A 265,748-nucleotide genomic window follows, 5' to 3' on the forward strand; every position below is an offset into this window, starting at 1 on the left:
CAAACCTTTCCCCTTACATAGAAGGTAGCACTATCTTAATCTAAATTAACGTATTAAGGACAATTACCTTATCTCTATTTCCCCTCTTATAACATTTATTAATAAAGATTATAACTTTAACTATTAATTAATAAATATATATTATTATTATTTAATTAATTAATTAATTTACTATGTTTAACAATATACTAAAATGGCTAGGGTGGTAGTGCATAAAGGTGGAAGTAGGAGAAATGCCGACGGGATACCCATCATGGTGAGAATGTCATCAACTAGGAATCGATCACGGTTCCGTACTATTCGCGAGTTTCGGTCTCATTATTTTGTCACCAATCGAAGTACTGACTTGCCTTGCTTGTACGGGCAAGGCGTATTTATAACCCTGAGAGCACTGATCAGAGCATCTTGGATGACTTGGATTTCCGAGCCGGCTGAAACTTGGCCCATACCAATCACAGAGCTATCAACTGCCAGGTGGCTTCCCGGGATGGAATGTTTCCACTTATTATGGTAAGGGCAAGGCTCTACCATCAAAATTCAATTTCTTCCTCCGACCACACGCCATACTGCTTGAACCAGGGATGCTCCACGATTTCTTCAATATTTGGTCGCGCGGAAGGGTCATAGACGAAGATCTGTGACAAAAGATCCCCAAGCAAGTCCGCCTCGTTGTCTGTGATGAGAGGAAACGCACCCCAAAATGGGCTGTCCGCGTCTTCATAAAATATATAGTGATCCCCATCCACGGAAACTGCTGTAGGTTTCCAAAACATGGATCGATACGCAGATGGGTACGGGGTAACTCTCTCGGCCTCTTCCGAAAATATAGAGTGTTCAGGGTTATAGGGATCCGTGTACACCTTGGTGTCAATCTCACCATCGCTTCGCATCGACAGCGATGGGGGCTCGTCCCAGATCTTCTTGATCTCAGCTCTCAGATCAGTCTTGTCCAAGAAATAAGTAAGCGGCTCGCCGGTCTCGTCCTCGGTTGGGTAGCCATCATCATCGAAAAGCGCCCGCGCCAGGCTCTCTGGAAGATCGCCTAGGAACTTTTGGATCTGCTGCAAGGTTGCCGCGGGGGTGGTGGTGTTGTAGTCGAAGAAAATATCCTTGCCCGCCCGCAGCCGGAAAATGGTGCATCCCAGTGACCAAACATCCGAAGCTTTGCTGGGTGGCCGGCCAGCGGTGACTTCCGGGGCCATGTATTTCGCCGGCGTGCCTGTCCGTTCGGGCGGGCTGTCGCATTGAAAACTTTGATCAAAATCGAGAACGCGAATCTGCTTGGCGAGTATGTTCTTGCTGCAAGCAAAGATGTCCAATGCTTCGACAAAATATCGTGGCGCGTGTAGACCCGGGCCTGGGTCATCCGGATCAGCGAGACAAAGGGGCCAAGACTTTGGATTCCCAAACGTCCGATAAATATCTTCAATCCCGTGCAATACAAACTCCTCAGATAGCGCCAGAGAAAGGTTGTTGGCAGTGAAGTCTATCGAATCAATCAGTAACTTGAAACAAATTTGCACGTAGCTGTTACGTATGGGATAGGCGTTGACACTTACCTCCGTGGCAGCGCTCCCGACTGTGAAGAAGTGCCATAGCTTGTGCTGCTTGCATGGAAAGATTTGCAGCAAAACGAGGTGATATTCTGGAATAAATCCCAGTAGACAGAGTCCCAAGGTTTGGTCCGACGAAGGGCAGCACAAAACACAGGTGACGTCCGTTGGGGCCATCAACCCAGAATTCTCGCTCTGGACTCACGAGAAACTCAGAGCTGGCAAGTATGGGATCTGCAATGATAGCAGACGAGCGGTTGTGGTAGTTCCCAGACTCATCCGCAACAATGAACTTCAGCCCCACCCATCGCTGGTCCGGCACATCTTGAGCGAGCCACACTGTCGAGAAGCCGCCAGCTCCAAGCTTGTGGACCACTCGGTAGCGGTGGTTATCATAGTAATCGTCGAGATGGACAGGATGAAATCCCCTGGGCTCGTACCGTTCAAGATCCTCGCCATTGTCAACTGCAAGTGGGTGGAATCTATTGACTTGCAGATCCGAGGCAGAGTCGCCTTCCATGTTGAAGATGAGATAGCAGCGATTTGGTCTGTCGACGCCACAATAGACTGAACGTTTATTCGCAGAGCAAGCCTGTTTCAGTCTTTGGATAGTCCGCCTTGCGGGTGGATGGGGTTGTTCACAACCTTGGAACAGAGGGAAGGGAGGTGAGGTGAAGGTGATTTTGTCGACTGTGCCTCGCTGGATGGGCAGGGTTCAGGTATTTAACATTGCCCAGTTTATAATTATTAAATAAATTAAATAAATTTATAAATTTATTTTATATAAATATTAATATTTAACTTTTATAATAATTCTTTTAATATTATTATATATTATATTTTTAAGTTTTTTAAAAGTTTATAAATTTTTATTTTAATTTATTATTTATTAATTATATTTTTTAAAACTATTTTAAGGTATTTATTTCTAATAAATAATTAAATAAAATATTAATACTTTAACCTTTTATATTTATATTTATATAATTAACTTTTAAAGTTATAATAATATTATTATTTAAATAGTTTATTAAATAATAAGTAATATTATTTTATTATTCTTTATTAATACTTTTATTTATTTAAATACTTTTATATTTAAATTAAATAATATTATTCTAAATAGATATATTTTATTTTATTAATAATCTTTAAAGTATAATAAATTATATTTTTATATTAATTAATTAAAAATTAATAAATTTTATTTTAAGTTATTATTTTTAATAGTTATTTAAATAAATTATTAAATAAATATATTATTTATTAAAATTATTATTTAAATTATTTTAATAATTTAAATAAAGTAAAGTAAAGTTAAGTTTATTTAATTTTATTATTATTTAATTAAATTTTTAATTAAATAAATAAATATTAAAAAGTTATTTTTAATAGTTTTTATACTTTAAAGTTTTTATATTTATTTAAAAATAAAATAGAATCTTTAAATATTAATTTATCTTCTTTATTCTTTTTAAATAAAAATATTTTAAGTTATTAAAATATTTTATAATTTTATTTTTAATTAATTATTATAAGTTTTATAACTATTTATTATATATAATAAAAGTAAAATTTATATTTAAAGTTAAAAGTTTTTATTTTTAACTTTTATAATTAATTATTTACTTATAATAAATTAAAAATAAAAAAGTTATTTTTAAATATTAATTAAATAAAAATAAAAGAATAAATTATTAATAAAGTTTTTAAAAAAGAGATACTTATTTATATAAGTTATATTTAAAGTTATTATTAATAGCTATTAAAATAATAACTATTATAATAATAATTTAAGCTTTTAAAACTTTTAATATAATATTTTACTTAAAATAAAAGAATAATTATATCTCCTTTTAATACTATTTAATATATAATAATTATTAAATTCTTTTATTATAAATATTATAAAATAAAATATTATTTTAATTATATTTAAAATATAAACTAAACTATTTATATATTTTTAATTTTATTATTAAACTAAAAGTAAATAATTAAAGTTTTAAAGGAATAAAATATAATATATCTTTTAAAAATTAATTTAATTAAATTTATTATATAGAACTTTTATAATAACTTTATAATTTATATTTATAATACTATTTATTATTAGAAAATATATTCCTATATTAATATATTAAGTTATATTTAATTAGTTTAAATTAATATTATTAACTTTAATTTAAATTAGTTTATTAAAAGTTAAAGTTATTATAAATTATAAACTACTTAATTTAATATTAATAAGTATTATATATAAATATTAAATTTACTATATAACTTAAATATAAGTTAGTTAAAATAAGGTGAAAATAAAGCTATTATTCTTTTAATTAGAAATATATATAGGTTTTAACTCTATTTAAGTAAATACTTATTTATTAACTTTATAAATAAAACTACTTAAAAGTAATTATTTAACTTATTAAATTAAGAGATAGCTTTTAAGTAAAGTAACTATACTTTATTAGTTAGATTTATAATTTTAATAGCTTATAAATAAAAGAAAAATAATTATTAATAATCAAATTTATAATTATATAAAGGTAGATCTCTACTTTAAAGAAACTTTATTATTATTTAAAATAGTTAATATATTTTTAAAAATTAAAAGATTATAAATTTAATTTAAAATAAATTAAAATTTATAAAAATTTTAAACTTAAACTTAAAGAATATAAAGCTAAGCTAATATCTATTTATCTAATAATTATATCTACTTATTTAATTCCTATTAACTATTTATTTAATATTAATTTTTTTAAGTAACTTCTTTATATTTATAAGTACTTTTTAAGTTAATATTAAAAGACCTTATAGTATAATTTCCTTCTTTAATTTTTAATATTTTTAGTATAAGCCCCTTTTAGTACCCCTTTTAGTACCCCTTTTAGCGCCCCTATACCTTTACCTTTACCTTTACCTTTACCTTTATTTTTATCTTTACCTTTACTATTTAGTTTATATATATTTAGGTACTAACTAAGTATTTAGATATTAATTAAATACTAAAAGGCTGGAAGTTAAAAAGGTAAAAGTAAAGACTATACTTTTTCTAGCCTTTTAGTACCCCTTCTAGCCCTTTAGTACTCTAAACTTTTAGCCTTTTAGTATTTAGTTGGTATTTAAATGCTTAGTTGGTACCTAAATGTGTGTAGCTTAAAAGGTATGTTAGAAGGCGTGCTAAAAGGTGTACTAAAAGGCGTATAAAAGGGGCTTATATTAAAAGTATTGAAAATTTAGAGAATCCTAATTAGATATATAGTTTTATATAGGCCCTATATATAAATTTTTATATTAGGTAAGTAGTTAAAAAAAACTAGGTGAGTAGATATAATTATTAGGTGAGTGGATATTAGCTTTATAAAGCTTTAACTTTTTTAAAAATAAAAAAGTTAAAAAACTTAAAAAAAAGTTTAAATAAAGTTAAAAATTAAATTAAATTATAATATAATAAAATAATTAAATAAAAATTAACTAGAAAATTATTAACTTTCTACTTAAAGAGGTTATATTTAAAATATATTTATAATTTAACTTTTATTATTTAAGTTTTTAATTTAAAAATAAATAAAAATTATTTATTTAAAAATATTATAAAACTTTACTTTATATTTAATTTTTTATTTTAAATTATTATAATAATTAATTAAATATTATTAAATTTATTAATAGTTATTAATATTTAAAGTAAGTTTTATAATTATTATAAATATAATTTATTTATTTTTAATTATATAAACTATATTTTATTATTTATAACTTAATTATTAAATTTATTATTAAATTTAATAACTTTATAAAAGAAAGTTTAATTATAATTAATAATATAATATAATATAATAAATAAAAGTTTTTAATTATTAATTTAATTATTATATTAAAACTCTTTTTAATATAAATATATTATATAAAGTATATATTTATTATATTAAGTAATATTATTTAATTAATAATTATAATTTAAAAGTAAAATTTTAAATAAAAAAGTTAATAATATATAAAATATTTATTAAAGAATTATATAATATTATTTTATAATTATAATTTATATAAATAAAATAATAATGATTAATATATTAATTAATAATATATTTTAAAGTTTTAAAATATATAAATTATAGTTTACTTAAAAATAGTTTATATATTAATAAAAATATAGAAAAATATAATATAATAAATAATAATAATAATATAATATAATTTCTACTTTATTACTAAGTTATAAAAAGTATAAAAGAGAGTATAATACTTTAAAAAAAACTATAAAAAATATTATTTTATAAATAATTAAAAAGTATTTAATAATAACTATTAAAGTCCATGGGTAGTTAGACTCAAGATACTTATAATTTTAGATAAAGCAAGTTAGGTAAGTAGCCACTGCGAAGCGAAAGATTTGAGTTGCAAAATCCGAATTGAAGTTACAAGCATATGGCTTTAAAGCTAGACTCGACTTGCGATAGTTGCAAGTTGATAAACTCTGAACTCCTCCACACGACGGACTGCACGTTTCCGGCGTGCACTTTGCACTATGGCCAGAGCGTTACGACGAATAAGTAACCAAGTCTATATTGCTGATTTTCGGCTTGTTGAGGCAGGCCACTTTTCCAAAGCCCTTGATAAATCCTCCTGTTGGCTGCAAGGGATCATGGAGTTGACCTTAATGAGCGGATACTACTAGTACTTAGGTAGTTACGCTGTCTTGCCTACCTAGGTATCAACAGCAGTTAGGCCGTAGGAGTAAGATTCGGGGTTATAGATTCAAAGTTTGCCTACGAATATCCGCGTAGGCTCATGGACCAAAGGCGACCCCAAAAGGATCGTTGCTCGAGTCCGTGTTTGGAATATACTCCATCAGCGTCGCGATGCGATTCGATTGCTCATACCCGAACATCTCGGTCAAGAATGCAAAAGTCAGATCCAATCCAGCCGTAACCTGGAATAAAGTCAGTTGAAGGTTTAATTCTTAGACATTCTTTTTCACGTGTACTTACACCGGCTGAAGACCAAATATTACCGTCGACAACCCATCGAGCCTGACGGACCCAGTCCACGTTGGGGCCCCATGCAGTCACAGTAGACCATGCCGATTTGTTCGTGGTAGCCCGCCTGCCATCTAGCACGCCAGACTTGGCAGCAAGACCAGCGCCCGTACAGACGGTAATGAGGTACTCGAGACTTGGATACTGGTCGGCGATGAAGTCTGTGATGTTCTTCACGTCCGGCGCCCTGACACCGGCACCGCCCGGCACGAAAAGGACATCCAGCTCCGGAGCATTGGCAAAGGTGTGAGTCGGGAGGATGATCGGCCAGAAACTTGAGTTCTTTGAGTTCATCGCGGCGGAAGCAGGCTCGGATGTGACCGGGTCCAAGGTCTCAGCGATGAGGTAGAGGTTCATCTGGCGCTGGAAGGCTAGTAGTTGTAATGCGTCTAGGGGACCGAAAATGTCTTGGCCGTCGAAAGCGCGAAAGAGCACGACGCCCCAGTTCTTGAGACGCGGTGCGGCCGTTTCTGGACCTCAGTATTAGCCCCTTAACTTTTCAAAGGTTTATTCCAACATACCCTCTCTATGCTTCGGGGCTGAGGTAGAGATGGCCAAGTCGGCCAGAGCCAACAAGCTCGTGACGCCTCTGACAAAAAGGTTTCCAGGACGCATTCTCGGATTTGAAAGGCACTTTGTCCCAAGCTTTTTCATAAAGAGGCCACTGTCTTGAACTGAGATAATGTGACTTTTGTTGTTGACCTACACAAAAGATTACAAGCCTGCTCAAGGTTGATGCTTGTCCCAACCTAGCCTTACACTGCGGCACAGGCACGATGTATAAATACCCAGACCATATTTTCGAGTGGGAAAGATCTTTCTCAATACAAGGCTGCAAATTACAAGGTCTTTCAAAGGAGAATATGAACAAAGTACTGCCAACATCCTACGGAATCCTTCGCGCACTAACACTACCCACGATTGGACGCTTGTGGTCTTGGCCAGAGAATTGCCTCCACCCTAAGTGCTTCGGTCACGCAGATTGAGCAAGTTTCCTGCGAGGATGACATGTTAGCGGAGGAGATAATGGAAATGCCCACATTCATCTCGGAACAGTCCTTTCCGCATTCCTCCTGCTGCGTTGTTCACGCTGCGCATGTGTATTGGATGGTCTTAGTTAGATTAGAGTATTTAAGTACCATCGTATGAAGGAGCCATAGATGTCCTCGGACGTATGCGAAATGGAAGCGAAACTAGTAAAATGCCTGCTTGTAAGGTATGCCGCTATTCCAAGATCCATCCCACATCATGATACTTTCCAGGCTTTGGAACATGTTCAAAAACATGAGAGTTGTTCTCTTTTCTCGGCTGGGTCCGGTCCCAAGAGCGATTGCAGACTGAGAACCAAAGAGCCTAGATACCCCCTACGTTTAAATACTTTTACCAAGATGTTTGGGGAATATAGCACGGGGATTTACAAAGAAGCCAAGTCGAGCACCCAGATTGAAAAGAACCCATTTATACACCCCAGCTGCGAGAAATCATCAACTAAGTGTAGCGACACGAGAAGAGGACCGATCGACACCATCGACATCTTCGACATTCAAACACCCTTGGATGGACAACGGACAACGTGAAAAAGCCTACCTTCGAATCACTCACTGTTACAACACATGCATTACTTTGCTTTCGAGAATTGAAAGAGGGATTACTGTTTCGCTCAGCCGTTAACCTCAGTGCTCCAAATTGTCCTGGCCTGTTCAGATGTGGTTGTTCACCAACACGATGGGGGTTCTTTTGTTTCTCACTTCGCTTCATCACAGAAACCACACGGGCTATCTGAACCTGTTACAATATGTGAGCGTTAATGCTCTGAAACCCAAGTAATGTCCCACAAATTAACTTAGAAGTCGATAAAATTTATAGAAAACAAAGGCTTTGGCCACATTGTATTTTTTATTCAGGTGGTTTGGGTGTTTCGTTTTTAATCCCCATACATGTAAAACGTACGTGGCGCCTTCATACAGTGGTCAACGCTCAAGACCCAGCGTTTGAAGAAATACAGTGCCAATAACAGTGGAAAGAGAATACAGTACATGTCATACTGCAATAAAATCAGGTGGGGCCTAGGTTTAGCCTTGGCTTATTTAGTACGCCAAGCCGGAGCCGGATCTCCTGCTCGCACAGTCGGACCACCAAAGCTGCGAAGGGTCGACCGATGAGTAGATAAGTCGCAGTCGGCGCCTGTCCATAGTCTGGCTCCTTATCACCTCTGCCATACTACACGTCAGTATCTAGATTTGTCCGAAAATACTTGAGTTCTTGTGGAGTGATCCCAGCAATTCTTGCTTCCTTCATTAATTCCCAGGGTTCCCACTGCCACCAAAGCCGTCATAAGACCCATCATGAGCAACGGGACCATAGCCTCTTTGCACCCTTACTACCCCTTGGGAGTGGTCATACCGGGATATGTTGCCCCGAGTATGTCAACACTAGAGATACTCACAAAGTTTTCCCTCACGTGTTTGAGCATTCTCGTTCCTACTGGCGCCTACGTTTGTACTCGAAGACACCCAATCTCCCAACCCGACGCGATTGCGGCACTGTGGTTTGTTCTTTGCGGATTCATCCACTTAGGCCTGGAAGGTCTGCATATTTTTACTCATTGTCCCTCGTTTTCGTCTCGCAATTGACAAGTAAACCCCAGGATACTTCGCGTATCATCACCATGACCTCGCGAATATGACCACTACTCTCGCCCAAGCCTGGAAGGAATACTCCCTGTCCGATTCGCGATACCTGACCTCAGATACATTCGTGGTCTGCATGGAGACAATTACTGCAGTCTTCTGGGGTCCTCTGTCATTCTTCTGCGCGTGGTCTATTATCAATAACCACCCGCTCCGACACTCGCTTCAGACTATCATCAGCTTGGGACAGATATACGGCGACATTCTTTACTTTGGTACGAGCACCATGGAGTTTCTGCGGAAAGGAATTGAATACTCGCGACCGGAAGCGTACTATTTTTATGGATACTACGTGTTTCTCAACATGATTTGGATCATCTACCCGTCATATTTGCTGATTCAGAGTATACGAGAGACCGCCAAAGCCTTTTCTATTGTGAAGGGCCTTGAGGACAGGAAAAGAACTAAGTGATGGTCTTAGGAACGCTACAGTTTCTATTATGGAACATGGGATAGATGGGTACGGCAGCGGAGTTCTCGGTCTCGAGGTGGCTGTGTCTCCCTGGGGAGAGAACGATGCGAGTTGAGGCGAGCCTGTTCGCTCTAAGAAAGAGTGGAAATCAACGTGTACAGCAATTCTGTTCAAAGTGTAAATTTGTACAAATATACTACCTACTCTGATGAAGCACTTGTCAGGTGGTTGGATTGCGAGCAGAGTGGACGAGTGCACGCGGCGTAATAGTAGTCTATTCGTGTGTATTGAGCTACTGGTCGTTGCCTCCCTCCTTTCTTCGTTGGTTCTGTCGTCTCCTTTATATATTCTTTAGCTCTTCTCAAACTGTTGACCGAGGGCTAGACCGAGGGCTAGAGTGGGAGATGCGCATGAGCTGCTAGACCGAAGCTATTCAGGTGCTCTGGTGAGGCTGTGGCATTGATCCCTGACAGCACCCTTCCATGACAAGACACCTCACCAGTAAGGTACGCTGGTCTTGTTCACCTGTGCAGGCTTAAGTCGATGCGGGCCGACTACGTTAGAGCTTGAAATTTGCATAGGATGTCTGGATCAGGTACATGTTTCCAGAGCCACGAGTATTTGCAAGGTCTGCCGACACAATGATACCGTGTCGATGCTACCACGCTATCGCTTGCTCCTTGGTTGATAGTTCGGGCTTAGACAGCGCACTCCATGTCTCAGCTGTTACATCAGCCCGGCATTTTTCCATGATGGCAGATCATCCCCTTGACGTGACTTTTGATTGACACTAACAAGGCATGAAGTTCATATAAGGTGTAATATGTGAGTCAGTGCGTTGTGTTTCGTTTCCCAAGACCTCCGGGTCCGGGATGTAGGTATCTACCGGAGTTGGAAGTCGACAATAGGGAAAATACCGAGCCAGTGCGTTGTCAACTTTTGGGCTACATCGACGCATGGGTCTTCTGCGACGAGATGATTTATCGGGTTCGGATCAGATTCGCGGAACCTCGCGGTTTATCGTGACAGCTTGAGAACCTTGGGATATCATGCAATTACTGGCCCAGCTACCCAATCTCGGGGTCCAACCACAATGCCGGCACAAGCCCAAGCCGTGCGGAGGACCCCGATCCGAACGGGTAAGGCATGAAACAATAAAGAAACATGCGACGAAGACTATCTGCGCTCACAGAATATCCTGATACTCCTACATGATACGCCCACGATAAACTCGTTTGCCCCCTGCATTGCTCACGGTGCATCGTCGACAGTATGTTATCTTTTACTTCCTCCCATCTTCCACTACCAGCCACTCTTTCCATGGCCATTGCGAGCCGGCCTCGTACGAACTGAGCACTCGTCATTCTCTTACGCCGGATGATCTGAGATCAGCAGTTTCCATACACAATGTCAAATACAGGCCTACTTCAAACACGGAGGCTCACCTGGCTCCTAGCCAGCGCCCTTCTGCCCATCTCGGCCTCTGCTCAGGGCCCTGCAGGACCGATCTCTTCCTGCCTCAACCAGAACGACCCAAGCCTGCCCCTCCAGTCCCGCACGATATTCCAGTTCGGGCCCGGCAACGATGCTACCTTCCTGGAGAACATCGCCTCCCGGCCCAACGGGGACATTCTCATGACGATGGCAGTCCCGCAGGGCAACGTCTTCACCGTCCAGAATCCCATGTCCTCGTGCCCAACCATGGTCCCAGTCTTCCAGGTCCCGGGGAACAACGGGACGCACGGCATCGCGGAGGTCGCGACGCAGCCGGACGTTTTCGCCGTGATAGCCGGCAACATCAGCCTCAGCGGCAACCCGGCCAACGGCGTGCTGGGCAGCAACTCGGTGTGGGAGCTGGACCTGCGCGCGAGCGGGTCCGCCGTGCGTGCGGCGCCCAACAAGCAGGGCCTCAGCCCGGACCCGGCCTGCCCCCCCGCCCTGCCGCTCGAGGTCACGGCCCGCAAGATCGCCGACATGCCGATGGCGCCGCGCCTCAACGGCCTGGCCGCCGTGCCCGGGACGTCGGCGATGCTGGTCGGCGACAGCCAGCTCGGGGTCGCGTTCCGGCTGGACACGGCCACGGGCGCCGTGACGACGGCGGTCGACGTGCCCGAGATGAAGCCCGTTCCCGGCGCGGGCAGCGTCGACGACGCCCTCGGGCTCAACGGCATGAAGGTCCACGGCGGGGCGCTGTACTTCACCACGGCCGCGTCGCGCACCGTCTACCGCATCGCCATCCAGGCCGACGGCAGCGGGCCATTGCCGGGGGCCGTCGTCGAGACCATCGCTGCCGTTCCGTCCGCCAGCTGGATGGACGACCTCGACGTCCGGGATGATGGTAGCCTGTGGGTGACCACCAACACGGGCAACACACTGCTGGCGCTGCAGCCGACCGCCGCCGCGAACGGGACAGCAGCAGGTGCGGCGAGGGCGCAGTTCAACGCGCCGGTCGTGGCGCTCGGTGCGGTCGACGCCCCCACAGTGGCAGGTGCGTCCTCTGTGGCGTTTGGACGTGGCAGCGTTAGCAGGACCACGGCTTTTGTGGTGACCGGATCCGGGAATGAGCCGGCAAAGGTGGTGGCTGTCGATACTGCTGCGTGTAGGGCCCGCTAGGCGGATCCGCGGGCCAGTTCAGACGTTTCATCTGTGTATAAATGCCCTTGCTGAATTTCCCTGTTTATGTCTATACCTTCTTGAAACCTTTGGACTTATTAGCAAGTCTTGTCTCTAAGATGGCTCTCTTTACTATCAAATACCCAAACCACCTACGTGGGTGCTCAGACTCGCTGAGACGAGATTCATCACGCTCATATTGTTCAAACCAATGTCATTGTATGTTCAAGTGCTCTATGGGCGCGCCTCTTATCGTCACGCCCTGCTCCCGCGCCTGACTTGGAGGATGGGGTTGGGTCTACTCGCAAACATTACCTAGGTAAGGAATCGTCCTGACAATTACCACATCACCACGTGGGGGCTTTGCTCCCGTGGCACCGGCTCTACGGGCGGGTCCACGAGATCATCCTGTGTAATGACAAGGCTTGTAGCATGTCAGCCGCTGCCGTTGGGCCTGTGAAGATGAGGCAGGGTTTACCCATATGAGAGTATATGAATGATGCGTAGGGCAATATAGATGCACATTCGTGGGACGGCTGGACATTGACGGACAAATTTGATGGGCCAGGAGCGTGAGTTAAGACCAGTAATAACGAGCATTTACAGACTTGCTCTCGGTATCGACCCATGCCCAGAACCATCTCAATCCTTCTTGACATGAGGCCGTCTCTTTTTCCTAGGGTCCTTGCGGCTCATGAATACCCTGTCCCTCGTCCCCTTGCCACCCTCCCAGAAGCCCGTGCCGATCTTGGAAACCAAGTTCCTCCCGCAGAAGTTACAGTTCCCAGGCTTGTAATTCTGCTCGCGCGAGCAGTGGCCGCAGATCATTCGATTCGCCCACTCGTTGGGGTGGTCCTCGGCGTCGTCGTGGCACTTGTCGCAGGAGTGGACCTTCTGGCAGCAGCTGAACCTGAACCAGCGGTAGCTCTTCCTGTAGTGCTTACACACGCCCTTGTTGGGGAGGGGCTCGCCCGCGTGGAGGCCCAGCTTCTCGTCGCGGCGGCGTGGGCCCAACGTCGGCGGCAGGGCGGACGTGCCCGCCGAGTAGACGAGGAACTTGACCTCGGGGATCTTGAAGGTGAAGCGCGAGTGGCACTCCCGGCACACGTTCGTCATCGTGTCGCCGCGGACTGCGACCAGGCCTTGCGTCGTCGGCGTTGAGCACTTAGCACATGTCGGCACGAAGGTCGATGGGAGCATGTCTGCGACGGTGCAGCCGGTGGCGTCGATGAAACCGGCCCTTGAAGAGTAGGCGTGTACGAGCTCCGGGCGAAAGGTAAGTGAGAACGAGGTGCCGCATTTGCGGCAGGACTCGGTGGCCTTTGGGGTGTTTGGTCTCAGCCCGCCAATCTCGCAGACAGTCTTGCAGCGCTGGCACTTTACGCTGAGGGCGAGGACGGAGATTTGGAATAGCTCGATACCGAGGAGCTCTATGGATGGGAATGATATCGACGTGCCTCGTTCGATTGTCTGGGCTGGGATCCCGGAGGCTCCGGGTTGGGTGGTCACAGCCACGCCGCCATCTTCATCCTCGGAGGTTGTGGACTCATATGAGTCCTCACCACTGCCTTTCCCTTCGGCTTGGTAATCCCATTCTGGCGGTCGAGGAATTACCTGAACATTCCCCTTGCTCTCGAGAACGGTCGAAGGCTTGGTAAGCTCCGGAACGGTGGCGTCTGCACTTGTCGATTTCGAGATGTGCGCGGCGGGAATGGCATCCTTCTTCCTTGTCAGAGCCTGCTTGACCAGTGCATGAAGATTCTGCGTCAAGTAGTTCATGTGACTCATGAGTGTCATCTCAGCCTTCTCCTTAGCCTTTTCGGTGAACAGCTCCTCCACGTCCTCGGCATCCTCGGACTCAACATCATTGAGCAGGATGCGAAGCGGCTGCAGCGGGTACAAGACCGGGACGATGAGCTGAAAAGAGTTGACGCCCCGCAGGCCAACAGGCAGCTCATTCCTCCGTTTTGGCTCCAAAGGCAGCGTATAAACGACACCATCGCTCGACCTCTTGTAGTGGGGAAGACGCCCCATCCGGGTCTCGATCTGTCTGGTCTCGAGTGCTCTTCTTGCCTTGGCCTCGGCCTTCTGATCCTTGTTGAAAGTCTCCTCTGGGGTGTATGGAACGTGAGCAACTTTGTTCTCTGTGGGTTCGGAAAGTTGAGCTGGTGCCTTGTCCGGTGATGATTCCTGAGCACCTGCACCCGAGTCTTCAAGATGTCTTGTGTCCTTGAACATGGTGAGCTTGACCGTGTGGACCTGCTTCCTGGACAAGAATTCCTCAAGATTTCTGTCTAGCGCGTTTACCAGAGCCAGGAGTGTGGACCCGGCCCTCTCCTGCACCAGCTCGTCCCACCCCTTCTCGACATTGATGGCGAACCCACGTGGGATGTCCTTGTTCAGAATGGCCAGTGTGGGGGGAGACGAGTCCTTGGGGTAGTTCTTTGGGATCCGAAGCTGACACATTAGGTGGTCAAGCTCGAAGGGGAAGTCTGGATCTGAAGGCAGCAGGTCAAAGAGGAGGGCTGTTGCGGCGCCATTTTCGACGGTTGACTCTTTGGGCGAGTAGCGCTTGTGCAGCTGTTTGATCTGGTACGTCCTCGGGTCCTCAGACTGAGCCTTTGGGACGGGCTTTGGTACGATGCGAGTCGAATCAGCAGCCCTGGTGGCTTGGCGATTCGATGGCCCTTGGTGGTTTGTGGTGGAAATCATGTTGGCGACTTGGTGAGTCGGAACGCGAGGGGGGCGGCACTTGAGCTGTGACGTAAGGAAGGTGCTTTGGTGGCGTGCCCAGGTGAGAAAGGAGGCCAAGCTCTGCCAATGCGACGGGCCTTGACCAATTGTGATTGCGTCGTGTGCACCGTATAACTTGGATCTCTCGATGTACCGAGTTGTGGGTGGTGTGGAGGGCCGGGCCGGCTGGGACACCAGCTTTATTCTCACGATGCCCCTCGGTGCAGACGGTTGTCGTCAGGTGCTGTCAAGTCAAGATGCAGGATGATTCATACCGGTCGAGACAGGGGCGCTTGCATTAGCCCGCCCAGCCTGGGCACGTACCCAGCACTTATCGCCCAGGTGCCCAGGTGCCCAGGTGCCCAGGTGCCCAGGTGCCCAGGTACCCTAACACCGGCAACCGTACAGATTGTCCTCCGTGCTCCGAGTCATGCAGGTAATAAATACGGATATGGCCCATGCCCGCAACATCCGACCAAAGTGACTCGACAGCAACATACACCTGCGCATTTGCAAGCTAGCCACCGCAAATGTAGTCACTGCCCACTTCTACTGTCCACTGGGCCTTGGGACGAGAACAACGTTTTTCGATATGACATAATGAGCCCAATGGTTAGGGAAAAAAGGATCTAAGTATCAAAGGATCATGTTCCACATCCGTCGTTAGATTCAACAAAGCTCAGCCTTTTCTTTGTTGTGTGCCCTACATATATATCCTCGGAAATGTGCTGCCCATCATAGGATTTACGAACAAGCCATGTAACCCACAAACCAGGTTATCTAGTTACTTTTCCAAATCCTCAACCATGACGGCAGAAGAAGACCCCCTCCAGCATTTAAGCAAAGACTCGGAGCCTAGTAGTGTCTGCAGCTGCTCACAATGCCATCAGGCATGCTGCAAAGACAACAGCAGTGTCAAACTCGTATTGGAGCGAGGCACTGATCGCATGTGGACATTGGGCAACAAGTATATCCTAAGAGAGAGAATTAAGCATCGCGCTATGAACGACTTTCAACTTGTTCTTGATACCCATGAATTTGTCCGGCGTAATACAACTATCCCTGTCCCCAAGATCCTGGACTATTGGGAGGAGCCAGGAGATCGATGCATGGTGATCGAGGAGGTCATCGAGGACGCAGAAACTACCCTGAGAGAGCTTTGGCCGACACTGTCTGAGTCTGACCGCAAGGACATCGCTCAGCAAACAGCCGATCTCTTGCAACAACTTCGGAGCCTCACGAGTGACAAGGTTCAAACCATAAAAGGAGGGCCAGTTCTCTGGAACTGTCTCTTCAGAGACCGTAACCCAGAGCTGCCGTCCCTCCTGCATGGCCCATACGAGTCTGACGATGAGATATTCGAAGCCATGACGGTACACTTGAAAAATAAAGGCGTCCCGGAAAAGGCGCTGGCCGTCATGTATAAACACCTGGGACCATCTAAGCCCTATACGTTAACACACACCGCGTTAAAATCGAGTTGCATCAGAGTAAAAGACAAAAAGGTGGTGGGCATCACTGACTGGGAACATGCGGCCTATCTTCCGCGCTGGGCTGAGTTGGTGCTAGGTGCTCGGAAGATCCATGGCGAGCCCGAAGCCGAAACGGCATGGAGAAGGCACCTGGCACGGCATCTATTAGAAGGATACGAGGATGTGGTGCATACAATTCGTATTATTTGGAAACTCGACGATTATCCTGACCTGGACGAGAAGACACGGGTCGCGTTGGATAAAATAGAGGCTTTGGCTGACGATCAAGCTGATCAGGAAACCACAGAACCCGTCAAATGAGGGATGTCTGCGTCACTGAGAAACAACATTTCAATATGTAGGGAAAGTAAATCAAGCAGTTGTTCTACTAGATAGATAGTAACATATATATGTGTTTGTGAGAATTCGAAAATAGCTTGAATCTCCATGAGATCACCGAGTCAGATTCATAACCTTGACTAACTCCTCAGATAACTAGAGTCAGACTTGCCCACCTCGCTCTGTTTCCCACCACGCTATGTCTCTCACCACGCTCTGTTTCCCACATAGCGGCTTTCCTGATTCCTCCAGACTCAATTCGATAAAATCATCCGGAGACCGAATCGGCTCATTGCAGCGTTCGCACTCTACTGCACCACGTATATTGTTCTCCTTGCACATCCTACATAGCCAGCGGTTATTTTCTAGCGACATCCTCAACTGGACTGATCACTGAACCTTGAGAGAAGGAACTGGACCTTGCTTAGCAGTATGCACATGGCTTTGGGTGTCTGGAGACCATCAATTATTCTTACCTTTTAGATGAGAGCTCCACTGCAGTGGGGCTTTTGACTTGGATTGGCAGGAGAAGAAAATAGCTATGAACCTTGATCTTAACGCCCTAAAGTTTCGTCTGTATTCAACAGGTGCCCGGGACCTGAAACTGATAGTTATTATAACAGCAAGATTTGTGCTGTTATATCGTTCGCGTCGGCACTGTATTTTTGGCAAGACTGAATTCTTGGGTGTTTATCACCAATTGGGGAGACTGCAGACACCTTTGGAAGTGTACTTAAGTACCGATTAAGAATGAAACCATGAAACCTTTTCAATGTTGTAAGACTAAGACTTGGGCGAAGACACTTATTTGGTTCCTGGCAATCCTCTAAATCATATCCTTATAGACACTATTCGCAGAAACGCCTTCGGCTGTTTCAAGTGTAGCTGGAGGGCTTGGATGGTAATCCCCGGTTCATCTCAGCCCCAAGGGATGGTACTCGATATAGACAAAGAAAGGAACGCCCAGAAAGACCGCACAATCACTATCACAAATTGTTTTCAAGGTTGAAGCTGAAAGAAATAGTTTCGATCTCTACAAAACCCACAGCCCTGAGTTCCGGCCATGGATAATCTCCTCCAATACGCGTCAGTGGTAACCCATAAGCCAAACGGCCTCAGTACTATATTCACTGCATGTCTTAATTGACAGAGGACTGATGTCTTTTAAAAGGTGGAAGCCCTCCGTCTGGATCTTAGGCCAGAAATTTTCACTAATTAGCGCCCCAAGTAAGCCTTCATGACCACTTCTCGCCATAATTGAGCGAGGGAGCAATCCGAATTTAGATCAGGTGTTCTGTGCTGACCCAGCGCAGGTTTGCCACTTGACTTTGGTTGATCATAATTTAGACCATAGGCCTCCATTTGATTTCTTAGACGTCACATTTCAGGGACGTCAGGTGTATTGCCAGACTACTCCGTGGACCCGTAGCCACGCTGGAAGGCTTAGAGACGAGTACAAAGGATAATCACAAAGGACAATCACAAAGAACCCTTCTTGGTACAAGCAGACTAAAACACGAAGACTTCTTTCAAACAAAGCTAATGAAAAGCAACGTCATGGGACCAGACTTCGTTTGTTTCGGTAAAAGTAAGTATCGGGCTATAGGAAGGTTGAAAAATCTCTAAAAAATAAGTTAACCGATAGGCCCACACACACACCTACTTATATATAAGTAGATTTTAAGTATCTATTTAAATACTACCTAACTTTAACCTTAAATTTCTTAATAATTAGAGAAGCTATTTTAAATTTAATAATAATATAATACTTTTTAACTCTTAAACTTTAATATATAAATTCTATTTATTTTTATCTTTATTATTAAATCTACTTTTATTAATTATTAATAAATCTATTATTATATTTTATTTTATTATTACTCTTTCTTTCAATTATTATAATATTAATAAACCCTCCTTAATATATAGTTAAAAGACTTATAATTATAATTTTTAATTAATCTTTATTTAATTAATTTCTTTTATTATAACTTAATCTAATTTAATTTAAGCTTTCTCTTAAACTATATAAACGCTTTTATTTTTATAAATATTAATAGTAAATTAAAACCTTTAAGCTTAAGTTTAAAATTTTTATAAATCTTAATTTCCTTTAAATTAAGCTTATGATCCCTTAACTTCTTTAAAATTATATTAACTATTTTAAATATTAATAACTTCTCTTTAAAGTAAAGGTCTACCTTTATATAGTTATAAATTTAATTATTAATAATTATTTCTTCTTCTATTTATAAACTATTAAAACTATAAACTTAAAGTAATAATAAAGTATAATTACCTTACTTAATTATCTTTTAATTTAATAGTGTGGTAGGTTAAGTAACTACTTTTAAGTAGTTTTATTTAATAGGTATTTATTTATAAAGTAAAGCTAGAACCTATATATATATCCTTAGTTAAGGGAATAGTAACTTTATTTTTACTTATTTTAATTAACTTATATTTATATATAGCTTAAGTTATATAGTGAATTTAATACTTATATATAATACTTACCGGTATTAAACTAAGTAGCTTATAGTTTATAATAACTTTAACCTTTAATAAACTAATAGTATTAATTTAAACTAATTAAATATAGCTTAATATACTAGTATAAGAAGGTATCTTTTAATAATAAAAGGCGTTATAAATAATTATAAAGTTATTATAAAAGTTTTATATAGTAAACTTAATTAAATTAATTTTTAAAAATATATTATGTTTTATTTCTTTAAGATTCTAATTATTTACTTTTAGTTTAATAATAAAATTAAAAAATAGAATTAATTTATAATATTAATAAATATTTTATTTTAATTTAAAATAATTTTTCTATATTTTTAATTATTAATTTTAAAAGTATTAATAAAAATATTTTATTTAATTTTAATAATAATTATATATATAATTAACTTATTAAAGTTTTATTAAGTTTTTTTAAAAGAAGATTTTAAATAATTTATAAATTATATTAAATTTATATAAATTAACTTTAATTTAATATATTTAATAAAAAGATAAAAGATTATTATTATTATTATAACTAACTTTTATTTAAAAATATATAATTAAATTTTTATAGTATATTATATTTTAACTATATATACTTTTATAAAGGTACTCTTTTAAACTTTTAATAAATATAAAGAAAAGCTCTTTAGAAGTTTTTATATTATATATTTAAGTTAATAAATTAAAGTTTTAATAATACCTTTATTTTAAATATAGAAATAATTTAATATTAAATAGTTATAATATATATAATATATATATTAATAAAGAAAAGTTAAATTTAATAAAAGAAATATTTATATAAAAGGTTATTAATTATATATAATTTATAATTATTAAAGATTAATATTTATTATTATTTTCCTTCTTTTAACTTTGTAAATAAATTAAATATATTTTTAATTATTATAAACTAAACTTATTATTAGTTTAATTTATATTTAAATAAATAAATTATTAAGTTTTAAATTAATTAAGTTATTAATAAAAACTATTATTATTAAATTAACTTTTATAAAAATAATTAATAATAATAAAAGCTTTTATTATTATTAATATACTTTATTTTTATAAACTATATATAAATTTAAAAGTATTTTTAATTATTAAGTTTTATAAAAATAATTTAAATATTTTATTATTATTTTTATTATTTTTTAAAAGTTAATTTTATTAATATAATATTAATAACTTTATAAAATATTTTAAATATTTAAAAGTTTAATTAATTAAAGACTTTATCAAAGTTTTTAAATATAGTATAATTAATATAATAATAATTAATATATATAGTTTTAAATATTTTTAAAAAGAATTTTTAAATAAAAATAGTTTATTTAATATACTTTAATAAATATAAATTTATTAACTAAAGAATTATTTTATAAATAATTTAACTTATAAAGTATTAAAAGAAAGTATAAGTAAATAAATAAATAAAATAGTTTTATATAAAGATTTAATTAATTAAAAATCTTTTATATTAATAATAACCTTTATTAATTTAAATTAATATTTTTATAAATTAATATTTTTATAAAGTAATGATATAATAATTATTAAATAATATAATATTAATTATATATAAATTTTTAATTTAATTTATTAAGATAGTTCTTTATAATATAAAGAACTTTTTTTATAAAATTAAATATTATATTATTATATATAAAAAAAAGAAAATAAATTAAATAATAAAATTTATTTATATATATAACTTTTATAGCCTTTATAAAGTAAATATATATTTAAGTAATATTAATTAAAGTAGTGACGATTTAGATTATATGTGAGTGGGGGTGTGTGTAGGCCTATTGGTTGACTTATATTATAGCTCGTGGAGCTACCTATGTACCACAGTAATTTCGTGTGATAGTCAACTATATTAAGCGGACAGTCCCTCACGGTACGGTTAGTGTGCAGGCATGGGACGGCGCAGGCCACAACCGTCCATGGGTCTGGAGCCGAAAGCTTTACATTGCATAACTCGAGTTGGAGATACCGCCAACCGTAAGATTGGACAAATTAACTAAATTTTAGTATATATACATCCCGACAATTCCCTTACCGAATACCTACTAGCTACTTTATTACTAGAGGGAGAGAGGGAGCTATAATATAAGTAGATCCCTTTTAGTTATAATTGTTAAAGACTAATATTTATATTTTTTATAAATTATTATTTAATATAATAAATTTTATACCTTTATTTATTTAAGTTATTTTTAATAAATATAATTATATTTAAACTTTTTTTTTCTTTTTTTAATTTAAATTAACTTTTATTTTAATAATAAAATTATCTTTATTTATTTAAAAGAAATTTTATAAAATATTTAAGTTTAATTAAATTAAATAATTATATATAAATTTTTAGTAAAAATATTTTTATTTTATTTTATATAAAGTTTAATTAAAATAATAATAAGTTTTTATTAATTTTTTATTAAATATACTTTAACTTACTTATTTAAATTATAAATTAAATTAATACTTTTATATTTTTAAATATATACGGAATAAAAACGAACCTAATAAGTAAGTTAGAACCCCCCCCCTTAATTAGTCACTTCCATATTAAGATTAAGAAAATTACTAGCTTCAGCCACATTATATTTTTTATTCAACTATATATTTATCTATTTATTATCTTCTTAGCTTTTAGACTAACTATTAGCTTATACTTTAAGTATAAAGTTAATAATTACTTAATATATACCCTTAAACTTATTTATATATAATAAAGTTACTAACTTTCCTTATAAGGCTTCCTCTTTTACTATATTTCTTATATATTATATAAAAATAGATAAATCTTTAATAATAAAGTAGTATATTTAAAGAAAGAAGATTTAATTTTTAAATATTTAGACTTTTACTTTCCTTATATAGTATTTATTTAATATATAATAAATAAACTCTACTTAACTTTCTAAAAGGTTTTAGTTTTTTATAAAATTTATATAGAAAGGTTTTTAAATAAGTTTATTATTATAATATTATTATTTTATTAATAACTATATATTTAAAATAAAGATTATAATATATTTAACTTATTTAATAAAGGTAGATTTAAATAATTATATAATAAGTATATTAATAGGAAAGAGTTAGCTTATTAAATTTTATATTATAGAATTCTTTTTTATAAAAGCTATTTTAAAACTATTTTAGTCTTATTATATAACTACTTTACTAACTATTAACCTTTAAACTACTTATATTAATAATTCTAATATAGTACTATTAAAAGTAATACCTTCTAACCTTATTTATATAGTATAAAACTTAATTATATACTTATATATTATATTCTCTTTCTACTATTATTAATATTATATTTCTTTAAATATTAAATCTTAAGTATTTACTATTATATAAAGGCACTATATATATTTTATATATATAGAGATTAAAAATAAAACCACCTAAGAAAATTACTTTATAGTATAGTAATTAATATATATAGGCTTCTATTATTTCCTTTATTATAAGCTATATATAGTGTTAAGGTGAACTATAGGCGGTGTAGCTATTATTAGTTCACATTCCCTTACCGTCTTTCCTAATATTACTTATAATATATTTAGTTCCTAGCTTTAGCTATACTATATTTTTTTATACTATATAACTACTTATTCCTTCCTTAGTTTAAAGCTTATATATAAAGTTTTTAATAATTATATATAAATTTTTATAGTTTTTTTATAAAGAAACTTTAAATTCTTATTTTTATATTTTTATATTATTAAAAATTAATAATTATTAATAATAAAATTATAAACTTAAAGAAGAATAAGTTTATTATAAATTTTTATTTTTAATATTTTATTATTAAAGTTTTAAAATAATATATTATAAATTAATTTTTAATTTAAATTCTTTTAAAGTTAATAGTTATATACTTAAGTAAAAGTTATAATATTAAACTTTATAAATTTATTTAATAATATTTTTATTAATATATATATATATATTAATATATATTTAAAGGGATAATCTTTAATTAAAATTCCTTTAATATAATTTATTTATATTATAATATCTCTTAAAAATTTAATTTTATTATATAACTTTCTTAATAAAATTAATTTATAAACTATTATTATTTATAATTAATATTTCTATTAAAATAATACTTTTTAATTTTATTTATGTCGGTTGGCTTAGCTTACGTGTAAGTGGTTGGGTGAAAGTGGTGTGTATTGGTGTTGGTTCGAAGTCTGCCTGGCTGGGCGGCGAAGCGCCCAGATGGGTTGGCCAGACCTAGCTGACTAAGCTAGGTGGTCCGTGCGTGCGCACGGGCCAACTATCGCTTGCAGTGGCTAATCCACTGCAGCCTACTATTCCCACAATTTATTATATTATAATTATAGTTATTAATATTATATTCTTTCTAAATATTAAGTTTTAAGTACTTATTATTATATAAAGGTACTATATATATTCTTAGATATATATAAAAATAGAAGTAAAACCACATACCTAGTTACTATCCTTCTAGAGCTGCCCTAGCTTCTCTTAAAAGTTTAATGCCACATTTTACATAGCTAAATTCTATTCCTCGTTCTGGCCAGTGGGTGCTGGGAAATCTGCGTATGAATTCGCACGCTGAGAGAAGCCCCGAGTTTGCAGGTTTTGGCCTGCTAAATTACTTTGCGGGTGACTCACGGCAGCCACTCACTCTTGAATTACGAAGGATTTGTGCGGTACGACGTTTTTACCACAGACGACATGATCGCAAAGTACGCATAAGGTAAAAGCTGTTGGCTTGAGACTCCAACCAGGGGAATGAATGCTCAGACCTGTGAGAGAAGGAGAGACAAAACTTCGCTAGCGAAAAAGATGGGTCTTTTGAGGACGGCAGCATACGTGATGATATCTTAGATCAGACAAGTCACCATCAATATCAATGGCATATCTGGTAAATATGGGTGGAGAATCTCAGACTGGAAGAAGGCCTGAACATCTAGATAATTGAAGGATACCTCTGGTGTGCGGTTTGCAAATAGCAACAGTCTATCAAATATGTCACATGCTAATAGCTACATCTATGACTAATATGAGACAAAAAATCCAATCAAGTTGTACGAGTAGAGCGTGCTGAATTGAATCAATGGGGACAAGTCGCCATTTAGAAGTCGTCCTGCGATAAGATGAGAATCACAAGAATTGCTTGGTGAAGACACCAGTGGGATCCCATTGCTTCTTGAGCGTCCTTAACTTGGAGATCCTGTCTTCACCTTTGTAGCGCCACTCGATCGGATCCTCTCTACTGGTGTTGGTGTAAGTGATGTAGTCGGCTTCTTTGTCCGCGGCACGAACAGCCGCCCTGTTAGGACGTTAGCGGCATTTCTTGACTCCAAAGGCACGAAACATGAGCAATAGCTTATTCTGATAAGAGACTTACTGGGCTCTCTTGTCCATACTCTCCATGTACTCATGGTTCTTTGCGTCTTTGTACCAAGTGAGGACGTTCCTGATAGCAAGGCAAGTCAATATTAGTCAACACCACCAGAATAGCCAAGAAACTAGATCATGGCCACTTACATCCAGTACTCTACCCCATGGTTACCAAACGCAGTGTCTACGCGCGGTTGACTGCAAGGAGTGTGCCACTCCACCGTGAAACCCGATGTAGCACCATCCGGGCACGTGGAAACGAGCTCAGAATGGAGCTTGACGAGCTCACGAAACTCTTCGACCCTGAAACCGGTCATGCCGATCTGGCTAAACCTCTTGAAATCGCCCTTCGCGGAGAGATACTCAAAAGCATCGCTATGCTTGTCGAATGTAGAGGGCATCAGCATCTGCATAACCGGTCCCAGGTCTGTCAGCGGCCTAAGGATCTCGGCGGCCTTCTCGGGAGAGGCAAACACTTCCGGGATGGCCAGGATGACCTGGTGCTGGAACTCGGGCGGCGCCAGGGTCACACTAAAGTGCCCAGCCGATGCATGCTCCTTACTCTCCATGATGGGCGCCATTGCCGCACAGACGGCGTCCAGCTTGTCCGGCGTGAAGGCGAACATGCCGACCATGCGCTGCCCCTGCTCGTTCCCCATGGTTGAGTATGGCAAGGTCCTGATGGTGATCTGGGTTACTATGCCGAGGAACTGCCCGGCACCGCGAATTCCCCAGAGAAGCTCGGGATTCTCAGTCTCAGAAACTGAGAGCAGCTCCCCTTTTGCGGTAACGAGCTTGGCGGCGACGATATTCTCGCATGCATAGCCATAGAACGGTGTGTAGCTGCTGACACCGCCCCCAATATAGTATGGGATCAAACCGACTGTGGAACTGCTTCCAACCGCTGAACAGGTGCTTTGTGAGCTTCCAGCATTTTGAGAAGTCATAATGGGAGCGATGCTGAGTTCCGCACATACCTGCGAAGCGCTTATAGGGGTGCAATGCTGTCTGAACTTGCTTTGCCAGTGTGCCCCCCTTGATCGTTGCGAGGCCATTGGCCTCGTCCACTTCGACGCCCTTGAAGCGACTTAGGTCGATGATAAAACCGTCCTTGCCGACAGTCGAAAAGGGGCTGTGACCGCCTGATGCTGGCACGAAGGGGATGGACGCGGATACAAGCTCCTTAATGGCGGTGACGATATCGCTCTCGGACGCCGGCTGGACGATAGCCGTGGGCGTCCGGATGCCATAGTCCGACCATCTGGCCAGCGAGTCCTTGAATTCGGCTGAGCCCTGCTCACTCAGGATCCGTGCCTCGGGTGACAGAGCGCTGGCAAGGGAGGAAATAAAGGTGGGCGTGGCCATGGTGAGCACGTTGGTAGGTAGGTAGTTCGTGTACGACTTTGCTATCTTGGGTCTGGAGAGATTTGGAGAGATTCTTCTATCTCGGTCTTTGGCGGGATAGCCAAGGGAGGCAGATAGATATTCAAGTGCAAGTCCTGTAGCAACATGACTGTGTAGAGTACGTAATGTTAGTACGTGCAGGCGGAGCTATCGCGGATTGTTGGCAACCAACCGCCTGTTCGTTGATTCCGGGCCAGCCGCAGGCTGTCAATATCCGAGTCTCACTGCAGGTTGGCAAATAGCTCGCTGCAGGTTGGCAATGTCTCACTGCAGGACTACAGTGCGAGAGTACATCGGCCCGTATCGGCCAAGACCCCCGAAGGCACCTGATTTATAGGTGGATCTTGGTCTGTTAGAAAGCAGGGGCCGAGTCTTCTCATAGGGCACGATTTCCGTCATGGTTGGGTGCATGAGCAGCTATTCCAAGGCTGGTTGGGCGGAGCAGGGCGCGTTGATCCTGAAATGCAGTGCTCAGGCTGTTGGTGGGGCGTCAGCTGGTGCCTTGTGGGTCGAGTCTTCCTTCGTTATTCTTGCCTGTGGAGCCGTGGGATTCAGAATGCGTGTGACATGTTCGATCCGGCCCAAAGGCGCGGAAGTGATATCATTTCTGGAGCTGACGATGGCTTGGAGCATGATTGTAGGCTGGCGATCATTGTTGCTTCGATGTTACATGGCTTTACAGCGGGAATGCAGGTGTTGGTGTACGTTGGATGAAGCGATTCAACGGAAATAGAAGCTGTTCTAAGCAGATATATTCCTTTCGGAGAGCTCCTGTTTCCCGTAATCAAATTGGCTCAGAAGAAGCTCAGACCTGGAAATACCGTCTCACAGTTTCATTTTGCTTTTTGTGCTTTCCGAGGCTTCTTTTGAAACTGGCCCTACACAGAACTCGTTCGAAGTTGCTGACAAAAACATGCCACCGTCCCGCAACCGGCGCATGGTCCAAGATGGAACGAGCCACGCTTCGGAACTCAAGGCTCAAAGCACACGTGCTTACCAAGTCCCAAAAAGAGGTGTGCTGTCTAGATTACCGGTGTCTTGGGTACCTTATGCAGAGCTCTCACGCATCGAAAAACCGGGCGGCCTGTACGGTGTCTACATGGCCTACCTTCTGGGTCTCGGTTATGGCGGTTCCGTCTTCTCTCCCACCTTGTCTCCCGGTACACTCGCGTACAGCGCCGCGATCCTGCTGGTCTACTGTGTTTTCCACCGCGGCGCCGCGTGCACCGCTAACGATATCATGGACCGCGAGTTCGATCGTGAGGTCGCGAGGTGTCGCAACAGGCCCGTTGCGCGTGGGGCCCTGACTCCTGGCCAGGCCTGGCTGTGGTACTTTGTGCAGGTCCTCGGCACCGCCTCTACCATTGCTTGTCTTCCGAGCCCGATGTTGGCGCTGATTTACGCAAGTAGGTTGCCAATGTGCCGAAGGCAGTCCAGATGTCTCTCCCCAGATATCTAGCGTTCGATCTGGCTAATCACCTGACTCTCCTTTCAGTCCCTATTCAGATCCTTGGCTCTATATACCCCCTTAGCAAGAGACTTACAGAGTGAGTACCCGTTGACTGACCTACCATGGCCGATGAAGATATCTTAGAAGGAGTTCTCCAAAGCCAACCTAAGTCTGCTCTCACATCTGGCTTCACGAAAAACTGACTCGCTCTGGGCACGTAGTTTCCCCCAACTCATTTTGGGCCTGCCCATTGCCGGTGGTATCCTTATGGCCGCGGCCTCGGTCGGTCTCAAGCCGCTCGACACGTCCTCTCTAGCTATCGTTGGAGCTACAGCCTCACTGACAGCATCACACTACATATGGACAGTCATCTTTGACTACGTTAACGCTTGTCAGGACACGTCGGATGACATCCGTGCCGGTGTGCGAAGCATGGCAGTCCGTTATCACGACACTGATGCCTTCATAACAACGTTGGGAACCGCTCAGGTAGCCTGCCTTCTTCTTACCGGTATTCTCGCGGGCTTCTCGCTCGCCTACTTCGTTCTAGCTGTTGGCGGTAATGCAATATGTCTCGTAAGTTATCCCACAAATCATCGAAATGATTCACCACCCCCGTATTCGTGTCGAGAAATCTTGCTAAGACAAAACGTCATTCGATCCTCAGATGGCTATGGTCAAGACCGTCTCGCGCTCACGGTCCGACATATGCGGTTGGTGGTTCGCTTGGGGCGGCCTGCTCGTAAGCGGTACAACCGCCATGGGGCTGCTCGCAGAATATTACTGCAGATTTTGTGATGAGAATTGTGCGTGAAATAGGTGGGTTCAGGGAAGATGACGACCCTCGGGGACGTTGGCTCAGGTGTCTGATTGTTGGTAGTACCCTAGGTTAGCATGGACTTTGTCTTTGCAATGTACTCAAATACTAGTAGGATAGATAGTTGATTAAACTGTTTGTTAATCAGGTGCTTGGCCTGGTCTGCTGTGGTCCTCTACATGTGTACACAAGGACCATGCAAATTCTACATAGAATCAATCCCTCTAGGGAGTCCTTTATCTCTTAGCTACCTAAGAATCTCTCTTAGCAAAGCATTAACCCATGGAAACGAAGGAAGTAACTACCATACCACACTCTAGGGGGTATTTAAATACAATCTTTAAATCATCCCTTCTACTTTAAAACGGTACTTTAAGTAATCCCTAATACTTTATAACTATTTCTTTATTAATACTCTTTAATATTAGTTATAAAGTATATTAATACTTTTTTTAAAAAATTAAACTTTCTTTGAAATTAAAAGGTTTATTAAAACCTTCTTTTTTATTTTAAAACCTCTTTTTAATAGTTTAAAATATACTTTCTTTAAAGAGAGAGAAGTTAATTAAAAGGTTTTAAGAATAAATATAGTAAATAAAAACTTATTTAAAAGTTTATTTTAAAAAGGAAGACTATTAGAAGAATAAAAGAATTCTTATATAAATAATTTTTATATTAAAATAAAAGTATTATATTTAAAAGTTTAAAGATTAAACCTTTTAAAAATAAATTTTAAAAGAACTATTTTATTTAAAAGTATATTAAAAAGAAGTATTATTAATATTTATAATTATTATTAAATTATATTATAATAAAATTAATATAAAAACTTTTATATAATTTTATTTTTATTTTACATATATTTAAAATTTAATGTTTAAAAAGATATTAATAATAATAATAATAATATTATAAATCTTAATAATTTCAATTTTATAATATATAAATAAAATTAAAAATATTATTCTAATAATAATATTAATTAAAATATTATAAAAGAATTACATAATAAAATTAAATTTTTAAAAATAATTATTATATAAATAAATTATATTAAAAGATTTATAATTAAAAATAATTCTTTTAAATATATATATATAAATTATTTATATTTTTTAATTTTAATATTAAGTTAAAAATAAATAATTAAAGTTTTAAAAAATAAGCTATAATATATCTTTTAAAGATTTATTTAATTGAATTTATTATATAAAACTTTTATAATAACTTTATAATTTATATTTATAATATTAGTTATTATTAAAAATATCTTTTATATTAATATATTAAATAATATTTAATTAATTTAAATTAATATTATTAATTTATTAAAAATTAAAATTATTATGAATTATAAATTATTTAATTTTAATATTATTAAATATTATATATAAAGATATTATATAATTTAAATATAAATTAATTAAAATAAATAAAAATAAAGTTATTTTTTTAATTAAAAATTTAACTTTATTTAAATAAATATTTATTTATTAACTTTATAAATAAAATTACTTAAAAGTAGTTATTTAATTAACTTATAAAATTAAAAATAATCTTTAAATAAAATAATTATATTTTATTATTTAAATTTATTTTTTAATAACTTTATTATAAAAAGAAATAATTATTAATAATTAAATTTATAATTATATAAAATAAACCTTTACTTTTTAAAAGTATTAATATTTAAAGTAATTAATATATTTTAAAAATATTATTAAAATAAAAATAAATTATATTCTTTTATAAAAATATAAATATATATATAAATTATTAAAAATTTTATATATTAACGTTAAGTTAAAAATAAATATTTATATTATATAAAAATATATAATATAATTAAAATTAAAAATAGTTTTATATAAATATTATAATAATATTTTATACTTTTTAAATTTTATAATATATAAATATATATTATTCTTTATTATATTATAAATATAATATTTAAATTTTTATCTAGATTTTAATTTTATAAAACTTAATATAATTATATAATAATAATTAAAATTAAATACTTTATTTATAAAAAAAGAAGTAAAAAGCTTATATAAAATATCGACCACAATAATAATACACCAATATAAAATAAAGTAAATATTGCATTCACCTCATTACAGCTTCATTTTCTCTGCGCAATCAACATATCTACCAACCTCCTCAGCTAGTACGCCGTCGACCTTTCGGTGCGAGTTTGAATGTCTCTATGTACCATAATTCCCCTGTCGGGCATGGCACCTGTTGATTCCAGATCTTGAACCGAGGGCTCGGCGTGGCTTTCTGACTGCTGTTGCCAGTTTGTCATTGGCCAGTCTTCATTGTGCTGTTGATAGTATGGACGCGACTGTGAGGACCCATGGCTGGCCTTCACCGGGCGTGAGAGTCCGGCCGATCTAGAACCTCCTCCGACCGTAGTCTTGACACTGGCAAGAGCGGATTTAAGCAGTGGCCTATATGTCGGCAGGCAGCAGCCCACCAGCGCCACGGCATTTTCCGCTAGATGCCAGAGCAGCGTGCCTGCGGTATACCACGTGATATCGTAGAAGTATGTGAACGGCTCCTGTTTAGTACTGTTACAATACTCTGTCAGTACTTAGTTATCGGAAAGGAAGGGCGGCCGAGCCTGAGAACTCATGGGGAGAGCTAGAGTCTCGCCGTCAGACCACTTACAAGGAAATGACCTGTTGGAAGATGACGATGCGTGTGATGCCGATGGCGACAACACTATGTAGTTTAGATCGTTAGTTGATCACCCAGGTTCATTCCTATGGTACTTTGGTGAGGAAGGTCTCTTACATGCTTCCTAGGAAGAAGATACCACCAATGGCTAGCTTTTGCCTCATGGGCATCTGTAGACTATACAAATGTGGCATGGGCAGCGCGAAAATCAAGACATCGAGGATGAGGTCAGAAACGCCAAAGCCGAGGTAGAAGGGTTGGACATTAACACATGAATCGCCGTATTCTATCTCAAACTTGTCCCAGAGGGTTGACACTGGTGTGCACTGAAAAGCACCCGCGAAAGTGAACGCAAGGCCCCAGGCGAGGGTGAGATAGATAAAAACGGTGTTCACAATGTTGAAGGCTCTGACAGAGAATATCCTTCGATAGAAGAAAAGTACGGACAGCTTCACGACGAACAGCCCGATGGTGCCTAGGAGCTGATAAGCATACTTGGTCTTCTCGTAGGCATAGAGCTGTGGCGTGTGTGCGATTTGACCGTTTACAAGGTCCTGGTGGCCCCCAAGACCTCCAAATTTCACGGCTGGATTGACAGCATCAATACGTAAGCAGAAACTACGGTGATTCTATGGGTACCGCCCCCGAGGTCTAGTTAACACTTACCAATGATTTGGTTTACCGATAGCCCAATGCATATCAGCATCGAGGGAATTGTGATCCAATCATCCCAGCTAAGCGGTGTCTTAATTAACGACCTTGAGTAGAATCTTAGGCCCACAGCCGCGATTGACGTAATGATGAACAAGATGGATGTTCCAAGCAGGACGGATGGCGGGTATGGATTGTATGCCGGGTCGGTGTAAGGGGTGTACATGGTGGCAATGACCAAGCTGCTGCACGTAGATTGCACGTGCTGAAGTGGATAATCAGAAGTCTTGGAACAAAAAAAAAATGTCACACCGGACGCAAAGCAATCAGACCAGAATTCTGGGAGGCGGTCTCATTTTCTTGAGAACTCGAACCGAGGTCAGAGCAACTCAAGGCCGGAGTTCGCTCAGCAACAGTCGGGCTCAGTTAAAACCTGCCCGTTCTGGACCGTCGGCCATGCCAAGTGTGACTGCTGTGCCTCCCAAGTGGGGTCATTTCAAAATCAAAATCCATGTGTGTGGCACAGCACTGGATCCCTGCCAGTGGTGCAACATTTTTGAACAAAACAAGAAGGTGATAATAAAGGATTCGATCCATATGCAGTCTGCAGTCATGGTTGTCCACAGTATGTGATACGAGGTGCTATCGACGGAATGCTCCGCAAATCTGCTTACTCCGCCCAAAAGACGCTGGCACTGTGCAAAAGAAACTGACCCTAGCCACTTCGTTGAACAACTGCCTCGTATGTGCTTGATCTTGATCATATTGGCATGTTCCACAGTCATTGTCTAACTTGAAATTATAACAAAACATCTGATAGAATCTAAGGTCGTGGTGTTTAAACAGCTGAAAGAGTTGTAATGCGCTGATTACTGTGCGAAGCAATAGTTGTTTTTTTTTGTTGGCAGGCTTCCAGTAAACCCTGCATATTTTGTACTTGACGGGACCCACCTGATCAGGCTGATCATTCCCACGGTCAATTTATATCCTGAAGGATGACATCCACCAACACATCAGCTTGGAAGTGGTCTGTCTACTGCTCAGTAGTCTGCCCAGGGAGGGAAATGCTGCCGAAGGGCCAAATCTCCGTAGGCTTTGCTTCCGCGCCGGAGTCACCCAGCTGTTTTCAATTACGAGAAGGAGCAAGTCTTCCGTGGATGTGACAGTCTCGCGCATGTACAAGTATCTGTTCTGTCCGAGGTGGAAGGTCGCTTGTACAGAGATCTTGCAGGAACACCGCCAACTTGAACCGACAGCTTCTTCCTCAGACTTGACCTCAGGAAATATCACGTCCCACCATGGCCCCCACGGCCACTCGCTTATTTTTCCTTTTGGGACTTCTAGGCCTCGGCCAGGCCTTCCCACGCCCCGCCTCTTTGTGTGATAGGATTCGCACAGAAGCCGTTCCACGCCTCTCTCCGAAATCCACCGTCCAGTGCAACGTAGAGAACGAGCGTTGGAGCGAGTACGCAATCCCCAAACCCGGGGCAATCATTACCGCTGGAACAGAAGACGACGTCGCCGTGACGGTAGCTTTTTCAAAGCGCAATAACATTAAGTTTCTTGTCCAGAGCGGGGCCAACGGGTGGGCAAATACCTTTAACATCGGCCCCGAGGATGTTGTCATCGACACATCGGGACTGAAAGCAATCAGCTTCAACGCCGAAAGAACTCAGGTTACTTTCCAAGCCGGCGTCCTGATCCAGGACCTTGTCAATGCTGCCTGGGAAAACAACGCACGCGTTTCGACAGGTACCTGTAACTGCGTTAGCGTGCTGGGAGCGGGCCTGGGCGGCGGTATTGGCAGGACACAGGGACTCTACGGCCACGGTGTCGACCAGCTCCTCTCCATCACTTATGTCGACGCAAATGGTCGTAAATCTACCGTTACTGCCAAGAGCGACCCGGACCTTTGGTGGGCATTCGCGGGCGCGGGGCCCAACTTCGGCATCGTGACGTCCGTCGTGTTCAAGAGCTACCCAGTAGCCCAGGCCGACAACATCGGGTGGACAGGAAGCCTCGTCTACTCCGACTCCCAGCTCGAGGACCTTATCGTGGCCATGGACAACCTGGAGCTCGAGCCGGAGATGCAGCTCGACTTCACTTTCACCCAGGGGGCTGTCATCTTGATTCCGTTCTACATTGGTGGTGAGGAGGCTGCCAGGGAAAAGTTCGCTCCGCTGCTTGACATTGGCCCATTGGTCGAGGACACCACCATGCTACCGTACAACTCCTGGAGCAGCGGAGCTGACTCCTTCTGTGTCAAGGGGGGCCGGAAGCCGTCCTACGGCGTCAATGTCCAAGATCTGAGCCCTACGGCGTGGCGTAACGTATGGAACGAGTATGCCTCATTCACTGCCCAGCACGCGGAGGCGAACCTCACGACAATCCTATCCGAGTGCTACTCGACCGATTATGCCACCAGCAACCCCAATACCTCATACCCGTGGCGTGGTACCAAGTGTTATGTCACCATCATCCCATGGTACACGAATCCGGCCCTCGATGGCGAAGCCAATCAGTTCGGACAGAATATCAGGAGCTACTTGAGCTCGTCCTCTGGGCTTGGTCAACTGAGCTCGTAAGTCTGGTTCCTCATGAGGAGACCCCTCCCTCGACCATTAAGTTGTGCCCCTATATTCTAACGCAAGATCTAGCTACATCAACTTTGCTCATGGGGACGAGCCCTTAAGCAGCATCTACGGGGATAGCCTGAGCCGACTGCAGAAGCTCAAGAGGAAATACGACCCTTCAAAGCGTTTCAACCAGTGGTTCCCTCTCTCCTAGCATAGAAAAGACGGGCGGACGACTGCAGCTGCGTTTGATGGCTGTGGGTGGTTGACTACATCAAAGACATAATCTTTTTGGCCATGCGCCGGTGTATCTGAGGATCAATTTCAGTATCAGGACAGCATGAGAGCCGGCAGTAATAAATCATTAGATTCAGAATAACTCCTTAGACCCAGAATAATTTTCAGACTCGCAATATAAAATGTCCGGACAGACGTATACCACATAACATTCAAAAATCTCAACCTCGATGACAAGTCTCGGACCGAAGGAGCTGGCCAATCTAGAATCGCTGTATTTGAAATCATAGCTTCTCAATGGGTCGTCTATTAAATCCTAGATGTGCCTTCAAAAGCTGGTTAACCGGTACTAAGAAAAGGCACTGCGGTCATAGGCACGGCAACCTTGGAATCTCATAAGCGCATGTGTTTTAACCAGATATCTGCAAGGGTTTTACAAAATGCATATGCCCAGTATCTTTCTCTGCCTGTCTGTATTAATAGTGTGATTGGCCGTTGACAAACATAGACCAAGCCTCGTCAACCACCTTCGAGGTGTCGTATCCCCACAACCAACTCTGAAAGAAAGGATCAGCCAAGATGTTTGGAAACCCAGCCGTCGGAGTCTCATTTAAAAGTTGCCTGTCTCGCTCTTCCTTGAGCGGCCCGTCGGGAACCTGCCACACTCGGCCGTTGCGCAAGCTCGCTCGGATGGCGTGGCCTGATCGTTCCTTGCGCAGACGCTCGTAGAGCCCCAGAACCTTTGGCACATCCTGTTTGCTCCTGACCTTGCCGAGCAGACCTGCCAGTACGGCCGCAGACTCTAGACCTATTGCAGCACCCTGCGCACTGTCGCGGTTGCAGAAATCATTCCATTAGCGACGTGTTTTGCGACACGGCAGGGTGGAGTGGGCACCTAAGTACGACAGTTACTCACAGATATGGCAAGGTTCGGTGAGCCGCATCACCAACAAGGCAGCATGTGCCGGTAGCATTCACCCACGGTGTGCCTTCATCGTCTATCTGGGGCTCAAAGAACATCCAACGCAGGATGTCCGTTCCCCTTGCCAGACCTATCAGCTTGCGGAGCCGCACGTCCCAGCCCTCAGCGGCGAGCTGTTCTACGAATGCCTCGAAGTCGACCTTCTGCGGCGCATAGAAGGCGTCCTTTGCGTCCGTGGACCACGGCCGCGTGAAGGCGACATTGAAGATTTCGCCCATGCAGTAGGTCACAGCCTGGGACTCGGGCCCGAGCCAGACGACACAGTCACGCCTCTCTACGAGATGTCGGAGGTCTTCATGTTCCCGGATGAGCCCCACGTCTATGAGGATCCGGATGACGACTTTCCCATGTGGTACCCAGTCTGTCTTGTGGCCGGTCACGACCTCCCGCAGGGACGAGTTAGCGCCGTCGGCGCCGATGAAGAGGTCTGCACAGAGCGTCTGCGGCGGCTCCGTTCCAGGGCCGTCTTCAATTTCTTGTTGGCCAGATGCACCATCACTACCACCCAGCGTCAAACGGCCGTGGTCGAGATCAAGCCCATGAGTCTGGATGTTTTGGCCGAACATAACCTTTACCCCCAGGGCGACTGCCTTGTCGTGGAGCGTATTCCGCAGGTGAGGCCGATGCACAGACAGACATGGGGCACCGTAACTCATTGCAGCTTTCACGACGGATTGGGTGTGCAGTACCCTGCCCTCAGTGTACTCCTTCAAGACGAGGGCTGGCGTGAGGACCGATCTCTGCAGGACATGGTCGTACACGCCGAGATCCTGAAGTACTCGGACAGCATTTGGCTGTAGCTCTATGCCGGCGCCCGTCTTTCAACACAGGTTATTATGTGGTCAGCGACACTGGATAAAAAGAAAGAAAATATTTGGAGTCAAATTTCGATATGTTTCGTAGCCAACTCACTGTTTCTATTGCCTTGTCTTTCTCGACAACCGTGACTTGGAACCCCTTTTGGCGAAGAGAAATGGCACATGCTAACCCCACAATGCCTGCGCCAACGATGCAGACGCGAAAGTCGGTGGGGAGGTCAGCCATAATGGGAGCAAGACGATCCAGGCTGACTTGAGAGAACATAAAATATTTGACACCGTATGAAAGGGCCATGTATGTCCTCGGACGTATACGGAATAGAAGCGAAACCGCATAAAATATTTGATACAAAAGAGTGAGCACTTATTATTGTTACTTTCCCAGGCGAACCTCAACCTTGGAAAGTCGCCAAGATCACTGCAGCCAAACGATGGGAGTGTGGGTTCAATATGTTAGTGCTGAGGACATGTACCTAAGTACACCTACCCTTTTAGGTGGCTGTAACAGCGCAGAGCCAGTGGGGTCCATTCCAAGGTTGGTCATCCTACGGTGCGACACAGTCTGAGCACGAAGTACCAGGTACGGTGCGTGTGCGATGTGTCACATTGATCCTCCGTGCTTACCGAGCAAGATAAACTGCACAAGCTGAACGTCAAGCCTCATCCATTTTACGTCAAATAAAAAGATCTGGTAACAACAGGCACGCAGTATTGACTTCCACATCTCCCTCTTTGACTGCTAACCTCAAGCCTCAAACCAAGTTGCCTCAACAAGGAACCAGTCTTCACCTTGTCCGCCAATCAAAAGAGTATCCCGCCCGCCATGTCATCCAAGCTCGAAAGTCAAGCTTCGTCTGAAGGGTCTATGCTTGGCTTCATGCGTCGTCAATTTGAAAAACCCAAGCCTGTGCCCGATGGGGTCGACCTCAACGGACAAGTAGCGATTATTACAGGCAGCAATTCAGGACTTGGCTTCGAGGCTTCGAGGCAGTTCCTCAGGCTTGGGATCTCGCATCTCATCATGGGCGTTCGCTCACAGGCCAAGGGAGACACAGCCGCGGAGAAGCTGCGAGGAGAGTTTCCAGAGGCCACGGTCTCCGTCTGGACGCTCGACATGGAATCATACGATTCGATCCGGTCCTTCGCCGACCGGTGCCAGACGCTCCCACGCATCGACATCGTCGTTCTCAACGCCGGCGTGCAGAAACCGTCCTTCGCCACTGTCGCAGGGACCAACCACGAGGCCATGCTGCAGGTCAACTACCTCTCCACGGCGCTGCTGGCAATCCTGCTCCTCCCTGTGCTCAAGTCGAAGAAGGCCTCCGCTGGCGCCATCAGGCCACCAACGCTCAGCCTCGTCGGCTCCGACCTTGCTTACATGTACCCTGTAGATATGGACAACAAATCCCCGATTCTGCAGCAGTTTGACAACCCCAAGGCGTTCGACCAGCTGCCGACGTATTCCAAGACAAAGTTGCTGGTCCTGCTCTTTGTGTCCAAGCTTGCCGACTATGTTGACCCCGAGGAAGTGCTCGTCAACGTAACGAACCCCAGCATGACTAAAGGCACACAGATGTTCCAAAACAACCCGGTGTACTTCCAGAAGATCATGGGCGTGCTCAACAGCATGATGGGGAGGCCCGTCGAGGTTGCCGCGTCAAATTATGTTCATTCAACTGTCGTCCTGGGCAAAGAGAGCCATGGGTCATTCACGGCCAACTGGACCATTAAGCCGTAAGTGCCACTATTGCTACAAAACGTTGGGTCCCTGAGGTGAGAGGTCGAGCGTGCTAACCCAAACCTTGCCATGCGTGCAGATACCCGAAGACATGGTACACAGGCAAGGGGCGCGAGTACCTGCAAAGGTTGTGGGAAGAGACTTTGGGCGAACTGGACTTCTGTGGGGCAAGGAAGCTCATAGAGGGGTTGAGCACGTCTTGATGACTACGTGCTATTTATTGCTGGCTGGGTCACGTTTTCAAACATGGTGCGGTTAGCTGTGGTGATTTGAGGTCTATTAGTGGTGTACCTTAGCTTTCAACTCGGGGCCAAGGACATGGTAATTAGCAGCGGAAATTTCACTAATATATCTATGCAAACATCCACGAATCGGAGGGATATATTCATTCAGGTATCCTGAAAAGCATAACCCGCACATCAGCTACCTCGGCCTCACCCTAAGATATAAACAGACATCTCTCGTAGTATAGTAGCTAGTATGTACACTGCTGTGTTTTTTTCTTAATGATAGCTTATATATGATGTTTAGATGAAGTATATGCGGGCTAGATGCTGCTATTTTTTACTTACCTGGCGAATTCTGCAACATACACGGTTTCCCGTTCTACCAGAGCTGTGTATTCTACTGGATTAAATTTTGAACTGATTGAGGGATGCTAGGATGTACCCTACGCATTCTTTGCACCTAAGAAAGCGGCAACGTGACAGGTTTTAGGTTGTCAGCATATTTTGTAGATGAGTCACCGGACATATGTTCATAGACACATGTCACATCTGAAGACACCGAGTATCCAGAGAACGCAGGCTTGCTACTAAGTAAGTTTGACGAAGTCGATGTATCCACCACCACGCACTACAGGCTGCCAAGCAGAAAGCTAGTGCAAGGCGGACTATAAACCCGTGCGGGAGCGCGGCCATCGCACCTGGTGAGCTGCTGGTAGATAGCCGGCTATGTCACCGATACTAACAAGTTGGATGATGAAACTGGCCTATTTCTTCTTACAACGCGTATATAACGTAACGGAGTTGAGACGGTCCTTGTAACAAGAGGCGCGACTGCTAGCCACCCGCTCTCTCATCCGGCCAAAAGACCATAATAACCAATCTACTAATTAGTTATTCCTAGCAGTATATCAATCCCGTACCGTCACCGTCCTCACGACCGCTGGCAAAAGGGGCTTAAATTGTTTGTGATGAATTGATCGTGATGAATTGTTCGATTTAAAGCTGTAGTTGCCTAAGGAATAGTACCAAGAGAGGAAGCAGTAGGTGAACCTTGGAAGCTGCAATCCCACGTCGCGAGAGGTGTGGAGGCTACTTGGGTTGCTTAGCTACCTAGGTAAGCAGAGAATGCACGGATCTAGTGGTTTGTCCCACGGGCGAACAGGAGTCCCCGGATTACTCGTGGTCCGAGGACCATGCTTAGAAGGCACCCAGACTAACTATAGAGACAGTGAAAACTTAAAGTAAAAAAAGCATTAAAAGTTGTATATAATATAAATGAGAAGTAAGGAACTCATGATCTACTAGCCACCTAGGCCTTACTAAGATGGGAGAAACTTTTTCTTTGTAAGCAGCTTTATATACCCCTTGTCCAAATTGTTCCTCAACGAACAGCCCACCAGCTACCTCGGCCCCACGCCGAGACAAAGAAAATTCTTTCGTAGTATAGTGGTTAGTATGCAAGCTTGTCATCGCCATCCTGGAAGCAGCAACGCTTGAGACCCGGGTTCAATTCCCGGCGAGAGAGAATTTGCATTACAATCTTTTTTGGGAGTTTTTGCCCGTCTTGACTTTTTAAGATTTGATCAGTGCGGGCGTGCGGGCGGGCGTGCGTGCAGGCGAGAACAAACGCACTGATCTTTTTTGTGGCGACAGGACCTCTATCATTATGTAATATACAAACCCTCTAAAATCCACGAACAGGGCAGCCATGTGCCGTACCCCTCAATGGGAAAGTGCCCCCCCCTACGGGATCTCAGCGCTGAGATAGCCTCCTATAGAAGGCTCCCTTCCGCGACAGATAGTTTCCGAGGAGGTTGCCCTATTGTAGCATATTAAACTTTAGTGGTCTTTTCTGTTGAATGACATCTTTATTTAAATTTTTGAAAAAACATCCGCCATTACTACTTAGGTACCTAGGTGCATAGATGCCGCAGCCGGACGCCCGACTTCCCCCAGAGTGTAAAGCTCCAGATGTCTGCTTGATATTCATCCTAGACTTGGGTCTGAGAGCCATCATGAGTTTCACGCCGTCCGTCCATCACTGATGAATAGACTCCCGTCGTTGCCCTGTGCTCTATACTAGAACAGCAATCCCTAGCGGGGATTAAGCTTTCGGCTGCACGGAGTTTTGAGTGACGACACGCCTTGGCAAAATAACCTCCATGACGTCCCACCGGATTTTCAGTGCAGACATCTGGAGGCAGTACCTAGGTACTTAAGTGGTCATGCTGCTTTTCAATGTTTGGTTGGAGCACTGGAACACCCCGTCAACAGCCAGTCCAGAAAGCCAGCTGCTGCTCAAATTTTCTCTCAGGTTAAGGCCCACGGTCGGAACACTTTATTACACGGCGAGTGGAGAATTTTGCAATGGGCACAATCACTCTTGATTGAATTTTATGTACAAGAATCTGAATATCAACATCGCACCATATATACACTACACTCATCCCCTTTCACACTCTCACCACCGCGTCCCCATCATCATTAATACTTCCGAGCATTGTTCCCATGATTACCTCAAAGCAACAACTTAGTTGGCGTAGGGGTCAGGCAGGTTGGCAGCAGCGAAGCAAGAAGACTTCCTGGCAGAGCAGTCGGCCATGCTGGCAGTAGGGCCAGTGCGGCAGGCGTTGCTCTTCTCCTGGCAGCAGTCAGCAGCCAGGCTGGCACAGTAGGCCTGGTTGGCATCAGGGCCCTCCTGGCAGGTCTTGCGGACGGCAGCACACTGGGCGCCGTCGGTGTCGAGACGCTTGCCCAGGCCGTAGGGGTCGGGCAGGTTGGCAGCAGCGAAGCAAGAAGACTTCCTGGCAGAGCAGTCGGCCTGGTTGGCAGTGGGGCCAGTGCGGCAGGCGTTGCTCTTCTCCTGGCAGCAGTCGGCAGCCAGGCTGGCACAGTAGGCCTGGTTGGCATCAGGGCCCTCCTGGCAGGTGAGGCGGACGGCGGCACACTGGGCGCCGTCGGTGTCGAGACGCTTGCCCAGGCCGTAAGGGTCGGGGAGGTTGGCGTTGGCGTAGCAGGTGGACTTCTGGGAGGAGCACTCGGCCATGTTGGCAGTGGGGCCGGCGCGGCAGGCGTAGTCCTTGACGTCGCAACACTCGGCGGCCTGGCTGGCGCAGTAGGCCTGGTTGGCGTCGGGGCCCTGCTGGCAGGTCTTGCGAACGGCAGAGCAGTCGGTGACGGTCTCGAGGATGGGGGAAGCAAAGCCCTGGGCAATGAGAGCCGAGACGGCGATGATGGTGGCCTTGGAGAAGTACATCTTGAATTTGTTGTTGAGGGATTGGGTGTTGAGGTAGTGGTGAGTGTGTTGATAGTTGATCAAGAGTGATTGGTGTGGTGAGTGATGCAGTAAGATATCCAGACCTCGAAAGACGAAGAACGTCTACGATATATATAATCATTGATGTGCTGCGAGGCGAGTCCTTCGTTCTTGGCCCCTGAGATCGTGAGCTCGGAAGTCGGTCTACTCGGCCACACACATCACCAGGTGTGGGTATCATGTTTGTGGGGAACGCCGTCAACTTGTTGTGGTTCCCAGTTCGTATTTCGAGGGGCAGGTACCACCGGGGTGGCGATCGGCACCAGTTCGTCCAAGCCCCCATGCCCACCTCTCCTTTTAGATCAACTAAGCTTAAGTCTGCCTTAACTGTGATGTCAAGCCTAATACTAAGTATATCCATCCTCGCAGCGGGGTATTTGAAATTGCCAAAAACTCATGCGAAACATGTGACACCACAGGACTGTGGGCGGCTTCAACCCTGGCGGTGTTGCTGCTGTTTTGTTGAGAAATTTCTCTACACAACTTGAAGTCGACAGTATGCAAACACTGGAACAGGATGTTGATGTCTGCACGCACCGCTACGGTCCTGGCTGTGCCTGCTAGGGCTATCCGGCCCTCTGCACGAGACTGCGCGAGATCTCGGCATTACCCCGTGGCGGGTGTGGGTATCAGTTGTCTTTACAGCGGAGCTCATTGGCACCGATCACCGCGCTACCTAGGTACAGACAAAGCGGCAATCCCGGTCACCTCATCCCCACAAGGCGAAGTGCGTTGGCCGATCAGTCCTTCAGGCGATCCCGACTGCCAGTCAAGAGTAGGCCCAGGTAACGGGGTGTCCAGAGCTCCTCTGGAGCTTTTCCGTTGTCCCCAGCTTGGGCCACAGACCTGGCGGCTGGCTGGTCCGCGAATGGGCGATCTCGTATTTGGCTGCAGAATGTGGGAGAAGGCGGCCTGCTCAATGTTAGTGCTGATGATCTTAGTCACGCAGCCAGGTCGGAGTTCGGACGGGAACGTTAGAAGAAACCCGGGGTCCCAAGGGGACAAGGGTTCTTCACTATTGATTGAGCTACTGTGCTACGTCACGACGTAACGTCCAACCAGGACTGAGCCGTTGAGGCTAGTTTAGTCTAGTAGTATGGTCAATCGGCAGTTTTGCGAGCCTTTGTGTCGATAGGGTCCGAGTACGGAGTGCCTGCCTACCCAAGCTAGACTGAGTGCCCAAGGTATCCAGTGTCCACGGCCTCAGGGCGTCGGGTTGTTGACTCCGTCTCCCTTCGGATACAGGAAGCCTGTGGGTTATAAAAATAGAACCATCGCAGAACCCACGGTCTCCATTGTCCCCCCTAAAGAGGACCCTGACCTGCGATCTTCGACGACTTGGGACCAGGTGATCCACCTGCGCTCATTGAGCCCTCGGCACTCTGCTCCGCGTTGCAACAGATTGACATGCCGCATGCCTGACTCGTTCCCAGCCGCTCATCATCTACAGAACAACGACCTTACCCTGACATTACCCATCGAAAATCCTCAAGCCTGCCCAATGGGTCGATACGATATGTCTGGCTTCATATCCTCGAGCACCTGAATCAGAAAAAAACTGCCTCCAAGATAACGTTGCATGTAGTCGAAGCGTCTGCTGACCCAACAACGAAGATGAACTGTCTATCACTATGAATGCGGTGTCAAGTGCTAAAAACGAGGTCCACAAGTTCTGCAAATAGACTACACGGGAAGTGGGGGGTTTCTGTTTAGAGAAAGGCCCATGTTCAGTCTACTGTCCCTAGAGTCTACTTTCGCTTATCCATCCTTTATGATTGACACGACATGAAGACACATTGGGTCGGTATCAAAACCTGTACGCGAGAGCGCGTGCTGGAGAATATCGCATGTCTTTTGCCATATTACAATGCCATGAGTGAGCCACGTGAATGAATGAATAATTGTAGGGCCTGGTGCCCGATTGCAACGCTCAAGTGATCATGTGGCCCGTTTCCTCAGTACCAAAGAATTCTTAACGATGAACCTTGGTATAATGCTGGATATTTCATCATGGCTGATGTAAACGGCAGTATATGTCCCAAAGCTCCTTAGTCCCAACGCCGGGTAAGGAAGGTAGCAATCATGGGAGCTACCCAAAGCCGACCCTGACAAGCCTGACAGCTGACAGAGGCCAAGAACACGACTCGGGGTCTTATTAATGTGGCCCGACAAATACGCGCCCACGATATCTGGCTTTGACAAGATATTTATTACGAGGAGCGAACAATGACGTCGTCGCCGTGTGATTCGTGTCCTTCAACTCGAACTGCATGAGGTCACAGCCTACCTAGGCCATATATCTACGAATCCTTCCTTTCCAGAAGCGTTGAACTAGTGGTAGAGCGTGCGAATTAAGGAAAGGCTAGAGAGTTTTGACATTCCTCTCCCTAATAATTCTGGTTCGCCCCCCCCCCCCCCGACCCCTCGTTGCACAACAGCACAGCGATGATTCCGCTGGCCGCTTCAGGAGTACAATGATAGCAAGAGCGGATGAACATGGATGATTTAGAACAGAGTTTGACTTGAACTTCGCAATAATGTGTCCCATGTCTCAAGGCCGTGAAGCGGCGGGACGAGCACGTCCAGCCCTCCAGACTAGCTTCCCAAGGGTTGGTCTCGGATGCCAACGAGCAAATGGAAGACTAACGAACGGTGAATATCGTGTGCATCTTTTAACTTCGACAGATCGGTGGTATCGATCACGAGTGTCAGGGGAAAAATAAAAGAGAAACCGTGAGAGTGCATTCGAGGGGCTATGGTGTATGCTTGGTGGCCCCCCAAGAAGTCCCTAAGCCTTGAGCAGGGGTAAAGCCATCTCCTACAGCCTTACATGAGACTGGTCATTACGGCCGGAATAAGCATTCTGGGTCTCAAGGAGAGTAATTTCCAACTCCAAAGATCCATCCTGCTGTTTGGATTTGGTACCCCCGACCACGTGTTGCGTGGTTTCGGCACGTTGGTAGGGGAAGGGCGGAACTCATGCTGGATCCCCACAGCTTCTTGACACGCATCCAAATGGATTGTTGTTGGAGGAATGATCATCAGTATGGGGCAAGCTGAGTGGTGGAGTCGGACCAAAGTCTGCTGGGCCTAGTCAGGCACCTCTCCTTTTCTTCGCCGACAGAAATTGTGGTCCCATAGGTGGACGCCGAGAGAGAACCACACGTCTGCCGCAGAAGGTCGGGTCCGAAAACAGTCCACACTGGCAGCTACAGATTTTGCGTGCATCAATGATGTGCTCAGGTGCAGCCATGAAGATCAAAATATTATCGTCAAGCAAGCCTGTTGCAGGATGTATAAAGAGAAACTCAGGCTCTATCCCACTGTAGCAGTACCATCTACCTAGGTAGTCAACAGACCACACACATATGCCTTCTGCTTGCACGAATTTGGCTTCTCCTACATATTGAGTTTTGTTCCTCCTCCCATGGTCCACTGATTTATAGTACCTTGTTTCAGTCGTGTTGTTTCCATCGACAGCCATCCGTTCCACCGATTCGAGGTACTCGAATTTTGTGGTCTCGTGGCTTCTGTCACTTGCACGCGTCGCTCAACTCGCAGGTATGTGCAAGATTGCAGCATTGAAACACATGCATCTCAGGCTTCAGATTTCAAGCTCGCACTGTCTACCTCAAATGCACTCTCCTTTCCTGGAATAGTGCGCGCTGTTGTTGTTTACCAACATCGGATTATTAGCCCGCCGCCCTTGGGTCACGACAGACTCGCCAGCAACCTTGGCGACCTCGGGATGGGCGAAGCACATCAAGCGCTGGTTCTTCTTTGTCAAGGCGAACTCAACCATAAGCTTCCGTTGATGTTTCCATTGATTCCATCAGAATAACAAAATGAGGCTTGCTTCTATCTTGAGAGAGTGAGTACTCACATAAGAATTGATAAATACCTAGACAAGCATTGGGTGCGGCTTTGAAGTTGGCTCAAAGCTGTGATAAAGCTCTTGAGCATGCCTGAAAAGGTGACTGAATATCCAATGGGTAGCGGTGATACCTACGATGAAGGCACTGTGGACAAAGAATGCCTGCGTGGCAAAATGCTTAAACAGGCGCCGACCTCCATGGAGATGAAGAAGAGCGACCGGAAGGAAGAAAGACTCCGAGATTATGGTTTGAAAGTAGAACTTTTCACTTGACTTTCAATGCGATACCCAGGTATTCAGGCTCGGAAACTGACCTTTCCTCTCCATACGCTCAACTCGCCCGACACTGGGTTGGACTTGGCATGCGCGGCAACCTTGTCTGAAATGAGGTGCGAAGTGGTGTCCTTCCCCGCGTTATGCCCGGAGATTCCTACACTAAAAGTATTGGAGGGGTGCAGCACTGGGGCCTTGGTCATTTCTTGGTGACACCCTGTCAGCATGCGACCTGGGTATGTATTCAGATCCTCCGACAAGGATGAAATCAAGTCGACCGCTCAACATCACAGAGCCGTGCTTGTACTATTGCTGTGCGTGCTATAGTTGGTAAAGCATAAAAAGGCACCAATGGTCCGCGCCTTGCCATTGGGAAATGAAATCTGAGTTCCCAGCCTGGGCCGGTTCACTAGAGACGCCTCTCCGAATAGAAATTCCACCACTCAATGATCTTCCTTCTCCCTTGGCATGCTCATCACGTGTAGACACTGCTGCTCGCCGGTGTGCGCCAAGGAGCAATACATCGACATGTTGGCAGCGAGCAAATGAATCCACGGCTAAATGTCCAGGATGTGGTCGCCAAGCAGCAGAGACTACACATTCTTACCAACGTGAGGGGAAATCATCCATCGTGGCGGCGGTCCAGAGCTGACGGGATGAACTCATGACTTACCGACTTTCTGGCCGCGATGCATATAACTTGAACGAGGCTGCCCTGATTTGTTGAGCATAACACACCTCAGCACCCATCTTTCTCCAAGTGAAGCACCGCTTCGATCAGCCCCTCGCCCCCCTTCGGATCGGACAAGATGAAGATATCTCTCTTTCTTATCACGCTCCTTCCTCTTCTCGCCTCTGCCTCTCCCGTGGCTCAAGACGAGCACCAGCAGAGGGGCGTTGGTTACGGCGGCAAGGGAGGTAAGCTGGATTTTGATCTCGTCGGCTTCGCAAAGGACAACCCCATCGGATCCACCACCGGCGGTCAGGGCGGCACAACCACAGTCGTAGATACTTTTGAAGCTCTCCAGAGCGCTGTTGCTGGTAGCGCGAAGAAAATTGTCTATCTCAATGGCACGCTCACGAATCCTCCGGCACGTCTGAAGGTTGGCTCGAACACCTCTCTCCTCGGTTCGGGTCGTGGTGGTGAACTCATTGGCAACGGTATCGACGTTAGCGGCTCCGGTAAGCATCACTTTTCACCTTTCACGGATCCCCGTCTTTCATGTTTTGGAAAGTCCTAGAATACAACACTTGAGGACCCATAGCAGGACTAACTTCACCACTAGACAATGTCATTATCCGAAATCTTGGTATTCGCAAGGTCTTAAACGCAGATGCGCTTCAGATCGTCAACTCAACCCGCGTTTGGGTTGACCACAACGAGTTCGAGTCGAGTGGTCTAGACAATGGCCCTGACTATAATGATGGGCAGCTCGATATTGTCCGTGGCTCCAATTGGGTCACAGTGTCCTGGAATTACTTTCACGATCACTGGAAGGCAAGAAAACCCAATTCCTCCAACTGGAATGTCACTGACCCGTTTGCAGTCATCTTTGGTTGGAAATAGTGATGTGCTCCGGGACGTCGACACCTTCAAGCTACGCATCACCTACCACCACAACCGCTGGGAGCGTGAGGGTACTCGTGGCCCCGCCGGTCGCTTTGGTCGACAACACGTTTATAACAACTACTATAACGACTTTTACTTCCAGGCCATCCATTCCCGCTCCGATAACCACGTCCTCGTTGAGGGCAACGTCTTCCGCGGGAACACAAGCGAGGCTCTCAGCACTTACGGTCTTGTCATTCCCGAGGACAGCCCCAACACCTGCGTCTGCGGGGACGAAGAGCTGGACGGATTTGCCAACTTGGGTGCCAAAAATGACTTTGGAGACGCTGGTGTGAATATCACTAGGGTTGGAAATTTCACAAAGGCACCGTACAAGTATAACTTGACGCCTCTGAACAAAGTCATCGATGATGTTACCCGCGGTTCCGGCCTGGGCAAAATCTAGGATGAGATAGTCGCAGTTGTCGAGGTTTTGGACCACAGTATTATCATAACAGGAGTGACACCAAGATAACATTCTCAGTCACCATATTTGTGATAAAGGCTATATGAAGTCTGTGGATAATACCCTGTTTATTTTTTAATGGCGTGAATGATAATGACGGTACAGCGGCAGCGTAAGGCTCGGCATGTGAAATAACATGTGTCGTCTGTACGTAAAATCAATGCGTCATGGTCTCGAACTAGAAGTGACGTTTCCATAAAGTCTGTTCCTAATCTTCACACCAGCATCTTAGTATACGTAATACTATGTCAAAAGTAACTACCAGCCAAAGTGAGGACCATCCGTTCCAATGGAATGCAACAGTCAGTGTATCTCAAGCTGTTATTGCCTCAAGGACACAGACAGTTGTTGACGGCCTTGCAAACTATTCCTTGAAATTGTAAAGGAAGCCAGAACTCATGGTCAGATTCATGTCTCCATCCTTGAGCACCACTCGTCCGGCCGTTAGGTCGACTTCAGTGCTGTAGCCAAGCTACTTGACACAATCTTCCGATCATTACGATAATGGGCAGCGTATCAACAACAGCGGCCGGAAGGCTTGGCATCCGATTGAAAATGGAGCTTGCCCGTCACCGAAGGATAGCGTGGTGACACTGCATTAGCTGTATGCAAGATCGCTCAACTTGTTTTTCATTTCATAGCCGAGCTTGACAGTGCTACGTTGGCCAGTCTCCCCTCATGTGCCAGCCGTTCAGTTCAATGAGCTCTAGCAGAGTTGAGAATGCGTGTACATGATCTTCTCGTTGCATTGTCCGTATGGCCAGCGGCCATGTCTGGGCATCCTACCGAGGCCCAAAATGCACCAAGCATCAGCCTGATACCGTCTTTGTTTCCCCTTGAGCAATATGCAGACTCTGTAGCGCTCTTCCCTATGCCGCCCTGCGGCACCTTTGGGCTTGAAGAGGCGAGCATCGACCAGATGCAAGCTGCTATGGCCAACGGCAGCCTCACATCCCAACAGCTGGTGGCCTGCTACATGATTCGCACATATCAAACAAACTCCTACATAAAATCACTCCTGCAGTTTAATCCAGACGCACTTGCTATCGCCGCCCAGATGGACGACGAGCGGGCAGCCGGACGAGTCCGGGGCCCGCTGCACGGAATCCCTTTCACGGTCAAGGATAACATCGCAACAAAGGACAACCTCGAGACCACAGCGGGAAGCTGGGCTTTACTCGGTAGTACCGTGCCCCGAGATGCCTTTGTGGTCAAGAGACTACGCGATGCGGGCGCCGTGCTGCTCGGGAAGGCCACGCTGAGTGAATGGGCGGACATGAGGAGCAATAGGTACTCGGAGGGTTACTCAGCGCGAGGTGGGCAATCCAGGAGCGCCTACAACCTTACTTTGAACCCAGGCGGAAGTAGTTCCGGCAGCGCGGCCGGGGTCGCTGCAAACGCAGTCGCATTTTCTCTTGGGACGGAGACGGATGGAAGCGTCATCAATCCGGCAGAGAGGAACGCCATTGTTGGAATCAAACCCACTGTCGGTGTTACTTCGAGGAGCGGCGTGGTCCCTGAGTGTGAGCACCAGGACACGGTGGGAACATTTGGCCGTACCGTTCGAGACGCTACTTATGCATTGGACGCGATATACGGCGTCGACCAACGGGACAACTACACTTTTCCCCAACATGGAAATACGCCAGAAAATGGTTATGCACAGTTCATTTCCGATAAGAGCAGTCTCGAAGGCGCAATTTTTGGCCTACCTTGGAAAAGCTTCTGGGTATATGCTGACGTCGAGCAGCAAGAGATTCTTGTCTCCATCTTGAGGTTGATAGAGTCGTCCGGAGCCACCATTGTGAACGAGACGGAGATCCTGGACTTCGAGACACTTGTGAGCAAAGATGGTTGGGACTGGGACTGGGGAACAACCAGAGGTCGTTCCAACGAAAGCGAATACACAGTGGTGGCGGTCGACTTCTACAACAACATAAAGTCATACCTTTCTGAGCTGGGAAACACCAATATGAAAAGCTTGGAAGACATTGTCAAGTTCAACTACGAAAACGATGGTAGCGAAGGCGGCTATGCCTACCCTGACGAAGGAGGCATTCCCGCGTTCGCGTCAGGCCAGGACGGATTCCTGGCGTCCCTAGCTACCGGCGGTATCAGGAATGAAACTTACTGGCAAGCCCTTTCCTTTTGCCAAGGGAAGACCCGGGATGGAATTGACTGGGCATTAAAGGGCGGCGATCAAGAACTCCCTGAAGGAAAGGCAAAACTCAATGGGCTCCTCGTACCGCCAGACGTGGGGCAAACGTATCAGATCGCGGCGCAAGCAGGGTACCCAATGATAACGATTCCAGCAGGTGTACACTCGAGTGACGGAATGCCATTTGGGCTCGCGATCATGCAAACTGCGTGGGCGGAGGTGGAGCTAGTAAGGTGGGCGAGTGCTATCGAAGACTTGCAGCTCACATCGGACGAATGGCTCTTCAAGAGAACACTTCCTGAATGGAGATCATATCGTCGCAGAAACATACCAGTCCTGTGAGATTGATAGATTCAATCACACCAACAATCTTGCACTTGACTCAAAGTATCGTTCGGCTCTGCTTCTGAACAATACCTAGAGGTGCTTGCTCAGGCAGCATGGGGTGGTCATGACTGCACATGTGCTTCTGGACTATCTTATAGAAATAGTGAACCTTGAAAGACTGGCTCTCTGTGAGCCTCGATCAGTCTGACAAAGGGGTCAACCTCGCTCAGGTCATCTATGTGCCAAGCCGTGAAATTAGACCCCGAATGTGCCAGCTCGGCGACGGCTGCGGCCAACAACGGTAGGATGAATAAATAGATGCATCTCCGCATCAACACCACAGTCCTAGCCCGTGCAACCGGTGATGTGTGCCAAGACAGCGTCCGTCATCGCTCTCCCCCGCTTCAGCTCACTGTGCGCCAAGCCATTATACCCCGCGATTGCAGTTCATCGTGGTGCAACCGTTCCTGAATGAGGCAGCTGCGGGTGATCACGACACCGGACTATAGACGGCTATCGTCGAATCACAAAAGACTCAGGCCGAGAACGATAGCTGCCCTGCTTTTCGGCACCGTTTCTGCTGACGGAGTAGATCCTGACTCAGAATTCTAGGCTGCGGTTTGCAAATAAAAGATGCGGTGGACCAGCAACTGTAGTGGATGTGAGCATCGGCCCTCCTGTTCTGAATGACCGTATTCTGAGTTTGCTTGAACCCAATTGAGCTCTCAATGTTTCGTCTGTTAAATTTGTTCGCCCTTCTGGGCGGTCTGGCGTGTGCCTGCCAAAGAGACTGGGATGCGCTACACCGCCGCATACACCAGCACCAGGCCCATAACAAGCATGCCAAACGGGCAGAAGTAGAGTTCCCGCCTACTCTGACAGAGACTGAATCAGTTCTCGTAAATTCATTTGACCACAAGAGTCTGAGCGACTGGTCCTACTACTACACTCATGGCGACCACCTGGGCTCCCACAATAAGTCGATGGCGGAGTGGACAGCACAGAAGTGGAAAGATGCTGGTTTCGACTCCTGGCTGGCCGAGTACCCCATCTGGTACACCTACCCCGAACATTCGAGCTTGGCGCTTATCAGGGCAGATGGGACAACCCACAAGGCGAACTTGGTCGAAGATGTGTTGGCCGAGGACGATACAAGTAGCTATCCCAACTTGATCCCGGCCTACCATGCTATGAGTGGGAGTGGTAATGTCACCGCGGAATATGTTTACGTTGGGTGAGTTGTATGCAGATGGTGAACTTTGTGGCCGATTCTAATGCGCGTAGACGCGGTACTCGTGCTGACTTCCAGGTCTTGATTGACGCTGGGATCGACTTGAAAGACAAAATTGCAATGGCGAATTATGGCGGCATATACCGAGGCACCAAGGTAAAGAATGCCCAAGACAACGGGATGGCAGGCTGCATCATCTACACGGATCCACTTGACGATGGAGAGGTTACCGAGGAAAATGGTTATGAGGCGTATCCAAGTCCGTCATCCCCCTTCCGCGAAGCATGAGCTTTTGTCTGACAGGCCCACCAGATGGCCCGGCTAGGAACCCCTCTTCGATTCAGAGAGGCAGCGTCCGCTTCTCGTCCCTCTATTCTGGTGACCCGTCGACTGTCGGTTGGGCTTCCGCTCCTGACTCTCCTCGTGGGAATACCTCGCTCTACAACCCATCTATACCATCCATACCAATTAGCATGAAAGATGCGCTTCCGCTCCTTGCGAGCCTTCAAGGGCACGGTGTCACCGCCAAAGAAGCCAACCGAAGCGGTTGGATAGGCGGTTTCGGTAATATCACTTATGACTCTGGACCTGCTCCCGGCGCGCTCGTCAATATAGACCATCTGATGCACGAGTCGATTGAGCCTGTCTGGGACGCCATCGGTGTTATCAACGGAACAAGCCCGAACGAGGTCGTGGTTGTTGGGAACCACAGAGACGCGTGGGTGATCGGCGGCGCAGCAGACCCAAATTCAGGCAGCGCTGTGCTCATCGAGCTAGCCAATGCATTTGGAAAGCTGCTTGAGAAGGGATGGAAACCGCGAAGGACTATGTATGTGGCGATGCCCGGCTGCTATCTATGTGCACACACAATTTCGATGCTAACATAAAGCAGCATTCTTGGTTCATGGGACGCCGAAGAGTTCGGCCTCCAGGGCTCAACCGAATGGGTTGAGTCTCATCTTCCCTGGCTGCAGACCACTGCAGTGGCCTATCTCAACCTTGACGTTGCAGTCTCGGGCCCGAGACCTGCCTTCTCTGGCTCTGGTGAGATTCAGACCTTTGTAGTTGAACAGATGAAGAAGATCATCTTCCCTCAAGACTGGGGAAACTTCCCCACGCTGTACGATATGTGGTACAATGTAACAGAGGGCGAGATCTCTCCGCTTGGTAGTGGCTCTGATTATGCCAGCTTCTACCAAAACGGAATTGGCTGTGTAAGTATTTCATCGCCCTGATTCTCTACCTGAACTCGACTTTTCATGACTCCAAGGACGGCCCTAACACGAGTGCAGATCGATATCGGCAGCGACGGCGGGAAGACGGACCCCGTCTACCACTATCACTCCAACTACGACTCCTATGCTTGGATGTCTAAATTCGGCGACCCAGGTTTCAAGCTGCACACAGCAATCGGCCAATGGATGACCCTGATACTCTACCACATAGCTGACGACCCCCTGATCCCGTGGGACCTCCCCAACGCCGCCAGCGTCCTCTCGGCATACCTCGACGAGCTGACCGAGACCGTCGCGGAATCCGACCTGCCCGGGCTCGACATCTCGCCCATCGCGGACGCCGTCGCGCAGTTCACGGAGCAGGCGGAGAACATCGACAAGGTGGCGCAGACGGCGGTGTCCTTTGATGACGGCGTGATACTCGAGGTGGTCAACTCCAAGTTCAGGGATTTCTCACGCGGGTTCGCGAGCGCGGGAGGGTTGCCCGGGCGTGAGACGTTCAAGAATGTAATTTCTGCGCCGGGAATCGATAATGGGTATGGTGCGGACGTGTTTCCTGCTGTTACAGATAACATCAACGCGGTCAATGAAGAGGCTGCTGTCGAGTGGATTGGCAAGACGGCCAGAGCGGTGTTGAGGGCCGCGGAGATCTTGAGGGTTGGCAGTTAGATGGGTGATTAAACAGGATATCTTAATGAGATCATCAGAGTACACTTGTCAATTTAAATTACTCACTCTAAACCTCTTACTATTAAGCATAGAGTAGTATGTTAATTAGTTACTAATAAAGTACCTTTAAATGTTATAACTAATAATAAGTCTTTTTTATATAAATTAAATAATTATTATAACTAATATAAAGTTTAATATTAAAAGTTATTTAATATATTATAAAGTAATAAACCACACCTTAAAGTAGAAATAAATATTAATTAATATAGTATGTCTATAAAAGAAGAATATATAGGTAGTTAGGAAGGCTAATAGTTATTTACCTAAGGGGTAGGCCTTCCTTACCCCCTTACACCCTTAGTATAAAAGGTGTTAAAAACCTATAATAGTTAATAGGTACTTATAGTATATAGTAAAAGAATGAATTCTTAGAGCTTTAATATTAGTAGAATAGGTAGGGAAGTACTCTTTTTAAGTATAGTAGAGTTTTATATATTAAAACTAGGTTAAAAATTAGCTTAAAGTTAGCTTAATTTAATTTTAATATATATTAAATGTTTATTTAATATATAAAAGTTACTATCTTTAATAGTACAATAGTTAGAATTTTCCTAATTAAATTAAAGGCTATTAATTTAACTTTAAGGGTTATTATAATTTTTTTTATTTAATTATGTTTTTATTTTTAATTTTAGTTATAGGTAGTTTTATAAAGGGAGCTATAGGTAGTTTTATAAAATATATTAATTTAATTAGTTAATAAGGATTGGTTGGAATTATTAATTAAGGTGATTTAATAAACGTTATTTATAGTAAGAGGGTAAATTAATTTAAAGGGGTTAATTAGTAAGGAGAGGGTTAGTAGGTAATATTAGTTAGTAAAGAAGTAAGGCTTTTAATAAAAGAGAGTACTAATCTTAAAATAAAATATATATATTATAGGTAATTAATATAGGGATTATTATTAAAAAGTAATTATTATTATTATATTATAGTTATTATTTAATAAGTACTTATAGTATATAGTAAAAGAATGAATTTTTAAAGCTTTAATATTAGTGGAATAAGTGGGGAAGTGCTTTTTTTAAGTATAGTGGAGCCTTTTATACTAAAACTAGGCTGAAAATTAGCTTAAAGTTAGCCTAGTTTAATTTTAATATATATTAATAGTTAAAACCTTATAATATTTATACCTACCTATTTTTATTTTTAAAATTTTAATAGAATTTCTTTTTATATAAAAATAATATTTTTAAAATTATAATTTAATTATAAAAAAATAAAGAATTAAACTTTTAAAAAGGATTTATAATATTAAAAATATTATAAAGAAATAAATTATAATAACTTTAATTTTAAAAGTATTTTTATAAATATTATTTATATAAAAATAATAATTTTAAAAATATTTTAATACTTTTACTTTTTAATAATATAATTTATTTAAATAAATATATTAATTTTAAAAAACCTTTAATTAAAAAAATTAAAATTTTAAACTTTAACCTTAAAATTTTAAAAATATTTTATTATTAATCTTTATAAAATAAAAATTTTAAAGATATTTAATTTTTCTTTATATAAAATCTAATAAAGGAAATATACTTAATTAAAAAGTAGGGTTTTATAAAGAAAAGTAATAAAAATAAATAGGTGTAGGTATTACAAGGTTTTAACCGTTATAGGTTTTTAGCACCCACTCCACCAAGAGTGAGTAAGTGGAAGCCGAGGCCCACAGGTAATCCGCTAGTTCTATGTATGCACCGCTATTAAAACGGTACTCCTTAACCTTATCTATACATTCCTTAGCCTCATCTATTCGTTCCTTAGCCTCATCTATACATCATAAGGCTAAGGCCACATATATGTATTATAATCTTACTACTTTTATTAATACTACATGTTATTTAAATGCTGGGCCTTGAGTGTTTGCTATAATATGAAAGCGCTATGTGTCCTGAGACCTATGTAGAATAGAAGCGAAACTAGTGGCAGTTAACGCCTATAACCTCTCCTGTCCAAATAATAATGGCTGGAAGGAAAGGCCAACGCCTTGTCAATATTTGTGCCGCACCAGTAGTTGAACATAATTCTCAGGCGGGTCACGTGGTCCTGGGGGCGCCGAGCTACTCCTCCAGGTTCGGGACCGGCATCAGCGTCGAGACCAGGTCCGTCGTGGGAACCTGGACGTCGCGGTCGACACCGGCCGCGGTCTGCTGGTGCGCCGTGGTCCCGTCGGCAGCGGTCGTCGGTGACGGGTGGGTCAAGACCGGGACACGGTGGAGGACCGATTCGCTCGGTAGCGCCCGCGAGGGGGCCGAGATCGCCGGCACCGTGCCGCCCCCCACCGGCCTGGAATTGCCTGGTCTCCCCGATCGGCCCATCGTGCGGCGGTCGCGCTGCTGCGGTACAGTGGAGCTGCTAAAAAAAAACACGCCAATCTCGAAAATACCTATATAAAACCCACTAAATTAATAATTTTAAATTAGTTATACTCATTTAATTAAAATTATAACTATTATATAACATTCTTTATTAAATTCTTTATAATTTAAATTATATTATATATTTATTTTAAAATTATAATTATATAATTAAAAATATTTATAATTTTTCTAATAATTAATATCTTTATATTTATTTTTATAAAAAGAATATAATAATAATAAAGCTTTTAAATTTTACTTAGAAATATAGAATTTTAAATTATATTTAATTTATTTAAGAAAGAAAGAAAGAGAGGGAGGAAATTCTTAATAGTTCTAAGTTTTAATACTAGAAGAGCTTAAGGCCTTAGAGGCTATAGGTAGCCTATACACCTAGTCGCCCACCTCGGCCCCTAGCCCGATATAACTATAATACTTATAATAATATAATAGAGTGGCAATATATATTTTACAAACATTTTTTAAGATTAGTGTTTTTTTTATAGACCTACTGTATAACCCCGCTAATAGGGTTGAATAGTGTGAGCGCCGCCGTGAGTACTAAATATATTAGTGTAAGAAAAACGTGGCCCCTTAGACCTATAAATTCGGAGGCGACCGTCCTGCTTTCAAGCCTGTGGATTTGAGCAATACAACGTAGAGCGGGATGGGATCTCCTCAGTGAATTTATCTCTTGCCTTTTACTATATAATGTAGAGCAAGCAAGGGGCTGTGGTGTGTACACCTAGCAGTGAGCAAGGTTAACATGAATAAGGTGAAGGGTAAAAAGAATAAAATATATTGCAAGGTTAGCTCCATCTGGTTTAATTCTACTATATAAGAAGAAATATATCTTAGCTAATAAAATACATTTAACAGGGAACGGATTACTTCATCCCGACTTCGGAACAATAAGCATCAAGCCATGTGTGTTGGCAGGGGCGGTGTGAAATGCACCAGGTGCGTGCAGTCAGGGGGCATATCTAAAATGTTGATGAAGAGACCGCTGGAGCCACACTGGCTAAGGACGGCAGCCGAGCAAAACGAATCGAAGTCCTCCCAGTACCCCACCCCCACGCCGACCCCCACTCCATCAGCCGCATCCCCTGACTAGCCGTTTCTCCCCGAACAAGCCGCCACAGAAGTCGGAACGTCGTCGATATCTTCCTACCATACCCGTCCTTGCCGCCTTGCATGTTGGCCGCACCAGGTCACAGTGCCAATGCTCCAGGGCTGCCAGGCTGCCAGGCTACGGAACACTCCAATCGCGGGAGCCCCGAATGGGCTAAGCGGCTGCCACTGCCGTCTTGGCATATGCACGATGCCGCTGCGGTACTCGCCTTGGGGAGCATCAATTGATGTCGCCGGCAAGAATGTCTGTGCCAAGCAGCAGTCGGTGGTGTTTCAGACCCAGCCCGTCCTAGTGCGCTTCGTCGAGCACGTGAATGTGAAACAACTTGAACGTCTCTCGTTCTTCACAACTTCTTCATCATTCTTATTGTCGCCGCCCAACACCACCGATCTCAGCCACGACCCCAACAACTCGATGGCAAGCTGGCCTGATCATCGAACCCCGTCGCCGTCATGATGCTGTGCCAGAACAGACAAGAGGATGTCGTGAGTGTGCCCTTCGGCTCTCGTGCCGCACACGAGACATGCGGTGTCGACTAACAGACACGTAGTCATTTCTTCAGGGAGCTTCGCCTGGCCTCCCATCGCAGTGCTTCTTCGACACAGTGCTAGCGCCACTACCGACCTGGGTCCTCATCGTCGCCCTGGCGGCATTGGGGCTAATTCGCACCAGAGTGCCGCCTACCGAGGTCCTACACTCCAATGTTCGCAGACGCTGGGTGCGCAGCGGCACCGTAGGCCTCTACTACTTCTGCATCTTCGCTATCGCCCTAATGGAGTCTATCGAGATTGGCCGCCTGGCTAAGGCAGACATGGGCGTGGGCCTCCTGCCCTTCGTCTACGTCGCGTGCGCATTGTGTGTGGTCATGTGCGCCATGGACTTCCGGATCGCTGCTGCGCTTGGGTGGAACCGTGGCTGGTGGCAGGAAGGCGTGGCCTTGTTCGGTGCCATTAGCGGCATCGTCTCGACGATGAAAACCATAGCGGTCGAGGCGCTGGACGCGGGCCCGCGTTTAAACACGGCGTACCCAGTCAGCGACCAGTACACGGACCTTCTTGTACTGGCAGTGCTCTATTTCGTCCTCTTACTGGTCGTGGTGGTCATGAAGTACCTAGTCAGGCCTACACCCGCTGCCCCCGGGCCTGCGACTACGGTGAAGGCCTAAGGCATCTGGCAGACAGGGGTGCCTTAGCCGTCACCACCCACGCCTATTAAATATTCGCGAAGGCTAGTATAATGATTAATATGACTGGCCTGTGGGAGCTGGAACTACTAGCTGCGCGCCCGCCGGCATACTAGGCATACTTAAGTAGCGAACCGTCGACCATTTTTTCACATATATTGGAAATGCAGGCCCGCCCAATTTTCTTCCGCTTTTTCTTTTTTTTGCCCTGCGACCCGTCTCAGTCCTAAACGCGTTATATCTCAATAGCACTACTTGAAAAGGACCTTCTCAATACACCTGCGCAAACGTTCGCGAATCAAAGGCTTCCATCAACGGCTCAGTATCTACTACTTGCTTCACCTGCAACAAGCAAGTCCTCTATCATGGCACCAGAGCAGCGGCCATCCCGTTCCCCCAGCGAGGAATCAGCTCAAAGCGTGATGTAAGCTTCCCCGGGAATTCAAACACGGAAAATATCCAATCAACTCACAATGTACCTAATAGTGTCGTCGCGACAAACTCGAAGAAGCCCAGGACTGGGCGCCAGCTTGTGTACTGCCCAGGCTGTCAAGATCGAAAAAGCAAGCCCTCGACAACTGGCCGTAAAAACAAAAACGGGAATGCTATTCACAAATGCCCTGAATGCAAAAGGCTGAGAGAGGAGGCATCCCAACAAGCAGAGGGACCCTCTGACAACAAAAAGGCTAGAAAGCCTAGAAAGCCTGCTCAGCCCCAGCGCGAAGACGTCTTGACAGCAGGGGACGGGCCGCCCCAACCTCGCGAGCCGAACAATGGGGCAGCTGCCAGTCCTATTCCTGGCAAACAGATGTTGGTTGGTCGCCCCTGCAAGAGGCCATATCAGGGGCAGGGTGACGACTCGGAGGGCGAGACGGAGGCGGACGGCTCTAACAATCACCTCCCTCCCCATCGCCAAAACCCCAATCGGGACCGGTTTGGGGCCACACACGGCCCTATGGGAACAAACCACCAGGTCCAGGGGGCCCTTCGCCAGCAGGATCCCGCGCCGGGACCTATGCCTGCCTTCGCCATCCCGGGTGCCTATTTCGAGCAAGGCCGCCCGGTGTTCCTCAACGGCCCCGACCTCTCTGCTCGAGCAGATGGGTCCGTGTATGCCCTGCCTGGGGCTTCACGCCCCACCCCATCTGGGACTGTGGACCCGGCGAAGCTCGACAAGAGGCGTTTCCCATTGGCAGATGAGGCCGGGGAGGAGCCCGCGGACCCGCCAGGCTTGCACCCGGATCCCGAGCTGATAGACCCAGTCCTCCTCAATTTTGGTCTCTGGGACAGTGACCCACCGTGGAGTTGAATGTGGTCGGCTTTTTGATTTCGGGCGGAGGGGGAAGGACCACCCCTGCCATCGTGTTTGTGCAGCTGGCCCTGCTTCTGATTTATTTTCTTCTATTCTTTATTTTGATGGGTGGTGTTACCGTCTGGGCACCTGTTCATTGATACGCGCATCGGTTCAATTTCTGTTTTTCGAACATGGCTACTCCTTAGCGTCCAGTCAGCCCAGTGCGACTCCCCGATGGGAAAGACGAGCTGACCTTGCGACGAGCTGACCTTGCGTACGATACCCGGAGATACCCGAACACTCGGAGAACGGGTGTTCACTTTGGCTTCTTGCTATGTTTATATTCGACTTTTTCTTCAGGAAACCGCAGTCTGCTTCGACCGTCCCAAGTCCCGACACCGGCAATCCCCTGTTCGACCAGAAGATCATGGCCCAGCGAGTATTGGTATAGGCGTGCGTGGAAAACAACAACAAAAAGAAAAGGAACCCCAAATGCCACGGGCTTGTCCAACGGCGAGACTCGCGAAGAGACTTGCACTGGGCGTTTGGGGTTGCGCAAAAAAAAAAAAAAAAAAAGTCTTTCTCAGACACACAAGTTTTTGTTTTGGTCCTGTCAAAGGCCAACAACACGATGTATACTGCTAGGATCATAGTTTCAAATAATATTCTTGACCTTGCGGCCTCTCAAAAGGAGATCTCGCTATTGTTAAATGCTGTGCAGTGCTCCCTCGCACACCCGGGGTACGTAGTGGGCTCGATGCCTGTTGCCCGTGATCGTAATCACCCGTAAACGACAACAATCTGTTCTTCTCCCAATCTGTCGCCGATGTGGGCGCCGTAGAAATCCGCTCCCCCCTCCCCCCTCCCCCCCCCCCATCTTATGGCAGCACCCGCTTGGTCACATCTCACATGTCCCCGACGTTTGTCTTGCTGGCGTGCTCTGAGGCGCCGGCTGTCCTCACCTTGCCGCGGGGCAGGCCGGACGCGCGGGGGAAGAACTGCCGCCGGGCTGTGGCGCGGTCGCCTCCCTTCTTGCGGTCTTGGTTGAGGGGGTGGTCTGTTGATGTTGGGGCTGTGATGGATTCCATCCTGTTTCGTATGTGTGTGTATGTCTGCGTGAATCGTTGCTCGTACGACGATGGCTGGATGTGGATGTAGGCGTGATGTGCCAGACGATTTGTTGGTGCAAGTAATTTAAGCCAAGCTTTCTGTTTGGGGAGTTATATAACAGTAGAGACTAAGGCGATGATGGTAGTCACAGGATGGAGCAGTGTTACGAGGAAGAGTGACTGAAGACTTCCGGTGGGTGTCATCTCACCTTGGGTCAGCAAGGTGGACGACGGACCACTTATAACAATGGCCAGCTCTGACATGTCTCGGTGATAGAAGGAAACAAGGCAGACCGGTGTGAGAAGGCCCGGCAGCCCTACACACCGGAGAGGACGATGCACGAAGGCATTGCATGGAGCGGCAGACGCAAGGTGTTGAGCCTCAGTCGTGCAGCGGTGTCACTAACACGTCCTCGCCCTGTAGGGCTCAATCCTGCGCGGGGGTGGTTGCAGGCAATACTATGCGGGTGCGAAGATCATCGAATCACGACGCCCACGCGAACACGTTACACAGTACACGGAAAGGGGGCCAGCCCCAACTGCCCCACCGCGTACTCACATTCGTCTTACCTCGCTAGCGACGCAGGAATCCTGGCGCTGATGTAAGCTGCAACCCCTCGAGCGGCACGCAGAGGAAGATCGGAAACGAGGGACAGCGTACATGTCTTAGGCAGACCGCTGGTTTGTGTTCCGCATTCTTCAGGCAGCAGAGGGCGGGCTGCCTTGTTCTCCGGGCCACATCCATATCCAGCGATGAGGGAGCGGAAGAGGGCCCTGCGCGTGGTACAAGGTGGTTGGTGCCGCGGCAGTTCGGCGATATACGCTGCTGGAATATCTGGGCGGGCAGAGCCGGCCTGATCGAAGACGGCTGACTAAGGGCGAAATCAGGCAGACAAAGCCTGAGACATGAGTAGCCGAGCCGTGTGGAAGGGCCATGGAGCACAGCCATGGAAGGCTGCCTGCCTGCCTGCCTGCCCGCCCTGCCCTACAATGCCCTGCCCGCAGCCTGTCTGCATAAGCACGTCCCAGTCCGCACAGCATGTAGCCAAGATGCCAGACGACGCAGGCATGGCTGACTGGCACGAGGTCAAATGCCTGGGAGGGGCACAGCAACATGCGGGCTGCCGGGTGTCGAGGTCGTTCGGTTCGAGGCTGGCTGCTCGACTGGACTTGACTGGACTGGACTCGGCGGGGGTGGGTCGGTAGGTCGGCCAAAGGAGCGGAGCGTATGTGCTTACTATAACGGCCGGTGAGCAAGCCTGCGTGCCTGCGTGGGGGTCTGGTGGATGTGGCGCGGCGGGTGGGTCTAATCTACTGTGTATAGTATGCTGCCGTCAAGCTGCGAGCGGCGTCGGGCCGTCTGTGCGTCGCCATGCTGCCATGCCGGCACCAGTCCCGTGCAGGACAAGCACAGCACGCCAGCGTTGGCTACCCAGCATGGTGGGAGTGGTGTCGTTGTCACCGGGGCGGCAGGTAACGCGCCGTGGAGGCTGGCGATCGTGCTGGGATCGAGGCAGTATGCAGTTTGGCAGATGGCCCATCCATCATCTCGTCCCGGCTTGGGCCGTGCTGCTCGGTGAGGGGCCGTCAAGGTGCTATAAGGTTGGGGCAGGAGGTCATCTGCGTCGAATTGTCTGCACTCTACGCGCGGGCACCCGCGCCGATAGCCTGATGTTGATGTGGTGGTGGTGGTGGTGGTGGTGGTTGTTTGTGACTGGGGTTTGATGCTACCTGCGGGAGTCTGTGCTGTACGTCTGTACGGAGTAGTTTCGTGTGTGCGGCATGGACCGTTTCCCCCTTCCGTTTCCTTGTCCCGTCCGACCAACACTTCACCCGTCGCCGTCGCCGTCGCCATCGCCTTGTTTTTCCACCTCGTACCCCATACTCTCGTATATGTTGCCTGAAGCTGAAGGGGTGGTTGACAGTGATGAGTTGTCCCGGCATCGTCTTGGACAGATGACCACAATGCCCCGACTTGTTCATGCAGGGCAGGGGCCAGGTGTCAGTCATCCGTGGCCCAGGGGACGAATCGACGCCGTCCAGGGGCTGCTAGGGGCCTGCTAGGCAGCTAGGGACGGGGCACACGGCCTGGTGGAGGGCGAGGAACGGAGCGGCGGGAACGGTGGGGCGGCTCTAGCAGCCTGGTGGGTGGGCCGCCACGCGAGCACACTGGACGGACCGTGCTGGGAGCTCTCCCGAGTCCCCCAGGAAGCCTGGGGGATCCCTGGGGCGGGCCTGCGCAGTGCCTCCTGATTGCGGCCACTTGAGCTCCTGCTCAACTCTGTCCAACGGTCAAGCGCCCTCCGCCACACGACATGTGATGTCCAAACCCACGGGAGCTACCCTAGCCAGAGTCTTAACCACGCCCTTATTATCGCAATCTGCCTTCCTTTTTCGATCCCTCGATGACATTTCTGCCCAATCAGAAAAATCACTCGATTTTATCTCTTTTGTCTGTCCAGGTTCTCCAGGTTCCCCAGGCCCTCCAGGCCCTCCAGGCCCTCCCGGGTCTCCTGGCCTGTCTCGAAATAATCCCGCGCGGCGTGGCTGAAGGTGTGGACGTCCAGCCCTCTTTATCGCGACACCAACCTCCTTATCCTTTAGCCTGAACGCCACGCGGCTGGTGTCGACTGATGTCGGTGACGTATTTGGGACCGACTTTCCCCTTTTGCTTTTCCTCCGAGCTGAGAGGAGCTGCCAATTGGGCACTGGCTGGTGGCTGCTGGAAGAACGAAGCGAGAGCCGACATCGCCATCTGTTGGCTGATATCAATCCGAACGCGGTGACTCACTCACAAAATAACCTCGCAAGCTGCTCACCGGGCAGCCCCGGGAGGCGGAGATGCGCAAACTATCCATCCGGCTTCGCTGCTGCTGCTGCCCCCACGAAGCCATCCAGCAGTCAGGTCAATGCCCTCAGGAATTTGAATTTTCCCCTGGGTCTCGTGGGACGCATCACGGTTGGTATCCTGCGTTGCAGATCCCACGCATCTTGCCCCTGCGTCCATGAGGATGACCGGACTCGTGGGAGAGCTTCAAAACTTAGATGGTCAGGAGTTGGTTGCCACCCAGTCGACAAGCATCCGCAGGGTTCAGAGACAGGCCTCCTCACCAAGGAATTTATCTTTGCCTGGAGAAATCCAAAATTCATTTTATCGAATTTACCTGACGAGATTTCTCCCCAATCTCGCCGGGGTCCCTCGGTGGTGTGGCGTGGTGTGGTCATCCTCCGGGGTGGTGACTACAAGTTGCTGCACCCCTCAGTTCCAACACCAGGCCTCAGGTCCACACGTGGGTTCCCTTCCTCATCGACTCAATTCCTCGAGATCGGTCAAAGCCCCACCCTCGGCGCTACACATCGTTCCTCGGGTGTCTCACTTGCTGGCAGTTCGACAGCCTTTAGCCTCCCCCGTCACGGTCCACTGTCTCAGACAACATGACTTCATCCACCACAGGGCCAGGGCAACACAAGACCCCGTTGCCAGTCCTGGGCCACGTCGCGAGAGCCTCATTCGGTCTGCCCCAGGAACTGTCTGAGATGACTTGCTTCATGTACCTCGACTTCGACCAAGTACCCCCTCCACGGCCACCTTTGGCCAGCCCCTAACATGCAGATGGATGGTGACGCCCGCGACCCAAGATCAAGATTGTGTGTTGTCTCGACACCAAACCCGGACGCCTTGCTGCCAGATCAAGATCAGCCCCCGCGTTGACCTGTTATATGGCTTGATCCCCTCGATTCCTGGGCTCCGTGAGACATCACGCACCACGGTCGGGCATTCACCGTGTAACATCTGTAAGCTGGTCGCCGTTGTCTGGCATGTCTCGGCCAATACCTTCGGTCAGGAGACGACACTCACGCCGCCCATCACCTTCCCTCACCGTCCCTCCGAGGCTACCCAAGCGCCGTTGGCTGCCGTCGACCGTGACTTGGACCGGATGCTCCATGACATAAACGACGCGCCTCGCGACTACTGACGTGTCGCCTCCGTGTCAGAGTTTGTGTTTCTATCACCTGGATTAAGAACAGGTCAGCGTGGGAGCCAGCAGTTGCAATCATCGTTTACGTGGCCAGTCCCCTCTTGTCACACTGCATCGCCGTGAGGCCACGTGAGTTCGGCTCTTCTCGGCCATAAGATACGGCATCGAGTGTGCGAGGCTTACGCCTCCGTCCTTCGCCTCAACTGCAACGAAGACCGGATTCATAAAGTCAAATTTCGACTCATAACGCCACCCCAGGCCGATGTGGGAGCCCTCAAGCTGACGTTGCGTGGCCCATCCCACCCCACGACCAACTCGCACCATCTACCTGCAAGTGGCGCCAGCTGGCAAGTGCTACATCTCGTGACTGTATCTCGATACCTGGATAATGGCTCTCTACTAACTCAATCGCAATCTCCCGCATCGAAACGGCATCGAAACGGCATCTGCCCTCATTCTCTATACCCCTTCTACTTTTCTTATTACCGTCTGGGATCATGGTGCAATCAGTAGCCGCACTGCATTGTTCGAACCTGACTGTTAGAGATGAATTTCCTTCCCCAGTGCCTGGAAAGTCGCAAAGGATGCAGTCAGTGATGTCGTCTTTGTAGTCAGAAATCCAGAATCCGATCACTAGACTGATGACGGCTAAGGGCTATGACGTCTCACGGGCTTGTTTCAAGTCTCCGGAACCATCTATGTATATTGAAGGAGAAATTCCATGGGATCTGGGCCACATGGAACCGCAATACCCCGTTACGCGTAGATCATCGATGCTTGCCTTTCTCCTTCTTCGTATGCAGTGCTTTGTTCATGGCTACTGGAGTGAAACAGGCTGCAGTACTCTCCTTGGATGGTGTGAAGTCATGCCCTCGGGTATGAATCACGAAATACCGGGAGCCTACATAGATGGCTGCATTCACGGGGCGCCTAAAGCTCTTCGCGCCAGACACGTAGCACTTGAGGTGCGAGCACGCAACTGGACACTGATCCAGCTTTCACACCCACGCCGTGGGTTTAGAAGGCTCGGATGCGAGAAAGAACACGGGCTGTCGGACACGGCACCAAGAAATATGGCAATTAACAGTGTAGAATTCTAGGGCGGCCAGAAATGTCCCCGGGGGCTAATTGAAGTGGCTCTTCCTCGGCGTCACGGGCAGCCGAGGCCATGGCCGGGCCTGGGTCGAACGGCCGTCCAAGCTATACCGCGTCGTCCGCTCAAGGTCTTCCAGGGGCACTCTGTGCCACTGGTTCCTGTACACGTACTCGTTATCCGGCTTCTCGTGGTGCGACGGGTTCGACATCGACAAGGACAGCGGGCGGAAACTGGCGGCGCTCTTTTCCTTGGCGCGGCCTTTGGTCTCATCTGCTGGGCTGTTAGTATCATGACCCACTGCGGAGGGCAGGTAAGCCGCAGAGGTAATGTGGGTTCCAAGCGACACCCCATGGCTAGCAGGCCACTCACAAAGATAGACAGTGATGAGCTCAAGCGCCACGGGCGCCCATGTGACCAGCGAGAGGACCTGCCCAAACGTCCACTCCGCGTCCTGGTCCGACTCGCCCGCCTTCTGCTTGACCGCCTCCCTGTACGCGGTGAAGAGGAACAGGAAGGTCCACATGAACAGCCCGCAGACGGCGCCGTCGATCAGCCGCAGGTAGGGCTGCGACGCCTCCCACCGGCGGCGCCAGGGCCCCGCGCCCGAGTAGTCGACCCGCCCGTCCTTGAGCTTCTCGAGGGCGTCGCGGCGGAACGTGGCGGTGGCGTGGTACAGCCAGCGGAGGCAGTTGAGCGCGAGGAACACGTGGCCCGCCGTCGTCATGGAGGCGAGGATGGCGCGCATCTTGTGCGAGTCGCACTTTGCCAGCCAGATGTCCTCGGACACCATCGTGTCCTGGTTCCACAGGAACTGGAAGTAGGCGCCGTAGACGTAGCGGTAGAGGACCTCGACCGTCAGGGCGAAGATGATGACGAGGAACCAGAGGAACAGGCGGATGCGCTTCCTGCGCAGCCCCGGGGACAGCGACTGCAGCGCCAGCGCCGGGAAGATGGAGAAGGAGGACATGAAGTTTGCGTTGAGGAGGCCGTAGAAGGCGTGCGGCTCGTGCGGGTGGACTATCGGTGCTGCCCAGCGCGTGATGGAGGCGATGTTTACTGATATGGCGAAGAGGAGGACGGCGCTGGGGACTAGGTGTCAGACATGGTGCTTTAACCTACTTTGTAATACAGAGGGGACTCACTCTTGGAAGGTATTCAGGGACTTCCGGAAGCAGTTGATGAGGATCGTGTATCCCTCTCTCCGTCCTGCGGGCACAGCTACTCCGGAGTAGTCCCTGAGGCTATCCTTGAATAGAACGACAAAGTATAAAGTTGCAAAGATGGCTAGCATGTAATAAGACAACATGGCCTAGTGAGGCAGGGGTCAGCACCAACAACAGGGGTCGATGGAGAAATTATAAAAGCTAGTAGCACTCACTCCGACGCCTGTGAGATCTGGATCACCTTCCCACTGGAGCTTTGGGCAGACCTGAGCACTGCACTTTGACAATGGGAAGTTGATCATATCCATGAGAAGTGCATTGTTATCACGAAAGTAATTCTTCTCATGGTACCAAACCAAAAGGTTCGCATCTGTTGGTTTCGTCCAATTCCTCGGTATCATGGACCCCAGATAGCCAATCACGATATCAAAAGACACACCATCCCACAGCGAGCCCTCGTCCTCATAAAGTTGGCCATATGCAGCAAGCCAGGCGGCTGCTGCAGAGCAGTTGGTGAAGTTTAGCCATGCTGCGGGTGGAGGGCTCCAAGTGGCGTTGACGACGTCACCAACAGTGACGACCATTTTTCGAACGTCTTTGAAAAGAATGGAATTTGCCAGTCAAAAGAGCGCGGCTCTAAACTTGAAGAGAAGAGGATCACGAAAGAGAGATTGGGAGGAGATCACCCGCAACCTTACTACAGATCGCAGGCCTGGATGGATGGGTGCTAAGCTTAAGAATTGTTGATCATGTTGAATATTTCTCGTGTATTCCACATTTGGCGGTCTCTTCTCTAATGTACGCTCCTTAGCCGAAATATGATATCCAACCTTATTCCGGGCGCGACGTCGTCGTCACAGCCAGCCTCCATCCCTATCCCTTTCTCTCTTCACCCCATACTTCATCTCGCTTGGCCTGTCTCCGGCATTGACTGCGGCTGTCCAGGTGGGTTTGAAACACAGATCGACCTGTGTCGATCTCTCTCAGGGGCGCGAGTCATGACTTGCCCGAAGGCCCACGTGTGAACATGCAACGGGCATACCGTGATGAGGACAGCACAGTGGGCAGCCCTGATCCATCCTGGCCCAAATCAAAACAAACAAGGAAAAATGTCCCATCTAGTCTAGAGTGTAGTGTAGGTATATAAATATGCACAGTCACAGTCGCGCAGATCCTTCTTCTTTTCACAGCGACGCCCTCCCTTTGTCCTGTGGCTTCGCCCGCAGTATGCACTGCTGCGTCATGCAGGCCACCAAGTTCCGCTTCTCGTCCCACAGCCGGCTCTCCGAGTACGACCGGCCGAACCCCGCGGCGATCGTCTTCCTCTCGCGGAGGTGCCAGCTGCTCAGATCGACGTCGGGCGTGAAGAGCCGCAGGGCAAACTCCAGCGTCGAGCAGGCCCCCGCGTCGTCGAACCACATCTTCTCGTGCCACAGCGGGAGGAAGGACAGGCCGCCGTCCATCAGGAACGCGAGGGCGGCGTTCTTCTCCCCCGCCGACGCCAGCGGCTCCTTCGTCTTGGACCAGTCCCCCGAGCTCCTCTCCGTCACCGGCAGGTGGTCCTGGTCCGTCGGCAGCGTCCGCACCAGGCCCAGGACGTTCTGCCCGTTCAGGCCCTCCGCGCAGGTCCTCGTGTCGAAGTACTGCTCCATCATCGTGAACATGATGACGTGCTTCTCGACCAGCTCCCGGCCGCACAGGCCCTGGGCCACGGCCCTGTCCGCCAGCTCCATGGCCGTGGGGCTCTCCGCGGGCCCGGCGAACGGGATCGACGGCGGCGCCGAGTACGCCAGCACCGCGGGCTCGACCACGTGGAATTCGGCCGTCAGCTCCATGCACGGGCGCAGCTGGCCGCCGGGCTGCCGCTGGCTGACCACGACCCGCCGCGTCGCAAAGGTCTTGGTGTCGCGCGTCGCGTGGACGGTGCAGGCCAGCCTCTCGGTCGTCGACGCCGGGCCGAGGAAGTGGCCCACGAGCGAGTACAGCGCGAACGAGCCCGGGACCGTCTCGCTCGCCGCGCGCGCTGCTATCCCCGCCGTGCACCCGCCGTAGCCGATGGGCATCGCGTTGCCCAGGCGCTGCGGCGGCTCCTTGGAGATGAACTGGTTCGGCCCCGTCTGCTCGATTGCGAGCAGGTCTGCTAATCTCCGCGCCATGATTGAGGGACTAACGAGTGCAGTTAAACGCAAGTGATTGAGTGAACGAGTGTGAAATGTCGATCAAAGACTATCAATTGATCCTTCCCCCCTCCGGTGCCAGGATTCCTGGTAGTGTGTGCGTGGAAATATATCAAGTTTGACAAGCTGTCGCTGATAAGGTGGGCTTTCCCTCGTCATCAGATACCATAGGGATAGACCAGACCCTCACTCCGGCCCCTGTCGGCTCCGAAAAGCCCCCTGCAAATAGTTGCCGGAATCAGTAAGCACCACTTCAGCATGCAGTTGCTCAATTTGACAATATGTCTGATGAAAACCCTAGCTGTTATACAAAATTACAGCATCTCCTCATGCCGACACTGTGGCCCAGGTATTACATGACTGTGCAGTGGCACTCCCAACTCCAGGGCTTTAAGAACTTGAATGAGATCAGGAATTCGCACCCCGCAAAAACGGAGGGCACACTTAAGGACAACAACCTCCTTTAGGACAACCTCCTTTAGGACAACCTCCTTTAGGACAACCTCCCGTAGGACAACCTCGACTAGGACAACCTCCACTAAGATAACCTCCTCTAGGATAACCTCCTTATAATAACCTCTTATAGGATAACCTTATATACAATAACTACTGAGGTAATTTAGTACTAAGAATAGAGGTTTATAAGACAAAGAACAAAAGCTATAAAGTAATATATCCCTCGTAAACTGACATTAGCCTCTGAGGCGGCAGACCCATATTGTTGCAGAAGCTCTAGAGTTCGGAGACAACGTTGCGGAGCCTCGTGACTTCTCATGAATGAGGCATTGGAATCACGGAAAGACTGGGCAAGCATGATCCATGGGTTCACAAACCATTGCTCATTCAGTAATGTCTGCTGGAAAGGCATGACAGTATTTGATTGCAGGCGGCAGGTCGAACGCTCCAACTCCAGATGCCAGGAGTCTCAAGGGCTGAGGCTGAGCAAGTCCGAGTCTGTCGGCAGGACGGTCTGGTTGATTGATTTTGCATGTCCGGCCTGGGGACGCGAATGGTTCTGTTTTCGAGTAGCAACCACTACCTAAGTAGGTACTTACCTGGAATTAAGCTGCAAAGCAAACCCTTCGGTCCTCCGGTGCTCTCTATATTGTCTGTGCGGAGCCCGGCGTCTGATGGGATACACTAGAAGCCCTAGAGTGCAGGCGGACAACCACAAAATTAGATGGACAGCTTCTTCGAATATTCCTCCCAGTCCTTTGTCAACTAGTATGCCCGTAACGTACCTTACACAAGGCACTTACCAGGGCGCCGCTTCACGGGTATTGCTTTGCTAGAGGTCCTACCACAGAGGTCCTGCGAGAGTTCCTGCGGCGGGCTGGCCGAAGAGCATACCTAGGTAAGCTACGCACCCCCGGATTCTAAGCCCGTCAGACACTTAATTGCCTAGGCACTAACTGACCTGGTCAGGCGATGACATGATTTGTAACCTTTTTGGCACGTGTCGGGGCTAGTGAGGTTGGGCCCTCTGGGATTTCCATGCAGGTCCCCTTCTCAATACCCTACTGGTACCATTGTGAAGTATACCTAATTACCTACCTAGGTACTTAAGTAGGTATCGTGGTCCTCGGTGGAGATTGAAATTGAGAAGACTGCTAAGACCAACCCCACTGCCCTTTGCCGTCCCACGGCTGCCCGCTGGCTGCAGATAGCTTCCTTCCTTCCTTTTCTTCCTTGGGCAGACCTGCTCGTAAAATCAACCTAATCTGATATGCCTTGAGCCTTCGAACCAAACCCTGCATCAGAGAGACCTCCTCAATATTACCCTTGGTTCTTTGCAGAACCCCATCAGGCCTGAAATAGGTAACAATAATTAACAAAGACGAACATTGGGCATTCAGGCCTTTATGCACTCCCAGTCCCCTCGTTCACAAGGGATAGCTCACCTCGAGCAGCACTTTTGGAACCCAGCACCATCATGGCACATGGACAAGTGGCGGGCCTCGGGGAGCCCGAACTACAAGCAATCCACAAATTATGCCTACCTGAGCGGGACGAGGACTTCAACACAAACACACTTCGTCCAGAGAGACCAGAGTACGCCACACTCGTGAGGGCGGAACTGAATCAGGGTTGGATACGCTCTCTGCGCACAATACAAGGAGCCGTCTTCAAAAAGCTTGACATCCCACAACCATACGACGGCTGGCTGTTCCCCAACGGCTGCTTATTCCTGATCTCTACCGCTGCTATACTGTTCGACCAAGAATGCAGCAGTGCTGTGGTCTCAGACCCGAGGACGCTCCCCCCACTAGGTCCCCACGAAATTCTACCCGGGCATGCTTCCAAAGCCGACTATCAGCTGATGACCTTGTTCGACCACATGTTTCTAGTTGACTACGGCTTTGGGGAACACCCTTACAAGGAAGCCGCAATCTTTTTTAAGGACTACACCACCCTGCCAGATTTTCTGTCCTTCGGCCGGCTAGTTGCTGAATTTGCTTACGATTGCCGGAACGACGCCATTACAAAACCATATCTGCTCAAAGCAAGCAAGCAAATATCCCGGTCTTTGTACTGGCGGTCGGATCGTAATGCCGCGGAAATTGCGATCATGGCCTATTGGCTTTATACACGTCGCCGAGAGATCAGTTCCTCAGAGTACGAGGTCGGATTGACGGGGTATACTGGCGTAATCCAGGAGATGGTTTCCGAGATACCAGAGAAGGGAGCAGGTCGACTCAGGCGCAAGCTATCTGTCGACGTGAACGAACTTATCCCTCACTTCGCATCAAGACATCTAAGAGAGCTGCTAATTGGAGCTGCTCGTGACTTGGCTGCGCAACACGGCTTATCTCTCACCACCTCTTTAGAGAATGAAGGCGGAGTCATTGCAACTCCATGCTCTTGCGGCACGTATGTCGCTCGAGATGGGAGTTCACCTCATTTGGGCAGTCACGAAAGCCGGCCAGGATCCTTGTCTCCCCGTGAGGTGACACCACCACCAAGCTATGAAGAAGCCATGAACGGACAAATTCATTGAATTTTGGATGCTGTGTTTCAGTCTGCACGAGGGCGTTACTCTCAAAGGGAGTTCCAGTCGAACAACAACCACTACCCGTCGTTTGCTGCTGTTGCGGACAGGCACGGAAGAGCATTTGCATTAAGAGGACGGCTTCAAACTTTTCGCAGGATGTAAAAACAGCCACTGGGGTCTGGGGTGGAAAATATTCGAAATTGCTACCATTCATGCCGGCAGGGTCTAAGTACCTAGGGTGGTCAGTAGACGCCGGTGCACTGGGTCATCTGGTATCGATTCGTCTCGAAGCTCGATTTAGTCGATAATCACCAGGCATCTCCCAAAGATTAGCTCGCTTTCCCGGGTAGAGAATAGTTTGAAAGCACAGAATCTGAGACTTGTCCGCGGTATCAGTGGTGCTGGTCGAACTCCCTCTATCTCAATCAGTGGCCCTGAAAGCTTTTTAGTTCTTACCGCTGCAGTCAGGATGCGACTGTTCCTTGTGCGCATTTCTCAAATCTTGGATTTTGCTCTTTGAATTCTGTGCGACCTCCTCCCTAGGTATGGTATTTTAGATACGTCATTCCTCAACCATGCAAGCCTGAAGGAGCCATTGCCACCCTTTCCACACATCTTCCTGTGTTGTACATGCATCTTACACTAGAGTAACATAATTTCGCGCCGGAGTGGTGGTGTGAAGAATTGAAGTTGGGTCTCATTTATCTTTGGGCGGTATGGAATTTCACTTCCTTCAATGTTGAGGCCACAGGTGCAGCACTTCTGGTCAACTGGTCTAATGTTTGTTTTCCGACGGTATGAGGTTTCTGGTTATCTTGTGGAAGTAAGGTTTCAGAACATAGATTCCACATGTGGCTTTTGGAATAAATATCTAACGGTGGACGTTTTGTAATTATCCATATTGCTGTCGTCAAGTGACCCTTGAATCCAGTCCCCACCTGGGCATGCGTCTCTCGAATCCACAAGTGCTCTGCAAAAGATCTTCTGAGCCACTATTGCCCGTGTCAATGTACTCCTTCGTACTTCTGAATGTGGTGTGCTTGCCTTTATCTGACCATAGAGATCTTACCATCATTCAAGGTAGATAGCACGTGAGAACTATATTAATATATCTTGGACTGTAGCCTGTATGGATATGTAACTGGCCTCAGTGGCATTCCCACTGATTCGGGATATAAAGTCATCGCGGACACCCTGAATGATAGTATCAAGTTACTTGGTCTTCACGCTCCTGGTTCCTCAAATTGATTTGTCTTTAGCAGCCAGCGTCCCGATGTGCTGAGAAGCAGGGCGAGGAGGCAGAGGACTAGGAGCTAGTGGGCCGTGATAGCCGGTGGATATCGTCATATGTACAAAAGCCACCATGATTTCGTTGCAGATTTGTTGCAAGGGGCTACCGGATCAACTTCAAGTGATGAATTATGCCGGTGGTTTTGCTGGGAAGGGCGTTTGAGAGAATTAGCGAGAGAAGGGGGTCATTCAGGAGGCGGCTACAACGGCGCTTGATGCCAAGCGCATGGCACCAAGCCCATAACCCATTGTGAAAGAAGCGGTTAGCCTCCCAGCAGTAGAAATGTGAAGAGCTATGTCCTCCTCGCAGCCCCTCTGCCCCTCTGTATAGCTTCTGAAACCACGCACAGTCAAAAAATTCTCGACAACCTTTAGCTTCTAGAATGTATGACGTTGCCGTAGTCCCGGTTGATCCCTTGCGTGAGATCGTCATACAAGACAAGCGGGCTGACTAGAGTGGGGCCTGCCAAGGCCAAGCTCTGCGGACTCAGCCTGGTAGTGTGGCAACACAAGCACACATTTTCGGAAGAAGAAGTGCTAGATGCCATGGCTGGTTAAGGATGGGAAGTGTTGGCATTACGCGAGAAAATTTGAGTCTTGTTTTCTGTGAAAACCTCTTAAATAGTGCGAGTAACCTGCCCCAGAAACAAGCTCAGTTTCCGCCACAATGACTACGTTTTACCCAGCTCTCCACAACGCACCGTCGGCCGAGCCCGTTGTAACTCAAAATATCACCTCTTCGGTCATAATTCCGAGTGCAAAGTAATACTTCGACCCATAATGACCAAGGTCAAGCAGTATCCGTCCCCAGATACGCCCCGGGTGCGAATAATCGTGTTGGAGACGGACGAGGCTCACCCCGACACTCACGAGGAGAAAGGTAGTTTCGGGGAGATTCTGCATAGTCATTTTCAACATGCAGGGGTCGAACATACGCCCGCACTAGCTGTGGACACGGACATAAAATTCGTGGTGGAAGACAAAGGGGGCACCGTTCCCCAGCTCGAAGAGTTCGATGATTACCAAGGAGTCTTGATCACGGGGAGCATGTACAATGCTCACTCCAACACTCCATGGATCTTGAAGCTCATTCATGTGATACAAGGTACAACGGCACAATATTCTCTCCGTTCGTACGAAGTAAAGCCACAGGCTGACCCAGCACATAGAACTATGGCAGCATCGGCCAGATCTTCACCTCAGTGGCGTCTGTTTTGGCCATCAGCTGCTATGTAGAATGTTAGGCGCCGAGGTCGCTCCGGCCGAAACGCAAAACTGGGAGCTGGGCCACTCGAGGATCGACCTCTCGTCCGTGGGAAAACAGCTGTTCCGCACAGAGGACAGCAGCATCTACCTGCACCAGATGCACCAGGACCATGTGGTGGAGCCTCCTAGTCCCGAGCGGTCGAATGGATTGCTTAGATCAGGCACGAGGGTGGACGTCTGGGGCCACAGTAGCCACACAAAGGTGCAAGGCGTCTACATTCAGGGGAGACTGTTCACGACGCAGGCGCACCTTGCCTTCGACGAGGACATGGTTAAACGTCAGATACAGATGAGGATTGACAGCGGGGGTATCGAGGATTTGGATCATGCTGACAGAGCTGCGGCGACAGCACATTGGCAGCACGATGGCGATGTAGTTGCTGCAGCTATATTGAGGTTCTTTCATGGTGATGATGATAGCATCGAGTAACATGGTCACTTTTATGATACCATCTTATTTACTTCGACTGCACGAATCAAAATTACAACGTGGTCCTGAAAGAATGTTGACTTTCATTCAAGAAGTAGGCTGACTGAAATTGAGGGCCTTGCGCAGGTTCGAAAATGCATTTTCTGTGATGGGATTGATCCAGGATATGGAGGAGAGAACACCTGATTCTGGCTGCTAACATCCTCGTCAAGGGCACTCTTCACATTATTGTCACATCAAGAGTTCAATGTTCGGAGGCGCCATATGATTGCACGAGATAGGAGATGTCGAAGTTAAACCTTTGAGGATGTAGTTCGGGTGCATAAAATATTTCACCTGAAATCCCTCCAAACTGATCACAGTTAGAAGCAAGTGTAATAAGTACCTTGGCTCATCGGCCCTGTGTGAATGAACCGCATACGACTACAGATGTGTTATACGGAATACGGAACAAGAACAAAACCAGTCAAGAATAATCAAAATGGGAACAAAAACGAGGCGGCGAAGTGCTCGCATCTTTTTATCTGGCTCTCTAGCTGTACTAACTTGAAGTACCTAACTCAGGCTATCCACACGGAACATCCAGCGCCAAAGGAATGTCGATGCAGATAGACAACGCTAAGGCGGCACGATATGCAGGGTCTCAGGCTGAGGGTCTTCCCGCGCCAACGGATCTATCGTTGAGGTATGTGTGATAAGTGTAATCATCGATAGGTGACAACTCTATGTGGCTCTCTGTCGTTGAATCGATTGTTGTGTGGGCTAGCCGAGATCGGTATTCAGAACGACCACCCTTACGCACAAACGATATTAGCCCAGAAAGTGTCCCTGTCGGAACTTGAGGCAATCCCTCTCGGCTCGGTTTGTCGGAATTATGAGTAAATTTGAGCTAGTAGGCTTTGTTAACGTGGCCCAGGTGGCCCTGTTGCTTGGATGCATTGACCAAATGCTACATTCGGCCTGTTTTAGCATTTTTCACTCCGCGATTCCCTTTCCCCGAGCTGTTGTGGCATTCAACAATAGCGATTATAGCGTGCGGCGCAGTAAGGGGCTTGGTGAAAATGGTGGTTGGTAGCATTGTGTCATACGAAAGACCTTGGACCGGCACAGTCAATCAGTCTTGAAATGCCGACATTATTACCGCGGCGTCGCTTCAATACAGGAACAGGGAACTTTCGGTGCAAGCTCGGGGTCCTGGAGCCTTGGAACTGCTTGGCTTGAAACGCCGTCCTGAAAGGTGGCACTAAATATCAGTTTCCTCTATGTGGCTTGCTGTGACCCTGAGGAAAATGTCACGGTGTTGCGATCCTGTGTCGGCACATGGAAATTGGTGACGAAAGCGGGTTCTTCATACCGTAGTCTGCGATCAGCTTCACATGTGCGGACAGGGCAATTGGGCAGATGGTTACGTTTACCAAGCAAAGTAATATTCATTCCTAGCAGGATTGCGGCCCTGGGTCGGCATTTATCGGTTTGTTTACAGTACTCATTTCCTGTGCACCCTCTTGTGCCCGGGCAGTGCTCGTCTGTCTCCTGACTTCCGCTTCTGTCTTCGTGCTCAGCCATTCCATCCTCAATGTGAAGGGCAATGCTGCACCGACGAGTGCGGTGGCGAATATCATGACCCGTATAACAGCTGTGTTCCATATATCCCTCAAGATCATGAGTTCCTTGACACTGAGGTGTAAAGACGAAAGATCTGATGCACCCACGTCTTTAACTAGTTGCAAAGATAGGTCAGGTAAACGCTGTGGGACCAAGTTGCCTAAAGTTGTGAGAACAATGGTCTGGCCCAAAGACACCGCAAGCGCCCCGCCCATCTGGTTGAGGAATAGAACGGCAGCATTACCAATTGGAATGTCTTCATCTGCTAGGACGACAGAGATGGCGGAGTAAGGTATTTGTGATGCCAGCCCCGAGCCAAGACCGATAACCACGAGTGCTGCAGCCCAATACACTGTACTTGAGTCGGCGCTTAATTGTGTAAGCATAGCTAGACCACCAAGACAGATCAATTCGCCTACAACCATATAAGGCATATACTGTCCGAATTTCTTGATAAGGGCGCCACTAGCAATGATAGCCACAAACTGTGGGATGACACGGGCGATGAAGTTCACTCCAGCAGTGGCTGGAGTCACCCCTTTGACGGCTTGAAACCAGAAGGACAGGAAGAAGGGAACCTATACTAGGTCAGTCCGGTGACGAGTACAAAGATTACAAGGTAGGGGTTTGACCCACGGCGTATGCTTGAGCTCCTAGGCAAAAGAGTGCCACGGATCCTGTCCATATTGAGCGCTGTTTGAAAACCCTTGGAATAATCAAGGCGCGCTCCTGGCGTTTCCACTGCCAGAAGAGGAATGTGGCCCCAATAGCAACTGCACCAACAAGGCATCCAATTACATCAGGTGAACTCCACGGCTTTGCGTCACCACCCCATTGCAGCGCAAGGAGCAAGCAGCAACCAGCACTCATGATGAGTATAGAGCCCAATGGATCCATGTTGTCAAGCTTAGTCTTGAAGGACAGTGACCGGGAGCCTGAGGTAGATGAGCTGCCTGGCACCCTTAGGAATATTGCGAGGCCAACCAGTACAACACCGCCAACAGGAAGATTACTGTATTGGAGATTTCAGCAACCATTAGCTTAACCGGCAAACAAACAAGAAGACAAGTATCAGGTGGATCGTGGCTTACATCCAAAAGCACCACCTCCAATACACATCCTGGGTTAAGGTGCCACCTAGGACGGGATTAATTACAATAGCGATTAAGAAAACACTTAAAACAATGCTGGTGTATAATGGATGGTTCTCTAAAGCCACTGTCTGATTGATAATGCTTAGGGCTCCTTGAAGAGTACTAGTAGCTCTGAATCTAAAGACTGCCCTTCCTACTATAAACATATGGGAGTTGACAGCAATAGCACAGAGTACTGAGCCAACTTCGGCGAGATAATGGGTGACTTTGTTAGTACCCTGGTGGTGAGACTTGACAGATGGTAGGGCGGGTACCCACCTTCGAACGCGAGAAATGCCAATCGATAGACGACGGCGGAGTCCTATTGCTTATAGATTGGTCTAAAGAGCGGTTGGAAGACGGTAATAGTAAGGATATATATGATGCTGTACTATGCCACTACCTCTAAATCCTTAAAGTTGGAGGGTATTCGAGGTAGTGGCATTAAGTGTAATGAGTAACTGGCTGAAAGAAAGATATGTGATGACCGTGTAAAGCCGCCATGAAGAGAGGCATCCTGGCATTTGCGCATTCACAGCTCTAGTTGCCGACATGAAGCCGAAGGCGAATTGAGTCTCGCATGCGATTTTCAACCCAAATCCAGAGCGGAAAAAAGAATGAAGAACAAAATGTGCAGGACGAGGCCACAAAGCAGCGGACGGAATTGTGAGGCCGGAGCAGTGAAGCATTGCGAAATGGTGAGGGGGGTTACATGGTGCGAACTATTAGCACCAACAGCTTATAGGTCAATTCGTGCCTGGGTTGTGTCAACCGATTAACCCCCGTCGTGTTGGGTGACATAGTGCTCTGGAACCTACCTCCGTACTTAAGTACCTAAGTAGATATCCTTGCTGCTGGTCTATATTATTAGATATGCTTTCTGTTGGTCTGAGGTTCCCTTCCGGACTGATGCGACGGGCCACGTGCATGGGTACCCTAGAATAGCTATCACTCAGCTCACTTGGGTATGATATGTACACCCTCAGCTCAGGCGGTTGGTTGTCCACGACTCTCTCCACTCTGCAGCCCGCTTCCTTAGTCCTTCGGTTCCTTCCAGCCCCCGTGCGATTTCTTCCAGATATCTTTTCAGATGCACGTTAAAAAATACTCTATTCAAGGATAGGACAAGAATACACACCGAGAACAGGATGGATTCAGTCATTACAATAATCCTGTCCGTTGTCTTATCGACCTATGTGTTCCTATGGAGTATCTTGCGAATGACCCAGTCCAAAGCAGAACCGCCCGCGATTCAAAATTTCTTGCCCTTCCTCAGTCCGGGGATCTACATGTGGTGGATGGGACCCAAGTACTGGACTGGCCCACAGCAGTAAGGACCCTGAAAGAAGCCCATCGCATCTTTCATATGGCCCCGTCGAAGGCATGCGTAGCTACATAAAAGCGGATGTTGATCGTGAATAGTGACCTCCCAATCTATACTTTACGGTTCCCTGGGATTCGCCTGTACATCATCCAGTCCACCACGCTGATCTCAGCCGTCCAGAAGCAGGCGCGCACTATCTCCTTCGCGCCAGTGATGGTGAATATGGCGGCGAAGATCATGGGTAGCAGCAAGAGGGACCTGGAAATCATCGGCCGAGACCCAGTCGCCGACGATGGCCACATTCCAGGGATGCAAAGGGTCATCCACGGCGCTCTGCGCCCAGGGGTGAAACTTGATGCCTTGAACAGGAGGACTGCCAAGTTCGTCACAGCATCCATTGATGCGCTTGCTTCCAATGTCAAGGGGAAGGGGCCCACCACGATCAACATGTACCAGTGGATCAGCCACCAGGTCATGATGGCCGTGACGGAGGGCATCTATGGGCCGCTGAACCCATTCCGTGACGACTCGGCTGTGCCAGCCTTCCGGTGAGAACTGACCAGACTATTGTCGCATATCTGTGGCATTGTGCTGACTACTTTCTGCAGGGGATTCGAGGCGGGTGTCCTCCCGCTCATCACAAGCCCGTTCCCCTCCATCAACGCAAGGAGCCACATCAGAGCTCGTGAGACGTTATTCAAATCGTACGTGGCGTACTATGAAACACGGGGCTATGAAGACCCTCAAACGTCTGCTTTCATCCGCGATAATCAGCAGTACTACGCCTCTGAGGGGTTCACCCTCGAAGCGATGGCACGAAGTGAGATGATGTCCTCCGTTGCGCTCCTCAGTAACACCATGCCGGCGACTTTCTGGCTGGTGTATCACATCGTCTCTGACCCTGCCGTCCTGGCGGACTGCCGAGAAGAACTCGTCCGGGCGCTGAACCTGGGCGGAGAGCCGGACGGCGAGGCCGCCACTCCTGCTGCCGTACGGAGTATCGACATTGACTGCATCAGACGCCAGTGTCCGATCCTCCTCTCCACGTTCAAAGAGGTCTTCCGCTACCATGTCAGTATAAAACCTTCCCTCGAGTTGCTCCTCCTTTCCCGTGCCTTGGTATTACTTTATTGTACTGACTAGTACCAGGGCATCGGTATCTCATCCCGCGTGATACTCGACGACCACCTGCTGGACGACCAGTTCCTCCTCAAGAAGGGCAACATCCTGCTGATCCCGGGCGTGGTGCAGCACCAGGACCGGTCCGTGTGGGGCGACAACGTGAACGAGTTCTACCACAAACGGTTCGTCGAAGGAGCAACAGGGGGGAGGAAAGGGAGCCGCCGGCTGAACCCCGTGGCCTTCCGCGGGTTCGGCGGGGGCTCGACGTTGTGCCCCGGCCGACACTTCGCCGCCACGGAGATCATGGCGTTCGCCGCGCTGTTCATCCTTCGGTTCGAGTGCAGGCCGGCATCTGGGGCGGCCGGCTGGTTGGCTCCGAGCGTGGAGAAGACCAACCTCGCTACTTCTATCCACCAGCCAGACCACGATGTGGAAATCGAGGTGAGGCTGCGGGATAAATATAGAGGGAGGTGGGAGGTCAAGCTGTCCGAGTCAGATGTGCCCATGGAAGTTACCGCCGAGGATATGGCTGCTGTTGAAGTTGGAGTCTGATGTTACCCAAGCATCATGTGCGCTGCTTGATTGCTGGGCATTGCCGTCCTACAGAGTCAATAAATCTGCAGAGCAATTGTCTACCTGGGTGACTGGCCATTCGCTGTGTCTGTCGTGTTCCTTGGCGCAGACCAAGGAAAGATTTGGTCACTAAAGAGGCCGGTCGCTTCAGATAATATAAATGACCTTGGCAGGATTCGTCAACATGGTAGCGTTACGCCGTCACGGAACCTCTCCCCGTAACTTGCATATGGGAGAGCCCCCTATGGAAACACGTTATATAGAGGAAGCTCGAAGAGAAGGGTTCTGACGTATTGGCGGTGGTGTAGCGATAGTGTGTGTGATTGGGCGTTTTCCGAGTTGCCAGATGGGACAGCTGGAGAGAAGGTGAGACGAGCCGAGGAAGGTCGGGATGGCCGGGCTCCGGATCATGTAGTAGGGTTGACGTGTGTTGACGGGTGGTCATACGGAGACAAAAGCATCACGTTGCCCCGGGATAATAATTGGGACGCCTCGGCCGGGCACACCGTCGACGTGTTCGCCGTTGCATCAAGACTGGGTGCCATGACAAGGAGCGAGGTTGCCAGTGGCCGACATGTAGTGTACCGTGATACGCATATGTTGCATGTCCATGAGGAGACAGTTCGGACGAGACGACTCAGACGAGGCAATCAGGACCGGATCTGTGCCGTGACGGTGGGGCCGTCAGGCGGCTCGGGCAATCAGGGTCCTCGTGTGGCTTTTCAGCCGAGGTCACGACGGCTGTTGGCCGGTGGGTGGACTTGTGACAGGTAATGCAGTGCCAGACACAGTACTGCGTACCTGGCAGCCAGGCAGCCCGGCCGGTAAGCTGGTAAGCTACTGTAGATTCCAACAAGGGCGGACAGATTAGACGCCGATCTTGACCCCAAACCTTGTCTGGCATATGCCTGTCAATGTTGACACCCTCACACCCTCACACCCTGCTGTTCTCGGCCGAGGAGGCTGAGCTGGTGCCAACCAATCGTGCACACGTCTTGAATTTCTTGTTTCTTGTCTGCCAGCCTGCTCAATGCTGAACGTCGTGTTCGTCGTCTGCATTGTCTCGGTATGCCTGCCATTTTACTTTTGGATTGAGTTGCCCCCATCTTCAGTCTGTCGCTGCATTGAGTGGCCGATCATGGTGATAATGGCATGACATGTGCTGCTAATCCGGCTGGGAGACCCCACTATCACAAGCCAAAGCAACGGTGGAATGAGACATGGAGAAAACCTCAGCCATAGCCCACTAGAGATGGGCCTGTGCCCAATGCCGTGCCGAGAGATTGGCGTGGAGCTTGGCTGATGCTGAAATAGCTCAGCCTCCACTCAACCCGACCAGGCAAGACGTCACCAAGCAAACAAGCAAAGCAAGCCCTCAAGCAGCTACCGCAGGAGCTAGGCAGGTCCACGGACGACTCGGGTTCAAGCATGTGCAGCCTAACACCTAGCCACGTCTGCCCCTCGCTCATTCAACAGGCCCTCGTCGTCATCCTTCGCTCGTGTCAGATCCCAAATAATCACCGTCACCACCACCAGCAGTATTACCAGCAGCATCACCTGCGCATCCATCAGTCGTCGTCGCAACACTCGGCGGGTGCCTGTTTGGGACAGCTCGCCCACTTGATGCAACAGGGACCCACCACGCCTCGGAGCTCCAGCCGACAGCGACATCAGCAGCTTCATCCTCGACCTCGACCTCAACCTCGGGCGCCAGCACGGGCCCGGTCTTCCTTCCTCTCGCCCTTGCTATTAATACTCGCCCTCCTCCTCCCACTCCTCGCCATCGCCGCCTACCAGCTACTCACCACCACCACCACCACCACAACCACCCGACCCACCACCCCCTGCTTGCCCAACATGCCCTGCAAGCAGAACCTCAACGTCCCAGAGAGCTGGCGCTCCGGCCTGGGGCCCCTCCACATGATCCAGAAGCCCCCCTTCACCGTCGACGCCCCCGGCGCCCCCGAGATCGACGGCGAGACCAAGCCGCGCCGCAACCTCAAGGCCAAGGATGCCCTCGATGACCGCCCGTCCCCCGAGGTAGACACCGTCTTCGCCCTCGTCAAGCAGAGCGCCGAGGAGCACGCCGGCGACAGGTGCATCGGCACCCGCAAGCTCATCAAGATCCACGAGGAGACTAAGAAGGTCCCCAAGGTCGTCGACGGCGAGACCCAGATGGTCGACAAGAAGTGGCAGTACTTCGAGCTGTCAAACTACACATTCATCACCTACGGCGAGTACGAGACACACCTGCTCAACCTGGCCTCGGGCCTGCGCCATCTGGGCCTGGGGAGGGGCGACAAGGTGCACATGTTTGCCTCCACCAGCGCCAACTGGCTGGCCTTGTCGCACGCCTGCTCTTCCCAGACCTTCGCCATCGTCACCGCCTACGATACCCTCGGCGCAGAGGGCGTCGAGCACACCCTGGTCCAGAGCAAGCCCAAGGTCATGTTCACCGACCCCCACCTGCTCAAGACGGCCTCCCGGGCGCTGAGCAAGGCCGACACCATCAAGATCGTCGTGTACAACGACCAGTCTATCGCACTGCCCACCCCACAGGCTGAGATCGACGCCTTCAAGTCCTCCCACCCGAACCTTACCGTCCTGAGCGTCTCGGAGCTAGCTTCCCTCGGCCAAGAAAACCCTTACGACCCCGTGCCGCCGACCCCCCAAGACATGTACTGCGTCATGTACACATCCGGATCGACCGGCCCGCCCAAGGGCGTCTCGATGACACATGAGGGCTTCGTGGCCGCCGTGGCCGGCCTGGTGGGCGTCATTGGCGACAGCGTTAGCCCAGAGGAGGTCGTCCTGGCCTACCTGCCCCTGGCCCATATCTTCGAGATGGTCGTCGAGAATCTTGTCCTCTACTTCGGCGCGACGATGGGCTATGGAAGCGCCCGGACCTTGTCAGATCAGAACGTCCGCAACTGCATGGGCGACATGCGATCGCTCTCCCCGACGATCCTGGTCGGTGTCCCCCAGGTCTGGGAGACGATCAAGAAGGGCGTCATGGGCCGCGTGAACAGCGGGTCGCTCCTGGTGCGCAGCCTGTTCTGGGGCGCCTTCAACACCAAGTCCTTCCTCGTCAGCCACAACCTGCCGCTGCAGACGATATTCGACGGGCCCATCTTCGGGCAGGTGCGCAAGCTCACGGGCGGCCGGCTGCGGTTCATCATCAACGGCGCCAGCGGCATCTCCAAGGAGACGGCGCACTTCATGTCCATGATCGTGGCGCCCATGCTGGCGGGCTACGGCCTGACCGAGACGGGCGGCAACGGGGCCGTGACCTCGCCCCAGCAGTTCCGGCTGACGGGCTCGTGCGGGCCCCTCTCCACCGCCATAGAGTGCAAGCTGGTGAGCATCCCGGAGCTCAACTACTCGACGTCGACGACGCCCCCGCAGGGCGAGATCTGGGTGCGCGGCAAGCCCGTGCTCAAGGAGTACTACATGAACCCGGAGGAGACGGCCAAGGCCGTCACGGCCGACGGGTGGTTCAAGACGGGCGACATCGGCGAGTTCGACGACGTCGGCCACCTCAAGATCATCGACCGCGTCAAGAACCTCGTCAAGCTCCAGGGCGGCGAGTACATCGCCCTCGAGAAGCTCGAGGCCACCTACCGCGGCTCGCGCGCCGTCCAGAACCTCATGATCCACGGCGACTCGGACCACCCCCGGCCCATCGCCGTCATCTTTGTCAGCGAGCCCGTCATCAAGGAGATCGCCGCCGGGCTCGGCGTGTCGGGCGGCGCGCACCAGCTCGTCCGCGACCACAAGGTCCGGGGCGCCGTGTTCAAGGACCTCATCGCGCAGGGCAAGAACGCGGGCCTCACTGGGCTCGAGACGATCAGTGGCGTGGTCCTGACGGACGAGGAGTGGACGCCTGAGAGTGTGAGTTCTGATACCCAATCTGCCCCCTACTCCTTTGTTTCTCTTGTCGCTTTGCTGTGGCGACCTGGGTCGAATGAGTGATGAGTGTGGTATACTAATGTCCGCTACAGGGCCTCGTCACGGGAACACAAAAGCTCCAACGGAGGGCCATCCGGGAGAGGTACGCAAAGGAGATCGAGGAGGCCTTCAAGGGGTCATAGGCAATGTCTTCTGCCTCGGCTTCTACGGTCACGAGGCCGATGAGGTCGGTCGCCCTGACTGTTTGGCTTGTTTGTGGCGTTGCTTCGTTCTGTTGTTGGCGTGGCGTTTAGGTTGTGTTGTGTTGTGCTGTGCTTTCCTGTCTATAACTTCTCTCGTATTACCACCCCCCAACATCTTTTCCCCATGGAACCCCTATTAAGCTTGGATACTTTTATTGTGTACAATACCCCCTTTTCTGTATTATCACACCCCTGGTGCCGGTAGAGGCACCCTGATAGGCTTAAAATGGGAATGGTTTTGGACAATACGGACATTGGGGCTTGTATCATTATGTTTCTTGTACAATGATGAAGTCCCTTTGGTAACTGGCCTCGGACCACGGAGGGGAACGAGGGTGTGTGTGCCTTGTGTCTTGATACTGTGTGGAATTGACCTGCGGGAGCACAGCCCGCTTCTTCCTGCAGTCGGCTGGCTCACCACTGAGAAATCACTGCCCATGGGCCGGGACTTCCACAAGGACCCCGGCGAGGCGCCGGCAGCGTCGCACCACGAACCCGTAGGCTGGGGACTCCACACGAGGCACAAAGTGCATGCGGCCAAGCACGAGCACGGCAGATCAAAAAGGTTGACAACACGCTAGATTAAAAGGAAGATGGAAGGCATCGAGAAAAAGTCAGGTAGGTATCCAGGATGAAGGGGGTATGCTACTCCAACAACAAAAAAACGGGCTTGTGTCTGTCTGTCTTCTATACAAAACTCCCTATACTATAATGCCCTTCCCTCCCCCCTCCCCCCTCCCCTTCCCCTTCCCCTTCCCGTCCCGCTGGTCCATGGCCGAGCTCGCGGCTAATGTTTTTCACACCAGCTCCGCGTCCTTGCGCTGGTAGAACACCATGAACGCCTGCATGCCCGACCCCCAGTGCCGGTCCTGCTTGTAGAGGAACTGGCTGCCCTTGTCGGAGCGCGAGCTGCCGACGGTGAGGTCGAGGATGCGCGCGTCGTCGGCGACGTGCCACTTGCTGTTGCCGTCCGGGCCGTGCGGCTCGTCGCGGATGATGCCGACGTAGTGCCCGCTGTTGAGCTCGCCGCCGTGCTGCACGACGGCGTAGGCCTCGTACTTGAAGGGCCGGTTGAAGTGGTGGTCGTCGGTCGGGATGGTCGAGGCCGGGGAGCGCAGGCCCCCCGTCGAGCTGCCGTTGCCCAGGAGGGACGAGGACCCCTGGATCGTGTACGGCGTCAGGTCCAGCTCGCGGATCGGGAAGTCGACGGGCGTGGTGATCTTGGAGAAGCGGGTGCCGTCGCCGAGCTTCTCGAACCGCGTGAAGCACACGCACAGGAGGTCCGGGAGGCGCGCGAGCCTGGACCCCTTCCGGCAGAAGCCCTTGGCCGCGCAGTTGTCGCACGTGTAATCCTCGAGGCGCTCGTCTGTGTAGTCCTTCCGCAGCAGGTCCTCCATCAGGACGGGGCTTGACTGTTGGGGCAGGCTGAGAAACTGCATGTCCTTGTTTGAGTACTTGGTCACCACATGACCACATTGGTCGCAAGACACAATGACGACCTCGGTTATGCGCCAATACTTGTCTATGATCGAGTCGCTGACTCGGCTGTGGAGATCCCAGTACTGAATGGCCAGGTCCGTCAGAGATTTAGTCTTTGAAGGCTGAGGTTGAGGCACTTCCTGCGGGCGATTACGGAATCGGTTCGTCTCGTCGTCTATTTCCGTGAACACGTAGAGCAAGAATTCCATAGCATCTTGTTGCCTGTTGGTGCCCAGAACAAGACTTTCGGGGACTCGCTGGCCCTGAGAATTCTTGGAGGACTTTTGTCGCAGGTATTCCATCAGGGTTCTCGCATGCATCTGGGGGAACTTCCCATTCCCCATCCAGTGGAATAAGTTCGACAGCATCTTGGTCAGTAGCTGCGGGGGTTGGAGGGTCTCGTCGCTCTTCATGGGGGCCTTGTAGAGCTGAGCCCATTCTCCGCTGATGAGCTCCCCACCAAAGCCACCCGAGGCAAACCAGGCCTGTAGGGTGCTGTTGGCGTAACACCATGCTCCTGTTGGATTCTCTAATCCCAGGGCTCGTCCCCTGTTTGCCGCGTCTGACCTTTTCTTGAGCTTGCTGGACGTCCCATGATCGTCCTCTGTGTCTTGTAGCCCGCCATAGGGTTTACGCGGTACGGTGGGTGCCGGGCGAGTCGGCTCAACCGGGATCAAGTCTGCAAAATGGTCTGACTGCGGACTTGGACGGGGTCCCGGAGAGCGTATGGGTCCAGGTGAGAGCCGGCCATTCAAGTTGTCGCCCACAGTCGGCGATCCCACAGGAGGCAACGTCATGGATTCTTGTATGGGCGGGAAGCGGTTGATGAAGTCGCTGAGGGTTCTCACGGGCTGGAACTCGTCTCCGCCAGCATTGTCTGCCTCTATTTTCTCTTCCCAGCGTCGTGCCTCCTCGATGTTCTGAATCGGCTTCGAGGGCGCCCTGAGCCTGCGCACGTCATACGCAGACGGCCGTTTGTTATGCGCCGACTTGGACATTCTCTGAAGAGCACTGGGACCCATGGCATCCTGCCATGCTTCTAACCCCCCCTTCAGTAGCTTGGGGTGTTTTGAGGCCGGGTCTCCATCGGGATAATCGAAGTCCGTCAACAACCTAAAGAGTGTAGCCGGTGCGTTGGTGCTCCCCGAGCTGAGGTGCTCCGAATTATGGTCGTAAAAGACAACCATGTCGAATGTATGGCGTCTCTCGAAATGCCACTTCTCCATGTGCGGCCCGAGTTCCATGGCGTCCTCGACATCAGCCGCCTCGATCCGGTCTCTCTGCAAGATATCCGGTTCAATGCAGATGGTAGCCGAAGAGAGGATGTGGCCATCCTCAAACTCGGGCCGGGAACGTACATCGATCACCAATATTCGGAAAACTGTAGAACCGATCCGTTGATACTTGACGAATTCCTCAACAGTGATGATGTCTCCTTCGGGGAGTGGAGTCCGTCGTTTCTCGTTGGATGGTGCAGATGTCGGCCCTGTGGAAGTGATGGGTCCAAAATAGTCATTGGTCTGGGTCGGGGGGTAATTCGCAGCCGAAGAAAGTGACGAGTTCTGCCTGCTGAAGCCACGAGGGGTGCTTGACGGCAGTGACGCAGCTTCATTGGAGAGGTTACTCCGGACGGGGCTATATATGGCATCCGGAAGCTTTGGCATCACCGGATCCACGCCATCGACTGATAACGGGGGCTTTTTTGGCATCTCCCTAGGACCTGCGGGCTTCTCTGTGGGAATGGGAACAGGCGGCGGTTGTGTATTTATGCGTGGGTCTTGAACATGACCTCGTAATGCGTTAAACCTCTGGGTCAGGTCGTCGGTCTTGCCACCTGTGCCTGGCTTCTGTATGGTCTTCCCAGAGAGACCAGGCGGCTTGGGCTGTACAGGTGGCCTCATCTTGGCGGGCGACGGATTCTTCTTTGTCGGCGAAGTAGTAACGGCTGGAGCCTTTGACGGGTACTTTGGTGTCTGTGGCCTGCCGTTGTGGGCACTTGTCTGCGTGGCCCTTTGGACCCCCGTTTTCGCATTGTCGGCCTTGATAGTCTGCTTTATGGTCTCGTAATTATCTGTATAGGCATGCAAGTCCTTTGTGAGTCTGGAGTAGCGGTCCCCGAGGTGCTTCCGGTCTATCTGGAGTGATGTGTAGTCTCTGTGGCCGGGTATGATGTTGACGGCGATGATGTAAGCCTTCAGGTACTCCCTGAGGGCTATGTCTATCCGGCCGATGTCTGCCTGGAACTTTGCGTACTTGACGCCATTCTCTGCGATTCCGAGGAGGTGGCCGAGTGGCTGCGAGGAGTTACCATCGGGGGTAACCTGTAGGATATCGTCGATGTGTGGGTAAGGGCCACCCGGCTCCTTGCGGCCTCCGACATGGCCACTGATGCGGTGAGAAGCAACAGTAGGCCCTGAGTCCGAGGTCATGCTGCACGAAACATCGGTGGCATAGGTTCGAAGCTGGGAGGATTGGAGGAGGTTGAAGCGAAGGCTGCCCGAGACAGGAAGGCGGACCAGTCGGAGGGGCAACGACAAGGAGGAGTGACGGTGTCCGCCGGGTTGGCCGCCGACGCAAGAGTGGAGCGGATGAGCAAGCTGGCTGACTAGTCGGGTATTCAGAAGCGGATATCGAGCAGGCTGTCCTGTCAATGTGGAGACAGGAGGACAGGTCCCGGGGGAAGCGAGAAACAGGACGAGGTAGGAGGAGGGCGGAGGAACAATGGCGTTCGAGTACGAGGAACTATGACGCTCGAATGCTGCTTCTGGGATGCCAAAGAACAATACCGAGTCGAAGCGGAAGCGAAAGCGGGGGTCGAGGCAGGATGTGTTGATGAAGCCGGCTGGAATGCGTGGCGTCCTTTGTCGTGGTCGCGGGAGGGTGCAGGAGGAGGTGTGGTGGTCTTGTCACGGTGTCGAGCATGACCGACGGGGAGGCGTATGACCTCACTGGGCAAAAATGCCAGCGCGAGTTTGGCATGGACAATCTGGCATATGGGGAGTGGTGCCCGAGTCGAGTCGCTCAAGTCGGCGGTTCAGCAGCCACGAGGCGAGGTACCTCTAGCGCAGGAGGTACGGAGTACATCCCTCAGCGCGGGGTGTCAGTCTGGTCCGTAAGTCCACTTATTAGGTCTGCACTCTATTCATATAACTCTTCTATATTCATATATTGCTCGCGAAATATTCCATTTGCAGTCTCACAGTGACAGTCTCAAGACATCAATCGCATTATCAACCACTGGACCCTTCAGTCCATACATGTATGGTTCTGCTAGGCTTACATGATCGGGCCCGTTGCAGTGATGTTTGCAGAAGTAGCCCGTCTCCAGACAGTACATACCCACGTAGCGTAGGGGAAGCTCCAGGGACCATCCCACGGCGCCCCGGGACCCAGAGCATCAGGGCGTCTGCACAGCGGGTGATGAACACCTGGAGCCGACAACAACCTAGTTGGAAGTTAGTAAGCTGCCCATCGCTCCTTGAGTACGGATACTTGCAGCAGTACCCATTTGCACATGTGTTGCTCGGTGCCCAGGCACCTGAATTACTCACCCCTGTCACCGACGTAAGCTCCTCCACCTCAGCGCCGCGCCTCCCATCCAAGCAGGCAGGCAGGCAATCGGCTGCAACCAAGTCGATACCAACGGAGCTTCCACGGCCAAACTTCCACGGCCTGACTTCCACGGCCAAACGGGCGCAGCGCTGCGACACGACTTCAGGTCATCGACCACCACCCATCCGCCTTCATCCCCTCCATCCTGCCAGGCACAGATCCTCATACTGGCCTGCGCATCGAATCATACATCAGCCATCCGACCCTCCTGCGACTCCGATCCGACGTCCATCCCTTGCTCCCTTCCCACCGCGGGCTACAACGAGCCCAGCCATTCCGCATCGAAACCACAGAGGCAGACCTCCACACCGCAGGCCATCATGATGGGATGGTGGTCCTCCTCGGCCTCGTCCGCCCTGGACGAACAGGTCAACAAGGCCACCAGCAGCAGCCTGTATGCACATCGTCCTGGGGCGCCCCCTCGCATGCGCGGCTCTCCAACGCAGCGGCTGGCAGCTACTAACGAGATGCCATGTTCCACAGGGAAGACATAGCTCTGAACCTCGAGATATCCGACGTCATCCGGTCCAAGACTGTCCCACCAAAGGACGCCATGCGCTCTCTCAAGAAGCGCATCGGCGACAAGAATCCGAACACACAGTTGAGCGCCCTGAACGTATGTCCACCAAGCAGATCCATCTTCTCTTCTCCTGTGCACTCGTGGGACGCTTTTGCAATGCTGACTTTCCCCGCAGCTCACAGACACTTGCGTCAAGAATGGCGGCCAACATTTCCTCGCCGAGATCGCCTCCAAAGAATTTATGGACAATCTCGTCTCCCTGCTCAAAGCCATCGGCCCGGCTTCTGTCAACCACGATGTTCGCACCAAGATTCTCGAGCTGATCCAACACTGGGCCGCTGCGACCGAGGGCCGGTACGAGCTGAGCTATATTGGCGAGGTGTACAGGACGTTGCAAAGAGAGGGCTTCCAGTTCCCACCGCGGCAGTCTGTGTCTAGCAGCATGATCGACAGCAGTGCGGTGCGTTCAACAGCTCCTCGCCTTAACATTTTCGCTTGCTAATTAGGTATCAACCAGCCACCCGAATGGGTCGACTCAGATGTGTGCATGCGATGTCGAACGGCCTTCACCTTCACCAACCGAAAGCATCACTGCCGGAACTGCGGAAACGTATTCGACCAGCAGTGCTCGACCAAGACGCTGCCCTTGCCTCACCTCGGAATACTGCAACCGGTCCGGGTCGATGACGGGTGTTATGCGAAACTGACCGACAGGTCCGGTGGCAGGGGAGGTGGGTTTGGTCAGGAGCACTCACCGTCAAAGGCCTCCTTCAAGCGCCACTCGGTCTCTATGCAGCCCCGGAATGCAAGGGTGGACGACGGCTTCGATGAAGACCTGAAAAAGGCACTGGCGATGAGCTTGGAGGAGGTCCAGAGCCACCAGAAAGGCAGAGACTATGTTGCCCCGGCCAACAACACCCACCACTCCCATGCCAAGGTGAACGGCGATGCTGCGGGCAAAGCAGCCGAAGAGGAGGACGCTGACCTGAAGGCGGCCATTGCAGCGTCGCTGGCGGATATGGAAGAACAAAAGAAGCAACACGCCGCTGCTTTGAAGGAGCAAACGTCCAGCTCCAACAATGCACCGTCCAGCACATTTGCGCTGCCCAAGAACGACTACGAGCTATCCCCGGTGGAAGCCGAGAACATTAACCTTTTCTCGACCTTGGTCGACCGACTGCAGACGCAGCCTCCAGGGACGATCCTGCGAGAGCCGCAGATACAGGAACTCTACGACAGTATTGGAACGCTCCGTCCGAAGCTGGCGCGGACTTATGGCGAGACGATGAGCAAGCATGGTGGGTCCACCAATCCCCTTGCCTTTGTGTGTGATATTGCTGCTGACATGGAGCCAGACACGCTGCTTGACCTGCACGCCAAGCTCCAGACGGCAGTGCGCTACTACGACAGGATGCTGGAGGACCGGCTGTCGAAAGCATTCAACCACCAGAATCATCTGGGCGGGTACAACCTGCCACAGCATCGTCAATCATCCGGCCCTTATCCGAACCTCCAGGCTAATGTTCCTACCAACCACGCGGGTCCTGCAGAAAACTTCTACACTGGCGAGCCTCAGCAGGACTATAACAGATCAGCCCCCCAGCCGTCATATCCGTATCCTACCCAACCTACCCCCCAACCACAGTACGCCAACTATGATCAACGTGCTTCGATTTCGGGTCCTCCTCAGCACCAATACCCCCAGCAGCAGCAGCAGCAGCAGCCCCCGAGGCAGGACAGCTGGAGGGCGTCTGCGCCGCCAAACCAGTATCCACCACAGCCGAACTATCCCCCCAGCGAAACTGCTACCCCTCAAATGAGCCACCTTTCTCTGCCGCAGCAGCAGCCCAACGCCCCCGAGTCGGTCGGCACGACCCCGACAAGTGACCCGAATGCCTCCTTTTACTTCCAACAGCCAGGCCAGAACCCGGCCGCGTCGCCCAGTGCTCCGCCTGAAGCTGCGCCATCGCCATACCCGAACCTGCAGCAACCGTTGCAACAATACCCCCCACAGGGTCAGAATGGGCCCGAGACGCCAGCGCCAACCGCCCACGCGCAGCCTGCTCAGCAGCAGGCACCACCCCCTCAGCAGCACCAGCAGCCACAGGCGCCATACTGGCAGCACCCGGCTGCCCAACACGTCCAGATGCCAGCACAGCCCTCGGCGCCCTGGCAGCAGGCTCCCCCACAGCAGCAGCAGCAGCCACAGTATGGCGGATACCAACAGGAGGCGTTCCCATCGGCTCCACAGCACGCGATTGCGCCGCCGAAGCCTGTAGTAGAGGAGGCTCTGATCGAGCTATGAGGGTCTATTGCATCGGTCATTGTGGTATCTGAGATGCAGCATTATCAGATGGTTGCATCTGGTGTCTAGTATAAAGAGTCGTTTCGCAGACGGGAGCTCCATCGCAGCGGTGCTTTTCCAGCTGTCGCGCACGGAGGTAATCTGGGTCAAGGGACCGCTTCACGGCATATGGGACCGAAGCCCACGAGAACGAGATAGCAAATGAGATTGGACTACGTCGTGAGACGAATTCCGCATTCTGGTATCTACTGTTCATTGTACTCTACTTCTCTACAACTTGTACTAATTGTAGTGGAGCCTAATCCATTATGGGATTCTTGAGGCCTAGTTATGATGAGATGGATGCCTCCATCTATTACTTGATTGAGTATTTACCAGTACAAAACATCAACACATGAATTTTATACACCTGGCACAGCAAATGAACCAAATATCAAGTTGGCACCGACGCGGCTCAGAGACAAAGCCGGCCCATCAGTATTCAAAGCTCTCATATACCACCTCCTCACCGTCGAGCCAGCCCAGGAGCTCCTTGATCAGCCCAGGCCCCGCGCAGCAATAATACTTCCTGGGGCGCTGATCCCCTCCACGCCGGAGCAGCACGCCATCCCGCGTCAGCCTGCCCGCCGTGACCACAGCCCCGAGACCCTCAAGCCGCGAGATGTCCCCGCCGGCCACGGGGGCGTCCCCGCCGCTGACAAACACCCGGCTCCGCGCCGCAAGGCCCTCGCACCGCGTAAAAGAGTCGACCGCGAGGGGCAGGTCGGCCGCGCGCAGGCCCCACAGCAGGGAGAAGCCCGTCTGCCCTCCTCCTCCTCCTGCGGCGGCAAGCAGCCCCGGGGCCTGCGCCAGGATGGGCGTGATGCCCACGCCGCCCGCGACGAACACAACCTCCTTCTCCCCCCCGGCGGCCGCCGCGCGGAACGCCTCGGACCCGCCAAAGCCCAGCACCGGCAGCTCCAGCGGGGCGCGCAGGTTCTGCCGCCACAGCAGCCCCGTGGCGGGGCCGTGCCTCCGCGCCGTGATCTGCAGCTCCGTGCCGTCTGTGATCACGGGCGGCGTGCCACCGTCCCCGCCGTCGCCCTCGCCGGGCTGCGCTCCTGCTGGGGGCGGGGCGTTGGAGACGGTAAAGGTGCGGACAAAGTCGTCGTTCAGGCTGGCCGGGTCGTCGTCGCGCATGTGCGACCAGCCGATATCCAGCTCGGGCGCGAAGTCGAGGGTGACGTGCTGCCCCGCCTCCCACCGGGCGAGCTTCTTGGCCCCCGGCGCCGTCCCGAGGCGGAAGGTGAAGCGCGCCACCGTCGGCGTGATGATCTCCCTGCCGACGAGCGTGGCCGTCGCGGATGGCCTGGTGTTGTCATCGGCCGGCGGTGGGCCCCCCTCGTCGTCCATCTCGGCCGCGAGGCGACGCACCGGCGGGTTGTACGGGCTATAGTCGGTCGCGCCGCCGCCGCCGCCGCCGCCGCGGAAGGGGAGGCCCCCGGCCACGTACCTCGCCGCCGTGACGCGGATCCTGACGGCGAGCTTGGTGTGCGGCAGGACCCTGCTGCTGTCGGCGCCGACGAGGATCTGCGTCTCGCCCGTGAGGTACAGCACGTCGCCCGAGTCGAAGTCCGGGACGCACACGCCCACGAGCGGCCGGGAGTGCATGTTCCCCAGGGACTGGTACAGCCGGTTGCCCGAGTACTCCGGGTACACGAGGTCGACACCATCGGCATCGCTGTTCCGCATGACGCGCACGAACCCCGGGGGCCCGCCGCGGTGGTTCGTGTCCATGGTCCGCCCGTCGGCCGCCGCCGTCGACAGGAAGAACAGGTCCGCCCGGCCGAGCAGCGCGACCGCCTCGGCCGGGAGCGGCAGGGCGCCCGACAACAGCCGGGGCTCCGGCACCGCGGCGCGGACGGCCCGCCTGTTGAGGTACTTGGGGCAGTTCCCCAGGCCCTCCTCGACGAGGACGACCACCTCGGCGCGCGCGGGTCCGTCCCCGTCCCCGCCCTCGCCGCCCCTCGCCACGCCGCCCTCGACCAGCCTCCCGCCGAGCTTCACCCTGTCGCGCGTCTCGAGGTCGATGCTCAGCCCGGAGACGACCCTGCCGCCGCCGGACGCGAAGTCGGCCGGGCCCATCTCGTACCTCCTGTCGGTCCTGGTCCTGGTCTCTCCCCCACCGCCGCCGAACAGCGCCGAGACGACGGGGTCGTGGTCGGCATCGACGAGGCTGGCCGCCGTGAGCAGGTCGTGGCCGATGGGCCGCGCGAACCCGGGCTCCCCGCCCCAGACGGTGGTCCATGGCCGGCCCTCGTCGTCCAGGGCGCCGAGGGCCACGAGCGGGGAGGCCTGGACCCGGTAGCCGTAGCTCGCGGGGAGGCCTGCTGCCGTCGGGTTCTCGCGGGTCGGGACGCGGACGAGCTTGTGTACTGCGAGCTCGCCGGCGTGCCAGGTCGGCCGTGAGTGGTGGAGGGCCATGTGGGTGCTCTGTTGTACAGTATGATACAATATCCAGGAAGTTAGAAGCTGGGATTATTGGACTCTCCACAGGGACCGCTGCTTTTCTGCGTAGTTTAGAAGGGCACAAAGGGCACCTTATGGGTGCCTGAGTCTCCAGAAAGCGCTATACATTTATTTGTCAATTCATTCCACTTCCACCCACGCCACCAAATCCCGACTTGATTCGAAGCCCGAAGATGTCTACCTGGAAGATGTTGGTTCGAGGTTATGGTAGTAGAGCAAGGCGTCTCACCCGTGACAAATCAGAAGGGCGTGAAGTGGCAAGGCGCGGCCTTTGTTTCTCGGCCCGGTTGGGCAATTCTCCGCACGCCATCAAGCCCGTCGGTTTTATGACGGTTAGGGGTAGTTGGTTTATTAGTGGCCGAGGGGTCCTATTGGCAACACATATAGCCAGCCACCTCAAGTTATGCTACTGCAAATGGAAGCGTGATGCATATGTAGCTCGGGTGGTCGATGTTTTAAGAGGAAGCAAGAAGCTGCAATGTATGGCATGGTCGGTTGATGTCGAAGCCACAGGCGTCGGCCACTCAAGCCAGGCCTGCTCCGGTGCGGCCGATGCCGGCACTCCGATCGGACCCACCGTGGCCGGTCCGGGCCCCGCGGGGCTGGAATCGGGCCCATTCGACTGATGGCATTCGGTGCTGCCGCCACGGGTCCCGGGTTGAACCGTGCTTGTCCAGATCGAGTAAGCCGGCTGCCCGGCTGGCTTTGGCAGCCTTGGATGGTGACGTGGGTTTCTATCAGCCCGCCGAGGGTCGCTCCTTCTCCCCAGCGGACGACAATTACGACACAGGTTGACTGTCGACCTCGGGCTGGCCCTCGTTCCCGCCAGCCAAGGGCGGGATCATGACAACATGAGGATAGACCTCTCTGGCAGCATGACTCATCCTGCTAGGACGACTGACTTTGACGACTTGCACTCTCAACCCCTCTACACAGTATCTATCTGCTCTCATGATAAAAACTAGACTCCCGGACTCACCAACATCAAGAGACTGACCACGCCAAACCGCATATACTGTGTATACCAGACCGCAGAGTCACCAACGACTTACCTTACTCACCCCGAGCAGACAACAAAACCCCCCAGCCCCAAAGATGACAATCACCCTCCACCTCGTCCGCCACGCGCAGGGCTTCCACAACCTCAACGTCACAAACCAGCAGATCCCAGACCCCTACCTGACGCCCACGGGCAGGGAGCAGTGCCAGGCCCTGCGCGCGAGCTTCCCGCACCACGACCGCCTCACGCACCTGGTCGCCTCGCCCCTGCGCCGCACCCTCCAGACCTGCGAGCAGTCCTTCCGCCCGGCCGTCGACGCGGGGCTCAGGGTCGTCGCGCAGCCCCTCGTGCAGGAGGTCTCCCCGCTGCCCTGCGACACCGGGTCCGAGCCCGAGGTGCTGGCCGCCGAGTTCGGCGCGTGGGCCGACGTGTCGGGCGTCCCCAAGGGGTGGAACGACAAGACCAGCGAGGGGTCGCCCTGGGCGCCGCGCGTCGAGGCGCTCGAGGAGAGGGCCAGGAGGGCGAGGGTGTGGCTGAGGGAGCTGGGCAGGGGGTGGAAGGCCGAGGGGCGTGGCGACGCTGCTGAGATTGTTGTTACGACCCACGGGGGGTTCTTGCACTTCCTGACGCAGGACTGGGAGGGGCTGGATGTTTCCAAAGGTACGTGTGAGCGGTGGTGGTGGTGACGGTGGTGGTTGGGGGCCCCTGTTGGTCTGCCGGGCCTTGACTGACGTGACCACTCTAGGTACGGGATGGGAGAACACCGAGTACAGGAGCTACGAGTTTGACGAGCCAGAGGGCGACGACAGCGAGGCCAGGATCCACGAGACCAAGCCCAGCTGGCGGAGGAGGCGTGGTAGCGCCATCGGGCTCACCGCCACCGAGCAGCAGCAGCAACGCGCAGTCGTTATCGACGCCTATAATAAAGCGTTTGGGCTATGAGAATGACAACGGGACAGCGGCCGAGCAGCCGAGCAGCCGAGACGGCGGTCCTCATCCCGTCCAACAGATGGGCACGGAGTCGCCCACCTGCATAGACGCTTCACCGATCGCGCTTCGTCAACCCATACAGCGTGCGCCGTGTAGGCGCTAGAGTTGAATTTGTTTCTGGCATGCGTAGAAAAATAGACAGAACTGCGGTAGAAACACATAGACGCAGTGTCAAGTTGATCATTAAACAACTAGACTTGAACGAGGCGGTCCGGCGCGCTGAGGACGCAGGAGCCGCCTGGTGCTCTTCGCGGGTTGCATCATGTGTGTCACGGCCGGCGCTTGTTTGCCCAGCCGGAGGAAAGTTCTCAGGCCCAGCGGCTCCGTGCTCTGTGCTCTGTTTCTACCGCTGCCATTATGCCTTGGCCGTTGCCTGGGATTGATCAGGTTCCGTCTGCGGTAAATTGGGCTCTGGCAATCCAATCGCTTGCTCGGAACCGCCAGCGCCGAGGTGTAAGTCAAGAAGGCAGACTCGGCTGTCCTGTCCAGGTGCCGCGTCCGAATTATTAGTAGGCTTTGACGGATGCAACAGAATGCCCCTCATGCGCATCAACACGCGACGGTGCGTTTTTAGACGCAGGAAGACGTAAATTGGGGCAGCCGGCATGCATGGCACGGTCCAGTCCTGTCGGCAAATGACAAGCTTCTGGGTGGCGACCGACTCATGAGATATCGGCAACCCACCTCGACAGCTGCGTCGAGCTTCATCCATTCCTACAACTCTGATTGCTTAATTTGCATCCAGAGGAGGTTGACTCGGAGCCGCATCTCCTCGGCGACTAGATAGGGCGAGTTGGCGTTGCGGCCTGTCAGTCAAGGTTGATGGGTCCCACAGCGTGAGCACGTCTGGCACGCTTTCAGCGACTGGCGTCACAGAATTCCACCCCATCCGTTCGCAGCTCGGAAGAATACCTAGCCTGCTCCACAGCGGAGGCGCCAGGGTCTCTAATCTTTTTTTGCACTTCTCACAGCGATGGAGCCGCGCGACAAGCCTTGACCTTGACACATGACCAGCATGACGGAATTGCCGTGTCCCGAGAACTTCTGTGGCAACTGTGAAGGTCGCGCAGAGACGCAAGACAAGCTGGCGAGGGGCGGGCAGGAGCTCCTGCATACAAAGTGCTCCGTATGGAGCCTTGTCTTGCTCTGCAGCCAGGCTAACTCGGTACGTTCCGGCCAGCGGCCGAGGCAGGCCAATGACATGGCGACTGGAGCAGCGCGGGTGAAACGAACCACCTAACACGTGGACGGGGCGGGTGGATAGAGAGAGGGCCTCTCTGGCTGCGGCCTGCACTCAGCAGAGGGCAGACTGCTGCGTTGCTGCGTTGTAGTTGGCTGAGTGGCCGGGTGGATGGCTGGGCAGTGCAGCTGGCAGACAAACATTTTTCGTGAGCTTATTGGGTGCGGCCAGGTGGCCAAACAGGATGACGAGGTAGACGCCCTTGCTGCTGATCGGTGGATGTTTTGTTTCAATGGCCCAACGGCTCGACGAGAGTTGTCGTCGTTGCCAATGTCAGCGCTTGATTGAGGATGCGGAGTAACACCGAGCAGTAGGCAGCTGGCAGCCCATGCGAGCCCATGGTTGTCTCATGCAGATGATGGCCAGCAGCCATGGGAAACGCTGTGAGGCAACTTGAGAGGCAGAGAGGGCTGTCGATCGGAAATAAGGGGGCCGCCAGGGAGAAGGCAAACGACGACTGACACCAGCGAGGGAAGCCAATCGAGCGTCCCACGGTTCGAGGGGGACAAGGGATGGTACCGATGGGTTTGACACTAAGAGCGCTTGAAGGCTAGCGCATCCTCCAACAGAGGGTTCCTGCGTCGGGCAGGGGCCTTCTGACAGGCATTGGCCACCATCGGGATGGTGCCACCCGCGGGCCCAGTCCTCAGCCCAGAGGTATGCGGGAGTATTGCTGATAGGGCGCCCGCAACCCTTGACGCCAGTCTGATAGCATACCCGCCTGCTGGTATTGTTCACAGTAACAGACTCACCCTAAGGAAGGGTCCTACTGTATGACAGGCTACATGACACCTGGGATGGGGGCACCCCTGCATTACACGCTCTCTGAACTCTCCCTCAAACACACTCCCGTCGACGGCGTCTTCATGCCGCGGCGGTGCCCCCATACAACCTTCTTGCTGTCGACATCCTCCCCCTTCTTCGTCCTCCCCCCCACTCTTGTACTCCGTTCAGCCCACCACCATCACTTGGGATGAAAGAGGCGGCCTCCACCAGCGGCCAGTCGACCGTTCATTAGACCCTCTGGTCACCCACACTCCTTCAGCCATTCATTTGCCATTCAGCAATCCAGCACAATATCAGCTATCGTGTGTCGTCGCTCATTTCTTGCGCGGGTAACATTTTCGATCATCGCAATACGCATTGTCCACCCAACGGCCCATATCCACTCACAACCTGCTCCGATTCTGATACCCAGCCTTGTCCACTACCGGGCAAAGCGAAGACGATCAAACCTGTGGCAGTCTCTCACCACCCGATAAACCCAAAAATCCAACACACCGGGACGCGTATCGAACCGCCATACCGATAGACTCGACCTTTCTCTTTCTTCTTGCCGAAAATCACCCTGACCCACCGTCGGGCTGATTCCTTGGTGTCTTTGAACCTCGTCCCATGCTCTCACTCTCGATCGTCCCCATTCCTTACGCTTTCTCCAACACGGCTGCTGAGCAGTGACGACTCCGGCACCCGACTCCCTGGGGATTGCCGAACGTGATTACGTCGATCAGCCCCAGAATAGTAGCCTTGGCAGTGTCAGTATGAGAGGGCCTCCATAGCATCAATCGCTTCCACCTGTCGTGTCGCATAATCGTCTGGTCTCACCGCATCGGACTGCCTCCTGTCCCTCCCTTCCCAAGGCTCTCAAGGGACCGATCAGATTCCACTGCTGCAACCCCTACCCGCGGCCGAATATCTCCCGAGAGCGTCCAACAAACACGAGGACGCCTAGTACCACACACTCTCTTTCACCATTCCACAGTTGACAACTTCGCAGGCGAGGGTACGACTTTGGTCCATGACGGCGACAACGAGATTTCTTTGAGTTCCGGTCCGATCGATTCCACCAGGGGACGTAGCGGCGCTGGGAGCTGGGACCACTCTACGACTCTCCGATTCCTTCAATTCTTTTCCGACGGGATCGACGGTTTTGTTTGTCTTGGGCAGGATCCATTGGGCTTTTGTGACCGGTGTCACGGACGACGGACAAGATGGGTTGCATGAGCCATCGAAGACCGCATGTTGAGGTGCGGCCTGAGCAGAAGTGGGACTACATTGTGAGTTACTTGCTCGGTGCCTTGCGCATGGAATGGGGAGAAACGACGAGCCGTTGTGACTGACAACCCCTCTTGCTGTAGCAATTGAACGACTTCAAGTCGGGAAATGCCTTTACGTACATCGCGTATGGCTACCTGTACTTCTCGCTCATCTTATCCACAGCTGTGTACGCAGTCGATACTTTCACTGCCGTCAACCTGCTCGCCTTCAACAAGTGGTCCTCCGAAATCCAGCCACCCGTCTCATTCGACGTGACCAAGTGGATCTTCTCCATCTGCATCATTCTGTCATTCGTCAACGTCGGTTACGAGCACATCCGGGCCCAGCGCATCATGAGGCGCGGTGCCGTTGCTGAGTCGTACTTGGACAACTTGGCTGTCCGTCTGGAAAGCATCAGGATGGGAAAAGGCAAGGGATGGCGGAGATTCCTGGTCTTTGCGGAGCTCACCAAGAGTAAGAAGGGGGCCGAGTACATTGCCCTCTTCACCTACTTCAGTTTCCAATGTTGGTACCCGGCTCTCCTTTATTCTCATCTCCACGTGAGTTTACTAACCCATTGCCAGCTTGGATTCGAGTCATCTTCTGCTCTGGCCCGCGGCAAGCCGTCAATGCCCTGACCCTCTACTCGGTATACACAGCCAAGCTTGCCATAGAGGGGGACAACTTTGAACACAGCTTGGAGAGCTTTTTCGACAAGATCAAGACACTAGCCGAACAGGACTACCAGCAGGCCTTGATTCTCTCCGGCATGCTCTTCACCCTGGTGATCTGGGTCTTTGCAATGTTGTCGCTCATCATCGCCGCCTTGTTCTTCGTCTTCTTCCTCTGGGGTTGGATTCCAAGAGACGATGGTGGTCTATCTGGATACTGTGAGCGGAAAATTAACAAGCGGTTGATGAAGATCGTCTCGAAGAAGGTCAATGCGGCCATCGAGGACCAGGAGCGGGCCCGCAAGAAGGCCGAGCTGAAGGCCGCCAAGAAGGCCGGTGAGCTGCCACCCGAGGAGCGCAAGGCCACCCTGCCAAACCTCATGGGGAGCGGCGGCGATGATAAGCTTCCGGGTATGCCAATGCTTAGCAGGAACGACACCATGGCCACGCTTCCGGTCTACACCTCCCGGCCGGGCACACCAAGCGGCGGTCAGCCTGCCCTGCCTGCCTTCGAGCTCAACCAGATGCGACCCATGCCCAGCAGAACGGGCACGACAACGACTGTGTCAAGCCGAGCGCCCCTCCTCGCTGCGGGCGCCGAAATGGGCCGTTCTTCCCCGGCCTTGCGGTCTCCCGTTGGTGGCCCCCCACCTCTGACCAGGGTGCAGACAAACCAGTCAAATTTTGGTGGTTCTTACACTCAGACACCATCATCATACTCGCCGCAGAGCGAATATCCTCCCATGCCACAGCCCATCCGGTCACCCACAGCATCATCAGTAGGATCCTACGGCATGCCGCCCCGATCGAACATGACGCCAGCCCCGCGTGGAACATTCGACGACTACAATTCTGGGCGAGCTAGCCCAGCTCCCGTAAGGCGAATGCCCTCGAACGCATCTTTCGACAACTACAACGGCCAGTCAAGTCCGGCACCCTCAGCACTCCCGCCAAGGATGATGGGCCCTGGGTACGGGCAGGGTGGCTATCCTAGCCCAGGATCCCCTGGGGCTTACCCCACGCGGAGTGCAACCGGCCCCGTGCCGAACCGGGGGCCACCAATGCAGCCGCAGAGGAACATGACAGCCCCAGCGCAGCCGGGCATCCGGAGACAGGGGACCGGCGAGCTCCGCTCCTTTACACCCGCCCAGTCAGACGCGGCAAGCGGGTACTTCAACCCTTCGGCCCCCGCAGACGCCCGCGATTACCAGCGGCCGCCCTCGGACGAGTACCAGTACCGACCCGGCACTGCCCACAGCCAGCGGTCCATGACCAGCCAGCCAAACAGGCAACAGCCGTATGGCAACGGGCCGCCACAGCACAACAGGCAGCCCACGAGCGGCAGTGGCTTCAGCAACTGGGGCGCGGATCTTGAGAGCCAGAGGGGAACGCCTGGGCCGCGATATTAGAGGATGCCCCCCCCGCCGCATAAATCTACCACCTGCTGCTCACCACATGAATCCCCCTTCTTTTCCATGCCTCTTTTGACTTACCTTGGCTCCATACTACCCGACCTCTTTTGATACCTTGATACCTTTCTTGCCTTTCGCTTCATTCTATACGAGACATTAGAAATGTTCAATCAAATACCACTTATATATACCAACCACCACAACTCGACATGTCGGGAAGGTGGGAGCCGGGTCTGCACGGAAAGAAAGAAAGCCCGTCCTCTGGATGGCATGTGTGTACGAGTACCAATGTCTTTTTCTATATGTTGCATTTATGGGATTGATATCTGGGCGGCCTGGGATCAAGGCCTACTATAGCGAAACTTTTACATCAGCACTTTGCCTGATGTAAATTCAAGACAGGATGAATATAAAGATAATTACCAATAACTACCTACTATAGCACTCTCTATAAGGTTTTAAGTGGTTTCCCTTCTATTTCGTATACGTCCGACATACATGGCGCCTTTGTACGGTGGTAAGGGCTTAAGACCCAGCGCTTAAAAACATTTAGTGTTAATACAGTAGTTAAAATGCGATAAGTGGTTGTAGCCTCAGCCTTGCGACGCACAGAAAACAAAGTTTCAAGAAGAAGCATTTATGAGATTACCACTCTATTATCAGGGTACAATTGGCCAAGTCAAACTTAGTAGGTGTTGTATTCTACCTGGATACGGAGGAAAAGTGGTAATCCCAATCGCAGCCTTGTCTACACCAGGAGCCCCTGACCCGGCGTCACAGTCCACCGGTCGGCTGTGAACCTCAGCCTGCCCTCCAGCCTCATCTGGTCTGGATTCATATAGATGCGCACGCCAATCGATCTCTTGCCCATGTTGAATACCCGGAAGATCATGTATACGGACTCGTTGTTTGTCAACTCACTCATCTGCGCCGAAGTCAGTGGACGACTCGGCAACCTTGGCAATATAGTCACGCTGCACTTCGAATTGTCATGGGCAGACTCACCTTCCGGTACTGCGCGTCACTCATAAAGAACGGCGCCTCGCACGGCCCCATCGTCGCCTTGACCTCGACGTAACACCGCGGCGCCCGCGGGCGGCCCTCCCACTCGGCGCCGAGGTACCCGCCCTCGACCAGCAGGCGCACCAGCACCGCCGCAGGCCCCGGCCCCGGCCCCTCAGCCTCGTCACCCCCGCCGTCGTCCCCGTCCTCAACCACAATGTCGGCGCGCTCCTCCCGCGGCCACCCCGCCATGCCCGCGTACTCGGCGTGGCCCGCAGCCGCCAGCGCGCGGATCGGCGTCTGCCACACCTCGCGCGACAGGCCCCGGCCCGCGCCGCCCTCGCGTACCGCGCGGCGCAGCAGCTCGAACGCGAACAGCTCGCCCGCCGCGCCGATCAGCTTCTTCTCCTGGTCCGTCACCGCCCACGCGCCGCCCGACGGCGAAAACATGTGGCCCTCGTCGTCCTCTGTGCCGGCCGCGGGGGACAGCATGGTGTCGGGCACGGCGCTCGCCGTGTTGGCGCTGGGCAGGGTCGCGGTGGCGCGCGCGGCCTGCACCACGTGCGCTAGTAGGCGGCGGTACGGGCCCGATGTGGCGCCGGTTGCTGCCCCGGGCGGAGGGGAGACGGACCGTTCGTGCCTGTGGGCTGTGCGGGTTGGGGACGGTGTGGGTGTGGTGATGGTGGGGGAGGAGGAGCGCCTGTGGCCTGTTGATGATGACGGCGGCCTGCTCCACGTCGAGCCGGGTGTTGAGATGCCTGTGAGGACGTCGGCGTCGGCATCGTCAAGGCCTGGGGAGGGCGATGATGGCTGGGTCAGGTCGCCCGTGCCTCGCGGGGTGGAGACGTCGTGCTCTACGTTGGCGGCGTGTTCGAGCTCCGCGCCGAGGCTGGGGGCGGTCAGTTCGATTATGCCGTTGTTCTCGAGGATGCGGTTGATGGCGGCGGCAGACTTGGTGGCCAGAATGCCTGTGACGACGGCCACAATGTGGTCGTCGACGCGACTATCTGGCACATTGGTCACGGGGTCGGTGTTCATCCAGGTGACCAACTGCTTGGGCAAGGAGTCGCCGAAACAGACTTCGAGCGAGTCTCTGTCGTGTGGCACGTAGATAGTCAGTGTACCGGCGGTATCATCGATGTATACCTCGCTCTGCTGCTGCTTGACTGAAACGGACGTCCCATCTTGGCTGATAGTCAGCTCCGACGAGATGGTGTCGGTCTCTAACGTCTTGGAACTGCGGAGCAACTCGTAGAAGGCAGGGATGTCGTCGCGCGCTCGAGGGCTCCGGATATGAACTGCTACCCTTTACATATATTAGCCCTCGAAGATGCGACGGATGGCGAGCTCGAGGTGAGTTAGCCGCAACATACCGTGTCAATGCCCGGGCCTTCCGGCCCATGTCCAGGCTCAGGTCGGCCAGGGGGAAGGCCGAGACCGGGTCAACAACAGATACCTCCCTCACCACCTTGGAGAGGTATCGCCGCCCAAGTTGCGCCCACTTCAGGAAACGCTTCAGGTTGTGTACCTCGGTGAGATCGAAGGCCAACACCTTTATCTTGCCCTGGAACAGCTCCATCAGCGGCTGGCGGTCTACGATGGCAAAGTCGTTCTTGCTCGAGCATAGTTTGATGTTGCCGTTGCGGTACTGGACTGGCAGAATCGGATGCTTGAGGAGGTTCTCGGCCGTGCCCTCCGGATTCTTGTCCTCGGACTCGGATAGCAGCGCGTTCATCTGCCAGAGCAGGTCCTTGACCTGCTTGACTGTAGTCCGCTCGGGGTCGACGCGCAGCAGCTCATCGTAGACCATGTTGACGGTGAGGCGGGGCACCTTGAGAACATTGACAAAGAAGTCCTCCAAGCTATCATCGTAGTAATTGTTGAGGCTCGTCCAGCCCTGGATCTCCGTGGCGCTCGACCACAGGCACTCCGAGGGTGCCGACCAGTGGTACTGGCTTTTCTCGTTCTGGATGAAGATCAGAGAGTAGGTTTCAAACTCTTCTCTGTTGACCCGTCAGATGCTGTTCGAGTCTCTGAGGGCTCAAAAAAGGACTCGGATCTTGGGCTAGACGTACCTCATCTTCTTGGCGTTGATGCTCGTGGTAATCCAGCCGCGACGAGCTCGGTTTAGACACTCATAATGAGGGTTTATAAGATCGAATTCGGAGCAGCCTTCGGATTGCAAATACTTTATCTCGCGGATGGTATCCTCCCATGAGTATTTCGTCATGGCCAGCGAGTCTTGGAAGAACTGAGTGAGGAGAGTCAGGTCCACCCCGGGAAATGCAGCCTTGTATCGAGCGATAATGGGGTACTTGTGCCGCAACGTGAGAGGTGCGTCCAGAAGGCATATCGAGCACTCAACCCAGGCAGCCTCGTCATCTCCAGATGCAGGGATGTAGACCAGGCTATGCATATTAAACTGTTTCCTGTTGTTGCCTGAGTGGTTAGAAAGGGCTGGTTTGACATATAATATACGGCACGATCGTGACTCCTTACCGATTCTCTTCCCATGATGATCGATCTGTTGCCTCTCTAATGCGAGTGTGGATCCGGCCGTATATGTCTATCATTCGCTCAGGGCGCTCGATATCATTCCGCGAGTTCTTTGCTGCTTGGGTGTAGTAGACGATGTCGATGTAAAACTGCGCGTCTTCCTGCGAGCCAACAGCCAGGTCCCGTTTCAAAAAGTTCCATACCCCGAGGTTATCATCGTCCAGGGTCTCTCCAACGAGCCAGAGAAAGGGGAAATCTTCTCCTTCCATGAGAGACAAAGCCTTCTGCTGAAGACCGGGAATTGGCAGGTATGTTTGGCCGAGCGCATATGTAGACGTCCCCCCTACGTTGCAGGCGACTTCGATGCTCTTCAACTCTTCGAGTACAGCGGAATTATTGAGCACCGAGTCCTTCTCTGACTCCCATGCGTACCGCAGGAAACCGAGGAAAGATTCGGGAATCTCCTCTGCCACATGCTTGCAAAGCACCGAGAGCGACCCTCCGTTCGCGCTGACAAGCCTGGGGGATTTCCTGACCCCGATGGCTACTTCGAGCCACTCGCGCCAGGAGAGACTGCCTGGCTTGGAAGGCTCGTCTTTTAGGTAATCCTTGTGAATAAAGTGGGTGATCTTTACAATAGGGTCCAATTGCTCTTGGGGCTGCTGAGAAAGCTGCCATGGACTGAATGCGTCGTCGCTGGGGAATAGGAATTCCACTTGTCTTGGTGAATTGAGTCCGAGCCACGAATTGTGAACCATGACGACATCGTAGTGTTTGAAGGTGCCACGCTGGTGACTGCATGTCTGGTAAAGAAATTCGAGCATGGCTTTTCCGATTGAGAGGGGAAGGTATTGCCTCTGGCCGAACTTCTGTAGCGTCTTGGTCCGGGCGTCGTTGACGTCGACGTAGTGTGCCCCGAGGTTTTTGAACAGCTTCAACCTTTCCGAGTTTTTACATTCCGAGGCGGCCAGTATGTTAAGGCCAAGGTTAGTAGGTACCTCAATTCCGCTGTCGAGAGTCGGAAGGTAGACATCGCTGGTGGTAGCAGAGACCCAGATCCCGCTGCTAAGGGGGAGAAGGCCGAAAGCCTTCGTTTGTGCTATCGTACTTGCCCAATTCCTGTCCCAGGATAGGTTAATAGCTTTGGCAGCCCGGGTATGCCAATCTGCGGTTGTCACTGGGTTCTTCATTCGCGAGTTGGGTAGGCTTAAGTCGTATCCGACTCTTTCCAGAATTTCATTCTGATATAGGAACTGTAAGCCATAGTCCGCAAGGATAACCTGGTCGGCTGTCTCATAGCCCGTAGAGATGTACATCTCCGATGTCCCGGGCAAGTCTTCGAAAAGAGGGTTGCCGTTGCTATCCTGCGACCAGGCGGAAACACGACGCAGGTCCCCGATGCGCTTCGGAAAGCCTCGACGACGAGGCTCGAGAATCTCTGCCTCGGCCAATTTGGCGGTAATCTTGTTGACTAGTCCCCCCCAAAAGTCGTCCCAAGGGTACTCCTTCATGCCTGCGAGATATCTCATCCATTGATATCTAAGCGTCTTATGGCCATACATCTCATGGATGGCCTTGATGAAGGCTTCAGCAACTCCATCCAGGAGACCTAAGTTCCTCGACGCAGAGGTGACCACATCCTCTCGGTTTGCCATTGTGACGAAGTCAGTTTGGATCAAGAACTACAATCTATTAGCCATCACGTAGGCAGGCGAACAAAGGATGCGACATCTGGAAGGAAGCACCAACCTTGAAGCCAAGGCGACGAATGGGGAGGAACGCAAAGACTTGCTGTGCCTCGACAATGGGAATGTCGTTGGATGTAAGGGGGAACGCGAGAATAACCTCGGCCTTTCCGTAACTCTTGGTTGCTTCTTCGGTCGCCGTGTAGGTTCTGTGAGTGCTCTTGGCCAGGCTCGTGGCTTGGTGCTTGGTGACATGACAGTATGTGTTGGTTGTTTCTGTGTCCCCACCAGCCTCGGACTTCCGCTTCGTAAGAACAGCTCTATGTGTCGTCTCGTTGATGCTGATGGACAGAGCCGTGGATGACACTGCATCATTGTCTTCGTCGTAGATGGTCACCTCAATGCGACGGAGCTTCTTCAAGAAGAGCAGCATCGTGTTGTCGAGCTCATTTAGTTCCTTGAGAATGTCGTGATATCGGGTGGCAGCCTCAGAGTCGCCGTGGAGGTACAAAGTAATGCGTGTCCACCCTTCACCTGGTGATTCATCTGCCGAGTCCTCCCATTCAGGTGAAATCATGCCCATCCCGACATCGCCGGGGTTGTGTGTGAAGGTGAAGGAGTAGTCGCCTGACTGAATGAGGACTCTCCGGGCGACTTTGAACACGGACTTGAAACCAATACCTTTCTCACCAATGTAGCCATGGCCGCCGACTTTGGAGCTGTTACCGATACTGCAGATTGCTCTCAGGTTGGCTTCGTTAAAGCCGTCCTCGTTGCACTCGATCACAACTTTGTGCTTGTATAGGTGGAAGGCGACGCTAGGCTGTTGCCTGGCTGCTTGAGCTTTGTCGTAATGGTTGTCATCTGCGTTCTGCAAGAGCTCAAAGATGAAACGGACATCTTTGGAGTAAAGTTCTCTGGCGAGCACCATGATGGAACTTCCGATCATCTTGTCTTTGGCAAGGAGAGCTTTCTGAACTGCCCTTCGGGTTTCTGCGTCCATCTTGGCGTACACACGCTCGCCGAGATAGCCATGTTCGTCTGCGATACTCTTGACGAGCTCTCGTGCGGTGTGCCGAGCCGATGATTCGGTCATGTTACCGTGAGCAGGCGAACAGAGCCGCCTTGGACCTTCAAAGAAGATTGAGAGCCCACTGGGATGAGATAGTATGAGAAGGTATAACGGATGGTAGGTCAGGATATGAGGTCGACCTCAGAGATACGAGGTAGGAGCATCCACAGTGATGGATACCATGATCACAGATAAGCGCCGGCTGGGGATCTGGCGTGATTTGACTATGGGGTCGTCCAGGTTGGCAGTGAGAGGGGCTTGGGCAGGGGTTAACGGGGTCGTGGATCCGCTCCCCTACGATGCTGCGCCGTATATCAGGTCAGCCCTCCTTGCACCCTATTTCCGTTAACCGCCGTGGATTGTGAGGCACAGCAGTCTCACCCCCACGCCCTACAGGCCGACTATAGGATTAATATCTAGGTAGCTGAGGATTAAGGCCTGTAACTACCTATTATAGTGAAATTATTATAACAGTGTCTCACCTGATGTGAATTTAGGAGGGATGAATATAAAGATAATTATCCATGACTAGACATGCTGCTCTCCCAGTTGTGTGTGCTGTATGAGTGGTTGAAGTCGACTTTGGATTGGGTTGGGAAGTGGAATATCTCATCCACATCCCATGTTCTATCTTGATATCTAAAACAGAAGTCCAAAAGGTTCCAATTCCGACGGCAGCTTCCTAGCCGTCCAGGCTCCGCGGGAGATGACGATGCCCTATCAGAAGGTACTCAGGGGGTCTTGTTCCCCAATATAACCTGGTAAAAAAAAATGTAGGAAATAACCACCAAGACCCAGATCGCGACGCCACCTAGAATATCCCCCCTTCCCTTATGTGGCTTTCCCATTTCATATGCAAATTCCGTAAACACGTCGTGGTCGTGGTCGTCGTTACATGGGATGTGTTTTGCCTTCTCTTCTCTCCGCCGTACATGGGTATTAGATGGCCGAATTATATCACTAGTTTTCCTCAAATGGGGTATCCAGAAACTTGTGTGTGCATGCTCGGAGCTTTGCCCCTGGCCTGTCTAGGCCTCCCGGGGGTTTCTCGAGATCATGTCTTAGGGGGGCCTTGCACATATATGCCCCCTCTTCTTCTCATAGTGTTCTCCCTTGCGCCCCGTGGTCTCTGTGCCCAGCTCACAGCAGCAGCACCAGAAGCTGCACAGAGGCAGCAGCAGGGTGGGCGAGACACAACTTGAAGGTGTGTGTATGGGAAGCCAATGCGGCCACCCTTTCGCCCTCCTTTTTCTTCTCGCCCACCCACTCCTTGCCAAGCCGTGGGGGGCGGGAAAGACAGCCGCCCCCCGGATCAGTCGTTTAATATCTCGCTGCTGCTGCTCGTCGACCCCGAGGAGACGGACATTGAGCGGCGGGCGATGGAGACGAGCCTGTAGATGCCGAAGGAGATGAGGGCGAGGACGAAGAAAAGGACGATGATGATGATGGCGATCGTGTCGTTTTCTTTGACCATCTTGGCGGTTTTTTGTGTGTGAAACTTTTTATCTTTTTTTGCGTGGAGGTTGGGTCGACGGCGGCACTGGAATGCGGGACTCGGGAGCTAGGCCCACGGTCTCTTGGAGCGGTTCGTTGTGTTTGTTCGAAGCGATGTGCTTGCACAGCAGGATAGATAGGTAGGTGGAGTCGATGACGGTCGTGTAAGTGTTGCTCTCTCTCTCTCTCTCTCTCGATAACACAGCCACAGTACCGAGGATAGACAGGCAGAATGGGGACCGAAATGGATATGGAAAGAGGAGAGAAGAAAAGTCGCAAACAGTAACAGGACGGGAGAATTGGTTTTGTGGTGCGGGCCCAAGACCAGTGGCCGCGAAGCTGCAGTAGGCCAGGAGCTTGGGGCTGCTAGCTGATGCCCGGCGCTGATGCTTGGTGCTGTTGCCCCGCCACCAGAATATGGCCATGTCAATAATAAATCGGCGGGCTGGGAGTGGGGTCCCGTCCTTTCCCCAACCACCGCTAAGCCGGATCTGTTCGCCTCTGCTGCAGGAACGACCAGCCAGCCCATGCTGTTGTTTTAGACCAGGGCATGATGATTCCTTGGAATCCTGACTTTGTTGCTGCTGACGTCGTTGGATTTGTTGGTGTTGGTGTTGGCTCATTTCGATGTGCGGGTTTGCTGTGGTGTCTACTTAGAGTTACCCTTGGGACAGTACTATGAAGTAGGTACGGAGTACATCTGTACCTGGACGTGCTAGCGACGCTAGATCAGGCCGGAGCTTTGATCCATGCTTTCCCCAGGCCCATGTGGTCGATCGGCAGGGAGCTAGCATGATGGGCCCAGGCCATAATGTAGGGCTGGCAGCTCCACCTCGGACCACTGACATCAAAACTCAGTAAGCCTCTTCCGCGACCACCACCCACTTCATTGATCGAGGGCAGTATCAGGTGATTGACAGTATTGATATTTATGAAAAACTTGCATGCACACAGGTTTCAGGGTTTTCGGGCTCGGTTTCGGTGTATACAGACTGCTTGAAATCAATCTGCACAAAACCAACAGCAACCAACATTCCGAATGTCTCGTCTACAATCGGAGTCAGTATTCAGCCTGAAGGCATCCCCATAAAGTCGGTGCACAACGCCATCTATTAGTAAAAAGACAAGACCCTGATCAGTTCTCCCGACATAAAGAGTACGAATGCTCCGTACTGATTAGCTACTAAGCCGTATTTGGTTCCCTATGACCCGGCATTTGTTACCACTTTACCCCCCGGATCCATTCGTTGCTAGTTGACACGTCGATTTCCACGCTGACAAACGAGTTTGGTCAGTTCATCCAAGGGATCTACTAACTCACGACACAGCAACTCACCTTACCAAAATGCATTTACATACGAACTCTACAGTATTTTCACAGCGAGATGTAATTATACAGAAATATAATTAAATCTATATGAACACATCCCTGAAATCTTTCTATCTGAAGTCCATTTCTATATTCTACTGCGACGTCGTGATCCAGGTATAACTTTTCCCTGGAGATGATTCAAGTCAATGACCCGAGGTTGCAAATAATCGAAAACCTTAGAACGGTTCCTTAAAGTCCCTTGCGATTATAGCATGCGGCCGAATTAGATCCAGTCTGCCCCCCACCCCCCACCTGGTCCAAGTTTTCCGTCGGCAAGGAGCCGAGAGCACCCCTGCTCAAAACTGCTCATGATGCTCTTGAACACGACGGTGTGCCATGGAATCTTGGATCCCCTCTTTAGGAGAGGCCTAGACAAACGAGGAGCAGCCCGGCATCTGACCTTCGTGTGGTCATCTTATCGCGGGCTTCCCCCCTGTCAATCAAATATTCAACCTGTTCTGTACAGAAACTGGCCTAGCCCGGGCCATCAGCGGCGTCTTGATCCACAGCGCAAACGACTTCTGGGCGGCCCAGTCCCGGCTCTCGCTGCAGAGCTCAAAGTCGAACTTGAAGATGAGGGTGGCCAGGATCAGCCTCATCTCGTGCATGGCCATGCTCTGCCCGAGGCAGTTGCGAGGCCCGAATCCGAACGGCTGGTGGGAGTCTAGGGCGTCTCCGGCGTACAACGGGTCGGCCTTGAGCCAACGCTCGGGTGCGAACGTGGCGGCGTTTTTGAAGTTGGCCTCGGACTGGTATGTTGACCAGTGGTGGACCGATACGCGGGTCTCAGGCGGAACCCACTTGCCGAGGATGTTCTGCCCGCCCTTTGGTACCACTCGTGGACTGCCGATTGGGACAGGTGGGTAAACGCGAAGTGCTTCTTTGAGGCCTGTAAATAATTGTCAGTAATGGATCCTGAGCGAAGTGTTGTAACACACCAGAGTGTTTGAGTGAACTTACAGGCGTTCATGTATTTCAGCTCCGCAAGATTCTCAAAGGTCAGATCGTCGAGTTTGGTAAAGCTTCCTCGGATCTCCTCGACGAGGACCTTCATCTTTTCGGGGTGCCTGAGGAGGTTGTATACACAACCACTCAACAAGGTGGCTATAGGAAGTTCATCCGTTAGAATGCCATTGTTCAACTTTTGGAATCCGGTTTTATTCACTCACCCGTGGTTTCTGAGCCAGCCAGCATGAACAGCTCGGCGTTGGAGTGCATCTCCTCGAGAGTCAACTCCTTCCCCTCCTTGGCTGACAACACAAGGTTCCAGACATCAGGCTGAGTGGAACCATCCTGTAGACGCCGGTTGACACGCTCCTCCGAATGTTTGCAGTGAGTCACTCGCTGCTCGGTGACCGACTTCGGCTCGAACCGGGTAAATATGGCATTCAGGATCGGGTAGTAGTTGATGATTGACGCAATGGGAAGCATCTTGAGGGACTCAAAGATCGACTTGACCCATGGGCTGTACTCATTCTTGGCCAACAGTCCAAGAGGCTGGCCGAAGCAGAGCTCCGCCATGACGTCGAACGTCGCGAAGTTCAGCAGTTGGGTCATCTCCACGGGCTTGTTGCCATCCTCGCCGACCTCCGAGATCTTGTACGCCAATAGATCGGCATATTTTCGGAATAGGGGCTCCTGCTGCTTCAGCGCACGCTCGGAGAATGCCGGCGAGAACAAGCGGCGGACTCGCGAGTGGTTCTCGGTAGTGGCGGTGAGCATGCTAGGAACACCTGCCTCGCTCCGTTAATTTGACGAACATTGAAAGGCTCTGAGATCTCGTCGACTAACCATTAACAGGCTGGACAGAGAACTCTTGTGCCTTCTCCGTCACCTTCGGCCCATGAATATCTTGCCAGGCCTGGCCGGTGGCGTAGCTCAGATCGGTCGGACCAAAGCGAATGACTGGTCCATATTGGTCATGAAGTTTCTTCATCCATTTAATATCGTCGCCCGAGAGTGACACCAGCCAGTACGGTATGCGAGTAATGGCACAGATCTTTGGACCGGGTACATCCGCCAAAGGGTGAAACGTGACGGAATAAATAGCACTGGCGAGGAGGTAGGCGCAAAATAAGGCCACCGCGGCAAGGATGGTGTTCAACATCTTGCTCGGACACTGCTGAAGTAACACCGCTAGGACCGTGACCGAGTGTCTCTCGAATAGAGAGGTGCACTGTCGTCCACTTGGGCAAAATAAAGGGTGTATTTGAGAAAGCGACCAGAAGGGGCGGTTGACGATATACCCGGAGAAAGGGGATTGAAAACTACCGACCGCTGAGTGGTCAATCGGAAAGTCGGCCGTTACGGGTTATTACCACCGTTCATCCTATACCGTCCATCCGACGCGAACAGGCTGTAGAGCGTTGGAAAAGGTGGTCCAAACCAAGGCGCTACTCAACCCGGTTGCTACGTTGTTGGCGGAGATTTCTCTTTAAAAAAAACTCTATCTCCACCGGTAATTCCTTCAAGGCCCACCATGCTTCGATACGCTCTACACTAGCTGCCCCAGTCTTGTACAAGTATCTGGCTGTATAAATTTATGCTCTGAGGACTAAGGAAGCGTCGGCTCCATGGGGTTGAAACTAGACCCTTGCGCTGCTGTATACTCAGTACCTACCTAAATAGGCATATATCTAGACGATCTCGGCAGATCTGCTATTGTATACTAGTACTAAGCACCTGGGCACAGGTATTCGTACCTAGGTAGTCTACATCTGCACAGAGTCGACGCAGCGTCACGATGATCATCCCTGGGTACCAGGCGAGGACATTCAGAACCTTTCAAAACTGATCAAAATACCTTCTCAGGCGCAAAAAGTGTGGGCTAAACACTTTCCCGGATTGCCGGAGTACCTGTGGCGCAGACCGTGTTGTCCGCGACGGGCAACAGAGCGAGTCATTTACAACTGTGTCAAGGATCCAGAGCCATCGCTTAGAGCCGATGTTGGCCCAAAATGGCCAGATCTATCGGGGAAGACTACCGGATCAACCAATCCAATGCCTGCACTCGCGTGGCCGTTTTACCAGGATGGCGCTGACTCGAAGGGTACGGGCATATTCAAGGGGAAACGAGAAAGCATCCCCACTACTAGTAGGTTACGGAGTGCCATCAACAATTTACCACACGAGCCTTGGGCAATGGGGCAATGGGGGTGCTCGGCGTGCCAGCGTGCCAGCGTGCCTGTCACAGGAGACTAGCGGGGACAAGGGCTCCCGGGGAGCAATGTAGGATCGAGGCCTAGTAGGGGGGAACCAAGGTTTTGCGGCTGAAATTGATTGCCACGCCCACGGATTTCAAGGGCACAAAGAGAGCCAATAATAACTTGATTCCTGTCTTTGGGCTTGAAGTTCCCCCGAGTTTTTCATTGATGACACCGGCGCCGTATTCTGTGCCGACCCTAACGTTGACATTCTCGGAGTCGTCTATCTTTCGCCCCAGAAGTTCCACGAGCATGTCAGACATCTCCTGGGCTGAACTCCAGCAAGCACATCATCAGCATGGCAGCTTCCATGTCTGGTGAGCAGATACAGGCTCTAGCCAACCAACTTGAACCGATCAACCCCACTGGCCTAGGTAGAGCAGTTCAGGTTGTTGCCATTTTCTTAGGTGTTGTTTGTACCATCGTCGTGTCCCTCCGGATCTACGTTCGAGCTGGTTTGTCCGGAGCGTCAACAAGAATATGGGGTGTGGAAGACTATCTGGCTCTGTTCGGAACTGTAAGTTTCTTGCGAGACTTTGAGCTTCCCCCGTGGAATATGCACATGTCGCTCAATCTTGATTGAGTGACGATGATAGCTGATGATGTGTGCAACAGCTTCCATTCCTGCCATCCGTCGTCTTCGCCGTGTATGCTGCTCGCTATGGCGTCGGTTCACACGATAACGCCATTCCGTCTCCGCTCTACCTTATTCGAGCAACCGAGTACGTGATCTTCTGGGAGATTCTGTACTTTATATCTTCCACTATCATCAAGTGTGCGATTGGCTTTACCTGCATTCGCCTGGACCGGCGAAGAGAGATAGTGATCCCAATATCTATCAACATGGCCATCATGGTCATCATCGCAATACTCGCCTTAGTATTTGTGTTCGCCAACTGCAGACCTCTCGCAGCGACTTGGAACCCAGCACTGTAAGTTGACGTGAAAACCTTTATACGCTGAGGCGACGCTTCTTACCAACTCCATCTTAGAGGAACGTGTCAAACGTTTATCAGCCTGCAAACAGTCAGCTACATTGTTTCCGCTATCCAGATGGTCACCGATTGGGTGTGCGCAGGCGTCCCATTCGTCATAGTTGCCGGGCTACAGATGTCGCGCCGCAAGAAAGTATCCGTCATCTGCATTCTGGGACTTGGAGTTTTTGCAAGCGTGGCAACATGCGTTCGCATGCCATACCTCAAGTACTATGACACCACGAAGTACCCGACCGACATAGCATGTGAGTGTGGCAGCCACAGTCCAGATTATGCCGGCAGCGCTGACCAGCCCGGCACAACACAGATCATCTTGGTGTCATCAACATCACCTCGAACATTGAGTGTGGTCTAGGCATCATTGGATGTTCCCTTCCACCTCTGCGTAAGCTGTTCAAATTTTATTACGGTTCTTCACACGATGGGGATTACAAGTACCCAAGAGAGGTCAGTAATATTTATTTTCTCCATTTCAAACCTGTCTCGGTCTCGAGGGACCCAAAAAGCTCGACTACATGTATCGAGAGATACAACTGGAAATACAACGATCGCATTCTCATCAAGACTTTACTGACCCCTCACGGCAGAGTGAGAACGCTCTCGGGGGTTCTGGCCGAGGCATCAAGTTGAGCTCGATTAGCAATGGCAATCCAGGCTACCACGCGTCGGCTAGGCGTGCCAACTCCGGTGCTCTTGAGCTGGAGTTGGAAGATGACGACTCGAGTCGCATGGGCATCATGCGGAAGACCGAAGTTCATGTTAGCTCAGCCTCCTTTCGCCATGCCTGACCCTTCCCGCCACGCCTACTAGTGGCGAGCAGTACTCGTACAAAGAAAACACTGGTTTTCGATTTAATTTCAAGACAACCTGGTGCGCCGTGGTTGAACATTCCTTTACATTTGCGGCTACCTAGAGGTTCTACGCCGCCTCATCAACAATCTCCAGGTTACCAACCTTGAAGGTCTGGCCCTTGCGATCCCCGTAATCACCGCTATTATGATAATCCTTCACCCTCGTCCGTACGTACTCGAGCCCCTTGACAGGCGCAGCCTCCTCTGGCTTGTCACCAACCAGCCCCAGTCTCTTGAGCAGCGGCGACGGTGCCGGCTTGATATCGACGTCATTACCCGGGCGAACGAAATAAAAGAGGCCCAACCTCTTCCCGCCCACCTGGTCAGGCGGCGGCCGCGTGACCCTATGCGTCGTGGACCGCAGGTACGACGCCGACCAGAAATCAAGCGTGTCGCCGACGTTGCACACAATGCCACCGTCCACAGGCGGCACATACCGCCACCCCCCCTCCTTGGTCCGGATCTGCAAGCCCGCGACGTCCTGGCTCCACAGCAGCGTCAGCGACCCAAAGTCCGTGTGCGCGCGCGCCCACGTGTTGTCGACCTTGGCGTCGTCCTCCGCCGGGCGCGGGTGGTAGCACATGTACCGGAGGTGGTCGTCAGAGGGGTCGTCATAGCGGTGCGCGTCCGCGAAGAAGCCCTCCGGCAGCTCGAGGATGATGGCGAACAGGCGCAGGATGCGGTCCGCGACGCCGAGGGCCTTGCGGCTGAACGCCTCCACCTCGGGGGTGAAGGGGTCGAAGAAGGGGTGTCGTGGCTCCGACGCGTTGGACGGCGTGAACTTGGCGTGGTTGTACGACTCGACGTTGTCGCGGACCTCGGTGCCGCGGACGGTGCGCTCGTGCAGCTCGCGGTACCCGAAGTAGTTGCCGCTGGCAAAGTCGCACTTGTACCGCGGCTGGGCCTTCTCCGCGTGCGGGAGGGCGAAGAAGGCCTGCCCGATGTCGTACTGGCGCTGGATCTCATCCTCTGTGAGGCCGGTGCCTGTCACGCTGAAGAAGCCTGTGTTGTGGACCTGGAAGCCTGTCAACGGGTTTGTTTGACGCGGTCAAGGTCAAGAGGCTGAATAGTCTTGTCAATAACCTACAGCATCTCGCAGCTCCTCGGCGAGCTTCTCCTTGCCGCCTGGTTCGTCGAAGGTTGAGAGGTCCAGGACTTTTATATCCGCCCATGGGAGATCATGCGATGTCTTAGCTGGCCGCTCCCACCTGGGCAGGGGCAAAGTTTCGGGACGACTTAATGCGGAGGGCATTCTGATGAGACAATGTGTTGTATGAATGTAAAATGGTAGTGGTGTTGGCGAGGGCCGAGGTTCTGATGACGTCTCAATGTCTTATACAGAGCTTCCGACAATAAATCATAATAAAGCTAGTGTAGAAGCATGTATATTTCTCCAATCTTGATTGTAATGCCGATTATCGCTGAGGGGCTCAGTGTCGCATTTGGTTGGGATGTACATCTTAGGAGCACGTCATCTAAGCTAAGATGGTGAGGAGAACATATTGGGATTGCTATTACCAGTAGAACCTCCTGCAGGCTGATGTTAATCAGTTGCATCCTGCCTCCTCTACCATACATGTGATATGTGACACGCATCCAATGACTCCTTGTACAAAGCATCAGCCGGCCAACAGACCGGAAGTCTAAGTCCTGAAGTCTTCGACTTAAACCTCAAGCAGTTTATAAGCACCAATCGCGGTCTACAATCCTGATTTTAAAATCAGTTATTTTAGCTATACTATACTAGTCGCCGTAAAAGTCCTTAGAACATTGAAGGATATAGTAGGCGAGTCTTATAATAACGCGTTATATATCCCCTAAGATTTTACATCTGCTTGACTGGGTACAATGCTTATGGTTACGCGAAGGTGAACTCCCAGGAGCCAATCAGTAGCGCTGAATCAGAAGTCTTTGATCTCGTAGACTTCGTAGCCAGGTTCTTCGTACGGATGAGCCCTATAGGCGCAGATATTAGTTCGCTGAAATCCACCAGCAACATGATACAAGGTGAAGGAGACGAGGGTACCCACTTCTTCAGAGCCTCCACGGACTTTCTGGCACATTCTTCGCCGATGCAGAGCGTCTCGACCCTGGCTTCCTCAACCTTCTCCAGGGCGCCGACCTCACCGATGTGCGGATTTGCCGTGTCTCCTGGGCGGAACTGGCCGGTCCCGATCGTGGACCAGGCACATTCGGTGTAGTTCCCGGGGCCTGGGTAGCGTCCGGCGCCGGCGGCAAAGACGGCCTTCTTCACGGCATCCATATCCGAGACGGGAACGAAAAAGACAAGCTTGTATTTCGTCGAGGCCATTTTGAGGCTGATTGCTGCAAATTGCGATTACAGTCCTTGATGCTGATCTTCAGAGACCGATTCTCTGATGGCGTAGGCTGTGATAGGTATGTGCCTGCGTGGGCAGTGACTGTGGCGTGTTTGATGGGAAGATTGTGTTGAAGCGGCCGCTTCTGTCCCGATCAACCCCGAGAATTGGCGGGGTGCCCCGCCAACGGTGAGCACTTAAGCAGCTGCTTTTGCAGGACGGTTGGAGCCCAAGCCAACTGCACAGCAACTACACTTTCGACACGTATCCACCGTAGACTCTGCGTATCATGAAATTGAATAATTTGGTCACATCCCTTTGGAATCGGGAACCGAGGTTTCTGATACCACCTAGCATAATTCATGGTTTTGGTACCTAGGTAAGGTTGTCAACCAGACCAACAACATTCGTGCAGTTGGCTCTACGAGGCGCTCCATTTGCTCGCTACATTTCTGAACAAGTAGCTCTAGAGTCTCAGGCTTCTGACGGACTCGCCTTTGGTAAGCCAGTGCGGGACTTCGAATACCCCGACTCCAGTATCTACATCACCGACAAAGGAGCTGTTGGCTGCTGCATATCTGAGACGCAGCCAATTGTCATTGCTGCCTTGGGGAGCAGCTATCCTCATGTTCTCCGCCCATCTGGAACTACACATCGCATCGGGGGTTACTCGTACATGCACGGTGTGATGGGCGCTGAGCATGCGGGCGACATCAAGAAGTTCACATATTCAGTGTTGAATGATGAGGTGCTGGCGTATAGTGGTTTTGTTTCTAGTCCCCATACAAATAGAACTTATGCGGCGCCTCCATATAGTGGTAAATGCTTAAGACCCAATTTCTTTTTTTTTAAAAAAAAAATGCAGTACCAATAACAGTAGAGAGAGAATACAGTACGTCTGTGGCACGTGGCCTCGGCCTCGTGCCGCTCCTCTAAACTAATGACGTCGCTCTGCAGTCCCGTAACTAGAACCAACCTTTGGAACACAAACTTCGTCTTCTCAATCGCTACTTTCCGCAGTCGAAAATACCGCCCATTAGAAGTTCGAATACATACCTAGGTAACTTTCCACTGAATATGGACACTTTACCTCAAGAAATCATTGACAAGATTGCTGCACACGTTCATGGTGACCGTACCAGCCTCCCACCTCGGTCGAGATGGTGTCTCCGCCCGACTGCTCCCAGCCAGGCAGCACTTGCGTGTATCTCTCGCAGGTGGCAGTATGCGCTCGAGCGACAAGTATTCGATAACCTGCGAATCAAAAGCAATGAGCTGGAAGAGTTCGATGCCAGTAAGATTCCCTTCTTTGGGAGGATTCATTCAGCACCTTTTGGAGTCACCGTCCCGACCACAGCCTTGCTTTGAGGGTGCATGTGGATGACATGCCCGCACTTCTCCGGACCACCAGGCATGATTTCATCAGCTCGTAGCCGACGATAGAGGATTGTCACTAACCCGGTCCTCCAAAGTTGTACAAGGAGATCGGCGTAACCATCTCCATAACTTGGGTTTTACCATCATCCTGCCGCCGTGGTCGAAGGACACCACCGATCTTTTCGAGCAGAAATCTGACCAGGAAACTAACGATGAGGCATTCTCAACGGCATTTCACCATCTGTTTCGCATCCTGAGCACCTGGGGTCATTCAGTGGCGCGCAAAGACGCCCTGTGCCTATACCTCCAGGATATCATTTGCCCAAGCGATCCAGGTCCTGAGAGATGGGGGCCCGAGGCAGTTGAGCGTCACAGATACTCCTACATACGTCTTCAACGAGCAGCCGACCTGCCGCCGGCGCCGATAATCAGTGGATTCGATATTCGCAGGAACCCACTCTTGTCGAAGCGACGCATCGCACCACGGACGGCGGTCGAACTCTTGGCCAGGATGCCGAGGGTGAGCTGGGCAATGCTGCCACTGCCTGACACAGAGGACAGGTATCCCGCCCTCCGGCGTAGGAACCGGGACGACCTCGCATCGGTCCTACGGACTGAATCGCTACCGAACTCTATAGGGGAAAGCCTTGGAATTCATGTAGAAAGTCGTGACGGCGCAAATCAGACATGGCGTCCGGCGAATCTGCTGGCCCATGATGATCAACCGGATCCTGTCAGCGCTGCAATATGGGAGGCGAGCTCAAAGCTGAAGGGCCTAAGGACTCTGAGAATCGAGGGCAGCTTCGACCATTCTTTGCTCTGGCCCGGGCCTTTGACAACGAGAGCGCCTTCTATCCCCCGTACCATCCCTGTGCCCTTCTGGCAGAACATCACGGTCATGACTATCGCTTTCGACCCCAGGACACCATCGGGCGAGTGGTACTTCCGCGCACCCGATGGGGTCGATATACACGACTACCCATTCTTCGACCCGAGCCAGCTCGAAGGCGAGCCAGGCACTCTGGTCGACAGAGATGTGCTCGAGAGAGAGATGCCCCCTGGATACAACACATCAGGCCCACGTGAATCTGTGGCTCTGAGTGGGTTCGACTGGGATTCTGATCTCTTCAACTCGGGCTGGGCACCTGTCTGGGTGTTCCGCCTCGTGCCCGAGGACCGCCTCCTCTTCCCTCTGATCGAAGCCTGGGCTCGTGCCGTCAGTCAGATGCCAAAGGTGAGGAGGGCGGTACTCAGGACAAGGCTGCGGCTCCCGCTGGCAGAGACGTGCCTGGATTTTCAGCAGTATGGCTGGTCTATAAGATACACGTCCCCGTGCCAGTGCGCCAAATGTACGGTTGGCCTTGTTCGCGAGGGGCAGCGAGAGGCTAATTGCATCGGACGAACGGCACGGGGCTTGACATTTCGCACTCTCACCTGGCGCCCGGGTGGCATCCTTCTGGAGCTTCTCAGAGGGGTTGGGAGCAGATATCATGCTGCTGCCATGGAGGAATGTTATGTTGACGCCGGTAGTATCGTTCGAGATTTTGATTTATAATAGTTCTACTGGACACAAATTAAATATCTTAAAATGCCAGATGAAAAGTTTGAACACTGGGTCTTTGAGCATTTACCACTGTATGAAGGCGCCATGCATGTCCTCGGACGTATACGGAATAGAAGCGAAACCACACAGGAGAGGGAGGTAATCATTTCGGACCTATGTACCGTCCCGGGCGCCGTCTATGGAATCCAAGACGTTTGACTCCGAGCAAATCAAGGCGATTTTTAAGAACCTGACACTTGTCCCGTTCATTATAATCTGGATTACTCACTGGATTTGGGGGGGGGGGGGGTTCGGCATTGCCTTTGTGCTGCCTAGATTGGTACCTAGGTATACGAGCTAGGCATCTCAGACACATCAACTTCACAGCTTATGACCCTGGCAAGAATGACAGGACACCTATCACACTCAGAGAGTCAACTTCCTCTTGTGATTCTGAACGTAACCAGCGTAGGCTGCCGTGTTCATGTCCTCGTCAGCCTGGAATACCTCACACACACGAAGCGGTGGAGCTCTTGGGCAGCCGGGATAGGGCTCGAGCTCGGGTGGGTTCTCCTCTACGCCCGACTCTTGTTGACGGTCAACAACACAACAGCAAATTGCATCTTCGCTGCGACAGCCACGGCCCGCCATACCGAGCTTCTTGCCGACTGTCTGTCTGTCTGGCCAGGTAAGCTTTGTGACACGGATTTTTGCGGGGGCCCAGACCTCGCTGCATGAACTGGCTGAGGCCGTGCCCTCGCGAACAGAAGGCATCAGAGCGACGGGTGGGACGGGCGACGAGCGAGCGCAGGGCTGGCAAGTGGGATTGCCAGTTGTGAGAAGTCGTGAAGGACAGACAGGATCATGGCGTCGGAAACTCTAACTGACTCAACTGGTGCCTTGCAGGGTGTGACGCGGCTGGTGGGCATCGTGGTGCGTGGTGCTTACCGCCCTCCCGCGTTAGAACTAGACTAAGCAACAGGGTTGTTGATGGTCGTGTCCTTCGATCTGCTATGGCTTGTTACATGTGTCCGTGCCGAGGGTTGCATTGTGGAGCGCAGGTGGCATTACTTGTGCGTCTTGACGGTTTTCTGGCCGAGTAGTCAGGTAGTACAGCACCGGGATGAATGCCTGAGACAGCCCGCGCCGTCGACGTCGTCGTTGGAGGAGGCTGAGTATTCTTGTGCCACGGTACACACGGTATGTACTCGGCACGCGGACAGTTCTGTCCTCCCAGTTCCTTGGTGGCGGTAGACTGCAGCTGCAGGCAGCTGCAGCTCCAACCAACCCACCGCCACCCACGCAGCCCATGGTGAAGGCAAGGGCACACGCAGCAGTAATACTGGGTCCCAAGGTCCCCCAGGGCCTTCAGGACCCTTGGTGTCACAGCTTTTGCGAGGTCAGGGATGACAGCTCGGAGACGGTGGCCGAGCTCTTAGCAAAGCACATGTCGTAATGCAATGCAATGCAGTCGTAGTCGTGCATTAAGCTTTTCTGGCCAGAGTTCAGGACTTGAGAGTTCAGCAGGCGTCGTCTGAGCACCCCAGGCTTGGTCTCCCTGAACTGTAGCGACGTCAGATCCAGTCGGCTGGGTCTGAGGTTGCCCTTCCTCTGTTGCTGACGGGCCGGTAGGAATGGATGGGTTGTAAAGAAGATTGTGCTCGATTGGGTATCCCGTGCATGGTGGGGTCTCCTTGCACTCTGTCTCAGTGACCTGCATATGCCAGACAGATGCGAGGCGACAAAACGTGGACACGGCCAGGCTGGACAGGTAAAGTCGGGTAAAAAAAGAACGAACTGCAGGTGCGGCCGCCGCCCCCCGCAATAGAGGTGGGTGGTCCAGACCCAAACCTCGGAGTCGCGCCGGCCCAGGCTGCCCAGGTCAGGGCAGGGCAGGTCAGGCCAGGCCAGGCCCAGTGGTCGAGCCCCAGACGGCCCTGCCCGCCCAGCAGACTTGCAGACTTGCAACCGAAACGGTCTTGTGAAGTGGAATGGCGTGCCGTCGATTGTTCCCGCCTGTTTCTTCGTTTTGCACCGACCATCGGCGCGAGACTGGCACCCGAGACTGGCACCCCACCTTTCTGGACCTTTTGAGCCTTTCTTTGGTCGCGCAACTTCCGTCATTGACCATTTGTCACAAGATCAAGATCACACGGCTGGTGTCCAACTTTGCTTGACACATTCATTCTGTCTATCAAGCCACTTTGTCTGCTGCAATAATCCAGCCATATCCACACCTAGGCACACACAATTCGTCACCACCAGAGGGTACGTACTACTCAGGCTGCTGACTCTTTTTGCTGGGGCGCACGGCTTGATCGGAGCCTCGGGCCAACCTGAAAGTGGACATTTTCCATTCCAGGCAACATCAACTAGATCTGATCGGATCTGACTTGATCTGCCTCCTTTTCTTGTCTCTTATACATACAGACAGACACAACACCTCGGTTGTTGCTTTCGACTCCTGCCTGCCTCGACTTTGCGGCTTTCGGCATCACATTGCAACCTGCAACCTGCAACCAGCCCCCCACCCCTCCCCGCGCCGACTACCTACATACATAACCTTCCTTGTCTTCCCTGCAACAATCGCAATCACGATTTACAAGCGGCCGCACCACATCCCACATCCCACATCCACATCCACATCCCCGAGACTCGCCCTGCCCTTGCAGCCGGCCCTTGGGACCCCTCCTCCCATCCCAAACGACCCGCTCAGCCGCTGCGACCGGCCGAGCGTCATTACTCATCACCAAGCCGGATTCCAACTTCCACCATTCCCACGACCGTCTTCCGCCGAACCTTCACAAACCCCTCACGACACAACATGCCCGCCGGAACCTCCCAACAACAACAACAACAACAACAACAAACCCAGCTGGCCGACCCTCCCATTGACAGCATGGATCACGATCAAGACCACGACGCCCAAGAGGCTACCACCACCCTGCCAAACATCATCCCAGACTCCCAATTGTCGCCAGACACCTACCGATTCCCCTCAGAGCGACTATTGCGCAGGCAAAGACATGAGGGCAAAACACCTCTGGTTCTGGTAGCTTGCGGCTCCTTCAGGTACCCTCGCACCTCTCCCCTCCTGCTCGCATTGTCGTCCTCCGATGACGCAAAACCACCCCGACCATACTGACAAATGCTACTTCCCCACAGCCCCATCACCTATCTCCACCTGCGCATGTTCGAGATGGCCTCCGACTACGCTCGCTTCAACACAAAGTACGAGATCATTGGCGGCTTCCTGTCACCAGTGTCCGACGCCTACAAGAAGCCCGGCCTGGCCCCCGCCAGGCACCGTATCCAGATGTGCTCTTATGCCGCCGAGAAGACCTCCGAGTGGCTGACCTGCGACCCTTGGGAGGCCATCCAGCCCAACTACTTCCCCACTGCCCAGGTCCTCGACCACTTCGACCACGAGATCAACCAGGTCATTGGCGGCTGCGAGGATGTTCATGGCAACAAGCAGCCAGTGCGCATCGCCCTGCTCGCCGGCGCTGATCTTATACAGACAATGAGTACGCCCGGTGTCTGGTCTCCGCCCGATCTGGACCACATCCTGAGGAAGTTCGGCGCCTTTATCATCGAGAGGACCGGCACCGACATCGATGAGGCCCTGGCCGGCCTCAAGGACTACCAGGACAACATTCATGTTATTCCACAAGTCATTACTGTATGCCCCCCCTCCCCCGGCTCCTCGCTTATTTTAATGCGCCATTGCTGACCTGCTGTTTCCACAGAATGACGTGTCGAGCACCAAGGTCCGGCTGATGCGGAAAAGGGATCTGTCTCTCCGATATGTCGTGCCGGACTCGGTCATCGAGTACATCGCCCACCACGGTCTATATCGGGAGTAATTCTCGTGCAGCGATTCACATGTAAAGTTTTTTCTCAGCGACTTGTATGGATACTACTTCGATCATGAGCCATAGAGCTCCTCAGCGGCATGATCATGAAGCAATCGGGGGCCCTTGGCCCTGAACTTCACACTTACTGCCACGGCACATATCGGATCATCGGCATCCCTCGGCCTTTCATGAGTTTCATGGGCCGCTCGATACCGTGTAAATTACCGGCTCTCGGTAGTGCGACATGCATATCCCTGCCCTGGGCCGACCTTTGTCCTCGCTCTTCCATGCGGACACCGGCATGCTAGATGTCCGAAGCTGCGGACACAGCCTTTGAGTATCAATGTCCTGCATCAGACAATCCACCACGGAAGTTGTCTCGGGGCAACCATCCGAAGACGAGAGATTCTTGCTTTTTCCTGGATACCAATTCTGCGGCTACGAATGGGATGGCACTCTGCCCTTTTGTTTTTTTAGGGCTGCGGGACCTCAAGCCTACCTGTGACAAGGAGGTTGATGGGTTATGGCGTTCATGGGAGGCTCATTTCAGTTACCAAAGACGAGATGTCTTGGACCTCTGAATAGTGTCTAAAGATACTTGAATACAATCGTGCTGAACTGCAAAGACGTTCTGTCTTTTCAGTCCAACATGCAACAAGCCCTGCTCTGATTCATTATATTTCCTTGTGTATGCAGTCTTGCAGTGCTCGAAACACTTTGACATGTCGAACCCAGACTTATACTTGAGCTGCCATGTTATAGAGACGTTGCCTCGGGCGAAATTCCCAGAGATAGCATACCAAGGGTCTTAAATGGCCTGGGTGATTCCGTCTCTAATTCCCATGATACAAGACGTGTGTTGCGCCTTCATGCAGTGGTAAACCCACAAGATTCAAAGGGCCTAAATCTGAAATTTCTGTCCTGTCAATGCCGTAATCTTTGGGGTGGCGAGGAAGGGAAATATAGAAATCCAGGGTGCTCGTAGCGGTTGAACTTGAGAACATTTATTAGCAGATGCGTTTCGAAAGGCAACAGCTCTAGCACTTTTGCCAAGAAAATACTACCTCCAGAGACCTTCTAACATCCTGATATGGACTCAACGGTCAGCCGAAGAAAGTTGATGTGATCTCTCCCTGAACAATTGAATCATATGGCTGACAATGTGCTTCAAGCCACCTGCCCATCAGCATGGATTGCCCAGGCCAGTGTTGGCCTCTGAATCTGACAGTTCACTGAGTTCAGACACAAAATGATTCCAAAGGTTTTGACAAGGCAGACTGGAGAGGAGTAGAACTTGGCAGCAGGAGCAAATCAAGCTCTGTGAACAGGTCCAAGACACGGCCCAGTCTGCCCAAGGGCGGCAGCAGGAGCACTGAGCGCATGCACGGCAAAAGCAATTACTTAGACTACTGCCCCAGCCACTCTGGCCAGATCTGTAGAAATCGAGAATGGGGGTCAACTTGTCTTTGAACTATGGGTTCAAAAATATATATACAAACTCAACTAGTCCCTCTGCTATCCGCGAACTCGGAACTTACCGAGACCAAAAAAAAACCAAACCTGAGCAATGGCGTGTCTCCTCCCCCTGTGGCTCGCACAAAGCAGGGAAACATACCACTGCCATCCCGCCCTGACCACCCTCCACCCCGTCGGCCTGCGCCTGGCGGGCTCCTTCCTCCACGCGGCGCTCCTGGACTGGGCGGGCAACCTGACAAAACCAGCCGCCGCCGCCGGGGCGCGGAGACGACGGCGGGTGCCAAGGCACGCGCGCAGGCTCTTCATCTGGGGCTTCATAGCCACCAACGCCGCCGTGACGGCGGCGTGGGCGGCGTTGCGGGCTTGATGGTCGGGTCGGGGGTGTGCTGCGGGCTGGCGTGTGTCCTCTGGGAGGCTTGGGGTGCGAGGCGGCCTGGGGTGTATCTCGGGGCTAGTGGTGTTGTCTGTGGGCTTCGTGAGTTTTGTTTCCTTTTTTGTTTTCTCTATCCTTTTTTATTTTCTCTATCCTTTTTTTTCTTTTTTTGATTTTTGTTTTTGCCTTGTCCCTCTCTTTCGCCTCTTCATACCTACCTCTGGAACGACTTCTTCATATTGCGATGTGGGAAATCATCTCAGTATCCGTTGTTTCTTCATTGATAGTTAGTTACATGGCCCTTTCCATTATGACCAGATCTATTAACTTCAATACAACAATCACAGAGGCCGCGGCGATTCTTCTCGAACCAGTGATGCGCTTCCGCGTCCCGAACTTGGGCGACGTTTCCTACCCCCTCTTCCTCACATTACTGACAGGCTGTACGGGGGACCTCAAAGGCTTACTATTCCAGCGCCTTGAGCTGGCTTCTGGTTGTCCTTGGCTGGCCGGAGGGGCTTCACAGAAGAGGATTGGGTACGTGAGTCATCTAGCAGGCACAGTCTTTGGGGTGGCATATTGGTACTTGTGGCTGAGGCCTCGCTTTGGAACGTGGTGACTGAGGACATAGCAGCAGACTTACTTACTACATGGGGCTCGGTGTTTTCATACGGCAGCTATTGCCGCTAATTGATTCTTCAATGATCGCAACTATCAAAAGACAAAGGGAAGTCTGCTCCTGTTTGGAGGAATAGGTGTGAGCCAGCCACCGTCGCTGGACGACTCTCCGCGGCGCACCACTCTCTTTTAACAAGGCTCTCCTCTCAGTCCCCACACACATGTGCAAATCCCAGAAAGAGAGATCAACAACGGCTGATCCAACAGATCAACACGCCACATCTGTCTCTCTCTCTCTCTCCTCGGTCAAGAATCCAGCGTCAACCCTTCTTCCTACCCCGTCCGTCCCAAAAAACCAATGCACCCCTGAGATGGAAATAAATTATTCCCACACGCAGCCTCACAATGTCCACACTTCCGTATTTCATCTTATCTCCCGTAGTTGATACATTCAATACCCTTATGAGATATCTCCCACTGTTCTGTCCTGGACAAGAGTTAGCACATCCACCCCATGCCACCAGCCATCAAATCAAGCCTGTCAACACTCACAACAGAGAGACATCAGGTTCGGTCCCACATCACCCCCACCCGATCTCAGCGCCTCGACTGCCTCGTCCTGCCAGACCGCAGGGTAGGTCCGGCAGATCTCGGTCCGGACACAGACCCAGGCCCAGGCCTAGACCCGGCGGCCGCAGAAGACCTGCCGCCAGCGCCCCCTGTCTTGGCGACACGGCCGCCTGAGGAAGAAGCCTTGCTGGTGGTGGCCGCGGGCGGCGCGGCGCTGCTGCCGGTGCCGGTGCCCGTGCCCGTGCTGCCGACCGGGAAAGACCAGGTCGGCTGCCGGGTGGGCTGCCGGGTGGGCTGCCGGGTGGGGGCGGACGCCGTGGCGCTGCTGCCGCTGCCTGTGCCGGTGCCAATGCCGGTGCTGGCGGAGGGGAAAGCCCAGGTCGGCGGCCGGGTGGGGCCGGACGCCGCGGCGGGGGCGGTGGGCCCGGTAGGTCGTCTGATCAAATCGGCGAAGATACCGGGGAGGCCCGAGGCAGCGTTGGTCGCGGTGGTCGCGGCGGGGCGGGCGTGTGCGGTGGGCCTGGAGGCGGAGGCGGAGGCGGATTGGTTCCTGAAAGCCCCTTCCAACAGGGCCTGATCCTCCACGCTCAACTGGGCCTGATCCCCCCCGTCGTGGATAACGGTGGAGGCGGCGCTGGGGGACCCGAGACTGGGGGGGCTGAATATTCTGGCTGGGGAGGCGTCACCACTGGGAGCCGGCGCCATCAGGTCGTCGTCGGTGTCGGTGGGGCCACGGAGGCGGCCGCCGAAAGGTCCGAACTGGGGGGGCGGCCATGGCACACTGAGCCTTGGGCCGGCGGAGGTCGAGGCTGGGGGGGCGGTGGTCGTGGCGGTCGGCGGCTGAGACGTGGCATCGGGGTTATTGTCGTCCCAGTGCTCGTCCTCGTGGCGGAGCCATTCCCCGTGGTCAAAGGTTGGGGGGTCGAAGGGAATGAAGGGGGCTGTCTGCTGCTGCTCCTGCTGCTGCTGCTCCTGTTCCTGTTGTTCCTGTGGTTGCTGTTGCTGTTGCTGCTGCTGCTCTTGTTGTTGTTGTTGCTGCTGCTGCTCTTGTTGTTGCTGCTGCTGCTGCTGCTCTTGTTGTTGCTGTTGTTGCTGCTGGTGCTGGTTATTATTGTTTTCGGGCGTTGGGTCATTCCGGGCGTCATCATCGTCGTCCCAGGTATCGTTGATGTGGCGGAGCCATTCCCCGTGGTCAAAGCTCTGGGGGTCGGAGGGGTTGAGGGAGGGGGGGCCTGTCTGCTGCTGCTGTCCTTGCTGCGTGTTCGACTTACTGGGCGAGTCACCGTCAGATGGCCCCGGGGCGGGTGCCTTTACGGGAGTCTTTACGGGAGTCTGTAGGGTGTTGACCTTGCCCGTGGTTCTCTGTGTCTCGGGCGTATTGGTCGTGCTGGTGGTGGGAGGCTGGGGCGTGCTGGTAGTGGAAGGCTGGGGCGTGATGGTAGTGGGAGGCTGGGGCGTGCTGGTCGTGGGTGGATTGGATGATGTCCTCGTGCTGGCGCGGCCACCGGTGCCGGTATTGCTTGAACCGGCTTCTGTTGGTAGCGTGTAGACCACCCTCCCTCTGACGTCTACTAGCCCTCCGTCCTCTCTGGCGATGCTATCTCTTGCCTCTTCTAGTGACATGTTGAGTCTCCTCAACGACATGATGCGTTCAGTTTGGTCCTGAAATTTTCCCGAATTCCTCGTCCCCTTGGGAGGAGCGGAGGTGGGAGTAGATGTGGTGGGATGAGGTGTGGTGGTGGCGGCGGCGGCGGCAGCAGCATCCCTAGCCCTTTGCGCGTTGGCAAGATCCTGTTCTCTTTGGAGGTGTTCTTGTTCCCGCGCTCTTTCTTCTTGTTGGTCTTGATGTTCGTCTGAATGCCTCGTCCCCGTGGAAGAAGAGGAGGGAGTAGAGGGAGGACGAAAGGTGACGGTAGAAGGAGTGGTGGCGGCGCCGGCGGTAGCAGCAGCATCCCTGGCCCTTTGCGCGTTGGCAAGGTCCTGTTCTCTTTGGATGCGTTCTTGTGCCCGCGCTCTTTCTGCGGCCCGCACCGCCACAATCTCTGCATGCCGCATCCGCCTGAGCGTGTCTTGACTCTGTTCCTGCAACCTCCTCAAGGCCTCGGGGCTTGTGGGATTATAATCCTGGGGTGGGCCCGTCGGCGCACTGCTGGCCTGCTTTGTGCCGTCTTCTTGTCGTCTGAGTTCCTCCTGCCTCTGGCGTTCCACGATCTCGCGGGCCTGTCTCTCCTGTTCCGCCATTCTTTCTCGCGTCTGCTGCACGTCCGCCGGTTCCGCGCTCTGGTTCGCAGCCTCACGGTTCTTGCGGTCCTGCTCGGCCTGCTGGGCTTGTAGGGCTTGCTGGGCTTCACGATCCCTGCGGGCCTGCTCGGCCTGCTGTAGGGCATGGAGGGCCTGCTGGGACTGTTGGGCCTGCTGGGCTTGCTGGGCCTGCTGGGCCTGCTGGGCCTGCTGGGCCTGCTGGGCCTGCTGGGCCTGCTGGGCTCGTTGGGCCGCCTCACGAACCCTGCGGATCTCAGCGGCTTGCCGGGCCCGCTGGACCCTTTGTAGTTCTCTCAGCCTGCCCGCGTTCCTGTCCCTCTCCTGTTGTCTGCGCACGTTCCTCTCCGGTTGTCTGGGCACGTCCGCTCGCTTCGTCCGATCGTCTTCTTCGACCTGGCTCCGTCTTCGAACAGGTGCAGGTGTTGGTGTTGACTGCTCTGCCGCGGTTTGCGACCGCCGTCTCATTCGTTCAATTGCTGCCGCCGCTTTTCCCTGCTGCTGCCCCGGCTGGTCCGGATTGTCTGCTTGGCCCCAGAACGCAGCCTGTGCCTGACGTGCCTGCTCTGCCAGCCTCTGCTCGGCCGCGTCCTTCTCCCTTTGTCGGTTTTGCTTGGCCACCTCCTGCTCTTGCTCCATGGTCAACTGGCCCGGTTGAGTGGGAGGGCGGGGCGGCGGCTGCGTGGGCTGCCTCTGCGGCTCCTCCTGCCCGTCCTGCCCACCCACATCCCCAGGCGACCTCGGCGGCGTTGGCTGCCCATTCAGCCCGACGGTCCTGAAGTCGGATGTAGAGGGCGCCCATGGCCGTGCGCGCCCGTCCGTGCCTCCCTGCGAGGGAAGTTCCTGTACCTGGAAGCCCTCGTCACCGCCGTCGTCACCGCCGTCGTCGTCCGAGTCCGGAGCGGACGGCGGCGGCGGCCCAAAGGGGCCCTGGGGCAGGCCGGGCTTCCGGCGGACCTGGTCGCGGCGCGGCGGCGGCCTCCTGCGGCGGAAGGGCCCCGTGCAGAACCTCTTCTCGCCGCCGCGGAGGTGCCTCTTGTACACGATCTCGCGGGCAAAGTCCAGGTCGAGGTACTGGGCGGTGTCGTGGCTGACGTCGGCGTCGTCGATGTTTTGGCCGTCGATGAACTCGATGAAGCGCCGCAGCCGCATGCGCCTCTCGCGCCACCGCCGCCCGTCCAGGTCCGGCAGGTAGCCCATGGCCACCGCGTCCGCCGGGTACTCGCCCGCGTCGTCCGGGTCCGCCCGCAGCGGGTTGTACGCCTTGCGGAGCCTCCTGGTGCGCGCCTCATCCCGGCGGCGCTGTATCTCGGCGGCCCTTTCTCTGGCCTCGCGCTGCGCGTCTGTCTCCTGGTTCTGGGGCGGCTCATCGCGCCCTGGCGGACTCTGCACTGATGCCTGGCTGTGAGGCGTTCCTTGCGGGATTTGAGGCGTTCCTCGCGGGATTTGAGGCGTTCCTTGCGGGATTTGAGGCGTTCCTTGCGGGACTTGAGGCGTTCCTTGAGGTGGTGCTGGAGGGGGTGCTTGAGGCTGTCCTTGTGGGGCCTGAGGTGGTGCTCCTACCGGCGGCGCCTGGACAATCGTGCCAACACGGGCATCAACAGAATTCCTCACCTTCTGCCAGTCACCGTCATTTTCCCCAATATTCACGGGGAAAAAAGCAGTTACGTCCGGGATTGTCCAACGGTTCAAGTATTCCATCACTGCACTACCTGGCATACTGACTATTGTTTCACATTCAAGTTTAGCCAATGCACTTCATGGGGGTTTGTCTTGGGGCGCTTGGAAATGGCCGACGGGACTTCTTACGATCGTGGAATGGGAGCAACGCGAGGCGGTAGACCTCGCCATGGATAATCGCCCATTTGTCAAATGTACCCAACTGGTCATTGTGCTGCTGGACCTGGTCCACGGTCAGTTGTCGTGACATCTTGGAAAAGCGGCCTTGTTATCCGCTCAGCCCTCGTGGCCTCCAGATGTCGTCCAGAAGGCTGATACTTGCTGGTGAGGCGCTGTTGCAAAGTCCCGAGACCCAAGGGAGCACACGCCGGTTGACAGATGAAGGCGAAGCCAGAATTCTGAAGACCCCGAAGTCTTTCAGCAGGAGAAGATTCTCAATCTAAAAGCAAGGCAGCATACTTGGTCTCCGTGCCGTTCCTGGCCCTGTTTTGAATGCCCCATCTATGCCGCCGTTTCCGGCCAGCCAGAGGTTGGTTGCGCCCTTTGTTGTGGTTGAGGAGATATGGGGAGGCCCGCGATGCGTGCGTCAGATTGCGGTACCGAATTAATCTCTCCGCAGCTCTTTCCTCTGCCTCCTCTGCCTTGTTGTTCCATTGTCGGAGTGTTCTCGGTTACCGGATTTGGGTGCAGCAGCCGCGGGAAGAGAGCGCCACAAATTCCGCCTCCGGCTTTATTTCAGTTCTCTTTGCGACGGGAGCGTGTTTCCTTGTTTTCGTGGATCTGGATGCCCAAAACCTATTTGATGGCGCCCTGGAACTGCGCTGCATCTGCATCCTCTGTCAGCACATTGCAAAGGGACGAGTCGGATTACATGAAAAGATGAAGAGAAGATTTCTGTGCCGTTTCCTCCCGTGTCTGAAGTTGTTCTTGCCGATGAGCAGAGTGTGTATGTAGTAAGGGCCAGGGGTCAAGGTGGCAGGTGGTCCCTGCAGGGGTCCCTACAGGTCCCCTTATCGATAAGGCGGCCACACCATCACCTCTCGCCCCGAAGCCCGACCCGAGGGCAACTTTCCTTTCTTCTCGTTTTCCTTAGGCAACCCTACTCGTTAAATCCACACTATTTGGTGCAAACTTCGAGCCCTCGTGCCGTAAAGCCCAATTGACATCTCAAGTGTGCTGACGCTACTTGTCCCGGGCTGACCATCCCTGTCCTTGGTCCTGATGTTGAAGATGTCACCGGCGTGGTCCCAACCCGCGATGGGCAGACGGGGAGACTGGCTACACCTTCGCCATGTATACAGATTAAGGACGAAACCAGTCATCTCCAGTCGCAATGGCTAGACGCCAGTGACAGTCGAGGTGGTAAAGCCCTACTGGCAAGTCTACAGGTGGTGCGTGCCGTCAGAGGGCTGGCTGCGCCTCAGGCAAAATGAGGTAGGCACCTGGGCAATGAGGTGTTCTCCCATAGTACCCAAATGCTCAAGAATCCTCGATCCACTATTTGAGAAAATGAAACTAAACCGGCACACAAATTCTTTTCTGTGCCCATGTAAAGTCTCTTGACCCGGCCCGTTCGTTACCTGTCACAGTTGGCTCATGTGGCGGATGCCATAGCATCATGAAAATTGCTCTGGCGCAGCGCATTCCGCCCCCAATGCCAGACAGGGATTAAAGCAAGTGAGGGGCTCATGTGTGGCGTGGCGCAAGAGCGATCTTCGCATGCAGTGGATGGTTGCCTGCCTGCCCTAGAATAAAAGGGGACGAGCCTGATTTCGAAATAACGCATTCCATTTTCTTTCCCCCTTCTCGGCGTGCGGAAGCAATCATATGGTAGCCCAAGACTGAAGATTCAACTCCCGGCGTGATGCAGTCCTCTACTGCGTATGAGCGAATAGGGGATGGGCCGAGCAGAGGGGAAGAATACAGCGATGTACCAGCACTGTCCCCCCCTGAGCTCACGCCCGAAATCCCCGGGGAACCACAGAGCGGCCTCGAAATGTCAGGGAGGATAAGATCCATGTCACTCGACTCCCTACAGCTTACACCTTCAAATGCGCCTGGGTCAGATAATTCGATACGTAGCCATGAATCTTCAGGAGAAGTTGGCCACCTTGCCTTCACAGACAATGGCAATAAGCCAACATTGGCTTCGGACAGCCAAAAGTCCACAGCTGGAGAGGCTGATACTAAACGTCTTCCCTCTCGAACCTCGAACCACTATCCAGAGAGATTTTCCTTGGTGTCTTGCTTGGTTTTTCGATATTGTACTAACAATTATACCGCTCCTCTTCATTGGTATGACCACCGTACCCAGTTGACATATCTGCCCCTCTTATCCTGCCTTGATTCTAGCTAACCTTGGTGTTCATACAAGGTATTGCAGCTATTGCACTGCAGTTAGACCATCAGCCTCGCTCCGACTTGGGAGAAAGAATCCTTGCGGCTACTCGCCTAGGGCCAACACTTTTCCCTATCGCCTTTGCCGCTATTGCTGGGCGCTTTTTTCAGAACATGTCCCGGTGGCACCTCGAACGGCCCAACGGAATAAAGCTGGGGACCCTGGAGCAAATCTCTGGCAGTCAGAGTTTCCCAGGAGCAGTACAAAGGGCATTTACTGTCCGTAGTAAACACTGGATATCTACCATGATCATAGTAACTTGGGCCTTGTCCCCTATTGGCGGCCAAAGCTCACTACGGCTTCTCAGTCACGGTCATGATTCATTTGAGACAGAGCTTAATGTTTTCTTCGCGAACCCGGAATACCAGTCGTCAAGCTTCACTTCAGCGTCTGAATCGGCCGATAACTCCAACGCGATGTCTACTATTTACTCAGGCCTGCTTCTCTCCGCACCTTCCCAGCGTGCGGACCTCACCGATCTCTGGAGCCGACCTAAAATACCACAGCTACCAAAGCTGGCCCAAGCCATGGTCGGCAATTCTACCATGAAGTGGTACGATGTATCTCAGGCAGATCTCCAGCATGCTGAAGATTATGCATCTCTTCTTGGACTTGACATCAGGGGAAAAACACCAGATGTTCCTGGGCGGCAACTGCGCTTCGGTGTCAACACTTCATATGTCGACTAAGAATGCGAAAGGGTGGCTGGTCATCAATACGGGGACTTGGCACAAGGTCCCTCTGACCGGAGTTCGTTCAATTCCTCTTTCCAGAACTACACGGAGCGTGGCGAACCAATGTCCTGGTTCGTAAACACGGAACAATCGGGACATCGACTCAACTATGACAGCCGGGACGTGACCCAGCACCCACGCGGGCAGATGCCGGCCAATTTGACTCACTTCGAATGTATACTTCGGCGCATACCGGTTGAGGTAGAGTCTCATTGTGGCCCATTTCCTGCAACTGGCTGCGGTGCGAGGCGATTGCGGCAACGAGAAGAGAGATCCGACGTATCCCTCTATCCTGGCGGGGAGAACGAACACATGGACCCTGAGCTCTTCCAGATCCTGCCTTGGAGCATGACCCCACCAACAGTCGCGAATATGTTAGCCTTTTGGCCAACCGCGGCTGGTATACCCGATATAATAGAAGGCGCTTCGGCTACAGACAACTTCCTCGCAGGCGACGACGCCCTCTTTGTAAGCCACAGAATTCGTGACTGGGGTCGCGATGCCTCCAACATGATTCAGTTCTCCCGGCGGATGACAACACTGTTGAACACCATCTTCCTGGTTTCCTTGAATCTGCTCAACGTAACCACTGCCATCTCCTCTTCCGTTACGCAGACGGATTCGTCTTCTAAGGATGGGACTGAGCCTTTCTACAACACTACGCAAGCCACTGCCTCGGACACCCGTGTTATCTACCGAGCTGACCGTCGTTGGTGTGCTACTCTGCTGCTTGTCAGCTCCTTCCTTCAGATTCTAGCTATAGCAGGGCTCTGCCTTCGTGCTTGGATCACTGGTCCAGATTTGCTTGGGTTTGCAAGTTCATTAACACGAGACAACCCCTACTTTCCGGATTCAGTGAGTTCTTGTGGATCAGCCCTAGGTGGCGCTGATAGGTCGCGTATGTGCAAGGACTTGCGAGTGCAGATAGCTGATGTGTTGCCGATGGAGGAGAATGGGTATATCGTCTTCAAGCTTGTGTCACCTCCGGAGAAAAGAATCGCATGGAACAAGAAAGCATTTGGAGGGAAGAGGCTCTTCATATAGACTAGAAGAAGTACCGATCAATATTGTTTGGAGATATTTGTACCGTCTGCTGATATAGTTGCTGTACTGGTGGAGATAATGTAGATGATCTACACTACAATACTACTAGATAATTGCCCTAATGGCTGGGATCGCTTGAGGAGTAAGGCTTCACCTACTGATTGATGTTTAATTATCTGGTTTCGCTTCAATTCCATATACGTCCGAGGACATACATGGCGCATTCATATGGTGGTAAGCGCTTAAGACCCAGCGCTTGAAAAAGACACAGTGTCGATAACTATAGTTATAATACTATAGGTGCTTGTTTTATATTAAATAAGTTTGATTAAGTTGAAACTCCATTAAAAAGGCTTGTTTAGAATTAGTACTCTTTTACTATATGTATCTCGGATGTAGACGGAATGGAAGCGAAACCACTTACTATACGTATAGTTACGATCTACCCTCACAGCTATTCTAGACTTAGGAGCAGGTTTATTCAAAGGACGAATATTCAGGCTGGGCCATTTCGATCGGTGGCTTTGTGGTTATTTGATGCCGCTATATGCATTATAATATATATCCTCACAACTTGGCACCGACAGGAATCCCGAGAGCTTTGTAGATCTCCCCAACGTAGGCCCTGATCGATGTGTTCCCCGCGATCTCCTGCTCCATCTTGTTCATCGCATACGCGATCGTCATGTTCCGGTCCACGTCGTTGATGACCAGCGAGCCGCCCCAGCCCCCCCAGAAGCAGACCCGGCCCTCGGGGACCCACGAGTCGACGAGGGCGTCCCCGTTGCCCCTGATGCCCATGCCGACCCCGTAGCGGCAGGGCATCCCGAAGGACAGGTCCGTCCCGTACGTCTGCTCCGTGAAGATGAGGTCGACCGTGTCCTTGGACAGCACCCTCTTGCCCTCGTCCGACACCGTGAGCGCCTTGGACCAGATGCGCGCGAGCGCCTGCGCGTTGGTGTGCCCGTTGGCGGCGCCGATCTCGGCCCGCCGCCAGAGCGGCGTGTGCGCGAACGTGGCATCGAACGCCGGGTTCATCATCTTGGCCGCCAGGGAGTCCGGGTCGAGGCCCTCCATCGCCGTCAGCGGGAGCCCCGGCGGCGGGATCAGCTCCGCGACGCGCGGCCAGTCCTCCTCCCTGGCCCCGATCTGGAAGTCGGCGCCCAGGGGGCCCGCGATCCGCTGCGCCACGAACTCGGTCAGGCTCAGCCCCGTCACGCGGCGCACCACCTCGCCCAGCAGGAACCCGTACGTCATGGCGTGGTACCCGGACGCCGTGCCGGGCTCCCACCGGGGCGCCTGGCCCGCGAGCCGCGCCGTGGCGAAGGCGACGTCGCACAGCTGCGCCTGCGTCGTGGGCTCGTCGAAGACCGCGAGCCCTGACGAGTGCGCCAGCAGGTGCCGGACCTCGACGTCCTGCTTGCCGTTGGCGGCGAACTCGGGCCAGTACTTGGCGACCTTGTCGTTTGCGGACAGCTGGCCGTCGTTGATGAGCATCAGCACGGCGAGCGCGGAGATGGTCTTCGTGGTCGAGAAGACGTTGACGATGGTGTCTTCCTTCCACGGCTGGGTCTTTTCGGCGGATGTGAAGCCCCCCCACAGGTTTACAACATCCTTGCCGTCGATGGTGACTGTGAGTGAGGCCCCCACCTCCTGCCCGGACTCGAGGGACTCCTTGAACTTCGCAAAGACACCCTCAAATTTGGGGTCGTAGGTGCCGTTAGTCTGCGCCATGTCTGCTTTATTCCAAGGTGTTTAGCTCGTTCCTGGTGGCGGTGATGGTGTATAGGTCGTCGACTCCCCCGCAGACTTGAAACCCAGGCCGAGGTTGCGAGGTTTAAATACTACACCGTCAGTCAAGGCCCCATACCTGGTCATCTGCTAGTGCTTGGCTGTGGGCCTCATGTTGCGACTTTGGCAAGCGGGGCTAGTCCGAGACATCCGTTGCAAAAGTTCCCTGTTGAATTGATGATGCACCAACTTTGATCCTCTTTCAGCTTCATGCCCAGGTGTCTAGCGCTTACTCTGTCGTCTGAATTAAGGCAATGCCTGGCGGAGTTCGGAATCATGCTACACCGACGATGTTCTCATAAGACTTGGCCAAGTATACCTAGGTCAGTCCGTTGATCTGTGCTAGTCAGCTTGCTGGACGCATTGTGTTGTGTCCAGTTGAATGTATGCGGTAGATTAGACTGGATCGATGCTGTCCTGTTTTGCTACTACTAGGGACGGTCTGCTCAGAAGACCTCCGGCAAACCTCGATTCCATTCGCCCTTCATTCGGCGTCCGAGGGGAGAAATTGCTCCAAACACGCCTTTAACACTCATCAATGATTCATCAGACAATATCAACTGCAATGGCGTATGAGAGGGCCGGGTGTCTCACGAACACGCCTCTTTCTCGGCCCTTTTCGAGATGAACACACTAGATATTTCAAGGCGTCCGTCACCGGCAAACAGGAAAAGTCCGGGCACCGTTCTTGCAACGGAAGGATCATATCAGAATAGCACTGCTGGTTTCACTCCCTCTTCCGGATTCCTAGAACGACAAGAAAGCAACCTTAGGAAATGATCAATACTGGCAGTCCCCAAGGTCGATATGCATGTGAGCGGCGCTGTCCGCCTCGACATCTCCAATCCCACTCGTGGATGGATCGGAAAACTTGCCATAAAATCACGATAAGCCAGCCTCACAGTGCTCCGGTTCCAACGCAAGGCGGATGCTTTTGCCCCTGGAATTTACACGCGCATTCGTTTGTGCTTCTTTGTCGCATCGACCCGAAAACAGACACACGCACGCAAAAAAAAAAAAAAAGAGATTCCACGTCAAACTCCGCAGACCAAGTAACAAGTGAGTATGTCTTCTGCGCCCGCATTTGTCCCTTCCTGTCCCGTCGTGCATGCATGGGGGGATGTCGTCGATCATTGGGTCATGCTGCCAATGGCCACGGGGGAGCCTCCATCGCGGGAGATCCGGATGTGGCGCTCGTAGAAGCGGAGCATCTACCGAAACCAAATGTCAGCGCTGCCAAGCCCCCAATCCCAGAGCCTCGAACCCTGCTGCTTGGTCGCTGTGGACCTTACCTTCTGTGGGCACCTCCTATAGACAACCTCCTTGGGGTGCTGCGTCTTCTTGCCGTTCTTCCACGTCAGGTAGACGATGAAGGTGCCGTTCTCCTCGTCCTGGCACATGTCCACGGTCTCGACCTCCTCGTCCCAGCTGCCGCTCGGCGGCTTCCACTCGGCCGCCTGCCGGGCGGTCGCGGGCGGCGTCGAGTCCGCCGGGTGACTGCTGGTGTTCCCGTTCTTGCGGGGCCGTTTCTCTGCTGGCGTGGCCGAGTTGGACTGCCGGCCTCGCTTCCTGCCCTTCAGCGCGCTGGCGGTCTGCTCGAAGATCTGCTCCCGGCCGCCGACGCTCTTAAAGTACTCGTGTAGGATCTCGGCGGCGTTCTCTCTGGAGTTTGGGAATGGGTGCTGTCAGCTAGCTTTCTTATATAATTGGGCTCGGCCGGGGCGTTACACACTGGAGGTTCTCTTCTGTTTCCCATGTCCGGTCGGACTTCTTCGCGTAGCCTTCCCACTTCACCTCGAAGCGTGGCTCACCCTGTACGATATGTAAGTGGGGAAGATACCGAGGAAGGTCATCGGAGGGACACGCACGTCGTCGGCAATGTAGTGGGAAAAGATCTTTTCGACCACGTACCTGCACACTGGTCAGTGGCACGCGTCGATCAATCTGAAGAGGTCCGGGCTGTCTCACTCATCCTCGTCCAGGTCTTCTTCCTCATCCTCGTCTTCTCCGTCATCCTCGTCGGCGCCTCCGTTTGTCATCTTGGTGTCTGGGCCATCGTCGTCCTCCGAGACCTCCTCCTCCTCCTCCTCCTTCTTGATCGGTTTGCGCCCGCGGCCAACCTTCTTCGGGGGCAGGATATCGCTTGTCACGGCAAAATCGCCGCTGTCGGAGTTTTCGTCATCACTGATAGCTGTAGAAGCATGTTGTTTAGCCAGTGTGGGGTGACGAACGCCTGCCAATGGCAGCCTCGTCGCGCGGGTGACGCGCTTCCAAAGTGTATGAGCTAAATGGGTTGTCGGTTTGCGCCGCGCTTACCTGGAGGCATGGTCGCAGATTGATGACGCTGATGGGCGCTTGGGAGGGTAGGGAGGAAAGTCCCAGCTGGTGATGGCCTCGGCCAAGATCGGTGTGCTGCCGGCAAGAATTGCGACCGGAGAGGCGGTGCGGAGTGAGGTCAAGCCGTGACGCGGAGCTGGGCGTGAGAGCTGGGAAGCTGCCGCCCGCCGACGCGCCAAGCTCACACAGCACTGCAAGTTGGCGGAGGCTGGGGACGGGGAAGCGCCTGATTAGCTAAGCACTCAAGACGATAAGAGATAAGAAGGTTACAGGGTTCCTGCCATTTTGTTACTGGCGATGGCTGCCACAGTACGTACTCATCACTGTTGCATTTGAGATAGAGGGCCTGCATATTGGATGAGAAACCTGCAGCAAAATCTTGATTAAGATTTTGTATTATTCCTATCTTTTTTTTTGGCTGTTTCTCGCGAGAACCCATGTACTGTGGGAATCGGTCTAATGCGATTTGTTTACAGTAGCTCGCATACAACAACACGCGCCCGCGTCGGGCTACAACTTCAAGCGTGCCGTGAAAGAGATCACCGCCTGCAATTATTGTGTAGAACATTCCTATCACGCAATAGTCTTCTGATTACCGCGTGATGGACCCTGCGGTACGAATTATTAGCTGGCGATCACGGCAGGGCCGTCACACCTGGCTCGAGTGTTCAAAAGCGAGGCAAGTCCACAAAGTTCTAGGCTGTGAGCCTTCGAGTTTGTCCTCACGTCCATGACCGTCCGGCCCCCTCGCTCGTCCCAACATCCGGAGCCGAAGGAGTCTGTGGAGCATGGCGGGCTCGCTAGGATGGAGCTGGGCACAGGCTAGCACCAGACCAAGTGGATGTGGGCGTTCGGGAGGGCGACGGAGCTCGTCCTCGGCTGGTCGGGGTCCCTTCGGTCGCGGTGACGGGACGCCGCCCGCCACCAAAATTGCTTCATCTTCGTCTCTGGCTGCAAATTGATGCTCTTTCACATGCTAATAAAAGCCGCAGTGCACGCCGTGCGAGTGTCAAGATGAAGCCGTACACAATCCAATCTCGTTGCCTCACCGTTCCTCCTGCCCCGTGCTTCCTGGGGGACCCACCCGTTGCAAATGAGCAGGTTTCCGACCTTGAGGGTCTCATTTCACCATCTCCTCCCGGGGATGCGTCTCTCTTCTTGCTGGGAGTTGGGCCCAATTGGCTGTATCCATCTTTTCAGTAGCCATGCGTCTCTGCAGTGGCAAACCGGCCACTGATCCACGGGCCGGCAGGGGTTGAATCTCTCTCGAAGATCGTCCCGCAGCGGACGGCCGACGCCATTTGGGCATTCGGCCGAAATTTGGACTGCTAGAGGGCACTGACTAGATACCACAGATTTCATCGCTACCGCTGTTGTGGGAAGACGAGTGAGCCGCGGCTATGCACGGCGGTGCGGAACAGTCTAGGCTGTTTCCCAAACAAAGAGAGGCGCAGGTAACAAGCGGCCTCTTCCACGTTGAGTGTGACAGTCAAACTTTCCACTGCCACCTCCATCATGAGGTTAACGAAGACCGAAAGGTGAGATGTGATCACATGTGGCTTGTGGCATCCCATCCCGAGTCAGCAGGTATTGTGCTCGACATGAGGTGAGGATCTGCGACCAAAAAAACCCTGTCACGCCCTGTCCCTTCCATCGTTCAGGGGAGGATGTGCAGCTGCAGTCCCCATCCACCAAGTTTTAACACGGGGGCCCGAGTGCAAGTGACAGCTGTCAGTGAGTCCCGTACCGGACAGGGGGGCCCGCCAGTGGAATCCACCGGGGCCGCGCCTTTCAAGCTTACTTCGGATGTGTTCATCAAGGGCGATCATTGGGGGTCACAGTCTTGCGAGACAGACCATCTTTGGAAAGCCGCTTACCCTTCTAGAATGCCAGGAAATGGGCTTCTTCGCCTAGTCGGGGATGATCTACCAGTTGCCACGAGGCAGACCAGCTATTTCCAGCGATCCGAGCAGAACGTCATCTCTGGTTTTCTGCCCGAGACTCACATCTGGGTTCAGCATCTTCGCGACCAAAGAGTGGCAACCTCGCGATGGAAGGGTGGAGTTTCCTTGGTACCTTGCTGCGATGGAAGGCAGTACTCAGCGATCGACATGTATTCGTCCACAGAGGGCAAGCGGCAAGCGGCAAGCATACATACACGGTACTGACACCGGGCGTGTCTGCTTCCCTGATCCTGGCAGGACGGAGTAGGCTCCCTCAGGCCTCAGTGCTCCATGTCGAGCATCCAAGGCGCTGGGAGCTCAAGGGAGCTCAACCCCCGTAGGAGCTCCGGCAGGCACTGGCTGACTTGGCCCTCCGCAGGCGTGGCAGGAATCTTTCCCCGGTTGTGGTGGATATCTGAGGCAGGAAGTAATCCAGGACAGAAGGGTGGCAGGGTGGGCGACGAGAAGTCAGGAACCTTGGAAGCCAACCGGGTTGAGGGGCGCCACATTGTGGGTTGCGGGAGGATCCGCTCTGCCAGTGTGTGCTGAGTCGCCAACCAGAAGCATGTTGTAGCTGCGGTCCTTTCTGGCAATGTACTGTGATACATGCCGCGGAGAACGTCGCCTCCTTCGGCCGGGCAAATGAATTCATGCAACTTGATGGCTGTACTGTGTAGCCGCCATTAACTTTCACCCTGGTCTTTTATAACCAGTATTGCTGTCACTGCTGGTCCTCTCGAGGATGCTGGACTCCAGGGAGCCCTACATCCCTGCCCCTGGGCGGGACTGCTGTACAGAGTGCAGGGTCGAAGACAGATGGGCCCCCATCGTGAATAGACCCCACCCCCCGGCGACCAGAGCTATGAGCCATGAGCGTACTGTGTAGAGGGTCTGTCGCTGGCTCTGTGACCAATGGAGGGTTCAGACGGTGAGAGAGCACTGCGTCCTGGGCCCCGCGGGCTGCGACGACATGAGATTCGATGCCGAAGAAACTGGGAAGAGACTGCGCATCGTGAAATGTGGCCTGGGCCTGCCTGGAGTCGATGTCATTCATGCCTGGGTAGTCGACGCTCCGACGCTCGAGATGCCACACTGCGGCGGAGGGAAAAGATGAGCTGTCAGCTGCGGTCCATATGGCCTGCATGTGAGCAACCAAGGCAAGTTCTGGTTAGGGCGTGGATCGTGCTACCTATCATGTTGCCCACATGGGATGGTGCTATCCCCATCACGGGCATCCGATAGGAAAGGGAGCGAGCGAGGGCCACACAGCTCGAGACGACCGGCTGAGTGCGACAATTTTGGGTGTTGAATTCGCGAGATGACGGATTTGATTCGCTTTGCCGTGTGCTGTTAAACCTCGAGATTTCTCTGGTTGCGAGCAGTATCTTATGCACTGCACTGCACAGCATGGCATATCATGGGCTCGCGTGCCATGGGCATGTATTGAGTTTTGTTAGGAATTGTGTTGCATTCCTCCTTCAAGATCGTCTACCCCTGCCCCTGTCTTTTGGTGGGTCTGCCCCCCAACCCCTGCTCTGACCGTTGGATGGCCCCAGGCCCCCCACCCGCTGAGGCGTTTCGAACCACTCAACGGTCCAAGTTTCCTCCCAGAGCCAGGCTGCTAGGCTGCCAGGCCATCTTACCTAGCTAGCGCGAAGCTGCAGTGGCCAAGCTCCCTCGCCAGCGCTAGGGACCTTGGGCTTGGGCTGCAAGATGCACACCCGAACCCGAAGTGGACGTTCCGACGCTGGTACGGTACGGTACTTATTACTGTGTTGGTAGGGTTGGGCAAGAACGGTAGGTGGTGGTCGTCACCCAGTTTTTGAGGGTCACCGTCGCGCAGGCATCATGACATACACAGCTGGGTGATACCGTTTCTCACACTGGCACACTGGCACACTGGCCAGGAGCAGCTGCCGGCCACTGCTACCTGCCCAGGCCCCAATCTGGACCTCACGAGAAACTCTCATTCGGGTGGTTTGTTCTGGATTTCTGGATTTAATTAGGACGCTAATGATACACAGTAATCAAACAAGGATGTGCTCTCACAATTTGCTGCTTCTTTTTTCGGGCGGCTCGTTCGCCGGTCGGTCGGTCACAATGCCACTCAATGCATCTCGTCTCCCCCCCACTGCCAACCTCACCTCTTGTCGACCGAGCAGTTTGGCTGCCGCTGCCGCTGCCCCCTCCAGCCGTCAGTCACATCACCGCCGCACACTGCGTGCTGCCGTTAATGCAAGTCCACGGCGGCAGGACGGACAGTGTCTCGTGTGCATGCACAATCAATTGTCCGCTCGCCGTTGCCGTGCTGCGTCTATTTCCACGACCATGTGTGGAAACCTAGACACTCGACCACTGGTCTCGCCCTGACACCTGTCCGCGCACACATACACACACCCACACCCCCCCTCCTCTGGCCCTCTGCCTCCCTCATGTGGAAGAGGCCCTCGGAGCTACTGTGTACAACAGACGCCACCAAGCTCTTCCCTGCACATCATCTCTATCCACTCGAGCACCCTGTGCAGCTCCATACAACCAGCCACTCGGTCCTGCTGCCCTGCTGCCCTGGGCGGCACCAGCCAGGTTGGGTGTGCCGTCGTTGCTGCTTGACATCTTCTCCACGTTCTGGCACGGACTGTCAATTGGGCTCCGCCCCGGCTCCACGGTCTTGCTCTTGAAGCTCATCGGGACTTGGCCCCCTGCCTGGCCCCCCCAGCCCCAATGAAGAGTAGGGGTTCCGAGAAGCGAGACGAGCAACATTTCCCAGGGTCGACGCCAATCGATATCGCCTCCCTCTCTGCCTTGGCCGGCAGGCTTTTATCAAGTCACCAGTTATCCCGACCTGCCTCTCTTGCCCGGCTGCGTCTTTAGACCGTCACCTCGACATCGACCCATAACAAGCTTCCCCTGGACCACCGAGCTTCTCCGCGGCCTTGCGCTTAAATCGCCCGGTTTCGTTGCCTAATACGCCCAGCAACGTCGTGTTTGCCGCCTTCCTCTCCTTCTCCCCCGCCCAAGGCCGTCCTCTTATTGTTTACCTTGTACCCGGGGGCTGTGGTCTATCAACTCGCGGGACTTGTATCGCACCGAACTCACCACCATCCAGAGACCTGTCATATCGTCTCGGTTTGGATCTAACGGGCGGAAATCCACGACCCACCGTTCTGAAGTCCTAAATTCTCCGACTCGGGCCAGCCAGGGTGCCTCAACAAGGATGGCTGAAGCGAACTTGAGTGCCGAAACAACCACCAAGGCTCCGAAGGACAAGAATTGCCCTTACTGCGGGCAGGCTTTCACTTCGTCTTCTCTTGGACGACACCTTGACCTGTACATCAAGGAGAGGAACCCAAAGGCACCCGATGGCATCCACAACGTCGAGGAGATCCGGAAGATCCGGGGAGGCATCACTCGGCGACATCACAAGGGCAGCAGGAGAGCTAGCTCAGACCCCGCCGCCAGCCATGCCGGATCCAGACGCAGTCCGGAGGCTTCTGATGCTGAGTCGCCAGCGGCAAAATCACCAGGTATGCCTAAGGAAAAACGGTCCGCAGCGGACTTGACCAAGGGTTTAGCACCCTTTATTGCCTCATGGGAGACAACCGGGGTCATTAACAACATCCCTCAAGCAGAAGTTGGAGGCGGGAGCGCGGATGCCGTCCGGAAAGCAAATACACAAAGGGCACACAGCAGGCAGATGATCAAATCGTCCTTCGAGGTCAAGCAAAAAGTCCAGGACGCCCTCGACCGAGCCAGGGCTGCAGAACTGGCACTGCGGGAAATCCTCAGCTCGTGGAGAGCGGCAAAGTACGCCGACTTGACGTTCCTCCCCGATAACGGGTGGGACATGGTACTGACTTGGATTCTAGGCAGCAGGTGAATGTGCATTCGATGCCGTTCGACTTCGATCCGCTCTCGCTAGACTTCCCAGCCCTGTGTCTTCAATGCTTGGAGCCGCCACCAACATTGTTCTCGTCTACGCAGCATCCAACCCCAACGTCGTGGTCCATAACTCCTCCTGGGGAGAAGCAGGATCAAGCACTGCTGGCCTATTTTCGAGAAGAATTTCGAAAGTGGAAGATCACTTGTGCTTCTGCAACGACGGCAATCATGGAAGAACTGACTTACCCACCTTCACAAGCAGCAACATTCCAAGAGAACACCCGTGACTCAGTACAAAAAGCAGAACGAGCTGCTGAAAACCTCGAGAGGCAAGTCACGGAGCATCTTACCTCGGCCTTTTCCGTGTGGCAGCAGCTTTCCCCACAGCGCCGGCAAGAACTATGGATATTGGAGCTGGCACGAAGCGTAGGGAGGAAACAGAAGGAGGTGGACAGGTTGAAGGAGACACAACACTCGCTCGAGCAGGAGAACACCAACCTCAAGTCTCAGATCGATCATCTGAATCGACTACAGCAACCACGCGAGTTCAAAGTCGCCAACCCAATGACTTGGGGCATGAGCCAAAAGATGATACAGCTTGCGGCGGAAGCGGGCGTCAGTGGCCGTCGGGTGGTTGGACTAAACCTAGAGGATCGCCATTCAGACCTAAACACCGTGGTCTCGAGCGCTATCGACAGATGGAAACACGTGATCGTATCCTCAAGGGCAACGAGTGGCCTGGCTGCTCAGAGACCTCTTGATCCGTCGTCTGCGCAAATACCTACCACCACGACGCAGCCCCCCACGCCGGCTGGCCAACAGGCACACGTGCAACAATCGTCGCCCAGCGTCTCTACCTTTTCTCAAGTGCCCTTTCCACGAAATACGCCACGAAGTCCAGCTGTGCCAACAATCATAGCCACCAGCGAGACCAAGACATCGATCGCCGGAACCCCCTCGGAACAATCTGCCGATGATTCAGACCGAGAATCGGAGCAGGACGCAGATGAAGGGGAGGATGCTGATGCCGACGCTGACGCCGACGCTGATGCCGAAGCTGACGTTGAGATGAGCGGTGGAGAGGGATACCTCTCAGCGGCACATACGCCAGTTCCCCAGACCATTGCGCAGATGCCTCAAACTCCGATGCCACACAGTCCCATGCCTCATAGCCCAATGCCGCATAGCCCGATGCCCCACGGCCAAATCACCCATGACCAACAACCCTACGCCACTCAGCAGATGGCGGCAGAGGCACGGCAGAACCCATATCCGCAGAACCCAGCCGGGGCTGGCAATTACGCAACGCAAGCTGGAATACTCCCTAGCCAACAGCTACAGCTGGGACAGCAGGCTTTTGGTCATCAGTACCGGCCTAGCCACGGCCACGGCGGGGGAATGAATATGTCGTGGGACAATCAATGACGGCGCGATGACCAACCTGCGACTGACCCATTAGTAGTCGACTTACTTGGACTGGGGATAGTCTCAGGTTGGCCAAAGCAAGCTGCCGAATGGTTTGCCGGGTTCGCTGATCACGGGCTCCGAGTTGAATCGTGATTCACGTAGTTCATACCGACGCGAAGCAACTTGCGCTCGGAGCACTATCTATTATCGAACACTATCATTTGATCAAGCGTCTGCATGAAACTATGCCAGAGGGGCACCCCTCCGTCTCCACCACCTAGACTCTCGTACCTGCTGGTACGAGCTTGGTAGACTAGGGTCTAGAAGGAGTCGCCACTTTGCAAGGCACATCGAGATGCGCTCGGCATCTGTTCTGCGCAATCATCTAGAGCCTCTGAAGGTGGGCTAAACATATAACCTAGAATATTAAGTTGTGTGGCCTTTTACTACGGGAACATAAATAAATCTAGTAATAATAATAATAGTAATTCTTGAATCCATATCCAACCAAGCCCACTATCACATAGACAGACAGACCACTTGCTCTAGCGTCCCTGTTATCGAGGCCCTTGCGCCCCGGCCGTCTGCCTTAGACCCAAGATGTCGGGTCCGCAAAATGAGGGGCCCGTCGGCGGCCCCGGCGGCCCCGTTGAGACCCTTTGCCCCGCGGGGTGCTCGGCGTAGGAGCTGCGGTGAATAATATGCGAGAACCCCTGTTAATAAAAAAAAAAGGGCGTCGAAGGGGTCCTGCACGACATCCTGGGCCGGACCGACTACTGCACTTGGGCACACTAACAGCGAACCCACTCCTCCTCCTCTTCCTCCTCCCTTCTTTGCCTACCTAGGTACATGCGGATCTAGCTGAAACACCAACATATTTTTCTAACCAAGGTTCAACGGTCGCTAGCTCCGAGCGGGGCCGCGGTATCTGCCGCTCGTCGGCGCCGTTTTCTAGAGCACGTCCGGCCCGGGCCCACTTCCGTCTCACCTGTCTGCCCAGGTGCTGGACTGGAGTTTGCCGTGGCAAGAACCGTCGAACCTTTGAGAATTTTGGTTGGTTGGCACCCCTTCTAGACGCCGTCCTGATTCGTGCGTTGTCGCCGCCATGGCCGGTCTCGTGTGAGAATCACGGTTCTTAGGAATTTGGTCGCCAGCCTCGGGAACAAGTAAGATTGTGTGAATGTCACACGAGCCGCCCACGTCAATACGGCCGTACATACATACATGTGTGCCTAAACTCCCAGGCCGGGCCGTACCGAATAGCTTTCAAAACCCGGTCCCGACAAATACCGTTTCTCCGCCGGACGCTAATTTCCGCCGGCTCTAGGACGGAATCCCGGTCCCAATTGATCGGCGGCTCCACCTGGGTACCAAGGCTGCTGCTAAAGAATGAATAGTGGCTGACACGTTGGCAGGATGTTTCAGGTGAGGGAAAAAATAGGAAGGAAAAAAAAAATGTTTTTGCGTCTTTATCCACTTGCCCAGCGACGAGGACGGCTCGGGGGTCTCATGCATGTCTGCTTGGGCGCGAGTTTGGTTGGCATCCACGCGGCAACCCCGAGACCTCGGCCGGGTGATGACACGCATGCGTGGCCGGTCCATGCCGGCCTGCTGGTACCATGGTTCGGGCCCTGCTGTCGGGGCACATGCCGGGTCCAGGGGAGGGCGGCGTGCCGAGGCTGGGTTCGGGCATGCCGTGGGTTGTCACTACCGTGAGGAAGTCCAGATGTGGTTGCATCCCGACGTACTAGTAGTAGGCATTTCCATCCACGTGCGGTTCTGAGACCTTGATCCCAGCTGTTCTACATGGGACTACTATTTGTATATTTTTGAGTCTTTCTATTACGCCGGAACATCTGTACTACCTAGTAAGTGCCCCAGAAGGACAATGCAATGTATCTTTCAGGATCAACACAGTAAGTCTCCCCATGCCCAGCTGCTCTACTAGTACACACAGAAATTGGCCTCTCTGGGAGTCTGGCCATCTGTCGTCCATGGCAGCTCGGAAAAACAGGGAGTTGTCGATGGCGGGGGGGGGGGGGGCGGCGCGAATGCCCTTCCCCCGGGCCTTGCCGCCCAAGAGCTAGCCCGTTTCTACGATGAGGCTTCCGCGACTGGGATTGGATGCATGTCGACGATGCTGGATTCAGGGAGTTGGGCAGAGCTCAGGCACAGGCTGATAAGAAGGTGGACGCAAGGGACTACAACAAGTTCGGAACCACCATGTGCATGTCCAACTTGATCTTCTCGCTGAGATCGCGACCAATACGGAGCTTGAGAAGGAGTAGAAGCGGCAGGGAAGACCTGCTGGCATCAGCAACTGCCGCTGCCTCAAGCAACCTGCCACAGACTAGTACAATTTCCCTGTGAAATATTCTGCTCAGTGCCGACATGGCTAGTAGCGCCCCGGTTTTCGCTATTCTAGTGTTACGAGAGGGCCAGGCAAGAATTTCAAAGTTGTCAGCCTTGTTGGTCCTGACTCCTGTGAGTATGTCGTTCAAATCTTGGAGAAAGGTGTGGTTTTCGCGTAGTTTAACCGAAAGGTTCCCAGGGTATACTATAAGCCGTTAGACTTCGGAGTTGCAATTGGAGGGCTGTTTCGGGTTCTGAAGAGCTGGTTACATCGCCCCAACTGTACCTAAGTGTATAGTTCCATTAAGTTACTTGGACACTACCAAGCCGGAAAGCTTCCTCGCAATAATTGCTACCTAGGTGAGGGCCTGTCAATATGTCACAACTGATGCCATGTCGCTACCACGTCGGTAGGCACGGGCTATTTTATGTCACTGACAGGCCCTAGCCCTTCACCCGGCAGCTCAATCAAGGTAAAGGTCAACGCCCCTGGGTCTCGGTTCTTCTCACCGACTGCTGGCACACGGAAGGGGCAATCAAAGGCCTGACCCCCGGATAAGCTTCAAACTAGTCATCTCGCACAGGCGGCCGCCGTCGTGCCACGCGGTTGTCTCCGAATACCTAGTCAAGCTTCGCGGATGAGAATTTACCCTGTGACTCGGCATATGAATAGCAGTCTGCAAGTCTTACTCGCTGCCCACATGCATCTGGCCCAACGCGCGCATCTGCATCCGAAAGCTTCGACAGACTTCTAGGTTGTTGTTGACTCATTGGTCCGGCGGTCAGGCGGCTCATAGAGGCAAAGTCAACACCAATCAATCTATTCCAGCTTGATTAGACGGAGTTGAGACGGAATTGCGCAGAGCCCAGCAAACTAGACGCGTAATGTCAGACAGAATGATCTCGAATTGGAGTGGTTCGTTGTGGCCGTCTCAATAGCTTCAAGTTGCTTTGGATTATACACAGATTTTGCAGCGCTCAGGGCTCGAAAATCAACCCTCTGAATAAATCGATAGAAGACATTCAAGTTACGGAGCAATCAGTTTGGCGGGCGGTCTTACTCACAGGGTGTTCGCATTGCTTCTAAGTATGTGATTGATGGTAGAATCGCAGATCTTTGGACTCTCAAATATCTTAACAGATGTCTTAACAGATGGTTCCACTGTACTAAACCTGGTTCCAGGATGATGCTGTCGACAGTTCCACAGATCCAACCACACTGTGGGGGATAATAGTGCTAGGGGGCAGTCAAGTGGTTGTGTACTTAGGTAGTAGTTGGGTGGTTTATTAAGCTACTTAGGTATAGAGGGCCTCTGCTCGTATTTCCTGGCCTTTCCCCTCGCTCAGATGTGCTGGCCACCCCGTATATTCGCCTTCAAACAATTTTTCGCCCACCTTCTTTCCGTCTTCCCGACCTGCGAGTCTCATAGACTTACCGCATGGAGAAAAGTATACTGTTAAACCAACACCAGCTGCGTCGGTATACACGAATGACACGAATTCGTGCAGATTAGGCGGCGCATCCAGATCGGCTTGGGGACTTGTCAAGGTGTTAGTTCATACAGCGTGCGCGTCTCTCTCGCAGAGGGTGATTGATGGAGAGACTACTGACAATGCTTCCAGCAAAAGGTCGAAATAGGAATCTGCCTCCTTCTGCCAACCTAACCTCTTGAAGATTTCGACAATACACTCAGCAATCTCGCGATCTGTCTTCGCGAACTGCCACTGACTCAAATACATCTTGACATCGGGAACGGCCTGGCCGGAAACCATTTCGAAGCTTGGGGTCAGGACGCCGCGGGTCGAGCTCATATCATTACAGGGCTTATGATAGTCGTCCGGCAGACGTTCTCCCCTGTGGCAACGGAGAAGATCCCAGATGCTGCTAAGAATGTCGAGCCCTCTCATGCGCTCTTCGTTGACAACCTGGCCTCCGAGTGTGTAAACATTCTTCGCGACCTCCCATGAATTTGCTTCGGGCACAATGCCGTAGGGCTGCGCACGAACTTTAGTACGGGCTGAGTAGGAATAGCCTCAGTTCCAAGGTTGGAAAGCTTGGGGAGGCAGCAGGACTAACCTTGATCCGGGTATTCGGTAGAGATGGATCGGCGGCGTCCATGCCAATGATAATGAGGTCAAGTTTCTCTGGGTTCAGCTCTGTGACGTAGCGCTCGACAAGATTCATTGAGCTCTTGAAGTCGCACCCGCACCTGTCCAAGCGGCGAATGCTGCTTATGACAATGTCGTTTCCACTTCGCCCTGTCGCAAGTTTCTTCCCCTGGGGGTTGACGTACAGCTTCAGCTTGCGTTTAGCTCCATCCAGATCCCACGCGATGGCAATGTTGGGTATACGAGAATGCAGTTCGGGAGGGACCGCTGCCTTGACCTTGGAAATCTCCTCAGGGTCCTTCAAGAACAGATCTTCACCCAGCGCGTCAAACACGGTCTGGTCCGCCGCGTGGGACGTACTTATCATGGGTTGCAATTCATCAACAAAGGAGGAGCTGTTGAAAACATCATGTGGGCGGGTCATGCCGCTGCGCACCACAGGCTTCCGTTTGGCAGACCAGTTCACGCTTATGTGACATGGACCAGAGTCGTGTGTGAAGAGGTTCAGGTCTGGGTTTTCCGTTGTGGCTCGCGGTCCAAAGATTGACGTGACTTTGGTTGCGTACCAACGCTTGTGACTTTCCTGTTCCTCGGCCGTATACCTGCCGGTGTATGCCAGAAGTCTCGAGAGCGCTGGTTCGACAAGTTGCCACCAGTATTGCTGATCGGAGGTGAGCTCATTGTTGATACTAGACATGGTGGTCTTTGTTGATGAAGCCTCGGTGTTGTGAGGGGATCAATGGATTCGAAACATTGATTCGTCACTTTTGACTCAAGGTGTAGGTATTTGTAGTCTACTATCCACCGTTCATGGTATCTACCGGCTTCAGCTGATACGTTCAAGGCAACCACGTTGAAAAGTCCCGAGGTAAATTACATGGGGTATGAAGGCTCAGCCCTACCCCAGCGAAAGAAAGGCACGAGTCAATTGCCGCATTGCCATCTCGTCAGCCGCACAGAACACGAGGTACATGGCTTTCCGGAAGGTTCGACAAACCGTAAATTCTAAGGGCTTCAAAGCGTTAACTACTAAGTACTTACTCAGTTATATTTTAATATAGGTAAATAAAAGACTAATCGTATAATATATTGCATTTAACTAATTTATCTATTTAATTTTATATTTTTATATATTATAATTACTTCCTTTAAGTAAAAAAATAAGTTAAAATTAAAAATTATTTTAAAACTTAATAGTTATTAATTTATTATAAATATTTAAGTATATATATATATATATATATAAATATTAGTTTTATATAAAGTAATAATTAATAACTTCTTATAGTTTTTTAAATAGAAGTTAATAGTTCTAAATAAATTCTCTTTTAAAGTTATACTTAGTTAAAGCTAGGTGGTTAGAATAGGGATGAGGTGTGACGGCATGGCCGTATGTACTGCACTTCTGAAAATCTGTACCTTTTGCGGAACACGGCGTGGCCAAGTGTAGCGGTCACTCATCGCGACACGTGGTGCAGACATCCGAGTCGTGCAAGACTTTTTGAGGCCCACTGTAGTCCCCCGCGCACACACACTCACAGTTAGTATGGGGGTGTGGTGCGGATGTCTGAGACGCATAAGAACTTTGAGTCGTACGAGATATTTTGAGTCGTACAAGATATTTTGAGGTCCACTGTAGCTACTCACGCACACAAACTCACAGTTGTTGTTATGGGATGATGGTGCGGATATCTGAGTCGTATAGGACTTTTTGAGGCCCACTATAGACTGTCGGTAGAGTAAGTTGTAGGCGGGAAAATGCTCGAAAGCCCGGAAACTGTTCAAGCAACTACGTATTGATCACCATTGTTGTATGTATAGAGGTATGCATTTACGCGCATGCAATGAGTCCATAACCAAAGAGCGAAGGTACAACAGTCAGCTACAAAATGTACGATGGAAGCAAAACCCAAAACCAATAAGGCATGCGCTTGAAAACCTTACTCTAGGCTAAGTTGCCAATCCCATTGCAAGATGAGCTCGTTCGCATCATTGGCGCCAGCCACGGTTTTTTTATTTGGGGATTTCTCTGACCCCTGGTTCGAGCCCATCAATGAGATTTATCAGGAGTCCACCTCAAATCGGTGGATGCAGGCATTCCTCCACGATGTGGCATCAGTCGTCCGGGTGGAGGTTGGGGCCTTTGATGGAGCCTTACGGGACAGCCTCGGGCTAGGCAACTTTGTGAGCCTCCGGGACGTAGCTGAGTTATATCGTCACGAGAGCGATAAGGTTGGCTTTGTGCACGCTATCATGGCGTATGTCGTGAGAGCAGTTGCACTACTACGGTATTTGCTACCCCAATGCCATCATAGTCTGACTGATGGAATACACGGCCCAACTTGAGTTGTCCTCGAGTGCCCGGTTTGGTCGGAAGAAATTGCTGATGTCCTTTGTGGGAAGATATGCCAAGCAGAACCCGGACGCCCTGAGGAGTCGCACAATCGAGTCGCTGGGCATCTCGGGGGGCCTCTTCAACGCGTCAGTGCTGGCGGTGGCGCGGGATTTCGACCATCTCTACGAGGCTTGTGTCGTGATGGCCGCATTGATCTGCCGCCACTGCGCATTTGCGCTGAGAAGGTCCAGGGCGGTGGAAGAAAGCAGCCGCGCCTGGGGCTGGGCGATCACGGGAATCTCGGCAGACGAGCTTGACAGAAGTTTAATTGAGTTCCAGAAAACCATGGTTAGTTTTACACTAGAACGATCCCCAATCCCACCATGTTCCTTTTTCTTTTGGAACAGAAGACTGCACGGGAAAGTTAGTCTGAACCTTGTGTCCCACAGAATATTCCTGCGCACAAGACAGTACGAATTGGCATCCGCGGTCATGGTTGGAGCACCGTGGTTGGCCCTCCTTCCGTGATGGAGCTGTGCCTGAAGCAGTGTCCTGGACTGAGTAGTGCCGGGCGGATGGAGCTTCCCATCTTCACCCTGCAGCATAATTCGAGCTGCAGGTTGTCGTCCGCCGATTTCGACCACATCTTGGGGACGTCCGGCCTCCTTGGTGCGCCCCTGATCCCAGGGTTTAGGCTGTGGGGGCTGGAGGATGCCCAGCACGGCGACATGTCGTCCAGCCACGACACCTGGGGGAGCCTTCTGAGGGTCGTCGTCGATCATGCCTTCTCCCGTCCGGTAGACATAGTGGAGGAGGCGACCAGGCTGTGTTCCAAGCTAGGCGCGTGCCGTCAGGTCGAAGTTGGCGTGATGGGCTCCACTTGCCACCTGCCCTACGTCCTCGGTGCACTCAAAGCGAAGGTTGCGGGGGCACAGGTCACACTGATCCAAGACAAGCCTGGCTCTTGTGCAGGCAACGGTGAGGCAGACTTACCACCCAGCCGAATTGCCATCGTAGGGATGGGCGGACGGGGCCCCAACAGTACCTCATCTGATGGCCTCGGCCAGTTCTGGGAAGTTTTGAAGAATGCCGAGGATACTGCGCGCAAGATCCCAGAGGGTCGGTTCAATGCCGAAGAATTATTTGCGGCAACAGGACATGGGGGACAGACGTCCCCGTGCAAGTCATCAACTGAGTATGGCTGTTTCCTCAAGGACCCGGGCCACTTTGATGCCCCCTTCTTCAGGCTCTCGCCACGAGAGGCGACGCTGCTGGACCCATGCAGTCGACTATTCCAGATGGCAGCATATGAGGCTGTCGAGATGGCAGGGTTCGCGGACGGCCGTACGAGAAAGATGGACCCGGCCAGGATCGCGGTTATTTACGGGCAGAGCAACGAAGACGGCTACATGACGACGCACCGCGAGAAAGGCTGCGATGCGTACACCTTGCAGACTGTCCAGCGTGCCTTTGCCCCGGGCCGTGTGGCATTTCACTTTGGGTGGGAGGGTCCGACCTGGTCAGTCGACTCGGCATGTTCTACCTCGACCTCGATACTGCATTTGGCAACACAGACCCTCCTCGCTGGCGAGGTCGACATGGTTGTTGCAGGGGCCTCCAATGTGATGTCCAGCCCGCATGGCTGGTGTGCTCTGTCGAAGTCCGGCGTTCTGTCCAACTCGGGCAACTGCAAAACGTTCCGAAGTGACGCCGATGGGTACTGCCGCGGTGAATTTGTCGGAGCAGTGGTGCTGAAGCGCCTTGAGGATGCCGTCGCCCATCACGACAACGTGCTGGGCGTCATTGCCGGCACAGCAATGAGCCAGTCAGGTAATGCACCATCAATCACAACGCCAGACAGCCACGCCCAGCAGCAGCTATTCCGGAAGGTCGTGCGGGATGCGGGTCTCACGCCCAGCGATGTCTCGTATGTCGAGATGCACGGCACCGCAACCCCGATTGGCGACGCATGCGAGATGAATGCTGTTACCCAAGCCCTAGGCCGGGGACGAAAAGGTGGGCTCCTGCCTGTGGGGGCCGTCAAAGCCAATATCGGGCACAGTGAAGCAGTAAGTTGAGTGTGTGGTTGCACAGTTAAAAAGGTCATTCTTCTAACTTCTGACACAGGCATCAGGAATTGCCTCCCTCATCAAGGGTATCTTCATGTTCCAACACCAGCTGATGCCTCCCCAAGTCGGCCTACCTCACCCTTTGAACTCCAACTTCCCGGCACTTGACAAGTTCAACGTCAACATTCCTTTCACACCGGGCCACTTCAGCTCGTGTCCTGCCAAGCCCAACCGAATTCTGATTAACAACGTTGATGCAGCGGTATGTGTCTTCGAATTTGTGCTGCTTACTAGATGTGTCTTGTGCGAGAGTGCCCAGGTGTGCTGACGTCGCTCATCGACAGGGCGGCAATGCGTGCGTGCTACTTGAAGATCCGGCTGGCATACCCGCCCTGTTACAAGACCACAAGACAAGAAACCAGATTCCTGACCCTCGGCCCGCTCACGTTGTTGTGACAAGCGCCAGATCACATGTATCACACCGCGTCAATCAAGAGAGGCTTCTCCAATGGCTTCACGCGAATCCCGGAGCGAGGCTCCAAGACATCGCCTACACCACGGCCAGGAGGATACAGCACCCCCTTCGGTTCGCATTTACCGTAAAATCGACACAAGAGCTGATCAGCTCCCTGGAGTCGGCCCTGGCATGCAATGACGCCGATGCTGGCGTTCCCACACCTCGGCCTCTCACCAAAGCCGTGCCCCAGCGACCACCCATCGTCTTCATCTTCACCGGCCAAGGCTCCGAGTACGCCGGCATGGGTGGCGAGCTATATCGCATCAGCCCCAAGTTCCGTGAGACGGTTGATTTGTGCGCAAGACTTTGCGCAGACCACGGGTTCCCGCCCTTCACGGACATCATCACCGCGGCGCCGGGGGTTGACCTGGCGCACAAGAGCGCGGCTCAGACTCAGCTCGCTGTGCTGACCCTGGAGCTCGCGCTGGCCGCCTTCTGGAGGGACGCCGGCGTCGAGCCATCCATGGTTATAGGCCACTCACTCGGCGAATATGCGGCCATGCACGTGGCTGGTGTGCTCTCACTGGCCGACGCGCTGTACCTTGTTGGCCACCGCGCTCTTCTCATGGAGAAGATGTGTGATGCAGGAGCCTTTGAGATGCTTGCTGTCTTGGGCTCCAAAGAAAGTACACAGGCACTCATCCGAAGCCATCAAACACACCAGGAAGCACCTTGCACCATCGCCTGTCTCAACAGCCCGAGGGCCACCGTCATCAGTGGGACGACCAAAAGCGTAGCCCAGCTCCAGGAGGCTTTGGATGCGCAGGGAACTCGCTCTCGCAGACTTGCGGTCGCATACGGCTTCCATTCACCCCATGTAGAGCCCGTTCTCAGCGACTTTGCCTCCGTCGCCACTGGTGTGGCTTACTCCCCGCCAAGAGTTCCGCTGGCATCGACTTTGCTTGGTAAAGTGATTGACGTGCCTGAAATCGTCAACCATGACTATCTTGTGCGACAGACTCGACAGGCTGTCGACTTCGTCGGCGCTGTCGAAGCGGCCAGGAATGCGTTGGAAGATCCCATGTGGCTCGAGATTGGCCCCAAGCCGACGTGCGGGTCCTTCGTGCGGGCGATTCTGGCGTCCTCACCCTGCAAAGTCCTGTCGACACTGGATGACAGGGTCACAGACTGGGCCTCCGCTTCCAACTGTATGGCCGAAATGTACCGGAGCGGCGTCGATGTCGACTGGCTCCGCATCCATGCCCCGTACGAGAAAGGACTGAACCTGTTGGCGCTGCCTTTGTACGGTTGGGAAGTCAAGGATTACTGGATCAGGTGGAACGAAACGCTACCGGTCACGAATAGTCCTCCTTCGGCCGCCTCGGGGGAGCTTGTGCACTACACGTGCGCCCAGCATCTTGTCACACCAAGGTCCGGCCTCGCCAAGCCTCAGGTGGCATTCCGTTCCTCATTGGCAGATCCGGAGCTGAGAGCGCTGGTCAACGGCCACTGCTTACGAGGCGTGGCCTTGTGTCCTGGATCTGTATACTGTGATGCCGCACTTGCTTCTTCAGTGTACCTTCTCCAGGGCAGCGGCAGACAAGTGAACAATGAGTGCCTAGTTCTGCGCAATGTCGTCCTCATACGCCCGCTGAATGACAGTCTCGTTGGCCTGGATGGAGTCATTCACACAGAGGCTACCATAGAGGCTGGTGACTTGATTTCAGTTTCATTCAAGGCTAGCCCTTCCTCTCCAGGGTCCACGGCTGCGTACGACGTGGCTACATGTGAGGTGACGGTTCAAGATACCGCATTTGTCCAAGCCGGCTGGGATCGAACTTCATATTACATCAGATCCAGGATGGATCTTGTAATCGAGAATGCGAAGGACGGACGTGGCCACCGGTTGCAGCACGGGATCTTCTACGCCTTGTTCTCGCACGCGTTTGAATATCGGGCTGAGGGATACAAGTCCATCAGGGAGGCATACATATCCCCGGATTTCCAGGATGCCGCTGCGGAGGTGATTCTCTCGGAAGGGCCTGCGCGTGCCCGATTCATCACATCCCCTTACTGGGGCGAGGGTCTCGTGCAGCTGGCCGGCTTCCTGGTCAATTGCCATCCTAGCCGACCCACATCGGGGACGAAGACTTTCGTGATGACTAGCATTGGGAGCATTGAGCGGACAGCCGTTCTCGAACCAGGAAAGCCATATTTGTCATATGCCCGCGTTTGTCAGAGACAAGGGGACACAGCGACCTGCGAAGTGACCGTGTTTGATGACACTGGCAGGATTGTGATGCAATGCCTCGATCTGCACTTCCGCGAGCTGCATAACTCCTTGTTCATGCCAGCATCCAACCGCCGCAATGTCATTGCCGATAAAAGCAGCGTTCTCGAGCAGCGGCTTCCGTCATCAACGTGTTCACCATGCGCAGATGAGCCTGCCATGCGGAAGGAGAAGAATGGGACGGCATCGAGGGAAGGACCTGTCCGAGAGAAAATGAACAAGTCTGATAAGAAAATCGAGGAGACGGGCGAAGGTGGAGCACTGCGGATTCTTCTTGAGATCATCGCGGAGGCGACGGGCTCTGACATTTCCGCACTCACAGGCCGCGACAGTCTAGCAGAACTCGGCGTGGACTCCATCATGGCCATCGAGATTGCTGCGCGATTGGAAGAGACATATGGTTCCAGCCTTCCTCCGGCCTCGGTGCTGCAGTGTCCTACCATTGGCCATTTGCACAGCATGCTGAACAGCAAGGACGCACAACCTGAATGCAACAACCCCCTCAGCAGAAGTGACGACGTCTTCTCTATCAGCAGTTCAGACTCGGGGTGTTCTGACAGTTCGGACGAGATGGATGTTCCTTTGGCGACGCCACCCGATCCGTCTGCGCCGATTTCCTCACCTAACTCCCCTCAATCGGCTCAGGCTACACCCACAAATGACAGTGGAATCACCTTGCTGAACGAGGTGGAAGAGCCTGAACCGAAGACTAGAATCACTCTGCTACAAAAGAATCCCAAGGCTGAAAAGCGTCGACTTTACCTCATAGCGGACGGCTTCGGCTCTGTATCATGCTACATCCATCTGGTCATACACAGTCTCCCGGCCGAGGTCTACGGCATAGACTCACCCTACCTCCGCTGCCCATCCAGATTAACGCCCGAAGTCAGCGTCGTAGACATCGCCAGGATCATGGTCGATGCTATAGTGCAATTCCAGCCTGAAGGCCCGCTCCTCCTTGGTGGCTTCTCGGGCGGCGGCACACTGGCCTACGAGATGTGTCGCCAGCTGGCCGACGCCGGGCGGGAAATCAAGGGCCTCGTCATCATCGACATGCGTTGCCCACTTCCCCCGCCAGACCCAGTAGTCGAAGTATCGTCCGGTCGCAACCTGCCCACCGAGATTGTTTACGAGCTCACCCATCACGCCTTCGCCCTCCGCGCGCAGGGCTGGAACCCCAACTCCGACACCATGCGCCACCTGGATAGATTTCTCGTCGCCGTGTCCAACTACCACCCCCCACCGTTGCGGTCGGAACTCAACTTCCCCACCGCTGTTATCTGGTGCAAGAAAGGCATGCTCAGCCGCCTTCGGCGCGATGAACAGCTCGCAAAGAGGATTGTCGAGTGCGAGCTGCCCCTGAACGCGTACCCCGGCTTCATGGAGGACCCAAAGCTTGGGCATTTGCTCTGGAGCATTCTGGACAAGACGGAAGAGGACCTTGGCCCCAATGGCTGGGAAAGGTTCGTCAATGCGGGAAGTAAGCGTGGCGTTTTGTGTCAATCGCTAGACGCCGATCACATGGAGATCGTGCAGCCAGGACAAGCACGCGAGACAGTGGGGGCTTTGAGAAAGGCCCTGGACTTTTTCCGACAAGATTTGCAGAATTGAGGATTTCTTTCAGAGGAGGTGGGGTGGAATACAGCCCAGACTTGGTCTCTCACGGCGCGCAAGCTGAAATGAGCCTTTGAGCGGGTATGGATTGGAAATTTCATTGTGTTTATAGACATGTATGTCCTCGGACGTATATGGAATAGAAGAGAAACCAGTTATAGACATCAATTACGCAGTAGACTTTGAGCGAATACAGTCAGCTGATTGCTGTACCCTGACCAAATAAATGAACCTGGGAATGCAAAATAATCATTTTGAGGCATACTAGAGCTTCTCATGACATTCGTCTAGAGCCCTTGAGCCTTCACAATATCTTAACCACCACACCGAGACACTTTAAACTCCAAGGTTGCCTGGGCATCCCATACGCGTGTAAACATTTTAGTAGAAGGAACTTTTCAGCGCATCAGCTACTCAGCACTTCCCTTGGGCCGGGCGAAAGTTTCAAGGGCCGTAAGTGAAAAGGGCGAGAACCAGCCAATCATTAGGATATCGATATTAATTTCAAGGAGTACTTGGCAATTCTGCGCTACGTATTCATCTCTTCCTCAGTCTCCCTCGATTCCCCCGATGTTTGACACCCGGCGCCATCTGATCGATCAAAAATATCGTCATCAGTATGTATTCCTGAACTTCCCCAACAGCCCGGAGTGGTGGCAATAAGGTAACGTCAACTTGGTGCCCACTCTCCTGCCGCGGTCCGAGGAAAAGTATTATTTTCTGAACTAGAATGCATTTACCGCATGGTAAGCTCCAAGTGCAGCCAAGGCGTCCATCTCATGCTGCTATAGAAGGATAACACTACTGAATAAGCATGCTTCACAAAATGAATACCGGACAACAGTGGTCCGAGTACTTCAGTAGATGATTACCGAACGACACAGTGATCCGCGGTGAAGGTAAACTTTGAGTTAAGCTTTTCTGGAGGTTGCGTAGTCAAGATCTTGGAAATCCTGACTCAGAAGTCTAATGTTGAGAGTCATTGTTGATAACACTTGTACAAAAGCAAATCTGAAGCACATGTGTCGTGATGCCGGAACTTGCACATGTGGGCGGTCTAGAATTCGGCCTGATTTCGACCGCCCTTCTCACACCGACTTATACTTTTCAACCACTCTCTAATAAATTTAAATTAAATTAAGCAACGCTAGCTATTTAAGATAATAGTATAAAGTATGTAAAAGTAACATTTAAAAGAATTATAACTTAAATAATTAATTTAAGTTTTATATAAGAAATATATATATATAAAACTTATCTCTCTTAAATATAAAATTAAAAGATCTATAATTATAAAATTCTAATTAATTTTTATTTAATTATTTTATTATACTAAAATTTAATTTAGTTTCTAGCTTTATTTAAGCTTTTTTTAAACTTTTTAAATATTTTTCTCTTTAAGGGAGTTAAATTTAAAAGGGAGCCTTTAAGCTTAAGTTTAAGATTCTTATAGATTTTAATTTTCTTTAAATTAAATTTATAATCTTTTAACTTTTTTAAAAATATATTAATTATTTTAAATATTAATAACTTTTTTTTAAAATAAAGGTTTACCTTTATATAATTATAAACTTAATTATTAATAGTTATTTTTTCTTTTATAAAACTATTAGAATTATAAACTTAAATAATAGAGTATAGTTACCTTATTTAGAAATTATTTCTTAGTTTAATAGATTATATAATAGGTTAAGTGACTGCTTTTAAATAGCTTTATTTATAGAGTTAATAGATAGATATTTACTTATAAAGTAAAGTTAGAACCTTTAAAGGAATAGTAGCTTTATTTTTATCTATTTTAACTAACTTATATTTATATTTAAGTTATATAGCGATCTTATATATAGTGTTTAATAGTGTTAAAACTAGGTAGCTTACGGTTTATAATAGCTTTAACCTTTAATAAGCTAATAGTGCCGGCTTAAACTAATTAAATATAGTTTAATATATTAATATAAAAAGGTATTTTTTAATAATAAATAGTATAGTAAATAATTATAAAGTTATTATAAAAAGTTTTATATAATAAATTTAATTAAGTTAATTTTTAAAAGATATATTATATTTTATCCCTTTAAAACTCTAATTATTTACTTTTAATTTAATAGTAAAATTAAAAAAATATAAATAATCTATATATAAAACTTATAAAATATTATTAATTATTAATACTTAAATTACTACTAGTATTATATATTATAATACTAAGGTTTTAATAAATAATATTACTTATAATTAATAAAAAGATGAAGTAGGGTTTAGTTTTATTTAAAACTATTCAATTATATTTAATTAATTATGAAGCTCTTGAGGGGAAAGATTGCTGAAATCTAGGCCGCCCACGTTCTGGAAGTAATGCGTGAATGATGCTCAGCAAGTTCAGATGGACGTGCCCATCTTCGGACCCTGGGGAACCCAAGGACCCAACATCACCGGAACTCTTCAATTTCTTCAGTTACCACAGACACAAATTCTCTCCGAGCGATGATGACAACAACCAACCACTTGGAGATGATGGACTACACGCTTGGCTTTATCGTGCCATCTGTGCAATGCACAATCATGGTATTGTTGGCTGTGCTGATCTTTTTTGTGACTTGGCACCTCGTCAGTATCAGGAAAATACCGCCTTTTATAAACCCACCAAGGATATACGATTTCACGCATTCGTTGAGCAAGATTCAATCGGTTTCTACAAGCAAGGAGCTAATGGACAAAGCGGAGGTGGAATTCGGAGGGGGACCGTACCGCATGATGACTATGGGAGGGCCTGTAATGGTGTTACCTGCTAAGTTTGCAGACGAGATTCGAAATGATGACCGACTAAGCTTCAATAAGTCTGCAGAACAGGTGAGCCGGGGGGGGGGCGCGTGACATCCCAGGGCTTCTTGTGCCTAACGAGCAAATATCTAGGACTACCACGCTCACTTACCCGCCTTTGAGCCGTTTCGAGGCGATATAACCGACCTTCTTGCGAACGTCGCAAAGAAGTACTTGACCAAACTCATAGGTTTGTCATGTACCTTATCAGAACTGTCGTTGCTGGTCTTGTGCTAAGTAATATCGATCTCATTGCCAGGGAAAACAACAAGGCCTCTTTCTGAAGAGGCTGCCCGCACCTTAGAGACAAAATTGGGCGAATCACCGGGTAATCTACACAGCCATGCCCTTCCTTGATATTTGAACTGCTCCTAATTCACAATTGAAGAATGGCAACAGGTCAGCCTCGAGAACACGACACTTCAGCTGGCTTCTCGCATGACGGCACGAGTCACCGCCGGTGAGGATCTTTGCCGCAACGAAACCTGGCTCCGGAATACCATGGAATACACAATCAATGCGGCCAAGGCGGCCAAGATTCTGCAACTCCTTCCGGCTCCGGTGCGTCACATCGCCCACTTGTTCCTGCCCCAGTGTCGGGAGATGCGCGCACAGCTCGTAACAGCCCGCGCCCTGGTGCAGTCCGTCCTCAAGAAACGCAAGCATGAGCACCTTGAGGCGGCTTCCAAGGGATCACCTGCCCCCTGCTACGACGACGCCATCGATTGGGGAGCATTGGAATACCAGAACAGTAAAGGCGACCTTCGTGGGTCGGGGTACCAGCCGGCTCTCTTCCAGCTTCAGACATCTGTCGTTGGTCTTCATAGCACAACCGACCTCCTTACTCAGACACTGATCAATATCCTTCTCCGCCCGGAGCTGATCGCGCCCCTGCGGGAGGAAATTGTAAACGCTATCAGCGACCAGGGCTGGTCCAAGCCTTCCCTTCACAAACTCCATCTCATGGACAGTATCATGAAAGAGACGCAGCGATTGAAGCCACTTGAGCTCAGTGAGTCGATCAGAACCCCTTACCAGTCTACTCTCCCGTCATTTGTAAAATCAGGACTGCGACCTCAACCAGTATTCGCCGTTCATCTGAGACGAAAACGTACTAATCTCAGGTGACAGTCACCATGCACCGGATGGCCACGTCTGACGTGAAGCTATCGGACGGGAGTCTGATACCCAAGTACACATGCTCGGTGCTAGCTAATACAACGCGACTGGACCCCATGGTATACGAAAATCCCCAGGAATTCGACGCATACCGCTTCTTGCGGATGCGAGCCAACGCCGATCTGAAGTACCAAGCGCCGATGGTCAGCACGGGCATCAATTCCCTTGGGTTTGGCCATGGATTACACGTGTGTCCGGGGCGATTCTTTGCCACAGACGTCGTCAAGATGGCGCTGTGCCACCTGTTGCTCAAGTACGACATCGAGCTGGCCCCGGACTGCCGACCTGAACCATATAAATCCATTGGCTTTCACTTGGATCATGACCGCAGCGTGCAGATATTGATCCGCAGACGGAAGGAAGAGATTGATATGAATGTATTGTGAGGTACTTGACCAATGTAGTCCTGTGTGTTGGATCAATCAAATCACCTTGGAAGTCAACCTTATAGATCAAGTCACTGAGATTGGTTACGTGTTCGGGGAAGCGACCTGCGCTCCACCGCCCTACTATTTCGTCGCTGCAGAATGTTGTCGGAAGTCGTGCTTAAAGTTGTGCATTGTCTCTAGAAGTAGCCGCCTCCTCTATTTCTACTATACAATTTTAGTGTACACTGGTCTTATATACTTCTGAAATAACCAAATTTGGTTACTATTATGGTCTTTTGATCGGGCGATTAGCAGTCCCTGACTGACCGTTGCAAAATTCAGATGGAGGACTTGACTGCCCAGGTGCTGCACAGGACCGCTTTAGCCAAGGGGCTATAATTCCAAGATGCTCAAGCTTGACATCTAGCAGTCTCAAATACGTGCTGTCACAATATTAATCTTAATTTAGACCAACATTTCATTTGCTTCTAAAGGTGTGAATATATATTTTAAAAAAACAACTAGCAGGTTGCCCAACAGCTGCTCGCTGGGCCAGCTACATACCTAGGTATGTACATAGTAACTACGAACCCCAAAGACCAAGCAGCGGCGAAGTCGTGTCTCACCACCCAAAAGATCCTTCTGTAAGATCACAGCTTCTTCAAAACCTCCCTGAAAGGATGTTCGTTGTCAATGATGCCTGTAGTCGCATACTATCTACGTTTGAAGAGAATCTTCACGTCTGGATGAACCATCTGCGTCCAGGCTACCACTACCGTCTCGGGGGAGCCATTGTCAACCACTTTCCAATCATACTTCATCAGAATGTGGCACAAAATGATCTTGATGAGGTCGGATGCATAGAATCTGCCTGGGCAAGAATGCTTGCCGACCCCAAAGCCGGCATGTTCGACCGTGGCACAAGCCAGTTGGGCCATGTCCTCCTTATCACCAGCCTGTCTCATCTTGTAATAACGGAAGCCATCCCACTCATCAGGCTTGTCGTATACGACCGGATCACGATTTCCGTCCCCTAGAATGGCAAGTCTGGTCCCGACTGGAAGGATTGTGCCATCGCTGAGAGTCATCTCTTGTAGCACACCCCCGAGCATTGCAGCTAGTAGTTTCCGGGTTAGCAAAAGACATTTCTCGCCTGTTAATATGGATTTCGGAGGGGGGGGGCTGGGTTTACTGAAAAATATAGGCCTCAGACGCATGCTCTCCTTGATGACGCTATCCAGTAGCCTCAGATTTTGAATATTTGTCCTGTTCCAGCCCGTCCAGCCGGCCTCACTGACCTGCTTCCCAATCTCATGACGCAGCGACTCAATGACATCCACATGTCGTGATAGATCCAACAGGGTCGTCATTACGAAGTTCGCAGAAGTGTGGTCAGCCACAAATGTGAGAGCTAGTTGTGCTGCAGCAGGATCGTAGAGCTTAGAGTTCCCACCAGCTGTTTGCTCAAACCATCCGAGCGCATCATTGCTCGGCAATTGTTCTTCGACGCTCACATCCTTTGCCTTAGCCTGTCGTTTCCGTTCTTCCACGATGCCAGCGATTAACCGACGAGCCCTCTTAAGCTGCTCACGACATCGGTACACGGCGGGAATGAACCATTGCACCAGCGGCCGCAGGAACGGAGGACACAGGTCTAGAATAAAACCCCCAAATGAGCAATCTGGGGTATAATTCTGAGCCAGATCCAACCATTCAGTGTTGCGAGGCCCGTTGTGACCCAGGAAGGTTCTACTGGAAACACGGTGTACGATTCGGCAGATGGTATCCGACAGGCAAAATTCTTTCCACGTTTCTGCGATCGTTAGCACGTCTAAAAAACTTGCGAACCGGAGCGTGAAAACTTGCCGTGGGTGTTAGCCAGCATATCATCGAGAGCGAGTGCTGTTTCCTCGGACACAGCATTCTTGATCTCATCTAACATGGTCGACAAATTCAGCCACCTGCTTAGGAATGGGATGAGAAAGTGGCAAGAGAGGAATTCACCTGAAACATGCGTTAGGTGATATTGCACCCCCTGACTGACAATATTTGGTAGCCTGGCAAGCTCTAGGAATCCAGCGAAACCCTCGTTGAGGGCTGCATGCGTTCTCTTAATCATGTGTTATCAGCGACAAGTTGATACTTCATGAGGGTGGTTGATGATGCACCCCATTGTTGACAAGGCAACATACGCTATTAAAGAAAAGTTCGAATGCAAAACCTGCGTGACTTCTGAGGTAATGAGCATGCTCCGCTGGTAGAACGAGTATCTCCCCCCAAGGATCCCTCATCCGAAATGGTTGTCCGTTGAATAACTTTTTCGCAGCTGCCACTAGATCTGGGCCATTCAAAATGAACTGCATCCTCGCTTGGAAACCAAGGATGTCATACCATTTCCGCGGATCGAAAAGCGGATATTTCGACAGAGGTGAAGGGGGGCGGAGAACTAAAACTACGCATGCTAAAGTTGCGCCAACGATGACTATCCATATTGGCTGCGGCCAGCTGACATACTGCAGAATCGGACTCATTGTTGCTTCTGTTGTTCGGCGATTTAGTCTCTGTTATATCAGGGGATGAAAAAAGTGAGAAATACAGGGAATTGGAAGGTTGCTGTTGTTTCTTTGGGAGGGGGTTCCGTACATTTTGAATACTTAGTAAGGATCATTAACAAGTCCACACAAACTCACTTCCACGTGTACTTACCGTAAGTAAGACTCCCGGCACATGCAGCCAGCGTCTGCTCACGCAGCTGTTCAATCGGCCTACCTAGCTGTTCCGTCGACTCAGCCAGCTGTTTTCGGTGGCCTCCCCTAGTACAACATATTAGCTACGTATGGCTAACGTTTTTGAGTATCTCCAGGCCCAATCTTTTTTTGAAAAACCACGATGCTTAGAGTTTATAGCCTATATCTGGAGTATCAGTTGTAGCCTGGGAAATAATTTAGCTTTGAAGTCATCTTGAATCATACAGAGTTTCTGAGAAAAGTAAATGCTGGGTAAGCTACCGAAAACAGTGGGGTGAGCTCCGAATAATCGACGCTGGTCCGACTGCCGACAGAAAACATGAAAATGCGTGTCAGGTTTGGGCTTGTACGAGTAAGTCAGTGGTTTTGTTTCTAATCCCCATCCATTGATACATATACAACACGAGTAAGTGAAAGGCTACATTCTACTTCCTTTCTCAGAGAATTAGTTTATCCTATTGCATATTGATCATTTGCTGGATGCAGGATCGCATAAAAACATACGATTGAGTGATACTGTGATAATTGGGGATGGATCTTGCAGGAAAAAAGGCTCTTCCTAATGGAATGGAACTGTTGACACGAGTACCAGCAGAAAACCTACCTAAAGAAGATTTTACTTCGCAAAATGACGACCGTTCCCGTTTCTCCATTACATATAGAAACCACGATTTCCATCTTCTTTAGAAATCTAGATAGGCCAGAAGTCCGCATTCACGATCGAAAAAAAATCTGGGACTTTCGCCTGTGTAATTGGGCTTTCCTGCAACATCTTCCTCGCAGACAGCAGCCAGCATGCCTTTGGCGGATGTCCAGGAGGCCCGCGACGCGGTGGCCATCATCGGCATGGCATGTCGTTTTCCTGGGGAAGCAACCTGCCCATCCAAATTCTGGGATCTCCTCAAGAATGGACAAGGTAAGAAAATCAACAGTGTGCAGATGAAATGGGGGGGGGGGGGGGTCCAAACATGATGCAAGACAAAATAGAATTCTAAACACTAACTCGTTATGAATAACACAAGATGCTTTCTCCGCTGATACAGACCGATATAACATACCGGGTTTCTACCATGCCAATAGTGGCGGCCGTCAAAACGTAATACCGCACCAGGGCGGGCATTTTCTCAAAGAGGACCCGTTCGCCTTTGACGCTGCCTTTTTTAACATAACACCCGCAGAAGCTGCAGCTTCGGACCCCAGGCAGCGTCTCGCACTTGAGGTGGCGTATGAGGCATTCGAGAACTCCGGCCTAAACCTGCAGAAGGTGGCTGGTACAAAAACGGCCTGTTTCATGGGCTCAGCAGCAAACATGGGAGACTACAAGGACGGCATCGCCCGCGACTTTGGGAACCAGCCCCAGCACCTAATCATGGGCATCTCGGAGGAGTTAATGAGCAATCGTCTCTCTCACTTTTTTGATCTCCACGGTCCCAGCGTAACCGTTGAGACGGCATGCTCGTCTAGCCTAGTGGCTGTACACCTCGCGTGTCAGAGCTTGCGGTCAGGAGAGACCACCGTATGTACAACACCCCGCCCCCATTTTCCCCTCCAAATCATCTACGTATTATATGCGTAAAGTCTCAACTGGGTTACCATTTGAATTTTGCATATGAAGCTCAGTCCCGCACGGTACAGTCTCTAACTAATCTCCGCGTGTTTTAGATGGCGCTTGCTGGAGGCGTCAGTCTCACCCTTTCACCTGACACGTCAATGCAACTACACAATTTGTCCGTTCTCAGCCCGGAGGGCCGATCAAGGTCCTTCGACGAAAAAGGCGGTGGCTACGGCCGTGGAGAAGGTTGCGGCGTGGTTGTCCTAAAGCTGTTGTCTGCGGCACTACGTGATGGTGATCCGATACGCTCCGTGATACGTGCCACCGGAGTGAATTCGGATGGCTGGACAAAGGGAATGGCGATGCCATCTGGCGCGTCCCAAGCTCAACTTATCAAAGACGTGTACCAATCCGAGGGGTTGGAGTACGGCTCAACCCAATACATCGAAGCCCATGTGAGACAGACTACATGCTCCAGTGCTAGATAGTTTTGAGGCGCATAGGCTAATAATATTTGTATCTAGGGAACCGGTACTAAGGCTGGAGATCCCACGGAAGCCAAGGCGATCTATAGTACTATTGGCCAAGGCGCAACCAAGACGCATAAGCTGATAATGGGCAGCGTTAAACCCAATGTGAGTGTCCCCCAACTAGATATAAGGAGACGGCATTGATGTTCCGATATGTCCAGTAAGAAGCTGACTGGGCCTTTCTCTGACACTAGATTGGTCATCTCGAACCAGCCGCGGGCATAGCCGGGTTGATCAAAGGCGTACTGGCCCTAGAACATGGTCTTATCCCTCCAAATATTCATCTATCCGAGCTCAACCAAAAGATTCCACTAGACGAGTGGAACATGGCGGTGCCAACCAGCTTGACACCATGGCCTGTTTGCAAGACCAGGCGTATGAGCATCAGTAGCTTCGGCTTGGGTGGCACAAATGCGCATCTCGTTGTTGAAGCACGTCAACCAGACCAACCTGGCCAGACGAACGGCCATATCAGGCCGGCCCATCAGATTTTGGCCAGCGATACTGTCGGCCAAAGTGTCACCAGCAGGAAGAGACTTTTCGTCTTCAGCGCTCAGGACCGAGCTGGCTTTGTGAGGATCGGACAATCACTCGTCGAGCATCTTGACAGCCTGGGCCCTTGCGCATCGACTCCCGAGTATCTCGCGGATCTTGCCCACACCCTTGCACTTGCAAGATCAGGCCTCGCATGGAAAGGCAGCTGCTTGGCAGAGAGCGCGGCCGAGCTAGTTGAACAATTATCCACTGGCCTAGATGAACATGTCACACGAGATCCCAGAAAACACCCACGCATTGCCTTTGTCTTCACTGGGCAGGGTGCCCAGTGGGCTGGCATGGGCGTGGAGATGCTAGGACGACCCGTGTTTATGGCAGCCATAGCCAAGTCCGCCTCCATCTTGCGGGAGCTTGGTTGTGACTGGGATCCCGTTACGGAGCTGCGGAGAGCGGAAGACGAAAGTCGGCTGCGCCAGGCGGAGATTAGCCAGCCCATATGCACCGTACTCCAGATCGCCCTGGTCGAAGAGCTAAGGTCATGGGGCGTGAAGCCTGAAAAAGTTGTCGGTCACTCTAGTGGTGAAATCGCGGCCGCATACTGCCTCGGGGCTTTAACTCATCGTGACGCGATCATGGCTGCATACTTCCGGGGCAAAGCCTCGGCTAGGCTGCAAACGTTGATGCCAGGTCAGGATGGTGCTATGATGGCCGTTGCTTGTTCAAGAGAGCAGGCGCAGCAGCTGATATCCGAGCATGATACTGGTGGTGGCCAAGTCACCGTCGCCTGCGTCAATTCGCCAAATAGTGTTACTCTCTCGGGTTGCGCGGCAGCGCTTGCCAATTTCTCCGAGATACTGCGAGAGCGCAAGATACTTGCTCGGCGACTCAAAGTCGACGTCCCGTACCATTCGCCTCTCATGAACGCTATTTCGGAGGAGTATTCCACTTCAATATCGAGCATAGTACCCAGAAATGTGGTCGACGAGTCGATCAGTATGATTTCCAGTCTGACAGGTTCCGAGGTTGCCGCCGGGATGTTGGGTCCTTATTACTGGCTTGGCAACTTGCTCTCGCCAGTGCTATTTTCCGATGCCGTCAGGGAGTTGACCAGACCGTCGGACTCTGCCAAGGCCGAGAACACGGTAGACATGTTTATCGAAGTTGGCCCCCACAGTACCTTGGCCGGGCCAGTTGAACAGATTCTGGATCATTATCATCTAGGAAACGTGCCGTACAAGTCGGTCCTTCTACGTGGCCGCAACTCCTCAGAAACTAGTCTACAGCTTGGCCAAGAACTCTTCCATCAGGGTACACAGCTTATCATGGAACAAGTCAATGGTGACTTGGACTGTAGGCTGTTGACGGACCTGCCTCCATATCCCTGGAAGCATGACAGGAAGTACGATGCTACATCGCGTTTACAGAAAGAGTACCTCCGTCGCCAGTTCCCAACCAGAAGTCTGATTGGGGCGAAGATGCCGATGATGGGTGAGAATCAGCATACATGGCGTGGGTTTATCAGCCTCAAAGATGAGCCCTGGTTGCGCGATCACAAGGTCGGCGAAACGGTTTTGTTGCCCGCCGCTGGCATGCTCAGCATGGCAATTGAGGCAGGCCGGCAGCTTGCAGATACAGCCAAGACACTTCATTCCTACCGACTGCGTGAAGTTTCCTTCTTCGCCGCCCTCTCACTTCTGGAAAATGCGCCTACTGAGGTCATCATGACTATGCGGCCACATCTCGTCAGCACTACTACGAGACAGGCTGCCTCACCTTGGTGGGAGTTCTCGCTATCCTCGAGCTCTGGCGCGGACCGAGTGAGGGATCATTGCCGTGGGCTATTGGCAATGGACTATAAGGAGAACCGGACTGAGCAAATCAACCACGAGGATGCGAGCATTTCAAACCAAAAGATTGCGGATTATTCCCATGTGCTCCGCGAGTGCCAGGCACACACCTACGGTAAAGAGGACTTTTATGCACACCTGGACAGACTCGGTTTTCGATATGGCGAGAATTTCCGCACCGTCGAAAATATATGCCCAGGCCCCGGAAGGTCAGCCTTCGGTGTTCGCATTTTGGACATTGGCGAAACGTTCAGCAAGGGCCAGACCGATATGAGGCCTTTCTTGGTTCATGGGGCCACACTCGACGCCTTCTTCCAGAGTTGGACTAGCAGCACTTTCTACAACGGCCAAATTCGCTCCGAGAAGCCGTATGCGCCAATATTTGTGGGTGAAATGGAGGTCACGGCTGACTTCCCAGCTCCAGAGGGTCAGCTCATGCCGGGTTTCTGCCTCTCGGAATATCGTGGTCCCAACGAATTGTCGGCCAGCACGTTCCTGTTTGACCCTTCGCTATCCAAGCTTCATCTCTCGGTCAATGACTTCCGGATATCCGAACTTGACGCTTCTGTATCCGCAGTGGACGATCAGAGCTCTCCAAGCGCGACCCCCTTTCATGTGCGCTGGGACTACGCCCTCGATGTCCTACAACCGGGCCAAGCGGCGAGGATTTTGTCTGATGCGGCTGTTACATCACAGGACTGTCTGCTCGAGCTTGTTCGCATGACACTCCATGAGAACCCCGCTGCTACAGTCCTTGAGGTGGTTCCGGACTACGCCTCGCTTCCTCAGGCAATCATCCATACGGTGCGGTCAAATCCTGGATTACCAAACGGTGAGGCTTTGCCCGTCCGAGTCTTTTACGCCATAGCAGACATCCGCGATCAGAAAGGCTTTCAAGAAGGCGACGAAAAGAGCTACCACGGCCAACCAGTAGCACTTGGCCTGCCGGGTTGTGCCCTGCCAGAGAATGTTCCGCCTGCCTCCTTGTTGGTCATTCCGCCATCAGCCAGCGACCTTGCGGATGCAGGGAATGTCTTGGCACGTTCAATCGACCTGGCCGGCACCGAAGCGACAATTTTACTTGCAGCTAATCTGCCCGACGCAGCATCCGTTCTCGAAGACAAGGGGTTTAGAAGGTGTCTTGTCTTCCCAGGACGTAAAGGATCCGTCGAGCAGTATCGCCGGGGCCCTGTTAAGCAGTCCCACGAAACACTTGGGCCAGAAGTCATTATTATCGAGCCGCCTACGCCGACGAAGAGCTCTGAAGTTTTCTCCAAAACGTTGTGTAACATATTGGCTGAACACGGCCAATCTGTCACGCGTCAGAGCTGGACAGACGCTGTCACCGGAAACAGCATTGCTGGAAAATCTGTTCTATCACTGCTGGAGCTTGAGGAACCCTTCTTACAAAGCCAGTCTCCTTCAGACTTCGCAAGGGTCAAGGATTTGGTACTACAAACCGAGCGGCTTCTATGGGTCACTTGCAGCAACCAGCCGTCCTTCCACTTGGTAGACGGGCTGGCGCGATGTATTCGCAACGAAATTACCGGCACCAATTTTCGTATTCTGCATCTTAGTGAGGCCACTGGCAAGGAAAATGGGCCGGCTCTGGCTGCATACATCGCCACAAGGGACACAGAGGACAAAGAGTTTCGTGAAGTTCAGGGCGTGCTCCAGGCTGCCCGGGTATTTCCGGACCTCGAAGGTCACAAGCGTGTAGCGGGACTACTACAAGCTTCCGAACGCATGGTCTCTCTTCATGAGCAGCATGTCCCGCTCAAGCTCAGCATTGGGAGGCCTGGTCTTCTGGACACGCTATGCTTCATCACTGACGAAGATATGACCGGTCCGCTAGCAGAAAACGAAGTCGAGGTTCAAGTCAAAGCTGCAGGTCTCAAGTAAGTTCTGGGGTAGCGATTATCTTCCAAGGCAACATACTGACATGACTGATTAGCTTCAAAGACGTCATGGCTGCCATGGGAATGATCCCATTGTTGGTTTTGGGTTCAGAAGCCAGCGGAATCGTCCTCAGGACTGGCGATAAAGTGAATCGTTTCGTGAAAGGTGACCGTGTAGCCGTCTTGTGTCCAGAGGGAGCACACAAAACGGTTCTACGAGTTGACGAACGTATGGCAATTAAAGTTCCAGACACTTTCAGCTTCGAGGAGGCGGCTTCGATACTTGTGGTGTTCATCACTGCATACCACGCACTCATGAACGTTGCTAAGCTCGAGAAGGGTCAGTCTATTTTGATCCATGCTGCCGCGGGCGGTGTCGGCCAGGCAGCTATACAATTAGCCCTCTACTTGGGCCTGGACATCTACGTTACTGCAGGTTCAGAAGAAAAGCGCAAGTTCTTGGCAGAGCGGTACAACATTCCTTCGTCACACATATTCAGCTCACGTGATACAAGCTTCAGCAAGGGGATCGCGCGAGTCACGGAGGGAAAAGGTGTTGACTGCGTCTTGAACTCGCTTTCGGGCGAGCTTCTTTTTGCCTCCTGGAACTGCGTGGCGCCCTTCGGCACATTCATTGAGCTTGGCCTCCGTGATATTACCGATAACACACGCCTGAGCATGTCACAGTTCCGGAAAAACTGCTGCTTCACCTTTTTCGACATCAAAGACATCCCCAAGAATACCCTGGCTACGATTCTCGACCGCGTTGTTGGGCTGATTCGCCAAGGCCATATCTCCACTGTGAATCCCCTGACGACATACTCTTTCGGCCAGGTCAAAGAGGCTTACCGTACTATGCAGCAGGGGAAGCACTACGGCAAGCTCATACTATCGTTATCAGGCGACGTTCAAGTTCCGCTTCGCCTCACAGTTGAGCAATCACTAAAACTCAACCCTGAGGCGACCTATCTTTTGATAGGTGGCCTAGGAGGGTTGGGCCGTAGCCTGGCGCAGCTTTTCGTCACATCTGGTGCTCGGAATATCGCCTTTATCTCGCGTTCTGCCGACACTTCTCCTCAGGCCAAGGAACTCATCGCTAAATTGGCGGGCCAAGGCGTCAACATCAGAGTCTTCCGTGGTGACATAGCTGATCGGGATTCACTTCTTGCAGCTCTAGAGCAATGCTCACAGGAGCTTCCACGCATCCGAGGTGTCGTGCATTTAGCTGCAGTGCTCTGTGATGGCATATTTGAGAAGCTTTCCCATGAGGAGTGGACCAGCCCACTACGCCCCAAAGTTCAGGGATCGTGGAATTTGCATGAGTATTTCGATCATTCACGACCACTCGACTTCTTTATTTTATGCGCATCGGTCTCGGGTATCTGGGGTCATGCTAGCCAGTCCGCATACGCGGCCGGCAACACATACCAAGATGCCCTAGCCCATTACCGTCGTTCAGGGGGACTCAAGGCCACTGCCGTCGATCTAGGTATCATCCAAGACGTTGGTATGGCGGCTGAGCGGAATTTCGGCACGCAGTTCGAGTTGTGGAAGAAAGTCATCGGTATTCCAGCACCCGTATTTCTGGCTTTCATGAAGAGCCTGATCAATAGCCAGCTTGAGGAAGCGCCAGGCGATGATACAGTCCCAGCACAGGTCTGTTTGGGCGTCGGCTCGGCCGACGCATGGGCAGCGCACGCCGTCGACCCTCCCCTGTACCTCAACGACTCTCGATTCAGGGCCGTGAACACCACACAAGCCGCATCCACGGCCTCGGCTGGCACACAGCAGATGCGCAATGGCGACACCTCATCGCTGGCGCATCGGCTAAGCCAGGCGACTACTAGAAAGCAGGCAGCAGACATCATTACGGAAGCCCTCGTCCACAAGGCGGCCGGGATCCTTCAAATCCCCACATCTGAGGTCGACCCATTCAAAGCGTTGCACGAATACGGCGTCGACTCGTTAGTAGCCATCGAAGTGCGCAACTGGATCAACTCCTCCATGAAGGCAAATTTGGCTCTGCTCGAGATCATGGGTGGCGAACCCATCAACGAATTTGCCACGAAAATTGCGCAGAAAAGCGTGCTATGCAACAGGGCACTAGGAAAAGAAGACGCAAGCTCCGGGGAGCTGTCGGAGGGAGGGGGCAATTAAGACGAGGGGCACGTCGAACCGAAGGCAGAATGTCTCAAAGACGGCATCTTCCTCGGCGACGCGAATATCTCTCAGGAGCGAAAGCTCAAGCCTTCCGGTAACTGCAGACGGCACCGATAACAGTATTCTTGATCCACACACGCGCAGGGCCAATTGGCCCGATATTGCGACCATCAACCTTGTGGCTAGCGTCTATGATGGGCCGGCCCCATGTAGTTGCTGTCGCCAGGTTTGTACCTGTTGTGTCAGTCAAACCCGGCACAGAAGGCGACATATTTAGACTCCAGACAAGATACAGACCTTTTGCGAGACATCAGATTCGAAGTCCAGGAAAGCATCGGTGAGCTTCCTTGCCGTTATTAGTCAGTGATACACTCTGGGACATTCACTCTCTCTGAGAGAAGTTAGGAGTTTTGATAGACGGGCAAGCCAAACAAGGTGTTCTTCTAATTCAATTGCACCGTCGAAACCATTGCGCCGGTATTTAGAAATGTAGATCTCTTTAGGAGTTTTAGAAATGAAGGCGAACTAAAAGTCCCTACCTAGTTACGTGCCGGAGCTTGGAACTTGAAGTTCTTGAGATGCAAGTAAGATAAGAGGAGGCTGAAGCAGGCGAGGAATCAGGCTCGCAACGCTTTAGGAACTAGTAAGGTCAAAGACAGAGCATCCCAGATCGCAACCACAGAGAGAAGCTGACCAGGCTACAGAATGGAAGACTGCCGCTTCCCAGACTGCAAAATTCAAGAGAGTAGGGAATCGAAGCTCGAAAGTTTCGATGAAGAGCAGCAGGATTTGGATGGTTAAAAATTGTGGACTGTCGAAAGTGCTGGCTAGACGGCCTCAGCGGCAAGTCAGAATTGAAGTGTGCATTCGTAATTTTGATATAAGCAGCCTCGATTGCCGTATCTATGTGATTATGATTATCTATGTATATGCAGAGGTATTTTAAGCAAGCCCAAGTCAATATTATCGACTTCTCCATCTTTCCATTTCGTCACTGCAGTGGGCTATTCTGCCGATGAAGCCCATTTAGGCTGGACAAAGAGAGCATCCGCCATCACAAAGATCTGCTGGCTCCCCACATCCTCGATTGTTGCCGTAATCCACGCTTTTCGTCCCTCGACTCTGGTTGTTTCAGCTCGCAGCAGAACAGTTGTCCCCACTGAAATCGGGCCCTTGTAATTCACGTTCAAATTTGCCGTAACTGCGACCTTTCCCTGCACGCCAGGCCGTGAGAGACACGCTCTATACATGCATTCATCCAACAAGGTTGCAGAGACACCGCCGTGGACGATGCCATCGTGTCCAGCCAGCTTGAAGCCAAGGTGGTAAAACGCGAGGAGCGAGCCGGCCTCAACATCAACGAAGACGTATGGTGTGGGGTGAATCATGTCTTCTCCGGCAAGTGTTGTACGCGTGAAGTTATATTGGCCTTGTTCTGGTGCAAAAGCTGAGCGCGTGCGAATAACAGATTGTCGTTTTCGGAATTCCAATGTCGCTGAGTGGTTGTCAACCATTGATTTGAAGTCCGCTGGGGTGATCACGGGCCGGCTCGGCGTGAGGCGTGTGTTGGCATTTGCTGAGACAGCTGAGGCGATACCCCTCTGGATCATGCATCGTGGGGCATATATTGCGTCTGTAGTCGACTGTATCCGTCGAGGAAGTAGCGATCGAAATGGAGCTGTTGACATTGCAACAGGTTTGAAAAGTGAGGTCCTCTTTTCAGAGATATACTATGATGGATACTAGGACTCGAATGATTCTGCGGAAACTAAATTTGAAAGAACGGGACGGTAATAACCAGCACGTAGCTGAGAGGAGGCTGAGGCGCGGCTCGAGAATTTTATGAGGCAAAAAAAAGATTTAATATCGGACCCAGAAGGGCTTGCTTACTTAAGCGGTGAGTGGGACTCAAATTCAGGAGATATGGGATGGCTTTCCCAAGCTGATCTCCAGATCTACAGGCTCTCAGCAAGTCAGGGCTTTTAACACACTTACCTGTTCACACATATATATATTACAACATCATTACGTTCTCAAATCAACAATGTTACGGAGTTTCGTGCGTGATACATTTTCCTTGCCTCATATACTCAGGAAACTAGATACATCACTGTAGTTCATGTGTTATCATACTAGTCTTGGCCGGCATGTTCAATTCGGCAGTGATGATAAGGAAGCCTTGCGTGATTTTGCAGCCACTGTCGTGGAAGAAAACACCTACCATTGTCACCTAGCCCTAGAGACCCTCTTCCAGCTTGCTCAATCTTGTGAGGTAAGGAAAACAAACAGTAAATATGCCTGGCAAGATACAAATACTCAATGGAAAAAAGTGCTGTCCCAACGCACACGGCTGCCCCAGTAGACCGATTCCTGAAGTCGACACAGATAGCTGCGAAGCGGATAACGTAGTGAAACTCCACGAATTTTGTGTCCAAATTTGCAGAGTCTGACACAAACACACACCAGAGGTCATGCTCTCGCCACTTTATATAGGGTTCTCACGATTCGAAACCTCCTGGTTGGTAGCCTTGCATCTGGTGGTCTTTCGTAGCCGCGCGGGCTGACTGATCCCAGCTCCATATTGCAGGCATTGATGATTAGGTTGACCATTCCCGGTCGAGTAAGCCGAGGTAGTGAGAGCACTGGAGCTAAACCTATTCAGATATAGTCTCCAATAATTGTTGACCTCCTCTACACGTCTCTACGGCTAAGCAGTATCCACTCGCCTGCCAGCTGCCAGCTGCCAGGTGGGGTTTTCCCCATAGTGAGTGTACGGGGTATCCCCTGGCTGCTGCGGAATTGCGAGGAACTGAAGGCCCCGAAAGACAGGCTTTTCGGGGCACACCCCGAACATTCAGACCTTCTCTTGGCGATTGGTCACGTCAGCAGTGGAGCTTAGAGGACCACTCTATAAAGGCATATATAGTTCATCCACGCGACTTATGCGGGGAAAGACAGAAAGAGCCTCATATCCTGTATGAAGGTCCAGAAGTTCGGGCGGCCCGAGTAGCGCTTTGGTTTACTGGAAACGGTATTGCACCGAAGCGCTCAAAGCCGGTCAAAAAATACATATTCCAGGTTGCTATCCCAACATCAATTAATACCTACGTACACAATGGCATCAGCAAAACAATCTACCAACAAGGAGCAATCTGGTCCGGAAAGTCCGGCAGCGAGTATTCACAGCACCAGCACCACAACCGACGGGCTTCCGTCCCGCCCGACCACATTTGTTCGCCCTCTGGTGAAATCGCTTAGAGCGCGCCCACGACGAGCAACTCGAGCTTGCCTCGCTTGCAGGTCGCGCAAGGTGAGGTGCGACGTCACACAGAATTACCCCTGTAAGCGCAAGAACTCCTTCGCCCTCCCCCCTCCCTTTCTGTCATCTGACTGACACGAATCAAGGTGGAAACTGCCGCTGGAATGACCATGACTGCATTATACACAGTCGGCGTCACGCCAAAGTGTTTGTAGCGAACGCTCTCTTCCAACAAGATTTATGCACGTGCTGACTCCCTTTCCAAGGCAGCTGCAGACCGAGGCCAAGCGTCCTCGCACACCAACTGGTGCTGGGACACCATCGAGTTCAAACCGCAGCGACAAGTCGGCCCCATCTTTTGAGCTACCGCGAGGCTTCGGACACGATTTAGCACCGGAAGTAAATCAAGAGCTGGGCCAACAGGACAATGGGAATCAGAAAAAAGAGGGTCAGAGCTGGACAGGCTCTCGGGGCATGCAGGATCTCCAAAGTCCACGCCAACCATCTCAACTTTTGACAGAGTCCTTGGTCGAGCCAGATCAGATTTCTCGGTTCTCAGAAGACGAAAATGCAAGACTCGATACTCCACGAATCCCGGATTTCAATGGCGCATTCCCTGGAGTTGGATCCTACGCTCCGCGTCCGCATGTTCTCCTGGGCTCACGGTCTTGGAGTCTGCGACTCATACCTCGTTTTGTCAGGCCCCTTCCGGCTACTATGCCCCTAGAAGATGTGGAATTTCTCCAACAAAAGGGGGCATTGACCATTCCGGACACGACACTACGGGAGGCCTTGATCCAGGCTTACTTGGAGCACGTACATCCGCTTCTTCCAGTGATCAATATCGAAGACTTCGTTGAGTCTTTGATTGAAGAGAACGACTTCAATCTCAAAATCAGTCTTTTGTTCCTACAGGCGGTATTGTTTGCAGGATCCGCCTATGTCGACTGGAGTCTGCTTGCAGAGGCCGGATTCAAATCACGGAAGGAAGCGCGGGAAACCCTATATCAACGAGTCCGAGTATGTCTATGTGTTCGAAAGAAGACCCAAGTTACCTTTGGCTGATTTTGGAGGCAGCTTTTGTACCAGTTCGACTGCGAGAACGACGGGCTGGTGAATATCCAGTCACTTCTTCTCATGACAATGTGGCATGATGAGACAGAGGAACGAACGAACATACGGCAGTGGATGGATCTAGCGATATCTCACGCGTTCGCCCAATCCCTGAACATTGATCCGAGGTTGAGCGGATCCGCTATGTCTCTGACTGTTAGAAGGCTGCGGCGTAGGATATGGTGGTCCTGCTTTATCAGAGACAGACTGATTTCTTTCGCCATGAGGACGCCACCGCGGATCAAAGACGAGGATTACAATGTCTCGATGCTTGAGTCTGCCGACTTCCAATCCGAGCATGTGCATGTCAGTGCATCGGCGAAGATATCTGCCATCTGTTCCTACTTCGGCGATAAATATCGGCGTACAACCCTCGGAAGGCTGTGCATCGCCCAGGCAAGGCTTTGCCGATCCCTGAGATATACGGCCTCGTCTGTCTTGACCCGAGAGATTGGAGTGCCAAACAACAGCTTTCCTCCCAAATGCAATGCCTCCGACGATTTGATCGCTGACTGCCACCGAGACCTTTTGGAATGGTACGACACCCTCTGCCACGGGGATTTGTATCAACCAATCATGTCAGATGACATTCATCCTGACGGAAGTGCAAACCTCGAGTTGAATCGTGCGGTTCTGCACATGATCTACCATGCCGGTGTGCTCCGCCTACACCGTTTACGAATCAATGACACTGGTACCTCGCCAGGCGACAAAGAACTATCGAAGACGTTCGTACAACACTCAGCCAAACGCATCTCTGAGATCACAAGGAACATCCAGGAACTGGGTCTTGATCGTTTTCTGCCGCTTGCCGCTATCACCACTACAAACTTAGCCATATCTGTGCACTTCATGGAGATGCGCGGCATTTTTCGAGCAAATGTGTTTGATTCCCAAAAGAACTATCAACGATGTCTCGAGGTGATCAAGTCTATGAAGGAGATTTACAGTACCTCGGACAGTTCGAGTTTACCCTCGGATAGCTCCAGATTCACCCCACACGAGGATGATTTCGGAGAATCTATCGACTCCTGTGACAGGGAGGGTTGGAACGAGGCCGGCGACTGGCGGGAGCTCTTCCATATGGAATCAACAGCTGGTCATTGCACTGTTCCAGAATGGAGGGATGAGGGAATCCCGGTCCAGTCGTCGTCACCAAACATTTCACAGGTGGAAGGACTTCTTCGGGATCTTGACGATACCTTTGTCTTGCCGGCGTGATCACTACATGTGCCCTCTAAACTGGTAGCAAAACTCGGAGTATGCACTTCGGAAACGCACATCATGTTGGCTCTCTTTTAACTCCTTGTAGAATTCGACGGCACGAAACGAGCGTTGTGTGAATTGACCAATATCAGACCATATTCCTAGTTGAGTATAGTAATGTTATTCTAAGATCGGAGTGAGACACTAACCGCACCCTTTGTAAGGATCGTGAATTTGGCAGAGTATTTGAAACAACGGTGATATTTGGTCTGCATCTTTAGTACTAAACTGTTTCTGTGATGAATATGTGTAGGGCTAGAAAGCCTGTTATTTCGTAACAGGTACAGTGGGAAGCCGTTCAAATATGATTCCTCAGCTTCGTCTCGGATCAAACTTTTATTCCTGATGTAACAGAACCTCTGGGTCGCGAAATCATGACAGGGAACCAACCTGGATAATCACATGACTGCGCTGCATTGGTTCGAGTCGTCCGTCGTCGATCTTGTTACCCATGCCTACTTCACAGGCAGTTGCAAATAATCTCTCTCACCCCGTTGTATTTCATTGCGACGTTCTTGAAGCCAACTACATCATCTGTGACAACCGATGCGGCGCCGGCAGTACCCAGGAATGTCAACGTTTTCCTATATTTGCTCCGCAAAGACGTTGGTCAGTTCCTTTCTAATATAACCGACACCCTCAGCTGGGGGTGAAAAGAACATTGCTCCTGGTCAACGGTCTAGAGCTCGAGGCTCATCTTTATCGAATCAACTAGTTGCTACGCCTATCGTATTTTTACCACTGTTGTCGACACTGTATGTTTTTTAGACGCTGGGTCTTGAGCGTTGACTACTGCATGAAGGCGCCATGTATAACTTCGAACGTATACGGGGGAAAAACGAAACCAGGTAACTAATAGCTCTCCACACGGTTCCTGAGAGATGATATGATAAGCTCGTCGACCGCAGCCGAAAAAGCGCCGAGTGTGGGCTCTGTTTCGCCCAGTGATAGAAGAGCCGTCGGTAAATTTTTGGGGCCGATGAAGTGGCGCCGCCTCACTGGGTAATGGTACCGTCGTACTAGGCCGGCTCCGACAGTTAGGTTTATACGCCGACTCGGTGTATCTGCCGAGGTTGAGGTCTAATTCGGCGATCGGCACCTTTCATGTCCTATATATTCGTCCACGTATCGAAGCATGCATCTTATGAACTCGTTTGAGTGGCAACAACGACAGTAGAGGAAGTCACAGAGTCAGCCGTTTCGTGGGATCGCGAAATCCCTGTCGTGTGGGCTGTTGTGCATCCCCACACTTCGACAGTCCGTCACCCGGGGTCCACCTTTTGGCGGCCAATGTTGGTCTGGCGTGTTCTGGACGTATCCATCAAGAGTAGTGGGCAATGGCCAGACACTGCAACCTCTACGGACGAGGATCAGCTGTTACGAGGACCGATCCATCATCATATTCTTTGTCGAAGCTGGAGTAAATCAGCTTTGCAGATCAGGGCGTGGCGAGCTCTTGAAGTGATGTTCCAAGGTTGGCTTTGATCTAGAACCTTGGTCCCAGTTTTTCCCCATGGGAGAAAAATGGAGAAATTGCGGACGCCCGAGTGTCAAGGATATTTGACCGAGGTACTCAGGCACCCCTGCTTCCCCCGATGTTTCTGTTCGCGAGTCTTCAACTGTACCTGACCATTCCTTTCGCAACCTGCGTCCAGGAAAAGGCATCAGCTACCTGAACGCAGTAACTTCCCACACATGAATAGAGTTTCGTTAGGTGATGGATCAGAGCCCTGGGCATGGCTTTTGGACGATGAGAAAGTGCCGTCTTCCTGGTGCCGATTCTCTGGGGATGGAAGATTCCGATCGAGCGCGCGGCGCTAGTTAGCCGGAAGAGGGAAAAGAGCCGCGAGACAAGCGTCTGCCCGCGTTTTTGCCAAGTCATGCTGCGGTGACCCCGGCCAGGAGTGGGAAGCTTCATCCAAAAGGGGTCATGCACCTGACGACAAAGTCGGACTCGCTTCCAACAATATTTTTTTCGAGTGACGGGTATCCATACAGTGGGACGCTTTAAACGTCGAGTACATCCCTTCATTGGGCCTGTTTAATGTTCCTCCCATCATCGGCTTTGCCATCAGCCATATCAGATCGTACAAGTGAAACGGTTGGCACTCCCGGAAGAGTCCTACCGACAACATGGCGACATTTCACGATGGAGAGAAGGAAGTTCACGAGGCAATGGGCTACGATGGAGAGAAACCAACCGGAAATGTCAAGAGCGTCAACACCCAATCAGTTGCACTTGCGGCTGCTGTTGCGGCTCAGAAACCGAATTTGTTGAGCCCTAACATGATCAAACTCTATCTCATCATGTCCATTGGGTATCTCGTGTCGACCATGAACGGCTTTGGTACGATCGAAACGCCAGAATAACACAGAGCACTCACTGACATCAATGGTAGATTCATCGCTGATGGGAGCTATCAACGCGATGAAACCGTACCAGCGTGATATGGGGCTGAGCGGAGCCGGGTCCAGCTCGGGTATCGTCTTCATCGTCTACAACCTGGGGCAGATCGCGGCATTCCCTTTCTGCGGCCTGCTGGCTGACGGCTGGGGACGTCGAGTCTGCATATTTGTTGGCTGCGTTCTCGTTCTTGTCGGCACCGCCATTCAGGGCTCGGCCCATGGCCTTCAACAATTCATCGGAGGCCGCTTCGTCTTGGGCTTTGGTGCGAGTATTGCCTCGGCTGCCGGCCCTGCATATACTGTCGAGGTAAGTACCTTTTCTCTACATTGCATCTCTTCGAGGGTAGCCGGCGCAATTGGCTCGTGAGAATTCAGCCCTCAAAATTAGGCTACTTGGAGATTCAATTTGCTGACTGATCCTGAAGCTGGCTCACCCTGCGTACCGCGGTGTGATGGCCGGTATGTACAACAATTTCTGGTGGCTGGGCAACATCCTCGCCGGATGGACGACCTACGGGACGAACTACCACCTCACATCATCTTGGGCTTGGCGGATCCCGACAATTGTACAGGCAGGAATGCCAGCCGTGGTCATGTGTGCCATTATGTTCTTCCCGGAGTCTCCTCGCTGGCTCATCGCCCACGACCGTCCCGAGGAGGCGCTCGAAATCCTGGCCAAGTACCACGGCGACGGCGACCCGAACTCGGCGATCCCTCAGCTGCAGTACCACGAAATCGTCGAAGACAATAAGCTCACGCGCGATGAGAATCCGTGGTGGGACTTCCGCGAGTTGGTTCACACGCGGGCTGCACGATATCGGCTGGGTATGGTTATTGCAATGTCTTTCATCGGACAATGTAAGTCTCTCTTCACATGCGGTCGTGAGAAGTTACGAATATTGATGGATCGATTCTCCAGGGTCCGGGAACAATGTCGTTAGTTATTTCATGCCGGAAATGTTCAAGTCGGCGGGAATTACCGATACCAACACGCAGCTGCTGCTAAACGCCATCAACCCCATCTTCTCCATGCTGGGAGCTATTTACGGCGCGAGTCTCTTGGACAAGCTCGGCCGGCGGAAGATGATGCTGTGGGGTCTTGCGGGCAGTCTGTTCTTCTACATTCTCCTGACTGCGTTTTCTGCACATGCAAATGCTCAGCCGAACCTCGGATACGGTGTGATCGTGTCTATTTGTAAGTCATGCCCTTTCAGAGTTTTTCGCCCGAACGGAGCGGCCTCAACAACACTGGGTATGGTCGAAATTGACTAACAATGGTAATAGACTGCTTCGGTATATTCTTCGCCTGGGGCTTTACTCCTCTGCAGACCCTCTACAGCGTTGAGTGTTTGGAGAACCGGACCAGGGCTAAGGGCTCTGGGCTGAACTTCCTGTTCCTCAATATCGCTATGTGAGTATCTCCAGATTTTCGTGATGTCCTTCACTGGAATCCGTGTTCGGTTTGTGGACTGCTTCACTGCACATGTACAGACGCATCGTCTGACAAAAGCCTTGTGTGCTGGTGGCGGAACTCTCCCGTATCGTTTTTTAATCGCTTTCTTGTGGCTTCGGAGGGCTAACCTTCGAATAATGAACAGGGTCGTAAACACTTACGGAATAGCTGTCGGAATTGAGGCGATAGCATGGAAGCTTTACATCATATACTGCGTTTGGATCGCCATCGAGATGGTTATCATTTACTTCTTCTTCGTCGAGACGGCTGGTAAGACACTGGAGGAGTTGGGTGAGATATTCGAGGCTCCAAATCCGAGGAAAGCAAGCACCAGGAAGGTCAAGGTTGGCCTGGACGAAGACGGTAGGGTGGTCGGTGTTGAGTCCTGAGGGTTTTCGGCAGCAGTTCCGATGGCGGCGACGGACTGGAAGTGGAACCTTGGAGGAGGCTAGCCCTTTCTAGGCCCTGAAATCCTAATAGTCAATCCTCCAGCACGTCTTTTGGGCGATGTGGCAACATGCTTCTTTCCACTCTGCATCCCAGCTCCCCTGGAGCCGTGATGCCACAAGGCTTGTGACGGCCCTCGTCCCGTTAGATCCAACTGGATTCGGCACAAGCCTCGAATCGACGGTGAGAGGTACTACTGACATTGTATGTTAATTATCGACAATCCAAGTCCTTGTAATTCTGCGATTCCGTTGGCCTATACCCATCTTGCTCCGGATCAGGCGAGCGGCTGATCCTGCGCGGCCCGAGCCCCACGTTCGCAGATCAATTTATTAACGCGATAGCTTGGACGTGCTCCCTTGCGTACGCTTGGACACCTGGGCAGGGGCTTCGAATAAAGTAAGTGGCATAGTCGCGAACTTTTCGTCTGCTCCAGTTTCCAAGCAAAGGGTGAAATTGAAATACATTGTCATCCACTGAGCAGGTTCAGAGACCTGAAGATCATCTGACATCCACGCGTAGTCAGCTGCCAAGCACGGGAGATCCCTGAACCCCAAGAGCTGGTGGGAGATGAAGCATCCTCTACTCCTACCCCCCACTTTCCCAAAAGCCCTTTACGGAACCACACCTTCCACGTATGGCGGGACGACGGGAAGCACCACGACTCTCGAACCTTTTCACAAGCCTATGTTCCCAAAATGGGAAAAAGGGGCAACGATCATTTGTGGGAAATCCTCTCGACGTCAGCAAGGAACATTCCGCTTCCAGAGTGCGCCTTGTCTCTGCCCAGGCAATGCCTCCATAGTCTCCTTTAGGATGGCCATATGTGGTAACATGATTCTCTGGACCTGCCATTTCGGCATGTCGGGAAGCATCCGCTTCTTGGTTCCGTGAAGCTTGGCTCCCGTGGACAGACATTGAACTGATATTGGCCCTATAAACATACCCGTCCTTCCCGTCCCAAGTGGTTGGCTCTGTACGACGAAGACTACGCAACCTTCTTATTGTCTTGCCACGAATTTACGTGGCATAAACATCTTGAGGATGAGGTATCTTCAAGCCCTGCAGCTGCTTGGTGCATTGGCGGCGCCTGTCCAAGCAGCCTTCTCCTGGAGCTCTGTTAAACTTGGAGGCGGAGGAGGTTTCGTGCCCGGAATCTCTTTCCACCCCAAGACGAAAGGCCTGGCATATGCGAGAACAGACATCGGCGGCCTTTACAGGCTCAATGCTGATGATTCATGGACAGCCCTTACAGACAGCATAACCACAGACTCAACTTGGTAAGACCTGGGCTGGATGCGATACGTGGCTTGGGACCTCACTAATCATCTCCGTGTCATAGGAACCGATGGGGTGTTGATGCACTGGCCCTGGATCCTCAGGATGACACCAAAGTCTATCTTGCATTGGGAATGTACACCAACAGGTATGTTTGTACACCTGCCAGAATAATTCAGTTACTTTGGTTGACACTCTCTTAGCTGGGACCCGAACAATGGTGTCATCGCGCGCAGCTCGGACAAGGGGGCCACATGGAGCCAGACGACCTTACCATTCAAAGTCGGTGGAAACATGGCCGGAAGAGGCATGGGTGAACGCCTTGCAGTTGACCCGGCCAACTCCAAGATCATCTACTTCGGCGCGCGCAGCGGTAACGGCCTCTGGAAGTCCACTGACGGAGGTGTTACCTTCGCCAAGGTCTCATCATTCACAGCCACAGGCACTTACCGTGCTGACCCCAGTGATTCCACCGGATACAACAGCGACATCCAAGGTCTTGCCTTTGTCACGTTCGACACTACATCTGCAGTTACTAATGGCGCAACATCGAGGATCTTCGTCGGCACCGCAAGCAATGGCACTCAGCAAGCCGTGTGGCAGTCTACTGATGCTGGCGCAACGTGGAGCGCAGTCGCTGGCCAGCCCGCAGCCTTCTTCCCTCACAAGGCTAGAATTTCGCCGTCAGAAAAGGTGCTCTACCTTACCTATTCCGATGGAACGGGCCCCTACGATGGAACCAACGGTGGCGTATATCGCTACAGCTTGACTAGCAACACATGGACAAACATCACCCCTGTATCTGGGTCGGATTTGTATTTCGGGTTCGGTGGCCTAGGATTGGACGTGCTTAAGCCGGGAACTCTGGTCGTCGCGGCCTTGAACTCGTGGTGGCCCGAGGCCCAGATATTCCGCTCCACTGACTCTGGTGCGACCTGGTCACGTCTGTGGGAGTGGACAAACTACCCGGCCATGAACCGCTACTACAGCATTTCCGCGCCACTGGCACCATGGATCTATAAGAGCTTCATTTCCAAGCCCGATGCTGAGCAGCTCGGGTGGATGATCGAGGCACTGGAGATCGATCCTTTTGACAGCAACCACTGGCTGTATGGAACTGGCCTGACCATTTATGGTGGCCATGATTTGACGAAGTGGGACACAACACACAACATCACCATCCAGTCTCTGGCGGACGGGATTGAACAAACTTCCGTGCAGAATGTCGTGTCTGCTCCCGGCGGAAGTGAACTGCTTGTGGCTGTGGGCGACGTCAATGGGTTTACTTTCAAGAGTGCTTCGGACCTGAAGACAAGCCCCGCGACCGCCTGGGATCCTTTTTGGCCGACCTCGCCTGACGTTGGTAGGTATTTCCACAAACTCCAATCGCTGTTATACCTCAACTGACTTCCTGCGTTAGACTATGCTGGTAACAAAGTCGCTAACGTGGTCCGCATCGGAAACACGGGGGGGTCACAGCAGGTTGCTATCAGCAGCGACGGCGGTGCAACTTGGAATCTCAACTACGGTAGCAGCACAACAGATTACGGCGGGCTTGTGGCGTACAGCGCCGATGCTGATACTATTGTCTGGTCGACCGCGACCTCGGGTGTGCTGCGGTCCCTGAATCAGGCCTCTTTCTCAGCCGTGACAGGCCTTGCGTCAGGAGCAGTCATTGCGAGCGACAAGCGCAACAACACCGTCTTTTACGGCGGTGCATCGGGTGCATTCTACGTGTCTACCAACACCGGGGCAGCATTCAGCAAGGCTGGAGCTTTGGGAAGCGCGACCTCGGTTGCGGACATCGCCGCTCATCCGACCGTCGCAGGAACGGTGTACGTCTCTACTGACGTTGGCATCTTTAAGTCCACCAACTACGGTGCTACCTTTACTCAGATATCGACTGCTCTCACTGCAACTCAACAGATCGCCCTCGGCCTTGGCTCAGGGACGACCTGGAACCTCTACGCCTTCGGTAACGGCCCGGCAGGGAACAAGTTGTACGCATCGGCCGACGACGGCAAGACGTGGGTCGACATCCAGGGGTCCCAGGGTTTCGGAAACATCATCAGCTGCAAGGTCGCAGGCAGCGCAAACAAGGCCGGGCAGGTCTACGTGGGCACCAACGGACGCGGTGCGTTCTTCGCCTCAGGGACGGTAAGTGGCGGCGGCAGTGGCTCTTCCAGTTCATCCACAGCAGCCACCAGCAGCACTGCGACATCCAGGTCCTCAACGGTCTCCTCTACCACCAGTGTCGGGCCAACAACATCCTCAACAAGTACCACTAGTGCTAAAACAACAAGCAGCTCAACTAAGGTGTCCGTCGCCTCCACGACGACTTCCAGCCCTCCCGTGGCCACGTGTTCCGCCGCTAAATATGCTCAGTGCGGTGGCAATGGATATACAGGGTGCACAGTCTGTGCCAGCGGGTCTACTTGTCAGGTACAGAATGAGTACTACTCGCAGTGTCTGTAGCCTTAAGAGGGAGAATCGCTTTCGTCTGGGGGGGGGGGGATCTAGGCCGAGGGGATGCGAGGCCATCCAGACGATGATATGAGTTTGATGGGCAGGTTTCTTGCATATATCCCATTCATGTATATAACGTTCAGTCGTGAGGAAATCCACAAGCATATATGAGCTCAGAATCTCCCAGGCTGTCAGCAGATATGTCATGAGCAGCAAAAGAGATTAGATCAGTGCATGGCCTGCCTATCTTTGCCCAAGGTAATTGTGTGGCCCGTTGCTCTCCCATCCGTGCACCTGTGGCGTATTACCACACGCCCCAGTGCTTGATATTTAGAGTTCTTGAATACACAGTGTACTTTGGAACTACAGAATGGCATGAGAGCCTCCAGCTGAGATACTCATATTCTCTCTGCTGAAGTTGTCTCCATGTCGATGTGGCTTGGGCGTGCTGTTCAAAGAAATAATATTGGTGGACTACAACCACCCAAGACACAAAAGGCAGGTGGACATCATTTGTGAAGGGATACAAATCTTATTAAATTTTAAAACTAGGTAGAATATGTTAAAGAGCTAGTTAATATAATAGAGGACCGGAGCCCTGAAGCAAAAGAAAATTCAAGCCTCTTTGGTTCTCGTCCGGTCAGTCTTGGAAGCGATCCAGTTCTGTCGCACCTCATTTGGAGTGAACTCATCCCGCACAGCTCTGATACCAAATATGAGTGAGATGGCAGACGCGAGAAGCAGGAGAACACGAGAAATGACAACGTCGACGGCGCGTAAGGCAGTATGTCCCAACGTTTTCTCCGCAAAGACGAACCCGCGTTTCGAAAAGGCATGGAGGATGTTGACGAACACAGGGGTGTTGTCAAGCACGCGGAAGATGGCGAAAAGGCTGAGAGTGACCCATGCATCCAGTAAGAGACGATGTAGCAGCTTCGGCATATAGGGCGGGCACTTCATGTCCTGTGCCTTGAGAATGACCCCGTTCAGGTTCCAAAAGAAAATTGCCTTCTCGCCATCCTCGGGCTCGGTCCGCTCCACAACCACCACATCTTCGTCATCTTCGACATCAGCCCGCCTCCAATCGTGCCAAACGTTCCGGTCGACCCTCACTTCCGTCTCGGCGTCTGATGCTGATATCGTGCGGACCTGACTATCCAGTGTGACTTGTACCCTGCCCTTGACAACGCGCAGGTATTCAACATGGTGCTCGTGCCAGTGCAGGCCACTGCTCCATGTTGAACCGGCAGGTAAGGTGACGGTGACTTGGTGAGGTTCGGAGAGGTCAAAGACCACGGCATCAGGCGCTTCGCGTTTGATGACGGGGCTGTTCTTGAATCCGTTCATGATATTTGATACTGGGATGACTGTGGTTGGAAATAACAACAGACGGTGGTTCAAATCTTTGTTTCACATAGCTGGGGCAGGGGCAGATGGTAACTATACGGAGCTGGGTCACAGCGATCACTGTCACAAGGCGTTTGTTTTGGAGGTTGTCAACTGGACACTTGCTAGGCCCAGCACGTGGTCACACCTTATCCGAATCCAGCATCGCTTGTCACCTCATCGGCTTGGGGGGTGGTGGGACAGGGATCTTGTCTTACCAAATTTGGGCCCAGCTTTTGTCCAGCTGACGCAATACCTAGACCTCGTGCATCGCGTTTTCGCAGGAATTCAAATGTGATTCACAATCCCGTTTGTTTTTGTTGCAATCACGTGAACGCACAATCTTCATTGTCTAGGTGCATAGTTTTGCTGCTAGTAGTTGAAAGTTTTCTGCTCAAAGGAAGGCTTGTCGATGACTCTGCGGTGTCACGAGCAGTAGTATTTAAGGCAGACTTCAATGTTCTGCCGGGAATTCTTCTTCTTACCTTGACCCGGTGTCTCTTCTTATACGGAGACAGAAGTATTGTCTAAGATAATTCTAGCATACCTGTACATTTCCGTTTCTGCTAGTTATAGCAGGGATTCATTCTATGTCAGGATACCTGTAAAACCACCTGGGGAGATAGGGCAGAGGGGAGCACTACCTAGGTAGGTATTCAGGCAAGCTTTTTAGCACGTGTGATGGATAATCACTTGCTGCAAAAACAGCAGTCGCTTTATGCCGGCCACAGACAGCTGTACTTCAATCAAATTTGGTCCCAACACGAGGTAGCTACACCGGGCACCATCAAAATCGAAAGCTTCAAGCGTGATTCACATACTGTTGTCTCACTAAATCACTTAGAGATGTGGTTTTGTTTTTAATCCCTATATATATAAAATATATATAGTATCTTTATATAGTAGTAAACGCTTAAGATTTAATATTTAAAGAAATATAGTGCTAATAATAGTGGAAAGAGAATATAATATATAGGTATATAACTAAGCCTTATATTATATAGATAAAGCTAGAAGGTATTACTCTTAATAACACTATATTAGAAAGTTAGTAAAGTAGTTATATAGTAAGATTAAAATAGGTTTAAAATAGCCTCTATAAAAAGAAGAATTTTATAATATAAGACTTAATAAATTAACTTTTTCTATTAATATACTTATTATATAGTTATTTAAATTTATTTTTATTAAATAAGTTAATATTATCTTTATTTTAAGTATATAGTTAATAGAATAGTAATATTATAATAGTAAATTTATTTAAAAGCTTTTTATATAAATTTTATAAAAGATTAAAACTTTTAAAAAGTTAAATAAAGTTTATTTATTATATATTAAATAAATATTATATAAGGAAAGTAAAAGTTTAAGTATTTAAAATTAAATTTTCCTTTTTTAAGTATATTACTTTATTATTAAAGATTTATTTATTTTTATATAATATATAAGGAATATAATAGAAGAGAGAGCCCTATAGGGGAAGCTAGTAACTTTATTATATATAAATAAGTTTAAGGGTATATATTAAGTAATTATTAACTTTATACTTGAGGTATAAGCTAATAGTTAGTCTAAAAGTTAAGAAGATAATAAATAAATAAATATATAGTTAAACAAAAAATACAATGTGGCCGAAGCCATTACTTGGAGATACATACAAGCTTCACTCTCTAGTTCTATAAGACTACTTCAAAGTTTTCTGACTAGAGAGGGAGGGCTTGTCGATGACTCCAGATGTCTGTCCTGCAAGTATTTAAGACAGGCTTCTGTTCAAAACTACTATGCTGATTTCGAATTCATACTCTCCCTTGGATCACTATAAATACACAGAGTTCAGGCGACATCTAAGATGACCTGCTTTTGCGATTGGCGTTGTGATTTGGTACCTTGAAAAAGGCCGGGCCTTGAGCGTTTACCAATGCATGAAGCCGCCACATACATTTCATGCGTATGGCACGGCTTAGAAATGAAACTACCTTGCTTTCGTTGCTCAGATGACTATAGTAGACGGTTTATCGGCTTCATAAGGCCATAGATCCAGAGAGGGGCAGAAGAGTGTGGTTTCGTTTTTAATCCCCATACATGTAAAATGTACGTGGCGCCTTCATACAGTGGTAAACGCTCAAGACCCAGCGTTTGAGGGGGGGGGGGGCAGAAGAGATTGTCAGGCTTCTAGAAGATCCATTCAGCGGTGCTGGATGAGTATTTCTCATGCTATTTGAATGTGAGATTCCTGCACCCAATTCCTGCCGGCCGAAAGTACCTCTCATTCACTCGTCCCTAAGCTCGAAGCGGGGGTCCTTGAGCTGTAATTCCGTTTGTTTTTTTCGCTAAGCCTTGGCAGCCTAAAATTCCACTGCTGCAGTCTCTTCCATTTTTGTTTCCTTCTTCCCTTCCTCTCTTCTTCTGCTAGATTTTGAGCGTTTACCACTGTATGAAGGCGCCATATACATTTTATATGTACAGGGATTAAAAACGAAACCACTCTCTTCTTCTGCACAGAAACGTCCTGCAAGATCCGACTGCAATCGAGACATGTCAGCATACATGTACGCCAGCAATCATGTCTGATCCCCAAGGACAAATGGGCGGTGGTGCAAGAGATGAGTATGTGTTCCCAGGTGCATCTTTCCATCAGGGACAATCTAACAACTGAGCAGTGGCACACCTGATGCGAAACGCCAGCGACTGGACGAGTAAGCACCACATTTTCAATGCCCTCATGAGATCCGAGCAAGTGATCAGCTGTGTTCTAACCATCATGTAGGCAAGATGTTGCTCCTGACCTTACCAAAATCACCATCAGAATCGAGGGCCACGCAGAGTCCTTCGAGTTTGATCGAGACACAGCGATCAATCACTCCCTCTTCATCGAAGCCAAATTGACTGGGGGCTTCATGAATGCCAACACAGCAGTCATCTTGCTCGAGGAGAGCGATTATGCCATCCCCGCCAATGTCGCTCTCCTACAGCAGCACCTCGAGTGGCGCCAGTACGTCGACATCCATGCTGACACAGATGTCGATCTCCCCGACGATCCCATCCAAGAACTGGAGCATTTCGGCGAGCTCGCCAACTTCTGGCTCCTGGCGGACTACCTCCAGAGCCGTACAATCACCAACGCCATCATGGAGGAGTTGGAAAGCAGGGCAGATGACTTCGAGCTGCTGAACGAGGAGCTCTTCAGGCTGTGGTGGGAGAAGCTCGCGCACCAGCCCGCCTGGGACGCGCTTCGGGGCGTCATGCTCGCGTTGTTCGTGGCATCAGACTCGATCCAGGACGCGGCGAGCCGCCATGCCACAATGCCCAGGCTGCCGGTATCTGCTCAGATGGCAATCGTCGACGAGATCCTCCGCCAGCGTGATGACGCCCGAATCGAGCTCAGAAGCGGCCTCGAGCGCATGGGGGACTACGTCGATGATGAGGGCTCAGAGGAGCTCCACAACATCCGAGCATTGGCCGACAAGAAGGTCGCCGCGAGCGACTATTTCAAGCCATACACCAACCGCCGAGATCGCCTCTAGAAGTAAGATAAACATCTCTCGTGTTTCGTGGCCACGGCTAACAGATCTTCATCAGTGAAACCAAAAAGAAGCAGTGTTGGTATGAGCACTAGATGAGCGGGGTCCGAGACACTCACTGGGAGAAACAAATACCTAGGTACTGTATGACCTAGGTATATGAATGACTGGTGATCACACCTGATTGAAATCATGTAAACAAGTCCACGAGAAGGTGCTGGGATCTTGATGAGGAAATTCACACATGTAAAGAGCAGTCTGTACGGATGACAACTTGTGCATTTATAAATCTAGGTTGCTGAAAGTCTGACATGGAGTCAGAAAAGGCTTTGGCTAATTCGCGTGCTGCCTTCATGTTGCATGTCCCTGCCATCGTGCCGACAAGATATACCGGGCTGCGATATACCGGGATGAATCTGGAGGACATGAATCCTGTTGAAATCCATCGGTAACTAGATGTCAATTTCCGCAAACATAAGTGCTCGACGAGCTCGCGGCCGGAGTTGGCCATCGATGTTGAGGAGGGTTTGAGCAGCCAGGTTGGTGTGAAAATCATGGGATTATGCAGGCGCATCATCCTCTGGCCTTAATTACCGACCCACGGCACTGAAGATCCTCCCAGTGCACTCTCCGAAGCCGACTCTCTGACCGTCCTGGCCACACGAGGCCCTGAGGGTGATGGTGTCGCCGTCCTTTAGGAACTTGCGCGCATCCATGCCTGCGAGGAGTACCTCCTTCTTGCCGCCCTCGCTCATCTCCAACAGACTGCCGAGCTCTGATGGCTTCGTCCCGCTGATGGTCCCTGAGCCGAGCAGGTCTCCACTCCTCATGGGACAGCCCCCGAGGGTGTGGTGGGCAAGCATCTGGGGGAAGGACCACAAGAGGTTCTTGGTGGAGACTCGAGAGATGGTGGAGGTGTCACCCTCAGGGGCTGCGGAAACCGGTCAGTGGTGAGTTTAGTAGAGAACCACAGCAGGGCAGGGAAACTGACTTGTCAGATCGACCTCGCACTGCACGTCAAAGACATTGTCCGGTCTCGCCTCCTTGAGATAGTCCTGTAACTGCGGCCTGCCCTCAAGCTCAATGCCCTTGCTCCTGAAGGGCTCCAGCGCATCCGGCGTGATGACCCAGGGGCTGATGGTCGAGGCAAAGTTCTTGCCGTTGAACGGCCCCAGCGGCACATACTCCCAGTTCTGGATGTCCCTCGCGCTCCAGTCGTTGAGCAGGACGTAGCCGAAGATGTGCTCGTCGGCCCTGTTGACGTCGATGGGCGTGCCCATCTCGTTGCCCGTGGCGATGAAGCAGCCCAGCTCGAGCTCGATGTCGAGCTTCTGGCTCGGCCTGACGGCGGGCTGCTTGGGCTCGGCGGCCGGGTCGACGACGATCTGGCCGACTGGCCGCTTGACAGGGTGCCCCGAGACGACGATGCTGGAGGCTCGCCCGTGGTAACCGACGGGCAGGTGTGTGTAGTTTGGCTGCAGGGCGTTTGCCGGGCCGCGCCACATGGAGCCTACGCCGAAGGCGTGGTGGTACCCTGCGTAGAAGTCGGTGTAATCACCGATCTGCATTGGCAGGTGCATCTTGGCCTTCCTCATGGGGACGAGGACCTCTTGACGCAGTGCTGCATTGTCCCTGAGGAACTCGGGGTGCTTGGTGTCTTCAGAGAGCAGGTCTTGGATGGCGCTGCGCACCTGCCGGTGGACGTCTCTCCCTAGCTCTGCGAATCTGTTGAGTGTGGGCGAGTCGAAGACATTGCCCGAGTCCTTGAGACAAGGGAAGATGCTGGCAGCATCTTCTTGGTCGACAAGCCTCTTCAGGTCCAGGACATGGTTCCCGATGGCGGTCACGGCGTGGGGAGCTTCGCCGTCGGCCGTGGCTGCGATGCCGAAGGGGATGTTGGCCAGAGAGAAGTCGCTGTGAGGGTCGACGTCAGGTACCCACGTAGAGGAGCCCATGGTCATCCGTAGTGAGAGCCACCACGTGAGGCGTGTTCGAAAACCATCGTCCACAATAACCCCCTCAAGAGCCCTGGAGAGTCACCGTTATGACGGCACCTGGGCAGTTGTGGGGCCGAGCTCGGCTACTCCCGGAGGGGCTGGGCAGCCCGAAGCCAGCCCCACACACTCTCTCTTGCTCTGCATTATCGATTCCTTTGGTACAGTTGTAGCTCCTCTTGGTGTACAAACCACCTGCAGCCAGCATGATCCAAATCTCGTTTGAGATGGCGAAGAGCCACAATGTTGGAAGAGAGGCCGCGGCAGGTACCCCAGGAACATACATGGGTCTGGCCATGTCGGACTGCTCTGCCCCGGTTTGAGCTTAACATTTGGAGCCTCGGCCAGCGGATACGAGCTCGGGCACCCGCAGCACTCAACGTCTCCGACCCCTCACCGTTCAGTTGTTGGAAACTACCAAACGACGACAGCTTCAAGGACAAACTAGCCTCCACAGCCACCCCGTAATGCCTCAATACCGCGTTGTGAAGAATAGGAAGCCTCGGAGACAAGGCCAGGCCACCAAGCAAGACGTCGCCGACTTCGACTCCGACTCCGAGCTCGACCAGCACAGCCCGCACGCTGCTGACCGCGGGCTGAGGTTGCTCCCGCGAACCTCAGCCGAACAAGCTGCCCGACGCCTCACACGAAACACACAGATCCAGCCCGCCGGCATCTTCCGACCTCAAGACCACTTCCTAGCTCCTGAGCAGCACTTCCCGCTACAGACCATCAGCGTACGAACGCAGTGGCCTCGATATGTCAACCGCTTCAACTCGAAGGAGATGATGCTTGTCGTCGACGGCAGTTGCGTGAACAATGGTGCTGGTGCACGCAGCAACCAACCAGTCGGGGCAGGGAGTGCGCCAAAAGGTGGTTTGAGCTTCATATACAACGACGGGGGCAACGGCGGTGACAAGACCACCATGCTATACCAGACGACGGGCATGGAGAACATGCGTGGCAACCCACCGGTAGACCTGAGCCTCCCCGACATCACAGGCACGATCGCAATGCCGCTCGAGCAAAAGGGCCCGCGCGGCGACACCCACACCCACACCTCCAACCGCGCCAAGCTGCGCGCCGTCATCGCCGCGCTGGACTTCCGCCCGTGGCACAGCGAGGGCTGGCACACGGTCGTGGTCGTGACGGACCTCGAGTACGTCGCCCTGGGGGCCACGCGGTGGCTGCCGGCCTGGGTGCGCCAGGGGTGGCGGGCCGCGCCGCGCAGGGACGGGAGGGGGCGGCCCAGGCCCGGGAGGAAGCTCGCGAACCGCGACCTGTGGGAGGAGCTGCAGGCCCGCGTCGAGGACCTCCGCGCCAACGGCACCGAGGTGGCCTTCTGGCTGGTCCCGCCCCGCGGCCTGGCCAGGGAGGACAGCAACCTGCTCCGGGAGGCCAAGGGCGCGGCCCGTGAGGCCGCTAGGAGCTCTGGGGCTGAGCTGGGTGACTACACGAGGCTGTGTGGCTTGTTCGTGTGATGAATGGTCAGGCTGGGAGGGTCAATTCCATCACGCCCTCTATCTTGTGGCATGACGTGCTGATTACCTGCTGTAGGGAAGCTTGGAAGCCGGGATTCGCGCCTCGAAGGACTATGGCCCGACTGGCGGTAAACACATGCCCTGGTGGATCTCTCCACTGCCTTCTTTCAATCATGTCGAGTGCAAGAGGAGCCCTACAGCCACGTCTTCCTCTGTTATGTCTTTTGAAGGGCAGACAAGAGTTCCCTAGGTGGAGATTCGGACTGACTATGCTAGAGATCGGAGTCTGCCATGTTCTGCTTGTCCAAGAAGCCAGTGTCGCATTGAATTCCGCGGCTGGGCTTTTCCCACAAGGCCTCGGGAATCATTTGCTAACATTATCAGCTGCTCTAGCCTCTTCTGCGCATTACTCCTGGGGCATCTGGGATCCCAGTCTTCCACAACAGCGTCACCTCTCCTTCCCTTGTAGCAGCACAGGCGCTCTTCGCCAATGAGCAATTATATCTTGATCTTTCACGATCGTCATTCCCCGGCAGTGATCGTCGGACTCCCGCAACAGCCGCAAGTCGAAGTGACACCGCAGAGGCGATGCTTCAAATTGAATCTCTAATAGAACTATAAATACTACACCCTTCCCCACTCTTTTGCTCAGCCGCTGAAGCTAGAGGTCTTGATGAAGCGTTAAAATCAGATCAGCCTCATCGAAACAGGTGGATCAGGCTGATCAACGTTCATGCTGCATAGGATTTTGCATGCAGTCTCGTAATATGCCTGTGCTCTGCTAAATTCAAGTGCGCATAGTTTAGCCGTGATTGTGACATGGCAAGCTAATTATTCGATCCCGCATATCTGCAAACCAGACAGACATCATTGATGAGAATGCACCATTCAAGTTGTTGCTATCAAAAGTGCATGTGATCGGAAGAATACGTTGTGGGATTCTTATCGTTGGCATCTTGATCTTGAGATACGGAACCTTGTTGACGATCATACTGTGATGACGATATCAAAGCAGCTTCGTAGTACTAGGTATACGTGTACATGGGTTCCGAAAGGCAGTATATCCGTGTCCGCAGTACATGCGTTCACTGCGAGTTTCATAATATGCACGCAGCCGAACCATCTGCCGATGCCGCATACCAATCACTCGAAATCATGTCCATCAGACAATTGGACCACGTTGTGCTGCAGTGCCAGTTGCCAGCCCACTTGGGCGAGGGTAAGGGTCTTGTCAACTGGTGTGTTTGAGAATCAGGGATGAACAGGAAGCATTGACCCGGTCTGTCGGTCTGCATTAAGCTTCACCTCAAGTGCTGTCCTCCCTGTCACCACTGGCACTGGCTCGTTGCTCTGCGGCCGAGCCGAGCATATCACCCTCACCTCTACTCCGTCACATGTGTGCACCCAGTCGACATACACGTCAAAGGCCCAGCTGAGGACGATCAACCCCTGGTCTACCAGTTGACCGGATCTCGCTTGAAAGAGATCAGCGGATCCCTGGACTGTGCGCCCAGCAAAATTGGCAAGCACCGCCTTGGAGTGGGGACGACAAGCCCGCCCGACAACAGGCCAGCATCACCTTCAAATTTACCCCTGACCTGACCCGTTGTACGTTTGACCGCCCGACTCCAGCCGGTCATACAAACACCACCACCGGCCGACACCTGACGCATATACTCACCTCACCTCACATCTACACTCACACCCACTCCCACTCAGGTCACTCATTCATCCAACCTCACCCGTCACCGGCACATCACCAGATCCATCCACCATGGCGAACCTCGACGGCATTGACGAGCAGAGCCTCGACTGGCTGCGATGCTTCGACACCATGTTCATCATCGACGACTCGGCCGCCATGGCACCGTACTGGAAGGACGTGCAACACCTCATCGAGAAGGTTGCTCCCATCTGTGCTCAGCACGATCCCGACGGGATCGACCTCTACTTCGTTAACCGCATGTATCCCGCGCCCTGCAGAATCTTGAGAGCCTGAGCTGACAAGAGACATACATAGACAAGCCCGGCGGACTTCTCGGCCAGTTCAAGTCCATCCGGAAGACGGGTTACACCCGCATCGGTGGCTTCGTCGGAGGCATGCTGCTCACGGAGAAGGGCAAGGAGGTCAGCTCCATCTTCACCGAGAAGGTCAAGCCCGCTGGCAAGTGCAACATCGGCGCGCGTCTGTAAGCAGTTTCCCCCAGGCCCCTGGGTGCCGGGCCCCCCGTATGAGAGGAGGACGGAGGTAGCGCCCCGCCCTCTGTCACATGTCCGGGCCGGCCGGCGAGAGCGAGGCCTGACAGCCGCTAACCCGACGCGACGCAGCGGCAAGCTGCTGGAGTGGTACATTGAGAAGTTCAAGGCGGGCGAGGAGAGCGCGGCGCTGAACCTGATCGTGCTGACGGCGGGCGCCTTCGACGACGACATCAAGACGCCCATCGTCAACATCGCGCGCGAGCTGGACGCCGCCAACGCGCCCCCGCACCAGGTCGGCATCCAGCTGTTCCGCCTGGGCGGCCCCAACATGGAGCGCCAGAAGACCTTTGACTACCTTGACGACGAGCTCTACAAGGAGGCCAAGGTCCGCGACATCGTCGACACCGTCACCTACAAGGGCGCCGGCGGCGGCGACCTGTCCGGCGACGAGCTGCTCAAGGTCGTCCTGGGCGCCGTCGTCAAGAAGCTCGACACGAGGAGCTCCGAGCTGCGCCTGCAGGGCGGCGCCCAGGTGCTGAGGGCCGAGAGGGACTAGGGCGTCTGGCATTGATGCGGCGGGAGTCTGCGGGGCACGGTTGTGCTCCCTTGGGTTGAAGCGGTATTTTGGTAAAATCTTGTGCCATACTATCAAGACTCTGAACCCTGTTACTGAGGTCATTTTGCAACTCTCGATGAATGTTAGCCAGGACCGACATGTGAACCAGAGCGACCAGTCAAACTTGACGGTGGCTGGCCTGCTCGCTTGCACTATCCTTCGCCTCCGTGAAAGAATCCGTTAAACAGTCACTTTTTGGCGTGTCCTGGTCGTGAATCAGTCGGCATTGGTAGCAAGGACCAGGTGACCGCTTGCATGCGTATTGTTATGCTAGCCCAATTCAGTGTGTATAGGACGGAAAGCAACACGTGGCAGGATTAAAGACCGGTGTGTTAGATTTGTGAAGTCTCGTGCATCATATGAAGAAAAAGACCATGATGATGGTTTGCATATCCAGTCAGGAAGCTGAGTATAATACGATGTCTCATACAAAGTGTATATGGTCCCTCCTTCCTCAAAGCTTAGTCTCAATATGCTCGAAATGTGAACTTAAGCCGGGCCAGTATTAAGGGGTCAGTCGAACAGCTTCCATATAACTGTCGAAAATACATAGCCAAAGTTACTATGCCTACCCTAGGATAGTCTATATACTCTTTATCTACTTCAAGTTCCTCCAGTAAGTCAGAAAGACAATAAGTGACCCACAAGGATATGAGATAGTACATATTTTAGACGCGTAGTGAATTTTACTCTAGAGCCCTGGAGGGCTCTTGACAGTGACTTTTCACTCTTCCCCAATCCGACACCTTCTCAGAGGCCGCCATATACCTTTTCCATACTTACATATATACGCCGTATAACTCCATCACGACGTTCTAATCAACACCATCATCAAGACGATACCCCTTAGCCTTATCTATACATCACAAGGCTAAAACTATAAGCACCTATCATATTAGAACTATCATTATCAACACCATATTCTTTCCAAGCGCTAGGTCTTCAATAATAACCACCATATAAAGGCGCCATATATATCCTCGGACGTATACGGAATAGAAGCAAAACCAGATATATACTCAGACTACGGGTCTCTATCCCCACTTCGAGCACAGGCATCACAGATTCTGCCGTGTCATAATTGTCCAGTCAAACTTTGACCCCTTGCTTGTCAGCTGGCCGAAGTGGGTTCAACAAGAGCTATATTTATTTACACGTGAGCTTGTTCAGAAGTATATGCCATGCAGCTGAAGTACATGAGTGCGGGCCGCGTTTGATGCCTTCCGTGATGCCTGTACGCGATATTGTGAGTCTGCACACCTGGGCAGCATGGATGTTGAACCTTCCACGGGTGCCCAGGTGACCCTGTAGCCCGCCTATGAGTTTTTGTAAGCTCGTGGACTCCGGGACCCACTGACATTTGGCCGTTATTGGGAGACGGTATACCGCATATACCCACTTGAAAATGATACTATTCCCTGGGCTAGATTGACCAAAACTTTATCATCACACTGTGTCTATACAGTAGTCATCTGGAAGTGTTCCATCCGCAAAAGTCAGATTGCTTCGACTTCATCTTGGTAGTATCTAAGTTCTTCCTGTTTAATTATATCCTGGCTCAATATAACATGCGAGCCTATCTCTCGACTTGAAGCACTTGCAAGGAATGGGCGTGCGCGAAAACATGCGAGAACATTCTTCCCCACTATGATTAAGCTGATGAATGGATGGTTTCAACACTAGCATTTAGCAAATCTCGATGCTTGCAGCTGCCGAGAACAACAGGCGTGGCCGACTGCCGCCTGCGTCGAAGGATCGGAATGTTTAATTCTGCGGCTCCAGGGATGACACAAATTCCGTGCCGCGGCATCGTGCCGCACCCCAGGGCTGGCTCGGATTTGATAGTCGATGCATGCCAGACGATCTTTGACAGGACGTTCCGCAGAAGAACATTGGTAAAAGACGGAAAATACATGGGCTGTCAAGTCTCTGTCCGGCGATTCCACTGCTTCGGTAAGGCCGGTCGAGGCTTCAATTCATCCATCAGTACCTAGGTATGACCCGGTTGGCTTATACCCGCTGCAGTTGACGTGGCGAGCGCGTTCAAGCACCGCGTATTCATGGGTAGACGGTCTGATCACTGCATTGAGGTTCTCAAGGACGGCGCTCTTCAGTGACGCACAGTGCTCGTATGTAAAATAAAGATGAAATTGGCATTGTTGATAGAATGCTTGATCAAAAGGGACCTCATAATTCCCGGTGCAAGGCCAGCCAGCCATCGGAAAGCCTGGAAGGAGAGGGAACCAACGCGGCGAATTAGATAAGGCCGAGGAAACGGGGCAGCTGGGCAGTCTACTGTAGGCACCCGCGAACTTAACCTTATTGTGTGGGAACACAACGGGCTGGGCTGGCTGGGCGGCTCCCTTGACGATGGGGTCTGTCCTTGTGCGATGCAATGCGAGGCCTTTTTGTTGCAGTCACAGGATGACGAGGGGCCGGGAGTCGGTCCCAGTTTTTGGTCAGCGGTGGGGACGGAAATGACCATGGGACGACGGACATCTCATTTCCCCCCAAACCCAATGAGATGTTTTCGGCCATGCCAAGAGTCGATCATCGTAGTAGCGCAAGCGCCGGGGCGGGATCAGACACAAGTGACGGCTGTCATGCCGATTGGGGATTGTTTTCCTGACGCCACAACGCCTTTTGGAGCGGAAGTGTGTAATAGGTTGATGAAGCGAGGGCCGAGCTGGAGCGGGCATTGAAGACAATCACCGTGGAGATCATGACGGCGTAGTCGAGGAAATTAAGAGACACGAGCATCTTGTTATCGTGATATGCTCCGCAACACGTGCAGGCGGGCAATTTCCCGCCCACAACCGCTTTTACCAATTAGCTTTTCACGCCATGTCAACTGACTCGGGGTCCCTCTCTCGTTATCCGCTGTCAACCCCCAGGTGCCACTATGCCGTTCACAGGTTGGCTCTCCCGCTCTTCCGGGAGCCCATTCAGCTCGCTCTCTGTCGTCGACGGGCTGCCAGGCTGCTTCAGTCGACACGACCTCCGTCCCTGGCCACAACAGACGGCCCTGCAAAAGATCGAAACTATTGGTAACAGTTTCGTCACATGTGACGGTACTTGCTAGCATTACCCCAGTGTGGCGGAAGGAGGGATGTTACGTTCCAGGAAATCCGTACACCCTTCTGGCCCCTTTACCCCAGATGTCGGCGCTGGCTCCCCTGGGGTCTTCCTTGGCGTGCAGCTTTAGCCAGAGCTCGATCCTTGGAGAAGCTGCAAGGCAACATTGCAGTTCGCCAAGTCCGTGCAGGCGTCCAGCAACCCCGGTTAACCAGGCCCTTCCAGGCACAGCTTGTTGACGGGGAGAGTCGAATAGGACGCCGCGGAGCTCCTAGGCTGGACAGTATTGTGGGCGTGGCGCACCGAAAGTAGATCTGAATCCGATGGCTGGGCCGAGCCTGGCAACCCGGGGAAGCTTGTTGGCTCGACTCATGGAGCTATATAAGACGCCCGAAGTATTCCTGATCCGGCCACCCGTGCCTGTCCCTTTGTTCTCTTTACCACAATATCAAGGCCCGCCGATTCAAGCTTACACTGGTCACTCGCTTCTTTCACATCTCCGCCCGACACCGAGTTCCGAAAGACAACCAGTCACTACCGCCAATATGAAGGTCACCCTCCTCGCCGCCGGCCTCGTCGCCACCGTCTTCGCCCAGGACCTGTCCAGCATCCCCGAGTGTGCCCGGTCCTGCCTGACGGATGCCATCAGCCAGGACGGCCAGTGCCAGGCCACCGACGCGGCTTGCGTCTGCGGCCGTATCGACCAGCTGACCACCCTTGCCACCGGCTGCGTCCTCAGCGCCTGCGGACAGGACGTTGCTCTCAGTATGCCGAACCCCGTCCTTCAATGCCTCTCTGTGTGTGTTTATTCCGCGCCGGTAACTAACATGACTGCTTCCTTTTCAGACCAGGTCCTGCCCGCCGTCCAGACCTTCTGCACCAACGTTGGCTCTTCCTCCGGCTCTTCCGCCGCGTCCGCCCCAGCCAGCGCGACCGCCGCCTCCACCTCGTCTGAGGCGTCGGCTGCGAGCTCGGCCTCTGCCTCTGCCTCTGCCTCGGGGTCCGCCTCTTCTGCTTCTGCGACCGAGTCCCACTCCTCGGAGTCGGCCTCTCACACGAGCATGGCGACCAGCGCCACTGGCAGCGCGAGCGCCACTGGTGCCTCGGCGACCGCCACCTCCAGCGTTGTCACCGCTGGTGCGGCCCAGTACGGCTCCGTCAGCGGCTTGGCTGCTTTCGTCCTTGGTGCTATTGCCATCTTCTAAAGAAGTGGCTAGGCCCCTGGTATGACCGTCGGAGGAGTATTCTGTTGGATGCCATTAGGATGCCATTAGGATGCCGAATCTGAATCCAGTCCTTGTGTATTTCTACACCTTGAGCGTGAAAAAAGATTGGAAGTGATGAGTAATCTGCATACTAGAGACCTCAGCATACCCTGAAATAATAATAATATCTCAACGCCCAAAGTTTGCCTTGAAGCTTCCCAAGGTTGTGAAAGACCTGTGCTGGGGCTCGCATGACGCTGAAGGTCCCCAGTCACCTGGGCAGTCTGTTGACCGAGGAATCTACTATGGTATCCTATGAATGTGACAAGTGAGGGTATTCTTTTTCTTCCTGCAGACAAGTGTGCATCTATCGTACGATTCTCGTACGAGTTCGCCTGACACAACTCCCCGGTGTTTTGACAACATGATCTCATGATCGATGACCCAGAGGAAAATGTATTTAGGAAGAACTTTGGTGTCTTCGGACATATGTGGAATACAAACGAAACCAGTTTGGTTAGAAGGTCTTCCAGAGAATCATTTCCTAGAACAGACGAACATTGAGTTCTGATCTGGAAACAAGCTGAGCCGTAGTAGGCGGCCTGCACCAATGCCATTGTCTTGTTGCAAGGTGACCAATCATAAGAATCAGCCGGCCGACCATTTCTCAGAAGTGCAGGTGTGCGAGCCCTGCTCCTCAAACGACTGTATTTTCGTGAAGGGAGGGGAAGACTGCCGCGCTCGCCAGCCATGCTAGGAACCGGATGTGTATATTTAGGAAAATAGTGGAACAATCGTAGCTTCCTTGATCCTCTGAGCATGCGCCTGCCAATGGTTGTCAGTCGGCTTGGTTTTCTGGCCGGGATTCTCGCCAACTGCGTTGAAGTGGGAACTCTGATGGGGCCGTCCTGGCAAACGTTCTCCACAAAGAGGATCCTGGGGTTGCAGAACAGCGGTTCAAGTGGACGTGCATGGCCCGTTGGCGACTGCGCCGCTGCTGTGCATCCAAACTGAGACAGACCGGTCGTTCAAAGTGCAACCATAGAGAGAACACTCTGCTCTTGGCCATGTATGACTGCCGATTTTCCGTCGAGCTCCAAAATTGTCGCCTTCTTTCTTCAGGATTTTTCTGATGAAGAAAATTCCTAGTGACGACGACCACACTCGTTTCCACAAACGATCGACAACATGAGCAAAATCAACCCGCTGATCTCGAACGGCACCTGCTACTTCGCAATAGGGAGAAAGACTTCTTCAAACATTATACCGTGCGGCAATTCTGCATTCGGCACTCAACAATGTTGCCAGGAAGGCGACTTCTGCTTAGAATACAATGTTTGCTTTAACGCAAAATGTAAGTGAGAATTCTTTTTCATACATCCTACCAGTACTAATGGGCAGAATGCGCAGATACAACCACCTAGTAAGCTTGTTTACAGTCGCTTAAACCAATCACGTAGATTGGTGTTGTCCAAGATGTTTTTGCACCAGAGAACTGGCATTTTACTTCCTTGAATTTCGGGTTCTCAACCTCTTGCTGTTTTGCTAATTCCAGACAATCACAGTCTAGCCGGCTGCACCGATGAAGAATTCACATCGCCAAACTGTCCAGGAAAAAGTGCATCGCAACAACAGCTTCTCAACCTCGTACAATGCGCAGATTCCGAGACTGACAACTCGGTCGTCTGGAGTACTTGTTCCATGCCAGCAACACGGACCGAGATTGGCCCACCGGCGGCGTGTACCTGCAAAGACGCGGACAACGGGATATTGACGGGCCCCAAGAGGTTCTCCCAGATCGCGTCTCTACCGACAGCTGTTGGGCGTACGATCAGCTTCCAGCCGGGCCACACGCCCACGACGAGAGGAAGCGCCACTGCGACGTCCACGGCGAGTGACGGGCATGTCACGGCGGCGACAGAAACATTTACCGAACCACCATCGGCCCCATCGAGCACAACGGCCGCCGCCGACCCAGGCTTGTCAAAGGGTACCAAGGCAGGGATCGGCGTCGGCGTGGCAGCGGCTTGCTCAATAGTCATCGCGCTCCTCGCGTTCCTGTTCGTGACGTTCCGGCGGGCGCGCTCCAGGAAGCAGCCAGCGGGGAAGGCAGCATACCAGCCTGCGGCACCAGGACCGGACATGACCCAGTCGCCACCGCCGCAGTACGGAAGCACCATGGGCAATCCATACTACGACCCGTCGTCGCCGGCGCGCGACTTTTCGGCCTCGGGGTATCCGGGCTATACCGGCTTCAAGTCCGAGCTCCCCGCAGTGCCGATCGACAACAGCAGGCCTACGCGTATATCCGAGCTCCCAGCCGGGGCCAGCAGCCTGAACTTCTCTAACGGACGTGGTCTCGATAGGAATGCCACGCCGTCTTTGCTGTCCATGCCCGGGTCGCCGGGACACCTCAGCATGGTGTCGGATCTCTCGAGGGCGCCGTCGGTAGCGCCGTCAATGCAGTCCAGCCATGGCGATGGCTACGCAAGGGGTTATGCGACTGGAGGTACCGGAAATATGGCATCTATTGCTGAGCTGCACGGGTGAGAAGCAAGGACGGAGCGGACTGCTTACATCTAAGTTCTGCAACTCAATGCTACAAGACTACCCAGTCTTCTCACCTCCTCTGCCCACAAGCGCTTGCTACAACAAGATGCTGTCATGAGTGGAAAGATCCCATGCCCTGCGTGGGCATTGATTGAGAACTTGAAGAGTACTACGAATCTGATCAACACCGAAGAGTATATCTCAAATCTATGTAGGGTATAGTTTAAAGCGTCTATTCATACATTTGCGACTACAGAGCCACCAAGGTTGCTCAGTAATCACCGAATTGAATATCCATCACCGATCATTTCCAATGGGCGCATTCGAGAGCCACCTAGAGCCTCGAGACGTCGCGGGCGTGGCGACGCTTCTTGCAGGACTTGGCAGCAGACGTAGCGGCACTTTACACAGAAGTTGTTAGCGAAATCGCGTACTGCTACAATGAGTGCTCTCGGGGTACTTACGCAGAAGCTGAGCTTGTCTGGGAGGCCGCAGGCGCGCCAGTTGGGGCCGCAGCAGACGGCGTCTGGGCCGGGGCACCAGAGGCTGGGGCATCGCCGGTTGAGGTGGCCTGAGCAGCCGACGAAGTCGCCGCAGCAGCGCCTGTAGCTCCGGAGAGGCCTTTTGAGAGTCAGTAAACAAACAGGCATCAGTGATTGGAGACTGGGGCCTTACTAGTGACGGCGCTGGCACTGGCAGTGATCGGGATGGCGGACTGGGGCAGGTTCGTCCCCGCGGCAATCTGGGCTGGACCGGGGATGTCATAGCTCGTGAGGGAGTTGTAGATGTTCACCGAGATCCCGGCATCGCTCTCCTTGTAAAGGGCCTCGCCCAGCGTCCCCGAGGGCTGGAGGTCACCCGTGCCAGTGATGGCGAGGTTGAAGCACTGCGGGTAGTTCTGGGCTCCGTCTGCGTTGTTGGCGGAGTGCAGCGCGATGATCTCGTGGCGCAGGACGTAGTTGCCCGACGCGAGGGTCGGCGGGATCTGCAGGACCCACGAGTTGTTGTTGCTGATCAGCTCGTCCGCACCCCATGTGCCGGCAGAGGCCGAGACCAGCCCCACAGCGTCGATCTTGAAGAACTCGAGCGCCGTCTTGTCCGCCGTCGTGCAGTCGTCGCCGGCGCACTTGGCCAGGTAGTCGATGACGGGGCCCTTGTGGGAGGTGGGCCAGGTGTTCCAGTAGACCTCGATGGTATCGCCGGCCTTGGCTGTCGCGTAGCCCTTGGCATTGGTGGCAGACTTGTGGCAGATGATATCCCCTGAGGCGTAGGCGTCCGGGGCCACGAAGCCGTTGTCTGTGTCGGAGGCGGTCCAGCCTACGACGGTCGGAGGGTCCGTCATGTAAGGGAAGGAAGTCGGGTCATAGCCTTCGTACCAGGTGCCGGCCACATTGATACCGGTGACATGACCGTGGGCGGCAACTGAAGTGGCTCCAGCCACGATGGCAGCAAGGACCTTGACAGCAACGGAAGACATTTTGTTGTATCTTGTCTCGTGTGTTCAAACGGTTGTTGCAGGATATCGTTCAGTTCAGACCAGCTTTGGAAATGGATGAAGGATTGGCAAGAATTGTATCTTCAGTCAATGAAGTGAATGAGTGTCAACGAGGAAGTCCTCGACAAAAGAATGAAGGAATGGTAAAGATGTTGGAATGATGATTTTTGAAGTGGTTTGGCAAAGCAGACAACCACAGAGGTGAGAGACTGATTTATATGTATGTTCGTATGTAGTTACACATACAGACACAAAGGCCATGCACCAACCCCCTCGCGCCAAAGGACTGGCGGGTTCTAACGGCAGTGTTGGCTCATCCCCCCAAAAGTACTGGCTTCAATGTTGGGACGGGAATTCGGCACCGAATCTGGCGATGGAGTCGACGACATGCAGGTGGATGGGTCGGATTCGACTCAAGACACCACCAATACACGTACTCAGTAGCGCAGTCATCTTGGCCGGCGCGAATTCGGGCGCCCACTCGGGCAATTGTTTCCTGCGTGCCTGTTTCAGCGTAATGAATGCTTACGAGTCTAACCGGGGCGAGAAGGGCACATGAATAGGGGTTCCTCGGTCATGTTCCTGTCGAGGTACTGACTAGAACCTGCCGGATTACCAATACTCACCCCTCGTTCAGGATTTTGAAAGTGACCCCTTCTCAAACGGACATTGAAAATCGTATTGAGGGCATCAAGCACCGCCAAGACATCAAGATCTACGAAATCTGGGGATATCTCTTGGCGACAGGCTTGGTACGAAGCTTGGCAACGGAACATTGATGGAGATGACGATCTCGGGCGATTCGCCCAGGGGCTAAAGGGGCTATCGGCCGGGACTGGACCGGTGAGTGAACATTTAATTAATGCAGTGGGCCTCGTTTTGCCTTGCACACGCGGAAAAACTGTTTTCTGGGTCCCACGCGACCCGGCCCTAAGGTAAGTAAGCTCTGGCCGTCATTTCGGGCGTTGCCCGGCCTTGAAACACCTAGACCGGGTTGCTACTAGAGAGGGTCAACACAGCTAGGAACAATGCAGTTATCGTTGAGCTCCTGGATGGCAGCGAGCATGAGAGAGGGGCGTTTTGTTTGAGGATACAGGGGTCCAGGAGCGGGACAAGATTACAGGACTGGCGCGGCTCAAAACCTCGGAACCTTGGAAGGGTTGGTCCTTCATGGGCGGATCATATCAATGATCCTGCCCCACCCACATTATGATGTCAGCATCATGGAGAAGAAAAACGGTCTGCGATAGCGCTGCGATAGCAGAGCAGTCTGTAATTTTGTCTTGATGTGTGCGGCGGCTCCCAGCCGCCATTGCCGTCAGCGACTAATTTCTGAGCGATGAGACGTCACTTGGGCTTCACGGCAGCAGCCGAAAAACTGCTACCAACTTTCTCCGAGAGTTTTTCAGTCCTCAGTTTCCTTCTTTCGCGATGCTCACTTCGCGGATTTATTCAAACTTCACTGGCCAGGGCGCGGAACCGACTGGCGTTGGGTTGGCTTCACAAAGCAACTAATAAGTTCAGATCCAGAATCCCTTTGTTTTTTCCTAGATGGCAACAAACAACTCGCAACATCGGAATCGTCGTCCTGTCGATACTAAAGACAGTATCGTGTGAATATGCCTGTACGACTACAAGTCTCACTAGATCAGAGTTGGCACAACGCCTATGAGATATCCTTTGTCCTCGCTTTGATCTTTCCATTTCCAATTATCGATTTACATCTAACACATTAGACTCACAGTGCAGATAGGAACTATGCGACCACAACCAAGTTGACAGTTATCTCGTGGTCAGTTACTTCGTGGTAGGGAACACCGATGCGTATGTGTCTCTCATTCTCCTACCCAACTCTGGGGAAATGTGTAATATACCTCATCCTAATCTCCAATATTTACAATTTCAGCCCCAGAAACTCTTGCCGCTTCTATTCCGCACACGTCCGAGGACATACATAGCGCCTTCATACCCATGGTGGTAAACCCTCAAGACCCCGCGTTTAAAAAACATACGGTGTCTACAACAATGGTTAAAATACGATAAGTGCGTGTAGCCTCAGGCTTAGCCTTGCGACGCGCAGACAAGGCTAAGGGGCACCATCACCTATCGTAATTTAACCATCGTTATCGACATCGTATGTTTTTTTAAACGCTGGGTCTTGAGCGTTTACGTGTCTCATACAATTCGTTATCATCACAACCGGCCCAAATCTTTTTACCTTTCTTTTGCCGTCCCCTCTAATGCAATCGTGTCCATGGGCGTGGTCATACATCTCATACATTGACTCATTTTCACATCAGCAGCCAGTCCATGCAAGACTCGGATCACATTCACCGCAGCATCCCGCTCGGCCTCCTGTTCAGGGAGCCCATGCTCTTCTTCATCCTGAGGCCGAACGAGCTCACGGAACGGCGCAGCCGGACGTTTGTGTCAGGTGCAGGTGCAGGGACGGCGATATGGTCTTTGACTATGCCCGGGCTGGAGCTGGAGCGCTCACTGTCGGCCGAGGCGGTCGATATGTGTGTTGAGGCCCGGGATGTCTTGCGGCGGTGGCCGGCATAATCTGAGCCGCTGAGGACCGACGAGGGCGGCCGCGGGAAGCCTGTGCCCTCGATGCAGCAATCACAGCCTGGCGGGTGGGGTGATGTCTTGTAATACCACATTGGTTGAAAGTCGGCTACCTCGTCATACTCCTCGTCCTCGTCCTGCTCATCGTCGTAGTCGACGCGGGTTGGTAGATTTGCCAGGCGAAGGCTTGAGCGCCACTGTTGTTTCACAGTCAGTATTATGATGTGTTTGGGTGCATGGATCAATTCTGAGGGGGTCTCCTACCATGGGCGTTGAGTTGACGACAGGCTGTTCAAATACAGGTGAGAAGGTTGGATCGCTCGATCTATGTGGCGTTAGCTAATGTGCTCCGATGGACAGACCCGGCTACCGGATGCCCGATGGCAAGACGGCCCGCGATCAATAGACATATGGGGGTGGTATTATTACTTTGGTAGCGACTTTTTCCTCGTTTCTCCGAAGAGGTGGCGCAGCCACACACGAACCATGGTAGGCTAGAGCGCCGGCGATGAAGGGTGGGTATTGATTAGGCCGAGAGGCTTGACTACGGGTGATATCGTCAACGGTGAAGAAACACAGGCGGCGTTTCTGAGACAAGAAGCGGTATGAGACGTCAAGGGTTGATGTCAGGCCGAAGGAGGGTGAAGACGGTGGCACAATGGTGAAGATCAGTACAGCAGTCCAAGAGCCGGGATAGTTGGATCAAAAGCAGACGGCGCAGGTGGCTGACTGGCAGGTCGTCCACCATGCCGACTTATATCACAACACAACTAACTATTGAATCATTCCAGGGCCCGTCCCATGTGGCGTCAACATTGTGGAGACCATCCGAGCGAGGCTTGCGAGAACTGGGTTAAAAAACCAAGATGGCCTTCTCGTTCGGACAGTTCGTTGAGCTTCTGCCGCAGCCTGCGCCAATAATATGCAGAGCACTGACCGCATATGCAGGCCCCAGAAGCGACCCCCCTCGACTTCTGTCACAATACCACATCCCGCATCTTATCACCCGTCTGTGCGCCCAACGGATCTTGCCCATCTTTCGTCCAATGTCCGTCTCTGCCCGGGCCAGATTCTGCCCGTCAGCCTGTCCATACATGAAAGTATGCGGGAGGTATGCGGGAATCTGTCTCACTGCTGAAGCTTGTGCGTATCTTGTGCAGCAGGTGAGGGGAGAGGACGGGTCTTGAAACGAAACAGACGAGAACTGCAGGGGGAGAGCGCGCTACGGGGCTGTGGGCAACCCTCCAGCCCTCCAACTGCGGGCCTGTAGCCAATTGCGGAGCGGCGGGGCTGCGGCCTAGTGCAAGGGACGCTCTTCCCGCGGCCATGTTGCCCTCATCGAGTCGCAAACCGTTGCTGCTAATGCAACCTCGTTGCTGCAAGCACCAACATGAACCCCGTCCGAGCACGACTAAGAACTCCCCTGCTCGTCCAGCCACCAGCCACTTGAAGAACCAAGAACCTGCAGAGGGCTGGCAACTGGGTCGTTGCCAACTCGACAGCTCGAATCCTCAAACTGGGCTATCTTCCGCGCCAGCCAAGCGTCACAGGACCTGGCTCTATCAAGGAACCCGACCATCTCATGTCAGGGGCATGTGGGCTAACAAAGGCGGGGATGAGGACTGTGAGGATCGGCAAGCTGGATGCCCTCATTCTCTTCGGTCGTGATAAGCTAAAGTCTAGTATCTCCCCCCGCTCAGCGAGCATGACCCGTGACATGAATTGTGGATGCTCTCCCCGGTTTGTTCCTGTTCTCTCCCTGTCTCTTCAAAGCCCCTTCCTCTCGCTCTACCTGCAAGCTCAGATGCGACTCGCTGAATATGATCATAGGCTTCGCCAACGGTGGGTGTCAGAGTTCGCCATCACGACACGCCAAGGCAGCCGTGACCGGGCCTGGTCCGACTCGAGCCTGCGAGACCAACCACCGGCAGATGTCCAACGTGAGCCGGGCGAATTCCCCGGGCCCTGTCTTGGAACAAAAGAGTAAGGGTCATAAAACGTCAAAACGTCGACGCCGTAACCGCGCCGGCCCGCGTCGCCCGCAACCCGGGCTCGCGGGCATGTTCAATGCTGTGGTTCCATCCCCCACGGTTGCCGTTACGACGCCGTTCATTTCCGCTCGACCCCCCGTGCTCGGAAAAGTTTTCCATCATGGTTTCGTGCTGTGTGGAGGAGGAAAGGTAATCGATTCTATCATGTCGTTCTGTCGTATTGTGAGGTCGTGTCATGTTCACGTCTCATTCCGTCGTAATTTCGTCCTGTTCCCGTCATGTCCCATGACGTCTCTCATTACTTGTACTCGTTCCCGTTAATCATAACAGCCTCGTGGATGCCCCCGTTCCAACCGCACTTGACCATCCAGAACATGGCAAAAAACGGCGTCGTCATGACCGCCAGCACCCCGCCGAGGACCAGCTTGAAGATCTCTGGTGCCCAACGCGAGGCGTAGACCCAATCGCCGCCAGCGCCGACCTTGGACCCGACGGCGGTCAGGATCCCGACGGACGGGCCGAACAGGATGCAGAAGCTGACGAAGGCCACCATGAGGGCCCGGACGGCCTGCGCGAGCACGTACAGCGCCTTGCGCTTTATGCTCCCCCGCCGCTTGCGCAGCTGCTTCGACTGGTCGAGCAGCATGAACCAGCGGATGCAGCGGCTCAGGCGCTCCGTCGAGCTGGGCTCCGAGATGAAGCCTATCGGCTGGATGTTGCCCTTGCGCAGGTCCCGGTTCACGATGAACATCTCGATCATCCATGTCATCAGGCACTGCACGATGATGGTCACGGCCGTGTCACCAGCCAGCGTGTTGGGGAACTGCCATAGCCTTATTGGGTCATCCGTTGTGGTGTACATGGCTGTTGGTACCGTCAGCTTCCTTCACGAGCAGTCAGGCATTACGGGGATGGTGCAGAGGCTCGGTAGAATAGACTCACCATAGGCGAGGGCAAAGTTGATCCCGCCCGAGATGATCAGGGCGCCGATGCCATGCGAGCCGGCGATATACAAGAACTGGTGCAGAGTCAGGTGTGAGCTCGGCACCCTCTTGTCCGGGAGGCGGACTCCGGGAGGCGTCTGGCGTTCAGATGTGGTATAGTTGCTCAGCGGCAGGCCGGGCGCGTCCTCGGATGTCTCCCGAAAGTTCGGCTTGGAGACATTCGACCACCAGGTCTGCAGGACGTTCTTTGCTCCCCTCGCCATGTTTACTGGCTTTATCACCTGCTCGGTGATCTGGAATCGCTCAGAGGCTGTGGACCCATGGGTGGAGAAAGAAACGGATGAGGAGGCCGAAGACGGGATACCGCTCGAGCACACCGCAACGGAGCGGCACCAGCCAGGACATTATAACAAGGCCTGAGGTGACACAGGCGTGTTGCCTTCTGCTAAAAGAACCAGGCATTTCCCTCAGAGAACTGGCCGTGGCTGGGCGCCGGTCTCTTGTGATGGCAGCCTTACTACGGGGGATCCCAGCCCGGCATATATCCTTGGCATATATGCAGCACGCGCCGACTCTAACAAGTCAACACTGCCACTGACGCTTGCACATGGGGCTGGACGATTGGGCTAGTATGCATGATTGACCATAGAGGGTTAACGGGGCTAGCGAGTCGGCTACATGTGCACACGTTGTTGCGTTCCTCGTCGGCGCGGCCCAGCCCCCAGGGACAGACCTCGGGAGGGAGCCGGCGGTGATGCCTCGTACCCAGCACTTGAGCATCGTGAGACGGCCGTATCGTAAGCACCAGACCTTTTGTTCTGGAGAGCATGATAACTCTATCAGGGTCCAAGGCGACTGTGCACGTTCTCATGCTGCACCTCGTGCAGGAAGACGTCATCCGCCAGCTGATCTGCAGCACGGAATGTCGAAATCGTCCAGTCCTGCCAGTCTCGCCATGCACGGGGCCCAGCGAACCCAGGCACAACCCAGGACAAAAGGTGCGAAATGTGGCCTAGAGTTCCTCCCGATTTGCTCAAACACGGTCAATGCAGACAGCCACCGCCGCAAGCGAACAGGCGAGCGAACAAGGCCGCCGTGGATCAGGCTTGGCTCGCCTAATAAAACTTCGGACGGTGACCCAATCTAACCCCGACCTCGCCGCGTCGCAATGTTCCGCGCCGTCACGGGCGACAAGGTCGCGGACCGGCAACAGAGCTGCATCTGTCTGGGCCCTTTTATTCTCCTTCTTGGGTCCAATTCAATTTTCTCGCCTCCCCCACGACCACGCCGCACCTTTCCGCGTTCTTTAGTTGTAAAGTATCGCGCTCCGGCCTGGATTCGCATGGACCGGGAACCTTGCCAAGCCGCCCCAGACACCGGGCGGCCCTGGTCGTTTCCGTGCCGTGTCATGCGGTGATTCGTGCGCTGGCGCCGCCTTTCCTGGTCCGACCTTGCCCACGATGGACTCTCTTGGTCACTGGGTGTGATGTGTTGAGGACTCGTCCCGAGTCGATGACGGCCCGGCGCCTTCCACCGGGACTATCCTTTCCCTTCAGGTGTTCGAGGACGCCACGGCTTTCAAGCGAGAGAATGCGATTCTGGTACGGTATCAGCTCCGTGAGCACATTTGCATCCGGGATGGCTCTTGTAATCTTAGTGATCTACGATGTGATGCCTCACGGGCAGGGGTCTTTTTCCTAGAGGAGCCTCAAGGGTAAGGGCCACACATTGTAAGGCTGGTTATGCTCGTGTGCAACTTTTTCCGTGTTCGCTCTCGCTCGTATTACATGAGGAAATTTTATGCTTTTGTTGAGAATACGACTGCCAGCACATCAGGCATCGAGAAGTCGATTCTTCAAACTCAGCCATGAGCTCCAAGCTGCACCGTTGTTTCGTCTTGCGAGGAGGGCAAATGAGGCCACTTTTACAAGTCTATTGAGTTTATACGGATTGTGGCTGAGCCGAAGAAAAGCAATAACCTGCAGATGAACAATATCTAAGCTTTTCGACAAAATATTGCCTCAGGCGCTAATACGGGCACAATCACACTATATGTCGACAGGTATACTCCACGTGCAAGCACTACACTCGGAAGATATCCAACCAGTGGCAAACAAGGCACTTGCATTCCTATATAGACTGGTACCCTTAGTTCCAAGGTTATCACCCAGCTTTGATAAGCGGGAAGCTGTTAGTCTGACACACCAAGCATGCATGTTGCTCGGCGGTTAAGAGGGCCTCGAACACTGCGGTACGAACCGAATAATTCTATTAGCAAATATTATTTGTGCCAGGGGCAATTCTTCGTGTCTGGCAAGGTCGGGCTGGACACGATTGTGTATCTGCCAGCACGGGGCCAGCATCACCACCTCGGTAGAGAACGCAGCATGTGTCTGTGACTGAGTATCACTCCGTCACGGAATGAGAACCAAAGAATGACAGTATCGCTTTGAGCTCGGGAACAATTCCCGAGTTCTAAAATGACGGGACAAATTCCAGATCTAGGCTGTACCAGTCCCCGCATTCCCATCGCAGCGAGTCGATTGACAGTTAGGAGAGGTACCTATGTACCCTGTCAATCTGAAGGAAGGTGCCTGTATGTTACGCAACCCCCACTACTACAATGGATTCTTTGAGCAACCGATCAGTTGGCCTTCATCTTGTCTTTCCTAATCCTTCTGGCATAGGTCGTCCTGTGCGAAGTGCTTAATCGAGTATTTATATTCGTAGTGTTCGAACAGTTTGATAATCCATCTGTCAATCAAGATCTGCTGGTCGATACCAAATTTCCCGTATGAAGGGATGCTATCATTTCACACCACTTAATGCCGCTATTTCATAGAGAATACCTAACGTCCCCAGCCCACATTCTAATAGTTCCCTAAATCCAACTACCCTATACCTATATTTATATATATACACATTTATCCCTACTTTATCTATACCCCCCTATAACTTTATAAGGAATTTTTTTTTAATTATTAAACTTTCTTTAAATATTATTCTAATTACTATAAAGAAATATAAAAAAAAATCTATAATATATTTATAATAATTAGGAATAAAATATTTATATAAAAAGTTTTTAAAATTTAATATATTTTATATATTATATTTTATAATTATTTTTAATATATAAAATAAATTTATTATTTATAAATTTTATTAATTTTTTAATATTTAAAAATTAATTAATATTATTTTAATTAATTAAAATAGTTTAAAGTATATTTTAATTTATTAAGAAATATAAACTTTAATAAGCTAAATAATTTCTTTTTTAATATTTTTATTAAAAAATAATTAAAGATTTTTTAATTTATTATTTTATTTTTAAAAATTATAAATATTAATAAATTAAAATAAAATAATTAAAAATAATAATAAAAAGAATATATTTATATAGTTTAATTTAATATAACTATTTATTATAAAAACTATTAAACTAAATAATTATTAAAATATTAATAAAAAATTAATAAAAAATTTAAAATAATATTTATAATTAATTATTTAAAAATAATAAATTATTTTAAAAGAATTTTAATTTATATATATAAACTTTTTTATAAAATATATATCTATTATAAATAAGTTTTTAAACTTTTTTATTTTAAAGGATTAAATATATAATAATAGTAGTTTTTATAATTTTTAAAAATTATATAAACTAATAGTTTATAATAATAAAAAAATTAAATAAAAACTCTATTATAATTAAGTAATTAAAAAAGTTTTTCTTTTAAACTATATTAAAAGATTTATTTAAATAATACCTTTTATAATTAATAAATACTATATATATATATTATAATTAACTTTATATAAAAATATTTTTAAATAATATTTATATTATTTTTATTAATTATTAATTTATATATATTTTAATTTTTAATATATTAATTTTTAATTTATTTAAAACTATTTTTAAAAGTATTTATAATATTAAAGTAATTATAATTTTTATTAATAATTATAAAAAAGGTTTTTATTATTATTATAAAGTATATATTAAAACTTTTATAAAATTAAATATTTAATTTAAATAATAAATAATTAATTTATAATTATTTTTAAATATAAAGTCTTTAATATATATTTTATTACAAATTAATAAATTATTAAAATAAAAAATAAAAAATTATTATTAAATAAAATAATATATATTTTTATATTAAATAGTATTTTTATTAACTTTAAAGAATTATTTTATAACCTTTAAATAATTATAAAAGTTATATAATATAGTAATTAAATATATTTATAATAAATATTTAAATTTTATATAATAATTTCTTTTATAAAATTTTAAAGAATTAAGATTAAAAGATATTAATTTAATAATATTTATAAAAAATTTAAAAATTAAAATATTAATTAAAAGTTAATAGATTAATTTAAAAAAAGGTTTAATTTAATTTTAATAAATTATTTATAAATATTAAAGTAATTTAATAGACTTAAATTAAGGTTAAATAAATATTTAAAGAAAATAATAAAAATAATTAATTAAAAACTTTAATTATTAAGGAGGATAAAATAGTAGTAATAATATAGATAGAGTTAAAGTAAAGGGGTAGTTAAAGGAGGAGGTAGTTGGAATTAGGGGATAGTTAGAATGTGGGCTGGGGACGTTACTTGTAATATGCTAGTTCACACCTCTTATCACAATATTACCTACCTAGGTACCTAGGTACAGTTGAAGCTGAAAGAGATAGATGGTGCATTCTACATTTTGAGCAACCGTGGCTACCTAGGTATCGAAAACTCTGGCAGGCCAGTAGTAACCACATTCTCGGAACCACGGCACAATGCACAATGTTTCTGCCAGACCCCTTGATCGCTACCTCAAGATTTAACGTAAACCTATAACCTCGATACACCTTTTGAGGATCTAGTTTATATCAAGCAGGCAAATTCTTGATGCGTAAACTTGTTCGTCATAATGGAGATACCTTTTGGGTGAAGTCGGCACTTCTAGCCGTGAGACCCACAATGATTTCATATGGCTTGCAGAGCCGCGACAGCATACCAGGGCTCGCGCGGGTCGTTTGATGTCATCTCAGGGTTGAAATTACTTCTCGCATATGACTGTGACGTATCCCCTCACCCCAAGTCTTGCATGCACTGCCTTGATACTTACAAGAAATGGTCATGTTGCCACAGAGTGATACCGAAAAACCAAAGGTGCAGCAACGCAGCGGCCGTCTTGACCAGAAAAAAGTGGATTGGGGTTTTGCGCACAATGACGGAAGCCGGATGACAGCATACTGAGGTATCCATTCAACTTGCTCTCAATGTGACGAGAAAAATGGCAACCATTCGTAGATCTATATAAGAATCCAAAATGCTAGCCTCTCGAGCAAGTAATTGATACTCAGCATAATCAGACTCACAAGCCTACTCCAATCCACAACTCCAGCTACAAACTCATTTGCACATTCCGTCAACAGTCGCCAAACACAAATCCAACATCATGGACTCCCTCAAGAACGCCGCTCAAAACAAGCTCGGCAAGGACGCCCAGCCCGGCAACAGCTTCGAGCGCTCAGCCGACAATGCCGTCAACCAGCGTATGAAACCACTCCCCCCCCCCCCATCAATCCGTCGCCAACAGCCGCGCCGATCGTTTTGTCACTTCCTGCACGCTAACTTGTCCAACAACAGAGGTCAGCAGCTCGACCAGCAAGGCCGGCATCCCCTCGTCAGCCAACAGCACTATCAGCAACTCCATCAACAAGAAGGTCAACGAGAAGATCCCCGGCGGTAACTAAGCCTGCGGGAGGATGAATGATAGCACGACTGTCAACGGATTAATCACTATGTATTATTCAAAGGAGGGACATGTGTACGAGAGCGTTCAAATATTTACAACTAAATAATACTCCATACACCCAGACACAGTGTCCCCGATTACCAGTACATGCGTGAGAAGCCCGATAAGCCCACGCACTGCTCGCCAGACCCCCTGGCAGTTCCAACTACGACCACTTCGCTGCGCTGAGAGCACTGTACTGCGCCGCGGTGATAGGCAGCACAGCGCCGTGCCTCAGGCCGCCGGGGAAGTTCGCAGTGCTAGCATTAGCCCAGCCGCTGTTGCTCCTCGGGTTCGTGGTGTAGACCGGCGCGTAGCCGTTGCCGCCGTAGTAGTCGACGAGTAGGTTCACCCTGCCCGCGGCCTTGTTGTCCCAGTACGAGGCCGGGCCCTCGGTCTGCGTGCGGATGTAGGCGCCGTCGCCGCCGGGGCGGGTCCAGGTGCCGTTCAGCCCCGTCGTCGAGTACTCGACGAAGACGTTCTTGAGCGTCTCGTCCTTGAGGAAGCGGAGGTAGGCGTTGGGCTCGCTGCTGCCGTAGGGCAGGATGTTGAGGTCGATGATGTTGGTTGGGGCCTTGTCGATGTAGGTTCCTGGTGCGCTGAAGGTCTTGAAGTCGCTCGTGTCTGTTGGTTTGAATCAGTATGCATATTACTCGGACGCACGGCTGGACCTGTCTCGCTGTGCGAGCACGGCGAGCGTTACGCATTGAGCGGTGCAAATACACCGAGCCTTGTTGCTCGACATGTGGTACAGAGGGGAATATTGCTTACATGCAAAGCGGATCTTGATATTCGACGGGGTGCCGGTGTGGGCCGTGTCAGACGCCGCATAGAACTTGGAGGCCCAGTGGACCAGGTACTGGCCCTTGTTGGCATCCCAGATCGCCTCGGGGGCCCAGACCATGCCGGCAGTCTGATCCTCGACCTGGACGAGCCGCTCGTTCTTCCAGTTGATCAGATCAGTGCTCTCCCACACGAAGATGCCGCGCGAGCCGGTCCTCTGGGCCGCATCCCAAGTCGTCTGCAACCCAGTCAGTATCATTTCAGTGCTCGTGTCAAGCCGCAGCGCGTGGGGCACAGTAAAACACACCTTTCCGATGTCCAGATCCGTCCCGACGATATACCACTTCTTGCCGGCCTCAGCTCCGCCGCCAGGCACTATTGCCGGGTCGCGGACGCCGCCAGTCCCCTTGGTAGGCACGATCACCGCCTTGCCCCCGTTGAGCGCGCTAAATGAGATCGCGTCGTTCCCATTGCTCAGGTAGAAATACACATCGGGCTCGTCCCCGAGGAAAAAGGCACCCAGGTAACCCGTCAGGTTGGGGTCAGCCCGTCGTTCTGGTAGCCCGAGAGCCCTGAGATCCAGGTGTTGTGGGCTGCGCGCAACCAGTGCCAGGGAGGTAGAGGCAAGCAGCAGTGCTGCGCCGACGGTCTTCAGTATTGAGGGCATTGTCGCGTGTCGTCTGGGGGAAACACACATCGATCTACAGGGACTGATGGGCGGAACGCAGGAATGCAAGCAGGCAACCTCGGGGGTTTAAAATCACGAGCGGGACAAGCAGCACGCCTTTGACCTTCTTGTAAACTCCACCAGATATCGTGACCACTAGAGGCGGGCCGCAGTAATATTAAGGTTACATTTAGGCGATCCTCATGATTCAAGCTATAATGGCTGCGGTGAATGGCAGACGGCTGTGACTCGTGGCGGAAATCGTGTCGGATAAACGAGCATGGTTCCTGCAGAGCAATAACACACCCAATCTGCGCGAGCGTTGGACACGTCTCCGGCGCCAAAACGGCAGGCTTGCACCGAGAAGTGCCTCGTGATCAGCAGAGCTCGGTGGAATGATCCAAGCCGGTAAAGGTCAATCCGCACGGCTTGTAGCGATCCAATGGAGGCCCGCCAGGCCCCGGACTTTTAGTGACAGGCCTTCTCCACAGCCAGGACAGCGGCTCCGTGGTCCCCGCCATCAAAGCTGCATTGAGGCTGGCAATGACAGATGCCAAGCCTTTTCGGCGCTGCGGGGGGGTCGCATCGCACGCGCTCGGGAGATGCCGAGGCGACCAAGGCAATGGCCCGGCTATCCATGTCGGCACGAGCATCATTCTTCGCCCAACTCGCTTTCTTCGCGCACGTGGTTATTCGTCGTGCACAGGAGACCCGCCCACTGACCAGAGTTGGACTCGTGAAGCACCGAGTTGAAGGCAATGCGACGCGTCTCCAGCGCGCAGGCCGAGATGGAAGTCTCCTGCGAGTCAAGGAGGTGGCTGTCATCTTCGTCTAGAGTCTCATCCCGCGTCCTTGTTCTCTCAACAGGTCCAGCAGCCTCTGCGAAGCTCTCGAAGCTCCTTTTTAGCAACTGGCTCCGTGTTTCCTGCGCCGCCGGATCTTGACTGCCCTCCGATTCTTCGAGGGTGAGATCTATGACCTGATGTTCATGAGTGGTGCAGTGATCGCCACTAGACTCATTCCTACTCCCATTATCTTCATGGTGTTCAGAAGCCGTACTTGCTTGGCTGGGTTCTGCACTCTCATCGTGGTGAGATAGTTGCTCATGGGCTCTGTCTTGGGCGGCGGAAAGTATTTTAGCTGCGGGAGATGACATCTCGGCGGCTGGGGATGACCGAATGCGTGATTCCGCAGAAATCTGGGTCTCATGTTCCTCATTGTCCTCAATTCCCAACTCTGAGGCCAACTGAGCCATATGCTTGTCATGGTCGAAGATGTTGTCCGCGCAGTGGTCGCCAAACAGTCCCTCGATGGTGATCCCTGGATCAAGCGTCAGCTCAAAGAAGTTGAAGATCACAACAGTCAATGTTCCTACCTCGTTTAATCCAGCGAATGGTATCAACCGTGCACGGCCAGATATCCTTCGGTTTGAAAGCTGAGACTAAGTGACACAACTCGCCGTATGAGGAGTGGCGAGAATAGGGAAATCTTATCCGATTGCTCAATGTGGTAGAAGACCTGTGCCCTCGGTTCTCCTCCGCTGCGGCAACGAGGGACCGATATACGGTAAGCAGGTCATTGGTTTCAGTTGATCCAGTGCTTTCTGGAATGTTAAGTACAAGAGGATGTCTGGCTGTTATTGCACTCGTCAGGAAAGTATGCAGCAGAAGTTTGGTGTCTTCAGGACTGTCTTGGTCCGCCGCTATCCTGCATGGTTCTGTCAGCATTCTGGATGAATATTCAGCAGCGGGACTTCCTACCTCTCCAACCAATGACCGAGGTCTTCAGAGGTCAAAACCAGTTGGTCGGCATCTTCCAGATCTCCGGCTCCACCACCGATGCCCACCTCGACCATGTCATCATTATTGCGAAGGTGAGCAACGATAGGTGTGATCCAGACTACGTTTCTGGTCGCCGTATTTTGCATGGTCGGGCAGCCAGAGCCCTTTTCGCAGCTGTGTAGTCGGACATTTGGATCTCGAGTTAAGCAGCCAGGGTGGAAGCGATTTCCGCAGGAGAAGCCAGTCAAAGCTGGAGCTTCAGGACTCAAGTGGATAAAATCATTATCGTGTTTGACTCGAAGTGACTCGTAGACCTTCATCTTGTAGTCGTCGACATGTATCTGCATGACAATATCAACACCGACCGAAAGGGAGGAAGTCAGGTGAGGAATGTACCTGAGTACCAAGGGCCTTGGCCAATGCGATCCAAACATCCTCGTAACCATAGGTCCAAGAAGAGAAATAGAAGAGAGTATCATCGGGATACTGGGCTACTTTCTCAAGGAGCTCGCGGAGGCCGTCGGCCTTCGTCTGAAATTGGACATCTTCGGTGAAACTCGTGTCCAGATATATCTTGTCCAAGGTTTTGAGCTGTGCTGAATCTCGTCTGACTGCGTACTCTGCAATGCAAGGATTTCGGATCAAGGCCTCAACATGCCAAGGCTCGCACCTGATATCTCCAGTGTAAAGGACGGCCTTTCCGTCTCCCTCGAAGACTGTCCGGTCAGCTAGAGTCACCAAGCCCGGGGGAAATTGCCACTCACGGAACATGACAGCACCAGGGCAGTGGTTTGCATCGAAAAGTGTTACCCGCACCGTAGTGTTTGGGGTAAGTTCAACATCCGTCGGCGTATTCAGGGGCAGAGCTTTCTGAGGGGCGTCAGGCCACATATCGCGAGAGATGGAGAGAAGGGGAGACATACCAGACGATTCTTCTGATGTTTGTAGGTGATCTCCTCGGTTTCCAGCACTCCTTGAGCAAAATTGATGCGGGACGCCTTCCGCTGCAGTCTCAACAGCATCGCCCTCGTCGCCGCCGAGCAGTACACGAGACGGCCTCTGAACGTGTCAAGGCCAGCGATGTGGTCACTGTGGATGTGGCTTAGGAAGCATGCAAGTGGAGGGTCATCGACAACGTTTCGGAAGTAATCAACTGGAAGAGGGTTAACAACAGCACTTGCACACAAGGGCCGTTAGGTACTCACCCCTCACCCCCTGGAACTCTTTGATGATGCCGTCAAATGTAGACATGATGAATCCAAGATGGGGCAGTGAAGAAAAGGAAGAGGTGATCTGGTTGAATTGGATGTGCGGCTTCAGAGGTTGAAGAAAGGAAGGTGGCTAATAAAGCCGTGCACAAGTTTGAACAGCTGTGACGCAAGGGCAGGCTCAAGTCGCGGTTTCATGGCAAAGGGTAAAGCTGTGCTGCAGTGGGATGGGATATCTCACCTATCCAGCTATGAATAAGTGAGACCATGTGAATTAGAACCGATATGAGAGAGAGAGGACTCGGTCTGTTGACCTTTGTGTTGCAAGCCGTGAACCGTGGAATTCCCCCGGAGCTGAGTGGGTGAGCCCTGGTAACCCTAGACCCCGAGTGACCTGAGTGGGGGGGGAGGGGTGGGGGTTCTCGCTTCGGGCTTTGATGGAAAGGCACCTGGGCAGTTTCTAAAACATCAATCCAGCTTCTCACTAATAAGCACCGATTGGAGCCTGCAGATGCTGCAAAGAAATACAATAGATTAATAATTCATGATGTGGAGTCCAAGCCAAATAGACGTCACAAGCACATAATTCAAGGACACTGGGAATTGGCATGGCCGCTGACCAATGCATCCACATTTCAATCGCTCTCATCACTGATGCACCTGCACCTTTACCAAAATAACTCCCATAAATGCAGGTACGCAATATGGATTTACCTGATGGAAGCCGGCTCCTTATTCCCGCTTACTCCGTATTTCTTAGTAAGTGGCTTCTTAGTAAATCTCCCGTATCATCCTCCACGGGGTTTAGAGCGGACACGGAGGTAAGCGATAGCCGGATGTGGTAAGGTGGAAGGCTTACACGACGGACGTAGGACAACATACGGAGGATTGTATGATGCACTTAGTCGAATGACTTGAAGATGAAGGATTATAAGTATGCTCCTGGGAGCATGTTATTGTCATTCAGTCGATAACTTCCTTCACTCAAATCAACACATTTCCCTGCTCAGTCGCAGTTCAGTCCATCACCTGCAATTAACCAACCTCGTCTCCGAAACTTTCACACCTAATCAGCCCGAGAGAAGAGGCAGCAACAAGTGAATCTTCAAAGACACACGGCCAATAAAAACCACAAAAAAAAAATGTCCCAAAAACAAATCTTCATGACCGGCGCAACCGGCTACCTAGGCCAGGTCCTAACCGAGCTCGCCATCAGCCAGGGCCACACGGTCCGCGGCCTCTCCCGCAGCGAGGCCAAGGACGCAACCCTCACCCGGCTGGGCGCGACCCCCGTCCGCGGCGACCTCGAGACCCCGGACGTGCTGCGCGCCGAGGCCGCCCGCGCGGACGTGGTCCTGCACCTCGCGGACCCCCTGCTGGGCGCGGGAGGCATGGACACCCCCTACGACAAGATCCTAGCCATCGACGCCGCAGCCGTCGACGCCATGGTCGCGGGGCTAGCATCATCATCATCATCATCATCATCCGCGGGCGACGGGGCAGACAGCAGCAAGACGAAGACACTCGTCACCACCTCGGGCACGATGACGGCAGCCGCCGACCCGCACGGCGGCGAGACCGCCGAGGACAGCCCCCTGGACCTCAAGTCCCCGATAGCGCGGTACAAGGCGTGGGACCACGCCCGTGCGGCCGCCGCGGGGCAGGGCGTGCGGGCCCTCTGCGTGCGCCTCCCCCCCTTCGTGTACGGCCGCGGCGGCAGCGGCGTCAGGATGTTCATGGACGGTGCCGCGGCCGCCGGCGCAGCGACATATATCGACGGCGGGGCCACGCGGACGACGTCCGTGCACGTCGACGACGCGGCGCGGCTGTATCTGCTCGCCGCCGAGCGGGGCCGCGCCGGGGAGGTGTACAACGCCTCCGCCGAGACGGGCGTCACGATGCGGGAGCTGCAGGGGGCCGTCGCGGCGGTGCTGGGCGTGCCGGCGGTGGATCTGCCGCGGGAGGATGCGATGGGGAAGATGCCGCCGTTCTTGGTTAACTTCTTGGTTACTGAGAATAGGGCCTCGAGCCAGAAGGCTGTGACGGAGCTGGGGTGGCGGGCGACGCAGCCGGGGATCGTGGAGGATATTCTTAAGGGCTCGTATGTTGAGGTTGCGAAAAGCCTAGGCAAGGGGGAATAAGCGGGGAGGATGTGGTATCTTTCCAGGGAGGGCGCATAGAGAGAGGACTTTGAAAGTTTTTAGACCAAATATGCATTATCGTTTCGCCATTAATTAAGGACCAACGTGACTATCATACATCATCCCCCGTATGTGCAATAAGTGTGTTGTTTGTTCATCATCATCATCGATACCTCGGCCTTTATTCACCTCCTGCCCTAGCGGTGGTAGACACGGTCGCGACCTTCTCGAGATCACGATCCGCCGTCTCCTCACCCACACGCTTGGGCTTCTCGGTGAATTTCTCGAGCTCGTTCATGGACTCTTCCGTCTTGTTGTACCTGCTGTACAAGAACCAGAAGATCCAACCGGCACAGAAGCACGCGACGGCCAGGCCGGTGTACATCCAGAGAAGCTTGGGGTCGACGGCGGTAGGCGAGAGGGCGATGGAGAGGGCGGAGCCGAACGCGTTCGTCAGCAGGAAGAGAGACATGATGAAGGACTTCATGCTCGCGGGGGCTTTGGTAAATGCGTACTCCAAGCCAGTGATGCTGGCAAAGATCTCGCTGAGTCCAATGAGCAGATAGGCGGGGGTCTGGATAGCAACGTGGATGTCATTGGGCGCGTAGGTGCCGTCATCTCGCAGGGCGGCGGGGCAGGCGGCGACCTGCTCGTAACAGGGCCCGGTGTTGTAGATCATCTTCTGGACGCCAGCGGCGTAAGCCATGGCGCCGCTGGCGAGCATGAAGCCGCAGAAGATACGGGTGATGGGCAGCATCTTGAAGCCCATCTTGTTGAGCATCGGGTAGAGGAAGTAGTCGCAGATGGGAATGAAGATGATGATGGTGATGGGGTCCCAGTTCTGCATGAGGTCGTTGGGAATGCCGTGCAGGTTCATCTGGCCGGCCTGCGAGATGAAGTTGTTGAGCATCTGGCTGTAGACGACCCAGTAGACGGGGAAGAAGATGAAGACCTTGCAGGCGACCAGGGCCCTCTTGACCTCCTCGACAAACAGGCCGTCCCAGGTGATTTCGTATTTGCGGCCGGTGCAGAGCTCCTCGTGGTATTCGGGCTTGGCGGCGTCGTAGTTGCCCTTGTGGGTCATGGCGATCCACATGATCTTGAAAGCCTTGGGGATGATACTGCCCTGAGGAGGGCGCAGCTTGTACTTTGACTTGCCGGCCACGAGAACGGCGACGCCGACGAGGAACATCAGGAAGGGAAGCAGGTAGGCGGCCCAGAACCCAACGTTGGCCTCGAGCTCAGTAGTAGCGATAGAGGAGAGAGAGCCAATGTTGATCATCATGTAGAAGATCATGTAGATTCGCTTGATGGTGGCTGCGGGGTCCACGATGACCCTCTCACCGGACTTGAGGGTCTTGACGAAAGGTACCGTGTTGTCGTACTGCTCGGCGATCAATGGCGAGACGTTGGACTTGATACCTCCGGTGCCCAGCCCAATGACGATCATGGCTGCGACGAGACCTCCCAGCGCGGCGCCATTCTCGATGGCAACGGGCAGGGACGTCAAAAAGAGGATGAGGTTTCCGACGATGTATATAAGTGACGAGTAGAAGATGGTCCAGTATTTCCCAAGCCACTGGTCACTGATCACGGCTCCCAGCACTGGAGTCACGTAGCACCAAAACTGGAAGAAATTGGTCAACCCTGAGATGGTTTGTTAGCGCAAACAGGTCCCAAGGTGCTTTCATGTGTGCAACTCGGCAATTCCGAGGACTGCTCACCCGTAGCTCCGGACTGGCCCAGGCCGATGGCGCCGGGGAGGCCGTCGTGGGCGCTGTTTGAGATGTAGTTCTGGAAGGGGCCGGAGAGACCGTAGTATGTGAAGCGCTCGCAGAGCTCGATGACGCAGACCAGGAAGGCAGCCCAGGGCAGCTTGTCGGCGACCCTGCGCAGGGTCTTCTTCTCCTCGTCGGATGGCTCGTCGCCGTCAGCCGTCACAAAGCTTGCAGCGTCGCCGGACGAGAGGCCATTGTCGTGGGTGACTGGCTCGATGCCGCCGGCCATGTCCTTGTGGTCCTTCTTGAGAGGCTCGACCGCGGTAGCATGAAGCTCCGCCGCGCTCGATTCGTGATCCATGGTGGGAGCGCTGTGACGGGCGATGTGTGGGGGCCCCAAACTGAAAGAGTCCCAGGGAGACTCGAGATGACGAAGGGGAACTGGGACGAGTTCAGCGACCGGGCGAGGTGTGAGTCTCCGGCGGCAGCTCTTGACATAAATAGTGTACCAAGGTATGTCCTAACGATGGTTAGCAAATGGGGAAACTCTAGAATCTAGGACTACGAAACATGGATAGGTGGGGCCCCTTTTATCGGCGTCGATGTAATAATACCGGCGCATAAAATTTACCTCACACACGGTAGATGGCCGGCCGTACCACGGGGGGGTTGAATGTCACGGGCAGCCGATGGTCATGCCATTAGTCGAAGCTGGCAGGCTGGCAGTTCTGGGTGGCCTGGTGGCCTGGTGGCCTGGGGGCCTGGGGGGCCTGGGTGGTCGAAGGCGGAAGCAGGCAAGTCCCTGGAGAGGCAGGACCCACGTAGCAGAGCACGGTCATGAGATACGGAGACAGTCTGCAACGTAGCGAGCAGTGCGACTGTGCGACTGCGCGAGACATTGCCCGCAGCTCGTCGATTACCAATCAGGCAGCTGGGCAGGCCAACTCGAAAAGTGATCGTCGCCCTCGACTGATCAAGGGACTCAAGGGGACCGCTCCTTTCCTCTCGCCCGTAATTCTTATTAGCGACGAAAAATGAGCCGAGGCAGTGGAGAGGCACTTGCAGTCTGGGGCCGGAACCTTGCCGAGTGGGAGGGAGTCAAAAGGAAGGGCAAAAACTCATCAACGGGGAAGAGCCATGAACCCTACAACGTTGCGTAGGTACGGAGTGCCTGTGTAGTCTATTACCTCAGGCTGTTCCTGCCGTCCTGGTCGGGTGGTCCATGCAGCATCGCTGATGGCAGCTGCCCCAACAGGCAGGTCACAACGAACCCGTCTCCCCATTTTTCATGCGTAAGTACTTAAGTATTTTACCGCGCACCGAGCACTGCAGCGGCCTCGAAACACCCCGTCAGCCCGTGGCGAGCTCTGTGGGGCCAGGCGGCCTTGACCGAAGCTTGATGGTTTCTGGGCCATTGTAAAGATCGGATCTTGAGCGCCCTCGCCAAGTTTATTTCGCCTCTTTCTCCACGTCTGCAGTGGCAGATAACCTGCAGCGTTTTTGCAGGGTACCTAGGTATCCAAGGAATGTGGCGTCCTTCTAGCGTGCAGTCAGCAGTCAAAACAGACAGGGCAGACTGTCACACCACACCACAATCAGTGGCAGCACACTCCCGCAGTCCCGCTGCCGGTCAGCAGCTACGCTTTCGGACCGCACCGAGCACACCAAGCGATGCCGTCGCCTTGGCTTGAAGAGCCGCATCCCACGACATCTTGGCATGTTGGCCTTCCTCCGTGGTGGCTCCACGCCATGCCAAGGGCACCCGACAGGCCCCTGGGACCACCAGCTCGGGATTCTGGGGTGCACCAAAACCATTCCCACGCCCCACCACTCGCGTGCTCTTTGTGCCGATCTCGGGCCTGATGCATAATTCCGACAGTAAGTGGTGTACTACGTACACATTCCCAAACGACCCCTGCTCACAATTCCAAGATTCGTCCACGAGTTCAATGTTGAAGATCACCCACCACGTTTGGCACCGCCACAAGTGGCATCCTCACCGTGGTGCCTCTCGCACGTCGTTTTCTTTGGGCACCATCCTGACCTCGATTCGAGTTCTCCAACCTCGGGAATCACCTCGTCACCAGACTCATTGAACGACACCACGCCGGTACCCACCCACCACAGTGTTCACCTGTACACACTCGACCAGCAGATCATCGGTGTCATCGACATGCTTGCAGACCTGTTATGGCAAGGCCTAGGATCTAAAGCCGTGAGAAATATGGCATCTGGGATAATAACATTTATCCTTATACCTTGGTAGGAGTTGGGGGCTTTACCTTTCTTGGTTTGAGTATGAAAATGCTTTTTGCATTTACTGGGTTCTGATGTAATGTATCTTTTTGGTGTGAAATAGGTGTGCATCTCTTAATTATAGGTGCGCGAATTCCCCCTCCTGGAGTCTTGTAATGGCATGGCAACCGTACATTTGATGCTAAGGATGTGTTCCCGAGTGCTGTTTCCCCAGGAGTCGGGCCCAAGCTCCCGCGATCATGCTTGCAGTCCCCGTGCGGCCCGAGATCTCAGCCCACCTGGGCATTTGCCACCGACATCTCTTGACATTCAGACTACGGAGCAGCAGTAGTAGCAAAAACAACAGCAACAACAGCAGCAATGAGTTCGAATACCAAGAATCAAGTACAGAGGCTGAAGCCCAACCTCACTGGTGCACAGGAAACACTCCTCGCCATCCTGTACTCGCGTGCACTGGATGCCAAGACCACCGTTCCGATCCTGGGCGATCGGTACGCTGCACGACTTGTCGATCAGCTCGACTACGACTTCTCGAAGCTTCACGTCATCTGGCTCAAGGCAGCTGCAATTGCTCTGCGTGCCAGGTTCCTAGACCAGTGGACCGCCGAGTTCCTCCAACAGGCCCAGCACGACGGCGAGCCCGTCACAGTCCTTCACCTAGCCGCGGGCCTGGACACCCGCGCGCTGAGGCTACAGGAACACTGCAACCAGGACAGAGCAGACTTCCGCTGGGTCGACGTCGATCTCCCGGATGTCATCGATGTGAGAGGCAGACTCCGGCTGCCGGAACCGGACGGCGGCAGGATGCAGTACGAGGTGGTCGCGGCCGATGTGACGGATGAGCTGTGGCTCGCGGAGCTCCGGCTTCCCCGCGACCGCAGGACGCTCGTGGTGTTTGAGGGCCTGACTATGTACCTGCAGCCCGCACAGGGCCGTGCACTTATCGAGAATTTGACGCATTGTTTCGTCGGAGCGGGGAATCAGCTGGTGTTTGACTGCTTCAACTGGTTCCCGCTGCTGGTCCAGAAGTTCGAGCCCATCGTCGCCAACACAGGATCACGATTCTCGTGGGCGATAAACGACCCAGGGGAACTTGAGGGATGGAATCAAAGACTGCATCTAACGGGTGAAGTCCTGCCCTCAGATAATCCAGAAAATTTCCGGCTACCAATCATTATGAGACTGTTCTGTTGGGTGGTCTCGTGGATACCGGGACTGCGAACATCAGCTAGATACCTCAGATACGAGTGGTGATGTGGACTGTCCCCAGGAATTTTCATCTAATAGATAATTGGGACCGGCCCGAGGAGGAAGATTGCCCTCAAAGGCAGACACTCCGTACTGGGTGTAAATACAAAGAAACCATCGCCCATGTATAAACGCGCTGCGAGCTCAGAGCTGGTCGCTTTTCATCAACCCGCCACGAGAGTCCAATCGCTTGACCTGAGCGGTGGATCATCGTTTCCAACAAAACCGAGGAGCCCACTCTTTCTATTATATGACACAAATGACAAGTGAACGCTGTGTATGCCTGGCCACTTAGCCGCCCTGCCGAAGATTATATGCCGTTTGGAAGCGGCATTCGGAGGCATCTGGGTCTGTCTGCCCAGTGAGAGGAAACAAACATGACTCCCGCAGCGCTCAATGCTATGCTGAATGCCAATGTTCTCCCGTAAGTCTTCTTCCGCACACACCCAAGTGGCTCACCACGCCATTACTCCACTCCTCTTCTTTGCCAGCGGGTACAGCATCAGGGCAGCCAGTGACAGTCCCATGGCAATACTGATGCCGATCTGGATGACCTGTAGCAGAATGGGCATAGCGTCGAGCTGGAGCTCTCCGAGGGGGAACGCCATGTTGTTGGCCGTGGTGTTGCGCACGATGGCGTCGGCCGTCTGCAGGCCCGCGGCAACGATGCCCGTGTTGGCCAGTCCCGACGGGACCTGCACGATCATGGCCGGCACCATCCCCGCGGCGGCGAGGGCAAACCCCTGAGACGCGCCCAGGCTGATACGGCTCCTTCGCCGGCCAGCGTTGTTGCCCCTGCTGAACCCCCGGTCATAGATGATGTGCTCCACCTGCCAGCCGAACTTGGAGTAGAGGTTACCCAGCAGGCCGATCATGAAGCCACCCAGGGTGTGGGCGATGGTGAAGGACCCGTGGAATACGTCTACTGATAGGAAGTTGACTAGGTAGCCCATGAATGAGATAAAGACCATGCTTCATTCGCTCCAGTTAGCAAAGCGATCGAAAAGCGGATGATAGAGGCTTGGGGTTATCCGATTCTTACGCTGGGATTTGTCGATACTTTGCCCCACTGATGATGGACACCTGGACCGAAAAGAAAGGCACAAAGAACAGATTCCACCTCCGGTCGATCAGGTTCTCGCAGCGGGGGTTGCTAACAGCATCGTAATCCATGTAGCCGTAGAGGGTTGAGCCAATAGCGATTCCATAAGCGAGAAGGAGCGAGTAGATCAAGGCATACATCATCCTTGAGCCACCAGTGACGATGTTCTTGGACATGATCTCCAGCGCCGCGTTGGTCATCCAGTAGCCAGGCATGAGCAGGTTGATGGAGCACTGAGTCAGCGCCGAGTAGCAGAAGATGCGGTCGCCGTCAGCACCCCGGATAGAGCCAAACATGCGGCCAAGAAAGGACATAATGATGGCGGCCGTGACTTCGAATATGAGGGCGTACAGTGGGTGCGAGGGCGCGAACTTGAGCTGCATGACGCCCAGCAGGCTGCCCGTGATGAAAGCGACGGGCAGGTCGATGAAGCGGGCGCGGTAGGCAAAGGGGGCGATGCCCACAGCCGCGAAGCCGAAAATCATGAACATGAACCACACGTTGTGTTCGTCGTTGCGCCGCTCAATGTCGTCCAGCCGCTGGATTCCCTCCGAGACGGACATCCGCCCGTGCAGCACGTGCTTGTACACCTCGTGGGCATCCAGCATCTTGCCCACGTGGGTGCCGGCTCCCTGGATCAGCTTCACCTCTGTTGGCTGGTAGATCCCTTTGCTGTTGCTTTCGTCTGGGCTGTCAAATGCGACGATGATGTTGTCGGGGACGTAGAGAATGTATATATCCATGTCCAGGGCCCGGGCTGCCATTTGGATGTACGGGACTATTCTATGAGTTGGCGAGCCGTAGACTAGTGTTGCCCTGCATAGTTTTGTGATGTACCGGCGCCTGGTAGGCATATCACATTCTTCTTCTGACAGAGTGATGTAGACCTCGTCCTTGGCTCCTATATTCGCTGGAGGCGGTGAGATTCCTGTTGGCGGCATGGCAGGAGCTGACTGGGTTGAGAAACGATATGCTGGGTAGGTCGTCCGTCCACTGACGCCGCGGCGGTTGTAACGGCGGTCGCCAAACACAGAATTACGGGGACTCTCGTACCACCCGCTCTCCATTGGTGGTGCTCCGCGAATAGTTGGGCTGTCATTGAACGAGGCGTGCCTGGTCACCGCCGGGGGGACATGGGCCAGATCAGCCTCGGGGTCGACCACAATTCCTGCTCTCTTGTCTTCGTCTCTCGTCATGTCTTTGACAAGAAATTCTCTTGTTCTGTGCACTATGGCCTTGAGTTTGCTAGTTGTGGATGGCATATGAAAAAATGCACCGGCAAGCTGTATGACAAGATCGGAATAGCAGGATTGAGATCTTGAGCATCTGTTATGGGCTTGAGCACGGAAGTTGGGAGGCGAAAGGCTTTCCTGAAACCGGGAGGGTACTATCCTCAGCTTCCCAAAGTAGAGAGGACGGGGAGTGTGGCTGATAATCGCAATGTTGAAGCCAAGGCCCAGATCTAGAAAGATGGAAAGTCTCATGTGTCTTGGCAGGGAATTATATTGACAAGCTGGGTCTCAGTAGAGTTTATCTCGATCCGTGTACTACGATTAGAAGTTGCCGGCGGCGTGGTGGCGGGACTCTGTGGCCGAGCTCAAAGCACTTGGCAGCCTCACCTCTCTGATACCAAGACTCGGAATGTGTTGCGTGTGATAATGCCGCAGAACATCTAGATAAATACCCGCCACACGGAATGTCAGACCATCTGCAACTGTACCAGAGGGGAATGGCAGCTTCTAGCGGTTGTCTCCACTGCTTCTTACAGAGTACGTATACCTACCCCAACATTTTCAGCTTCATGACACGAATGGTCGGATCTTGCCATTTCATGGCTGGATGCAGCAAATTCTTGTCTCGGATTTAGTGAAGATAAATTCTTCGAGAAGAGAATATCCTTGACTGGCAGAGTTTGAGATTTTACTTGGTCTTATTGCTACATGCCTATTTGCTTCATCGCTTGATCTGGACCACGAAGCATGGTGTAGAAGCCATTTGGATGGGGGCAGTTGACTTGCGTGCTTAGTTGAGTGATTCCAAGGTTGCTCGTGTATTCGAGTCAACAATCAGTACCGTCACATTTTGTCATGAACTCGGACGAGCCAACGTAGATCAAATTTTCACCGTCCCGGGCTAGTGCTTCAAGATGCGGTGGAAAGTTCCGGAAGGTGACATACTCACACTGTCAATTCAAGTGAGACAGCCAAATTATGCAAAATCTCCGTGCTGCCGCCGCGTTTTGCATAAGTAAAGCCGGCCACTATTCGAAGACGCCATCGAGTACCGTGTTGGTAAATCTTGCTATTTCAGATCCAGGACTTTGAAGTTATACTCTGTGAGAGTGGATATCCTATGGAAAAAGAGCTTGATCGGCTTGCATTGCAGCCTTCATGGCACAAATGATGATTGTCATGATCAGTCTTCCCGATGGCAAGTTCATGGCCGGCGCTTTGGCCGAGGAGAGATCGGCCAGGATCCACGGTTTGGTGGACGTTGTCCCTCGTGATGATCTCTTCGAGTGGACGTTAGCACCTTCGTTTCAATTCATTCGGGGCAAACATGAAGTGTTTGGGTATGTCATATTCAAATCTGATGGAACATCCGAGCCGCCAGATCTCTTGGTAATCTATCAGCTCATATTTTATCTGCTCCCGGGTCGAGGTGCGCATCACTCTATCTATCGGAGTACAGTTTGTGTTTGACATGAGACGATAGAAATCGGTCGCCATGTGCCCAAATTTGGATGGCCCTAGGCGCGTTACCAAAAGAAGTTTGCCCGTAGCTGGCAGCAGCGATGCCCCCCGCGGGCACCAATACAATCTCAACTGCTGCGAAGGGCCAGTACGGCAAAGGGTCAAGCGCCTGTAGCTGAGACAGGACGAATGTTGTACCTACTAAGTACTTAATCAATGTTCAAGTCTCTCAAAGCCGCCCTCTGCTCCCTGGGCCGATGAATTGGATCCATCAGACACTCAGTTACAGGGTGTCCTTGTGTTGTTCCAGCCTTAACCCTAGGACTTGAAGCCCTCATGAGTCGACCGACTCGCACTCATGCAAACTCTCACGAAGTCCACTGAACATTTCAGGTCTTGTGGAGAACCTGGTAACTCGTTAACGCAAGTTTTGGCAATCGGTTTCCCTGCTAGTGTGAAAAGATCACAAATTAGAATAAGCTTCAAAGTCTAATACTCAAAACAAACACACCACAACAGCTACAGGAAGTTAGACCAACCGTGACGATCCCCCGAATGCCTTTGTGGGGTGTCATCGTGGAGACTGAAACGCTGACAGCATCTCAGTGCACTTCATTTGTACCTAGTAGGTATGCAGTATATGATCGAGACTCTTTGCTACCTTAAGAAACAGATACTCGATGAACTACCCCCACACACGACTAGGAACTATAATTTTGCACCTTTTGACATAAATCAAGACCGGTGCCGGCTAGATCTCGACAAGCTTGCAGCGATGATGGACAATGCAACGTTTTGACGCACACAGCACATTCCTCAGAAATGCCAGGGACCACTATCGCCAAACCTTACCTAGGTACCCATGGCACGATACCCGCGACCCTTGCCATCATTACCCGTCCTAGCCCTGTCATGAAACACTTCCAAGCAGCCAGACACTCCTCCCGCAGCAGGACGGGAGTGCGTGCGGCGCGGCGGCTTGTTTTCCCTTGCATCCGCGAGACGTGAATTGCTACCAGTTAGACGGAGACTACAGGAATCGTTTACACCCCTAAGCCTCCCAGGGCCAATCTGTGTCGTTGTTTCCAAGCCCTATGTGCCTATACCCACCGCTCGCATGGACAATCCCTCCCGAACAGGCCGACTTTATTGAGTCAGTACGTGAGCTCCTCCGTAAACTTGAGCCGCCCCTTCCACTTCCATCTTGTCGCCCAGAGCCCTGTCGATCCTCACATGCCTCCGACTGCCCTCAGCCAACGCCCAGAATACGCATAAAGTTCTTGGCCAAGAGCGCACATACTAGCTTGCCTGCGGTAAGGTGGCCAGCGTCATGCTGCATGTCAAATCCTCAGCATTGATCTCCGGCCCCCGATGGGCCGCCCGCCGTCGGCGAGCAACCGTTACATGTCATTCTATCGAAGCATCAGCAAAGTTGATACGGTCTCTAGCCATAAAGATTACGAGAGGAATAACACCCGTTGGATCGAGATACCATGATCCTATGGACGTGATAGAAATAATACTTAATTCGACATGTGCGGTCCAGCAACTCAGGAAAACGGGCTCTAGAGGTGCTAAGTCGACAGCCCACCCTCAGGTACACCCACAACTACGTCGTCTATCGGGAACCACAGCCCGTCATCGAGGCTCTTTGATCGCTTCCATCCACCCTCTCTCGGGCGCCGAAACACTTCCGTCATCATTGGGACTTGCCCAGCCTACCCTTGCAATGATGTGGTCGAAACAGGCTATTTTCACCCTTCTCTGCCGCGAATGTTGCCAGGCCAATGAATCCAAAGTGGGTCCAACAGCTAAGTCCAACAAGTCCTTCAAGAGCATCAGGAACTTGTGTTTTACTTAGCTCACCACAACGACTCATCCGCAGATGAGGAGAATTATGCCACTCAGGGTTCTCTGATGCATCTCCCCAGACGTTGCCGTGGTGGCTCAAGTGCTACCAGATAGGTGTAAGAAGCCAATTTCGTGGTAATAGATTTTACTTCCAGATGGCGGAAGTTAACCCGCCCTCCCTGACAATGATGTAAAACCAGCAGTGGCCCCATCCTAGGGTTCTACGATGCCTGTCATTCATGATGCACTCCTTGTGCAGAATGTACTGGTTGCCGGACCGGACAGGCCTTATGAACGTTGCCGTAGGGCTTCTTCTCGGATGTGGGAGAGTTCAATAGAACGATCCGGTGCAGGACTGTTAGTCTGTCGCTGCCGTGTGTGTTCTTCTTGCCGTGTCCTGTCAAGCCCAAGAATTGCCTTTTGGGTCTCTGAGCTCAGGTGATGGGCCCGTACGAAAATGTTCGAGACAAGCGAAACTCCGGCAACAACCAAACACTTTTGTAGGGCATTGTGTTAGCGTAAAGGAACCTCGAAACGACTGAACCTGACATAGTTCAATCTTTCAGTTACTTACCATGATCCATATTGCGCGCAAACTCTTGAAATATACACGCCTTATAATGTCTTGCGAATCGACTGACAGAGTGGCAATGATCTCCACGCTCGCGGTAGCATGGTCACCGTTGAAATGAGATGCCAATTCCGGGCCGATTTGTGCAGAAAGCCCGCTATTTTCCGCCACCATCTGGCCCTGGAATAAAACGCCACCGACAACAACGACTATTGCAGTGCATATGGACCGCAGGAAGCTCATTGTTGAAATGACCGCGGCTGTGTCAAGGCTTGTTGCTGTAGCCTGTGCTACAAGGAGTGGTGGCTCCATGTTGAAGCCGACGCCGACTCCACAGATAATCTGATAGACGATGAGCTTGGTGATGCTCTTTTCGAGCGCAAGGTTCATAAATAGTCCAGAACCAAGGGTGAGCAGGACCTGTGCGCCGTACATGATTGGAAGGTATATGCCGGTCTTCTGGATGAACACCCCAGCGCAGGCGGCGGCAAGAGAGCTGGACACGATCAGGGGAAGAAGGTGAAGCCCAGATACCAGGGCGTTGGCTCCCAGAACGGACTGAGAATAGAGGGGGAGGTAATAAGACAGACCGATCAAGACGGAGAAATTGCAAACGTAGACAAGATAGGCCGCCACTGTGGAACGGTTCGTGAACAAGCGTAAGGGTATCACCGGATTAATCGCCAGCTTCCACTCATTGAGGAGGAAAACCCCCAAGACGACGGTTCCAAACGTTATGAGGCAAATGACAGCCGCAGATGACCAGGGAAATGTGATACCCCCGAATTCGAGACCGAGCAGGACCATCAAGGCGGACCCGACGATGAGCAAGCTGCCAGTCCAGTCGACTGCCTTCAGGCCAGCCAGTACAGGGGTGTTTGGCGCAGGTATCTTGAGAAAGGATAGTTGCACGAGAAATACAAGGCCGCCGACTGGCACTGTGGATGAATACAGAATTAGCCGCCGCTGAGTGAGAACAGATGCCACAAGGTTTGGTGGCCAGGGCGAGCAGGAGAACCCACAGTTCATCCAGAAGCACCACCTCCAATGCACCTTGGTGGTGAAAAAACCACCCAGAATTGGCCCAATCGCCGTCCCAATCGCCCACATGATAGACGTGATACCCAGGTAGAGGCCGCGGTCTCGCATCGAAAAGGTATCGCATATGATCACATTCACAAGTATGCCCATGCCGCTGGCACCAATGCCTTGGATGCCACGACCAGCAATGAAGGCGTCCATGTTGGGCGCTAGAGCACACATCAGGCTGCCGGCGAAGAAGAAGACTTGGGCGATGAGCATGATGGGCTTGCGGCCCCAGATATCAGCCACCGAGCCCCACACGGGAGTCACGGCTGTGCTGCCCAGGATGAACGCCCCGCCGACCCAAATGTAGCCCGACGAGGACTGGAACTCGGCGGCGATGGACGGTATCGCCGGCGTCACCATTGTTAGATCCAGCGAGGAGAGCAATACGGAGAGGCAGAGGGGAATCATGATCAGCGCAATTGCAGTTGCGGCTGGGCCGGAAGCGAGTCTGTCATGTTGGGTCCCTGTCTCTGTGGCGGGACTGCGGCCAGTGTCATCTTGGTGGCTTTGGCTGCTGCTGTTGATGCGGTTGAACATGTGGTCTGCCTGGCTGTTTTGGTGTGCGGCCCGCATGCTGGCCGTGGGTGCAGCCTCGATAACCGTTGCTACCGTCGCGGCCATGGTGAAGAAAGCCAGCCCAGGTGGTTTCTGCGAGTGTTGAGTCAGGCCGAAGCTGTTGTTCCGATAATTAGTATTGATAATTAAGAGTATGCTCCTTTGATTTCGACTAGTTTTGTGGGGGAGGAGATTTTGATATATGGCAAACCATGACCTTGGAAGCGCGCTCAAGTGCTCCAGCGGGTCAGTGATGGGATGGAGAAGAGGCTGCCTAAGTACCTACTTATTAGGTGCCGCTGACATCTTGGACGGTGGTTAGTCTCACCGACGGAATTACCTAAGGTTAGTCATATGACGTTCTGACCAAGTCCTAACACCGGCCATTCTGCTTGATCCCGCAGATTGAAGGATTGTCCCAATCAGGCAAAGCCACCCCGTTGCACGCCTGGGCACCTGGGCATGTGTGCTGCAAGTTGACCAAAAGACTGAAGTCCGAATGTCTCCGGCTTGATCATTTGAGGATGCATACCACTCGAGGTGAACCCGATCGCAGTACTGTCGCTTACAGAATGCATGCCTTTACCCGGGGGGCAGGCCTTCCCTGCCCCCCTACGCCCTTGGCGTAGGGGGTGCCAAAATTCCGCAACGGCCAAAATCCCGCAACACCTATACCTACCTATTTTCATTACTTTTCCCTATAAAAATCTACTTTTTAATTAAGTATATTTTTATTATTAAATTTTATATAAAGAAAAATTTAATACCTTTAAGACCTTTATTTTATAAAGATTATAATTAAAATTTTTTAAATTTCTAGGGTTAGGGTTTAAGATTTTAGTTTTTTTAGTTAAGGGTTTTTTAAAATTAATATAACTATTTAAATAAATTATATTTCTAAGAAATAAAAATAGTAAAATATTCTTAGAATTATTTACTTTATATATAAAATAGATTTATAAAAATTTTATTAACTATTAATATAATAAATTACTTAACTAAAAGACTATAATAACTAATTTATCTAATTAGTTATTCTAATAGTTTATAGACTTAATACTAAATTATTATAATTCCCCTTAAGGCCTTATAGAGTACTTAAATAGCTTAGAGATGGATTAAATACCTATAAGAGGCTTAAAAATCTTTTAAATAGGATAGATATTTATAGTATACTTAAACTACTTTATTAAAATAAATAGCCTATTTTAGTACTACAACTATAGACTATAAATACTACACCTACTAGCCTATTAACACCTTAAATAAGATCTTTTTAAACGTAGGGGTTCGAACCTACGCCCTTTAAATTAATTATTAAGATAGATCCATAGAAATTCTATTAACTATTAATATAATAGACCGCTTAACTAAAAGACTATAATAACTAATTCATCTAATTAGTTATTCTAGTAGTTTATAGGCTTAGTATTAGACCGTTATAATATAGGTAATATTTTTAAAAAATTAGTTTTAAAATTAAAGTTATTATAAATCCTTTTTAAAACTTTAATTTATAATTTTTTTATAATAGAAATCTAATTTTAAAAATATTATTTATATAAAATAAATAATTCTAAGAATATTTTACTATTTTTATTTTTTAATAATATAATTTATTTAAATAGTTATATTAATTTTAAAAAACTTTTAATTAAAAAATTTAAAATTTTAAAATCTAACCCTAGAAATTTAAAAATATTTTATTATTAATTTTTATAAAATAAAGATTTTAAAGATATTTATCTTTTTTAAATATAAAATTTAATAAAGGAAATATACTTAATTAAAAAGTAGGTTTTTATAGGTAAAAGTAGTAGAAATAGGTAGGTGTAGGTGTTGTGAGGTTTTGGCCGTTGCGGGTTTTTGGCACTTACTCTGCTAGGAGTGGGTAAGTGGAAGCCGAGGCCCACGGGTATTTGGTATGAAGGCGCCACGTATGTCCTCGGACGTATACGGAATAGAAGTGAAACCATATAATTGCCGCTGCGCGGCAGACACTTGACCGGAGCTGGTTGACTCCTATAGTCTCAGGTCCCAAATTCACTTATTGGATTCTGCATAGTTTGCATATAGAATTGTAGTCCTATTACTGTCCTTCTGTAAACTAGAAGAGAACGGAAATTCGTGCACCCAGAATCGGAAGGTGCGCACCCATTTCTGACTAAGCAGCCCCTAACCAATCAGAGGGCTTTATTCCACTCTATTACACCACCTAAGTAGTGTTTTTTTACATCCAGTAAAATCCTCTCTTCCTACTAGATAACACTCAGCGACCACCACCCAACCATAAGTTAAATCGACTATCTAACTGGTAATACCTGTTAATTAAGGACTAAGCTGCAATTGTGTCTATTTATATATCGTTTTATCAGCGTTGCAGCTAATAACGTAGGTGCTAGACTATTTTGGGCTCGAGCCGCCATGGCAAGTCGATTGTCACAACTGGAATTACAATATCACTGCCACCAACCACCGCCACGGGTAGACCTGACTATAGACGACGTTGCCAGCGGCGACGACGAGGGTACGCAACTAGAAATCTACGTACGCACGTAGTTGAGCGTAAATTGCGCTTAGAACGCCACCGATTAGGGCCCTAATGTGTGCGATTTGCACGATTTTCGACCTCACTTTGGTTGGTTGGCGAGGAAGTGTTGCTAGATGCTAGTTATATATCAGGACCTTACTAATTACTATGGTGGGCCTTAGTTAAAATAAATTCGTGTATATATGTGGGCACTGCTTAGTCATAATTGGGTGCGCGCCTTCCGATTCTGGGTGCGCGAATTTCCGTTCTCAACTAGAAACCCAGAAACTGCTGGCTACTTCACATCTCAGTGTCATCCCTGTCCGCCTCCTCCCCGCCATCCCTATGGGGATCGTCATAACCAGTCTGTTTGCCCTCGAGGTCATGACCACTCGCGTTGCTCCGCTGAGGTGTGTTGCGGTGTAGGTGCTCCGCGTCTTGAACTTGGTCACCGTGGCGTTCTGTATCTTCCCATGACTGGCCGTGATATCCGCCTTTTCGGGCGTTAGTCAAAGTGACATTCGGATCGTTCTCCATGTCCTCATGATTTGCTTCGGTTTCTTGGTGTGACTTTACGGAGTGAATGCCTTGAAGATTGGGCCGTGAAGGATGGCGCTCTTCATTTTCAACCATGGGAGTGGAAGCCGCTATGCCCTGGTTCTGTCGTGCATTCAGATTCTCTTCGTCCGATTGGTGACCTCGAAAATCTCTCCTGAAAGTTCTCCTGAGTCGCTTGTGAACCTTTCCTGGGCTCCATTCACCGTTGTTGATAGGGCTGTCTCCAGTGTAGATGAAGATGTCGTAGGTGAGAGCACCGAGAAAACATGCGATGAACGGGATGAAGAACGGAATCTGTGATCCATGTTAATTCCCACAAAAAGCCAAGTGATCAAAATTATGCCACATACCCAAAAATAATAGTTATAGGCAGACCAAGCGTTCTTGTAACCGAGTATGGCCAGCCATGTTCGCCCCATAAGGTCGCGAGCTGGATTGATTGGGGATCCTGTTTCCCACCCGAAGGCTGCCATGACAACGAAGTTCAGCCAGAAGAAAGCGATCACGAAGAAGCCACCGCCTTTCAAGTCAGCACCATTCTCGTCTCGAACCGAGAGGATCAGGAATGCCATGAAGAAGTTGGCGATGAACTCAGAGAAGATCTGACTTCCTAACGGGACGAATGGCTGAGGAAATTGGCAAAAGATCTTTGCACTGGAAGTCGGGCTTGGGGGGATGGTTCGGATTCCGTGGCCTTCGTACTGATCAATAGCCGAGATGTAGTTCGCATACACGAGGCCGTGGCCACAGAAGGCGCCAAGAAATTGAGCGGCAGCATAGACTGGCCAGCGTCGCAAAGGCAAACCACGGAAGAGACAGTTAGTCAAAGTGATTGCCGGATTGAGGTAGGCTCCTGAGTCCCCGGCAACGTAGATGCCGAAGATCATGGCGGCCGACCACCTGCGGTTCAGAGTTCTGGAGTTAGTTATTTGCCAGCCATGCGACTTCGAATGTTTGGGGTAAAGTTTGATGATGGAGCCTACCCAAAACAAATGGTGAGCCAGTTGCCAAACTGATATTCGCTGAGATATGTGATTGCCGTGACGGATCCTCCGAGAAGCATCATCACCAGCGTGCCCCAGAACTCCAGCAATGGCTCGCGGAAAATGAGGCGCATGCGAGGCCACCACGAGAGTTCTTGGTTGTGGGTGCCGGGTCTTGTCTCGATCGATGGTTTCAAGCCCATGCGATTTCGGGTGTACTCGAGAGCATCGTATGTCCTCCGTTTGGGCCCACTTGCCGAGGATTGGATATGTTCCAGGCCGGTCGTGTTGGCCTGGGCCTCCCTGAAGCGATGGCCTGGCATCTTGCAAGGCCTGACTGCCAGTGAGCTTGAAGACTTCGATTTGAATGCCCAAAAAAAAAGTTGGTTGCAAAGTTGGGAGGCGAAAGCTGAATTTTTGACTGTTTGTTGGACTCCCCGGCTGCACCCTGGCAGTGAATCACAAGTGCCATCTGCGGAGAAAAGCTTCCGCCCGTCCCTTAGATCGACCACAATTGGGACGCCAGTCATCACAAGAATCATAAAAAGCACTGCCAAATTCAAGACGAGCAACCTGAATTGTGGGGAAAGAGATAGCTGATTGGGCGGGCCCTGCTTTGTACTGTCGTCATATCTTCATCGGCCCTTCCCAGGTCCCCACTGTAATGAGCGACCCCAGGCACTTTATTCTGCTTCCCCAGCCTCTCAAGTACCTAGGTACCTAGGTACCTAGGTATGTTCTAGCCATCCGGCTCCGGTATATGAGGAGACTTCGAGGTCGATAAACGGTCTCTACAGGGCGCAACGAGCCAAGGCAGATGGTCTGAGCATGGTTTCTTGCAGATTGAAAATGGTGACGACAATTGTGATGCCAGAACGGGCCGAAAATGCTGAGGATGACACATGTGTTATAGATTCCTAAACACATCGCTCGATTCATGTCGATGGATGAATGGAGAACTACTAGTAGAGTCAGACATGTCACATCCTATGATGTTATTGCCGTCTATGTGCAACTCGATCTCCAGACTGGGTTTCGCCTAGTCGAACGCCTCCAGAATCTTGGACTTATACTATGTAGACAGCAAGGTGTGGCAGATAAAGTAGGGGGAATACGTAGAATTAAGGTGTAGTAGGTTGCACCCCATCGTGCCTGCCACACAAGGTCTAACTATTGAAACTAAGCAGACAGCGCTATAACATTCAATGACTTCAAAATAATAGAGATTTATGCAGGATTGGATCATGCTACACAAGTATTCCCAGGTATACCACATAAGTTCAGCCACAAGAATAAACCATACCACGCACACAAGCTTTTATGTCAGCAGGCTATTGATAAAGTAGGCAGGTATAAATAAAATCATCTTTTATAAGTTGTCTTGCAAGCATTTAGTCTTCAGAATGTTGGTATCTAGGTTGTAAATATTCAAGGGTCTGTAGGGCATAAAAAATGGCACAAGACACAGTAGCTTGTTAGTAGATATTTGAGCGGAATTCATACACTTCAATTCTTTAGTCAGAACACTAGTCGATATGCTCTCTCTGCTTTGCCCTGCGAGGATACGTGATTTAGGAATTCTGGGAAAATGTCTTCTGTTGTTACTCTAGTAATAAGCCGGGACGACAATGACCGTTCCTCGAGGCCTGGCGACGACGTGACTTCTATACCAATGCTTGAATTAAAACAACTTTAAGAATATTCTAGTGGATACTTTTGCATGCCTTTTCAACCTGCTGTTCTTTCAAAAGTCATCATCTCACACTACAAGTCTCAGCCTCGGGCAGCAACAATCCTCGCCAATTCTATTGATCAGCTAACAGCCTCGCCATAAGGCGGCTTCCTATGGTATGCTTGTCGTCATGCTCAAAGCCATCGCGAGATCCGTGCGGGGATTAATCAGACTGTTTCAGCCGAGTAGCTCACGCTACAAGTAATGATATCTTCAAGGCTGTATTTCCTTCCAAACCAGGCAGTAAGTCCCGCTGGGGATAACCTATAGACTGGAAAAGCATACTTGGAAGGCGAAGTAGCTGTTTCCTACAGGCTTGTGTTTAAAGGTGCAATATTATCACCGAGATGGGTAAACTTCCAAGACTGACATGTTCAATCAAAGGATAAGTATCAGTCGACACCATTTTGAGCCACTTCATGCCTGCTTGGAGTATGAGACTGCTACATACAGAGAAGCTCAGCTGACCGAGTACTGCAATACTGAGAATCCAGGTACTGATGAGTCTCCTTGTGCGATCTCTTCAGCAAACTTAGAAGTGAGGAAGATCGAAGTCGACACCGAATCTAACATGTGCTAGACACCTTCCCAGTGAATTACCGATTCTCATAGATGGAGCAATACTCGCACATCTTGGTTCCACATCCGTACTCGTACTTGCCATAAATTTGCATAACGCAAGCAGCTCAGCCTGCTTTTCGATGATGTATTAGAAGAACTCATAGTCCTCCGGACTTGTCACACTCACGCTTGTAGAGTGGCAACAAGTGTTTGATGCAGACAAGCTTTACCTGACCCTGGAAGATATATTTTACTTCACGGAGATCTCCATAAGCACAAATGTAGAGGTGGAGTATCATCACAAGATTCCTGTTCTGAAGCTGGGAAGCCAAGGCGCATCGAAGAACCCCAGTAGCCGAGAGAAGTGCCGCACGGTCACGACATGTATTTCTGGAATAGGAGCTCGTCATGACCGGCCACGATTCGTAGTCCGATGTTCAATGTTCGTTACCAAAACGGCGTCGAGATCATCGAGAGCAATGCTGCCCAATCTCCACATTCAGGCACGCCTTACTGGGCTGAGATCTTCATCATTCATGTAAATCCAAAACTCACGTCGCAAAGCGCCAAGAACAGTCACCCAAGTCAGTAGCCGCAGCATCACAGCGCATGCAGATCACAGGTGCATTCGTCCGAGGGAGCACTCGAGCGGTTGACTCAGTTGCCGCCTTTTCCCCAGAGATTCCCAGAAACATCGTCCCGTGACCTCACTCTACGCACAGCCGACGGCATGCCCAGGTGTGCTTATGCGGATCATGTATGCGGTCTCAAGAACCTTGTTTACGCGTCAGAGGACCCATGAAGGGTCCGCATATCGCGGATGGCCGCGCGCCTACTGATGATAGGCGCATATCGGATTGAGAGTACGTGCCTTTGCCACCCGTCAATTGCTGCAAGATATGCCTTTGATCTACGGCTAGAGGGGCTTGAAATCAGGATTTCACCCGCTTGGACCTCGCCCGACGCCGCACCTCAGGCTGCTTCACACCTGCTTACTCGTACTGTCCTTGCTGACGAAATGATTGATTCAATGTTGGGACATCTCTCGAACACCGCTGCATCAGTATAGTTTTGCTCTTTTGGCTCGGATCCGTCGGCTCAGAAACTCTCGCATGCGGGCGTGGGAGCATTCCTGCAGCCGCTGAAACGCAGCTGCGGTGAGCTTTCTGCACCGTTTCAGCAGATCGCAGCTGGTCGCAGCAACGCAACCACTCGATGCAGGATTGACGGGCCAGGGCAGCTGGGCTGAGAGGGCACCTGGGCCCTGGGTGCATACAGAGTAGTGTTGCAGTAGCAGTCGCTTCTGGATTGGAACTAGTAGCTTGCTTCAAAAAGGTCCGAGCCGGTGACTCTTGACTTCGTCCGTTCCAAGGCTGGTTCTTCAGAGTGACAGGGCCTGCTTCTGAGACTCGCGCTTTATCACCAAGCATGACTGAAAAACACCCATCTAGGTACTTGTTCAACCCTGGTCTCTCCCGCAATTTTATCCAGTTGAGTCAAGTTGAATAGGATTTTGGGGCCAAGGACTGACAGTGCATTGCCGCTCCCGATCACCGCCACCTCCGTGATGGTGGGATGAGCTTCGACGACGCCTCTCCCGCATGCCCAGGTGATCAGCTGGCGGGACCCCCAGCCGGGTATGTCATCCCTTTGTTCTACACACAAGCCATGCCCAGTCTCCGGGGGTTCCGGCTCTTGCTGTTTCCCAATTGACCCAGCCGAGAATGTATTGTGACTTGATTGGCAATGTCGTCACGGTCCTGGGCGTCGGAGTCTAAAAGAGTGATGACTAGTCCAAACTCAGCGAGGTGAGACTCGACCACTCCGTCCCAAGCCTCAGAAGGTGTCGCGCACGGTTCTCGCCCACACCCACCTCACGTATCTTTCAGCGCGCGCCATGACCACAGCTGAGCCAGGATGTATTCGGATTCTCGCTCAGAAAGCTAGGGCTGAAGGCTGTCACCAGTTGCCCCAGTACTCCGTAAGTGTAAAGCAACGGCTAATTATCTTGCTGTCGCGCAAGTAGTCTCAAACGGCTCGATGCAACCTTCGATGCCGGGGGCCCAAGCCGATCTGCCTCGACATGCCTGCTCTGCCATGCGTCATCCCTGAATAGTAGGCGGTTCATGCCGCGTTATTAGTTTGTAAGGCATAATGGGGTGGTCAGCCGGGGAGCAGGCTGTGTGGTCGCCAGATGATGTTCGGAACATCTTTGCCTGGGTCAGACGATTCCCTCTGGGCATTATTAGGGCTTTTAAGCATTTCTTTCTACATTGATTCCTTGTGCGGTCAGACAGGAAGGCTAGGCTTTCTTATTCATCGTCATATTATTATCTTCTCCGGGGTGTATCCTCTTGTGACACTCCTCCGTCACCTTCATTATTTGTTTCTACTGCTGCCACAACTCCCTCGCTGTTTCGGCCTGTCCCGTACGAATATAATAACCCTCGTATGCTTCTCCACCTCGACCATGTACAGTTGGTTGCCCGCCGCTGAACAAGGCCGTCACCGAGGCAATATGCATCATAACAAGATGGCGATCCCAATCGCATACCAACCGACCCGATATACGGGAGACATGGACGATACACCGCTGGTTATTCGAGAAGAAGCAGGCCTGGAGCCGTATGCAGTGGAACCAAATGGGCCGACAGTACATTACTTCTCCAGAATGAAGGACACCGTCAGAGGCCACATCATCGCCATGATATCCGAATTCATCGGCACTTTCATGTTTCTATTCTTCTCATATGCCGCTGCTCAGATAGGCAACGAGAAGGAGGACTCATTGCCGCTGTTCAACGCGCCGGAGGGGCTAAGCCTTCTACAAATATCGTACATCGCTGCTGTCTTCGGGCTCAGTCTTGGTGTCAACGTGTGGATCTTCTATAGAGTCAGCGGCGGAATGTTCAACCCAGCGGTAGGTCCATACTTTCAGCTTGTGGTGTCACAATGTGCGCTATGGGCTGCCTTTGCTGACTGTCGGGTACACAGGTGGCCATCGGGCTTTGGATTGCTGGGGCTTTCGACTGGATTCGCCTCCTCTGCGTTATACCTGTCCAATTTCTGGGAGCGATTACAGCAGCTGGAGTCGTGTCTGCTTTGCTTCCTGGGAAATTACAAGCGGAAAACGCTCTTTCATCGGGAACATTGCCTGTTCAGGGCCTGTTCCTCGAAGTCATCCTTACTGCAGAGCTCGTTATGACCATCATAATGCTCGCTGTTGAAAAGAGTCGCACTTCATTTATCGCACCTCTAGCCATTGGCTTCGCCCTTTTTGTAGCACATCTTATTGGTAAGTTTAGCCTGTTCCGAGACATCTGGAGATCTCATACTTTTGTGCGCAGAGCTAATTTCAATCATGAAGGGATCAATTATACCGGGACCTCTGTGAACCCAGCTCGAACTCTGGGTCCGGCGGTCGTGAACAACAACTACGTCGACGACATCTGGATTTTCTTTGTGGGGCCTGTTCTAGGAGCCGTAGTGGCAGCCGGGCTTTACCACCTCCTGAAAGCCATGGGATACGAAACCGCCAATCCCGGACAGGACGATGACGGCCTAGGGTTCTACCGGATCGTCTATGAGAGGCAGCGGCCAGCGAGGCCGAGGCGACCGAGCTCGGATAACCTGTACAACACGTACTTGCAGGATATGACGTCGCCGAGGACGAGGATGAAGTTCTGATGCTGACTTAGAGCGGGCTGAGGAAAACGGGCCATTTGAGAATATGTGGGGCTCGCGACGGGCGCGGTCGTTCGGCCTAGTGCATGGCGTGCATGATGTATTGATATCCAAAAGCGTCTTTGGCTTGTGGGCAGCACGTGTTTCAACGTTAATAATAGGGAGACCCACTTTGAGCGTCCAATTCAGGGGAAATAGCTACATCGGGACTTTAGTTCACTTCCCTTCGCACAATGTGAAACGGCTCCGAGCCTCCGCAGCCTCCGTTCGAGTGGCGAATTCCTGAAGCATAGCCCACTGGCGGCTGAGTATCCTATGACATCAAGGCAATTTCAGACATTTTCGCTGGATTTCTTCAGCATATCAATAGAACTCAGGGTTTATTAGAATATTTGGACAAAGGAAATATATATATATATATATAAACTGAAATCACGCCGTTCCCTCTTCCTGCAGACCCTACTCTTGGACGAGTCTATGCCTCCTTTGTCCTAGGAAGCTCCATTTTGCGGTACCCCGATTGTCGTTGATCATGACAACAACATTCTAAGCCCTGCCATGCTTTCTTAAACCGTGTAGACGAACAACCGTCATCCTTGATCCATCGCACCTGGAAGCATTGCCCTACGGTCGGCTTCCGACGGGAGCCAAGTCGTATTCGGCAAGTGTCTGCTCAACGTCAGCAATGGTGAATAGAGAGGCTCCTAGCCAGGGGAAGGACAGAAACAAGCGCGTTTGATAAATTTGGACCAGCCAACCTAATCTTCATACTGTACTGGCAGGGATTTAGGCACCGTCTTTCCCTGGAGACTCCTGCGCTTTCTCTTGTCTTTCTTGCTGCTCCAGAAGGGTATGAAAGACGGTTCTTGGAATCTTGGAAAAGTGGAAAGGCTTTCCTGGATTCGCAGGCTCGCATGAATTCGCTCGCTGCAATCTGAACGAGCTGTGGAGGTGGAGGTATTTCGCCGTAATTGGCGTCGCGGCCGAATCTTCCGGGCCAGCCGGTCGTATGGGCGGTTATTCTGCTGAGACCTCAAGATGTGCTCAAAGCTCTCGATCTCTGTATCATTAGCAGTTTCTAGGAAGTGATCAGTAACGCATTCGGACTCGATCACCTGGATAACTCCGTTCTCCGTAATAGTCATGGCACATAGGTAGGCCAGATCGAAGTATGCAATCGCCTTAGAGACAAGAGGGGTTAGAGCTTTGAGACACATTTTGTATATAGGCCAGGAAGATTGGAATTGCTTTGCGAGGAATTGTTGCAGAATTGAAAATGAAACCATGCAGGATTCCGAGAAGGACTTATGATATCAAAAGTCTGAGTGGTCACAAAGAAGCTGGCGCGGGATTGTGGTGGCACAAATCAAAGACCTATCCTTCTTGGTCCACTTACACCCCCGACAGGAAGAACGGGATAGCCACCAAAATGGTACTACTCTGTCAAAGAATTAGTCACTAATCTATCAAAGAACAAGTCAAGTTCTAAACAGAACAAAGGCTGATGACTTCCGCGCACATTGTAAAGGCAATACCATTTGTTCTGAACGGCGAAAGCGCCATTGTTGGTATTCAACATGGCCTTTCGATACATTTTGTGGGCCATCTAATTGTACTTGAGTCCGACTACCCTGAAATATGCTCGTCTAATTCGTGTTGTCTGCGCAGGACAGGTTGGATCAAGTGAGTCCATGCACAGAGCCATGGGATTTGTGCAGGTCGAGCACCAAATATTTGTTCCAAGTACTATCTACTTGTTTTGGATACCGTGAAAATCACTTTGACGAGCTATCATGTACCACATTCTAGTGTGAATTACTCAAATCTGTGAGTTTTGGTTACTCATGTCATCAAACTCTTGAAACGCGTATTTTTATCACCCTGCACTCAAATACTTACCCTATCTGGGTGACCATTTTGCTTGTCAAGTAGAGACACAGAAAGTGGAAACGTTTGAGTAAAATTTATCGAATGGCACTGCATATCCGATATGAAGAAGCGCATGACTAAATGAACCTTTATTTCATGGCCCTGGTAATCAAATATGGTGAAGCATGTCGCAGAAGATAGAATTGTAACCACGTGTACAGCACTGCATCGGCTTCACGCCGCCGGTTGATTATAAGTTGCCCTGTGTGAAGCCCTCGCTCCACGGAATCATGCTTACTTGAGCCGTCAGATAAACTCAAAAGTGACACCTCTATGGCCTTTGTCTTATGAAAGCGGGAATTAAACATTAGAACAAAGCAGTAGCTTGGTGGAACTGGGGCAACTGCAAGGGAGCACGCACGATCGAAGTGACATTTCTTGTGTGCTGATGGCAAAATTCGAAGATTTCTAGGTTATGAATGACATTTACTTTAAAATATTATAGAAAAAAGAAAAGTTCATATGAGTCGGGTGAGATACAGAATCATCTAAAATGAATGCTCAGCAGCCAGCCGCCCTCTCACATCAGCGAGCACAGCTCGCACGGAGGGTACGAGAGAAGGGAAACGGTAGAACTACTACACCGTTCCGCTCTGACATCCCACTTACCACTCGGGAATCTCATGGTCCTGAAATGTACAGCCCCGCAAGCTGCTCGTCGGGCCTAAGAAATTGCGGAGCGAGTCGACGTTGCGCAACTCCAGATCAACATGGTCAGTGAGTTCTTGACAAACCTGCATACAGCGGCTGACAAGCTCTTGCTGTTCCCTGGCCCTTGAATCCGAGAACCTGTGGGTCGGTAAGGTCTGTGGGTTAGTTGCTGATATGACGATGCGCAGATCACGCAGCCCACGCGACACAGCCTCGCCCACCAGGATCTTCAAGCGCTGCAGGGCCGCCTCGTAGCCGGACATGGGGGTGGCATCCGGCGCCTGCACGAACACATCCACGGCCGATGTGTGCCCAAACTGCAGCCTGCGCTTGTCATAGCTGTAAAACCCCTTCTGGAACGTCCAGTCTAGGTTTGGGAAGAGAGAGGGCAAGGGGGGATGCCTGCACCCAGATGTGCAGCCACTGTACCGCTGGCGTACCGAATGCTCCCTTTTGAAACAGTCCACGACCCAGTGTGCCTGTTCGGTAGGCTCCTCGATCACGAATTGATATTGGTCAGCTGGTAGCTGGCCGCTTGCCGCCTCGGGGTCGGCGAGGACGTGTATGACGAACTGGTCTAAGCGGTTGTCGCCTGGCCATGTCTGGGGATACTCCCCGACGACGGCTACGACGCCGTCGAGTGAGCCGGCCAGCTGCAGCAGCCGGATACTGCTCTCTCCGACTCTGCCTGCTTGAGCTGCGTTCATATTATTATTGCTGTGGGAAAATGATGCAAGGAAATTAGTCTGCGGGACGGGGATGATCATGGACCAACCAGGGGGTTAGGCTCACTATTATGAGCACATACGCATTGTTGGTGAACTCGGCTGGTCGTACAAAGATAGTTTTCTTTAGGGGCGCCACAGAGCAATTGTTACATCATCCTTTCGTCCACCTCGTTGTTTGAGAATGCTCGGTCAAAGAGATTGGTAACTTGGACAATGACCTGCTAGGTTATTAATAAGCGTAGCGAGGAGTTTTCATGGAGCGGAGCGGAAGGGTGAACAGAAGAAGAGCTTTCTCTGTTCCTACGCAACCCGACTAAATATTTCTGAAGCAGGGATCAGTGTAAATGTAATTCTCAAGCACGGATCAGTCAATTAATATATCTTTAGATCTACTATATGCACCTGGGGAATCATTATAATATTAGATAGTGTTAAGGAAACTCTCTGCCGGCTCCTGCTCTAGGATAACTCCTTGTAGACTTATTTCTCACGGCTTTCACTAACAAACAAACTTTATTTTAAGTAGGCTGAGGGACACAGTTGTGTATCGTGGAGTCTTCTGTCTGGTATGTGCCCTCTTCATTCAGGCCCTGCAAATGTAATTGACCCTTCATCTTCTCAGCCATTGTGGCTTCGGGGGTTATAACGCAGTGAGCAGTGAGCAGTGCAGTGCACCAAACGTGGAGGCTGCAGGCAAAGCGAGATGTCCCTGGTCACTAATACAGACGAGGGTTGGAATTCAGGGTCCACATTCCATAATAAGAAGGACAGGGATGGTGAAATGGAACCCCGCCCCTACCGTCTCAAAGGTTGGATCTCCTCCGTCTTACACACTCTGAAGATGGGCCATCATCATCATCATCATCATCATCAGTACAGCAACCATCCTCCACCAGGGCGAGTGACGTGCTCTTGGCATACACCAGCTTATCAGCGTTATCAGTTTAGTTCCGGTATTCCAGACTAATCCTGGTTAGTGCTCTGAAGCTGGTGATGCTTCTTCGCGGCCGGCCGCGGGATGGGACACAGGCAAGGTTTGCGCCGATCTCATATAATTCCAGCAATTATAGCCGCTGCGCCGCCGGACACGTACTGTTGGCCCCGACCACAACCGTGTGGCGGTCCCTCGGGACCGGCCAGCAGACGTTCAATGCGAACCGGGTTCTGAAACGATGCTACCCCTCCCGCCACGGGGCTCCGTGGACACCAAAGCTTGGTTTGACTCGTGACAGGAGCTAAAAGCGAAACGCATCATCATAAGTAGTTTGTTTGCCTTGTTTCTTTTTCCTTCTCCCAATCTGACGGCGCTGCCTCCCATGGTTGATTGACCGCACTGGCCCGAGCCGCCGGCGCTGTGCATCCTGTCGAGTCGTGCTTGAGCAGCTCGGCGCTGAGCAACTGGCCCCCCCATGGAGACTCAATACCCCCGCACCTCGGACGGGGAGAAACATCGGATGGCTGGGCCGTCTCCTCTCAGAAGCATCAGGGCTGGCCCGAACAAGATACCCAAGAAGAAGAAGAAAGTGAGATGGGCGGATGAGCGGTCGCAGTCACCGGCAATCATTGCGGTGGTCATCCTCAACGTGGTGTTCCTGGTATTAGGCGTGCTCGCGGGGCTGGGCACGTGGGCCAAGCATGATGTGCAGCAGGTCCAGGAGGGACCAGTCGAACTCGAGATCCGACAAGCGGTACACCAGCGGCTGCCGCTGGGACGACATGCCATCCACGACTTGCGGCGTGTCATGAGGAGAGATGTCCCTGGGGGCAACAACAGCGCGATGCAGACCTTTCAGGTCGACGTACCGCTGCTGGGGATGAACGGGAAGGTTGTGGGTGGAGGCACGGCCGATGGGTTCAGGGACATACCGACGATATTGCCCGGGCTCGGCGAGGAGGACTGCCAGGTCACGATTGCCGTCAACACCTTCTCCAACTCTTTCGGGAGTCCGTTCGTGGGCAACTATACGCCGCCTGCGTGCTTGGCTGATAGCAACACGGCCATCATGAACTTGACGGTGCAGTCCCAGGGCAGGCAGTTTGACCGCCTGGCCATCGTGTGAGTCGGTGAGGCGCCACATTGATGCCAGGGCGCTTGCGGACTTCAAGTTGTGATGCTGATCCGGGCCACACCCAGGTACTTCGGAGACACCGAGGTTCTCCGGACGTCTACTGAGGAGCCAAATCGCCGGGGTATATCATACACATACATAAAGGATATGTCACAATACATGGCAATGTGGAGGCAACCGCAAAAGGTCATCTTCGATCTTCCGAATGGCGTCACTGACGTGGTAAGCATGCCCAGATGTGCCACCCCGACCATCACCCTTGGAGAGCGTACCCTGGCCTTTCAAACGAAGCAAGAGCTAACTTCACACACAGTTGACTGGTGTCTATAACGCTACTGTAACGGCGAGCTTCTTCAGTGCACCGCAGGGTGCCACCCCGGCAGATTCGGTTCTCACTATTTCCTCCCGCCAGGCCAATAACGACTCCCAGCCAAGCGTGTTTTCACTCCCGGATCAGATTGCATCCAACGTGATCACCGACTTCCCTCGAAACGCTGTCAAGGTCATATTCTCGGTCTCGGCAACAGGCCAGGGCAACGAGGAGTTCTGGTGGAGCAATGTTCTCGAGTCCAACGCACTGACTTACAATGCCTCGGGTGGCCAGCTGCCCGGAAATTCGCCGTTTCGGGAAGTGCAGGTTCTTCTTGATGGGAAATTAGCAGGCGTCCAGTGGCCATTTCCTGTCATATTCACCGGTGGCGTTTCTCCTTCTTTCTGGCAGCCCATAGTTGGAATCGACGCCTTCGACCTCAAGGAGGGCGAGATCGACATGTCGCCGTGGCTTCCTGTCCTTTGTGATGGGCAACCTCACAATTTGACTTTCAACGTCGTCGGTCTCAGCGATGACGGGAAGATTGCCACGCTATCTCCGAACGTCACCTCAAGCTGGCAAGTAACGGGGAAAATGTTTGTATGGTTGGACGAAAAGACAGACTCAATCACGACAGGGTCACCGCCTACAGTCAGCGGTCTGGACCCAACGATCGCAATCAGCCAGTCCGTCACACAAAACGCAACCGGCTTCAACGACACACTCAAATACACCACGTCTGTGTCCCGAAGTTTCAGCGTCTCAGGCTCCATCACAACATCAGCCGGCAACAAAACAGTCTCCTGGACGCAAACCCTCGCGCACACAGACGACGCGCTCGTCAGCAACAGCGGGCAGAGCCAGGTCAACGTGATCACCACGACCGGGACCGACACCTCCACCCACGGCGACGACGACACCGCGGGCTTCACGACCCGGTACTCGTACCCGCTCAACGCAAACGTGACGAACCAGGTCCTCGCGAACGGCACGACCCGCCTCGACGCAACCCTCGAGCGCACCAAGAGCGTGGGCCGCACCAACCCGCGCGGCGGCGTCGCCCCGAGCGGGCTGCAGCTCTTCTCCGTGCTGCCGGCCACGGCGGACCGGGCGGCGGCCTTTGCGGGGACGGCCTTCACCACGAGGCAGAAGGGCGCCGCGACAGTGTTCACCGCGCCCGAGGGGCAGAACGGGAGTTCTCAGACCGGGTCGCAGGCGCAGACTATGCGGTTTGGCGGGCTGGATGGGGGCGATGCGGGTGACGGGCAGGGCGTGGAGTTGTATTTCCGGGACGTCAGTGTCAAGAGTGATGGGACGGTGCTCGGGGATACGGAGCGGTTGGCGGGTGAGGATGTTGTCGGGAAGAGACCGGCCGCGACTACGAGTGGGAGGCCCGGTGTTGTGATGGGCGTTGTGGCTGCCGCGCAGGACTGGGTGGCGCGGACAGGTGTTGGGCTGTTTGATACTAGTAGTCCCGTTACCCGGAGAAGATCCCGTTAGTACACACGGGCGGAAGAGCATAGACGCTCGTATGACACTTTCAATACCTGAATACCTGGGTAGACATCCACAGATGGTTCTTCGACCCGCTTCGCTGTGACAACATGTCTATCACTAGGTAAGTTTAGGAGGTGCTATACTTGGAGCGTGCATGTGGGAAACAAGAGTGTCCTAGTTCTAATTTTGTAGTTTAGGACAAAGCAAGTCCCCTTGAGTAGACTTGGGGTCCTTGTGTGTTTGGACACAATACTAGTCGACCCGCGTATTTTTGTATTTAGGGACTATCTAGTAGCCTTCAACCTTTGTCCCATTTGTATAGACAAAGCCTTTGTAGAGTATCAAGGAACGGCCTTGGTCTTACTTACAACCGTTATCCATCCATCGAGTATATTTGCCGGCGCAGTAGCATTTAGCGCGCTGTGTTGTTTCGTCACTTTCCGTGCCTGAGCAGAGAAATGTGTGCCGAAATTATCTGATCAACTTTCAAGGCATCATCCATATCACCCAATAGCAAATTGTTGTGCGTCAAGTAAATGCTCAACACAGACACCCATAGCGTCATGGCAAACTCTGGGACGACTGAGTTCGATGTTGAACTGTGCCATGCCTTCATCAGCACCATCGCCAACTCCGATCTGATCTGCAGGCCGTGCAAGCAGGGCCTGACCCAACGGTACCTCCACTCCAAAGCAAGGACTGACCTCATATGGAAGGTCTACAGACGGATCAGCCAGCTTGACCGGCCGCTCTTCGAGCGACTAATGCAAGATTTGGGCGGGCCAGCAGACCTTCAACTTGCGATTCAAGATCTCAACAACAATCCTCATTGTTCCTATCCGCCCGGGGCTACAGGTCCGAAGCAATGGGACTGCGTTGATGTGAAGATGTGGGGCAACCTGCACGTATGGCTTCGCGTTCTGGCGGACGAGGAAAGTGTCGCACCACACCCGGTAGCCCTGAAGGACTTCAAGACATCGGCCTGGCGCTCACGTGTCTGGGCTGCGACGGCAGGGCGGTACACCCTCGATGATCTGAGGGCTCAGCGTTCCATGCGGCGCTTTCTTGATGACCATGAGGCACACCTCCTAGAATCCTGCCTCCTTCCAGCAGACGCTAAGATACCCAGGCTTGCCAAGTTTGAGATTACACCCGCTACCTGTAAATGCTTCCAGCTCGGCACTGATGAGGATGCGACATTTCAGGACATCATACAAACGTTGAGTATGACCCCGGAGGCCCTTAGTAACCCCAGGTACGTTCATATTCACCGTGAGGCAATTATAGCCCGGCTGGTCGGGGGATGCTTCGACCCCGAGATAGTGGAAGGTGTCTTCCAGAGGTGCGTGCCGGCCGAGGTATCGCAGACTTCAGACCCCTTTGAGGCGTTCGTAGAATATTGGGACTCGGCTCCGGTGAGGCAGACTGTCAAAAGCCTGCTGGTCTTTGCGCAGGAGGCGTCCCCTGACACACCACCGCCGCCGGGGGTTACAAAGGTAAGCGAATCGGAAGGGGAAACGGCTAGCAAGCCATTTTCTATGAGGCGAGGTGTCACGATCAAACACCCCGGCGTTGATATTGGATTTCACGCATATCATCCACTTGCACCTCGTGCTCAGGCGGGGACTGAGGGTCCGGTGGACTACGAGGGCGAGGCGCGGAAGATCCGGTCTCTGTACGCCGTCGACACGGATGAGTGGTTCGAGTCACAGTTTTAACAAGATAATAGCGCCATAGCCGTAATCAATTAGTCATTACCTCATAGATCTTCAATTGGTGTATACTTTCCATCAAAGCTGAGTAATGTTCAATTTGGAAGCCTGGCTCGTGTGTTCTTTCGTCTAAATAAAACCTATCCCGGACTACTCCGTATCTAGATGACCAGTATCAGGAGTGGACACGTGTCTCTTGTCTCTACCGCTGTAGCAATGGCTGAAGCTTGAGAGTAGTTTGCCGATGTCTTGGCCAATGGCATATCTTGGTTGAAGTTCATAAATGATGCCATCACCGCTCCTTCGGCCTACAAACATGATCTCCGGGAGGACTGTTGTGGCAGGGCTATCCTTGCTGCCTAGAACTGCTTCGGAAAGGTCTAAAGGCCCCAACAATCCTTGGGAACCTTGGAATGCTATGTTTATGTAAGTGCCTAGTGGGAGGATCCAGGCTAACTAGAACCGTTCGAGGAACCGCACTGTACTAGTGAGCTCCTCAACCATCCTCGATGATAAACCCGACACGCAATGTAATAATAAATTAGATCATTAATTGGAGTAATAAAAAAAAACCATGCATTAAGGGGTCAAAATTACGCATATCTTATTCGTGACTACACAGACGACAAAGATCGAATGAAGCTTCTTGCGTGCACAATCGCCATGTCTCTCAGCGGTTAACACAACGTTGTAGCAAGGAAGGCCCTCCCGGAAACTACCACGGGAGAGTCTTCCTGAAATGGTATTACAACCGTCCCCGATCCACCTGGATGCAGAACGGGGTGCTGCAACGATATTTGTTTCAAAACAACAAACGTTTGCACGGGTCATCGACTTGCCAGTTCGGCCGACCAAGGTTCCGGCCCCGGATTACTATGTGCTTAGCAAAGACCCGTGGACAGTATGATTACCATCTCGAGCCCAATGAGACTAAATGAGCGCACGGTCCCAACAAAAGGCCGCTTCCTCAACACGGCTCGTCTTCAGGGCCATGTTGTTTTCTGCAAGCGTCTGGTGAGAGGACGATAACAGACGCCAAGTTCTTGACTTTTGCTTTTTCGACGTTGAGCTCGCCTCACCGCAGAGGGGCCCCGTTACCCTGGAATCCTTCCAGAGTCTATGTTTCAGATCAATCGTAAACATAAACTCTGGCTGTAGTATCGCCCCAGAACCTTGGAACCTTCGGAGGAGACCCAGTGCCTCGGGGCTTTTTACCGTGTCGAAGTCAGCTCTCTCCGCAACAGCCACGTTCTGCCGAAATGTCGTCAAAGGCACCTCATATCAGTGAGCTGCCAATGACATGGCAGAACTGGCACCAACATCTCAATTGGTTGAATGTTTTTTTCGTTATCATCGTCCCTGTTTTGGGCGTCCTCGTGGCCCTGTGGACGCCTCTGCATCCGTACACCGCTGTCTTCGCTGCTGTGTACTATTTCAACACGGCCCTCGGGATTACCGCCGGTATGCGCAATAGAAGCAGTGGCTTGATCTGACAGAAACATTGACACTTCGCAGGCTACCATCGGCTATGGTCGCACACATGTTACAAGGCCAGGCCATTACTTCAGGTTTACCTAGCTGCCGTTGGTGCTGGTGCTGTACAAGGGTCCATAAGGGTGTGGTCTAGAGATCGTTAGTGCTTTCAGTCATGGTTCCCTCATTTCCCAGATGATCAAGAGCAGCGTGATTCGGCCTGCAGCTGATAACCTGCCAGTGGTGCCTCACTTTGCTCTAGAGCTTTTGTGAAATCTGACTGACAGTATCAGATCGAGCACATCACAGACATACTGACACCGAAAAGGACCCTTACTCCGTCCGCAGGGGTCTGATGCATTCACATCTTGGCTGGATGATATTCAAACAGGACCCCAAAAAGCTTGGTCGAACCGACATGACTGATCTGAATCAAAATCGCATTGTGATGTGGCAGCATCGGAACTATCTACCAGCTGTAATTGTCATGGCCTGGACTTTTCCGGCTCTGGTATGCGGCCTATGGGGCGACCGGATGGGTGGCTTCATCTACGCCGGCATAATACGGTGCTTCCTCCTCCAGCAGGCCACGTTCTGCGTGAACTCTCTCGCTCATTGGATCGGTGAGCAGCCGTTTGACGACCGTCGCTCTCCCCGTGACCACTTCCTGACAGCCGTGGTAACTCTGGGCGAGGGCTATCACAACTTCCACCATGAATTTCCTTCAGATTATCGAAATGCTATCGAATGGTGGCAATATGATCCTACCAAATGGATGATATGGCTGTGGAAACAAGTTGGGCTCGCCGACGACCTCAAGCGCTTCCGCCGAAACGAGATCGAAAAGGGGAGAATCCAACAGCTCCAGAAGGCGCTGGATCGGAGGCGTAGCAAATGCGATTGGGGGCTTCCGCTGGAACAACTTCCCATCATGTCGTGGGATGACTTTGTGACAGAAACTCAGGTCAACACTAGGACACTCCTAGTTGTGGCTGGTGTCATCCACGATGTTGCAGATTTCATCCAAGAGCACCCAGGCGGCAGGTCCCTAATTGCCGCTTATGTTGGCAAAGACGCCACTGCTGCTTTTAATGGTGGCGTGTATAACCATTCAAATGCGGCGCATAATTTGCTGGCAACCATGCGAGTTGGCATCTTGCGGGGTGGGGGTGAGGTGGAGATATGGAAGCGCAAGGGCACTGAGGGAGCTCCGACACCCGTTGATAACGCCGATGATAATGTGGAGAGGGGGCGCAAACGCGTAGGAGGACCTGATACAAGTGATTTGTAACTCGTTCGAAATAATCGGATTGGAAGAGTTGATGTTGGAACCTTCATGCTTACCTCCCAGGTGCTCGGAATGGGCCCTGGTGCCATATGCGACTCTCCAAGCCCCAAGAAGAACGTTATGCTTGACTCCATAGTACTTGAGAAAGAAGGATTGGGCAAGGATGAATGTCAGACATTAATATCGAAGCTTTGAGGCGACAAAACTGCTTCAAAAAGAAAAAGCCTTGGCGCATCAGGTATCCAGCGCAAGTGCGTATCCGTCTACTATGGTACCTACTTAATTAGGTAAAGCAGCACTGAGGCAAAACACGCTTCATTTGGACGACTAGCCAGGGAACGACACGCCAACGGTGTGCATCAGTAACACAGCAAGTCAAGAATCTGTTACCAAAATGCACCAAAAGAAGCGTAGAGTCAGCCAGCACACCGCGCAAATCTCTATTCCTTGCTTTCCTTCAAATATCGCACGGACAGACTTCCAATATCCTCATCCTGTATCCTGATAAATCCGGGACTACCATACGTAGAACAGCGTGCCTGATTTCAAAGCTGACGACGATATACGTTCTCCTGCTTGCGATTGACGCTCATTTGGGGGGAAATGACACTACTAAGCCACGACCACCACGCCGGATCGTTGGTTTAAGCGAGGGAACATTGTCCGGGAGGTCTAGAAATTGACGAGAAATTTGAATTGAATTACTGGAATTGTATTTTAATTGCTCCAATCAAGCTCACAGTGAGCCTACCCATACGGTACTACTGGCCACAGACACCATGCATCACTTGTGGACTGTAGCAAAAAAGATCACGCGAACGCCGAGTAAGAAACTGGGTTGCTTTTGGGTAAAAACAAATTAAGAACTGTAATTGACAGACACAGAAGTAGAATAAAAGGGGAGACATATATCCATCAGAACGGAGGACGGGTTCAACTCGGATACAAGGAAACTATTATTAGTAAGACAAAGAGCAGCCCGAGGGAGAAACACGAGGTTGTCAGCTCGGACTTCATGGCCGTGAGAAGCCTGGAAGCATTGATCCATTGCATAAGCTTCAATATTCCTCTGCACTCCTCTCATGGTAATTCTAGCGTACACGGAAAAGAGGGGAGAGAGAAAGGGGGGGGGACATTGCATGACAGTCGCAATGAACGACGAATATCAAAGTTCTGAGCCGTCAGGGACTACCACAGGGATAGTGTTTAGAAGGGCTCGATCGGAAATGAACCCATTCCAGTGGCGTGCCTAGATATCCTCTCCGTGTAATAAAAGGCAACGAGGAAATCAGCTACCAGACAGGGAAATGTAAAGCAGTCTTCGAGAAGACGTCGATGGCGGGTGGGACCAGCTGGACGCCAGGCGGACGCCAAGAGAACGCCGAGCTGTCGTCCCGCTGCTTGGCCTGCATTGGCCAGATCCAAAAAGCTTAACATGCTGACAGCCCCTGCGAACGGCGATCACCATGGAACTACACGTGTAGAGCGAGTGATCAAGCCATACAGAGAAGCCAGGCACACCGTACAGGCGTTACTCGCCGCAGGAATGGGCGAGTCGCAATCGTGCGGTGAGCTGACAGAATGGGGCCAATTTCCGTTATCGAATCCCGAAGCCCCACGACCTGCCCGTTCGGTGCCAAGCGCCGGCGAGAGGCACCATCTCTCCCCTGGTGACGGCGGGGTCGGCTCCTTTCTCCCGGTGGCGTGCAAGCCACCACAGCCCAATGCAGAGTTGCACCCGTTAGCAGTTCGCCCCACATTGGTGGTAGCATGGTGGGAAACATTGCTGGAAAGCCCTTGGAAATGCTTGTCTGACATCGCTATATGGGCCTTCAGCATGATATAAAAGGGTGGGCTTCTGATCTGATGGCCCCGGTGACGTGCCCTGACACTTGCTTCTTCACCCATACAGAGTATCTCGTCTTTTATTAGACAACTCTAAGTTGAAGAGCGTGGTCCATATCGTCAGCATGAAGGTGCACGGAATCCTCCTGGCAGCAGGCCTCCTGGCTACCTCGACCGTGGGCAAGCCCGTCCGACAGCGCTCTGCTTTCGCGGTCAAGGAAACTCACCACGTTCCTCGCAGGTGGACTGAGACTCGCCGGCCAGATGCTGACCAGAAGATCTCTCTGCGCATCGGTCTGAAACAGGGTTCGTTCTCAGACTTGGAGCGGCAGCTGTATGAGGTGTCAGATCCTGATCACCCGTCGTACGGTCAGCACCTGAAGGCGCACGAGGTCCACAAGCTGCTCGAGCCTTCCGACGAGACTCTGGATCAGGTTCACGAGTGGCTGGCTGACAATGGCGTCGACAAGTCGGCGCTGAAGTACAGCTCTGCCCGTGACTGGATCACAGTCACCCTCCCGGTCGCGGACATCGAGGCAATGCTGGACGCAAAGTACTCGGTCTACCGCCATGAAGATGGGTCAGAGGTTGTGCGTACTCCAAAGTGGTCTTTGCCGCTCCACCTCCACGACCATATCGATACTATCCAACCGACGAACTCCTGGTTCCGC

General features: G+C 51.3%; 67 protein-coding genes across 67 annotated transcripts in view; 33 read left to right on the forward strand and 34 right to left on the reverse strand.

The window, feature by feature from the left end:
* Positions 1–530: 530 nt before the first annotated feature.
* KVR01_000379 (uncharacterized protein) lies at positions 531–2,073 on the reverse strand (the record flags this gene model as incomplete). The annotated part of the gene is made up of 2 exons (XM_044794943.1): positions 531–1,486; positions 1,560–2,073. The coding sequence occupies 2 exons, from the start codon at positions 2,071–2,073 to the stop codon at positions 531–533; spliced, it is 1,470 nt and encodes a 489-aa protein (XP_044650328.1).
* Positions 2,074–6,351: 4,278 nt separating this feature from the next.
* Positions 6,352–7,216, reverse strand: KVR01_000748 (uncharacterized protein; the record flags this gene model as incomplete). Its single annotated transcript, XM_044787537.1, has 3 exons — positions 6,352–6,495; positions 6,554–7,071; positions 7,123–7,216. The coding sequence occupies 3 exons, from the start codon at positions 7,214–7,216 to the stop codon at positions 6,352–6,354; spliced, it is 756 nt and encodes a 251-aa protein (XP_044650697.1).
* Positions 7,217–11,110: 3,894 nt separating this feature from the next.
* On the forward strand, positions 11,111–12,316 carry KVR01_001036 (uncharacterized protein; the record flags this gene model as incomplete). Its single annotated transcript, XM_044783529.1, has 1 exon — positions 11,111–12,316. The coding sequence occupies one exon, from the start codon at positions 11,111–11,113 to the stop codon at positions 12,314–12,316; it is 1,206 nt and encodes a 401-aa protein (XP_044650985.1).
* Positions 12,317–12,958: 642 nt separating this feature from the next.
* On the reverse strand, positions 12,959–15,028 carry KVR01_000927 (uncharacterized protein; the record flags this gene model as incomplete). Its single annotated transcript, XM_044787495.1, has 1 exon — positions 12,959–15,028. One exon carries the CDS (start codon positions 15,026–15,028, stop codon positions 12,959–12,961), a length of 2,070 nt encoding a protein of 689 aa, XP_044650876.1.
* A 9,281-nt stretch (positions 15,029–24,309) lies between these two features.
* Positions 24,310–26,447, reverse strand: KVR01_000646 (uncharacterized protein). The gene is made up of 5 exons (XM_044787423.1): positions 26,354–26,447; positions 25,755–26,290; positions 24,925–25,681; positions 24,785–24,853; positions 24,310–24,706 (listed from the first exon to the last, which is right to left on the reverse strand). Exons 2-5 carry the CDS (start codon positions 26,140–26,142, stop codon positions 24,538–24,540), a joined length of 1,383 nt encoding a protein of 460 aa, XP_044650595.1. The 5' UTR covers positions 26,143–26,290; positions 26,354–26,447; the 3' UTR covers positions 24,310–24,537.
* Positions 26,448–26,978: 531 nt separating this feature from the next.
* On the forward strand, positions 26,979–28,595 carry KVR01_000742 (uncharacterized protein). The gene is made up of 4 exons (XM_044787949.1): positions 26,979–27,587; positions 27,677–27,728; positions 27,853–28,207; positions 28,299–28,595. The coding sequence occupies exons 1-4, from the start codon at positions 27,095–27,097 to the stop codon at positions 28,443–28,445; spliced, it is 1,047 nt and encodes a 348-aa protein (XP_044650691.1). The 5' UTR covers positions 26,979–27,094; the 3' UTR covers positions 28,446–28,595.
* Positions 28,596–30,458: 1,863 nt separating this feature from the next.
* KVR01_000722 (uncharacterized protein) lies at positions 30,459–32,302 on the reverse strand. The gene is made up of 4 exons (XM_044782132.1): positions 31,800–32,302; positions 31,251–31,719; positions 31,125–31,178; positions 30,459–31,024 (listed from the first exon to the last, which is right to left on the reverse strand). The coding sequence occupies exons 1-4, from the start codon at positions 32,008–32,010 to the stop codon at positions 30,619–30,621; spliced, it is 1,140 nt and encodes a 379-aa protein (XP_044650671.1). The 5' UTR covers positions 32,011–32,302; the 3' UTR covers positions 30,459–30,618.
* Positions 32,303–32,578: 276 nt separating this feature from the next.
* KVR01_001040 (uncharacterized protein) lies at positions 32,579–34,783 on the forward strand. The gene is made up of 2 exons (XM_044792476.1): positions 32,579–34,365; positions 34,442–34,783. Exons 1-2 carry the CDS (start codon positions 33,083–33,085, stop codon positions 34,569–34,571), a joined length of 1,413 nt encoding a protein of 470 aa, XP_044650989.1. The 5' UTR covers positions 32,579–33,082; the 3' UTR covers positions 34,572–34,783.
* A 186-nt stretch (positions 34,784–34,969) lies between these two features.
* Positions 34,970–36,824, reverse strand: KVR01_000530 (uncharacterized protein). Its single transcript, XM_044790950.1, has 3 exons — positions 36,489–36,824; positions 35,511–36,394; positions 34,970–35,422 (listed from the first exon to the last, which is right to left on the reverse strand). The coding sequence occupies exons 1-3, from the start codon at positions 36,687–36,689 to the stop codon at positions 35,071–35,073; spliced, it is 1,437 nt and encodes a 478-aa protein (XP_044650479.1). The 5' UTR covers positions 36,690–36,824; the 3' UTR covers positions 34,970–35,070.
* Positions 36,825–37,067: 243 nt separating this feature from the next.
* On the forward strand, positions 37,068–38,703 carry KVR01_000581 (uncharacterized protein). The gene is made up of 2 exons (XM_044783011.1): positions 37,068–38,128; positions 38,212–38,703. The coding sequence occupies exons 1-2, from the start codon at positions 37,218–37,220 to the stop codon at positions 38,333–38,335; spliced, it is 1,035 nt and encodes a 344-aa protein (XP_044650530.1). The 5' UTR covers positions 37,068–37,217; the 3' UTR covers positions 38,336–38,703.
* A 2,186-nt stretch (positions 38,704–40,889) lies between these two features.
* On the reverse strand, positions 40,890–41,615 carry KVR01_000586 (uncharacterized protein; the record flags this gene model as incomplete). The annotated part of the gene is made up of 1 exon (XM_044789955.1): positions 40,890–41,615. The coding sequence occupies one exon, from the start codon at positions 41,613–41,615 to the stop codon at positions 40,890–40,892; it is 726 nt and encodes a 241-aa protein (XP_044650535.1).
* A 6,964-nt stretch (positions 41,616–48,579) lies between these two features.
* On the forward strand, positions 48,580–50,491 carry KVR01_000221 (uncharacterized protein). Its single transcript, XM_044789627.1, has one exon. The coding sequence runs from the start codon at positions 48,619–48,621 to the stop codon at positions 50,395–50,397; it is 1,779 nt and encodes a 592-aa protein (XP_044650170.1). The 5' UTR covers positions 48,580–48,618; the 3' UTR covers positions 50,398–50,491.
* A 619-nt stretch (positions 50,492–51,110) lies between these two features.
* KVR01_000282 (uncharacterized protein) lies at positions 51,111–54,573 on the forward strand (the record flags this gene model as incomplete). Its single annotated transcript, XM_044788355.1, has 6 exons — positions 51,111–51,616; positions 51,667–51,872; positions 51,926–52,442; positions 52,506–52,827; positions 52,906–53,505; positions 54,553–54,573. The coding sequence occupies 6 exons, from the start codon at positions 51,111–51,113 to the stop codon at positions 54,571–54,573; spliced, it is 2,172 nt and encodes a 723-aa protein (XP_044650231.1).
* Positions 54,574–57,123: 2,550 nt separating this feature from the next.
* On the forward strand, positions 57,124–58,451 carry KVR01_000169 (uncharacterized protein). Its single transcript, XM_044785901.1, has 2 exons — positions 57,124–57,563; positions 57,629–58,451. Exons 1-2 carry the CDS (start codon positions 57,531–57,533, stop codon positions 58,241–58,243), a joined length of 648 nt encoding a protein of 215 aa, XP_044650118.1. The 5' UTR covers positions 57,124–57,530; the 3' UTR covers positions 58,244–58,451.
* Positions 58,452–60,210: 1,759 nt separating this feature from the next.
* Positions 60,211–60,643, reverse strand: KVR01_000259 (uncharacterized protein; the record flags this gene model as incomplete). The annotated part of the gene is made up of 2 exons (XM_044789641.1): positions 60,211–60,238; positions 60,465–60,643. 2 exons carry the CDS (start codon positions 60,641–60,643, stop codon positions 60,211–60,213), a joined length of 207 nt encoding a protein of 68 aa, XP_044650208.1.
* Positions 60,644–65,724: 5,081 nt separating this feature from the next.
* KVR01_000932 (uncharacterized protein) lies at positions 65,725–67,487 on the reverse strand (the record flags this gene model as incomplete). The annotated part of the gene is made up of 4 exons (XM_044790209.1): positions 65,725–65,822; positions 66,110–66,822; positions 66,883–67,049; positions 67,119–67,487. 4 exons carry the CDS (start codon positions 67,485–67,487, stop codon positions 65,725–65,727), a joined length of 1,347 nt encoding a protein of 448 aa, XP_044650881.1.
* Positions 67,488–67,636: 149 nt separating this feature from the next.
* KVR01_000163 (uncharacterized protein) lies at positions 67,637–69,230 on the reverse strand. The gene has a single exon (XM_044781486.1). The coding sequence runs from the start codon at positions 69,057–69,059 to the stop codon at positions 68,088–68,090; it is 972 nt and encodes a 323-aa protein (XP_044650112.1). The 5' UTR covers positions 69,060–69,230; the 3' UTR covers positions 67,637–68,087.
* Positions 69,231–71,013: 1,783 nt separating this feature from the next.
* Positions 71,014–72,078, forward strand: KVR01_000717 (uncharacterized protein; the record flags this gene model as incomplete). Its single annotated transcript, XM_044791316.1, has 1 exon — positions 71,014–72,078. One exon carries the CDS (start codon positions 71,014–71,016, stop codon positions 72,076–72,078), a length of 1,065 nt encoding a protein of 354 aa, XP_044650666.1.
* A 1,974-nt stretch (positions 72,079–74,052) lies between these two features.
* On the forward strand, positions 74,053–75,058 carry KVR01_000084 (uncharacterized protein; the record flags this gene model as incomplete). The annotated part of the gene is made up of 2 exons (XM_044791873.1): positions 74,053–74,467; positions 74,532–75,058. Exons 1-2 carry the CDS (start codon positions 74,143–74,145, stop codon positions 75,056–75,058), a joined length of 852 nt encoding a protein of 283 aa, XP_044650033.1. The 5' UTR covers positions 74,053–74,142.
* Positions 75,059–79,201: 4,143 nt separating this feature from the next.
* On the forward strand, positions 79,202–80,794 carry KVR01_000526 (uncharacterized protein; the record flags this gene model as incomplete). Its single annotated transcript, XM_044787433.1, has 3 exons — positions 79,202–79,668; positions 79,729–80,191; positions 80,270–80,794. The coding sequence occupies 3 exons, from the start codon at positions 79,202–79,204 to the stop codon at positions 80,792–80,794; spliced, it is 1,455 nt and encodes a 484-aa protein (XP_044650475.1).
* A 973-nt stretch (positions 80,795–81,767) lies between these two features.
* On the forward strand, positions 81,768–85,638 carry KVR01_001006 (uncharacterized protein). The gene is made up of 2 exons (XM_044791454.1): positions 81,768–84,706; positions 84,817–85,638. Exons 1-2 carry the CDS (start codon positions 82,244–82,246, stop codon positions 84,904–84,906), a joined length of 2,553 nt encoding a protein of 850 aa, XP_044650955.1. The 5' UTR covers positions 81,768–82,243; the 3' UTR covers positions 84,907–85,638.
* Positions 85,639–85,721: 83 nt separating this feature from the next.
* On the reverse strand, positions 85,722–89,462 carry KVR01_000561 (uncharacterized protein). Its single transcript, XM_044794553.1, has one exon. It carries the CDS (start codon positions 88,872–88,874, stop codon positions 85,764–85,766), a length of 3,111 nt encoding a protein of 1,036 aa, XP_044650510.1. The 5' UTR covers positions 88,875–89,462; the 3' UTR covers positions 85,722–85,763.
* Positions 89,463–89,868: 406 nt separating this feature from the next.
* Positions 89,869–94,713, forward strand: KVR01_000232 (ESCRT-0 subunit protein VPS27). The gene is made up of 5 exons (XM_044783922.1): positions 89,869–90,451; positions 90,541–90,673; positions 90,753–91,037; positions 91,095–91,875; positions 91,933–94,713. The coding sequence occupies exons 1-5, from the start codon at positions 90,378–90,380 to the stop codon at positions 92,880–92,882; spliced, it is 2,223 nt and encodes a 740-aa protein (XP_044650181.1). The 5' UTR covers positions 89,869–90,377; the 3' UTR covers positions 92,883–94,713.
* Positions 93,357–96,013, reverse strand: KVR01_000524 (uncharacterized protein; the record flags this gene model as incomplete). The annotated part of the gene is made up of 2 exons (XM_044786704.1): positions 95,620–96,013; positions 93,357–95,571 (listed from the first exon to the last, which is right to left on the reverse strand). The coding sequence occupies exon 2, from the start codon at positions 95,343–95,345 to the stop codon at positions 93,357–93,359; it is 1,989 nt and encodes a 662-aa protein (XP_044650473.1). The 5' UTR covers positions 95,346–95,571; positions 95,620–96,013.
* A 151-nt stretch (positions 96,014–96,164) lies between these two features.
* KVR01_000469 (uncharacterized protein) lies at positions 96,165–98,246 on the forward strand. Its single transcript, XM_044782234.1, has 2 exons — positions 96,165–97,050; positions 97,136–98,246. Exons 1-2 carry the CDS (start codon positions 96,486–96,488, stop codon positions 97,330–97,332), a joined length of 762 nt encoding a protein of 253 aa, XP_044650418.1. The 5' UTR covers positions 96,165–96,485; the 3' UTR covers positions 97,333–98,246.
* Positions 98,247–99,471: 1,225 nt separating this feature from the next.
* KVR01_000197 (uncharacterized protein) lies at positions 99,472–103,169 on the forward strand. Its single transcript, XM_044783751.1, has 3 exons — positions 99,472–100,677; positions 100,759–101,182; positions 101,242–103,169. The coding sequence occupies exons 1-3, from the start codon at positions 100,612–100,614 to the stop codon at positions 102,735–102,737; spliced, it is 1,986 nt and encodes a 661-aa protein (XP_044650146.1). The 5' UTR covers positions 99,472–100,611; the 3' UTR covers positions 102,738–103,169.
* Positions 103,170–103,488: 319 nt separating this feature from the next.
* Positions 103,489–109,019, reverse strand: KVR01_000094 (uncharacterized protein; the record flags this gene model as incomplete). Its single annotated transcript, XM_044782502.1, has 6 exons — positions 103,489–103,665; positions 103,746–105,048; positions 105,116–105,745; positions 105,818–106,171; positions 106,242–107,920; positions 107,988–109,019. 6 exons carry the CDS (start codon positions 109,017–109,019, stop codon positions 103,489–103,491), a joined length of 5,175 nt encoding a protein of 1,724 aa, XP_044650043.1.
* Positions 109,020–112,301: 3,282 nt separating this feature from the next.
* Positions 112,302–113,968, reverse strand: KVR01_000687 (uncharacterized protein; the record flags this gene model as incomplete). Its single annotated transcript, XM_044792301.1, has 4 exons — positions 112,302–112,750; positions 112,822–112,965; positions 113,031–113,594; positions 113,653–113,968. The coding sequence occupies 4 exons, from the start codon at positions 113,966–113,968 to the stop codon at positions 112,302–112,304; spliced, it is 1,473 nt and encodes a 490-aa protein (XP_044650636.1).
* A 1,394-nt stretch (positions 113,969–115,362) lies between these two features.
* Positions 115,363–116,847, forward strand: KVR01_000280 (uncharacterized protein; the record flags this gene model as incomplete). The annotated part of the gene is made up of 5 exons (XM_044786318.1): positions 115,363–115,581; positions 115,680–115,996; positions 116,057–116,304; positions 116,367–116,506; positions 116,647–116,847. 5 exons carry the CDS (start codon positions 115,363–115,365, stop codon positions 116,845–116,847), a joined length of 1,125 nt encoding a protein of 374 aa, XP_044650229.1.
* A 130-nt stretch (positions 116,848–116,977) lies between these two features.
* On the reverse strand, positions 116,978–118,162 carry KVR01_000140 (uncharacterized protein; the record flags this gene model as incomplete). The annotated part of the gene is made up of 2 exons (XM_044782511.1): positions 116,978–117,925; positions 117,998–118,162. The coding sequence occupies 2 exons, from the start codon at positions 118,160–118,162 to the stop codon at positions 116,978–116,980; spliced, it is 1,113 nt and encodes a 370-aa protein (XP_044650089.1).
* A 444-nt stretch (positions 118,163–118,606) lies between these two features.
* On the reverse strand, positions 118,607–119,358 carry KVR01_000686 (uncharacterized protein). Its single transcript, XM_044790588.1, has 2 exons — positions 118,941–119,358; positions 118,607–118,866 (listed from the first exon to the last, which is right to left on the reverse strand). The coding sequence occupies exons 1-2, from the start codon at positions 119,219–119,221 to the stop codon at positions 118,812–118,814; spliced, it is 336 nt and encodes a 111-aa protein (XP_044650635.1). The 5' UTR covers positions 119,222–119,358; the 3' UTR covers positions 118,607–118,811.
* A 4,836-nt stretch (positions 119,359–124,194) lies between these two features.
* Positions 124,195–126,700, forward strand: KVR01_000428 (uncharacterized protein). The gene is made up of 3 exons (XM_044787110.1): positions 124,195–125,220; positions 125,314–125,830; positions 125,898–126,700. The coding sequence occupies exons 1-3, from the start codon at positions 124,973–124,975 to the stop codon at positions 126,012–126,014; spliced, it is 882 nt and encodes a 293-aa protein (XP_044650377.1). The 5' UTR covers positions 124,195–124,972; the 3' UTR covers positions 126,015–126,700.
* A 1,840-nt stretch (positions 126,701–128,540) lies between these two features.
* Positions 128,541–133,885, reverse strand: KVR01_000376 (uncharacterized protein). The gene is made up of 4 exons (XM_044782317.1): positions 133,441–133,885; positions 133,111–133,379; positions 129,025–133,025; positions 128,541–128,959 (listed from the first exon to the last, which is right to left on the reverse strand). The coding sequence occupies exons 2-3, from the start codon at positions 133,229–133,231 to the stop codon at positions 129,070–129,072; spliced, it is 4,077 nt and encodes a 1,358-aa protein (XP_044650325.1). The 5' UTR covers positions 133,232–133,379; positions 133,441–133,885; the 3' UTR covers positions 128,541–128,959; positions 129,025–129,069.
* Positions 133,886–134,798: 913 nt separating this feature from the next.
* Positions 134,799–137,288, forward strand: KVR01_000543 (uncharacterized protein). Its single transcript, XM_044793348.1, has 2 exons — positions 134,799–135,276; positions 135,356–137,288. Exon 2 carries the CDS (start codon positions 136,177–136,179, stop codon positions 137,155–137,157), a length of 981 nt encoding a protein of 326 aa, XP_044650492.1. The 5' UTR covers positions 134,799–135,276; positions 135,356–136,176; the 3' UTR covers positions 137,158–137,288.
* A 436-nt stretch (positions 137,289–137,724) lies between these two features.
* On the reverse strand, positions 137,725–138,978 carry KVR01_000796 (uncharacterized protein; the record flags this gene model as incomplete). The annotated part of the gene is made up of 1 exon (XM_044791012.1): positions 137,725–138,978. The coding sequence occupies exon 1, from the start codon at positions 138,889–138,891 to the stop codon at positions 137,725–137,727; it is 1,167 nt and encodes a 388-aa protein (XP_044650745.1). The 5' UTR covers positions 138,892–138,978.
* A 349-nt stretch (positions 138,979–139,327) lies between these two features.
* On the reverse strand, positions 139,328–141,622 carry KVR01_000949 (uncharacterized protein). The gene is made up of 7 exons (XM_044787848.1): positions 141,603–141,622; positions 141,265–141,493; positions 140,917–141,139; positions 140,817–140,859; positions 140,681–140,760; positions 140,241–140,610; positions 139,328–140,159 (listed from the first exon to the last, which is right to left on the reverse strand). The coding sequence occupies exons 2-7, from the start codon at positions 141,272–141,274 to the stop codon at positions 140,079–140,081; spliced, it is 807 nt and encodes a 268-aa protein (XP_044650898.1). The 5' UTR covers positions 141,275–141,493; positions 141,603–141,622; the 3' UTR covers positions 139,328–140,078.
* Positions 141,623–145,056: 3,434 nt separating this feature from the next.
* Positions 145,057–149,016, forward strand: KVR01_000449 (uncharacterized protein). Its single transcript, XM_044792092.1, has 2 exons — positions 145,057–147,032; positions 147,095–149,016. The coding sequence occupies exons 1-2, from the start codon at positions 146,443–146,445 to the stop codon at positions 148,530–148,532; spliced, it is 2,028 nt and encodes a 675-aa protein (XP_044650398.1). The 5' UTR covers positions 145,057–146,442; the 3' UTR covers positions 148,533–149,016.
* A 3,407-nt stretch (positions 149,017–152,423) lies between these two features.
* KVR01_000199 (uncharacterized protein) lies at positions 152,424–153,672 on the reverse strand (the record flags this gene model as incomplete). Its single annotated transcript, XM_044786894.1, has 2 exons — positions 152,424–152,861; positions 152,944–153,672. The coding sequence occupies 2 exons, from the start codon at positions 153,670–153,672 to the stop codon at positions 152,424–152,426; spliced, it is 1,167 nt and encodes a 388-aa protein (XP_044650148.1).
* A 10,777-nt stretch (positions 153,673–164,449) lies between these two features.
* On the forward strand, positions 164,450–166,125 carry KVR01_001034 (uncharacterized protein; the record flags this gene model as incomplete). The annotated part of the gene is made up of 5 exons (XM_044782205.1): positions 164,450–164,590; positions 164,654–164,750; positions 164,820–164,888; positions 164,949–165,572; positions 165,692–166,125. 5 exons carry the CDS (start codon positions 164,450–164,452, stop codon positions 166,123–166,125), a joined length of 1,365 nt encoding a protein of 454 aa, XP_044650983.1.
* A 695-nt stretch (positions 166,126–166,820) lies between these two features.
* KVR01_000375 (uncharacterized protein) lies at positions 166,821–167,477 on the reverse strand (the record flags this gene model as incomplete). Its single annotated transcript, XM_044792016.1, has 2 exons — positions 166,821–167,140; positions 167,321–167,477. 2 exons carry the CDS (start codon positions 167,475–167,477, stop codon positions 166,821–166,823), a joined length of 477 nt encoding a protein of 158 aa, XP_044650324.1.
* Positions 167,478–169,649: 2,172 nt separating this feature from the next.
* On the forward strand, positions 169,650–177,333 carry KVR01_000738 (uncharacterized protein; the record flags this gene model as incomplete). Its single annotated transcript, XM_044789947.1, has 7 exons — positions 169,650–169,770; positions 169,877–170,426; positions 170,540–170,717; positions 170,760–170,861; positions 170,931–171,041; positions 171,131–175,176; positions 175,233–177,333. 7 exons carry the CDS (start codon positions 169,650–169,652, stop codon positions 177,331–177,333), a joined length of 7,209 nt encoding a protein of 2,402 aa, XP_044650687.1.
* A 7,774-nt stretch (positions 177,334–185,107) lies between these two features.
* KVR01_000098 (uncharacterized protein) lies at positions 185,108–187,222 on the forward strand (the record flags this gene model as incomplete). The annotated part of the gene is made up of 6 exons (XM_044784659.1): positions 185,108–185,321; positions 185,374–185,687; positions 185,806–186,238; positions 186,300–186,575; positions 186,665–186,791; positions 186,979–187,222. The coding sequence occupies 6 exons, from the start codon at positions 185,108–185,110 to the stop codon at positions 187,220–187,222; spliced, it is 1,608 nt and encodes a 535-aa protein (XP_044650047.1).
* A 1,102-nt stretch (positions 187,223–188,324) lies between these two features.
* KVR01_000262 (uncharacterized protein) lies at positions 188,325–190,846 on the forward strand (the record flags this gene model as incomplete). Its single annotated transcript, XM_044781713.1, has 5 exons — positions 188,325–188,560; positions 188,623–188,706; positions 188,762–189,921; positions 189,979–190,715; positions 190,769–190,846. The coding sequence occupies 5 exons, from the start codon at positions 188,325–188,327 to the stop codon at positions 190,844–190,846; spliced, it is 2,295 nt and encodes a 764-aa protein (XP_044650211.1).
* Positions 190,847–191,614: 768 nt separating this feature from the next.
* Positions 191,615–192,485, reverse strand: KVR01_000245 (uncharacterized protein). Its single transcript, XM_044781424.1, has one exon. The coding sequence runs from the start codon at positions 192,369–192,371 to the stop codon at positions 191,640–191,642; it is 732 nt and encodes a 243-aa protein (XP_044650194.1). The 5' UTR covers positions 192,372–192,485; the 3' UTR covers positions 191,615–191,639.
* A 2,219-nt stretch (positions 192,486–194,704) lies between these two features.
* KVR01_000117 (uncharacterized protein) lies at positions 194,705–200,060 on the reverse strand. Its single transcript, XM_044784882.1, has 2 exons — positions 196,923–200,060; positions 194,705–196,862 (listed from the first exon to the last, which is right to left on the reverse strand). Exons 1-2 carry the CDS (start codon positions 197,890–197,892, stop codon positions 196,522–196,524), a joined length of 1,311 nt encoding a protein of 436 aa, XP_044650066.1. The 5' UTR covers positions 197,893–200,060; the 3' UTR covers positions 194,705–196,521.
* On the forward strand, positions 194,974–195,934 carry KVR01_000114 (uncharacterized protein; the record flags this gene model as incomplete). Its single annotated transcript, XM_044788670.1, has 3 exons — positions 194,974–195,017; positions 195,071–195,106; positions 195,178–195,934. The coding sequence occupies 3 exons, from the start codon at positions 194,974–194,976 to the stop codon at positions 195,932–195,934; spliced, it is 837 nt and encodes a 278-aa protein (XP_044650063.1).
* Positions 198,117–200,060, forward strand: KVR01_000292 (uncharacterized protein). The gene is made up of 2 exons (XM_044794699.1): positions 198,117–199,426; positions 199,483–200,060. Exon 1 carries the CDS (start codon positions 198,393–198,395, stop codon positions 199,404–199,406), a length of 1,014 nt encoding a protein of 337 aa, XP_044650241.1. The 5' UTR covers positions 198,117–198,392; the 3' UTR covers positions 199,407–199,426; positions 199,483–200,060.
* A 640-nt stretch (positions 200,061–200,700) lies between these two features.
* Positions 200,701–202,655, forward strand: KVR01_000310 (uncharacterized protein). The gene is made up of 3 exons (XM_044786557.1): positions 200,701–201,367; positions 201,427–201,595; positions 201,735–202,655. Exons 1-3 carry the CDS (start codon positions 201,181–201,183, stop codon positions 202,159–202,161), a joined length of 783 nt encoding a protein of 260 aa, XP_044650259.1. The 5' UTR covers positions 200,701–201,180; the 3' UTR covers positions 202,162–202,655.
* Positions 202,656–205,152: 2,497 nt separating this feature from the next.
* KVR01_000306 (uncharacterized protein) lies at positions 205,153–206,702 on the forward strand. Its single transcript, XM_044781559.1, has 2 exons — positions 205,153–206,061; positions 206,143–206,702. The coding sequence occupies exons 1-2, from the start codon at positions 205,620–205,622 to the stop codon at positions 206,499–206,501; spliced, it is 801 nt and encodes a 266-aa protein (XP_044650255.1). The 5' UTR covers positions 205,153–205,619; the 3' UTR covers positions 206,502–206,702.
* Positions 206,703–209,385: 2,683 nt separating this feature from the next.
* Positions 209,386–210,528, reverse strand: KVR01_000382 (uncharacterized protein; the record flags this gene model as incomplete). Its single annotated transcript, XM_044792013.1, has 3 exons — positions 209,386–209,452; positions 209,516–209,672; positions 209,727–210,528. 3 exons carry the CDS (start codon positions 210,526–210,528, stop codon positions 209,386–209,388), a joined length of 1,026 nt encoding a protein of 341 aa, XP_044650331.1.
* A 1,805-nt stretch (positions 210,529–212,333) lies between these two features.
* On the reverse strand, positions 212,334–213,922 carry KVR01_001058 (uncharacterized protein). The gene is made up of 3 exons (XM_044785384.1): positions 213,544–213,922; positions 213,379–213,439; positions 212,334–213,311 (listed from the first exon to the last, which is right to left on the reverse strand). The coding sequence occupies exons 1-3, from the start codon at positions 213,600–213,602 to the stop codon at positions 212,877–212,879; spliced, it is 555 nt and encodes a 184-aa protein (XP_044651007.1). The 5' UTR covers positions 213,603–213,922; the 3' UTR covers positions 212,334–212,876.
* A 678-nt stretch (positions 213,923–214,600) lies between these two features.
* Positions 214,601–216,435, reverse strand: KVR01_000670 (uncharacterized protein). The gene is made up of 2 exons (XM_044791208.1): positions 216,048–216,435; positions 214,601–215,969 (listed from the first exon to the last, which is right to left on the reverse strand). The coding sequence occupies exons 1-2, from the start codon at positions 216,310–216,312 to the stop codon at positions 215,404–215,406; spliced, it is 831 nt and encodes a 276-aa protein (XP_044650619.1). The 5' UTR covers positions 216,313–216,435; the 3' UTR covers positions 214,601–215,403.
* A 5,007-nt stretch (positions 216,436–221,442) lies between these two features.
* KVR01_000819 (uncharacterized protein) lies at positions 221,443–221,929 on the forward strand. Its single transcript, XM_044792079.1, has 2 exons — positions 221,443–221,622; positions 221,717–221,929. The coding sequence occupies exons 1-2, from the start codon at positions 221,526–221,528 to the stop codon at positions 221,821–221,823; spliced, it is 204 nt and encodes a 67-aa protein (XP_044650768.1). The 5' UTR covers positions 221,443–221,525; the 3' UTR covers positions 221,824–221,929.
* A 101-nt stretch (positions 221,930–222,030) lies between these two features.
* Positions 222,031–223,314, reverse strand: KVR01_000724 (uncharacterized protein; the record flags this gene model as incomplete). The annotated part of the gene is made up of 3 exons (XM_044782964.1): positions 222,031–222,488; positions 222,636–222,885; positions 222,955–223,314. 3 exons carry the CDS (start codon positions 223,312–223,314, stop codon positions 222,031–222,033), a joined length of 1,068 nt encoding a protein of 355 aa, XP_044650673.1.
* A 652-nt stretch (positions 223,315–223,966) lies between these two features.
* KVR01_000553 (uncharacterized protein) lies at positions 223,967–226,608 on the reverse strand (the record flags this gene model as incomplete). Its single annotated transcript, XM_044782756.1, has 7 exons — positions 226,301–226,608; positions 226,019–226,248; positions 225,860–225,965; positions 225,492–225,811; positions 225,075–225,436; positions 224,690–225,021; positions 223,967–224,634 (listed from the first exon to the last, which is right to left on the reverse strand). Exons 1-7 carry the CDS (start codon positions 226,344–226,346, stop codon positions 223,967–223,969), a joined length of 2,064 nt encoding a protein of 687 aa, XP_044650502.1. The 5' UTR covers positions 226,347–226,608.
* A 614-nt stretch (positions 226,609–227,222) lies between these two features.
* On the reverse strand, positions 227,223–231,542 carry KVR01_000258 (uncharacterized protein). Its single transcript, XM_044793147.1, has 4 exons — positions 231,226–231,542; positions 230,794–231,159; positions 230,169–230,682; positions 227,223–230,091 (listed from the first exon to the last, which is right to left on the reverse strand). The coding sequence occupies exons 3-4, from the start codon at positions 230,521–230,523 to the stop codon at positions 228,626–228,628; spliced, it is 1,821 nt and encodes a 606-aa protein (XP_044650207.1). The 5' UTR covers positions 230,524–230,682; positions 230,794–231,159; positions 231,226–231,542; the 3' UTR covers positions 227,223–228,625.
* On the forward strand, positions 227,446–228,444 carry KVR01_000879 (uncharacterized protein; the record flags this gene model as incomplete). The annotated part of the gene is made up of 1 exon (XM_044781574.1): positions 227,446–228,444. The coding sequence occupies one exon, from the start codon at positions 227,446–227,448 to the stop codon at positions 228,442–228,444; it is 999 nt and encodes a 332-aa protein (XP_044650828.1).
* Positions 231,543–232,751: 1,209 nt separating the features above from the next.
* On the forward strand, positions 232,752–233,710 carry KVR01_000719 (uncharacterized protein). The gene has a single exon (XM_044785674.1). It carries the CDS (start codon positions 232,779–232,781, stop codon positions 233,670–233,672), a length of 894 nt encoding a protein of 297 aa, XP_044650668.1. The 5' UTR covers positions 232,752–232,778; the 3' UTR covers positions 233,673–233,710.
* Positions 233,711–234,121: 411 nt separating this feature from the next.
* KVR01_000499 (uncharacterized protein) lies at positions 234,122–235,964 on the reverse strand (the record flags this gene model as incomplete). The annotated part of the gene is made up of 2 exons (XM_044787678.1): positions 234,122–234,638; positions 234,709–235,964. The coding sequence occupies 2 exons, from the start codon at positions 235,962–235,964 to the stop codon at positions 234,122–234,124; spliced, it is 1,773 nt and encodes a 590-aa protein (XP_044650448.1).
* Positions 235,965–238,969: 3,005 nt separating this feature from the next.
* On the reverse strand, positions 238,970–241,771 carry KVR01_000026 (uncharacterized protein). The gene is made up of 3 exons (XM_044794105.1): positions 240,906–241,771; positions 239,887–240,821; positions 238,970–239,807 (listed from the first exon to the last, which is right to left on the reverse strand). The coding sequence occupies exons 1-3, from the start codon at positions 241,591–241,593 to the stop codon at positions 239,601–239,603; spliced, it is 1,830 nt and encodes a 609-aa protein (XP_044649975.1). The 5' UTR covers positions 241,594–241,771; the 3' UTR covers positions 238,970–239,600.
* A 2,586-nt stretch (positions 241,772–244,357) lies between these two features.
* Positions 244,358–245,921, reverse strand: KVR01_000012 (uncharacterized protein; the record flags this gene model as incomplete). Its single annotated transcript, XM_044786593.1, has 6 exons — positions 244,358–244,534; positions 244,577–244,909; positions 244,966–245,316; positions 245,350–245,515; positions 245,599–245,627; positions 245,661–245,921. 6 exons carry the CDS (start codon positions 245,919–245,921, stop codon positions 244,358–244,360), a joined length of 1,317 nt encoding a protein of 438 aa, XP_044649961.1.
* A 4,440-nt stretch (positions 245,922–250,361) lies between these two features.
* KVR01_000692 (uncharacterized protein) lies at positions 250,362–251,578 on the forward strand (the record flags this gene model as incomplete). Its single annotated transcript, XM_044791004.1, has 3 exons — positions 250,362–250,784; positions 250,886–251,186; positions 251,259–251,578. The coding sequence occupies 3 exons, from the start codon at positions 250,362–250,364 to the stop codon at positions 251,576–251,578; spliced, it is 1,044 nt and encodes a 347-aa protein (XP_044650641.1).
* A 755-nt stretch (positions 251,579–252,333) lies between these two features.
* On the reverse strand, positions 252,334–252,792 carry KVR01_000651 (uncharacterized protein; the record flags this gene model as incomplete). The annotated part of the gene is made up of 1 exon (XM_044782119.1): positions 252,334–252,792. The coding sequence occupies one exon, from the start codon at positions 252,790–252,792 to the stop codon at positions 252,334–252,336; it is 459 nt and encodes a 152-aa protein (XP_044650600.1).
* A 1,317-nt stretch (positions 252,793–254,109) lies between these two features.
* KVR01_000491 (uncharacterized protein) lies at positions 254,110–254,862 on the reverse strand (the record flags this gene model as incomplete). The annotated part of the gene is made up of 2 exons (XM_044790381.1): positions 254,110–254,522; positions 254,616–254,862. The coding sequence occupies 2 exons, from the start codon at positions 254,860–254,862 to the stop codon at positions 254,110–254,112; spliced, it is 660 nt and encodes a 219-aa protein (XP_044650440.1).
* Positions 254,863–255,740: 878 nt separating this feature from the next.
* Positions 255,741–258,832, forward strand: KVR01_000832 (uncharacterized protein). The gene is made up of 3 exons (XM_044786014.1): positions 255,741–256,939; positions 257,018–257,174; positions 257,266–258,832. The coding sequence occupies exons 1-3, from the start codon at positions 256,293–256,295 to the stop codon at positions 258,760–258,762; spliced, it is 2,301 nt and encodes a 766-aa protein (XP_044650781.1). The 5' UTR covers positions 255,741–256,292; the 3' UTR covers positions 258,763–258,832.
* A 490-nt stretch (positions 258,833–259,322) lies between these two features.
* Positions 259,323–260,477, forward strand: KVR01_000942 (uncharacterized protein; the record flags this gene model as incomplete). The annotated part of the gene is made up of 2 exons (XM_044790366.1): positions 259,323–260,255; positions 260,379–260,477. 2 exons carry the CDS (start codon positions 259,323–259,325, stop codon positions 260,475–260,477), a joined length of 1,032 nt encoding a protein of 343 aa, XP_044650891.1.
* A 1,834-nt stretch (positions 260,478–262,311) lies between these two features.
* Positions 262,312–265,748, forward strand: part of KVR01_000806 (uncharacterized protein) — a gene marked incomplete at its 3' end in the record, with an annotated part of 4,766 nt that continues 1,329 nt past the window's right edge. The window contains exons 1-3 of the mRNA XM_044789884.1: positions 262,312–263,113; positions 265,234–265,469; positions 265,548–265,667. Coding sequence (XP_044650755.1) covers positions 262,321–263,113; positions 265,234–265,469; positions 265,548–265,667 — 1,149 coding nt within the window. The 5' untranslated portion in view covers positions 262,312–262,320. The remainder of the gene's footprint in view (positions 263,114–265,233; positions 265,470–265,547; positions 265,668–265,748) is intronic.

This window comes from Diaporthe batatas (genome assembly GCF_019321695.1).
Source record: "Diaporthe batatas strain CRI 302-4 chromosome Unknown Contig00001, whole genome shotgun sequence".
Taxonomy (NCBI): Eukaryota; Fungi; Ascomycota; class Sordariomycetes; order Diaporthales; family Diaporthaceae; genus Diaporthe; species Diaporthe batatas.

What these genes read in the sequence shown, in the direction of transcription:
- KVR01_000646 (XM_044787423.1), bottom strand. Translation starts at nt 26,142, where the DNA reads ATGGCCACGCCCACCTTTATTTCCTCCCTTGCCAGCGCTCTGTCACCC. An exon ending in CATGGGGTAGAGTACTGGAT is followed by an intron (nt 24,854 to 24,924) that starts GTAAGTGGCCAT and finishes CCTTGCTATCAG; the next exon opens with GAACGTCCTCACTTGGTACA. An exon ending in AGTATGGACAAGAGAGCCCA is followed by an intron (nt 24,707 to 24,784) that starts GTAAGTCTCTTA and finishes ACGTCCTAACAG; the next exon opens with GGCGGCTGTTCGTGCCGCGG.
- KVR01_000742 (XM_044787949.1), top strand. Translation starts at nt 27,095, where the DNA reads ATGCCACCGTCCCGCAACCGGCGCATGGTCCAAGATGGAACGAGCCAC. An exon ending in CTTAGCAAGAGACTTACAGA is followed by an intron (nt 27,729 to 27,852) that starts GTGAGTACCCGT and finishes CTGGGCACGTAG; the next exon opens with TTTCCCCCAACTCATTTTGG. An exon ending in GCGGTAATGCAATATGTCTC is followed by an intron (nt 28,208 to 28,298) that starts GTAAGTTATCCC and finishes TTCGATCCTCAG; the next exon opens with ATGGCTATGGTCAAGACCGT.
- KVR01_000722 (XM_044782132.1), bottom strand. Translation starts at nt 32,010, where the DNA reads ATGTACACCCCTTACACCGACCCGGCATACAATCCATACCCGCCATCC. An exon ending in ATCGGTAAACCAAATCATTG is followed by an intron (nt 31,720 to 31,799) that starts GTAAGTGTTAAC and finishes CTGTCAATCCAG; the next exon opens with CCGTGAAATTTGGAGGTCTT. An exon ending in ATCTTCTTCCTAGGAAGCAT is followed by an intron (nt 31,179 to 31,250) that starts GTAAGAGACCTT and finishes TAAACTACATAG; the next exon opens with TGTTGTCGCCATCGGCATCA.
- KVR01_001040 (XM_044792476.1), top strand. Translation starts at nt 33,083, where the DNA reads ATGGCCCCCACGGCCACTCGCTTATTTTTCCTTTTGGGACTTCTAGGC. An exon ending in GGGCTTGGTCAACTGAGCTC is followed by an intron (nt 34,366 to 34,441) that starts GTAAGTCTGGTT and finishes CGCAAGATCTAG; the next exon opens with CTACATCAACTTTGCTCATG.
- KVR01_000530 (XM_044790950.1), bottom strand. Translation starts at nt 36,689, where the DNA reads ATGGCCCTTTCATACGGTGTCAAATATTTTATGTTCTCTCAAGTCAGC. An exon ending in AAGACAAGGCAATAGAAACA is followed by an intron (nt 36,395 to 36,488) that starts GTGAGTTGGCTA and finishes CTGTGTTGAAAG; the next exon opens with ACGGGCGCCGGCATAGAGCT. An exon ending in CACCGAACCTTGCCATATCT is followed by an intron (nt 35,423 to 35,510) that starts GTGAGTAACTGT and finishes CAACCGCGACAG; the next exon opens with TGCGCAGGGTGCTGCAATAG.
- KVR01_000581 (XM_044783011.1), top strand. Translation starts at nt 37,218, where the DNA reads ATGTCATCCAAGCTCGAAAGTCAAGCTTCGTCTGAAGGGTCTATGCTT. An exon ending in GCCAACTGGACCATTAAGCC is followed by an intron (nt 38,129 to 38,211) that starts GTAAGTGCCACT and finishes CCATGCGTGCAG; the next exon opens with ATACCCGAAGACATGGTACA.
- KVR01_000221 (XM_044789627.1), top strand. Translation starts at nt 48,619, where the DNA reads ATGCGTGTACATGATCTTCTCGTTGCATTGTCCGTATGGCCAGCGGCC.
- KVR01_000169 (XM_044785901.1), top strand. Translation starts at nt 57,531, where the DNA reads ATGATGCTGTGCCAGAACAGACAAGAGGATGTC. An exon ending in AGAACAGACAAGAGGATGTC is followed by an intron (nt 57,564 to 57,628) that starts GTGAGTGTGCCC and finishes ACAGACACGTAG; the next exon opens with TCATTTCTTCAGGGAGCTTC.
- KVR01_000163 (XM_044781486.1), bottom strand. Translation starts at nt 69,059, where the DNA reads ATGGCGCGGAGATTAGCAGACCTGCTCGCAATCGAGCAGACGGGGCCG.
- KVR01_001006 (XM_044791454.1), top strand. Translation starts at nt 82,244, where the DNA reads ATGTGCAGCCTAACACCTAGCCACGTCTGCCCCTCGCTCATTCAACAG. An exon ending in AGGAGTGGACGCCTGAGAGT is followed by an intron (nt 84,707 to 84,816) that starts GTGAGTTCTGAT and finishes TGTCCGCTACAG; the next exon opens with GGCCTCGTCACGGGAACACA.
- KVR01_000561 (XM_044794553.1), bottom strand. Translation starts at nt 88,874, where the DNA reads ATGACCTCGGACTCAGGGCCTACTGTTGCTTCTCACCGCATCAGTGGC.
- KVR01_000232 (XM_044783922.1), top strand. Translation starts at nt 90,378, where the DNA reads ATGATGGGATGGTGGTCCTCCTCGGCCTCGTCCGCCCTGGACGAACAG. An exon ending in AAGGCCACCAGCAGCAGCCT is followed by an intron (nt 90,452 to 90,540) that starts GTATGCACATCG and finishes CATGTTCCACAG; the next exon opens with GGAAGACATAGCTCTGAACC. An exon ending in CGAGACGATGAGCAAGCATG is followed by an intron (nt 91,876 to 91,932) that starts GTGGGTCCACCA and finishes ACATGGAGCCAG; the next exon opens with ACACGCTGCTTGACCTGCAC.
- KVR01_000469 (XM_044782234.1), top strand. Translation starts at nt 96,486, where the DNA reads ATGACAATCACCCTCCACCTCGTCCGCCACGCGCAGGGCTTCCACAAC. An exon ending in GGGGCTGGATGTTTCCAAAG is followed by an intron (nt 97,051 to 97,135) that starts GTACGTGTGAGC and finishes TGACCACTCTAG; the next exon opens with GTACGGGATGGGAGAACACC.
- KVR01_000197 (XM_044783751.1), top strand. Translation starts at nt 100,612, where the DNA reads ATGGGTTGCATGAGCCATCGAAGACCGCATGTTGAGGTGCGGCCTGAG. An exon ending in AGCAGAAGTGGGACTACATT is followed by an intron (nt 100,678 to 100,758) that starts GTGAGTTACTTG and finishes CTCTTGCTGTAG; the next exon opens with CAATTGAACGACTTCAAGTC. An exon ending in CACCTACTTCAGTTTCCAAT is followed by an intron (nt 101,183 to 101,241) that starts GTTGGTACCCGG and finishes ACCCATTGCCAG; the next exon opens with CTTGGATTCGAGTCATCTTC.
- KVR01_000686 (XM_044790588.1), bottom strand. Translation starts at nt 119,221, where the DNA reads ATGGCCTCGACGAAATACAAGCTTGTCTTTTTCGTTCCCGTCTCGGAT. An exon ending in TCCGTGGAGGCTCTGAAGAA is followed by an intron (nt 118,867 to 118,940) that starts GTGGGTACCCTC and finishes CTGCGCCTATAG; the next exon opens with GGCTCATCCGTACGAAGAAC.
- KVR01_000428 (XM_044787110.1), top strand. Translation starts at nt 124,973, where the DNA reads ATGCCCGCCGGAACCTCCCAACAACAACAACAACAACAACAACAAACC. An exon ending in GTAGCTTGCGGCTCCTTCAG is followed by an intron (nt 125,221 to 125,313) that starts GTACCCTCGCAC and finishes ACTTCCCCACAG; the next exon opens with CCCCATCACCTATCTCCACC. An exon ending in TTATTCCACAAGTCATTACT is followed by an intron (nt 125,831 to 125,897) that starts GTATGCCCCCCC and finishes CTGTTTCCACAG; the next exon opens with AATGACGTGTCGAGCACCAA.
- KVR01_000376 (XM_044782317.1), bottom strand. Translation starts at nt 133,231, where the DNA reads ATGTCACGACAACTGACCGTGGACCAGGTCCAGCAGCACAATGACCAG. An exon ending in GTTGCTCCCATTCCACGATC is followed by an intron (nt 133,026 to 133,110) that starts GTAAGAAGTCCC and finishes GTGAAACAATAG; the next exon opens with TCAGTATGCCAGGTAGTGCA.
- KVR01_000543 (XM_044793348.1), top strand. Translation starts at nt 136,177, where the DNA reads ATGTCCTGGTTCGTAAACACGGAACAATCGGGACATCGACTCAACTAT.
- KVR01_000949 (XM_044787848.1), bottom strand. An exon ending in GAAGACCTGGACGAGGATGA is followed by an intron (nt 140,860 to 140,916) that starts GTGAGACAGCCC and finishes ACCAGTGTGCAG; the next exon opens with GTACGTGGTCGAAAAGATCT. An exon ending in CCCACTACATTGCCGACGAC is followed by an intron (nt 140,761 to 140,816) that starts GTGCGTGTCCCT and finishes CATATCGTACAG; the next exon opens with GGTGAGCCACGCTTCGAGGT.
- KVR01_000449 (XM_044792092.1), top strand. Translation starts at nt 146,443, where the DNA reads ATGGCTGAAGCGAACTTGAGTGCCGAAACAACCACCAAGGCTCCGAAG. An exon ending in AGCTCGTGGAGAGCGGCAAA is followed by an intron (nt 147,033 to 147,094) that starts GTACGCCGACTT and finishes CTTGGATTCTAG; the next exon opens with GCAGCAGGTGAATGTGCATT.
- KVR01_000245 (XM_044781424.1), bottom strand. Translation starts at nt 192,371, where the DNA reads ATGAACGGATTCAAGAACAGCCCCGTCATCAAACGCGAAGCGCCTGAT.
- KVR01_000117 (XM_044784882.1), bottom strand. Translation starts at nt 197,892, where the DNA reads ATGACCATGGGCTCCTCTACGTGGGTACCTGACGTCGACCCTCACAGC. An exon ending in GTGCGAGGTCGATCTGACAA is followed by an intron (nt 196,863 to 196,922) that starts GTCAGTTTCCCT and finishes CGGTTTCCGCAG; the next exon opens with CCCCTGAGGGTGACACCTCC.
- KVR01_000292 (XM_044794699.1), top strand. Translation starts at nt 198,393, where the DNA reads ATGCCTCAATACCGCGTTGTGAAGAATAGGAAGCCTCGGAGACAAGGC.
- KVR01_000310 (XM_044786557.1), top strand. Translation starts at nt 201,181, where the DNA reads ATGGCGAACCTCGACGGCATTGACGAGCAGAGCCTCGACTGGCTGCGA. An exon ending in CGACCTCTACTTCGTTAACC is followed by an intron (nt 201,368 to 201,426) that starts GCATGTATCCCG and finishes AGACATACATAG; the next exon opens with ACAAGCCCGGCGGACTTCTC. An exon ending in TGCAACATCGGCGCGCGTCT is followed by an intron (nt 201,596 to 201,734) that starts GTAAGCAGTTTC and finishes GACGCGACGCAG; the next exon opens with CGGCAAGCTGCTGGAGTGGT.
- KVR01_000306 (XM_044781559.1), top strand. Translation starts at nt 205,620, where the DNA reads ATGGCTGGGCCGAGCCTGGCAACCCGGGGAAGCTTGTTGGCTCGACTC. An exon ending in CGGACAGGACGTTGCTCTCA is followed by an intron (nt 206,062 to 206,142) that starts GTATGCCGAACC and finishes CTTCCTTTTCAG; the next exon opens with ACCAGGTCCTGCCCGCCGTC.
- KVR01_001058 (XM_044785384.1), bottom strand. Translation starts at nt 213,602, where the DNA reads ATGGTTCGTGTGTGGCTGCGCCACCTCTTCGGAGAAACGAGGAAAAAG. An exon ending in AGGAAAAAGTCGCTACCAAA is followed by an intron (nt 213,440 to 213,543) that starts GTAATAATACCA and finishes AACGCCACATAG; the next exon opens with ATCGAGCGATCCAACCTTCT. An exon ending in TCGTCAACTCAACGCCCATG is followed by an intron (nt 213,312 to 213,378) that starts GTAGGAGACCCC and finishes GTGAAACAACAG; the next exon opens with TGGCGCTCAAGCCTTCGCCT.
- KVR01_000670 (XM_044791208.1), bottom strand. Translation starts at nt 216,312, where the DNA reads ATGGCGAGGGGAGCAAAGAACGTCCTGCAGACCTGGTGGTCGAATGTC. An exon ending in CAACTTTGCCCTCGCCTATG is followed by an intron (nt 215,970 to 216,047) that starts GTGAGTCTATTC and finishes CGGTACCAACAG; the next exon opens with CCATGTACACCACAACGGAT.
- KVR01_000819 (XM_044792079.1), top strand. Translation starts at nt 221,526, where the DNA reads ATGGACTCCCTCAAGAACGCCGCTCAAAACAAGCTCGGCAAGGACGCC. An exon ending in CGACAATGCCGTCAACCAGC is followed by an intron (nt 221,623 to 221,716) that starts GTATGAAACCAC and finishes GTCCAACAACAG; the next exon opens with AGGTCAGCAGCTCGACCAGC.
- KVR01_000258 (XM_044793147.1), bottom strand. Translation starts at nt 230,523, where the DNA reads ATGGATCACGAATCGAGCGCGGCGGAGCTTCATGCTACCGCGGTCGAG. An exon ending in GGGCCAGTCCGGAGCTACGG is followed by an intron (nt 230,092 to 230,168) that starts GTGAGCAGTCCT and finishes AAACCATCTCAG; the next exon opens with GGTTGACCAATTTCTTCCAG.
- KVR01_000719 (XM_044785674.1), top strand. Translation starts at nt 232,779, where the DNA reads ATGAGTTCGAATACCAAGAATCAAGTACAGAGGCTGAAGCCCAACCTC.
- KVR01_000026 (XM_044794105.1), bottom strand. Translation starts at nt 241,593, where the DNA reads ATGGCCGCGACGGTAGCAACGGTTATCGAGGCTGCACCCACGGCCAGC. An exon ending in GTGGTGCTTCTGGATGAACT is followed by an intron (nt 240,822 to 240,905) that starts GTGGGTTCTCCT and finishes ATTCATCCACAG; the next exon opens with TGCCAGTCGGCGGCCTTGTA. An exon ending in TGCGCGCAATATGGATCATG is followed by an intron (nt 239,808 to 239,886) that starts GTAAGTAACTGA and finishes GCCCTACAAAAG; the next exon opens with TGTTTGGTTGTTGCCGGAGT.
- KVR01_000832 (XM_044786014.1), top strand. Translation starts at nt 256,293, where the DNA reads ATGGAGACTCAATACCCCCGCACCTCGGACGGGGAGAAACATCGGATG. An exon ending in TTTGACCGCCTGGCCATCGT is followed by an intron (nt 256,940 to 257,017) that starts GTGAGTCGGTGA and finishes GGCCACACCCAG; the next exon opens with GTACTTCGGAGACACCGAGG. An exon ending in CGAATGGCGTCACTGACGTG is followed by an intron (nt 257,175 to 257,265) that starts GTAAGCATGCCC and finishes CTTCACACACAG; the next exon opens with TTGACTGGTGTCTATAACGC.